The 288,358-nt window shown below is 43.1% G+C and overlaps 8 protein-coding genes and 1 long non-coding RNA gene across 17 annotated transcripts in view; 8 read left to right on the plus strand and 1 right to left on the minus strand.

The window, feature by feature from the left end:
* Positions 1-33,121: 33,121 nt before the first annotated feature.
* Positions 33,122-34,541, minus strand: LOC124039216 (histone H1.0-B-like). Its single transcript, XM_046355122.1, has one exon. It carries the CDS (start codon positions 34,297-34,299, stop codon positions 33,703-33,705), a length of 597 nt encoding a protein of 198 aa, XP_046211078.1. The 5' UTR covers positions 34,300-34,541; the 3' UTR covers positions 33,122-33,702.
* A 14,348-nt stretch (positions 34,542-48,889) lies between these two features.
* LOC124039890 (rhomboid-related protein 1-like) lies at positions 48,890-125,305 on the plus strand. Its single transcript, XM_046356410.1, has 8 exons — positions 48,890-49,343; positions 70,710-70,868; positions 82,829-83,053; positions 84,684-84,832; positions 85,187-85,299; positions 115,412-115,512; positions 120,502-120,562; positions 121,121-125,305. The coding sequence occupies exons 1-8, from the start codon at positions 49,305-49,307 to the stop codon at positions 121,390-121,392; spliced, it is 1,119 nt and encodes a 372-aa protein (XP_046212366.1). The 5' UTR covers positions 48,890-49,304; the 3' UTR covers positions 121,393-125,305.
* A 5,455-nt stretch (positions 125,306-130,760) lies between these two features.
* On the plus strand, positions 130,761-139,589 carry LOC124039891 (GATOR complex protein WDR24-like). Of its 3 annotated transcripts, none has more exons than XM_046356413.1 (12): positions 130,761-130,779; positions 133,335-133,457; positions 133,986-134,061; positions 134,402-134,885; positions 135,128-135,305; positions 135,499-136,171; positions 136,718-136,827; positions 136,933-137,054; positions 137,714-137,818; positions 138,003-138,343; positions 138,617-138,801; positions 138,956-139,589. In XM_046356413.1, exons 4-12 carry the CDS (start codon positions 134,405-134,407, stop codon positions 139,122-139,124), a joined length of 2,364 nt encoding a protein of 787 aa, XP_046212369.1. In that variant the 5' UTR covers positions 130,761-130,779; positions 133,335-133,457; positions 133,986-134,061; positions 134,402-134,404; the 3' UTR covers positions 139,125-139,589. The 3 variants fall into 3 exon arrangements, with proteins under 3 accessions (XP_046212369.1, XP_046212367.1, XP_046212368.1); XM_046356411.1 differs by lacking the exon at positions 130,761-130,779 and adding an exon at positions 132,423-132,625; XM_046356412.1 differs by lacking the exon at positions 130,761-130,779 and adding an exon at positions 132,760-132,890.
* Positions 139,590-155,660: 16,071 nt separating this feature from the next.
* LOC124039892 (histone H3.3A) lies at positions 155,661-161,482 on the plus strand. Of its 2 annotated transcripts, none has more exons than XM_046356415.1 (4): positions 155,661-155,834; positions 156,644-156,788; positions 156,878-157,031; positions 157,906-158,149. In XM_046356415.1, the coding sequence occupies exons 2-4, from the start codon at positions 156,661-156,663 to the stop codon at positions 157,951-157,953; spliced, it is 330 nt and encodes a 109-aa protein (XP_046212371.1). In that variant the 5' UTR covers positions 155,661-155,834; positions 156,644-156,660; the 3' UTR covers positions 157,954-158,149. The 2 variants fall into 2 exon arrangements, with proteins under 2 accessions (XP_046212371.1, XP_046212370.1); XM_046356414.1 differs by lacking the exon at positions 157,906-158,149 and adding an exon at positions 160,382-161,482 and having other exon boundaries at positions 155,672-155,834.
* Positions 161,483-175,388: 13,906 nt separating this feature from the next.
* On the plus strand, positions 175,389-185,249 carry LOC124039893 (3-phosphoinositide-dependent protein kinase 1-like). Its single transcript, XM_046356416.1, has 14 exons — positions 175,389-175,681; positions 177,923-178,201; positions 179,917-179,959; positions 180,108-180,245; positions 180,378-180,522; positions 180,715-180,812; positions 180,966-181,041; positions 181,172-181,240; positions 181,412-181,508; positions 181,672-181,845; positions 182,028-182,251; positions 182,422-182,479; positions 182,724-182,876; positions 183,036-185,249. Exons 1-14 carry the CDS (start codon positions 175,658-175,660, stop codon positions 183,147-183,149), a joined length of 1,692 nt encoding a protein of 563 aa, XP_046212372.1. The 5' UTR covers positions 175,389-175,657; the 3' UTR covers positions 183,150-185,249.
* Positions 185,250-186,589: 1,340 nt separating this feature from the next.
* LOC124039894 (BTB/POZ domain-containing protein KCTD5-like) lies at positions 186,590-236,593 on the plus strand. Its single transcript, XM_046356418.1, has 6 exons — positions 186,590-186,870; positions 220,967-221,075; positions 221,227-221,318; positions 226,433-226,528; positions 229,257-229,382; positions 234,307-236,593. Exons 1-6 carry the CDS (start codon positions 186,649-186,651, stop codon positions 234,334-234,336), a joined length of 675 nt encoding a protein of 224 aa, XP_046212374.1. The 5' UTR covers positions 186,590-186,648; the 3' UTR covers positions 234,337-236,593.
* Positions 236,594-237,319: 726 nt separating this feature from the next.
* LOC124039895 (SUMO-conjugating enzyme UBC9-B-like) lies at positions 237,320-262,784 on the plus strand. 5 transcript variants are annotated; one of them, XM_046356419.1, is made up of 8 exons: positions 237,320-237,452; positions 243,095-243,274; positions 255,986-256,064; positions 260,790-260,873; positions 261,178-261,250; positions 261,400-261,509; positions 261,602-261,681; positions 261,973-262,784. In XM_046356419.1, exons 3-8 carry the CDS (start codon positions 255,999-256,001, stop codon positions 262,034-262,036), a joined length of 477 nt encoding a protein of 158 aa, XP_046212375.1. In that variant the 5' UTR covers positions 237,320-237,452; positions 243,095-243,274; positions 255,986-255,998; the 3' UTR covers positions 262,037-262,784. The 5 variants fall into 5 exon arrangements, with proteins under 5 accessions (XP_046212375.1, XP_046212378.1, XP_046212376.1 ...); XM_046356420.1 differs by having other exon boundaries at positions 237,327-237,452; positions 243,036-243,274; XM_046356421.1 differs by having other exon boundaries at positions 237,331-237,452; positions 243,041-243,274.
* A 5,381-nt stretch (positions 262,785-268,165) lies between these two features.
* Positions 268,166-270,845, plus strand: LOC124039217. The gene is made up of 5 exons (XR_006839525.1): positions 268,166-268,409; positions 268,633-268,729; positions 268,820-268,891; positions 268,982-269,078; positions 269,194-270,845. It is a non-coding gene; the product is annotated as an uncharacterized LOC124039217 (long non-coding RNA).
* A 13,122-nt stretch (positions 270,846-283,967) lies between these two features.
* LOC124039896 (E3 ubiquitin-protein ligase BRE1B-like) overlaps positions 283,968-288,358 on the plus strand; it is a 23,437-nt gene continuing 19,046 nt past the window's right edge. Inside the window, exons 1-8 of one of the 2 annotated variants that reach the window (XM_046356425.1) lie at positions 283,968-284,076; positions 284,708-284,863; positions 284,970-285,137; positions 286,658-286,871; positions 287,101-287,298; positions 287,457-287,578; positions 287,775-287,921; positions 288,245-288,319. In XM_046356425.1, the coding sequence (XP_046212381.1) occupies positions 284,723-284,863; positions 284,970-285,137; positions 286,658-286,871; positions 287,101-287,298; positions 287,457-287,578; positions 287,775-287,921; positions 288,245-288,319 (1,065 nt within the window). In that variant the 5' untranslated portion in view covers positions 283,968-284,076; positions 284,708-284,722. Of the gene's footprint in view, positions 284,077-284,694; positions 284,864-284,969; positions 285,138-286,657; positions 286,872-287,100; positions 287,299-287,456; positions 287,579-287,774; positions 287,922-288,244; positions 288,320-288,358 lie in introns of both variants that reach the window. The other variant, XM_046356424.1, reaches the window with a different exon arrangement.

A 288,358-nucleotide genomic window follows, 5' to 3' on the forward strand; every position in this document is an offset into this window, starting at 1 on the left:
TTTTTTTTTTTAGAGTAGTACCCTAGTTTCCCTTTTTATCGTTTTTCGTTACGGTCCTGAGGAGAGGAGTTGGGTTCTTTCTCGGGACGTGCTGGACCGTTTGATCTATGATTTCCTCCGTTGCCGCCAGTGTTCCTCCTCGAGAGCGCCAGGAGGCGCTCGGTGAGTGGGGGGGTACTGTCATGTTTGTCATTTATTATCTTGTCTTGTCCCTGTGCTTCCCATGCTATTCGTTTCCCTCTGCTGGTCTTATTTGGTTCTTTCCCTCCTTCTAGCCCTCTCTCTCCCCCTCCCTCTCTCACTCTCTCGCTCTCTCTTCTCTCTATCGTTCCGTTCCTGCTCCCAGCTGTTCCTATTCCCCTAATCATCATTTAGTCTTCCCACACCTGTTCCCGATCCTTTCCCCTGATTAGAGTCCCTATTTATTCCTTTGTGTTCCGTTCCTGTCCCGTCGGTTCCTTGTATTGTATTCACCATGCTGTGATTGCGTTTCGCCCTGTCCTGTCGTGTTTTTGCCGTGATTGTGTATCACCCTGTCCTGTCGTGTTTTGTGCCTTCATCAGATGCTGCGTGTGAGCAGGTGTCTCAGTCGACTACGGCCTGCGCCTACCCGAAGCGACCTGCAGTCTGTGGCCGCTTCTCCAGTTGTTTCCCCTCTACAAGTCTAGAGGATTTCTGTTATTCCGTTTTGGACTTTAATAAACTCTGTTTCTGTTAAGTCGCTTTTGGGTCCTCTTTCACCTGCATGACAGTTTTAGGGCTATATAGAACCCTTTTTATGGTTCTTTATAGAACCTTTATTAATCTCAAAGGTTTTTTGAAGATCCTTTTGAGGAACCATACAGGGTTTTTTATTCTGGTTAGCCATATTATACAGTGGAAGAAAAAGTATGTGAACCCTTTAGAATTACCTGGATTTCTGCATAAATTGGTCCCACAAAAAAATGCAGATCTTTTTGACCTTTTATTTAACTAGGTTAACTAGGTTAAGAACAAATTCTTATTTACAATGACAGTCTACCCCGGCCAAACCCGGACGACACTGGGCCAATGGGACTCCCAATCACAGCCGGATGTGATTCAGCATGGATTCAAACCAGGGACTGTAGTGACACCTCTTGCACTGAGATGCAGTGCCTTAGACTGCTGCGCCACTCGGGAGCCCAAGTGGTCACAACAATAGACAAATATAGTCTGCTTTAAACTAATAACACAAAAACAATTAGAATTGTTCATGTCTTTATTGAACACACCATGTAAACATTCACAGTGCAGGTTGGAAAAAGTATGTGAACCCTTGGATTTAATAACAGGTTGACCCTCCTTTAGCAGCAATAACCTCAACCAAACATTTTCTGTAGCTGCGGATCAGACCTGCACAACGGTCAGGAGGAATTTTGAACTACTCCTCTTTACAAACGGTTTCAGTTCAGCAATATTCTTGGGATGTCTAGTGTAAACCGCTCTCTTGAGGTCATGACACAGCATCTCAATCGAGTTGAGGTCAGGACTGACTGGGTCACTCTAGAAGGCATATTTTCTTCTGTTCAAGCCATTCTTTTGTTGATTTACTTCTGTCTTTTGGGTTGTTGTCCTGTTGCATCACCTAATTTATGTTGAGCTTCAATAGGCAGACAGATAGCCTTACATTCTCCTGTAAAATATCTTGATAAATGTGGGAATTAATTCTTCCATCGATGATAGCAAGCTGTCCAGGCCCTGAGGCAGCAAAGCAGCCCCAAACCATGATGCTCCCTCCACCATAGTTTACAGTTGGGATGAGGCTTTGATATTGGTGTGATCTGCCTTTTTTAATCAAATCTATTTAAAATAAGACGCTATGCCTTTAATTAACTAGGCATCTTAGTCTTCAGCATGATAGTTGATTTTTTTCAGATGCATCCTGGTTTTCTAAATCATTTAGTTACTGCCATGGTTAAAACGTGTTTCATGACAATTAGTTGTATTGTAACCTTGTAGCTACTTTGCTTGCCCCTCTCTTTGAATAGGCCTAAGGCTTTCCCACAGACCTATTCATGAACTCAGTGGTGGAAGAATTGTCATACTTGAATAAAAGTAAAGATACCTGAACAGAAAATTATTTGTGTAAAAGTCACCGAGTAAAATATTACTTGTTTTAAATGTACTTAAGTACATTGGTGGAAAATGGTACTCCGCTGTGATACTTGAGTTTAAGTAAAAATTACAAGTAATTGCTCTGCATTAAATGTGTTACATTAAGCAAACCAGAGTGCACAATGTTTTTTATTTTTGTTTTCTGACTGACTGGCACAATCCAATACTCTGACATTTACAAATGCAGTATGTGTTTAGTGAGTCCGCCAGATCAGATGCAGTAGGGATGACAACTAAAAGTGTATAAAATTACCCAATTTATTTTTGATAGGTGCATAAATTGGACTGTAATTTTTGGTGTCATGGAAAATGTATTAGAGTAAAAGGTACATATTTTCTTTAGGAATGTCGTCGTGGGGTAAAAGTTGTCAACTATAAATAGCCAAGTACAGATACCCCCAAAACAACTTAAGTACTACTTTGAAGTATTTTTAAAGTATTTTTAATTAAGTACTTTACACCACTGTGAACAAAATTGTATTATGTCCAGGATGTGGAAGCTCAACATAAGGTCAGAGAGGACCCTTATCAGGCCAGACTCTGTGGTTAATCAAATATTTCAAATTATAATAAGCTCATTTGCATTGACAATAAAACTCAAGTCACACTTCATCATGAAACCTAGACTAAATTTGGACTTTGGCCTTAGTTACAGTTCAGCTACAGTATTAGCCCCCCATGTAATCCAGCTCTATTTATTTATTAACTGGAGAATCTGTTTACCTGAGGGTATGATCTCAAACTCGAGGTGTAGTATGTTTTTGCAGTCCAGAAATACTATTCTCCTAGACCCCATTTTCCTCCTTTTTCAATAATTTATCCTCTTTTCACCACGCTGTCAACAGCCAAGGTGGGGAAAACGTTACTCATGTCATTGGTTGGGGAGGAGTTTCCTGAGCACCTAGGTGTAGCTATGGCTGTACATTCCCACTGGTTTATTTCTCAGTTTGTCTGCAGTGATTATAAGTCTATCGAATTATACCCCCTTACTGCAAACACTACAGTCGTGGCAAAAAGTTTTGAGAATGACACATATTAATTTACACAAAGTTTGCTGCTTCAGTGTCTAGATGTTTTTGTCAGATGTTACTATGGAATACTGAAGCATAATTACAAGCATTTCATAAGTGTCAAAGGCTTTTATTGACAATTACATGAAGTTGATGCAAAGAGTCAATATTTGCAGTGTGGACCCTTCTTTTTCAAGACCTCTGCAATCTGCCAAGGCATGCTGTCAACTAACGTCTGGGCCACATCCTGACTGATGGCAGCCCATTCTTGAATAATCAATGCTTGGAGTTTGTCAGAATTTGTGGGTTTTTGTTTGTCCACCCGCTTCTTGAAGATTGACCACAAGTTCTCAATGGGATTCATGTCTGGGGAGTTTCCTGGCCATGGACCCAAAATATCGATGTCTTGTTCCCCGTGCCACTTAGTTATCACTTTTGCCTTATCGCAAGGTGCGCCATCATGCTGGAAAAAGCATTGTTCATCACCAAACTGTTCCTGGATGGTTGAGAGAAGTTGCTCTCGAAGGATGTGTTGGTACCATTCTTTATTCATGGCTGTGTTCTTAGGCAAAATTGTGAGTGAGCCCACTCCCTTGGATGTAAAGCAACCCCCACACATGGTTTCAGGATGCTTTACTGTTGGCATGACACAGGACTGATGGTAGCGCTCACCTTGTCTTCTCCGGACAAGCTTTTTTCCGGATGCCCCAAACAATCGGAAAGGAGACTCATCAGATAAAATGACTTTACCCCAGTCCTCAGCAGTCCAATCCCTGTACCTTTTGCAGAAAATCAGTCTGTTCCTGATGTTTTTCTGGAGAGAAGTGGTTTCTTTCCTGCCCTTCTTGACACCAGGCCATCCTCCAAAAGTCTTTGTCTCACTGTGCGTGCAGATGCATTCCTGAGCAAGCTCTGTACTGGTGGTGCCCCAATCCCTCAGCTGAATCCAGTTTAGGAGACGGTCCTGGCGCTTGCTGGACTTTCTTGGGTGCCCTGAAGCCTTCACAACAATTGAACCGCTCTCCTTGAAGTTCTTCATGATCCGATAAATGGTTGATTTAGGTGCAATCTTACTGGCAGCAATATCCTTGCCTGTGAAGCCCTTTTTGTGCAAAGCAATGATGACGGCACGTGTTTCCTTGCAGGTAACCATGGCTGACAAAGGAAGAACAATGATTCCAAGCACCACCCTCCTTTTGAAGATCCCAGTCTGTTATTCGAACTCAATGAGCATGACAGAGTGATCTCCAGCCTTGTCCTCGTCAACACTCACACCTGTGTTAACCTTTCTGGCGCAGGTGTTCGGCTAGTGACCTTAACAACATCCGGTGAAATTGCAGAGCACCAAATACAAAATTCAGATATAGTCATAATAAACATTCATAAAAAAATACATGTGTTATACATCGGCTTTGTCAGATTTCAAAAAGGCTTTACGGCGAAAGCATGCCATGCGATTATCTGAGGACAGCGCCCCGCATACAAAAGCATACAAACATTTTACAACCAAGTAAAGGAATTACAAAAGTCAGAAATAGCGATAAAATGAATCACTTACCTTTGTAGATCTTCATATGATTGCAGTCACAAGAGTCCCAGCTACACAATAAATGTTTGTTTTGTTCGATGAAGTCCCTCTTTATATCCCAAAATTTCTGTTTTGTTGGCTCGTTATGTTCAGTAATCCACTGACTCAAAGGCGGTCAAAACATGCAGACGAATACATCCTAATAGTACTGGTAAAAATTGGCGAAACATGTCAAACGGTGTTTATAATTAATCTTCAGAAAAACAACGAAGGGTGCGCACTTGGTCACACGCGCAAACCTGCACTGCGTGATTCTACAGTCCACTGACAAAGGTCTCATTCTTCTTCATTTTTCAGACCACAAGCCTGAAACAATGTCTAACGACTGTTGACATTTAGTGGCAGCCATAGAAACTAGAATCTGGGTCCTAACCCATTAGATACTCAATAGGCATTCAATTGAAAACTACCCACATCAAGAAAATCCCACTTCCTGGATGGATTTTCCTCAGGTTTTTGCCTGCCATATCAGTTCTGTTATACTCGCAGACATTATTTTAACAGTTTTGGAAACGTTTGAGTTTTCTATCCAAATGTATCAATTATATGCATATCCTAGCTTCTGTACCTGAGTAACAGGCAGTTTATTTTGGGTCCGCTTCTCATCCAGACATCGAAATACTGCCCCCAAGCCATAAGAAGTTAACAAGAGAATCACTGACATGTCAGCTGGTCCTTTTGTGGCAGGGCTGAAATGCAGTGGAAATGTTTTTGGGGGGATTCAGTTCATTTGCATGGCAAGGAGGGACTTTGCAATTAATTGCAATTCATCTGATCACTCTTCATAACATTCTGGAGTATATACGAATTGCCATCATACAAACTGAGGCAGCAGACTTTGTGAAAATTAATATTTGTGTTCTCAACTTTTGGCCACAACTGTAATTTGTAAGTCGCTCTGGATAAGAGCGTCTGCTAAATGACTTAAATGTAAATGTAAATGTACATTGATTACAAAACAGTCAGTTTATTTGTTAATCATATGTATCCACTGGCTACAACATCGTACAAAAGCAGTATTCTCATTGACTTGGTACATTCAATGGTTACATACATTTTCTCTGTTCTCCAAACCACAGCATACTCAAAGGGTGGCTCTGTTGGCGCAAACTAATGAACTGTGAAAGTGTGATTGTTTAAGAAAATGAACCTCCACTGGTACAATATTCCCAACCTGCTTACTTTGCATTTCTAAGAACTCTCATCATATTGTACTCATAATATATCACGTCCCTTACCTCATCCCCAAAAAATGGAGGACATTTCCAAGTAAGTTTTAGCTGGTGCAGTGCCTTTACTCTCTTCGCACTCTGACTATGAAGCTAATTTCAGCCTGTCAGTTCCAGGCTAATTAAAGGTTAATGGAATCCCTCTGTCAGAACGTTGAATCTGTGTCATCCCCCTCAGGTGCCCCTCCGAGCAGAGGAGATCACCATCCCTGCCGATGTCACCCCAGAGAAGGTGTACACACATAGTGGACTACTTAGGATCCCCATTAGCCGCTGCAAAAGCATCAGCTACTCATCCTGGGGTCCACATTAAACATGACATAATACATAGTACAGAACACTATTAGTCAATGACTGAAATACATAAATGTGAAATGTCTCACACAGCCTGCATGTCAGTATATACACACAATATCTAGGTCTTATACATGAAACAGTGCAAATTACAATACAAGATATATCAAATGGCAGTGTCTCTTCACAGTCCCCTTTGTGCAGCAAGGTGTTTTTTTAAACTGGTTTTATTGCTAGCTTGAGTTACCTGGGGTGGCAGAGTTCCATGTAGTCATGGCTCTATTCTGGACCTGGGGACTGTGAAGAGACCTCTGGTTGAATGTCTTGTGTTGTACCGATGAGTGTCCAAACTGTGTGCCAACTACATGAACAGACAGTTCATTACCTCACACAAAGACCAATCATAGTGCAGTAAATTGCTCCACAACTTTGAGCCAGGAGGGCCTCGAGTGGCACAGTGGTCTAAGGCATTGCATCGCAGTGCTAGCTGTGCCACTAGAGAACCTCGTTTGAGTCCAGGCTCTGTCGCAGCCGGCCGCAACAGGGAAACCCATGGGGCAGCGCACAATTTTGCCCAGCATCGTCCGGGTTAGTGGAGGGTTTAGCTGGCAGGGATGTCCTTGTCCCATCGCACTCTAGCGACTCCTGTGGCAGGCGGGATGCAGTGCACGCTGACACGGTCGCCAGGTGTACGGTGTTTCCTCCGACACATTGGTGTGGCTGGCTTCCAGGTTAAGCGGACATTGTGTCAAGAAGCAGTGCGGCTTGGTTGGATTGTGTTTCAGGGGACGCACGGCTCTCGACCTTCGCCTCTCCCGAGTCCGTAGGGGAGTTGCAGCGATGAGACGACTGTAACTACCAATTGGATACCACGAAATTGTGGAGAAATAGGGGTAAAAAAATTATCTAACTTTGAGCCAGGAGAGTGATATTTTCCTTCCATGTACATTTAAGTGCGATACGTTCTGCTTTGTTCTGGACCAACTGCAATTTACCCATGTCCTTTTTTCTGCATATGACCACAAAGCCAGGCAGTAGTCCAGGTGTAACAAAACTAGGGCATGTAGGACCTGCCTGGTCGACTGAGATGTCAAAAAAGACAGTGCAACGCACTGTCATAGACGGACCTCTTCCTATTTTAGCAACCATTGAGTCTATTTTTCTTTACCATGACAGCTGTCCATCTAGGCATACACCTAGCAGTTTAGTCATCTCAACTTGCTCAATAGCCACATTATTCAATAATAGATCTAAACGAGGTTGAGCGAGTGATTTCTCCCAAAAATGATGCTTTTTTGTTTTTGAGATACTGTATTTAGCACCAGCCTATTGCTACAGTGGTTCCTCATTTAAAAGTTGCATCATACTGCAGCACAGCACACCAGTCTCAACGTCAACAGTGAAGAGGCGACTCCTGGATGCTAGCCTTCTAGGCAGAGTTGCAAAGAAAAAGCCATATCTCAGACTGGCCAATAAAAGAAAAGATTAAGATGGGCAAAAGAACATACACTGGACAGAGGAACTCTGCCTAGAAGGGCAGCATCACGGAGTCACCTCTTCACTGTTGACATTTATGCTGGTGTTTTGCGGGTACTATTTAATGAAGCTGCCAGTTGAGGACTTGTGAGGTGTCTGTTTCACAAACTAGACACTAATATACTTGTCCTCTTGCTCAGTTGTGCACCGGGGCCTCCCACTCCTCTTTCTATTCTGGTTAGAGCCAGTTTGCACTGTTCTGTGAAGGGAGTAGTACACAGCGTTGTACGATGTCTTTAGTTTCTTGGCAATTTCTATGGAATAGCCTTCATTTCTCAGAATGAGAATAGACTGACGAGTTTCAGGAGAAAGCGCTTTGTTTCTGGCCATTTTGAACCCACAAATGCTGATGCTCCAGATACTAAAGAAGGACAGTTCTATTGCTTCTTTAATCAGAACAACAGTTTTCACTGTGCTAACATAATTGCAAAAGGGTTTTCTAATGATCAATTAGCCTTTTAAAATGATTAGCTAACACAACGTACCATTGGAACACCCGCTTTAGCTACAGAAAGTCAATGTATAAGAATACCCCTAGAGTCTGCGAGAGCGGGGGCGGAAGATGACTCATCGGCTGATAACATGGTAACAACTGGACCGGAAATGACTACGAGTAATGAGAGCACAGCACAAGAGAACACCACAGCAACTGTCACAAGTTCCGCTGCAAAAGCGGGCCACAAACAGATGCAGGTATGTGTCTGTGGTTGGAGGAAAGTTACATCACACCATGGGTTGAGGATCCACCAGGGGAAGAAGGGGTGTTTGGGTAAAGAGAGACTGAGGCCTTGCATTGATTGCTTTCTGCGAAAGCGATCAAATCAGTCGAATGAAGCACAGCAACTGGACGCAAACCATAGTTTGCAGTGCATCAGTACCACTATCATGGAGGACGTAAACTCAAGCACCGAAGTAACAACTGAGGTGGAACCAACAACAGGAGTGGAACTCCCCCAGCCTCCCAGACCTGCAGTCGAGAGGAGACTACCAGGGCACAGACCGTATGTGAAGTGGCCTGGCGCCAGTGACAAGAAGTTGTGGGAAACAGTGAATACTGACCTTACCTTGACCCTCGAAACTTCGAGGCACAGTGGAGAAGAAGTTGGAGAGGATGGGGGACATCATCTATGAGTACGGGACAGAAAGATTTGGAGTGGAAGAGGCAAAAGGCGGGAGAAAGGTTCCAACCCCACCAGTTTCCAGGAGGCAACAAGAAATCAAGTGTATCGTTCAAGAAAGGCGACAGCTTAAACAGTGGAAGAAGGCCTCGGAAGTGGAAAAGGAGTGCATAGAGGCACTTCAGGCTGACATCAAAACCCGGTTGGCATCCCTCCATACAGCAGAGAACCTACGGAAACGCAGAAGGAAGAAAGAACAAACTAGAACTCGATTCTATAAAGATTCCTTCAAGTTCCTTAAGTCTCTTCATGAAGGAAAAGTGGAGCTCTAAAAACAACAAAGAAAGACCTAGAGGAGCACCTGAGAACAACAAACTTTGACTCAAAGCGACATGAACATCTGGCCATCCCATCAGATATCCCACCCATTGAACCCCCGGAACATCTTATTGAGACCAGCCCTCCGACATGGAAAGAGGTGGAAAACACAGTTCGACGGGCAAGAACAGCATCAGCCCCGGGGCCAAATGGAGTCCCGTACAAAGTGTATAAGAACGCACCAGACGTCCTGAGGTTCCTCTGGAGGCTTATGAGAACAGCTTGGCAAAAGAAGATAATACCCAAAGTGTGGCATAGGGCAGGCGAGGTCTTGATCCCTAAGGAGAAGGATGCAGTGAACATTAGCTAATTTCGCCCAATCTCCTTACTGAATGTTGAGGGTAAAATCTTCTTTAGGGTCATTGCCCAGAGGATGGCCGAGTACCTGCAAAGGAATGTGTACGTCGATACATCTGTACAGAAGGCAGGAATATCAGGGTTCTCTGGCTGCTTGGAACATTCCAGCATGATCTGGCACCACATCCAAATGGCCAAGGTGGAGAAAAGGGACCTCCATGTAGTCTTCCTCGACCTCGCCAATGCATTTGGCTCTGTGCCCCATGAACTCCTGTTGTCTGCCTTCAGATTTTTCCACATACCAGACACCATCACAACCCTGGTGAAGTCGTACTTCCAGGATCTGCAGTTCTGCTTCACCACCTCATGGCAGTGCCTAAATGTAGGTATAATGGCGGGATATACCATTTCTCCGTTGGCATTCATAATGGAAATGGTTATCAGATCCTCAAAATGGGTTGCTGGTGGACAGCGAGTCGACTCTGGTTTCCGCCTCCCTCCACTCAGAGCCTACATGGACGACATTACAACATTGACCACCACTGTCCCATGCACCAGGAGACTGCTCAGAAAACTCGAGGAGAACATCAGTTGGGACCGTATGAAGATTAAACCATCCAAGTCATGCAGCATCTCGATTGTGAAGGGAGTACTCTCTGACCTGATATTCTTCATCGGAGATGACCAAATCCCAACAGTGTCTGAGCAGCCGGTAAAAAGCCTTGGAAGGTGCAAGCCTGAAGGACAACGACCAGGTGCAACAGCTGCGCAAAGACATCAGTAGTAGCCTACAGTCCATCGACAACACCCAGCTGCCTGGAAAGTTAAAGGCCTGGTGTCTGCAGTTTGGTCTCCTACCCCGGATGTTGTGGCCCCTAGCAGTGTGAGGTTCCAATCTCAACAGTGGAGAAGGTGGAAAGAGGAGTCACAGGCTACTTAAAGAAGTGGCTCGGAGTTCCACGATGCCTTACCACCATAGGCCTCTATGGAGATGGTGTCCTCAAGCTGCCCTTCACCAGTCTAACAGAGGAGTTCAAGGGTGCAAAAACCAGGCTCCAGATGACACTGAATGAATCTCGAGACCCAGTGGTGAGCAATAACGCGCCGACCTTGACAACTGGGTGCAAATGGAGGCCAGGAAAAGCAGTCCAGGAGGCAACAGCAGCCCTCAGACATGCTGACATTGTGGGTCATGTTCAGCAAGGGAGAGGAGGCCTTGGGCTAACTAGCCGTGCTGCTTGGAGTAAGGCCACTGAACCAGAGCGGCGGAAGATGGTAGTGCAGGAAGTACGCCATCAGGAGGAGGCTGCAAGGTGGGCCAAGGCAGTCTCTCTTTCCAAACAGGTGGTATGGTGAAGATCTGGACTGTGCCCTCTGTTCCATGCCAGCCAACCTCAGGCACATTCTCACAGGGTGTAAAACAAGCCTCACCCAAGGACGCTACACTTGGCGTCACAACCAAGTCCTTAAAAACCTTGCGTCCGCCCTGGAGGACAAGCGAGCTGCCACCAACACCCTACCACCCCCAGCAGCATCACACCCCTTACGGACAAACTTTGTCCGTGAAGGGGCTAAACCACCGAAGAGCGGCTCTACACCATTAGAGCGAGACCAGCTGCGCTTGGCCCGCGACTGGAAAATGCTAGCTGACATTGGCCGGCAACGTGTGTTTCCTCCGGAGATCGCAACCACCACCCTAAGACCTGACATGGTGCTCTGGTCCCGTTCGCTCAAGAAGGTCTTCATCATTGAGCTCACAGTACCCTGGGAGGACTCATCTGCGCTATGCCGATCTAGCTGCCGAAGCACGGCATCATGGCTGGAACACAGAAGTCCGACCAGTGGAGGTGGGCTGCAGAGGTTTTGTGGCAACATCTACAACCAGACTGCTCAGAGACCTGGGAATTAAGGGCCAGAGCCAGCGTTCGGCAATCAAAGCTGTATCAGAGGCGGCAGAAGGCAGCAGTCAGTGGCTCTGGATGAAGAGGAAAGACCCCAGCTGGGCCCCGAAGTGAGTGCGCCAGGAGGTATGCGGTCAACAATGCTTGACTCAGGGAGCAGGACGCCCCTGCCATGCATAGTCCCATGGGATGTTTGCTATCAACAACAAGTCAACTCCTATTACTAATTGGGAATGGAACGCAAGCGTAGGATTGATCACCCTGTCGCTGGCCGCCTTTGGGGGAGGGTGTATAGTGTGAAAGGCCGAAACACTCTAGGAACCAAAGGTACACTACTGACGATGCGCTCCCCAAATTTCACCAGGCTCACTGTTCATTAACTCAAATCAAATCCAATCAAATCTAATTTTATTTGTCACATACACATGGTTAGCAGATGTTAATGCGAGTGTAGCGAAATGCTTGTGCTTCTAGTTCTGACAATGCAGTGATAACCAACAAGTAATCTAACTAACAATTCCAAAACTACTGTCTTATACACAGTGTAAGGGGATAAGGAATATGTACATAAGGATATATGAATGAGTGATGGTACAGAGCAGCATACAGTAGATGGTATCGAGTACAGTATATACATATGAGATGAGTGTGTAGACAAAGTAAATAAAGTGGCATAGTTAACCTCTTAGTCCGCCCCATCCCGGATCCGGGATCGTGACTACAGCCTCAAGCTCATTACCATAACGCAAAATTAGCGATTTCTGAAAATTGCAAATTAAATGAAATAAATATGCCTGTCCTCAAGCTTATCCTTTTCTTAACAATCCTGTCGTCTCAGATTTTCAAAATATACTTTAGAACCAGAGAAAATCAATAATTTGTGTAAGAGTGGTGATAGCTAGCTTAGCATTTAGCGTTAGCATTTAGCACGCAACATTCACAAAAACCAGCAAAGGGATCAAATAAAATAATTTACCTTTGAAGAACTTCAGATGTTTCAATGAGGAGACTCTCAGTTACATAGCAGATGTCCAGTTTATCCTGAAAGATGCTTGTGTAGGACACAACGTTCCGTTTTGTTACTATGCATTTGGCTACCGAAACTAACCGAAAATTCAGTCACCTAAACGTCAAACTTTTTTCCGAATTAACTCCATAATATCGACTGAAACATGGAAAACGTTGTTTGAATCAATCCTCAAGGTGTTTTGTCATATATCTCTTCATTGAAATGCCTTCCCTGGAAGCGTGCATTCTTCTCTGATTCGGATGGAAAAATACTGGTACCTGACTTTTGCGCACCAATTTCCACGCAGACACCGTGCGGGACACTTGGTAATTGTAGGCTCTTATGGTCAATCTTCCAATGATATGCCTACAAATACGTCACAATGCTGCAGACACCTGGGGGAAACGATAGGAAGTGTCTGTTCATTCCTGTCGCATTCACAGCCATATAAGGAGATCATGGAAAACGTGCCTCCAGAAATCCTGTTGATTTCCTGGTCACTCAAACATCTTGGTTTTGCCTGTAGATTTTGTTCTATGGCACTCACAGTGAAAATCAGAGTGTCTTCTTTCCAAAACTATCAATTCCAAGCATAGTCGAGCATCTTTTGTGACAAAATATTGCGCTTAAAACGGGCACGTGTTTTTATCCAAAAATGAAATACTGCCCCTATAGGACTAACAGGTTAAAGTGGCTAGTGAACAGGCATTGGTTCGGGTGGTTGATGTCCTTGATGATCTTTATGGCCTTCCTGTAACATCGGGTGGTGTAGGTGTCCTGGAAGGCAGATAGTTTGCCCCCGGTGATGCGTTGTGCAGTCCTCACTACCCTCTGGAGAGCCTTACGGTTGAGGGCGGAGCAGTTGCCGTACCAGGCGGTGATACAGCCCGCCAGGATGCTCTCGATTGTGCATCTGTAGAAGTTTGTGAGTGCTTTTGGTGACAAGCCGAATTTCTTCAGCCTCCTGAGGTTGAAGAGGCGCTGCTGCGCCTTCTTCACGACGCTGTCAGTGTGAGTGGACCAATTCAGTTTGTCTGTGATGTGTATGCCGAGGAACTTAAAACTAGCTACCCTCTCCACTACTGTTCCATCGATGTGGATAGGGGGGTGTTCCCTCTGCTGTTTCCTGAAGTCCACAATCATCTCCTTAGTTTTGTTGACGTTGAGTGTGAGGTTATTTTCCTGACACCACACTCCGAGGGCCCTCACCTCCTCCCTGTAGGCCGTCTCGTCGTTGTTGGTAATCAAGCCTACCACTGTTGTGTCGTCCGCAAACTTCATGATTGAGTTGGAGGCGTGCGTGGCCACGCAGTCGTGGGTGAACAGGGAGTACAGGAGAGGGCTCAGAATGCACCCTTGTGGGGCCTCCGTGTTGAGGATCAGCGGGGAGGAGATGTTGTTGCCTACCCTCACCACCTGGGGGCGGCCCGTCAGGAAGTCCAGTACCCAGTTGCACAGGGCGGGGTCGAGACCCAGGGTCTCGAGCTTGATGACGAGCTTGGAGGGTACTATGGTGTTGAATGCCGAGCTGTAGTCGATGAACAGCATTCTCACATAGGTATTCCTCTTGTCCAGGTGGGTTAGGGCAGTGTGCAGTGTGGTTGAGATTGCATCGTCTGTGGACCTATTTGGGCGGTAAGCAAATTGGAGTGGGTCTAGGGTGTCAGGTAGGGTGGAGGTGATATGGTCCTTGACTAGTCTCTCAAAGCACTTCATGATGACGGAAGTGAGTGCCACGGGGCGGTAGTCGTTCAGCTCAGTTACCTTAGCTTTCTTGGGAACAGGAACAATGGTGGCCCTCTTGAAGCATGTGGGAACAGCAGACTGGTATAGGGATTGATTGAATATGTCCGTAAACACACCGGCCAGCTGGTCTGCGCATGCTCTGAGGGCGCGGCTGGGGATGCCGTCTGGGCCTGCAGCCTTGCGAGGGTTAACACGTTTAAATGTCTTACTCACCTCGGCTGCAGTGAAGGAGAGACCGCATGTTTTCATTGAGGGCCGTGTCAGTGGCACTGTATTGTCCTCAAAGCGGGCAAAAAAGTTATTTAGTCTGCCTGGGAGCAAGACATCCTGGTCCGTGACTGGGCTGGGTTTCTTCTTGTAGTCCGTGATTGACTGTAGACCCTGCCACATGCCCCTTGTGTCTGAGCCATTGAATTGAGATTCCACTTTGTCTCTGTACTGACGCTTAGCTTGTTTAATAGCCTTGCGGAGGGAATAGCCGCATTGTTTATATTCGGACATGTTACCAGACACCTTGCCCTGATTAAAAGCAGTGGTTCGCGCTTTCAGTTTCACGCGAATGCTGCCATCAATCCACGGTTTCTGGTTTGGGAATGTTTTTATCGTTGCTATGGGAACGACATCTTCGACGCACGTTCTAATGAACTCGCACACCGAATCAGCGTATTCGTCAATATTTCCATCTGACGCAATACGAAACATGTCCCAGTCCACGTGATGGAAGCAGTCTTGGAGTGTAGAGTCAGCTTGGTCTGACCAGCGTTGGACAGACCTCAGCGTGGGAGCCTCTTGTTTTAGCTTCTGCCTGTAGGCAGGGATCAGCAAAATGGAGTCGTGGTCAGCTTTCCCGAAAGGGGGGCGGGGCAGGGCCTTATATGCGTCGCGGAAGTTAGAGTAACAATGATCCAAGGTTTTACCACCCCTGGTTGCGCAATCGATATGCTGATAAAATTTAGGGAGTCTTGTTTTCAGATTAGCTTTGTTAAAATCCCCAGCTACAATGAATGCAGCCTCCGGATAAATGGTTTCCAGTTTGCAAAGAGTTAAATAAAGTTCGTTCAGAGCCATCGATGTGTCTGCTTGGGGGGGGGATATATACGGCTGTGATTATAATCGAGGAGAATTCTCTTGGTAGATAATGCGGTCTACATTTGATTGTGAGGAATTCTAAATCAGGTGAACAGAAGGATTTGAGTTCCTGTATGTTTCCTTCATCACACCATGTCCCGTTAGTCATGAGGCATACGCCCCCGCCACTCTTCTTACCAGAGAGATGTATGTTTCTGTCGGCGCGATGCGTGTAGAAACCCGTTGGCTGCACCGCCCTGGATAGCGTCTTCCCAGTAAGCCATGTTTCCGTGAAGCAGAGAATGTTGCAGTCTCTGATGTCCCTCTGGAATGCCACCCTTGCTCGGATTTCGTCAACCTTGTTGTCGAGAGACTGGACATTGGCAAGAAGAATGCTGGGAAGTGGTGCGCGATGTGCCCTTTTTCGGAGTCTGACCAGAACACCGCCTCGTTTCCCTCTTTTTCTGAGTCGTTTTTTTGGGTCGCTGTATGCGATCCATTCCGTTGTCCTGTTTGTAAGGCAGAACACAGGATCCGCGTCGCGGAAAACATATTCTTGGTCGTACTGATGGTGAGTTGACGCTGATCTTATATTCAGTAGTTCTTCTCGACTGTATGTAATGAAACCTAAGATGACCTGGGGTGACCATAGACTTTTCTAGATAACCCCACTATACCACAATCCCAATACCTACAAAAAAAACAAGACAAAACACACCACATAATTAACCCATGTCACACCCTGGCCTGACCAAAATAATAAAGAAAACACAAAATAATAAGACCAGGGCGTGACAGCTTGTTGGTGAAACCTAGCCAATTTAGCAGGTAATCTTTCAGGAATATAATTACATTTCAGTAAAAATTGGAGACATTATTTGGAATGAAATACCATATTGAATCAGTATCGAGCAAACATTTTTTTCAACCAGTTTATCATGAAAGTATTATTTATGTCAACAAAGTCCAACACTTCTAGACCGCCTTCAACTCTTTTGTTAGAAATGACATATTTTTTTAGTTTGTGAGACTTGTTTTTCCAGATGAAGTCAAGAAAGGTCTTATTGATCTCTTTACAAGTAGCTGGATTTACACATAACGATAATGAGGGGTACACAAAACGAGACAGTTCCTCTGCCTTGGACAGAAGTACTCTCCCAAGTATAGAAAGATCTCTTTGTAGCCAATTATTAAATATATTTTTATTTCTCTTAATTTTAGGAGAGAAATTCAAATGTTGTCTGACTAAGTGTTTTTTTGACAAATGTATTCCTAAATATTTAACACAGTCCTGGATTCAGCCGGTATTGCTCTAAACGCGCATCACTTGTTCGCTCACAGCCAGTAATGATCCAAATGCCTCCCTCCCAAACTTTTCTTATCAGATCCACACGAATCACGTAGGTCACATATTCTGGATTCAAAATGGCGAATTTTGCGGAAAGGTGACTGGTTTGCATCCCTGTATGATAAATTAGAACTTTTATTAGTGTTTTGTTGTCATTTTTTATGCACTCACCTTCCAGATCGGAACAAAATGGATCCCCTTGGTAAACGGCAAAGCGGAGAAGGGGAACAAGTATGAAAATACTGTTGTTTCAATTACCTGTGCTTGTGCTTAGAAGTTGATGTGTTTTTATTTCATTTGATGAATTAAGATCCCCATTAACTGACGCCAATGGCGTCAACTCGTTTTACGGGGGATGACATATTACGAAAAGACATCACAGACAAGAGTTTACAATTTAATTTACATACAGTCAAAAGTTTGGACACAACCTACTCATTCAAGGGTTTTTCTTTATTTTTACTATTTTCTACATTGTAGAATAATAGTGAAAACATTAAACTATTGGATAACACATGGAATCATGTAGTAACCAAAAAAGTTAAAATATTTTGATTTGTTTATGTAGCCATCCTTTGCTTTGATGACAGCTTTGTACACTCTTGGCATTCTCTCAACCAGCTTCATGAGGTAGTAACCTGGAATGCATTAACCTTTTGCTCCTACCTGACACGCAGGCGTCCCATCTAGACATCTGGAAATGCAAATGCGCTACGCTAAATGCTAATAGCACTCGTTAAAACTCAAACATTCATTAAAATACACATGCAGGGTACTGAATTAAAGCTACACTCGTTGTGAATCCAGGCAACAAGTCTGATTTTTAAAATGCTTTTCGGCGAAAGCATGAGAAGCTATTATCTGATAGCATGTAACACATTTACATTACATTTACATTTAAGTAATTTAGCAGACGCTCTTATCCAGAGCGACTTACAAATTGGTGCATTCACCTTATGACATTGAGTGGAACAGTCACTTTACAATAGTGCATCTAAATCTTAAAGGGGGGGGGGTGAGAGGGATTACTTATCCTATCCTAGGTATTCCTTAAAGAGGTGGGGAGAACACCCCAAAAGAACACCCCAAAAGATCCGCAGGGGACGTAAACAAAATAATTAGCATAGTCGGCACTACACAAAACACACAAATAAAATATAAAACATTCATTACCTTTGACCATCTTCTTTGTTGGCACTCCTAGATGTCCCATGAACATCACTATTGGGTCTTTTTTTCCGATTAAATCGGTCCATATATAGCCTAGATATCGATCTATGAAGACTGTGTGATCAAGGAAAAAAATAGCGTTTTATAACGTAACGTCATTTTTTTTTATTAAAAAAGTCGACGATAAACTTTCACAAAACACTTCGAAATACTTTTGTAATGCAACTTTAGGTATTAGTAAACGTTAATAAGCGATCAAATTGATCACGAGGTGATGTATATTCTATAGCTGTACGTCTGGAAATAATGTCTGGGTAAATCTCAATCAAAATATCCGGTCAGAGACCGGAAGAAAGGCGCTACCTTGTGTCCGTTTGACCAAGAAACACATCGTAGGCAAATGACAAGACTGTTGACATCGTGTGGAAGCTGTAGGTATTGCAACCTCGGCCCCATTTAATGTGGATCACATTCAACAATGGGTTCTAGTGGCGCATGGATATATTTTCCCAGTTTCAGTGATCAGATTTTCCTGTGCTTTTCGATGAAATGCACGTTCTGTTATAGTCACAGCCATGATTTAACCAGTTTTATAAACGTCTGAGTGTTTTCTATCCACACATACTAATCATATGCATATACTATATTCCTGGCATGAGTAGCAGGGCGCTGAAATGTTGCGCGATTTTTAACAGAATGTTCGAAAAAGTAGGGGGTAGGAGTAACAGGTTAAGAACAAATTCTTATTTAACCTCTTGATTCTAGCCATCCCATATCCGGGATCGTGAATACACCCTCAGGCTCATTACCATAATTCAACGTTAACGATTTCTAAAAATCGCAAATGAAATGAAATAAATATGCCTGCTCTCAAGCTTAGCCTTTTCTTAACAACACTGTCATCTCAGATTTTCAAAATATGCCTTTCAACCATAGAAAATCAAGCATTTGTGTAAGAGTTTTGATAGCTATTGTAGCATTTAGCGTAGCATTTAGCACACAACATTTTCACAAAAACCAGTAAAGCAATCAAATAAAATAATTTACCTTTGAAGAACTTCAAATGTTTTCAATGAGGAGACTACATAGCAAATGTCCAGGTTTTCCTGAAAGATTCTTTGTGTAGGAGAAATCGCTCCGTTTTGTACATCACATTTGGCTACCGAAACTAACCGAAAATTCAGTCACCAAAACATCAAACTTTTTTCCAAATTAACTCCATAATATCGACCGAAACATGGCAAACGTTGTTTAGAATCAATCCTCAAGGTGTTTTTTCACATATCTCTTCATTGATATGCCGTTCGTGGAAGCCTGCTTTCGTCTCAGAATCCCATGGAAAAATACCAGCAGCTGAGTTTTGCGCACCAGTTTGCAGTTCTGGAAACGTCAGAGTGTTTTCTTTCCAAAGCTATCAATTATATGCATAGTCGAGCATCTTTTTGTGACAAAATATTGAGCTTAAAACGGGCACGTCTTTTTATCCAAAAATGAAATAGCGCCCCATAGACTTAACTGGTTCATTAAAGATGTATCGAACTAACCACGCTGCATTTTGGTCCGACTCTCTTTCGACGGAAGAAAACCATAACAGAATCACCCACCACACCAGGACCAAGCGGCGTGGTGACAGGCAGCGGCAGCAGGACCTACGAAGTTTGGAGTATACGACTTGGGAGGAAATAGACAGGTGGGCGGTCGACCCAGAGAGAGTGCCGCCTGGGATTCGCTGGAGCAGTGCGAAGCAGGTTATCAGAGAATGGAGTTGGCGAAGCAAGCATGGCGGCGCGGACGGAGAGTCAACCCTAAAAATGTCTTGGGCTCAGGGAGAGTGTGGCAGTGTCAGGGTTCAGACCTGAACCAACTCCCCCTGTTTATCGTGAGGAGCAGCGATCACAGGACTTCTGGATGTGGGAGGAGATATTGGACGGAAAAGGACCCTGGGCACAGCCTGGAGAATATCGTAGCCCCAAAGAAGAACTGGAGGCAAGGAAAGCGGAGAGGCGCTGGTATGAAGAGGCAGCACGGCGATGGATGGAAGCCCGAGAGTCAGCCCCATAAATTTATTGGGGGGGTGGCTCAGGGAGAGTGTGGCAGAGTCAGGGTTCAGACCTGAGCCAACTCCCCCTGTTTATCGTGAGGAGCCAAGGAGGAGACCAGAACCAGAGCCGGTGTTGGTGAGTGAAGCAGAGACTGTGAAGGAGTTAATGGGGAAAGTGGAGGAGAGAGTTATGAGGGAGTTGCTAGTTTGGTGCTTTATATACGATATTCGCCCGACGGAGCGTGTCGGGGATTTAATGGCACCTGGGTCAGCGCTCCATACTCGTCCTGACGTGCGTGTTAGTCGGCTGGTGAAAATTGTGCCAGCCTCACGCACTAGGCCTCCTGTGTACCTACCTAGCCTTGCATGTCCTGTGCCAGTCCTGCTCTCAGGCTCTCCAGTACGCCTTCACGGTCCGGTCCATCCTGTGCCACCTTCACACACCAGTCCTCCGGTGGCAGCTCCCCACACCAGGCTTCCTGTGCGTGTCCTCGGCCCAGTACCACCAGTGCCAGCACCACGCACCAGGCATTCAGTGCGCCTCGCCTGTTCAGCGCTGCCAGAGCCTTTCTCCTCTCCAGTGCTTTCGGAGTCTCCCGCCTGTTTAGCGCTGACGGAGTCTCCCACCTGTTCAGCGCAGCCAGAGCCTTCCTCCACTACAGCGCTGCTGGAGTCTCCTGCCTGTTTAGCGCAGCCAAAGCCTTGCTCCTCTCCTGTGCTGCCGGAGTCTCCCGCCTGTTCAGCGCTGCCAGAGCCTTCCTCCTCTACAGCGCTGCTGGAGTCTCCTGCCTGTTCAGCGCAGCCAGAGCTGCCAGCCTGCATGGAGCAGCCTGAGCTGTCAGTCTGCATGGAGCAGCCTGAGCTGTCAGTCTGCATGGAGCTGCCAGTCTGCATGGAGCAGCCAGAGCTGCCAGTCTACATGGAGCAGCCAGAGCTGCCAGTCTGCATGAAGCAGCTAGATCCGCCAGTCAGCCAGGATCCACCAGTCAGCCAGGATCTTCCAGATCTGCCAGTCAGCCAGGATCTGCCAGTCAGCCAGACTCTTCCAGATCTGCCAGTCAACCAGACTCTTCCAGATCCGCCAGTCAACCAGACACTTCCAGATCCGCCAGCCAGCCAGGATCTGCCGGAGTCAACTACCTGCCTGAGCTTCCTCTCAGTGCTGAGCTTCCTCTCAGTGCTGGGCTTCCTCTCAGTGCTGGGCTTCATCTCAGTGCTGAGCTTCTCCTCAGTGCCGAGCTTCCCCTCAGTGCCGAGCTACCCCTCAGGCCCGAGCTACCCATCAGTCCCGAGCTGCCTCAGTCCCGAGCTGCCCCTCAGTCCAGTAGGGTTCTGGGTGAGGACTACTAGGCCATGGTCGGCGGCGAGGGTGGACTATCCTAGGATGCGAGGGGGAGGAACTAAGACATTGATGGAGTGGGGTCCACGTCCCGAGCCTGAGCCGCCACCATGGACAGACGCCCACCCGGACCCTCCCTATTGTTTTGATGTGCGTCCGGGAGTCCGCACCTTAGGGGGGGTGGGGGGGTTCTGTCACACCCTGGTCGAAGTATGTATGTTTGTCTTCATTTATTTGGTCAGGCCAACGTGTGACATGGGTTATTGTGGTGCGTTTTTGTCATGGGGTTTTTGTGGGGTGTCTAGCATAGTCTATGGCTGCCTGAGGCGGTTCTCAATCAGAGTCAGGTGATTTTCGTTGTCTCTGATTGGGAATCATATTTAGGCAGCCATATTCTTTGAGTATTTTGTGGGTGATTGTTCCTGTCTCTGTGTTAGTTGTCACCAGATAGGCTGTATAGTTTTTCTCATTCCGTTTGTTGTTTTTGTATTGTTTGTGTTTTTTTTTCTTCATTAAAGATGTATCGAACTAACCACGCTACATTTTGGTCCGACTCTCTTTCGACGGAAGAAAACCGTAACACTGCTTACCTATTGCAGATTCAGTCTTCACAGCCTGGTGCAGGTCTACAATTTTGTTTCTGGTGTCCTTTGACAGATCTTTGGTCTTGGCCATAGTGGAGTTTGGAGTGTGACTGTTTGAGGTTGTTGACAGGTGTCTTTTATACTGATAACAAGTTCAAACAGGTGCCATTAATACAGGTAACGAGTGGAGGACAGAGGAGCTTCTTAAAGAAGAAGTTACAGGTCTGTGAGAGCCAGAAATCTTGCTTGTTTGTAGGTGACCAAATACTTATTTTCCACCATAATTTGCAAATTAATTAATTAAAAATCCTACAATGTGATTTTCTGGATTTTTTTTTTCTCACATTGTCTGTCATAGTTGAAGTGTACCTATGATGAAAATTACAGGCCTCATCTTTTTAAGTGGAAGAACTTGCACAATTGGTGGCTGACTAAATACTTTTTTGCCCCACTGTATATGTCTATTCCTCATGAAGCCAGATTGGGTCTCTTCTAAGATTGAGTCCAATACTGCCTTCATTCTTTTTGCAAATATATAGGCTAATATTTTGTAGTCGTTATTGAGCAGACAGATTGGTTGCCAATTATTGAGGAGAAGCAAGTCTTTCTTGGACTTAGGTATTAATGTAATCAGACCTTGAGTCAAACTGGGAGGGAGATCATTATTTGCAATGCTTTCAGAAAAGACCAACAGAAATGGGGCTAACTGTTGAGACAACGTTTTGTAAAACTCAGCAGATATACCATCAGTCCCAGGATACATATTATTGTTAAGTTGTTAAATAGAATAAATTATATGTTCAACTATAATAGGGTCATCACACTGTTCCCTCAGCCTCCCCAATTGATTTCACATCCCCCAGAGAATCAAAAAAAGAGTTGAGGAAACCTCACAATAGTTAGAACTATATAAATTCCTGTAGAAGTTGCAACTAAAGTTAGAGATTAATTTGGGGTCATCTGTGATGAGACCATTAATATTTTAATTATTGAATTGTATTATTTTTAGAGTGGTATTTTTCTAACCTGAAAAAATAAGATACATTTTCTTCACCCTCTGACAAAGGCTCCCTCTGCTTTCAGTTTATACATATCCTCCAACTTGTGTTGTAGCTCAAACAGAACAGATTTGTCCTCCTGAGAGACTTTCAACAGGCTTTTGAACAAGAGGTGATCTTTGTAATTACTTTCTTCAGCTCTCCTCATCTTGGCAAGAATAGTCCCATTTTTTCATAAATATTTTCCAAACTCATATTTGAACGGCTCACAGTTATTACTGTATGAATTGTCATTTATAGCTTTGTTCCAGAAGTCTTGAAATAAAATGTTTATACCCATCTTGACCAACTCATGTTTTAATATAGAGTTATTCAGCTTCCAGTAGAATGCTCTGCCAAGGCCATTATCAGAGATAAAAGTTTAATGTCAATATAAATAGCTCTATGATCAGTAAGGGGAGTGTCAAGGATGTTAACAGAAATACCTTGTTAATCAAAACATTTAGACACCAGCCAAAAATCTATACTTGATTGTCTGGAGCGCGCCTTGTTACTCCAAGTGAAAGACTTGACATAGGAAACTTTACTCTCCAAATATCTATAAGAGAAAACCTTTCCGGACCTTGTATTGATGAGCCTGGAAAGAGTGGCGATAACACCATTATTGGCAGCAGCATCTGGGCCCAGTTCAAACATGCCTTTCTTGGAAGTTTGAGGTTTGCTTGGGGTTATAGGCAAAGAAAGGAAAATCCTCGTCTAACACGGTGTCATAGTCTGTCAAGCCATTTTTGGCAGTTGTCAATCAAAGCATTTGCCTCCTGTGTAATGACATTGGATGATGGCTGAGCATTGCTAGCTGAGGAGGTAGCCATAAGATTTCTCTTTCTGTCAGCGTGCTGTGACATTTTGAGAAATATCATCTTAAATCATATATTGCCTGGGGTTTTTTAGCAAGCAAAGTATTATTTTGGTAGTGAAAAGTGTATTATTTTGAACGATCTTCAAAAATTGGTATGCAGTGCTCGGTAGGAAGCGTGTGCTCAAGCTGCCATCTTGGAGCCTCTTCCAAGTTTCTGGTTGATTTTAGACAGATTTTATACACATGTTCTGTATAAATAGCTTCTAAAATGTATGTCAACAGACCATAAATGTAAACTTTTTTATTTTCTTTCTCTTAAACTGGCTGGCTGGCTAGTTAACAAACATACAGTGCCAATTCTTCAAAATCATTATTTTACACTATCTTAGCACAGCACTGGCAAACCGTGGTTGACCAACTCCCTGACCAAAATGGCTGACCTTTATCTCATAAAAAGGTTCATGTCCATTTTAGTACTATAGTTCCTAATTCTGTGGTTCCTATTCTGTTCTCTACCTTAACTAATGCGACTTCCCTTTGTATACAGGCTTTCAGCATACCTTGACATCCATCGCTGCCTGGAGTACTTGTTATACCTGGGCTACACCATCCTTACTCAGCAGAACACCCAAACCGCTGCAGTCACAGGTGTGGGTCTGTGTCTGCACACATGTCAACACATCTTTTTTTAAATCCTGTAGCCTCTCTAGGAAGGTGGACTGTATGTATGTAAACTAGAACCAATAATCCTAGTGCCAAAGTAAACCTCACTCAATGTAGTTAGAGGATTAGAACTATAATCTGGTTCAGTATAGACCCTACAGACCTAATTATATACAGTCTGTATGCCTCCTGTGGATGTACAATGACTGAAAGTTCAACTTTGAATATGCAGTTTGACTGGTGTGGAGATTGAATGTGTGGTTTAGTTAGCATATGGGCTGCTAACACAAAATGTACACATTTGAGGTTATCAATAATAATTCCGTAGTCGCATCCTTCAATTGGTCAATTGACCTCAACCGGCCTCCCAGTGTGTATTTCTGTTTTTGTGCGTGTGTAAAATTGAGTGTGTGCCTGCATGGATTAGGGTAGGGCTTCCCAGGATTAGGGTAGGGTGGCGTAATGTAAGAGTCTCACCGCCGCTAATGACCTCACACGTACTCAGTCTGTGCCACGGAGGTGAGCAGGTTTAACTGACCCTGCTATAAATGTGGGAGTGGTCCAAAAGCTCAAATAATTCCAAAACACCCAAGGTTACTCTTACCCCCACCATCTTAGATCAGATTTTGCATTCCCCCACATTAACTAGGGGGAAATATGATTGTTTTAAAAGCTTTGATAATACTCCATTGTATTAGTCAATGGTTCCCTGTCCCTACTATGTGTTTGTTTGTGTGTGTGTGTGTGTGTGTGTGTGTGTGTGTGTGTGTGTGTGTGTGTGTGTGTGTGTGTGTGTGTGTGTGTGTGTGTGTGTGTGTGTGTGTGTGTGTGTGTGTGTGTGTGTGTGTGTGTGTGTGTGTGTGTGTGTGTGTGTGTGTGTGTTGGTGCTGTCCATGTGTTGGTGCTGTCCATGTGTGTGTGGCTCTGCAGTGACGCGGGAGAAGGCCGTGGACCTGGAGAAGGGCCAGATTCAGCGGTCAGTGTTCCTATGTAAGGTGATTGGACCGCGGGGGACTGGGAAGTCTGCGTTCCTTCAGGTCTTCCTTGGCCGAAACACAGCGGTACGGTCATCCTACTATTGTTTGCCTAAATATTATTTCAACTAAATAGCGACACAGAATTCCTGGAGGAACTATTTAGTACTTTGTTACTAATAGTACGCCTTGAACTCTTCATTGTAAGGCCATTCTGCATTATTAATATGATGTGTTCGAGCAGAGAAATGATGTTGAAAACCTACCCTAACTACTAGCATTACTACAAGAAATGATGAGGGTCTGTGTGTTTATTTCAGTGAGAGGAGCATTCCACTGGTGCCTTTTCCTTCTACACCATAAACACTGTCCAAGTTAGCAACCAGGAGAAGTTCCTCGTTGTGAGTACATTATCTTTTACTGTAACCTCAACTCTGACCTCTGAACTTTTGGTAGAGTACAGTAGCTTCACCTCCAATCTGTCGTCTCCTCCTGGCAGCTCTACATTTACATTTACATTTAAGTCATTTAGCAGACGCTCTTATCCAGAGCGACTTACAAATTGGTGCATTCACCTTATACGAGGTGGACGTGGAAACGGAGTTCCTAAAGGCGTCGGACGCTGCGTGCGACGTAGCATGTCTCATGTATGACACAAACGACCCCCACTCCTTCGACTACTGTGCCAGTATATACAAGGTGAGCAGTATCTCATGTCTGTTTCAGAGCTTCTCTGGTTCTCACAAAGGACCAGAATGTGTATCAATGAAATGATCAGGAGTCTGTTCTTCAATGTTTTTTACTCTTTTATTTTCCTCTCCCTCCCTTTTATCTTACCCACATCCTCTTTCTCTTTACCACACCCCATTTCTCTTCATCCACAGATATCTATGTCTTATCTGTAGCAACACTACATGAACAGCAGTATTCCCTGTGTGGTGGTGGCCTCCAAGGCAGACCTCCCGAGGTGAGACAACTCCACGGGATGACCCCAGCAGAGTTCTGCTACAAACACCGGCTGCCAATGCCACTCCCCTTTTCCGGCCTGTCCCTGGACTCCACCAGCAAGAACATTTACACCAAGCTGGCCTGGGCCGCCATGTTCCCGTACGTATTAGTACACTGACTGTCACATGTGACTAACAATTATCTCTGTTTATCACCATTTCATCTATAGTTTGGCGTTTCAGTGTTGAAAAACTAGAATTTCATGTCACATTTGACTTTATACCATGTAGTGGTCTGAACCTTTACTGTTTAATTTGTCAGTTCATTGGTTACTTTGTCGTCGTCCCCCCCACAGACACCTGAACGACTCCGACATGAGCAACACCTCCTTCTGGCTGAGAGTGACGCCAGGCGCAGCAGTAGTCACAGTCCTAGGCTTCACCATCTACAGAGCTTTCGCCCGACAGAAATAACTGGGTTCCTGACTGGAGCCCCCCCCCCCCCCCCCTTTTTCCCTCAACCCCAATCTCCAGATCAGCCTTCAAAAACCAACACTCCAGACCAACCGACTAAACAAACTAGCCGTCAAGACAAACTAGCCATCTAGACCTGAAAGACAAAACTCATCCAATTTACTCGTACACCAACCTCTCCTCATCTTTATTCTGCTATTCCCGACTACTCCAGATAGTCAGGTCCTCTTCACTGGCTAGTTACACTAGTCAAAATAGAGGTTTGTGACCATTTCTTTCGCCCTCTTCTGACCTCCTACCTTGCTTGCTCTGCCTTATGGTGTCAAATCCCGGGCTAAGGCGGTACACTCCCTGTGCTCAATGCAATGATTCCCCCAAGAGCTGCTACAAATATATGGGTGCTTTATCAAATCAGGATATGCAAAATACAAGGAAGTTACAACATTTCAAACCCGAGACATTTCCACATGCATCCACAAGGTGTTCAGGAGGAAAATGCATAGATATATTTTATTTTTAATATGCAGTATTTCCTAAGGAAAAGAAAATAACTCCAAAATGAGATGGGAATTTTGAAAAACATATCAAACTTCAGAAAGACTGGTGTTGTTTACAAAACCAAAGAGCAACATGGCAAATTCATACAGTTCATATCACGAACCTGGGGGGAGTGACGACAGAGGGTCCGAATGCATCTGTCAAGCAACCCCAAACCTTAAAGCACCAGCTATGGAGGAACATGCTGCAAGGACATAACCGAGCAACAGACACTTTAGCTCAATACTGGGAAGTTGCTGGAAGTCCCAAAAGGAGCCCAGCGAAACTTGTCTTCCCACTGAACAAGCCACTGAGATAGACTTTCAGACCTGATTTGCCTAATTCAAAAGCCTCCATGTTACAGACAGTGGCGGTAAAATACATGCTATCACTCCTTTAGGTTCTGCTATACTAGGGTTGTGGGTGAAACAAACAAAATCAATTTATTAATTTACAGGTTGTTGTTTTTTTGTGAGGTTTGTTCTCTGATAGCACCAGTGGTGGTAGCACCAAGCAATGTCTTGTTGTGCATGAAGAGAAGTGATTATATTGTATCAGATTGATGAAAAAGACATCCTAAATCAGTAGTGTTAAAACATCCAAATTATTTTGCTGTCATTCTTATTTCATGATATTAAATCTAAATCCTGCCCCTTGCAAATGAACACTCCAAATGATCATTCAAAGCAAAATGTCTGCCTCGTCTTATCTTTTACGTGCATTCAACACAAATTGGAATTTAGGCCCCAAATTGTATTTCTGCTAAATCAGCCATGAATTGAGTGTGTGTGTGTGTGTGTGTGTGTGTGTGTGTGTGTGTGTGTGTGTGTGTGTGTGTGTGTGTGTGTGTGTGTGTGTGTGTGTGTGTGTGTGTGTGTGTGTGTGTGTGTGTGTGTGTGTGTGTGTGTGTGTGTGTGTGTGTGTGTGTGTGTGTGTGTGTGTTGGTGCTGTCCATGTGTTGGTGCTGTCCATGTGTGTGTGGCTCTGCAGTGACGCGGGAGAAGGCCGTGGACCTGGAGAAGGGCCAGATTCAGCGGTCAGTGTTCCTATGTAAGGTGATTGGACCGCGGGGGACTGGGAAGTCTGCGTTCCTTCAGGTCTTCCTTGGCCGAAACACAGCGGTACGGTCATCCTACTATTGTTTGCCTAAATATTATTTCAACTAAATAGCGACACAGAATTCCTGGAGGAACTATTTAGTACTTTGTTACTAATAGTACGCCTTGAACTCTTCATTGTAAGGCCATTCTGCATTATTAATATGATGTGTTCGAGCAGAGAAATGATGTTGAAAACCTACCCTAACTACTAGCATTACTACAAGAAATGATGAGGGTCTGTGTGTTTATTTCAGTGAGAGGAGCATTCCACTGGTGCCTTTTCCTTCTACACCATAAACACTGTCCAAGTTAGCAACCAGGAGAAGTTCCTCGTTGTGAGTACATTATCTTTTACTGTAACCTCAACTCTGACCTCTGAACTTTTGGTAGAGTACAGTAGCTTCACCTCCAATCTGTCGTCTCCTCCTGGCAGCTCTACATTTACATTTACATTTAAGTCATTTAGCAGACGCTCTTATCCAGAGCGACTTACAAATTGGTGCATTCACCTTATACGAGGTGGACGTGGAAACGGAGTTCCTAAAGGCGTCGGACGCTGCGTGCGACGTAGCATGTCTCATGTATGACACAAACGACCCCCACTCCTTCGACTACTGTGCCAGTATATACAAGGTGAGCAGTATCTCATGTCTGTTTCAGAGCTTCTCTGGTTCTCACAAAGGACCAGAATGTGTATCAATGAAATGATCAGGAGTCTGTTCTTCAATGTTTTTTACTCTTTTATTTTCCTCTCCCTCCCTTTTATCTTACCCACATCCTCTTTCTCTTTACCACACCCCATTTCTCTTCATCCACAGATATCTATGTCTTATCTGTAGCAACACTACATGAACAGCAGTATTCCCTGTGTGGTGGTGGCCTCCAAGGCAGACCTCCCCGAGGTGAGACAACTCCACGGGATGACCCCAGCAGAGTTCTGCTACAAACACCGGCTGCCAATGCCACTCCCCTTTTCCGGCCTGTCCCTGGACTCCACCAGCAAGAACATTTACACCAAGCTGGCCTGGGCCGCCATGTTCCCGTACGTATTAGTACACTGACTGTCACATGTGACTAACAATTATCTCTGTTTATCACCATTTCATCTATAGTTTGGCGTTTCAGTGTTGAAAAACTAGAATTTCATGTCACATTTGACTTTATACCATGTAGTGGTCTGAACCTTTACTGTTTAATTTGTCAGTTCATTGGTTACTTTGTCGTCGTCCCCCCACAGACACCTGAACGACTCCGACATGAGCAACACCTCCTTCTGGCTGAGAGTGACGCCAGGCGCAGCAGTAGTCACAGTCCTAGGCTTCACCATCTACAGAGCTTTCGCCCGACAGAAATAACTGGGTTCCTGACTGGAGCCCCCCTTTTTCCCTCAACCCCAATCTCCAGATCAGCCTTCAAAACCAACACTCCAGACCAACCGACTAAACAAACTAGCCGTCAAGACAAACTAGCCATCTAGACCTGAAAGACAAAACTCATCCAATTTACTCGTACACCAACCTCTCCTCATCTTTATTCTGCTATTCCCGACTACTCCAGATAGTCAGGTCCTCTTCACTGGCTAGTTACACTAGTCAAAATAGAGGTTTGTGACCATTTCTTTCGCCCTCTTCTGACCTCCTACCTTGCTTGCTCTGCCTTATGGTGTCAAATCCCGGGCTAAGGCGGTACACTCCCTGTGCTCAATGCAATGATTCCCCCAAGAGCTGCTACAAATATATGGGTGCTTTATCAAATCAGGATATGCAAAATACAAGGAAGTTACAACATTTCAAACCCGAGACATTTCCACATGCATCCACAAGGTGTTCAGGAGGAAAATGCATAGATATATTTTATTTTTAATATGCAGTATTTCCTAAGGAAAAGAAAATAACTCCAAAATGAGATGGGAATTTTGAAAAACATATCAAACTTCAGAAAGACTGGTGTTGTTTACAAAACCAAAGAGCAACATGGCAAATTCATACAGTTCATATCACGAACCTGGGGGGAGTGACGACAGAGGGTCCGAATGCATCTGTCAAGCAACCCCAAACCTTAAAGCACCAGCTATGGAGGAACATGCTGCAAGGACATAACCGAGCAACAGACACTTTAGCTCAATACTGGGAAGTTGCTGGAAGTCCCAAAAGGAGCCCAGCGAAACTTGTCTTCCCACTGAACAAGCCACTGAGATAGACTTTCAGACCTGATTTGCCTAATTCAAAAGCCTCCATGTTACAGACAGTGGCGGTAAAATACATGCTATCACTCCTTTAGGTTCTGCTATACTAGGGTTGTGGGTGAAACAAACAAAATCAATTTATTAATTTACAGGTTGTTGTTTTTTTGTGAGGTTTGTTCTCTGATAGCACCAGTGGTGGTAGCACCAAGCAATGTCTTGTTGTGCATGAAGAGAAGTGATTATATTGTATCAGATTGATGAAAAAGACATCCTAAATCAGTAGTGTTAAAACATCCAAATTATTTTGCTGTCATTCTTATTTCATGATATTAAATCTAAATCCTGCCCCTTGCAAATGAACACTCCAAATGATCATTCAAAGCAAAATGTCTGCCTCGTCTTATCTTTTACGTGCATTCAACACAAATTGGAATTTAGGCCCCAAATTGTATTTCTGCTAAATCAGCCATGAATTGAGTGTGTGTGTGTGTGTGTGTGTGTGTGTGTGTGTGTGTGTGTGTGTGTGTGTGTGTGTGTGTGTGTGTGTGTGTGTGTGTGTGTGTGTGTGTGTGTGTGTGTGTGTGTGTGTGTGTGTGTGTGTGTGTGTGTGTGTGTGTGTGTGTGTGCACGTGTTCATTTGCATGCGTGCATAAATTAATGTGTGTCAAGATTTTGATTGTATGACTTAATTTGCCATTTTTTTTCCAACAAAAAAAGAAAGAAAAATTGGGATTGTTGATCCTTTTGCCAAACATGTATCCATGACTGTCATATTGGGGATATTTGTGTGTGTTGGTGTGTGTGCACACACTGGTGCTTTGTGTTCAATGTGTGCTAAATTATCAAATAGATTGTGTGCAAAACGCTACACAATTGTACAAGTTTGACATAAAGATGTTAGATGATCTGGCCTAACATAATGGTTATGCTTTCTTGTAAGGATACGGAATGTATCACAGAACTCATTTTTGATAAGTTCTGAAAGGCCCTCTACTTATTATTACATTTTTTGTGCTCTTTTGTACTTGAGCATTCAGCGTCACCTGGATTTAATTAGGGCACTTTGCAGGTATACTATACCGGCATTTCACTATATTGTGACCAAAAAATATTTAACAAAGTGACGAACACAAAACTTTTAAAACATATTTTATGGTTCAAATGGACTTCTGTCTTGACTCCAGTGCATGTTTGACAGTTTGGACCGCTGAATGCAAAATAGCTGTTGCTATAGGTGACAAATGGAACTCATAGGCTCGGTCAACTCTTACCTGTCACCAACCAAGAGTGCTTCCCTTTTTTACAAGCAGTAAGTGGAATAACTGAAATATTGATGTTCAAAGTTAAGAAGTAATAGAAAATAAATGTTTCTGTGAATTTTCACCGGCTTACCCGTGTTTTACCAAAGTGGTTCAGACTTTCTATTTACACCTACACAGCCCAGCTCCAGTGTCTAACTAGGCCCATGACCTCAGTGGACCTGATCTGACTTGGGGCCAAGGCCAGGTCACTGGTAGTTTTCAGATGTTATTTACAAAAAAAATGGCCATATGTTAACATGGGTTAACATCTTCTCACAAAGCAACTGTCTTGATGATGCAGCGGATGTTGATTCTGCTTGCCCCAGGGCTTTAGTGTCACATTCCTGATGGAAACGCCATTTCCTGAAAAATGACACTAAAGCTGACATTAACATAATCTCTGTCGACTCGACTAACTAGTGTGGGGTGAGACTCAGTTGGAAATGCCCATTGGACTACTTTGAAGAAAAGGACATTTGTATATTCCTGTCCTTTTAAGGTTTCTAACTGCTGCCCTGTAAACCGCTTCAACAACATGGTGGGAAAGAAAATACAGAGTGCAACCAGGAGATGGAGGTATCGAGTTTGAGTTAACTTCAGGAAGGAACATTTGTTTTCTTCAGGGGTGGCTTCCTCTCCTTTTCCAATTCTCATCTGCACTGTATAGTAGGACAGAAAACAAGCTGAAAACAAATGCTCAACAAAGAATGTTGCTTCACCTATTGCTCAGAGCTATGTCCAGTCATCAGTATAGAGAAAAATGACTGAGCTCCTCAGTTCCTGGCCTTTAGATAGGGTCCTTGGGCTTGTTTCAGGATTTAGAAAATGTACATTATTCAAAGATTGAGAACATAAAGAATTATAAAGTCTAAGTTATTAACAACACTACATAATACTTAATTCTTAATACTGTCATATTTGTTGGTAATTGATCGGTATGTCTAAAACCTTAATAGCCTAATCAGTTTGTGTAAGTAGAGTGTTGGTTGATGTCTTAAATGTGATGCCCTATATGTTGTCAATTCAATAAGAAAAAAAGCCTTGAAGTGGGCATATTCTAGGACCATCTAATTTAATCATATGGGCTATGGTATTTTTAGGGCTAATCTAGACAATAGTTTCAGTCAGGTCACATAAACGGCATATAATCCATTCTTGATATTTACCAGTCGTTCTTTCTTTCCTCGATAGCCTTCAATTACTTTATCTGTACATTTCATTCAAATTAGGGTTGAGAACTGCATTTGCAGATGTGTATGCATGCGTAAAATGTGACTAATAAATTGACATATTTAGAAGATGAGAAAAGTTTATTGTATTACAGTATAAACAGTTTCAAAAGTGATGCAATACATCGTCTGCAGTTCATTACAAATAGACTGAATTAATGGAACATGGCATGGTTGGTTTACAAAAAGTAGCATAGAGTCCACATTTGGAGCCATACCATCACTTGAAAATCTTGCTGATGTCCATGCCTACACAGTTCTATATGTTGTGTAGCTCAACAATGCTCGCTATTGAAGTGTATTTTCAGAATGACCTCGTGCACAGAGAACAAGAACTATTCACTTGTTCCAATAGCCTAATCAATAATAATTCCTGATTAGTGTCACATACATTTTCTAACAGGTCCATATGCCTCAGGTTTCCAAGGTTCAGAGAGGAATAATAAATAGTAGCCTAACAATTAATGCTGTTACAAAAAAAATGTTTTAATTCCAGATCCACTTTTTACAGCATCATATAGTGCAATGGAGTGGAAAACGATCTGTAAAAACGGTTCAATTCGCATGAGACCATACAAAAATAATATGACATATACAGAAACATTTCCTCAAAGTATTTACAAGTCTCTCTGTAATGTCCATTTTACTTTTTCTTTGTGGCTTTCTTTGCTGCTGCCTTGGGTTTGGGTTTTGCAGCTTTGGCCTTCTTGGGCTTGGCTGCCCTGGCTGGCTTTGCCACCTTGGCTTTCTTTACGACTTTCTTGGGCTTTGGTGCCGCTTTCTTCGGGGACTTTTTCACTTTCTTTACTGACACTTTCGCTTTCTTGGCTTTTGCTGGTGATTTGGCCACCTTCTTGGGCTTTGCTACCTTCTTGGGCTTGGCGACTTTCACAGGCGACTTCTTTGGTTTCACAACGGCTTTAGCTTTAGGCGCCTTTTTGGTGTCCTCTGCTTTAGCCAGTTTGAAGGAGCCTGATGCGCCGATGCCTTTGGTGTGGCGCAGGACCCCGCCACTCACCATCCTCTTCAGAGACAGCTTAATCTGGGAATCGGCATTGTCTCCCACCTTGTAGTGGCTCTTGATGTACTTCTGGACAGATTGTCTGGACGCACCTCCACGGCTTTTGTCTGCCTGGACGGCCGCCATAATCATATCCGAGTATTTCGGGTGTGAAGCAGCTTTCTTGGGTGCCTTCGCCTTTTTAGCTTTTGGGGCTGGAGCTGCCACCGTCTCTGCCATTGTTGACTCTTAAAATTGGTTGAATATGCAGGTTCAGTTCGAGTATTCCCGGCAAACGTCTGTCACAGAGCGTCACACGTTTCTAAATTAATATTTCCAAACGTATAATATTCCAGAAAAGGTCCTGGTTTGTGAGAACGCAAAGCTTACAATAAAAAAAGTTGTGAGTACTATATATTTGACACACACGATGGAGCGTCACAGCTGATTGTCTCTTAATGTATATTATTCTACAAGCGCTCCTCTGACTTTATGAAGCCTAAGCGCGGACGTGATTGAGAACACCAACGGCCAGCAGCTGATCCAGCAGGCTCCATGGAACTCGCGCAGTCCCGTTTGTGTTTCTTCATCCTCGAACTCTTGCAAAATTTAAAAAGTCTGGCATTGCATACGTGTACAAAACCGCATGGTTTGAAAGTAGACAATTGGGGCTTCACTGTCATATAAATGTTTTTACATAATTCGCTGACCGACAAACTTTTATTTCCCGAAAACCTACCCGAAGCACAGCGCGTTGTGATCAATTTTGCAGAATTCCTATTAAATTGACCCAAACAGACGGAACCGAATAGAAAAATGACAAATGCATAATGAAGACGAATCAATACTTTAACGAATGCACATGGGTTGACCGATGCAAAAGCTAGTTTTTGCTTTTAATACACCGAAATAATTTTCGAACTAACACAGCCCGGCCATTGACTTTGAGTGACGTGGTTGAGATTATTTAGTGTTAAACCTCCTATAAATTAAATGACAGACTATCTGATGTATGGATGAAGCATCTGTTGTTAATATAGATTTATCTGGGATTTAGCGGAATGGTTACGTTTAATTTATTTGATGTTTTAAGGTGGAATGAGAAATAAACAAACGGGCACTATTGCTCCACGCGACTGTGCTCCTTTTGTCAGGAAAGTTGCCAACACCTCCAAAGATCTGGTTCTCTGATAATAATTCACGAAATCTGTCAATTTTCATAAAAGAATCATGATTGTCTGATATTTGATGGGGTATTCGCTCAAGTGTGAGTGCGACAACTATCTATATTAAACCACCCATCATTTAACATAGGGCGCATTGATGACATTCTTTTGTTCATTGGCTGGTAGGCAATAGGAGAGCCGATTGAACGACATAACTCATTTACGTGTGGATCATCACATATTTCCCATGGCTATACACGTATAATGCGCAGTGATATAGGCTACATTTGTTACAACAGGAAACATTCCAATTGGTTGTTTTTATTTTAGATTTTCATCTGATATAGTTCCCCTGTAGCCTAAACGCCATCTTGGATCCCTTAGTCAATCTCCTACTACTTTGTTTGTTCATTTTCTGCTATAAGTGCTTTATGACTGTTTACAATCAATTAATTTTTACCTGTTATTTTCATTATTCTGAATTTCACATTTACATTTACATTTAAGTCATTTAGCAGACGCTCTTATCCAGAGCGAACATCATAGACACTTTGCAGTTAATCCATAACGTCGCATAACATTGTCAAAAAGGTTTAGGCTAGCAGGTGATGTTTCCAGTATGAACAATTACTCAAGTCGTAGAATATCTAGTTGTGCCAAAATGCTGCTAATGTAGGCTATGTTCTATGTCATTTGAAAATGTTTTGAAAATGTTTTTGGAATACCCTGCACAGAGGGGCCAAGGCTATGCAGTGTTGCTGCATATGCGCTCCCTCCTTCTCCCCCTTCTGACCCACTCGTTCTTTCCTTCTCCCTCTCCCTGATGAGTAGCCTATGTATGTGAGAGTATGAGTAAGTGAGTGCTCATGAGGGGACGCGCTAAATGAACGAATGAATGCGCGCGCACTGTCGTTCGGTAATTTGTTGAACATTCCTGTTCACTGTCTTGTTGACGAGTGCCAGCAATTTGAGAGCAGAAGTGGTCGACCTCTTTCATTGCCTTCTTAATCGATATGTGTTTATTTCTTTTCATTATGGTCACAGAACTCTTAAACGTGTCGGGAGAAAGGTAGTTCTTCAGTCAGTGGTTATGCCTATGTGGTTTAGTCCTGAAAACAGCACCCACACGCACTTCTCGCACCAACAGACCACTCCCTCCCTTCACCGACAGAGGGACGTCTTTAACAATGGGCGGCCCGTTGTTGGGTCAACAGAATCCATCGCATTTTTTCTGTTGATTATCTTAACACTGTAATGGCGGTACTGAATCAGCAGTCAATGCGCCAACCGTAGGATTTTAGAATCAATTAATTGCCCCATGGCAACTGTAACTATGTCTTTACATGAATCTGTGTAGCTTAACAACAGGAAGTCCATTTGTAACACCTCGCAATCATTGCATAATAGTGCCATACTTCGGTCTTTGCTCCCGTTTCTGTGTCAGTTGTGATTGTAAAATAGTTCATTTACAAATATTAATTAATATAGGTGATGATTGTTAGAATTATCGAATTATTAATAATAAGTACATTATTAGCTATTATTAATTATTATTATCAATGCTTATTATTGCAGGTGTATGCTTTACTTCCAGACATCAACCACTTTTGCAGACAGTGCAGCCTACTGACAAAACACAATTGACTCGTTATTCAGCATTTCATATATGATAACTTCCTGACATGCCCATATACTGTATATACATTGAACAGAAATATAAATGCAACATGCAACAATTTCAAATATTTTACTGAGTTACAGTTCATATAAAGAAATCAGTCAATTTAAATACATTTATTAGGCTCTAATCTATTGATTTAACATGACTGGGAAAACAGATATGCATCAGTTGGTCACATATACCTCAAAAAAGGTAGGTGTGGATCAGAAAACCAGTCAGTATCTGGTGTGACCACCATTTACCTCATGCAGCATGACACAGCTTCTTCGCATAGATTTGTGGCCTGTGGAATATTGTCCCACTCCTCTTCAATGGATGTGCAAAGTTGCTGGATATTGGCTGTCATACACTGCAGTCTAGAGCATCCCACACATGCTCAATGTGTGACATGTCTGGTGAGTATGCAGGCCATGAAAAAACTGGGAATTTTTCAGCTTCCAGGAATTGTGTAGAGATCCTTGTGACATGGGGCTGTTCATTATCATGCTGAAACATGAGGCAAATTCTCTAAAACAACATTGAAGCCAGCTTATGTTAGAGAAATTAACATTCAAGTATCTGGCCACAGCTCTGGTGGACATTCCTGCAGTCAGCATGCCAATTGCACGCGCCCTCAAAACTTGAGACATCTATGGCATTGTGTTGTGTGACAGGAATAGCATTTCAAGAAACTGATTAAACAGCATGATCTTTACACAGGTGCATCTTGTGCTGGGGACAATAAAAGGCCACTCTTAAATGTGCAGTTTTGTCAGGTGGATGGATTATCTTGGCAAAGGAGAAATGCTCACTATGTAACACATTTGTGCAAACAATTTTAGGCAAATAAGCTTTTTGTACATTTCTGGGATATTTTCTTCAGCTCATGAAACAGGGGACCAACATGTTACATGTTGTGTTTTTGTTCAGTGTAATAGCGACATAATGCAGTGCCTGCATGTTCTTAAAATAAAGTTCACACTACTTTAAGAAGTAGGTAAGTGAGGTCTAAATTTGCACATAAAGGCCTACTTCAATATATTTGTAGTGGAGAACCACACATGTCCGAAATACTTTGTCTTAGTTAAGTCTAAATTCATCCCTTTGCCAACTAGTAATTTTAGCTTTTTAAAACCTCTCTGGTCCTGGCATGCAGCATTATGGGAAAAGTTGTTCTCTATGTTGCTCAAAGCTTGTGCGTTTATTCTGGATTGTTGCTATGGGACCATTGTCTTGGAGTCCAAAGCAAATACAGCAAAGGATCTATGTAGAGTACTTCTTTCTCTCTATGAAAAGCTTGCCATCTGAAACCCTCTTAACTGCAGATATTGTGTAGGAGTCCTGCAGATTAAATGAGTACAGATGAAAGTGTAGATTCAATTAACCATTTACTGAATGTTGCTGAAGGTGCAAGGGATGTATGAGGGTCTGGTTTGGGTTCAGGGGCTGTATGATGGTTGAGAGTTGATGTTATGGTGTATTTCAAACCGTATGTATTAGAAGAGGTGACCATCTTGTTGATCCAGGCAGAGACAGCAACCAATGCTGTTGTGACCCGCCCCCATGCACTGTGAAACTATTTGGTGGTAATGTTTTGTCCTTAAACAGTTGTAGTGTGTTCACTCACACACATGCCGTTAGTGTGTGTTCCCTTTGACAGTTGAGACAACACATGGTTGTGTGTCTGTATGAGCAGGTGACGGAGAACAAGTGCTCTGCTGACTGCAGCACAACACTCAAACACACACGCAATGCCACACAATGAGGAGAGTGTCCGACTGAGCCAACAGAAGCACAGTGGTTTGTGGCCCACGCCCACCCTCCTTCTCCATAACTTCGCCGTCTCCCCCTGAGCTCAGTGTTTAGATCAGCTTATTATTGCCACTGTGACAGCTGTGACCCCCTCCTCTCCTGACAGCCCCCTCATTGGACATAATCTGAGATGCACCTGTGTGCTTTCAGTCAAGCCAACAGACTTTGTCTGATCAAGGCTATTATAGACTATGCCTTTGATACATATTAAGGGTATAACCATTAACTTACTCTTTATTGCATTTGAGTTGATATCTGTCATGTTTTGTCTTATATTGTCTTGTCATTTTGCTTTCCCTTCTGTTCGTTTTCCCCCTGCTGGTCTTTTTAGGTTCGTTCCCTTTTTTCTCTCTCCCTCCCTCTCTCTCTTCTCTCTATCGTTCCGTTCCTGCTCCCAGCTGTTCCTTTTCCCCTAATCAATCATTTAGTCTTTCCACACCTGTTCCCTATCTTTTCCCCTGATTAGAGTCCCTATTTCTCCCCTTGTTTTCCGTTTCTGTCCTGTCGGATCCTTGTATATTGTTCACCGTGCTGTGTCTTTGTCTCGCCCTGTCGTGTCGTGTTTCCCTCAGATGCTGCGTGGTGAGCAGGTGTCTGAGTCTGCTACGGTCAGTGCCTTCCCGAGGCAACCTACAGTTTATGGTCGAGTCTCCAGTCTGTCCTCGTCATTACGAGTGGAATTGTTTTTTATGCTTTGTTTACCGCTCCGATTTGTCTAGGAGTATTGCATATTTCCTTTACTGGAATAAAGACTCTGTTTTCGCCAAGTCGCTTTTGGGTCCTCATTCACCTGCATAACAATATCAGTCACCAGAAGTATGTTTGTTTAATTTCAGTTTAATGCTTAAATTGACTGTATTAGGACTGCTTTCAATTTGATCGCATGCTGTAGCCATTCTATCATGGTCCTCTGATTGTATCACGATTTGACGAAAGGCCTTTAATCCTTTCATCGCTCGGCAGGCTTCTTTTTTCTGTCTATGGCAGCTTACATCTTAGCATACATCTTAGCGATAAATCATGGGCATTAAAAAAATTAGGCTACATGTTCTCCAGCTCTCAGTAAATGAATGCAGTATAGTTGTGTGGCAGAATGGTCTATTGTTTTTTTAGACCAGCAGCAGCTGTCCAATACTTTTTTAAAGATGATCATGTAGATCAGCTAGCCCCCGAATAGCAGCACTGTAGAAACTATTACACTCAACGGAACGACTTGATTAGTGTAGTGTCAACAACGCAGCCACTGCCAGCTAGCCTACAAAGTCAACAATGCAGCCACTGCCAGCTAGCCTACTTCAGCAGTACTGTATCATTTGAATCATTTTAGTCAATAAGATTCTTGCTACGTAAGCTTAACTTTCTGAACATTCGAGACGTGTAGTCCACTTGTCATTCCAATCTCCTTGCATTAGCGTAGCCTCTTCTGTAGCCTGTCAACTATGTGTCTGTCTATCCCTGTTCTCTCCTCTCTGCACAGACCATACAAACGCTCCACACCGCGTGGCCGCTGCCACCCTAATCTGGTGGTCCCAGCGCGCACGACCCACGTGGAGTTCCAGGTCTCCGGTAGCCTCTGGAACTGCCGATCTGCAGCCAACAAGGCAGAGTTCATCTCAGCCTATGCCTCCCTCCAGTCCCTCGACTTCTTGGCACTGATAGAAACATGGATCACCACAGATAACACTGCTACTCCTACTGCTCTCTCTTCGTCCGCCCACGTGTTCTCGCACACCCCGAGAGCTTCTGGTCAGCGGGGTGGTGGCATCGGGATCCTTATCTCTCCCAAGTGGTCATTCTCTCTTTCTCCCCTTACCCATCTGTCTATCGCCTCCTTTGAATTTCATGCTGTCACAGTTACCAGCCCTTTCAAGCTTAACATCCTTATCATTTATCGCCCTCCAGGTCCCCTCGGAGAGTTCATCAATGAGCTTGATGCCTTGATAAGCTCCTTTCCTGAGGACGGCTCAACTCTCGCAGTTCTGGGCGACTTTAACCTCCCCACGTCTACCTTTGACTCATTCCTCTCTGCCTCCTTCTTTCCACTCCTCTCCTCTTTTGACCTCACCCTCTCACCTTCCCCCCCTACTCACAAGGCAGGCAATACGCTCGACCTCATCTTTACTAGATGCTGTTTTTACACTAACCTCATTGCAACTCCCCTCCAAGTCTCCGACCACTACCTTGTATCCTTTTCCCTCTCGCTCTCATCCAACACTTCCCACACTGCCCCTACTCGGATGGTATCGCGTCGTCCCAACCTTCGCTCTCTCTCCCCCGCTACTCTCTCGTCTTCCATCCTATCATCTCTTCCCTCTGCTCAAACCTTCTCCAACCTATCTCCTGATTCTGCCTCCTCAACCCTCCTCTCCTTCCTTTCTGCATCCTTTGACTCTCTATGTCCCCTATCTTCCAGGCCGGCTCGGTCCTCCCCTCCCGCTCCGTGGCTTGACGACTCATTGCGAGCTCACAGAACAGGGCTCCGGGCAGCCGAGCGGAAATGGAGGAAAACTCGCCTCCCTGCGGACCTGGCATCCTTTCACTCCCTCCTCTCTACATTTTCCTCCTCTGTCTCTGCTGCTAAAGCCACTTTCTACCACTCTAAATTCCAAGCATCTGCCTCTAACCCTAGGAAGCTCTTTGCCACCTTCTCCTCCCTCCTGAATCCTCCTCCCCCTCCCCCCTCCTCCCTCTCTGCAGATGACTTCGTCAACCATTTTGAAAAGAAGGTCGACGACATCCGATCCTCGTTTGCTAAGTCAAACGACACCGCTGGTTCTGCTCACACTGCCCTACCCTGTGCTCTGACCTCTTTCTCCCCTCTCTCTCCAGATGAAATCTCGCGTCTTGTGACAGCCGGCCGCCCAACAACCTGCCCGCTCGACCCTATCCCCTCCTCTCTTCCGGAGACCTTCTCTTACCTCACCTCGCTCATCAACTTATCCCTGACCGCTGGCTACGTCCCTTCCGTCTTCAAGAGAGCGAGAGTTTCACCCCTTCTGAAAAAACCTACACTCGATCCCTCCGATGTCAACAACTACAGACCAGTATCCCTTCTTTCTTTTCTCTCCAAAACTCTTGAACGTGCCGTCCTTGGTCAGCTCTCCCGCTATCTCTCTCAGAATGACCTTCTTGATCCAAATCAGTCAGGTTTCAAGACTAGTCATTCAACTGAGACTGCTCTTCTCTGTATCACGGAGGCGCTCCGCACCGCTAAAGCTAACTCTCTCTCCTCTGCTCTCATCCTTCTAGACCTATCGGCTGCCTTCGATACTGTGAACCATCAGATCCTCCTCTCCACCCTCTCCGAGTTGGGCATCTCCGGCGCGGCCCACGCTTGGATTGCGTCCTACCTGACAGGTCGCTCCTACCAGGTGGCGTGGCGAGAATCTGTCTCCTCACCACGTGCTCTCACCACTGGTGTCCCCCAGGGCTCTGTTCTAGGCCCTCTCCTATTCTCGCTATACACCAAGTCACTTGGCTCTGTCATAACCTCACATGGTCTCTCCTATCATTGCTATGCAGACGACACACAATTAATCTTCTCCTTTCCCCTTCTGATGACCAGGTGGCGAATCGCATCTCTGCATGTCTGGCAGACATATCAGTGTGGATGACGGATCACCACCTCAAGCTGAACTTCGGCAAGACGGAGCTGCTCTTCCTCCCGGGGAAGGACTGCCCGTTCCATGATCTCACCATCACGGTTGACAACTCCATTGTGTCCTCCTCCCAGAGCGCTAAGAACCTTGGCGTGATCCTGGACAACACCCTGTCGTTCTCAACTAACATCAAGGCGGTGGCCCGTTCCTGTAGGTTCATGCTCTACAACATCCGCAGAGTACGACCCTGCCTCACACAGGAAGCGGCGCAGGTCCTAATCCAGGCACTTGTCATCTCCCGTCTGGATTACTGCAACTCGCTGTTGGCTGGGCTCCCTGCCTGTGCCATTAAACCCCTACAACTCATCCAGAACGCCGCAGCCCGTCTAGTGTTCAACCTTCCCAAGTTCTCTCACGTCACCCCGCTCCTCCGCTCTCTCCACTGGCTTCCAGTTGAAGCTCGCATCCGCTACAAGACCATGGTACTTGCCTACGGAGCTGTGAGGGGAATGGCACCTCAGTACCTCCAGGCTCTGATCAGGCCCTACACCCAAATAAGGGCACTGCGTTCATCCACCTCTGGCCTGCTCGCCTCCCTACCACTGAGGAAGTACAGTTCCCGCTCAGCCCAGTCAAAACTGTTCGCTGCTCTGGCTCCCCAATGGTGGAACAAACTCCCTCACGACGCCAGGACAGCGGAGTCAATCACCACCTTCCGGAGACACCTGAAACCCCACCTCTTTAAGGAATACCTAGGATAGGATAAAGTAATCCTTCTCACCCCCCCCTTAAAAGATTTAGATGCACTATTGTAAAGTGGCTGTTCCACTGGATGTCATAAGGTGAATGCACCAATTTGTAAGTCGCTCTGGATAAGAGCGTCTGCTAAATGACTTAAATGTAAATGTAAATGTAGATGAAGCCTACCTCTTTTCTGCTCTGATTCGGTATCAAGGTTAGATATTTTGGTCATATTTCACTAGAGCTTGAGGGATTATAAAAACATTATAATTATTTTATAAACCTGTAGTTATTTACAGTGCCTAACAATGTCATGATGTGTGAGCATTGGTTAAGGTTCATACATGAAGCTTGTTTGGTGACTGACAGGCTCACGACAGGTTTGAAATTGTCATTGATTTGTTTTCTTTCAAATACTTGAGGTGCACTTGATTCATATACTGTAGCTTCCTGATGTAACGGAACCAATGGGAAAAGCCCAACTCCACCCATGCACCTCAGGTATTTGAAGGAAAACAAATACTGTTTGGTTTTCGGACTTTTCTCTACAGTTGGTCCTTGACTTGAACCCTTTTCATGAACAGATGGCAGCAGCCCCCTAATAAGGGCACAAGAACAGTAATTTACCCTTAGCCTACATATTGCTTACAGTACAGCCTAGGGTTCCCTTGCCACCTATATTATTTTCATCTGGGCAGTCCAGTTTTCAATCTTGTGCCAGAAGGAAGATGTGAGATAAACCAGTGTCTGGTTTTAGATAGGTGGCTCTATTTTCAGCTGGCGGTAAAACTAGCCCAATTTTTTAAAACGCAATTTCAACCTTTTAAAGCCAGCACTCTGCTGTTTTCCAACACATGCACCAGGATTTGTAATGTAGGCTACCTGTTTTATATGAGCTGGCTTGCGCCGAGGTGGGAGGGGTGGCAATATCTGAGGTGTGACCTTAAAAACGTGCGCCAATGTGCCAATTTCAGACAGCACTGGTGGGGATATTTAAGACCAACCAAAAGCTGATCTTAGCAGTAACGGTTGGAATGAGGTTGGTTATGTTATGACATGGATTTTGACAGCAGAAGCTCAGCCTATCCAACTGCGATGCACAGTGCCCATATGCACACTGAACAAGAAATTTGCTTTTGGTGCCAGTAAACATAATATTTAGAAACATAAAATACTTGTTTTTTTCCCATTTCGTTTCATTTGATATTAAACCATCAATAGTCTCCCCTCCTCTCAGTGAGAGGAATGCATTGCCAAGTACTTAAGATACAGGGTTTGAAATAGATCTTAACCACCAAATCTTTATTAAAATATCAAGTTTGGGAGCAGCAAAACAGTGAGCTGACATCCTCTTTTTATCTATGCATTGTAGAGTCTACATTGTTTTATCCAGCTCCCATTTGTTTTGCATAAAACCCCTCCAAAAGCTGTGTCTATATGCCCATCATGAAACGTAATTCAAAGTTATTTTCCTGTAACAATTGCTTGTCTAACATTTCATATGATTAAAAACCAAGCCCTCTGTAGGCTACTCTTGAAGACGATTTATGCTTGATCTGGAGGCGATATCAAGCTTCATGCTGCAACGCCTTGCGCCCCCACCATTTTTTTAACAATGCGGAGGGCTCAGTATAGCTCCTTATTCCTTCTGCATTGATATGATTGGTGGACAGTAACTTTTTTTTACATTAATTTTTACTTACACTTGTATGTTGACTCCATATTGATGGAGGTTTTTAGTTTTGACAGACTTTTCTTAGCGGATGAACAATCATCGTTTCAGGCAACGTTGCAAACTCCCCTTGCTTGGCTAATTTGGACCGAAGACAAATATGGCCGTGGGGATTCCTCCAAATGCATAAGGCCGAGGGCTGTCTAATTTGAGTTTGAAATGCGCCCTCCTTGCCCATCCAAATAAATTATTGATCATTGATTTGACCTAGATAAGCTGCAACAGTAAAAGGCGCTGCATGGTAATTCTGAAGTCTACATTGCCGTGCAGCATTTATATTGATACGGCCTCTGCAGAAGCCAGGGCATTCAGTGAGTTTGTTTAATACAGAACCTCCCACCCTCACCTACAGTCAACCAATCATGTCGATGCAGAGCTACATGGAGCCCTCTGTATTGTTAAAACATTTTAGAGGGACACAACGATGTGGTACCGAGCTCAATTTGGCCTTTGCTTGCCTCTGAAGACCCCGCAATTGCGTCACACCATCCATACAATGCGCCGACCACATTTTTGGTTTGGATCAAGCATAAGAGCGAATTTTTTACGAACATGTGGTCGGAGGCCCCATATGGATCACCGTAAATGCTGCACGGCCATTGCAGAATGCAAATTGACCTTGCAGCGCCTTTAAATTGGCGGAAAGACGCACCAATCTCAGTTAAAGCATCCGAGCGAGCGAAACAGCGCCCCCTATGTCTCAGTATGTGTAGACCATGAATCTGATGCTGTGTGGACCAAAATAAATGGCAAGTCATATTATTTCTGGCCAGATGGCATCAAATATATAGGCTACATATAGAGGGGCGCAGTTTTGATCGCTCAGATAGTTTCTCTGGTGATATACAGTACCAGTCAAAAGTTTGGACACACCTACTCATTCAAGGGTTTTTCTTTATTTTTTAAATTTTCTACATTGTACAATAATAGTGAAGACATCACAACTATGAAATAACACATATGGAATCATGTAGTAACCAACAAAGTGTGAAACAAATCTAAATATATTTTATATTCGTTTCTTCAAAGTAGCCCCCCTTTGCCTGGATGACAGCTTTGCACATTCTTGGCAATCTCTCAACCAGCTTCATGAGGTAGTGACCTGGAATGCATTTAAATTAACAGAATGATGCGCTCTTTCTTGGCCTTATCAATACTGAATTAAATCACACTTAGACAACGTTTGGCATGTCCATGGCTCAGGCATAATGCAATTTACAGTAGTCCTAGCCCCTATATCAGTGTGAATGCTGTCCTGTAGCTCAGTTGGTAGAGCATGGCGCTTGTAACGCCAGGGTAGTGGGTTCGATCCCCGGGACCACCCATACGTAGAATGTATGTACACATGACTGTAAGTCGCTTTGGATTAAAGCGTCTGCTAAATGGCATATATTATTATATTATTATTATTATTTAACAGTATACTTCCATATTAAAGCTTTCAACTAGTGGACTGAAACATGTTCAACATATTTAGCAAAGATGGGATAGGCCTACATTTTGAAGCAACCACATATTTCGCAATGTTCCGATTGGCCAGTGATAAGTCAATCCTCAACACGCCTACAAATGATTTATTCATCAAAAAACAGCCTTTTTGTGACAACGCCAGCTACCGCACCCATAATTCTCGCTGTGAAAATATCTAAAATAACGTTGGCGAAAATATCTGTGAAAATATCTAAAATATTTCTGACACAACCTGGACTATAGCGCTACCACCAACGCTAAGAGGGTTTGTTAAAGTATAACCCAGAAACTAAAATGCATGTGTTATAAAAATACAATTTCAAAAAGAGAATAGGTTTCTGCCAGTTGAAAAGGCAGCATCAGTTCTGCAGTCGGTACAAATCAGACACACAGACTGATTCAGTGGTTTTGGTCAAGGTCAACCTGTATAACACCCATTGAGGATAATATTCAACATTCCAAAGCAGTTCTGTGGTTGGACTCCATGACTGGTTGCCAAGATCATTTGGGTTGGTTGTTGGACTGGAAGTCGCAATTGCACGTCCAGACTCTAGAGGGCTCTCCACTCCTCTCTCTGAGTTAATTATTCCACTTCCTCAGCTATTCCAGTGCCACCCCTATCATTGGAAACTGCTTAAAAGGAGTGAGGCTTGATTCAACTCAATAAACAAACCTCTTTGGCCTAAAGCCAAAATGTTGAAACGTGACATGATATTCTTAACAGTTCAGCACGTCATTTGGGACTTGAACATTACAGAGATGTTACAGAGCAACACATATTCCATGTTTAAATCTGGGTGGTGGCAAAACCTCCCAACCATAGGCAATTCTTCATCCTGTAAAGAATAACTTCAATGCATTTTGTGCTGCAAGAATGTGAGCTCAATCTCTCATCTGTTTGTGCTCTTCCTCCCTCTCTCTCACTTTCTTTCCCTTGCTTTCTAATCTTCCTCCCCATTCTCATCTCGCTCTCTCCCTTGGTCCTTCTCTCTTTCCCTTGGTTTCACTCTCTACTGCATCCTATCTCTCTCCTAATATCTCTCTCTCCCTCCATATTCATCCCTGGACATTGCATAAAATAGAGCACTTTGGACTAAAACTATGTCACATAGTGACCCGATTCATTTGGCTGTCATTTTCATCATATGGGTGATTCTCCACACTGCCCACTTACCATTGCCGGACATCTGAAGGCGAGAGGGTCAAGCATTATCTACTGTACAGTACCAGTCAAAAGTTCGGACACACCTATTCGTTCAAGGTTTTTTTAAATTAATATTTTCTACATTGTAGAATAATAGTGAAGACATCAACACTATGAAATAACACATATGGAATCATGTTGTAACCAAAAAAGTGTTAAACAAATCAAAATATATTTTCTATTTGAGATTCTTCAAAGTAGCCACCCTTTTGCCTTCATGACAACTTTACAAACTCTTGGCATTCTCTCAACCAGATTCACCTGGAATGCTTTTCTAACAGTCTTGAAGGAGTTCCCACATATGCTGAGCACTTATTTGCTGCTTTTCCTTCACTTTGCGGTCCAACCCATCCCAAACCATCTCAACTGGGTTGAGGGTCGGGTGATTGTGGAGACCAGGTCATCTGGACCTGGAAGTTGGCACTGGATCTGAGAGGGGACAGCGGACTGTAGACGGAGAGGGGATCCTGACCTGTTGTCACACACTGATGGCCTCATACACTGTCAGGTCATAGCTGAGCTACAGCAACCTTACTACAGCTTTCAATTGGAGCGAATACACCAGCTCACTATGAAGCAGGATTTACTGTATCCCCAGCTATCCACATTGTCCTTAAGATAAGTGGTTATGATGTGTACATGCATATGGAATGATAATGTGTTCTCTTCTAAGGAAATAGGTCTGGTAATGGCACTGCTCCTACCAGGGCTGCCCACACAAGGGGTTAGGAGTCGCCATTCATCAATCTGATGTTCTGACCTTTTATGTTCAGGTCCCCATACACCAGTCTCTTCGCAAATTTACATTAATTATGCATGGGATTAACATAAAGGCTTTGTACTGGTTTTACTTATAATGATAATTTGTACACCAGGGATTTTTGCCCAAATGTTATTGCAGTTGTATTAATTTATGCGATACCATGGAGGTAGAATTGGTATTTCGTCATGGTTCTGTAAGTGTGCTTTAGTGTAATATTTGTGTGGTTCCATGTGTGCGATGTGTGATGTATATTCACGTTTCTGTTACAATGTGTGATAGACCTGCATGTACTGTACATGTGTGCATATATTCAGTCTGTTCACAAGGAGCTTAGGTGTTTTTTCTCTCTCTCTCTCTCTCTCTCTCTCTCTCTCTCTCTCTCTCTCTCTCTCTCTCTCTCTCTCTCTCTCTCCCTCTCTCTCTCTCTCTCTCTCTGTCTCTCTCTCTGTCCATGTGTATGTGTTTCAGATGTGCCTACGTGCATCCCTATCTGAGCCTGTAGTAGGCACACAGCCGCAGTGGAGCTCATCCTCTCTTCCTCTTCAAGACGCTCTCCTTGCAATGTGGAAATGAGCTGCAGCCAGTGGCCCCTCCTGTTCCGGTTCCCATTGGCCGAGAGGAGCCACCTCCCTCCCCTGCATCATTGGTATGCAGGCAGTGCAGTGTCAGTGAGGAGAGAGGGAGCAGTCAGTGCTGCAGGGCAGAGGTTAGCGAGGAGGAGAGTGCGTGAATGAGAGCTGCTGAATCTGCTGTTTGCTTGTTTTGCTGGGCTGCCTCCTTTCCACACAGCACTGGCACCATAGAATACCCTGCCACCACTACAGACGCTGCTGATTACCACGCTAGTTAGACACGGCGCTAACGGGAGAGCAAGGGGCCACCAGGAATCAGGTTATCCGGGTTTCTCCATCCTTTGAGCAGGGGACGTAGCCGTGTCGTGTAGTGGAGGGGGCTGACGCTACGATTTAGTCACCCGCTCCTACCTCCAACCAACCCCACTCCCCGTCCCCTTCTCCCCAACCACCACCAGCAGCCCGCTTGCTCCTCCCCATCTATGCCCTTGTCCTCGGCGGCTCCTCTCAACTCCCTGGCCAGTATATGGATAGAAGCTCCCTGTTTCAGCTCATACAAGAGCAGGTAAGCGAGCAAAGCAGCGGCGGGAGGTTTCTATGGTTACCGTCTCCTGCCAGCAGCCAGCCGCACTCTTTCTATCTAGGGATGAAAGACAAGAGGCAGGTGTAGAACTGCTGCTAGGGGAAGGGGGAAGGGGCATGTGGTATTGTGTTACTTAAAAAAAAAAGGTTTACTTTATTTTATTTCATAATTATTCACTTTATTTATTGAACTGCGTTGTTGTAATTAAGGGCTTGTAAGCATTTCACGGTAAGGTCTACCTACACCTGTTGTATTCGGCGCATGTGACAAATAAAATGTGATGTCGGCATCAAATACAATTTTGTCACATGCGCCGTATACAAACCTTACCGTGAAATGCTTACTTACAAGCCCTTAACCAACAAGGCAGTTTTAATAAAATAGTCTTAATAAAATATTTACTAAATAAAAAAATATATTTACGTAACACAAAATAGCAATATATATAGGGGGTACCGAGTCGATGTGCATCGGTACAGGTTAGTCGAGGTCATTTTGTACATGTAGGTAGGGGTAACAGCAGTATAAAAACAAAGGGGGGGGGGGGCGTCAATGCAAGTAGTTCCTGTGGCCATTTGGCTTGGGAGGTAGAAGCTGTTAAGGAGCCTTTTGGTCCTAGACTTGACACTCTGGTACCGCTTGCTGTGCGGTAGCAGAGAGAACAGTTTATGACTTGGGTGACTGAAGTATTGACAATATTTTGGGCCCTTCCTCCGACACCGCCTAGTATATAGGTCTTGGATGTCAGGAAGCTTTTAAAAAAATACTTTTACCCATTTTTCTCCCCAATTTCGTGGTATCTAATTGGTAGTTACAGGCTTGTCTCATAGCTGCAACTCCCGTACGGACTTGAGAGAGGCGAAGGTCGAGTGCCTTGCGTCCTCCGAAGCACGACCCAACCAAGCAGCACTGCTTCTTGACACAATGCCCATTTAACCCGGAAGCCATCCACACCAATGTGTCAGAGGAAACACTGTACACCTGGCAACTGTGCCAGCCTGCATGCGCCCAGCCTGCCACAGGAGTCGCTAGAGAGCAATGGGACAAGGACATCCCTGCCGGCCAAACCCTTCCCTAACCCGGACGACGCTGGGCCAATTGTGCGCCACCCCATGGGTCACGGCCGGCTGCGATAAAGCCTGGACTCTAACCAGTATCTCTAGTGGCACAGCTAGCAACTGCGATCCAGTGCCTTAGACCACTGTGCCACTCGGGAGGCCCTGTCATCAGCAAACTTAATGATGGTGTTGGTGTCTTGCTTGGCCACACAGTTGTGGGTGAACAGGGAGTACAGGGGAGGACTAAGCACGCACCCCGGAGGGGCCCCGGTGTTCAACATCAGCGTGTCAGATGTGTTGTTGCCTACCCCTACCCTGGGGGCGGCCCGTCTGGAAGTCCAGGATCCAGTTGCATAGGGAGGTGTTTAGTCCCAGGGTCCTTAGCTTAATGATGAGCTTTGTGGGCACTATGGTATTGAATGCTGAGCTGTAGTTAATGAACAGCATTCTCACGCAGAGTACCAGTCAAAAGTTTGGACATACTTACTCATTCAAGGGTTTTTCTTTATTTTGACTATTTTCTACATTGTAGAATAATAGTGAAGACATCAAACTATGAAATAACACATATGGAATAATACTCAAGGAATAGGAAAAAGACCAGACACCTAGACAGACCTATGGCACACAGCAACACAGGTACAAGCTAGTGCCCAGATGATTGCCCTACTGACTACAGTAAAATCATCAGGTCAGGACCAACCATCTCCAGATAAATTACCCCGTGACCACTGCTTCCAGGTTGAGAGAATGCCGAGAATGTGCAAAGCTGTCATCGAGGCAAAGGGTGGCTACTGTTATGCAGGTGAATGAGGACCCAAAAGCGACTTAACAGAAACAGAGTTTATTCAAGTCCAAACAGAAAATAACAAATCCTGAATCCTTAACAGGAACTGTCCAAACGGGAAATAACAGGATAAGCGGCCACAGACTGCAGGTCCCTTCGGGTAGGCGCGGGCCGTAGCTGACAGAGACACCTGCTCACACGCAGCATCTGACGAAGGCAAAACACGACAGGACGGAACAAGAACACAGCAACAGAAAACATCAAACCAGGCTCCGACAAGGACAGAAGCAGAAACAGAGAGAGAAATAGGGACTTAATCAGAGGGCAAAATAGGGGACAGGTGTGAAAGAGTAAACGAGGTAGTTAGGAGAATGAGGAACAGCTGGGAGCAGGAACGAAATGATAGAGAGAGAGGGATAGAGAGAGAGGGATAGAGAGAGAGGGAAAGAAACCTAATAAGACCAGCAGGGGGAAACGAATAGAAGAGAAAGCACAGGGACAAGACATGACAATATATGACAAAACATGACAGTACCCCCCCACTCACCGAGCGCCTCCTGGCGCACTCGAGGAGGTACCCTGGCGGCAACGGAGGAAATCATTGATCAACGAACGGTCCAGCACGTCCCGAGAAAGAACCCAACTCCTCTCCTCAGGACCGTAACGGGAAACGATGAAGAGGGAATCTAGTGCAATTACTATTATAAAAATGAGACACGGGTAGAGAACTGTAAGAGTTAGAGCAATCAGGACCAAACAGGCCAGGAGAGTAACAACTAGGGACAGACTGAGACACAGCAAGGCTAAGACCAGGAACAGGAGAGAGGCGGTGGCTGTGGACAGACTGAGACACAGCAAGTGCAGGAACAGGACCAGGAGAGATGCGGTGGCTGGGGACAGACTGAGACACAGCAAGGACAGGAGCAGAAGCAGGAAGAGAGTTACCGGACTTAGTCTGCGCGCAGTCTGAACAAGCAGCCACGAAACGGCGCGTGTCACGCTCCTGATTAGGCCACCAAAAACGCTGGCGAATAGAAGCAAGCGTAACCCGAACGCCGGGGTGGCCAGCTAACTGGGCAGAGTGAGCCCACTGAAGAACGGCCAGACGAGTAGAAACGGGAACGAAAAAGAAGGTTACTAGGACAAGCGCGCGGCGACGGAGTGTGAGTGAGTGCTTGCTTTACCTGTCTCTCAATCCCCCAGACAGTCAACCCGACAACACGCCCTTCAGGGAGAATCCCCTCGGGGTCGGTAGAGGCTACAGAAGAACTGAAGAGACGGGATAAATAAATAAAGCTTCAGGCTTGGTGTTCTTAGTGCCCGGACGATAAGAAATCACGAACTCGAAATGAGCGAAATACAGCGCCCAACGAGCCTGACGCGCATTAAGTCGTTTGGCAGAACGGATGTACTCAAGGTTCTTATGGTCAGTCCAAACGACAAAAGGAACGGTCGCCCCCTCCAACCACTGTCGCCATTCGCCTAGGGCTAAACGGATGGCGAGCAGTTCGCGGTTAGCCACATCATAGTTACGTTCCGACGGCGACAGGCGATGAGAAAAATACGCGCAAGGGTGGACCTTATCGTCAGTATGGGAGCGCTGGGACAGAATGGCTCCCACGCCCACCTCTGACGCGTCTACCTCGACAATGAACTGTTTAGTGACGTCAGGTGTAACAAGGATAGGAGCGGATGTTAAACGCTTCTTGAGGAGATCAGTACAACAATCATACGACCGGTGAGGAGGAAGGGAGGTGGCTCTGGACCGACTGAAGACCGTGCGCAGATCATGATATTCCTCCGGCACTCCTGTCAAATCACCAGGTTCCTCCTGTGAAGAGGGGACAGAAGAAACAGGAGGGATAGCAGACATTAAACATTTCACATGACAAGAAACGTTCCAGGATAGGATAGAATTACTAGACCAATTAATAGAAGGATTATGACACACTAGCCAGGGATGACCCAAAACAACAGGTGTAAAAGGTGAACGAAAAATCAAAAAAGAAATGGTCTCACTATGGTTACCAGATACTGTGAGGGTTAAAGGTAGTGTTTCACATAATATACTGGGGAGAGGACTACCATCCAAGGCGAACATGGCCGTGGGCTCCCCTAACTGTCTGAGAGGAATGTCATGTTCCCGAGCCCATGCTTCGTCCATAAAACAGCCCTCCGCCCCAGAGTCTATTAATGCACTGCAGGAAGCTGCCGAACCGGTCCAGCGTAGATGGACCGACAAGGTAGTACAGGAACTTGACGGAGAGGACTGAGTAGTAGCGCTTACCAGTAGCCCTCCGCTTACTGATGAGCTCTGGCCTTTAACTGGACATGAAATGACAGAATGACCAGCGGAACCGCAATAGAGACAGAGGCGGTTGGTGATTCTCCGTTCCCTCTCCTTAGTCGAGATGCGAATACCCCCCAGCTGCATGGGCTCAACACCTGAGCCAGTGGGGAAAGATGGTAGTGTCGGGGAGAGGGGGGACACAGTTAACGCGAGCTCTCTTCCATGAGCTCGGTGACGAAGATCTACCCGTCGTTCTATGCGAATAGCGAGTTCAATCAAAGAATCCACGCTGGATGGAACCTCCCGGGAGAGAATCTCATCCTTAACCTTAGCGTGGAGTCCCTCCAGAAAACGAGCGAGCAACGCCGGCTCGTTCCAGTTACTGGAGGCAGCAAGAGTGCGAAACTCTATAGAGTAATCCGTTATGGATCGATTACCTTGACATAGGGAAGACAGGGACCAGGAAGCTTCTTTCCCAAAAACAGAACGATCAAAAACCCGTATCATCTCCTCCTTAAAGTTCTGATACTGGTTAGTACACTCAGCCCTTGCCTCCCAGATAGCCGTGCCCCACTCCCGAGCCCGTCCAGTAAGGAGAGATATGACGTAGGCGATACGAGCAATACCCCTGGAGTACGTGTGGGGCTGGAGAGAGAACACTATATCACATTGGTTAAGGAACGTGCAACATTCAGTGGGCTCCCCAGAGTAACACGGTGGGTTATTAATTCTAGGCTCCGGAGACCCGGAAGCCCAGGAGGTAACCGGTGGATCGAGGCGGAGATTGTGAATCTCCTCCGAGAGGCCAGAGACTTGGGCGGCCAGGGTCTCAACGGCATGTCGAGCAGCAGACAATTCCTGTTCGTGTCTGCCTAGCATCGCTCCCTGGAACTCGACAGCAGAGTAGAGAGAATCCATAGTCGCTGGGTCCATTCTTGGTCGGATCCTTCTGTTATGCAGGTGAATGAGGACCCAAAAGCGACTTAACAGAAACAGAGTTTATTCAAGTCCAAACAGAAAATAACAAATCCTGAATCCTTAACAGGAACTGTCCAAACGGGAAATAACAGGATAAGCGGCCACAGACTGCAGGTCCCTTCGGGTAGGCGCGGGCCGTAGCTGACAGAGACACCTGCTCACACGCAGCATCTGACGAAGGCAAAACATGACAGGACGGAACAAGAACACAGCAACAGAAAACATCAAACAAGGCTCCGACAAGGACAGAAGCAGAAACAGAGAGAGAAATAGGGACTTATTAATCAGAGGGCAAAATAGGGGACAGGTGTGAAAGAGTAAACGAGGTAGTTAGGAGAATGAGGAACAGCTGGGAGCAGGAACGAAACGATAGAGAGAGAGGGATAGAGAGAGAGGGAAAGAAACCTAATAAGACCAGCAGGGGGAAACGAATAGAAGAGAAAGCAAAGGGACAAGACATGACAATATATGACAAAACATGACAGCTACTTTGAAGAATCTCAAATATAAAACATATTTTGATTTGTTGAACACTTTTTTGGTTATTACATTATTCCATATGTGTTATTTCATAGTTTGATGATAACCAAAAAAAGTGTTTTTGGGTTATCTGTAATTTATTTTACTATTTATATTTGTGACTACTTTTACATAATTACATTCCTAAAGAAAATTATGTACTTTTTACTCCATACATTTCCCTGACACCCAAAAGTTACATTTTGAATGCTTAGCAGGACAAGAAAATGGTCCAATTCACACTTATCAAGAGGAACATCCTTGGTCATCCCCACTGTCTCTGATCTGGCGGACTCACTAAACACACATGTTTCGTTTGTAAAGATGTCTGACTGTTGGAGTGTTCCGCTGGCTATCCACAAATGTAAAAAAAAAACAAGAAAATGGTGCTGTCTGGTTTGCTTTATATAAGAAATTGTATTATTCATCATTCAGTACAGCGTTTAATTGTGCAAATACCGCGTGTTTTGAGCCTTTGGTAGGCAAAAGACTGAGTGTCGCAAGAAAATTCAAGGTTACGAGAGCGCGCTTTTTGGAGACACGTTCCTTTGTTCCAGATCGCCTGCGAAGAAGCACGTTCGTCCGAGAGATTAGATAATAGTTTTGTACGTTTAGAACATCCTAAAGCTTGATTCTGCACTTAGTTTGACCAGTTTAGTCGACATATAATATGTAATTTTGAAGTTTTGATGCGCAACTGTTCGTGACCAGAAGTAATTTTTGGTAGTATTTCAGCTGGAACTTGCAGCATATGCTAATACAAAGACACACGAATTGAAACCAAATTATGTTTTGGGTAAGTATGACTTCTTCCACTACATTATGATTGAAGACCATCAAAGGTAAGGGAATATTTATGTTGTAATTTTGTGTTTCGGTTGACTCCAACATAGCGGAGAAATATTGCTTATGTCTGAGCGCCGTCTCAGATTATTGAAAAATGAACGATTTCTGTAACGTTAAAAAGAAATGTGACAAAGCGATTGCATTAAGAAGCAGTGTATCTTTCTAACTATATGTAGAACATGTATATTTAGTCAAAGTTTATGATGTGTATTGCAGTTATCTGGCGTTATCTGATGGAGTTATTTATCATTTCTCCGGACATTTTTTAGCATTTTCTGAACATGGCGTCAATGTAAACAGGGATTTATGGATATAAATTGCATATTATTGAAAAAAACATAAATGTACTGTGTAACATGTCCTATTACTGTCATCTGATGAAGATTTTCAAAAGGTTAGTGAATTATTTTTCTTTTAATCCTGCATCTTTTGTTCGACAAAATGGCTATATATTGGCTGTGTCTTTGGTGGTGGTTTGACATAAATATGTGCTATGTTTTCGCCGTAAAACATTTTAGAAATCTGACTCGCTGGGTAGATGAACAAGGTGTTTATCTTTCATTTGAGCTATTGGACTTGTTAATGTCATGTTTTGTCTTATATTGTCTTGTCATTTTGCTTTTCCCTCTGTTCGTTTTCCCCCTGCTGGTCTTTTTAGGTTCGTTCCCCTTTTTCTCTCTCCCTTCCTCTCTCTCTTCTCTCTATCGTTCCGTTCCTGCTCCCAGCTGTTCCTATTCCCCTAATCAATCATTTAGTCTTCCCACACCTGTTCCCTATCTTTTTCCCTGATTAGAGTCCCTATTTCTCCCCTTGTTGTCCGTTTCTGCCCTGTCGGATCCTTGTCTATTGTTCACCGTGCTGTGTCTGTGTATCGCCCTGTCGTGTCGTGTTTCCCTCAGATGCTGCGTGGTGAGCAGGTGTCTGAGTCTGCTACGTTCAAGTGCCTTCCCGAGGCAACCTGCAGTTCATGATCGAGTCTCCAGTCTGTTCTCGTCATTACGAGTGGAATTATGCTTTATGATTGTAGATTTACTTTACTGGATTAAAGACTCTGTTTTCGCCAAGTCGCTTTTGGGTCCTCATTCACCTGCATAACAGAAGGATCCGACCAAAGAATGGACCCAGCGACTACAGACGCTCGTAACACTGCCGTCGAGATCCAAGGAGCCATGCTCGGCAGACACGAGCAGGAATTGTCTGCTGCTCGCCATGCCGTGGAGAACCTAACCGCTCAGGTTTCCGACCACTCTGGACAGTTCCAGAGTCTTCGTCTCGTGCCACCTGTTATTTCCTGGCCTGCCTAGCCTCCGGAACCTAGGGTTAATAACCCACCTTGCTACTCCGGGCAGCCCACGGAGTGCCGCTCCTTTCTCACCCAGTGTGATATTGTGTTCTCTCTCCAACCCAACACATACTCTAGAGAGAGAGCTCGGGTTGCTTACGTCATTTCACTCCTTACTGGCCGGGCTCGAGAGTGGGGCACAGCTATCTGGGAGGCAAGGGCTGATTGTTCAAACAATTACCAGAACTTTAAAGAGGAGATGATTCGGGTTTTTGACCGTTCAGTTTTTGGTAGGGAGGCTTCTAGGGCCCTGGCTTCCCTATGCCAAGGTGATCGATCCATAACGGATTACTCTATAGAGTTTCGCACTCTTGCTGCCTCTAGTGACTGGAACGAGCCGGCGCTGCTCGCTCGTTTTCTGGAGGGACTCCACGCAGTGGTCAAAGATGAGATTCTCTCTCGGGAGGTTCCTTCCAGTGTGGACTCTTTGATTGCCCTCGCCATCCGCATAGAACGACGGGTAGATCTTCGTCACCAAGCTCGTGGAAGAGAGCTCGCGTCAACGGTGTTTCCCTGCTCCGCATCGCAACCATCTCCCTCCTCTGGCTCAGAGACTGAGCCCATGCAGCTGGGAGGTATTCGCATCTCGACTAAGGAGAGGGAACGGAGGATCACCAACCGCCTGTGCCTCTATTGCGGATTTGATGGACATTTTGTCAATTCATGTCCAGTAAAAGGCCAGAGCTCATCAGTAAGCGGAGGGCTACTGGTGAGCGCTACTACTCAGGTCTCTCCATCTAGATCCTGTACTACTATGTCGGTCCATCTACGCTGGACCGGTTCGGGTGCTACATGCAGTGCCTTGATAGACTCTGGGGCTGAGGGTTGTTTCATGGACGAAGCATGGGCTCGAAACATGACATTCCTTTCAAACAGTTAGACAAGCCTACGCCCATGTTCGCCTTAGATGGTAGTCATCTTCCCAGTATCAGATTTGAGACACTACCTTTAACCCTCACAGTATCTGGTAACCACAGTGAGACTATTTCTTTTTTGATTTTTCGTTCACCTTTTACACCTGTTGTTTTGGGTCATCCCTGGCTAGTATGTCATAATCCTTCTATTAATTGGTCTAGTAATTCTATCCTATCCTGGAACGTTTCTTGTCATGTGAAGTGTTTAATGTCTGCCATCCCTCCCATTTCTTCTGTCCCCACTTCTCAGGAGGAACCTGGCGATTTGACAGGAGTGCCGGAGGAATATCATGATCTGCGCACGGTCTTCAGTCGGTCCCGAGCCAACTCCCTTCCTCCTCACCGGTCGTATGATTGTAGTATTGATCTCCTTCCGGGGACCACTCCTCCTCGGGGTAGACTATACTCTCTGTCGGCTCCCGAACGTAAGGCTCTCGAGGATTATTTATCTGTGTCTCTTGACGCCGGTACCATAGTGCCTTCTTCCTCTCCGGCCGGGGCGGGGTTCTTTTTGTTAAGAAAAGGACGGTACTCTGCGCCCCTGCGTGGATTATCGAGGGCTGAATGACATAACGGTTAAGAATCGTTATCCGCTTCCCCTTATGTCATCAGCCTTCGAGATTCTGCAGGGAGCCAGGTGCTTTACTAAGTTGGACCTTCGTAACGCTTACCATCTCGTGCGCATCAGAGAGGGGGACGAGTGGAAAACGGCGTTTAACACTCCGTTAGGGCATTTTGAGTACCGGGTTCTGCCGTTTGGTCTCGCCAATGCGCCAGCTGTTTTTCAGGCATTAGTTAATGATGTTCTGAGAGACATGCTGAACATCTTTGTTTTTGTCTATCTTGACGATATCCTGATTTTTTCACCGTCACTCGAGATTCATGTTCAGCACGTTCGACGTGTTCTACAGCGCCTTTTAGAGAATTGTCTCTACGTGAAGGCTGAGAAGTGCTCTTTTCATGTCTCCTCCGTTACTTTTCTCGGTTCCGTTATTTCCGCTGAAGGCATTCAGATGGATTCCGCTAAGGTCCAAGCTGTCAGTGATTGGCCCGTTCCAAGGTCACGTGTCGAGTTGCAGCGCTTTCTAGGTTTCGCTAATTTCTATCGGCGTTTCATTCGTAATTTCGGTCAAGTTGCTGCCCCTCTCACAGCTCTTACTTCTGTCAAGACGTGTTTTAAGTGGTCCGGTTCCGCCCAGGGAGCTTTTGATCTTCTAAAAGAACGTTTTACGTCCGCTCCTATCCTCGTTACTCCTGACGTCACTAGACAATTCATTGTCGAGGTTGACGCTTCAGAGGTAGGCGTGGGAGCCATTCTATCCCAGTGCTTCCAGTCTGACGATAAGGTTCATCCTTGCGCTTATTTTTCTCATCGCCTGTCGCCATCTGAACGCAACTATGATGTGGGTAACCTCGAACTGCTCGCCATCCGCTTAGCCCTAGGCGAATGGCGACAGTGGTTGGAGGGGGCGACCGTTCCTTTTGTCGTTTGGACAGACCATAAGAACCTTGAGTACATCCGTTCTGCCAAACGACTTAATGCCCGTCAAGCTCGTTGGGCGTTGTTTTTCGCTCGTTTCGAGTTTGTGATTTCTTACCGTCCGGGTAGCAAAAACACCAAGCCTGATGCCTTATCCCGTCTGTTTAGTTCTTCTGTGGCTTCTACTGATCCCGAGGGGATTCTTCCTTATGGGCGTGTTGTCGGGTTGACAGTCTGGGGAATTGAAAGACAGGTTAAGCAAGCACTCACGCACACTGCGTCGCCGCGCGCTTGTCCTAGTAACCTCCTTTTCGTTCCTGTTTCCACTCGTCTGGCTGTTCTTCAGTGGGCTCACTCTGCCAAGTTAGCTGGTCATCCCGGTGTTCGAGGCACTCTTGCGTCTATTCGCCAGCGCTTTTGGTGGCCGACTCAGGAGCGTGACACGCGCCGTTTCGTGGCTGCTTGTTCGGACTGCGCGCAGACTAAGTCAGGTAACTCTCCTCCTGCCGGTCGTCTCAGACCGCTCCCCATTCCTTCTCGACCATGGTCTCACATCGCCCTAGACTTCATTACCGGTCTGCCTTTGTCTGCGGGGAAGACTGTGATTCTTACGGTTGTCGATAGGTTCTCTAAGGCGGCACATTTCATTCCCCTCGCTAAACTTCCTTCCGCTAAGGAGACGGCACAAATCATCATCGAGAATGTGTTCAGAATTCATGGCCTCCCGTTAGACGCCGTTTCAGACAGAGGCCCGCAATTCACGTCACAGTTTTGGAGGGAGTTCTGTCGTTTGATTGGTGCGTCCGTCAGTCTCTCTTCCGGGTTTCATCCCCAGTCTAACGGTCAAGCAGAGAGGGCCAATCAGACGATTGGTCGCATACTACGCAGCCTTTCTTTCAGAAACCCTGCGTCTTGGGCAGAACAGCTCCCCTGGGCAGAATACGCTCACAACTCGCTTCCTTCGTCTGCTACCGGGTTATCTCCGTTTCAGAGTAGTCTGGGTTACCAGCCTCCTCTGTTCTCATCCCAGCTTGCCGAGTCCAGCGTTCCCTCCGCTCAAGCGTTTGTCCAACGTTGTGAGCGCACCTGGAGGAGGGTGAGGTCTGCACTTTGCCGTTACAGGGCACAGACTGTGAGAGCCGCCAATAAACATAGGATTAAGAGTCCAAGGTATTGTTGCGGCCAGAGAGTGTGGCTTTCCCCTCGCAACCTTCCTCTTACGACAGCTTCTCGTAAGTTGACTCCGCGGTTCATTGGTCCGTTCCGTGTCTCCCAGGTCGTCAATCCTGTCGCTGTGCGACTGCTTCTTCCGCGACATCTTCGTCGCGTCCATCCTGTCTTCCATGTCTCCTGTGTCAAGCCCTTTCTTCGCACCCCCGTTCGTCTTTCTCCCCCCTCCCGTCCTTGTCGAGAGCGCACCTATTTACAAGGTACGTAGGATCATGGACATGCGTTCTCGGGGACGGGGTCACCAATACTTAGTGGATTGGGAGGGTTACGGTCCTGAGGAGAGGAGTTGGGTTCCGTCTCGGGACGTGCTGGACCGTTCACTTATTGATGATTTCCTCCGTTGCCGCCAGGATTCCTCCTCGAGTGCGCCAGGAGGCGCTCGGTGAGTGGGGGGGTACTGTCATGTTTTGTCTTATATTGTCTTGTCATTTTGCTTTTCCCTCTGTTCGTTTTCCCCCTGCTGGTCTTTTTAGGTCCGTTCCCCTTTTTCTCTCTCCCTTCCTCTCTCTCTTCTCTCTATCGTTCCGTTCCTGCTCCCAGCTGTTCCTATTCCCCTAATCAATCATTTAGTCTTCCCACACCTGTTCCCTATCTTTTTCCCTGATTAGAGTCCCTATTTCTCCCCTTGTTGTCCGTTTCTGCCCTGTCGGATCCTTGTCTATTGTTCACCGTGCTGTGTCTGTGTATCGCCCTGTCGTGTCGTGTTTCCCTCAGATGCTGCGTGGTGAGCAGGTGTCTGAGTCTGCTACGTTCAAGTGCCTTCCCGAGGCAACCTGCAGTTCATGATCGAGTCTCCAGTCTGTTCTCGTCATTACGAGTGGAATTATGCTTTATGATTGTAGATTTACTTTACTGGATTAAAGACTCTGTTTTCGCCAAGTCGCTTTTGGGTCCTCATTCACCTGCATAACAGTTAATGTGTGGAGGTTAAATATTTCTAAGAATATTTTTGCATTCTGTGCTCCATCTTTTGAGTTGAGCGTGGGGGGGTGTCCTTGGGGAGCGTGGTAGTGTGAACAAGTTAAGGATATTTAAAACCAAATACTTTTACTTTTAGACCTTACACACGTATTATTTGACTTTGACTTTTACTTGAGTCATTTTCTATGAAGGTATCTTCACTTTTACTGAAGTATGACAATTGGGTACTTTTCTCCACCATTGTCCAGCACTGAGACAGCTACAGCCTCAAGCACTCTTTTCAGCTCTCTCAGGATGCATTTATTCAACTTTTAACATTTTTAAAAAAATTCAGCTTTAGTATTTAAAGCGTTTTGCTATCAAAATCAAAGACTACTTTAATGGTTATTTTTTAATCAATGTCTAATGTGCATCGTGTCAGCCCCCCCCTCATCCCTCCACCAGCTGGGGATTTGACTGATTGACAGATTGGGCACCGAGAGGGAGGCATCGATTATCTGCTGCAGGGTCTAAGGGTCACGAGTGGCCCATCAGTAACACATTTATCAACAGACTTAGAGGTGTGTGCGTTTGTGGGTACCTGAAGTTCTCACAAGGATAGTAAAACAAGGAGAATTTGGAAGTTGGTACATTTTGCCGATAACCACAAGGAAAATGTATTATTTAGGTTTAGGGGTTGGGTTTAGGGTTTGGGATACAATTAGGGTTAGAATTAAGGTTAGGCCGGGCCTCCCGATAGGCACAGCGGTCTAAGGCACTGGATCGTAGTGCTAGATACGTTACTACACACCCGGGTTCATTCCCGGGCTGCGCCACAACGGGCTGTGTCCGGGAGTCCCATAGAACAGTTTACAATTGGCCCAGCATCGTCCGGGTTAGGGGAAAGTTTGGTCAGGTGGGCTTTACTTGGCTCATCGCTCTCTTGCGACTCCTTGTGGTGGGCCGGGCGACCTGCAGGCTGACCCCGTCGTCAGTTGAACGGAATTAAGGTTAGGAGTTAGGGTTAGGTATAGTTTTAAAGTTAGGGGTTAGGTTTAGGGAAAATATGATTTTGGATGGGAATCAATTATTTGGTCGCCACAAGGATAGCAATACAAGCTGTGGTGTGTGTGCGTGTTTTACCCCACCTTTTTTCAATATTTGTGTGTGTTTATGTATGAGCAGAAGGTGAAAAGCCACCAAGGAATATTGTGTGAATGTGGTAAAAGGATGTGCTGTGGTCATGGTGGTGGTTTTCAAAGTTTTCGAGCAGCAGCATGCACAGGTGGAGGGAATTCTTTAGCTTTAAAGTGTCTGGTTTCAATGGAGAAAAACTCTCTTTATGTTAGCCCAGGAAAGCAACGGAGGGTGTGCATGTCAACATCTATTTATCCATAATGTGTGGCAGACCTCAACTTGAAAGTAGAGTAGACCAATATTTTCTCCCCTAAGAGATACTTCTTGTTCTTGTCTCCTCAAAATGTATCTGTAGGCTATATTTTCATAGGCTCAGATGTGTAGACATTCATGTAGGCCTAGATCAGCAGGCCTTCATATTGGTCTAGTCTCCTTTCACTCATATAGGGTTATGAGTGGAGTTGTGCTACATGTAGCTAGTTGCATGTACCTCTCACATTGGGCTGCTACATCAGACTGCAGCACGAGAGAGAGAGTAGCTACAGGAGTGAGTTTTATTAGTCTTTGTCTGCAGGAGGTAGCAGTGCTGAGCTCAGGCTATTTCTGTCCCATGCAGGCACATACACTCACTGACTCACACTCAGACTCATACTTGACAAACACAGACGCACTCACACTTCTGTTTGTCTAATGGTTATTCATATAGCCATGTCACTTAATAAGGACATTGGCAGCCTGAGTTCGAGCTCCACCATCACTGAGCCTTGCAATCATTAGTTGATTAATATCTCCTTTGCAATTCCCCTCTTTTATCAGAGCTATTTTCACCTGCTACATAAATGATCTGAGGACAGTGTTATACAGTTTTGGCGTGTATATATGCCAACCATAGCAAGGATGAGGTTCTTATTTTCTCTTTCATTGAGGTCTGATGCCATCAGCGTGGTGCTTTTCATGCATAGCATTTGAGGAATGTCTCCTGCTGCTGTTTGTGTGACTGAATGTCAAAGGGAGAAAATGTGGTCATGGATTCGACACGAATCAAGGAGTTCTGCTCTGTCTGTGTGGAGCGAGAGTAGAGACGAGAGAGAGAGAGAGAGAGAGAGAGAGAGAGAGAGAGAGAGAGAGAGAGAGAGAGAGAGAGAGAGAGAGAGAGAGAGAGAGAGAGAGAGAGAGAGAGAGAGAGCTGTTGTCATGGCCTGACTGCCACCATCTTGCAGTCAGTGCCACAGTAGCCTACAATGCTGCTGATGTATAATAATTAGAGGGCCCGGTTGTCAAAGAACAAGCAGTGGGTCCTTGGGGCACTGGAGCTGATTCACTGCTTAGCTCAGACGCTATCGCTGTGTTAATACACTGCCGCGCAAATATTACTGCAACACTGATACAACTCTCATACTACAGCAATACTCAGATGCTACAGGTATATTACTACCCTGCTATACTTGTACTCTGGTATGGAAATTAAGGATTTTGGGCACTGGCATAGCAGGCTAGTAGACCACAATTTTTACTAGCCCAGTCTGAAAAGTACTAGCCTTGGGCTATCTTATTTTCCAACCCTGCTTATACTACAACACTACCACACCACTCTGATACTACTACAGTACTTAAAATATTACAACACTTCTTCTACGTTGCTACATTACTACACTCATGCTACTACAGTACTACACTCTTACTAGGTAGGCACACACAGACCCATCCATTTTAGTCTGGATGTGAGGATGTAGATCTTGCAATGTGGACAAACAAAGCTTCCTTGTTTTTATTTAGGGCCAAGGTCTGTTCCCAGGTCAGGGTTTCCTCCCCCTCCCACTGTAGTGCTGGACTCGGTTAAGTGACACCTGCTCTGGGGTTAGCCTCAGTGGCTGGTTGTCTGCTGACGGTAATAGAGGTCTTGAGGGTTAACGACGTGATCTTTCCCCTGCTGTCAGCACAGCCGCCTCCTCCTCCTCCACACTATTTCATCCCCTTATCTTCATCCATCCCCTTCTACTTGCTCCCACCATATTTTCTTCACCCTATCTTGTTTTTCTCTGTTTTTGTTAACCCTTTCACCCTCTTCATCCGCAGGTCCTGCTGTCACCACCCCCCCCTCCTTGACCCCTTAGCCCTCACCTCTTTCATCATCCCTTTTTCACCAGCCCATCCTTCTATCCATTCCTCTAATTATCTCTCCATCCATCTATATCCTTCTTTCCCTACTCCAGTGCTCTCTACCCCCTCCTCTCTCAATTCCCCCACAATATGGGAAATGCGAAAGCTGTGACACACAGGAAACCCGTAACCATGGCGACGATGTGGCTTGTCAACCCATCATCCTCCCGGTGTTGTATTATTTCAATAACAGCTCTCTGTCTCTGTCTCTGTCTCTCTCTCTCTCTCTCTCTCTCTCTCTCTCTCTCTCTCTCTCTCTCTCTCTCTCTCTCTCTCTCTCTCTCTCTCTCTCTCTCTCAAACAGTCATGGACCCCACTACCCTTACTAAGAAAAAAAGGTGACGCTTATAACCTAACGTTCATTCGTCTCTGTTTTCCTCACTGAATGTATTGATTGTTAATCGTCATAACTACCAACAAGGACCAATCTTTCACCACCTCTTCACCTTCATTCTCAGCTCCCGGTACTTGTGTAACACCCTTCCAGTAGAAGGTTAGGCAAATACTGTCTCTATTTACAGTATAGGCTACAGTTCAATTTGCAGTGTAAAACCCCGCATGGTAACCGTGGCGATGTGACAATGACATATGGGGCCAGACAGTGATCAGACTTCGTGGCTCCTCTGTGTGCCCGGGTGATGCAGAGCACCGGAGTGTGTCACAGCCTTCTGATAGATTTGGACTGTTGGAGTGTGTTAGAGACGTCTGACTAACTGAATGCTACACAGTGGTTGAGCAGTCTCTGGCGTTCTCTCTTTTCCCTCTCTCCTGCTCTCTATATACAGTGGCAAGAATAAGTATCTGAACCCTTTGGAATGACCTGGATTTCTGCATAAATTAGTCATCAAATTTCATCTAATCTTCACAACAACAGACAAACATAGTGTGCTTAAACTAATAACACACACAAATTATTGTATTTTTCTTGTCTATATTGAATACATAATTAACATATTCACAGTGTAGGTTGGAAAAAGTATGTGAACCCCTATGCTAATGACTTCTCCAAAAGCTAATTGGAGTCAGGAGTCAACCTGGAGTCGAATCAATGATAAGAGATTGTAGATTTTGGTTAGTGCTGCCCTGCCCCATAAAAAACAGTCACAAAATTTGAGTTTGCTATTCACAAGAAGCATTGCCTGATGTGAACCATGCCTCAAACAAAAGAGATCTCAAAAGACCTAAGATTAAGAATTGTTGACTTGCATAAAGCTGGAAAGGGATACAAAAGTATCACTAAAAGCATTGATGTTCATTAGTCCACGGTAAGACATGGTCTATAAAGGGAAAAAGTTCAGCACTGTTGCTACTCTCCCTAGGAGTGGCCGTCCTGCAAATATGACTGCAAGAGCACTGCTCAGAATGTTCAATGAGGTTAAGGGGAATCATAGAGTGTCAGCTAAAGACTTACAGAAATCTCTGGAACATGCTAACATCTCCGTTGACGAGTCTACGATATGTAAAACACTAAACAAGAATGGTGTTCATGGGAGGATACCACGGGAGAAGCCACTGCTGTCCAAAAAAAAACATTGCTGCACATCTGAAGTGCACCTTGATGTTCCACAGCGCTACTGGCAAAATATTCTGTTGACAGATGAAACTACAGTTGAGTTTTTTGGAAGGAACACACAATACTATGTGTGGAGAAAAAAAGGCTCAGCACACCAACAAGCACACCAAGTATGGTGGAGGGGGCATCATAGTTTGGAGCGGCTTTGCTTCCTCAGGCCCTAGACAGCTTGCTATCATCGACGGAAAAAGGAATTCCCAAGTTTATCAAGCCATTTTGCAGAAGAGTGTTAGACTATCTGTCTGCCAATTGAAGCTCAACAGAAGTTGGGTGACGCAACAGGACAACAACCCAAATCACAGAAGTAAATCAACAACAGAATGGCTTCAACAGAAAAAAAATATGCCTTTTGGAGTGGCCCAGTCTTAGTCCTAACCTCAACCCGATTGAGATGCTGTGGCATGACCTCGAGAGCAGTTCACACCAAACATTCCAAGAATATTGCTGAACTGAAACAGTTTTGTAAAGAGGAATGGTCCAAAATTCCTCCTGACCGTGCAGGTCTGATCCACAACTACAGGAAATGTTTGGTTGAGGTTTTTGCTGCCAAAGGAGGGTCAACCAGATATTACATCCGAGGGTTCACATACTTTTGGCACCATGCACTGAGAATGTTTACATGGTGTGTTCAATAAAGACATGAAAACGTTTTAATTGTTTGTGTGTTATTAGTTTAAGCAGACTGTGTTTGTCTATTGTTGTGACCTAGATGAAGATCAGATCAAATTTTATGACCATTTTATGCAGAAATCCACATATTTCCAAAGGGTTCACACATTTTCTTGCAAATGTACCCATCTCCCTCCCTCCCTCCCTCCCCATCCTAACATCCCAGTGCCCTACACTCAGCCTATGCAAAATGTTGGCCTTATCTGCAACCCTTCTTTCTCTCCCCAGGGGCAGAATAGACTGTGTTTAAACAAACCTCTGTGAAACACACTGTAAGGGCATTAAGTAAAAATAGATCTGGGATATTTTTTTCTTTCTTGGTTCATTCTCATACATGCATTTGCTTTAGCCGCATTTCAGGAAGCCACTTCCCAAGCTCAAGACTGTCAGGCCCAGCCAGCGAGGGGCCCCGGCATTCAGCCAAAATTACTCTGTGTGTGATATGTTTGTGCGATGACTGAGCAGGGAGATGGCTCAGATTACTGATGTGTGTGTGTGTGTCCATGTGTGTATTTGTGTTCGCGTCGGTCTGTGTGTGTACTTTTGTATGGGCGCCTGCCTGTTGGGATGAAAAATGGCTACACAACAAAGTCTGTGATTGTGAAAACACAAGAATTTACACTATTTGCTCTTAGCTCCCTACTATTTCACAAGGCTGATAACATTTGGTTGCTTGCATCAACAGAGCAAACATGCAGGGCCGGTTCCAGGCATCAGCAACATAAGCGGTCAATTAGGGCCCCGGCCGCTAGGAGGCTCCCGTCCTGAGAGTAAGAATAGTAGAATACACAAGGTGCAATTTCAAAATTTGTTTGTGCATCAGCAGTTTTTCTCTTATGTCAGTCACTGACAGTCACTCAATTAGCCATGTCCGCTAACCATTTTTAGATTGGTAGTTAGTCTAGCAAGCTATCTAAACTTGTAGTGATCATGGCCGAATACTGACTGGGCACGCAGGGCACGTGCCCAGGGTCGCTGACCTCCAGGAAGCCCCATTTGATTTTGTTAGTCATTCTCACTCGGATATCATATTAGCATGGCATAAGTCATTACAAAATGTGTAGAATTGCAGGAAAATAGCTTTTAAAACTGCCAACATTTCTCTCCGCCCAGAGCAAAATGTGTAGAATTGCAGAACATTTTCATGCAACATTTGCATTAAAATTAACTTTCAATCAAAAATATGTCTCCCCATCGTCAAGAGTGGGGGCCACTAGAATGTTTTGCCGCGAGGTGGATGGCCTCCCAGCCAAATCTCGCTTAGGGCCTCCAAAAGGCTAAAGCCGGCCCTGCAAAAAATGCTACCATCTGACTCGAAGCATGATCAAAGCTAACACACTAGTATTTGACTGCTAATACCCCACCCCTGACTAATAAATAAGTAACAAGAGACCTTGGGAGGGTGAGCAGTAGAAATGGAATTAAAGAGCTTCTTGTATTCAATTAAACAGCAGTAAACGTTCCTGAAATCAGTCCCGGGGAGGAGGAAAAGAACTCCACAAAGAGAGAGGGATCGACACATACACAAACACACTGTATCAGACACTCCCAGGGATTTTCTGATGAATCTTCCTTGTCCCTGAGTGGAGCTGGCGAGCTGTAAACCTTGAGACAGCTACAGTAGAGACTGGCACTAGCAGGCTCAGTGTTTTATAGAACCACTCTACCCTCCTGAGGCAGCCAAGGAATGGCCTCTGCCTACTGAGTCATGGAGCCATCTATATTCAGAACGAGAGGATCTCCTCCTCCTATATTTACACAAACCAACATGGTACACACTGTGGGTGACTCCAGAGTGATGCAACAGCTGAAAGAGCACTTTTCGACCCTAGAGCAACAAGGAGCTGTTGATTTCATCTCTATTATCATGATATGAAACACAGTAAAAACACAGAAATGTAGTAAAAACACAGACACAGCTCGACAGCCTAAAGAGAAACTAGAACAGGATATTAAATGCGCCATTGAAACAAATGAAATCTAATATTAAATAAATAAAGAGGCAGTCGACGATGGATAGATACAGTACAAACACAAAAACACACTAGAATGCGGGCTCACAGACACAGTACACCACACACACATACACACCCTGTACTTTATGGGCCATTTTTAAACAGGCACTATTTCAGACTGCTCAACTCTGGCATTTTTATGACACTCCCTGCTTAGATCAATTACGGGGTGGCCGAGGCATGCAAGCATCAGCGGTAATAACCCATGGGGGCCTCACAGTGAGAGTGGTGATTCATGAAAACCACAATGATTTGTCCACAAATGTAAATGCGGTAGAACCCAACTCACTAACTCCAAAATGAAAGAAAAAGAGAATACAATGTCTGTATAATGACATATGGTGTCAGCAGTGGGATTTCAGTCATACAGTGTGTTCAGATCACGGTGTACCATTAGAATGACCTGTTGGCCCATCAGTCCTGCCAATGCCTGTTGTTACCAGTCTGTTATTTTCTTTAGGCCTCTGCCCATTTAATTAGTAGAAAAAATACAGCTGGCTTGTATTCTGTTTTTAAGGCTGGTCTGATTCTTCCAATGATGTTCCCACTGACAATATGGTTTAATTAATGCTGCTCTCATTGACATTTTCATCTCTCTTGGCTCTAGTGCTCGCCATTGTCCTGGCATGTCTGTTGTGTCTCTGCTGTCGACTGCTGTCTATGAAATAGTTCAGCCCTACTCAATAGGTGACCTCCTGGACGAAATTTAATATATTTTTAAGATCCTGTCTTGCTTTTAAATTACTGTTGAGAATTGTAATAGGTGTGTGTGTGTGTGTGTGTGTGTGTGTGTGTGTGTGTGTGTGTGTGTGTGTGTGTGTGTGTGTGTGTGTGTGTGTGTGTGTGTGTGTGTGTGTGTGTGTGTGTGTGTGTGTGTGTGTGTGTGTGTGTGTGTGTGTGTGTGTGTGTGTGTGTGTGTGTAAAAATAGATGGAGCAGGTTGCTGAGGGGCTGATTATTACTGGGGAGGTCGCATGGGTGTCAAGTTGTGGGTTTGTTACTACGCCGATAAATGGCTATATATCCATCCGGACATGGTACTGGTACCCTGTGTATAAGTTATTGTTATTGTGTAGTTATTCCACATGATCTTTCTATTGTTTAAACATTTTCTCTCACTGTTGGGAGAGACTGTTTACAAAGCATATGACAAAATAATATTTGACCTGATTCGACCTTTGCCACCTAGGAAATGTGTGTGACCAGGTGATTACTGATGCACTCAGGAAGATTCATTCATTATGATTATGTATAACGGGAGGTAAAGAAAGAGGATCACTCTAATACTCAGGGATGAGGTCAATTTAAAAAAAATCTTCCATGAAAATAAATTCTGTGAATTTGAATGGAATTGAGCCCATTCTTGCTAATAGGCACTACTACTATCATCATCAACAGCAGCACTGTTCTGGTCAGCCTGTACTGAGTGTTTGTTGTGTTGTGTTTGCCAGCTGGACCCAGACAACACCGGTTTCATCGCAGTGGAGAACTTCACCAGTCTGGTGGAGCACCATGAGCTGCAGCTGGACCCCTCCAAACTGGACATGCTGTTCGCCCTGGTGCAGAGCAACGAGGAGGGACAGGTGTGCTACCAGGAGCTCATTGAGCTGGTAAGTGGCTGAAAGGGTACTCACACAGAAGCACGCGCACACACACAGAGGCACATTCATGCAGAAGAAGGCATAGTACACACACACACTCTGCAGAATTATTTGAGAAAGGTTAGAATTGCACACTCAAAATATTGAATGATAATACACACAAACACACAAGTGTGCCTCACACACACACACACACACACACACACACACACACACACACACACACACACACACACACACACACACACACACACACACACACACACACACACACACACACACACACACACACACGCACACGCACACGCACACGCACACGCACACAGACATTCAAACTCATAATTCATAGCATGAGAATATCATGCACTTGTAGTGTCATGTTACCGGAAGGTTGCAAGTTCAAACCCCCAAGCTGACAAGGTACAAATCTGTCGTTCTGCCCCCGAACAGGCAGTTAACCCACTGTTCCCAGGCCGTCATTGTAAATAAGAATGTGTTCTTAACTGACTTGCCTGGTTAAATAAAGGTTAAAACAAATAATTGTTTTTAAAAAATGTACTGTATTATCTGGTGGTGGAGCAGAGGAGAAAACCTTGCCTCGATGTCTTCTGCTGAGTAGTGTTCTGAGTCTTGTGATGCTGCTAGGTCCGAGACATCATTCTCATTCATTCCTCTCTACTGTAACCTGTCTGTGTTTAGACCTGGTGTTCCTGTTATGAATGAATGCAAATCCTTTTGAAGGGGCTGAGGTGATTCTCAGCCCTGTGTGGCCACAGTCCAGAGCATGTCTCCGCTCCTCCTCACAGCATGTGGTGTAAGCAGCGGGGTTAATTTGACGCAATGCAATTCCTTTTTCACTTTGCTAAGCCGATTCCTTCTTTCCCTCTGTGTTGCTCATGGTTTGTAATGAAAGCTTTCGTTTCAAATTCTCAGGTCTCGCTGCTAGTGTGCGATCAGCGATGCAGATGCTCTCGCTGACATTTGAACCCAGTATTTCCGTGTTAATATTTCAGTCGAACATGTAGATTCTTCAGCCATTCAAATTTGTAAAAAAATAAATGTAGCTCTACAAATTATCACAAAACAAAACTGGTCTCAAATTAATAGATAAAATGACAAAATATGTTACATTTTCTCAAATTTGCCCCAGTCTCCCCTACTAGTGGAGCAAGACAATTCTGACAAGTGCGACAAGGTTTAAGTATATTTTTCAACAAAAGTAAAGAACAGTAACGTTATGAGTAAAGTAGGAAGCACACTTTATAAATGTAGCATGAAAGAAGTGTGTCTTTGGCCTGGCGAAGCGGTTTTATGTGTTGACTGAACTGGGGTTGATAATTATGAGTTTTACTGCTCCGCTGGCCTCGTGAAGAAATGATGGTCTTGGAATTATCGTTGCCCGAGACGGAGTCAAAATATATCCGAGTCCGATACAAGACCAAGACACTCAATATGTGGTCTCGAGACCGGACTCAAGACCAGTCTGTCTCGAGTATTACAACACTGTGACAGTGGTATAAAAAATTATGAAAATGTATGCACTCACTACTGTAAGTCGTACTGGTTAAGAGCGTCTGCTAAATGACTCAAATGTAAATGTTAAATGGTATTTTTTGTTGGAAAGTGCACCACTGCCATTATTTTGTGGGTGATTGTCCTTACTGTCCTTAGTGTCCTTGTAACTGTCTAGTGTTAGTTTGCACCAGTTTAGGCTGTTTCGGTTTTTGTTACGTTTATTGTTTTGTAGTGTTTGTGTTTAGTGTGTTTTGGTCCGACTCTCCTTCACTACACCTAGAAAACCGTTACAGAATCACCCACCGTAAACGGACCAAGCAGAGTGTCAACAGGCAGGAGCAGCCCAAAGAGGAGATGCGCAATAAGGATTTCTGGACATGGGAGGAAATCCTCGACGGGAGAGGGCCCTGGGCTAAACCAGGGGAGTGTAGCCGCCCAAAGGTGGAACAGGTGGAGGCAGCGAGGAGAGCAGAGTCAGCCGGAGAGAGGAGCCGGCGATATGAGGGAACACGGTTGGCAAGGAAGCCTGAGAGTCAGCCCCAAAAATTTCTTGGGGGGGGGCTCAGGGAGAGTGTGGCAGAGTCAGGAGTTAGACCTGAGCCAACTCTCCCTGTTTATCGTGAGGAGCCAAGGAGGAGACCAGAACCAGAGCCGGTGTTGGAGGTGAGCGAAGCAGAGACTGTGAAGGAGTTAATGGGGAAATTGGAGGAGAGAGAAATGAGGCAGTTGCTGTGTTGGTGCTTTTTGCATGGAATTCGCACGACAGTACGTGTCAGGGATTTGATGGCACCTGGGTCAGCGCTCCATACTCGTCCTGAGGTGCGTGTTAGTCGGCTGGTGAATTTGGTGCCAGCCTCACGCACCAGGCCTCCTGTGCACATCCCTAGCCTTGCACGTCCTGTGCCAACACTGCTCTCAAGATCTCCAGTACGCCTTCACGGTCTAGCCCATCATGTGCTACCTCCACACACCAGCCCTCTGGTAGCAGCTCCCCGCACCAGGCTTCCTGTGCGTGTCCTCGGTCCACTACCACCAGTACCAGCACCACGCATCAGGCCTACAGTGCGCCTCGCCTCTCCAGCGCTGTCGGAGCCTTTCTCCTCTCCTGCGCTGCCGGAGTCTCCCGTCTGTTCAGCGCAGCCAGAGCCTTTCTCCTCTCCTGCGCTACCGGAGTCTCCCGCCTGTTCAGTGCAGCTAGAGCCTTCTTCCGCTACAGCGCTGCTGGAGTCTCCTGTCTGTTCAGCGCAGCCAGAGCTGTCAGCCTGCATGGAGCAGCCAGAGCTGTCAGCCTGCATGGAGCAGCCAGAGCTGTCAGCCTGCATGGAGCAGCCAGAGCTGCCAGTCTGCAAGGAGCTGCCAGTCTGCAAGGTGCTGCCAGCCTGCATGGAGCAGCCAGAGCTGTCAGCCTGCATGGAGCAGCCAGAGCTGCCAGTCTGCAAGGAGCTGCCAGTCTGCAAGGAGCTGTCAGTCTGCAAGGTGCTGCCCGCCTGCATGGAGCAGTCAGAGCTGGCAGTCTGCATGGAGCAGCCAGAGATGTCAGTCTGCATGAAGCAGCCAGAGCTGTCAGTCTGCAAGGAGCTGCCAGTCTGCAAGGAGCTGCCAGTCTGCAAGGAGCTGCCAGTCTGCAAGGAGCTGTCAGTCTGCAAGGAGCTGTCAGCCTGCATGGAGCAACCAGAGCTGCCAGCCTGTATGGAGCAGCCAGAGCTGTCAGTCTGCATGGAGCAGCCAGAGCTGCCAGGTTGCATGAAGCAGCCAAAGCAGCTAGACCTGCCAGTCAACCTGACTCTTCCAGATCTGCCAGTCAGCCAGACTCTTCCAGATCTGCCAGTCAACCAGTCTCTTCCAGATCTGCCAGTCAACCAGTCTCTTCCAGATCTGCCAGTCAACCAGACTCTTCCAGATCTGCCAGTCAACCAGTATCTTCCAGATCTGCCAGTCAACCAGTCTCTTCCAGATCTGCCAGTCAACCAGACTCTTCCAGATCCGCCAGCCAGCCAGGATCTGCCGGGGCCAACTACCTGCCTGAGCTTCCTCTCAGTGCTGAGCTTCCTCTCAGTGCTGAGCTTCCTCTCAGTGCTGGGCTTCCCCTCAGTGCTGGGCTTTCCCTCAGTGCTGGGCTTCCCCTCAGTGCTGGGCTTCCCCTCAGTCCCGAGCTTCCCCTCAGTCCCGAGCTTCCCCTCAGTCCCGAGCTTCCCCTCAGTCCCGAGTTTCCCCTCAGTCCCGAGCTGCCTCAGTCCCGAGCCGCACCTCAGTCCCGAGCTGCCCCTCAGTCACGAGCTGCCCCTCAGTCTGGTGGGGTTCTGGGTGAGGACTATTAGGCCATGGTCGGCGGCGAGGGTGGATTATCCCAGGACGCGAGGGGGAGGAACTATGACATTTATGGAGTGGGGTCCACGTCCTGAGCCGGAGCCACCACCATGGACAGACGCCCACCCGGACCCTCCCTATGGTTTTGAGGTGCGTCCGGGAGTCCGCACCTTAGGGGGGGGGGGGGTTCTGTCACGCCTTTGTCATAATATTTTGTGTTTTCTTTATATATTTGGACAGGCCAGGGTGTGACATGGGTTATTGTGGTGTGTTTTTTGTCTTGGGGTTTTGTGGGGCGTCGACGTAGTCTATGGCTGCCTGAGGCGGTTCTCAATCAGTCAGGTGATTCTCGTTGTCTCTGATTGGGAACCATATTTAGGCAGCCATATTCTTTGGTTGTTTTGTGGGTGATTGTCCTTACTGTCCTTAGTGTCCTTGTCTAGTGTTAGTTTGCACCAGTTTAGGCTGTTTCGGTTTTCGTTACGTTTGTTTTGTAGTGTTTGTGTTTAGTGTGTTTTTTTCATTAAACATTAATCGTAATCTACACGCTGCGTTTTGGTCCGACTCTCCTTCACCACACCTAGAAAACCGTTACAGCTGTAATGTAACAAGATTGGGGAAAAGTTGAGGGGTCTGAATAGTTTCTGAATGCACTGAGGCTCTTTTCGCCTGAGGGGCTGTGACTTTCATTCTGTTAGTCTGCTGAACAGGGATGTTAAACTTTCCTTTGCTATATTGGTCTTCAGGCTCAATAAATGTATGTAAATGTCTTGGAAGCGAACTGTTAGCCCACAGGTTCAGTAGTGTATGGCTGTGTGTATAAACATGTTTCAGGGGTTAGCATAGCTGATAAGTGGAAGGGGAATTGAGGCCACATGCGGCTGGTCTGCATGTGTAGGCTAATTGAGCATATTGCGTTATGGAATAGATTAGGTACTGTAGTTTGAACAGCACACTACAGCTCACTACCACTTCCACACTCCATTCCCCAAGGGAGCACCAGCAACTTTGTCCAGGTGCTGAGCCTGGTTGATAAGCACATCAGGTGTTGCCAATTAGGGTGATTGTCAGTCAGTGTTCCAGCTTCAAATCAAATCAAACTTTATTTGTCACATGCTCCAAATACAACAAGTGTAGACCTTACAGTGAAATACTTTCTTTACAAGCCCTTAACCAACAGTGCAGTTCAAGAAGAGTTAAGAAAATATTTACCAAATAAACTAAAGTTAAAAATAAATAAAAAGTAACACAATAACAACAATAACGGGGCTCTATGCAGGGGGTACCAGTACCCAGTACAGTGCGAAGGGGGTACAGGTTAGTTGAGGTAATTTGTACATGTAGGTAGGGGTGAAGTGACTATGCATAGATAATAAACAGCGAGGGGGGGTCAATGTAAATAGTCCAGTGGCCATTTGATTAATTGTTCAACAGCCTTATGGCTTGGGGGTAGGAGCCTTTTGTTCCTAGCCTTGGCGCTCCAGTACTGTTTGCCGTGCGGTAGCAGAGAAAACAGTCTATGACTTGGGTGACTGGAGTGCACCTCCAACTTGCACCTCCAAGCTTGGAGGTGACTGGTTTTGTTTGGTGGCCATGAGGTCTGTAGTAACTAGGCCTAGGACCCCTAGACAAAGGGAGTACAACAATATCCGTAGGCTAGCTATGGGTTTCATAACAACTGATTTCACCTCGTTAACAGAGTGTGCCGGTAGTTGCTATCATGTATTGTGTTAAATTAAATAAATCTGTCATTCCTCTCCTTCAGGTGGCAGTTTAAATGATGTTCTGAGAACATTCAACAGCTCCCATCCTGTAGGAAGGATCATTATCAGGTGACTGTGATCATGAAAAACTCCTTGCCTTAGTCATTTTTCCTCCTTAATGGGAGAGATACAGCAATACGGATCCCACCTCTGCCACAATCTGACAATATGCTTTGTGTTGTAGTCATGACACCGAAATATATACAACGTTAGGAAAACTTTACTGAGCATGTTTCAGTTACCTACAGTAAGAATATTTCCGTTTCCTCTGTAACAGAAATATTGCTCCTGGGATTATCTGGGTTTCTGCTCCACTTGATGATGGATGAAGTTGACACCATAAGCCAAGAGAACCGTTTGCCACCTGTGATCTGACTGAAGCTCTCTTGGGGAATATTTGAGTGTCCCCAGCAAGGCCATTTTGGGATATTTAGTGACTCCAGTGTGGTCATTATATTGTTTAGAGGTGTCAATGGGGTCATCTGACCGTGTTTAGTGCCCACAGTCCATCTGTCTTCTGAGTGGAAGAGCAGGGTCTGACTGAAGGGAAAGACAAAAAAAGATGATAGATGAACCCCATCAGCCCTGACACACACACATACTGGCTGTTCGTCGTACATGTTCCACACATACAAACACACCCTCGCAACACACCACAAACTCAGGCAGGCACCATTTATTTTTTGCATGGATTGCTGGCTCCAGAGTGGTGCACTTTGCTTAAGTGTCCATAACCGAAGGTTTTTCCAGTTTAGGTCCTGAAGATAAAACCACGAAGGAGGGTTATGGCTATGGGCTTATGGGGAGATAAAGGAGGGCTCTCATTTTAAAAGGATTTTGCGAGAATAAGGGTGGGTGCAAACAGTGCCGAGATCCACAGTGATTTCATTTTTTCTTATCACTGTGTTTGCATTGATTTAATAGCTTAATAATGGATTATAAATTACCAGTAAATGTGTAGTAAATGGCGTGCTGATCCTGTTTAACAGTACTAAGTGATGGTGAGTCATTTACTATATGGTAATTCAGGGGCTTTCAGATTCCAACCTGGTTCTTCACAGTATGTGGTAGGGCTTGAAAACTATTACAGACTAGAAAGGGAAACCCACCCGCGAGCTGCCCAGTGATGCGAGCCTACCAGACGAGCTAAATGCTTTTTATGCTCGCTTTGATGCAAGCAACACTGAAGCATGCATGAGAGCACCAGCTGAGCAAGACCTTTAAACATTCACACATTCACAAAACAGCGGGGCCAGATGGATTACCAGGATGTGTACTCAAAGCATGCGCGGACCAACTGGCAAGTGTCTTCACTGACATTTTCAACCTCTCCCTGATCAAGTCTGTATTACCTATATGTTTCAAACAGACCACCATAGTCCCTTTGCCCAAGAAAGTGAAGGTAACCTTCCTAAATGAATTCCGCCCCGTAGCACTCACATCTGTAGCCATGAAGTGCTTTGAAAGGCTGGTCATGGCTCACATCAACACCATCATGCCAGAAACCCTAGATCCCCTCCAATTCGCATACTGCACCAACAGATCCACAGATGACGCAATTTCAATCGCACTCGCACTTCACACTGCCCTTTCCCACCTGGTCAAAAGGAACACCTATGTGAGAATGCTTTTAATTGACTACAGCTCAGCATTCAACACCACAGTGCTCATAAAGCTCATCACTATGCTAAGGACCCTGGGACTAAATACCTCCCTCTGCAACTGGATCCTGGACATCCAGACGCGCTGGCCCCAGGTGGTAAGGGTAGGCAACAACACATCTGCCACGCTGATCCTCAACACTGGGGCCCCTCAGGGTTCCCGCTTAGTCCCCTCCTGACAATTTTTTTGACCCCCTCGCATTTGTCTTTACACTGCTACTATTTGCTGTTTATTATCTATGTGCATAGTCACTTTACATATTACCTCGACTAACCTGTACCCCCGCACATTGACTCTGTACCAGTACCCTCTGTATATAGCCTTGTTATTGTTATGTGATTTTCTTGTATTACTTATTGATTTTTTTTTTTTTACTTGAGTTTATTTAGTAAATATTTTCTTAACTCTATTTCTTGAACTGCATTGTTGGTTAAGGGATTGTAATTGATCATTTCACGGTAAGATTTACACCTGTTGTATTTGGCGCATGTGACAAATAAAATGTGATTTGATTTGGTAAATCATTTAGTAACATTAATTGAATGATTTATTAATTGAGCTAGCTATCGTTTCGCAGCAGGACTCTCTGACTCTACGCCTGGAGGGCTCTGTGTGTAAGAGAGCGAGGGCTGATGCGCTCACAAACAGCTATTAATTAAATAAATTAGATTAGCTAAATTTATCAAACATTGTTTGGAAACCATCATGACCAATTTTGGAAATGTAGTGGAATGGCACGTCTGAATCATTTAGAATGACTTGATTACCAAACTCGATACAAAACTCAATACCTCCTAATATACATCTATATAAGGAAAACTATGGAACTGTCACACCCTGACCATAGAGAGCCTTTTATTCTCTATGTTGGTTAGGTCAGGGTGTGACTAGGGTGGGTTATCTAGGTTGTTTTATGTCTATGTTGGCCTGGTATGGTTCCCAATCAGAGGCAGCTGTTTATCATTGTCTCTGATTGGGGATCATATTTAGGCACCCATTTCCCCACTGGGTTTTTGTGGGATCTTGTTTTTAAATTAGTGCATGTAGCACCTCTTATGTTATAGTTTGTTGTTTGTTTCCTTTTGTTTTTTGTACGTTTCACAAAAATAAAGATGTGGAACTCCGAGCACGCTATGCCTTGGTCTGTCTCTACACAATACCGTGACAGGAACAAATATCATTTTTGTTATTATAATGTCAAACGATATTCGATAAGTACAGTCATGGCCAAAGGTTTTGAGAATGACACAAATATTAATTTCCACAAAGTTTGCTGCTTCATTGTCTTTAGATATTTTTGTCAGATATTACTATGGAATACTGAAGTATAATTACAAGCATTTTATAAGTGTCAAAGGCTTTTATTGGCAATTACATGAAGTTGATGCAAAGAGTCAATATTTGCAGTGTTGAGCATTCATTTTCAAGACCTCTGCAATCCGCCCTGGCATGCTGTCAATTAACTTCTGGGCCACATCCTGACTGATGGCAGCCCTTTCTTGCATAATCAATGCTTGGAGTGTCAGAATTTGTGGGGTTTTGTTTGTCCACGCGCCTCTTGAGGATTGACCACAAGTTCTCAATGGGATTAATGTCTGGGGAGTTTCCTGGCCATGGACCCAAAATATTGAATGTTTGGTTCCCCAAGCCACTTAGTTATCACTTTTACCTTATGGCAAGGTGCTCCATCATGCTGGAAAAGGCATTGTTTGTCACCAAACTGTTCCTGGATGGTTGGAAGAAGTTGCTCTCGGAGGATGTGTTGGTACCATTCTTTATTCATGGCTGTGTTCTTAGGCAAAATTGTGAGTGAGCCCACTCCCTTGGCTGAGAAGCAACCCCACACATGAATGGTCTCAGGAAGCTTTTCTATTGGCATTACACAGGACTGATGGTAGCGCTCACCTTGTCTGCTCCGGACAAGCTTTTTTCCGGATACCCCAAACAATCAGAAAGGGGATTCATCAGAGAAAATGACTTTACCCCAGTCCTCAGCAGTCCAATCCCTGTACCTTTTGCGGAATATCAGTCTGTCCCTGATGTTTTTCCTGGAGAGAAGTGGCTTCTTTGCTGCCCTTCTTGACACCAGGCCATCCTCCAAAAGTCTTTGCCTCACTGTGCGTGCAGATGCACTCACACCTGCCTGCTGCTATTTCTGAGCCAGCTTTGTACTGGTGGTGCCCCGATCCCTCAGCTGAATCAAATTTAGGAGACGGTCCTGGCGCTTGCTGGACTTTCTTGGGCGCCCTGAAGCCTTCTTCACAACAATTGAACCGCTCTCCTTGAAGTTCTTGATGATCCGATAAATGGTTGATTTAGGTGAAATCTTACTGGCAGCAATATCCTTGCCTGTGAAGCCCTTTTTGTGCAAAGCAATGATGACGGCACGTGTTTCCTTGCAGGTAACCATGGTTGACAGGGGAAGAACAATGGTTCCAAGCACCACCCTCCTTTTGAAGCTTCCAGACTGTTATTCGAAGTCAATCATAATGACAGAGTGATCTCCATTCTTGTCCTTGTCAATACACTCACCTGTGTTAATGAGAGAATCACTGACATGATGTCAGCTGGTCCTTTTGTGGCAGGGCTGAAATGCAGTGGAAATGTTTTTGGGGAATTCAGTTCATTTGCATGGCAAAGAGGGACTTGGCAATTAATTGCAATTCATCTGATCACTCTTCATAATGTTCTGGAGTATATGTAAATTGCCGTCATTCAAACTGAGGCAGCAGACGTTGTGAAAATTAATATTTGTGTCATTCTCAACTTTTGTCCACGACTGTACACTATTGAGAAAACACCAGAACTAATTAAGTCATCATGAAGAACAGAGGCTGGAGCTGAGCTGAGACTAGTATGTACTGTAAGAACCACACTGTTCACAAGGTGGGGATTGTGAATCCTGCTGTTCGGAAGCACACACACCGGATGTCAATTGGGTCCATTCCGGTCTCCCTTAAAGGGTATTCTATCTTCTGCTCCATCCTTATCCTTTAATATCAATTATTGTCCCTGGCAGACATCATCTTGCTTCTTGTCAGGGGAATTTTAGCTGCGGACATTGTTGATGCCAGAGTCTGAGGTTCTCCTGAGTACAGAGTAGTGATGCAATGGGATGTGATACTAGCACACCCTGCTAGAATGCTCCTGCTGTGTTTGTCAGGGCTCACAAGTCAAGTCGTCAGCTCTCGTACTAACACGCCTTATTGTCTGCCTCCCTGTCTCAAACTTCAAAGGCCACTTAATGCTCACTTTAGAAGCGGCAGTCCCACATGTCAGAGGAGAAGGCAAGGCAGAATGACAAGTGTGTCTAATTGGAAACGTCTCCCGGGAACGTTCAGGAAAAGCAGTAGGTGTTTTCGGATTTAAAAAAAATGTTGGTTTAAACACTGGAAACACAGGCATCGTTTAGAGAAGAAAGCCCACAGAGAAGAAATTGGTTTTATTTGTGTATACATCCCTCAAACTCCTTTTCTCCTATTCAGTCTCTTGAAGACATTGGTAAAGACAGGTGGAAACCATTCACTTCCGCTGTTGTGCTTCCCCGGAGCTAGTAGATCCACGAGGGCATATCATTTTCCTTTCCTTCCTTCCTAATGCGCTTTCCTCTCCCTCCTAAAGCATGTACAGTATAATTGCATTTCCTGGGCCTGATCTCCATGCTAAAATATGCGGTAGTGCAGCCACGGGAGGGCCGGCGGCCCCTCTCGTCTTCACGCTGCTTATCGGTGTGCCACAGGCCCACACTCGCTCATTGTTCAACCCTGGCATCCTAATTACCTAATATGTGTCTCACGGCATCCCACTTGACTATACTTCACCACAATCCACTACCGCTCTACAGACACTATATATTTCTGTTATTCCTAAAAAATAAAATAAAAAGGTTAATAGCCTCAGAGGACTAGGACTCATTTGTATGTGATTTCTTTGTTTCTATATTTATTTGTCTCCGTGTTTTGTTTCTTTCATTAGCACCATGTAGATATTACACCCGATTACTTTCATTATTATGTTCCCCACAGTGTCCGGATGTAATGAGCCTGCACACAACAGCACCTAATGAAATATGGTTGGTTTGCTTTAGCGGCCTCCTTGGTGGGGTCTGTGGGCACTCTGACGACTGTTGCAGTATAGATAGATACAGTATGAATGTGGCTTGACATATTGTCTATGTATCATCTTGGATTTAAGCATCATTCTCTCTATGGCATAGGCATACACAGATCCATATACGCTGAGATGTGACGTTCTTATCTCCTTCCCTTGTAGGACCTTTCAGATGTATTGTCATCATATGAGGAAGTTCATTTTCTTCCAGATTCATTGTACAATCTGTCCCTCATCCTTGTCAGTTGTGGTTGCACCAGGGTGTTTCATCAAGACGTCCTACTAAAGCAGCAGACATCAGGGATTCCATGTATCAAGTCATGCTAGCCCCGCCTGTGCCGTTCCTGCTCACTAAGCAAACCTGGAGTCTCAATGATAACAGAAGGCTGTCACCGGTCTCCCCACCGCATGCCCCCCCGCCCTTTGTTTTAAGTTGAGTGCAGTTGAAAAGTCAACTTCTAAAAGCAGTGGCAGGCATTTAGCATGCCAGTTCATCAGTAAAGTGATATATTTCTTCACTCTGTCAGTCAAAGGAATACTAACTTTGTTCTCGTTCTCTCTCTTTCTCCTTTCTTTTTCTATATGTCATCCATCTCCCGCCCTTCTCTTCAGATGAGCAGCAAGCGTTCCAGCAGTTTCCGACGGGCCATCGCCAATGGCCGCCGTACACTGCAGCGAGAGATCCTATTGGATGAGACGGGCCTTGGTGTGTACAAGCGCTTTGTGCGCTACGTGGCCTATGAGATCCTGCCCTGCGAGACAGACCGGCGCTGGTACTTCCACCAGAACCGCCTTTGTCCCCCGCCCATATTCATGGCCATCATTACCATTGTCCAGGTGAGAGGGAAGAGAGAAAGAAGACCCTTCAAATAAGCAGAACGATGTTTATGGCATAAAAAGTCTTTAGCTTTGTCATATGTGGGCACTGACCAACTATTTGGTAAACAATGTTTAAGGAGGTACAATCGATGCCTGTCCTCGAAGGCAACACTGTATTGGCTTTCATGATTGAATTTCATGATTGAATGTAGAACTGGGAAACCAAGCCAGTGGTCTAGTCTCTGGCCAAATCATTGACATTATTGGAACAATTTAGTAAGAGGAAAGACAATAACCACCAGACAGCTTTAGCCCCAGAGGCCTTGGCTTGAACAGGCAATGCTATAAAACCTGCTGCTCCTCAGCGAAGCAACAGCACTTTCTGTTCTAACTCACTGCCATTCTGAAGAAAGCGAATGAAGTGCTCTTACACTGAACTAAAATATAAATGCAACATGCAACAATTTAAAATATTTTACTGAGTTACAGTTCATATTAGGAAATGTAAAGTCTTGGGCTCATGTTTCATGAACTCAAATAAAAGATTTTCCAAATGCAGAAAAAGCTTATTTCTCTCATTTTGTGCGCAAATTTGTTTACATCCCTGTTAGTGAGCATTTCTCCTTTACCAAGATAATCCATCCACTTGACAGGTGTGGCATATCAAGAAACTGATTAAACAACATTATCATTACACAGGTGCACCTTGTGCTGGGGGCAATAAAAGGCCACTCTAAAATGTGCAGTTTTGTCACAACACTATACCCCAGATGTCTCAAGTTTTGAGGGAGCGTGCAATTTGCATGCTGACTGCAGGAATATCCACCAGAGCTGTTGCCAGAGAATTTTATGATAATTTCTCTACCATAGGCCGCCTCCAACGTCATTAGACGTACTAACAAATTCTCTAAGACGACGGTGGAGGCGGTTTATGCCACACCTGTCAGGTGGATGATTAGGGCTCCCTAGTGGGGCAGGCTGTATCACATCCGGCGGTGATTGGGAGTCCCATAGGGTGGTGTACAACTGGCCCAGCATCGTCCAGGTTGGGCCAGGGTAGGCCGTCATTGTAAATAAGAATTTGTTCCTAACTAACTTGCCTAGTTAAATAAAGGTTACATTCAACAACAACAAAAATCTAAAATCTTGACAAGGGAGAAATTCTCACTGACAGGGATCTAAACAAATTTGTGCACAAAATTTGAGAGAAATAAGCTTTTTTGCGTATGGAACATTTCTGGAATCATTACTTCAGCTCATGAAACATGGGACCAACACTGCATTTATATCTAAATGCTTCACAATGGCGGTGAATGGTCTGAAATGACAATGAGGCTATGATAATTACTATTTCCTTTCATTAAAATTCATGGAGATAATGATTTATGAAAGGAGCAAATGGAATCGGTCCAGCTCTGTGTCTCTCTGTATTTGCATCACTTGTTGGTGCCAATGGAAGTCACCAACCGACGCAAGGCATACGGCGTTCGAAAAAAGACAACATTCATGGCATTTATTAGCAAAATCACTATGTTTTGGCATTGCAATTTCTTGGCTCTCATAACAGAAATCTGTATTATATGATATCAACGAGTGTCTGAATGAAGAGACGTGGGTGTGAACCAGCGTGTGTCGTCTCTCCCGTCAGATCATCGTGTTCATGTGCTATGGCATCATGCTGAATAAGTGGGTGCTTCAGACGTACCAGCCAGACTTCATGAAGAGCCCCCTGGTGTACCACCCCAGACACCGCCACCAGGTCTGGCGCTTCTTCAGCTACATGTTCATGCACGTTGGGTAAGAGACCACCCCATCTGATTCACATACACACGCGCACCTATACATGCGAGCACACACACACACACACACACACACACACACACACACACACACACACACACACACACACACACACACACACACACACACACACACACACACACACACACACACACACACTCAGTGTGAAGCAACATTAATTGATACTGGAAGGCATTGACCGATAATGCATTAGATAGGATTGATGGTGATAGATGACTACTGTAGTTAACATTGATGAAGTGTCTAGACTAAAGGAGCTGATTAAAATGATATGCCTAATTAATCTGTTATTGAGACCAGAATCATCCTCCTGTTCACTGCGTCTCTCAGGCTGGAGCAGCTGGGGTTCAACGCTCTGCTCCAGCTGATGATCGGAGTTCCCTTGGAGATGGTCCATGGTATCCTACGCATCAGTCTGCTGTACATGGCCGGTGTTTTGGCAGGTGAGTGTCGGTGTGTTAGCAACGTTGGTTGATGTGATAGTATCGGTGTTAATTGTGTTAGTAACCCTGTATTTTAGTGCTGATAGTACTGTATCTTGGTACTTTGGTGTTTTAGTATATGAATCTGTTGGTGTAGTAATATTTTAGTTCCTTGGTGTGTTAGTCTGTTCCACATGGCTGCTACGTTGGCCATAAAATGTACACTACCGTTCAAAAGTTTGGGGTCTCTTCGAAATGTCCTTGTTTTTGAAAGAAAAGCACATTTTTTGTCCATTTAAAATAACATCAAATTGATCAGAAATACAGTGTAGACATGGTTAATGTTGAAAAAGACTATTCTAGCTGGAAATGGCTGATTTCTTATGGAATACCTACGTAGGTGTACAGAGGCCCATTGTCAGCAACCATCCATCCTGTGTCCAATGGCACATTGTGTTAGCTAATCCAAGTTTATCATTTTAAAAGGCTAAATGATCATGAATTTTTTTTTTGCAATTGTTAGCACAGCTGAAAACTGTTGTTCTGATTAAACAAGCAATAAAACTGGCCTTCTTTAGACTAGTTGAGTATCTGGAGCATCAGCACTTGTGGGTTCGATTACAGGCTCAAAATGTCCAGAATCAAATAACTTTGTTCTGAAACTCGTCAGTCTATTCTTGTTCTGAGAAATTAAGGCTATTCCATGCGAGAAATTGCCAAGAAACTGAAGATCTCATTCAATGCTGTGTACCACTCCCTTCACAGAACAGAGCAAACTGGCTCTAACCAGAATAGAAAGCGGAGTGGGAGGCACCGATGCACAACTGAGTAAGAGGACAAGTACATTAGCGTGTCTAGTTTGAGAAACAGACGCCTCACAAGTCCTCAACTGGCTTCATTAAATAGTACCCGCAAAATACCAGTCTCAACGTCAACCGTGAAGAGGCGACTCCAAGATGCCGGCCTTCTGTCGCGTAAAACCCTTGTTTCCTAGTACTGTATCTCTTTTATGTCCACTCTGCATGATTTTGTTTTCTGACGTTGTAAATCACTTTCTCTCTGACTTGTACTTGTATCAGAAGCTGAAGCCTAATTCCAATTGAGCGATGTTCATTCATTTTGTACTGTTTTTCTATTGTCTACTAAAAACATTGATTCTTTCACGACCCTTATTTCCTTCCTAGCATAAGATGGTGTAAATGTCGTTCAACTCCTCGTGCTCCCTGAAATTTACACACACCTGCACGTGCACGCATGCCCACACAAACACACACACACAGTACATGCTCATGCTTTTATTTATTTTTGTGATGATGACAGACCTGGGCCAGGTCGCAGTTATAAATGAGAACTTGTTCTTAACTAGCCTACCTGGTACAATAAAGGTGAAATAAAGTAAAGTGAGCCAGTGAAGCAGAGGATTTTAGGCCTCCTCTCTTCGGGTATTAGCCTAAGTGCAGACAAAACTGAAGTAGGAAGAAAAGCAGTGGAAGGTCTGTTTTCAAGCAGGTAGATCGGCGCCAGGGGAGCTTGGGGTCTACAGGCACAGCCGGGGGTCAAACTCACAGGTTCAGGCAGGGTTTTAGGGCAGCTAATGATGAGGCACACGTAATAAAGGGAGTTATGAGAGACCGAGGATTCACGTCCAGGTGCGAGGTCAGTGGTGCCAAACGCCCTGGCTCTAGGCACAGTGGGAGAGTAATAAAGACCCGGATCCCCGAGCCCTCCTGCCTTCAGCTAACAGTTTTACATGAAAAGAACAGGCAGACATCAAACAGAGGAAAAGAGGGGGGACAAGTAAGTGAGCAAGTGGTGCTGACTCTTCCACTGGAGTTTTAGTGTGGCTCATTTAATGCCAAACGCCATATAGCAAGGTTTATAGCTTTATGCTGTTGGAATTAATTGTCTGTTTGAGTTAAGGCCGAGTAGCAACCTCCATTAACATATTGTGAGCAATCGTAACAATAAATTCTCTACTGTGCTTTATTCCAAGTGTGTGTGTGTGTGTGTGTGTGTGTGTGTGTGTGTGTGTGTGTGTGTGTGTGTGTGTGTGTGTGTGTGTGTGTGTGTGTGTGTGTGTGTGTGTGTGTGTGTGTGTGTGTGTGTGTGTGTGTGTGTGTGTGTGTGAGAGAGAGAGTGAGTGAATGTCCGAATGTATGTATATATGTCTGTCTTTGTAAAGTTACTGCATAGCTCGGTGAGAACAACCGTGTCTGTTTCCCAGAAATCTCCTGTCTGATTGTTTGTGGACGACGTAAACCTTGTATTACCAGACTGATTACCGCTGCGCTAGACTTACCGTTGTTCTAGCAAAACAGAATGTTTATTTATTTACCTAGGCAAGTCAGTTAAGAACAAATTCTTATTTACAATGACAGCCTAGGAACAGTGGGTTAACTGCCTGTTCAGGGGCAGAACAACAGATTTTTACCTTTTCAGCTCAGGGGTTTGAACTTGCAACATTCCAGTTACTAGTCCAACGCTCTAACCACTAGGCTACCCTGCCACCCCAAAGGAATCTCGCAAGACTTCTGGATGCTTGTACCAGGTTAATAAAAATTGCCCAGAGATACAGATGACTTGGGATAACTTTTTTATTTCTCTTTCCATTTTGTAGCCTTTGTCTATCTCATGTTAATATTCATGTTCTGTTCAATCATGTCAGGATTTGTTTGTTCTTGTAAAACAGTAGAGCTCACCGGGTTTAGTTGTGCTTCGAGATTACTTCCTCAGGGAGACCTTCAGCAGGTAGCGTGTGTGTGCGTGTGTGTTACAGGGCAGTACAAGAGTTAAAGGGATTAGATTATACACAGTAGACATCTCCGACCTATGCATAGTGGTTATTTTCTGGTTTTTGAGTAACTATACCATCAGTTCTTCGTGACATAATGTGGAGGATGAGGAATCCTAGCTAGGTCATGAGCTGCTCTGCGTGGTGCTGATTTTCAGTGTTCATGAATTCATTAATGCAATAGTCGGTTACTGGACATGGCCTAGTATTTGCAAGTGTAGATATGCTTATACTTGCATCAGTGTGTGGGTGTTGACTGAAAAGCAGTTGATCCTGTAGGCTTATAGGGACCCTATAGCCAGTTTCAGTCATTTTGTACTGCTGCTGTATCCAAGTGAAAGATCCATACTGTTGCTCCCATATCAAGACATTAATTCAAACAAGGATAAGAAATATGGATGGCTTTGCGCTGATGCTGATTCTCAATTGTAATAATGTGGTGTCAGTCCATCATTGAGATCTCTCTTAATGGGATCGATTCAGGAGCATTCAGTTGGTCATCAAGTTGTCAATGTGATAAAAAATAAAGCCTGTAAGAATGATTCAGACCTGAGACTGGGCTAAATCGATTTTTTGTTATCTCTGTTCCTCGGTTTTGGTGAAATGGCTATAATCTTTTTTTAAATTGCCTTGTATTTTTTTGTGATAAAAAATTATCACTTGTTTTGTAAGCCCAGGAGGTGTGAGTGTTTCACTGCAGTACAAGAAAAGGGAATGCTGTAGGTAGGCAAGTCTTTTTACATTTGTCTCAGTTTCATCAGGACTTCCCAGGAAGTTGATTTGAATGAGTGTCATCGTGAATACCTGGTATGGCTGTGATGGAGTAGAGGGGTCCGATCAGACAACAAGTTGACAGTTATTTTCCCTTCATGCTGTGCCGTGTAGAACAACTCTGAGCCAGCCTATAGGGAAAGGGAGAATGAGAGCAGAGGAAAGTAGAAGGGGGGGGGGTGTTAGAGGAGGACAGAAGAGGGTGCAGAGAACCCAAGGCTAGATAAATCACCTCAGGTGCCAGGGAGAGGTGACTCTAACACCCTGACCCTAACTCAAGCTCTGACTCCTGGTGGAAGGATATTTATTATTCACTGTGGCCCTGAGGGAGGAAGAGAGAAAGATAAATAGAGAGTGAGAGATGGAGGAAACGTGAACCACTCTTCTAGCTTATGTACTTGTCAATTTGGCTTTGCTTCAGCCAGTTGAGTCACTTGCTTCATTATACTTCTTGTTCTTTTGGTTCTTTGAATGCATTAATGGTGTTGTGTGGGCTCAGTTGTCACTAACACTACACAGTACATTTGCAGTATAGCCTGTATGAACTGAGTTCTGTTTGAGTGCATGTAACCCTTTAATATTAGCCATGGAGCCCTGTATTGTGTATAGATCCTGGTGTTGCATAAAGCCCCTGCCTTGTGTGCGGTTCTGTGGCTGTAAGCCCCTCTGATGTAGTCTCTTGGCGGTGGGGTAGTGTGATTGTGCATTGAGAAGGCAGGCAGGGTGACCTTGGCGCAGTGCAGCTGGCTCATTGGCTGCCGGTGTGATTATGGTAATCCCCCAGCCCTCCTCCATGGGGCCCTCATCACCGTCAACCTCACCACACAATGTGGCACCATCCAGGCTCACTTCCTCTCCTAGCCTTTTTTCCCCTCATCAATCTACACACAATACCCCGTACTGACAAAGCAAAAAGAGGTTTTTCGACATTTTTGCAAATTAATAAAAACATATCACCTATTCAGACCCTTTACTTAGTACTTTGTTGAAGCACCTTTCGTAGCGATTACAGCCTCGAGTCTTCTTGGGTATGACGGTACAAGCTTGGTACACCTGCAGATCCTCTCAAGCTCTGTCAGGTTGGATGGGGAGCTCTGGCTGGGCCACTCAAGGACATTCAGAGACCTGAAGCCACTCCTGCGTGGTCTTGGCTGTGTGCTTAGGGTCGTTGTTCTGTTGGAAGGCCATCCTTCACTCCAGTCTGAGGTCCTGAGCACTCGCTCTGAAGCAGGTTTTCATCAAGGAACTCTGTGTACTTTGCTCCTTTCATCTTTCCCTCGATCCTGACTAATCTCCCAGTCACTGCTGCTGAAAAACATCCCGACAGCATGATGTTGCCACCAGCATGCTTCACAGTAGGGATGGTGCCAGGTTTCCTCAAGACGTAACGCTTGGCATTCAGGCCAAAGAGTTCAATCTTGGTTTCATCAGACCAGAGAATTTTGTTTCTTATGGTCTGAGAGTTCTTTAGGTCTTTACCTTTTGGCAAACTCCAAGTGGGCTGTCATGTGCCTTTTTACATTTACATTTACATTTAAGTCATTTAGCAGACGCTCTTATCCAGAGCGACTTACAAATTGGTGCATTCACCTTATGACATCCAGTGGAACAACCACTTTACAATAGTGCATCTAAATATTTTAAGGGGGGGGTGAGAAGGATTACTTTATCCTATCCTAGGTATTCCTTAAAGAGGTGGGGTTTCAGGTGTCTCCGGAAGGTGGTGATTGACTCCGCTGTCCTGGCGTCGTGAGGGAGTTTGTTCCACCATTGGGGAGCCAGAGCAGCGAACAGTTTTGACTGAGCTGAGCGGGAACTGTACTTCCTCAGTGGTAGGGAGGCGAGCAGGCCAGAGGTGGATGAACGCAGTGCCCTTATTTGGGTGTAGGGCCTGATCAGAGCCTGGAGGTACTGAGGTGCCGTTCCCCTCACAGCTCCGTAGGCAAGCACCATGGTCTTGTAGCGGATGCGAGCTTCAACTGGAAGCCAGTGGAGAGAGCGGAGGAGCGGGGTGACGTGAGAGAACTTGGGAAGGTTGAACACTAGACGGGCTGCGGCGTTCTGGATGAGTTGTAGGGGTTTAATGGCACAGGCAGGGAGCCCAGCCAACAGCGAGTTGCAGTAATCCAGACGGGAGATGACAAGTGCCTGGATTAGGACCTGCGCCGCTTCCTGTGTGAGGCAGGGTCGTACTCTGCGGATGTTGTAGAGCATGAACCTACAGGAACGGGCCACCGCCTTGATGTTAGTTGAGAACGACAGTTTGTTGTCCAGGATCACGCCAAGGTTCTTAGCGCTCTGGGAGGAGGACACAATGGAGTTGTCAACCGTGATGGCGAGATCATGGAACGGGCAGTCCTTCCCCGGGAGGAAGAGCAGCTCCGTCTTGCCGAAGTTCAGCTTGAGGTGGTGATCCGTCATCCACACTGATATGTCTGCCAGACATGCAGAGATGCGATTCGCCACCTGGTCATCAGAAGGGGGAAAGGAGAAGATTAATTGTGTGTCGTCTGCATAGCAATGATAGGAGAGACCATGTGAGGTTATGACAGAGCCAAGTGACTTGGTGTATAGCGAGAATAGGAGAGGGCCTAGAACAGAGCCCTGGGGGACACCAGTGGTGAGAGCGCGTGGTGAGGAGACAGATTCTCGCCACGCCACCTGGTAGGAGCGACCTGTCAGGTAGGACGCAATCCAAGCGTGGGCCGCGCCGGAGATGCCCAACTCGGAGAGGGTGGAGAGGAGGATCTGATGGTTCACAGTATCGAAGGCAGCCGATAGGTCTAGAAGGATGAGAGCAGAGGAGAGAGAGTTAGCTTTAGCGGTGCGGAGCGCCTCCGTGATACAGAGAAGAGCAGTCTCAGTTGAATGACTAGTCTTGAAACCTGACTGATTTGGATCAAGAAGGTCATTCTGAGAGAGATAGCGGGAGAGCTGACCAAGGACGGCACGTTCAAGAGTTTTTACTGAGGAGTGGCTTCTATCTGGCCACTCTAACATAAAGGCCTGATTGATGGAGTTCTACAGAGATGGTTGTCCTTCTGGAAGGTTCTCACATCTCCACAGAGCTCTGTCAGAGTGACCATCAGGTTCTGGTCGACTCCCTGACCAAGGCCCTTCTCACCCAATTGTTCAGTGTGACCGGGCAGCCAGCTCTAGGAATAGTCTTGGAGGTTCCAAATGTCTTCCATTTAAGAATGATGGAGGCCACTGTGTTCTTGGGGACCTTCAATGCTGCAGAAATGTTTTGGTATCATTCCCCAGATCTGTGTCTTGACCCCATGACTTGGTTTTTGCTCTGACATGCAATGTCAACTGTGAGACCTTATATAAACAGGTATGTGCCTTTCCAAATCATGACCAATCAATTGAATGTACCACAGGTGGACTCCAATCAAGTTGTAGAAACATCTCATGGATGATCAATGGTAACAGGATGCACCTGAGCTCAATTTTGAGTCTCATAGCAAAGTGTCTGAATACTTATGTAAATAAGGTATTTGTTTTAATTTTTATAAATTAGCAAACATTTCTAGAAACCTGTTTTCGCTTTGTAATGATGGTGTATTGTGTGTAGATTAATTGAGGGAAACAAATAATTTAATACATTTTAGAATAAGGCTGTAATGTAACAAAATGTGGAAAAAGGGAAGGGGTCTGAATACTTTCTGAATGCACTGTATATTCTATTTCTGTGGGTTATCCTGTCCAGTCTAGTCCAGGTGCGTTCTGTTTGCTTTCTAGAGCACAGGAATGTATTACATTAGTTATTTTTGTTTAAACAGTGAATCATTTTCTCCCAAGTGTCTTTTGTATCTGTTTGCTGAAAAGCTGTTGTGACTGAGGACGAGATCGGTCGTGACCAGAGTCTATTCGGACACATATCAGCAACCACTGGTGTGCATTCGCACACAGAGACACAAAAAGTACACACACACTTTAATATACACCACACTTACTCTCATTTACGCTAAACACACACACGTGCACACCCAGGCGTCAGATGTGATTATATCTGGCCTCCGATGCCTGGTGCTGTGTTGAATGGTCTCTCCTCTCAGCAGCTCTGAGGATGTGACTGCGGGAGACTATAGATTTTTCTTGGTGGCCCCTGTGCTCCTGGGAAAACATACATGTTATCAGGTTTTACCCCTGGCAAATTTGGGCGGAGCAGAACACTGCCTGTAACGGCTTTCTAGGTGTGGTGAAGGAGAGTCGGACCAAACTGCAGCGTGTAGATTGCGATCCATGTTTAATGAAAAAACAAACATAAATACAAATAAACACAAAACGTAATGAAAACCAAAACAGCCTATACTTGTCAACTAAATACAGCGACAGGAACAAAGACACTAAGGACAATCACCCACGACAAACTCAAAGAATATGGCTGCCTAAATATGGTTCCCAATCAGAGACAACGATAAGCACCTGCCTCTGATTGAGAACCACTCCAGACAGCCATAGACTTTGCTAGATAACCCCACTAGCTACAATCCCAAATACATACACACCAAAACCCCAAAACAAAACACACCACAATACAAAAACTCCATGCCACACCCTGGCCTGACCCAATACATGAAGAAAAACACAAAATACTTAGACCAGGGCGTGACACTGCCTGCGATAGAATAAACTGACTCAATCACCGAGGAGACCGAGGGCAAAGTATCTTTGGACCGGGTGTTTTAGCACAGTGCAAAATGTACGAGTTTTATATGCCTGTGTGATTAAGCGCTGCTCTCAAGGCCCTGATGTTGATATTACTGCTTTTGTTTTGACACAGTGTTTTGGAAACCCATTGATTCTATGGAACTCAGCTGTGTGTTTAGAATGGGCTTTTGTGTTGTGTATTGGCCCTAAATGTTGTCTGTCTGGCGTATAGGGACTCTGGTGGTTTGTTTTGACTGGATATACAGGTGGGAGTGTTGTTTATCTTTGATTTCTATGGGAATTAGCGTTTGTATCCCGTTGGTGGCCTTGTGAACTGGGGATGATGATTAAAAGGCCTCAGTCTCCTCTTTCCATTAAGGTCATTCTAAGGTTGAATATTTTCCTCTGCACTCGTACTCTACACCAAGCCAGAGAAATGGATAGTGGTGGCATATTGGATGTGGACTGATTGTAGATTGTGCGGCTCCCCTTTGAAGAAAAGCCACAGATAGTTGAATGAGGATATATCCCTTATGTCTCCGTGCCGTCAGGGAGAGGAAGCGTTCATCTCTATCCCTGTTGTACCATCATATTTTAAACAAACTTCCTCAGACTGACAGGATCATTATAGTTCAAATGGGACCAGAAAATGGGCGCCCATTCGAGTAATGACCTTTAGAGTTATGAGCATGTCAAATAGAGGATAGGGTAGACAAAAGCCCACGTGACAGATGGCTAGCCTCCAGTCATGTCACCCCCGCCACCCTCTTCCACCCTCCCCTCCCTTCTACCTCTCAACATCAGCAGAGTTCCTAGATGCCCTTGTCTTGATGTGTATGACTCTTGTTGTGTAATTACTGCAGACACCACTCAAACACAAATCTTTTTGATAAAGGAACAAAAGCACACGTCTTTCCAGATCTTGGCTATGTAAGCTTGAATGGAAAATACCACTCCAAAACGATATTTTAGCATTGGTTTCACTAGTTCTATATCTTGGAAACTTGAATGCTGACATCCAAAACATTTTGGGACTTTATCAACAGTTGAATAATGAAACAGATACCAAATGATTGTTTTGGAGTGGTATTTTCCTTTAAAGTTAGGTTTGGGATACAGGCGCTCCATATGTGCTCATCCCAGTGTAACAGAACAATGTGTTGTTGACCTCCTGACCCAAGCTCAGTCCTCTCATGTGCACCGCTTGTGATCCTTCCCCATTGCAGACAACTTGTGTTAATTTGACATTGTCAAGGTTGCTGATTAAGATCTCCTGCTCATGTGTAATGTGGCTGCCTCCTCGGCTGCACTGTGAAAAGCACACTAATTAATCTGTGTCTCGTTAGAGGCTGTCAGTTTCACTTTACCTGAGGAACATTAGATACTCCTCCTACTGTGGGTAAACCCCCACCGATTTGAGAAAACACGCATAGAAAGGCCTCTCCGGCCTTTTAAGTTTCTTGCCCTCTCTGCATTAACACTATTTGTTCCCGTGGGCCTACTCTCTCACGCCTTCTTTCTCGCTTGCTCTTTCTCTCACTCTCTCCCTCCCTCCATTTCTGATTGGTAAATAAATCTGATCAGGCATTTCCCCAGTTTATTAGCAAGCCGAGGCAGCCATTGGACAGGGACAGTGCTGACTACAGCACATCTTGCTTAGATGACCAGGAGATTGAATACATACAGGATAGATCTCCCAGCTAGCACATAATGGTCTGAGCACTATTCCCACAACTTTCTGGGAATGGTGTAGGGTAGTTGCTTGGCATCGGAACATTATCACAAGGAACTTGACCAAAAAAAAGTCATTTTCTTTCATAGATCGTTTCCTAAAAGTGCAAACATGATTTCATTTCAATTTTGCTAATGTTCTAAATCTGGTTTGACGTTGGGAATATTCTCAATTAGCTCAGAGAACATTAAGAAACAATATTATTCTGTGGGAATTTCAAAAATTCATCATAATGTTTCTTACGGGTTTCCTCATGGTTCTATTTATCAAATAGTTCAGAGAATGTTAAGAAAACCTTAAACCTTTCCACACGTGCCAGAACACGGGTGTGATCATTATACAGTGATCCTTGTAGCATACGATCAGAACGCTTATTTAGAACGTCCAGTTTCGGTATGATGCAACACTCAGCATTTGAGCTGGCCACACTGTTTTTTTCAGAAACATTTTGCACAAACACAGTCCTTACAAAGTTATGTCCAGAATGTGAGCAGGTTATTTTTGGATGCAATGTTCAGACATTCACAGAAGTATCTACAGCATAACACAATCATCCAAACCGGAAAAATGTAGGCTACATTTGTCCTAGCACTAACAGGAAAGATTGATATAACACAAGCGGTCGATTTTGTATAACTCTCGGCTGACAGAAACTACAATATGAATTAGCGAATAGCAATTACTATTTATAATTAATCACATCACGTGTGAGCTCACCATTGATCAAAATAATTGAGTAAAACACTTTCTAGAAATCAAAAGTAGACCGCCGATGGGTAGTTTCTGCACGCCGTCATGTTTGTTTTTTTTTCTCACAGAAACCAAAGACAAGAGGAGACGAGATGAGTTTGGTCTGTTTATAGTATGCATGTTGAAGGGGGTGTGTCGTCTACCATCGTTCACATCCCACCATTCACTTCTGGAAGTTCTCAAAAAAAAATGAGTGAACCTATACTCGCCTAATTTTGTTATACCATCTTTGGTCCCACAGACGATTACGTGAAACCCAGAATGCGCTGTATGTCAACAAACATGGCTCCACACACGGCTGGAATTAGCTTAGCTCATCATAATCAGTACAAACTTCAAAAAAGTATTTTAGACACGTGTCATTATAATCTATGCAAGAAGTTGAATGCATGTTTTGTCACCAGTACTTGAAAACGTGAATAAAACAGTAAATATATAAGTAATTACCACACAAAACATTTTCTGATAGTGATTTATTGATACAAGTGTCGCGTGCAGGCAGACAATCACATAACCTCCCACTCTGAGCCATTCAGTGTTGTATTTATGTATGCAATTAGTGAGCTAAGCTGTAGCATTAGCAATGTCTTTAAAAAGGAGACGACTCATAAATGCGGAAATTCTGGAGATTTTTTAAAATTCTGACAATGAGTATGAAAGTCAGGATGATAGTGAGGAGCTGCCCCCAAACCCTGTAGCCAACTTGTTGTGGATAAGGGGCAGTATTTTCACTTTGGATGAATTGCGTTCCCATAGTGAACTGCATCCTACTCTGTCCTAAATTGCTAATATATGCATATTATTATTACTATTGGATAGAAAACACTCTGAAGTTTCTAAAACAGTTTGAATTATGTCTGTGAGTATAACAGAACTCATAGGGCAGGCAATCTTCCAAACAAGAAGTGAAATTCTGAATGTGGGGCAACTTTGACGTCATCGCCTCCTCCTTTCCCAAAAATATATGGATCTGGTACCACTTCCTACGCCTTCCACCTTCCTCATTCAGTAGAAAGTGGAATGGGGCATTTGCTGTGAACTTTGACCAAATGGGAGGGGAAATAGTAAGTGTCCCGACATTTCTCTGTGGGTGTTACGGCTGTTCCATTTGGCTCCAGCTGAAAACGTATGATCCGGTTGGAACATTATTGGATATATATGATAATAACAGCCTGAAGATTGATTCTCTACCAGTTTATTCGACCTGGAATATATCTTTTGGAAGTTTTCGTGCGAGTTATGCTGGACCAGCAGTCAGTTTCTGGGCACGTGAGCTGAAAGTGATAGCAAATGCAGCTACTTGGACACTAGTATTGAACATTATGGAACAAAACAACGATTTATTGTGGAACTAGGACTCCTTGCACTACATTCTGATGAAAGATCATCAAAGGTAAGGGAATATTTATGTTGTAATTTCATATTTCGGTTGACTCCAACATGGTGGAGAAATACTTTTATGTCTGAGCGCCGTCTCAAATTATTGCAATGTTAGGCTTTTTCCGTAACTTAAAAAAACATCTGACACAGTGGTTGCATTAAGAACCAGTGTATCTTTAATTATATGTAGAACATGTATCTTCAGTCAATGTTTATGATGAGTATTTCTGTTATCTGGCGTAGCTTTCTATAATTCCTCCAGATATTTTGGAGGCAGTTCTGAACATGGCGTCAATGTAAACCGAGATTTGTGGATATAAATATGCATATTATCGAACAAAACATAAATGTATTGTGTAACATGTTATATGAGTGTCATCTGATGAAGATTTTCTAAAGGTTAGTGATTCATTGTAACGGCGTTCGTCTGTTGAAAGAAGAGAGTCGGACCGAAATGCAGCGTGTTGGTTACTCATGACTTTAATGAATGAAAAAACGCGGTACATGAAAATAACTGAAACTAAATACAAAAACAACAGAACGGAACGTGAAACTAATTACAGCCTATCTGGTGACTAAAACACAGAGACAAGTACAATCACCCACGAAATACAAAGCAAAACTCAGGCTGCCTAAATACGGTTCCCAATCAGAGACAACGATAAGCACCTGACTCTAATTGAGAATCGCCTCAGGCAGCCAAGCCTAACAACACCCCTAATCAGCCGCGATCCCAAATAATTACAAACCCCAATACGAAACACAACATAAAACCCATGTCATACCCTGGCCTACCCAAACATATAACAAAAACACAAAATACAATGACCAAGGCGTGACATTCATTTTATCTCTAATCCTGCTTTTGTGACTATCTTTGGCTGGAAAAAATGGCTGCGTTTTCCCTTTGATTTGGTGGTGGTCTAACATAAATATATGTTGTGTTTTCGCTGTAAAACATTTTAAAAATCGGACATAATGGGTAGATGAACAAGATGTTTATCTTTCATTTGAGGTATTGGACTTGTTAATGTGTGAAAGTTAAATATTTCTAAAGAATATTTTTGAATTCCCTGCGCCACCTTTTCAGCTGAACGGGGGGCGGAGTTCCCTGAGGGGAACTACTTGCCCCAACAGGATTAAGAACCCTGAATCTGAGGACCCCTTGTCCACTGACGAAGTCCCAGTTCCCTTTGAAGATGCTGGTGGTGATGGAGGCAGACCGACAATGGATGAAGTACAGGAGTTCTGTGGTAGCTGGAAGGTTGCCAGCCATTTCACCCCTCCTGGCCCTGCTGTTTGCTTTGATGAGTCCCAGTCTGGAGTGCAAAGCCTCTTGCCATTTCCATCTCAGGCAGAGTGCTTCGAGTTGTTTCTGACAGAGGAGCTGGTGGAATACATAGTAGAGGAGACCAATCGCTATGCCTTGGAGCTACAGGAGAGAGAGAGCCAGGAGTGAGAGGGAAACTCGCTAAATGGGTGACAACGAGGGTTGCACATTTGTGCAACCAGGGTTGCACATTTTGAGGTGGAAACCTTCCGTGGGAATTAACGGAAATATATGGGAATTAACGGGAATATATGGGAATTAACGGGAATATATGCAAATTAATTAAAATTATTTTTAAAAATCTATTTAGTTATTTAACTTTAATTAAATAAGTTGACTCTTCACATGGGATTATTTCACTGAACAACAAAAGGGAATATTGAATGATCCCCAATGATCACTATCACATCTCCCAAAAACTGTTTCAACATACATCTGTGAAATGAAAGTCAAGAAACTAAAGCTTTGGTTGTAATTCCTCTCAGGCTTCCATGTCTTCTCCCTGGACTTCCTTAATGTCCACCTCTTGAACATCAGACTCTGAGGCCTCATCTTCACTGTCACTTTCCAACCTTGTTGAGGATGTCTCGTTATCAGGCTCAAAAAGCCATCAATTTCTCAACCCTTGTATTGGTCAGCCTCTTGCGTGCTTTGGTGTGTGTGCTCACAATACAAGGAGCGCACCAGTTGCGCTCTGAGGTGGCTGATGTTAGTGAGATTTGGAGGATGATAGAGGCAACAGGGGAAAGAGCCACAAAGTCCCTTTCACCAGGTGGCTGATGAGATATGTTGGCACGACTGCCAACGCTTAGATGTGCACTTCGCCAGACTGCCAAGAACCTTGCCCTCATCCAGGCCAAGGTGGCGAGACACGGTAGTGATGACACCATAGGCCTTGTTGATCTCTGCACCAGACAGGATGCTCTTGCCAGCATACTTGGGGTCCAACATGTACACTGTGGCATGTATTAGCTTCAGGCAGAAGTCTTCACGCTTTTGATGCATTTCAGAACTGCAGTTTCCTCTGCATGGAGCAACAGGGAATTGGGCAGGGCAGCACGGATTTCTTCTCTTACATCTGCAAGCAGTCTGAACATCAGACAGGATGGCATTGTCTCCCTCAATCCGTGCAATGGCTACTGCTATAGGTTTCAGGAGTTTCAGGCTGCTTACCACTCTCTCCCAAAATACTTCATCCAGGAGGATCCTCTTGATGGGGCTGTCCATATCGGTAGACTGTGATATAGCTATTTCTTGGAGAGACTCCTTCCCCTCCAGGAGACTGTCAAATTGATGACAACACCACCCTAATGGCTGTTGCTGGGCAGCTTCAACGTGGTGCTCTTATTCTTCTCACTTTGCTTGGTGAGGTAGATTACTGCTATCGCCTGATGACCCTTCACATACCTAACCATTTCCTTGGCTCTCTTGTAGTGTATGCATTATTTTCAGTGCCATGTTCTTGATGAGCAGATTCAATGCATGAGCAGCACAGAGAATGGGTGTGATGTGAAGGTAAGGACTCATCCACTTTAAACCAAGCGGCCTTCATGTTCGCATGCATTGTCTGTCACCAGTACAAATACCTTCTGCAGTCCAAGGTCATTGATGACTGCCTTCAGCTCAACTGTAGAGACCGGTGTGTCTGTTGTCCCTTGTGTCTGTGCTATTGTCGAATACTGGTTGAGGGGTGGAGATGTAGTTAATTATTCCTTGCCCACGAACAATCGACCACCCATCAGAGATGATTGCAATACAGTCTGCTTTCTCTGTAATGTGCTTGACCTTCACTTGAGCTCTGTGGAACTCTGCATCCAGCAAATTAGTAGATAAAACATGTCTGGTTGGAGGAGTGTATGCTGGGCAAAGAACATTCAGAAATCTCTAACAATACACATTGCCTGTGAGCATCAGAGGTGAACCAGTTGCATACACAGAGTCAAAAAAACTTCTGATTCTAGGAAGACTATGAGCTGTTGCTATCGATAAGGTGTCGTCTTCATAATTTTCACCTCAAATAGAAGTAGAGACACTTTTGTCAGAGGTTGCTTGTTGTGAGCGCTGAGGGAACTTTATGCACTCTGCCAGATGATTTTGCATCTTTGTTGCATTCTTCACATGATTTGGTACAGTATTTGCAAATGTACCACCAATACTGCAATAAAATAGACAACTGTTACATATTGGCCTATGTGTTTTCTTGCTTTGTTTTCATCCAGTAAAACTGTTAAGAGGTGATCGCTAGCACACAAAAACTGGCCTCAATCTTCAGCTCCAAAGATGTCCAGCTCCAGTTATGATATTGTCAAATGCTGTTTGTGTGTTTTGGTTTCTGAAAGTACATAATAAAGAGGAATTATTAGTGATTAGAATATAGTATCAGGATATAGCAATAAAACAATATTATAAAGAAGTAACATAATAAACACTGCTATAAAAAATTATATATTGTATTGGCAAAATCGCAAATTTGTGTTATGTGTAAGAAACAGTAACTGTTGAGCTCCACATGGGGGCAGAGCAGGGCAGAACAGGCCAATCAAAAACAAACCATGGTCATAAATGTTGTATTTATTTAACTAGGAAAGTCATTTAAGAACAAATTATTATTTACAATGACGACCTACACCAGCCAAACCTGGGCGATGCTAGGCCAATTGTGTGCCGGTCCAAATCACAGCCGGTTGTGATACAGCTTGAATTCGAACCAGGGGGTCTGTAGTGACGCCTCCAGCACTGAGATGCAGTGCCTTAGACCGCTACGCCACTTGGGAGTCATGAGGCCAGGGTAGCTTCAAAATACAACACAAGCGAATACTTCACTGACGCAATTAGCATTGTTTTACAGAACTAATAGAAGAATGTAGCTAGCTACATAAGCACGATTGAATACAACACCATAAAGGTTATGAAATGAGTAACGTTACCTCGCGTGTCCGCGGTTATAAGGAATATACACAAATATATTATGCTCCGTACATACATGCATACATACAGTGAGCTACAGTAGAAACAACATAACACGACTTACATAATCTATTATAACGTAATAAGGCACTTACTTGATTCAAATGCACACATTTCCAAAGTTATTATTAGTAATGAAAACAACAATGACTGCGATGCGGGCACCAGACCCTCATAGATATCATTCTAACCAACTTGCCCTCCAACTTGCCCTCTAAATACACCTCTGCTGTCTTCAACCAAGATCTCAGCGATCACTGCCTCATTGCCTGCATCCGTAATGGATCAGTGGTCAAACGACCTCCACTCATCACTGTCAAACACTCCCTGAAACACTTCAGCGAGCAGGCCTTTCTAATCGACCTGGCCGGGGTATCCTGGAAGGATATTGATCTCATCCCGTCAGTAGAGGATGCCTGTTTTTTTTTATGCCTTCCTAACCATCTTAAATAATCATGTCCCATTCAAGAAATTTAGAACCAGGAACAGATATTGGTCTCCCCAGACCTGACTCCCCTTAACCAACACAAAAACATCCGATGGCGTTCTGCATTAGCATCGAACAGCCCCCATGATATGCAGCTGTTCAGGGAAGCTAGAAACCATTATACACAGGCAGTTAGAAAAGCCAAGGCTAGCTTTTTCAAGCAGAAATTTGCTTCCTGCAACACAAACTCAAAAAAGTTCCGGGACACTGTAAAGTCCATGGAGAATAAGAACACCTCCTCCCAGCTGCCCACTGCACTGAAGATAGGAAATACTGTCACCACTGATAAATCAACTATAATTTCAATAAGCAGTTTTCTACGGCTGGCCATGCTTTCCACCTGGCTACTCCTACCCCGGTCAACAGCACTGCACCCCCCACAGCAAACCGCCCAAGCCTTCCCCATTTCTCCTTCTCCCAAATCCAGTCAGCTGATGTTCTGAAAGAGCTGCAAAATCTGGACCCCTACAAATCAGCCGGGCTAGACAATCTGGACCCTTCTTTCTAAAATTATCTGCCGAAATGGTTGCCACCCCTATTACTAGCCTGTTCAACCTCTCTTTCGTGTCGTCTGAGATTCCCAAAGATTGGAAAGCAGCTGCGGTCATCCCCCTCTTCAAAGGGGGGGACACTCTTGACCCAAACTGCTACAGACCTATATCTATCCTACGCTGGTCTTCAAAAGCCAAGTCAACAAACAGATTACCGACCATTTCGAATCTCACCATACCTTCTATGCTATACAATCTGGTTTCAGAGCGGGTCATGGGTGCACCTCAGCCACGCTCAAGGACCTAAATGATATCTTAACCGCCATCGATAAGAAACATTACTGTGCAGCCGTATTCATTGATCTGGCCAAGGCTTTCGACTCTGTCAATCACCACATCCTCATCGGCAGACTCGGTTTCTCAAATAATTGCCTCGCCTGGTTCACCAACTACTTCTCTGGTAGAGTTCAGTGTGTCAAATCGGAGGGTCTGCTGTCCGGACCTCTGGCAGTCTCTATGTGGGTGCCACAGGGTTCAATTCTTGGACCGACTCTCTTCTCTGTATACATCAATGATGTCGCTCTTGCTGCTGGTGAGTCTCTGATCCACCTCTACGCAGAAGACACCATTCTGTATACTTCTGGCCCTTCTTTGGACACTGTGTTAACAACCCTCCAGGCAAGCTTCAATGCCATACAACTCTCCTTCCGTGGCCTCCAATTGCTCTTAAATACAAGTAAAACTAAATGCATGCTCTTCAAACGATCGCTGCCTGCACCTGCCCGCCTGTCCAACATCACTACTCTGGACGGCTCTGACTGAGAATACGTGGACAACTACAAATACCTAGGTGTCTGGTTAGACTGTAAACTCTCCTTCCAGACCCACATCAAACATCTCCAATCCAAAGTTAAATCTAGAATTCGCTTCCTATTTCGCAACAAAGCATCCTTCACTCATGCTGCCAAACATACCCTTGTAAAACTGACCATCCTACCAATCCTCAACTTCGGCGATGTCATTTACAAAATAGCCTCCAATACCCTACTCAACAAATTGAATGCAGTCTATCACAGTGCAATTCGTTTTGTCACCAAAGCCCCATATACTACCCACGATTGCGACCTGTACGCTCTCGTTGGCTGGCCCTCTCTTCATACTCGTCGCCAAACCCACTGGCACCATGTCATCTACAAGACACTGCTAGGTAAAGTCCCCACTTATCTCAGCTCGCTGGTCACCATAGCATCACTCACCTGTAGCACACGCTCAAAACAGGTATATCTCTCTGGTCACCCCCAAAACCAATTCTTTCTTTGGCCGCCTCTCCTTCCAGTTCTCTGCTGCCAATGACTGGAACGAACTACAAAAATCTCTACAACTGGAAACACTTATCTCCCTCACTAGCTTTAAGCACCAACTGTCAGAGCAGCTCACAGATTACTGCACCTGTACATAGCCCACCTATAATTTAGCCCAAACAACTACCTCTTTCCCTACTGTATTTATTTTATTTATTTATTTATTTTGCTCCTTTGCACTCCATTATTTTTATTTCTACTTTGCACATTCTTCCACTGCAAATCTACCATTCCAGTGTTTTACTTGCTATATTGTATTTACTTTGCCACCATGGCCTTTTTTGCATTTACCTCCCTCATCTCACCTCATTTGCTCACATCGTATATAGACTTGTTTATACTGTATTATTGACTGTATGTTTGTTTTACTCCATGTGTAACTCTGTGTCGTTGTACGTGTCGCACTGCTTTGCTTTATCTTGGCCAGGTCGCAATTGTAAATGAGAACGTGTTCTCAACTTGCCTACCTGGTTAAATAAATGTGAAATGAAATAGAAATAAATAAATAAGACGGAAAATGTGAACACGTGTGTGCAGATCTTGTTCTGACGGGAGATGCGCAAATGTCTGCAGACTTGAACTGCACAAACAATTTGGATGTGCTTGGGGAATTTTGTCCGGATCAGAAATCCTCCCCCCCAAAAAAATAAAAAATTGTCCGCAAATGTAAAAAGTCCTACTTTTATGTGAATTAATGATGAGGCTGAACACACCGCAATCCAAAATGTTCTTTAGAAATTAAAAACTTGTTAGAAAATCATTTATTCATCCAGCGTGGATGAATAAAACTACAACTTTAATAACGTTCAGAGAACATTCTAAGAATATTAATTTAAACATACATTCCATTTTCAGAACATTAAAACTTTCCAGAAAAAAACACGTGTAACTTTTAAAGAACGTTTTAAGAATGTTATTAAAAACAGTGTTAACAAAACTCTCTCTATCCTATCTTGTCAAGTGTGTTCAGGTGTGTTAGCCCACTAATTGTGCACACCTGATCTTAATGAGTGCTTGTTTCCTTTCTAAATGAGGTCTATTTGAATAGACTGATATGAACAGCTTTGTATGAGTAAAAAAACTAACATGGCATGCTAGCTCCGTATAAAAACGTTTGTAGAGGTTTACCAGTTGGGAAACTTATGGTTTCTTTCCCAGAACCAATGGGAAACCAAAAGCGTAAGTTCACACAACTTACAATGATCCAAATGTGTTAGATGGGCATGTACAAATAGGGCAACAAGAACTCAAACTAAGCAATTCTCTGATAGGATTGAAATAGCCTCTATTGAAAAGAGCTCTGACAGGGAGACTTTCAGAGCTCTGAGTTTGGTTTAAAGCACCTGAATTTGGTTTAAAACTGAGGCAAAATACAGTGTAGTACATTTGAACAGTTGGTATTGATTTAACGTATGCAACTCGTGTAATTTCACAGAAGTAGAAACAATGTAGGATTATCAAAACATATTCAAAAAATATGCAGTCTGGTTAATGGCAAATTATGTGGGATCAGATATCAGACACGGTCATCTCTTTTCTGTGACTTGAGAGCGCTGGCAAAATAAAAAGCCTATCCTTCCTTTCACAGTGGGCTATCAACCTAGAAGGAATGGAAGCACTGAGCACTGTCTCATGAAGTGTGTGAATCACATTAATAAATCACCACTGATTGTCCTTGCAGAGTCCCTTCCTGATTCACTTGTTGACTCACCAATCAGGAAATGCTGCTCAGTGCATGTCAGTGCTCTTGGTCAATCAGTCCATTGGTGTCCTTGGCTGTCCTGACCGTTTGGGTCATATAATATAAAATAGGTTGAAAATCCTACATCTGTTAGCCAAATGATATGTCCAAAATCACCTCAAATGTGTAACGAGACAACAGTACTTAAGCCTGTTGTGCTATAGAACTACTCTGCTATCCTTTTGAAAACACTAAACATGTTTGCTCTGAAAGCACTGAGGTGGATGCAGAGGCAGCTAGATGTGCCATGTTTTTCTCCCCTCTTAAGAGTAGAATGATTTTTTATTGTATCATCTTTTGTTCTCTTCTGTAGCTGCCAGTTGGGAGTGACTCAAGAGAAATGTGGCCTTAGGCAGTCGGCACTGGTCTTGGATCAGTGTCCCCTTCCCACATCAGAACCTTATCCATGATAACTCAAATGTGCATGGCTAGCCATTTAGTTTGACAGGCAGAACCAGAGACGGTTCATATATATATATATATATATATATATATATATATATATATATATATGGTAAAAATGCACTTTCTAAACATAACAAGATGATTCGTACTGTAAACACATACTGCACACACATACAAAGAGTGGGGGGGTAAACTTGATGATGCTTAGAAAATCGGCCCAACAAATAAATCTGTGCTTGAACGGTAAACTGCCATCTCCACACAGAAAAAAAAATCATCTGAGACCTCACCTCTGGGCTCCTGCTGAGTGAGATATCCCTACGTCTCCAATTCCCTGTAAGCAGGAGAGCCCAGATGACAGGCCCTGGTTCATATATCCGAAGCCTTTTAACCAGAGCTGTGCTAGCAGAAAGAGGGAGCCGTGCGAAACACTTCTGTCATCCCCACGGACTCCTTTCCTTCCCCTTTCTCCCTGCTCCCCCCACTTAACTACAGATGGAGTGGCCCATCAGCGACTCGTGTCAGGTGGCAGCTTACTGGGATGTAGCCATGGCGTGGTAACTGCTCTGGCCGCTATAAACACTTATGTTATGACAGCATGCCAGTTTAGCTGCAGTACGACGTCAGGACTGCTCTCTGTGCTGTGTTTCATGGAAACTCATGCATTTGTTCTGTGAATTCACTTTCAGTTCAAATAAACACCAAAACTTCACATCCAGCTCGTCTCAACTTGAAAAAGTGTGGGAGGGGGGCGTCTATGGAGAAATCTCCACATTCGATAAATGATGTATTGGAGTTACAATTGAACTGCATTGACTTCATGTTTTTGGGGCTTTGAGGAAGACCTCAGTTGACAGTGCATGTCAGACCAAAAACCAAGCCATGAGGTTGAAGGAATTGTCCATAGAGCTCCGATTACAGGATTGTGTCGAGGCACATATCTGGGGAAAGGTACCAAAAGAATGATGTAGCATTGAAGGTCCCCAAGAACACAGTGGCCTTGGTTAGGGAGGTGACCAATAAGCCGATGGTCACTCTGACAGAGTTCCTCTTTGGAGATGGGAGAACCTTCCAAAAGGACTATCTGCAGCACTCCACCAATCAGGTCTATATGGTAGAGTGGCCAGACGGAAGCCACTCCTCAGTAAAAGGCACATGACAGCCTGCTTGGACTCTCAGACCATGAGAAACAAGATTATCTGGTCTGATGAAACCAAGCTAGAACTCTTTGGCCTGAAAGCAAAGCGTCACGTCTGGAAGAAAACTGGCACCATCTCTACGGCGAAGCATGGTGGTGGCAGCATCATGCTGTGGGGATGTTTTTCAGCGTCGAGGACTGGGAGACTAGTCAGGATCAAGGGAAAGATGAAAGGAGAAAAGTACAGCAATCCTTGATGAAATCCTGCTCCAGAGAGCTCAGAACCTCAGACTGGGGCGAAGGTTCTATTGACTTCCAACAGGGCAACGACCCTAAGCACGCAGCAAAGACAGAAGGAGTGGCTTCGGGACAAGTCTCTGAATGTCCTTGAGTGGCCCAGCCAGAGCCCTGACTTGAACCCGATGGAACATCTCTGGAGCGACCTGAAAATAGCTGTGCAGCAACGCTCCCCATCCAACCTGACAGAGCTTGAGAGGATCTGCAGAGAAGAATGGGAGAAACTCCCCAAATACAGGTGTGCCAAGGTTGTAGCATCATACCCAAGAAAACTTGAGGCTCTAATCGATGGCGAAGGTGCTTCAATAAAGTATTGCGTAAAGGCTCTGAATACTTATGTAAATGTGATATTTCAGTTATTAAAAAAACCAAAACCATTCTCAATAAGGTTTGAAGCTGCAAACCTTTTATGAGGACATTTGATCATTAATACATTGTAACCAGAACATGAACCACTGCCAGAAACTGTTTCAGCATAGGTGTTATGCAAGTGAGTGAGGACCCAAAAGCGACTTAACAGAAACTGAGTTTATTTAAGTCCAAACAGAAATCCTCTAGTAGTAGAGGGGAATTGCAGGATAAGCGGCAACCGACTGCAGGTCCCTTCGGGTAGGCGCGGGCCGTAGCTGACAGAGACACCTGCTCACACGCAGCATCTGATGATAGGCAAAACACGACAGGACGGAACAAGAACACAGTAAACAGCAAACAAGGATCCGACAAGGACAGAAGCAGAAACAGAGAGAGAAATAGAGACTTAATCAGAGGGCAAAATAGGGGACAGGTGTGAAAGAGTAAACGAGGTCGTTAGGAGAATGAGGAACAGCTGGGAGCAGGAACGGAACGATAGAGAGAGAGAGGGATAGAGAGAGGGAAAGAAACCTAATAAGACCAGCAGGGGGGAAATGAATTGAAGAGAAAGCACAGGGACAAGACATGACAATATATGACAATACATGACAGTACCCCCCCACTCACCGAGCGCCTCCTGGCGCACTCGAGGAGGAACCCTGGCGGCAACGGAGGAAATCATCGATCAACGAACGGTCCAGCACGTCCCGAGATGGAACCCAACTCCTCTCCTCAGGACCGTACCCCTCCCAATCCACTAAGTACTGGTGACCACGTCCCAGAGAACGCATGTCCATAATCTTCCGGACCCTGTAGATAGGTGCGCCCTCGACAAGGACGGGGGGGGGGGGGGGGAGACGAACGGGGGCGCGAAGAAAAGGCTTGACACAGGAGACATGGAAGACTGGGTGGACGCGACGAAGATGTCGCGGAAGAAGAAGTCGCACTGCGACAGGATTAACGACCTGAGCAATACGGAACGGACCAATGAACCGCGGGGTCAACTTGCGAGAAGCTGTCGTAAGGGGAAGGTTACGAGTGGAGAGCCATACTCTCTGACCGCGACAATACCTAGGACTCTTAGTCCTACGCTTATTGGCGGCTCTCACAGTCTGCGCCCTATAACGGCAAAGTGCAGACCTGACCCTCTTCCAGGTGCGCTCACAACGTTGGACAAAAGCCTGAGCGGAGGGAACGCTGGACTCGGCGAGCTGGGACGAGAACAGAGGGGGCTGGTACCCAAGGCTACTCTGAAAAGGAGATGGCCCGGTCGCAGACGAAGGAAGCGAGTTGTGAGCGTATTCTGCCCAGGGGAGCTGTTCTGCCCAAGACGCAGGGTTTCGAAAAGAAAGACTGCGTAAGATGCGACCAATAGTCTGATTGGCCCGTTCTGCTTGACCGTTAGACTGGGGATGAAAACCGGAAGAGAGACTGACGGAAGCCCCAATCAAACGACAAAACTCCCTCCAAAACTGAGACGTGAATTGCGGACCTCTGTCCAAAACGGCATCTAACGGAAGGCCATGAATTCTGAACACATTCTCAATGATGATTTATGCCGTCTCTTTAGCGGAAGGAAGCTTAGCGAGGGGAATAAAATGAGCCACCTTAGAGAACCTATCGACAACCGTTAGAATAACAGTCTTCCCCGCTGACGAAGGCAGACCGGTAATAAAGTCTAAGGCGATGTGAGACCATGGTCGAGAGGGAATGGAAAGCGGTCTGAGACGACCGGCAGGAGGAGAGTTACCTGACTTAGTCTGCGCGCAGTCCGAACAAGCAGCCACGAAACGGCGCGTGTCACGCTCCTGAGTAGGCCACCAAAACCGCTGGCGAATAGAAGCAAGCGTACCCCGAACGCCGGGGTGGCCAGCTAACTTGGCAGAGTGAGCCCACTGAAGAACGGCCAGACGAGTAGAAACGGGAACGAAAAGAAGGTTACTAGGACAAGCGCGTGGCGACGGAGTGTGAGTGAGTGCTTGCTTTACCTGTCTCTCAATTCCCCAGACAGTCAACCCGACAACACGCCCCTCAGGGAGAATCCCCTCGGAGTCAGTAGAGGCTACAGAAGAACTGAAGAGACGGGATAAAGCATCAGGCTTGGTGTTCTTAGTGCCCGGACGATAAGAAATCACGAACTCGAAACGAGCGAAAAACAACGCCCAACGAGCCTGACGCGCATTGAGTCGTTTGGCAGAACGGATGTACTCAAGGTTCTTATGGTCAGTCCAAACGACAAAAGGAACGGTCGCCCCCTCCAACCACTGTCGCCATTCGCCTAGGGCTAAGCGGATGGCGAGCAGTTCGCGGTTTCCCACATCATAGTTGCGTTCCGATAGCGACAGGCGATGAGAAAAATACGCGCAAGGATGGACCTTATCGTCAGAATGGAAGCGCTGGGACAGAATGGCTCCCACGCCCACCTCTGACGCGTCAACCTCGACAATGAATTGTTTAGTGACGTCAGGAGTAACAAGGATAGGAGCGGATGTAAAACGCTTCATGAGGAGATCAAAAGCTCCCTGGGCGGAAACGGACCACTTAAAGCACGTCTTGACAGAAGTAAGGGCTGTGAGAGGAGCTGCCACTTGACCGAAATTATGAATGAAACGCCGATAGAAATTCGCGAAACCGAGAAAGCGCTGCAACTCGACACGTGACTTAGGGACGGGCCAATCGCTGACAGCATGGACCTTATTGGGATCCATCTGAATGCCTTCAGCGGAAATAACAGAACCGAGAAATGTGACGGAGGAGACATGAAAAGCGCACTTCTCAGCCTTCACATAAAGACAATTCTCTAAAAGGCGCTGGAGAACACGTCGAACGTGCTGAACATGAATCTGGAGTGACGGTGAAAAAATCAGGATATCGTCAAGGTAAACGAAAACAAAGATGTTCAGCATGTCTCTCAGTACATCATTCACTAATGCCTGAAAGACAGCTGGAGCATTAGCGAGACCGAACGGCAGAACCCGGTATTCAAAATGCCCTAACGGAGTGTTAAACGCCGTTTTCCACTCGTCCCCCTCCCTGATGCGCACGAGATGGTAAGCGTTACGAAGGTCCAACTTAGTAAAGAACCTGGCTCCCTGCAGAATCTCGAAGGCTGACGACATAAGGGGAAGCGGATAACGATTCTTAACCGTTATGTCATTCAGCCCTCGATAATCCACGCAGGGGCGCAGGGTACCGTCCTTTTTCTTAACAAAAAAAAACCCCGCTCCGGCGGGAGAGGAAGAAGGCACTATGGTACTGGCGTCGAGAGCAACAGACAGATAATCTTCGAGAGCCTTACGTTCGGGAGCCGACAGAGAGTATAGTCTACCCCGGGGGGGAGTGGTCCCCGGAAGGAGATCAATACTACAATCATACGCCCGGTGAGGAGGAAGGGAGGTGGCTCTGGACCGACTGAAGACCGTGCGCAGATCATGATATTCCTCCGGCACCCCTGTCAAATCACCAGGTTCCTCCTGTGAAGAGGGGACAGAAGAAACAGGAGGGATAGCAGACATTAAACATTTCACATGACAAGAAACGTTCCAGGATAGGATAGAATTACTAGACCAATTAATAGAAGGATTATGACACACTAGCCAGGGATGACCCAAAACAACAGGTGTAAAAGGTGAACGAAAAATCAAAAAAGAAATGGTCTCACTATGGTTACCAGATACTGTGAGGGTTAAAGGTAGTGTTTCACATAATATACTGGGGAGAGGACTACCATCCAAGGCGAACATGGCCGTGGGCTCCCCTAACTGTCTGAGAGGAATGTCATGTTCCTGAGCCCAGGCTTCGTCCATAAAACAGCCCTCAGCCCCAGAGTCTATCAAGGCACTGCAGGAAGCTGCCGAACCGGTCCAGCGTAGATGGACCGACAAGGTAGTACAGGATCTTGATGGAGAGACCTGAGTAGTAGCGCTCACCAGTAGCCCTCCGCTTACTGATGAGCTCTGGCTTTTACTGGACATGAAATGACAAAATGTCCAGCAGAACCTCAATAGAGACAGAGGCGGTTGGTGATTCTCCGTTCCCTCTCCTTAGTCGAGATGCGAATACCTCCCAGCTGCATGGGCTCAACACCTGAGCCAGTGGGGGGAGATGGTAGTGATGCGGAGAGGGGGGACACTGTTAACGCGAGCTCTCTTCCACGAGCTCGGTGACGAAGATCTACCCGTCGTTCTATGCAGATGGCGAGTTCAATCAAAGAATCCACACTGGAAGGAACCTCCCGGGAGAGAATCTCATCCTTAACCCCAGCGTGGAGTCCCTCCAGAAAACGAGCGAGCAACGCCGGCTCGTTCCAGTCACTGGAGGCAGCAAGAGTGCGAAACTCTATAGAGTAATCCGTTATGGACCGATCACCTTGACATACGGAAGCCAGGGCCCTGGAAGCCTCCTTCCCAAAAACTGAACGATCAAAAACCCGTATCATCTCCTCTTTAAAGTTCTGATACTCGTTAGTACACTCAGCCCTTGCCTCCCAGATTGCCATGCCCCACTCACGAGCCCGTCCAGTAAGGAGAGATATGACGTAGGCGATACGAGCTCTACCCCTTGAGTATGTGTTGGGCTGGAGAGAGAACACAATATCACACTGGGTGAGAAACGAGCGGCATTCAGTGGGCTGCCCAGAGTAACACGGTGGGTTATTAATTCTGGGTTCCGGAGACTCGGAAGCCCAGGAAGTAGCTGGTGGATCGAGACGGAGATTGTGAAACTGTCTTGAGAGGTCGGAGACCTGAGTGGCCAGGGTCTCAACGGCATGCCGAGCAGCAGACAATTCCTGCTCGTGTCTGCCGAGCATCGCTCCCTGGATCTCGACGGCTGAGTTGCGAGGATCCGTAGTCGCTGGGTCCATTCTTGGTCGGATCCTTCTGTTATGCAAGTGAGTGAGGCCCCAAAAGCGACTTAACAGAAACTGAGTTTATTTAAGTCCAAACAGAAATCCTCTAGTAGTAGAGGGGAATTGCAGGATAAGCGGCAACCGACTGCAGGTCCCTTCAGGTAGGCGCGGGCCGTAGCTGACAGAGACACCTGCTCACACGCAGCATCTGATGATAGGCAAAACACGACAGGACGGAACAAGAACACAGTAAACAGCAAACAAGGATCCGACAAGGACAGAAGCAGAAACAGAGAGAGAAATAGAGACTTAATCAGAGGGCAAAATAGGGGACAGGTGTGAAAGAGTAAACGAGGTCGTTAGGAGAATGAGGAACAGCTGGGAGCAGGAACGGAACGATAGAGAGAGAGAGGGAAAGAAACCTAATAAGACCAGCAGGGGGAAACGAATAGAAGAGAAAGCACAGGGACAAGACATGACAATATATGACAATACATGACAATAGGTTACAAACTTGGGCGATTCAGAAATGATTAAATGTAGGCTAAGAAAAATGTGGAGGGGGAATCAATATATGTATAATAATTAATAACACTGTTTGAAAGGACAAAAGCAAAATGTATAGTTTGTAGTTCCACACCATAGAATTAGAATTTTCACGCAGCCCAATGTTTTTCCCCAGATGTTCATTTAAAACATCTGATCAACTTAGTCTGTGTGAAAGTTTTCTTGACTTTAAAGAGATCAGAGAGCACATATGCCACTCCGTGAGTAATTGCAATTTCTTGGAACCACTAAAAATGAGGCCCCACGGATCTATACAAGTCTTGAGCTGCTGCACCCACTTCAACAAGCCTTGTATATTCCATAAATCTATGTAAAATGGACGTGTGAGTGTCGAGGGGATAAATGACTCAGGAAACGCACTCCGATTACCATTTGTCATCAGATGATGATCACCACCACAGGCTTGACATGGCACTCTTTAAGGAGCTGTTCTAACTCTCTGTGGTCTCTCTGCATGCACACATAGAATACCAATGGAACATGTGTTATAGATCTGAGATCAGAATGCCGGCACACCCCTGCTTTAATTAAAAAAGTTATATTTGATTAATCAGCCCTTTTTCATTTCTGTTATCTGCTCATTTGCATACTTAACAATGGCTGATGGTGTCCTTGTGAGCAACTGCCACTGTCATTTACTTCTTAAGATTATTTTCTACTTCATAGCGAGTATCACTAAAACTATATATTACATGGATGATTGTCGGTAGATTGTCAGTAGAACAACAGTGTGACACGTTGTAGAATGATTGCTATATCTTTATGACTTGCACAGTTTCAGACTTGAAAACACATTTTTCGACAAAGCACTTAAGTTTCACTGCGTGATTTGAGACAATAATTAGAGTGAAGGGAGGTTTTCATAAAAAATCCTGCTGTAAGTGCTGTGACAATTTGTTTCCTGCACAACTAGACAGTACCTGCTACCCATATAATTACATATAAATATAGTTCAACTGCAGAGATACTTCATTGTACTACATCTTTCCACCCCAGTCTTTGTCTGGTCACATTAGCTGTTTGCCCCATCATTTAGTTTGCCAGTGCCTGAACCATCTTAAATTAACCAATCGTTTTAAGTTCAGTCTTGCAAAGGAATTGGCCCATAGCCATGCTATGCATATTTCTGATTAGACTTTTCTCATGAATACCACCAGTCTTATACAGAATTGATGAAATCATCCAGCTGACTGGTCTGAGTAGCATGTCTATTTTGGGAACCCAATTACATTTATCTTCCAGAGTAGTCACACTAGGCTTTTGTTATCATATTAGATGTTGTATAAGATCATTCATTGGTGTTGGGCATTCATTGAGAGTTTTCTTTAGCATCCTAAAGAAATCACAAATCTAATTCAATTCTACTCTACTTCTTTCAATAACACTTTCAGTCATTTGTGACAGAGAATGTATCAAAAGCCAATGCTCAAAGTTTCAGTATAATCTGCACGGGATCAAGAGGACTTCATGGTATCATGGCATTATAGCACGACAACATCATAAAGAAACCCTCTTATGGGCTCCGTGTAATGTGTAGATTATGGTCTTTGTTGCTGCCCATGAGGTTAATATGTTTCCAAGTATATAAATGTCATTTTATGACTATGTTCTGTTCTGTTTAACATGACTGTTCTATTTTATGGGCCTGGTGGTGGTGCTGGGACCTGCACTACAGTGTAAGCATGTGCACAGTATGTGGGCGTAAAGAGGGCAAGTCGACTCATGCCAGACAGACAGACAGACGGGATGTGTTATTTTGGTTTCTGGGTGATGTTGGAAGAAAGGTGACTGAAACGGCTGTTTGATGAGTAACCTAACCCTCTCTTCTTCTTTTTCCCTGCCTCCCCCAACATGCTCCTCTTTCACTCACGCTTTCTCTCTTTCTGAACGTCTTCTCGCTCTCCCGCCATCTTTCTCTGCCTCCTTCTCTCCCTCCCCTCTTTCTCTCTCTCTCTCTCTCTCCCTCTCTCTCTCTCTCTCTCTCTCTCTCTCTCTCTCTCTCTCTCTCTCTCTCTCTCTCTCTCTCTCTCTCTCTCTCTCTCTCTCTCTCTCTCTCTCTCTCTCTTCAGGGTCCTTGACGGTGTCCATCACAGACATGCGTGCTCCAGTGGTGGGGGGCTCCGGCGGGGTCTATGCTCTGTGCTCGGCACATCTGGCCAACGTTGTCATGGTAACTGCCGTCATTATTGCCCCCGTCGTGACGCTTGATAACAGTATCAATGGAGACAAAATGTCAGAGCCATCCCCTTGGAGAGAGCTCCTCCACACAACATCCTCCTGTTTTTGCGTGTTTAGATAGACCGCTGTGCTTGCCGTCATCCTGAAGCTCTGCGGGGGTGGGTGGGATCTTCAATGGAACCGATGAGTTTTACTAAGTGTTCCATGCCCACGAGTGCAGATAGAGAGGGGGTACCTAATCACAGGAGGTTGATGGCACCTTAACTGGGGAGCACGGGCTCGCAGTAATAGCTGGAGTGGAATGGTATAAAACACATGGTTTCCATTCCGTTTGCGCCGTTTCAGCCATAATAATGCGCTGTGCTCCCCATCCTGTGGTCCCTATCAATATGATGAGTTAAGGACTTTTTATAACTGACTAAGAAGTGCTTTTTGGATAAGCGCCATTAAATAATCCAGAATTGTCAGAAAGGCCCTCTGCAGTGGGTGCATAGACTATTGACTTGACTTGAATACACCTTATCTACTCTCCACTCCTTTTCCAGCAAAGGATGTTTTTATTCCACCCTTAGTCTGTTATTCATTGTTTTCCTTTGAAATGTATTCTTATTTCCTCTCTATTTAAAGCCAAATCCGATGCATATGGGAATATTAAAGTCAATCTGTTCCTCACTACTCTCTGGATGACTGCTCTGCCAAATGTCCCTGCAACAGAAAACATCAAATGTGTGATCACAGTGTTTGTGTGTGTGTGTGAACGTCAGGATCAGTGGGACAGGATGTGTGATGTCTCATCACATTCTGTCAGTGGACTCAAGGCTGTGTAAGAGCTGATGAATCACTCTTAAGTAGAGTAGGCCTTTACTACAGGCAAAAGACACACGCCAACAAAAGTCTAAGTCAAAATGCATCAGCAGCCCCAGAGCAAAGAGTTTAAATTTTGGTCCCTGCCCCTGGCAACTAACCCACTGGTCACACAATAGTTGACTCATTATTACGTCTTGTACTCATGATTTTTTAAATTTTTCTGATGTTTTCAAAATGAAAATGAGTTTTGACTCGTTTATGTCTCAGGTCTTTTTACCCCAGATCACCTCATCTGTCTGAAGGCTTGTATCATTGGTTATGTGGATGAGACGATTAAACTGAGGTTTTGACTCACTGCTGTCAAGGCCATCAAAATGATCTAGGTCATTTCCTGTTAAATCGTCCGAATGCCTCTTCATTAAAGTTCAGACTGAACAAGAAGTCTGCACCTCCCCAGCATTTACTTTTTATGTATATTTTATAGAAACATTTTTTCATCTACTCATCCAAAGTTAAGTGAGAAAAACGTTCAATTTTATTCACCCCATTGTGGGTGTGTGCGCCCCCATATGGAAAATAAATACTATAGTAAACTGGTCTAAATACTGCAGCATTGCTTTGTTTATATACTAGTGTTTACTGTAGTGTTTTTGCGGGCATGACTGTAGTATACTATAGAATTCACTGTGGAGTTTTTGCAGACATGACTGTAGTATACTATAGAATTCACTGTGAGGTTTTGGCAGACAGGCAGTGTTTGACTTGGGCCGGAACTCTCCAGAGCGCCTTACAGGCATACCGGCTCCACTATAAAGTACCCTATCACCGGCCCAGATTCACACATGGAGGCAAAAAAGGTTGCTCAAAGGTGGGATCTGCATTGACTAGCAATGGAGAGTGGGCATTCATTTTCTGATTCCGCTTTGCCACTAGTCTGTGAATCTGCGTGATAGTAGGCTGTTCGATTGAAAATGCACCAAAATGAATGTGCACACACATTTACCTGTTCCAAGTTGTGAAACGAGGGTTCGTAATTCATGAAGGCACACTTTTAAAGATTAACAATCACTTACAAATCACCATATCAGCCATTATCAGAATGACCTGTGTGCGTGTGCGCGTGCGTGTGCGTGTGGGGTGCCATTGCCTGAGGAGAGAGAATGCGACATTGCAGCAGCAGGTATTAAATACTGACAGACAACAGACTAACTAAATGGCTAAGTGGAAACAGGTTCTCTGGAGTGATGAATCACGCTTCACATCTGCCAGTCGGATATGGGTTTGGCAGATGCCAGGAGAATGCTACCTGCCCCAATGCATAGTGCCAACTGTAAAGTTTGGTGGATGAGAAATAATGGTCTGGGGCTGTTTTTCCTGGTTCGGGCTAGGCCCCTTAGTTCCAGTGACGGGAAATCTTAACGTGACAGCGTACAATGACATTCTAGATGATTCTGTGCTACCAACTTTGTGGCAACAGTTGTCCATACAGAGGTCCATACAGAAATGGTTTGTCGAGATCAGTGTGGTAGAACTCGACTGGACTGCACAGAGCCCTGACCTCAACCCCATCGAACACCTTTGGGATGAATTGGAAGGCCTAATCGCCCAACATCAGTGCCCGATCTCACTAGTGCTCTTGTGGCTGAATGGAAGCAAGTCCTCGCAGCAATTTTAATTTTATTTATTTATTTAAACTTTATTTAACTAGGCAAGTCAGTTAAGAACAAATTCTTATTTACAATGACGGCCTACACTGGCTAAACCCTAACCAGGACGACGCTGGGCAAACTGTGCACTGCCCTATGGGAACCCACGGGATCGATCCATAGTCTGTAGTGACACCTCAGTGCTATAGACCGCTGCTCCACTCGGGAGCCTAAATGCAATGTTCCAACATCTATTGGAAAGCCTTTCCAGAAGGGTGGAGGCTGTTATAGCAGCAAAGGGGGGACCAACTGCATATTAATGCCTATGACTTTGTAGTGAGATGTCAGACAAGACGGTGTCCACATACTTTTGGTAATGTAGTGTACCTCACTTTGAAGTAGCCAACCTTATTCATTTGATCCCTGATTCATTGAATGAGGGAATAATTCTACAAAGAAAACCAAATACTCTTATGTCGCAATATTTTATATCAACGGTGGCAACCATCCTCCATTCCATAAAAAATCTGCCGTTTCCAGCTACAATAGTCATTTACAACATTAACCATGTCTACACTGTATTTCTGATCAATTTAATGTTATTTTAATGGCCAAAAAAAATGTGCTTTTCTTTCAAAAACAAGGACATTTCTAAGAGACCCCACACTTTTGAACGGTGGTGTATTTTTGGTTATGTGTCGGAACCCAGTAAGACTAGCTGTCGCCATTGGCGTGGGCCAATGGGGATCCTAATAAATCAAATAATACATCAAAAACACCTGCTGACGAGGGTTAGCTAACATTTCCCAGCTACCAGACTACGTTAGTTACTGTTAAATGAGGGGAACACCTCGACCGGAACATAAGACACACATGTTCGTAGCAGGCCACCCATTGAGTTGGGTCAGCAGTTCTGAGCAATGCAACGGACCAGACAACACCTAAGCAAAAGTATAACATGTTTATTACAATTGTAACACCTAAACTTTAGACACGGATTCTAGGCCCATTAAAGGGAAACAGCACAGAGGCAGATATAAAGAACAAGTTTATTAACGTTTGGAGGATTAGGTTTGCTTGTTTGACAGATAACACACATTAACAAGAGTACACCAAAATGACTTCTTAGATTTGTTACTTCCACTAGTATCCCCACAATTGAGGGATACTACAGTGTGTAGTATATGCTTTTCCAGTATACTACAAAAATCTATAGCAAGCACTACACGATCAAGGGATACTACAGTGTGGAGTATAGGATTCTACAGTTTACTACAGAATTCTATAGTAGGTACTATACAATTATATAGTAAACTGTAGTATTTGTTGTGGGGGTGTGTGCGTGCATTATCATTCAATTATGTTTGTCTGCAATTCTCTAACTTAAATCATTCTGCGTTTGTGTATATGTCGCTCATGTTTTTATGTTTGTGGTGCTCATCAGATTCCTCCCCCTGAACGACAGGACTCACACAAGTACAGTTACTGTGCGTTCCCGAGATGTCTCCGACTCTAAAAGATAGTGATGGAAGTTTGCTCGTGTATGAATGTGGAATACAAGCCTTTCAAGGAGAGCGTATAGAAATAATGTCGAACTGTCTTTACCTATAGTGTAAAAAAATTAAAATACATCTTGAGCGACAAGCTAAAGACAATAATAGGATGAAATTATTAGCGAGATTAGCGTTGCTCATAAGAATGAAGACATCTAAAAACAGACACTTCTTTTCGGAGCGGACAGCGTCTTTTGACGCTGCAATGCAAAGAAAAGTATTCAGCTCTCAGAATATTGTACTGCAAGCACCCTATTATCCTCTTGTCTCTGTGGAGGTACAGCTTCAATCAAATCCCTAAGCTTGGTGTTGAGACAGTCAAAATGGAGGACACACTTCTCTCCGCCGAGAGCACAGTCATGTAAAACAAACCCTACTTCAGTAAGGAAAACACTCATCCTTTATTTGTGATATTATTGCACTTTTATGAGGCCCTACCGTCCCACAGGCATATCAATCAAATGAGCAGAGTCGTGTTTATAGGACTCCACTTTATTGACTTTCTTTAGTATCTTCAATCTTGCCTGCCTGGCTTCCTCTGCATGGAGAAAAACACTGCTGCTCCCTCCGGTTCTCCCAGGACCCAGAGGACGTGAAGAGGGATGTGATTGGTGCAATTCTTCATCCTGTGCAATAAATACGTTATTGTGAGGCAAAAGGATTTTGTTTTATCCCAGGAGGAACACATGCTTTTTATTGGGCCGTTCTCATCCTCCGTTAAGGTATCTTAACCCTGATTAATAGATTGTTAGCGAGGTGAAACCACCAAATGGAGACCAGCCAGGTGGATAATTATTTCTCTGTCTAGTAGGCCTATTCTCATCCTGCCTGTATTGAAATGGATTTCTGATCGCTCTGTGGTCTACATACATTCCTTACAGAATGCAGAGATGGTGGAGATACTGTGTAAGCTGTAAATATGCAGGTCTTCGGAACTGACTGTGTTTGACTTGCCTCTTTCGCTCTGTGTTGCAGAACTGGGCCGGCATGCGTTGTCCATACAAGCTCCTCCGCATGATTCTGGCGCTGGTGTGCAGTAAGTTTCATACTCTATCCATATCTCCATTCCATAGCCACACTATATTCATTCTCGAGAGCCATTGGTGTTATAGTCATAGCTGCATCCAGACATAATTGGTGTGCGTATAACACCCCTTAACTTTAAGCCTTCCTCATGTGCACACAACTGCTGACAGTATAATTTAATTGCGAGGTAATGATAACTTGAGTGGGATTTATTGGCCTCCTGAAATGGAGATATTGTTCTAGTGCAGTCGGGTTGGGAGGAATGAGTGGTCCTCGGGTTACATGTTGGTTATGTTGCATTTTGTTCCGATGATATTACTTGTGCTGTATGGCAGTGACTTTTCCCCACATGGGGGCCAATTCACTACGACTTTCGTTACTGTTCTATATGTCCCCTCCATCTGTCCCTTGTCTGATTCTAAACCTCAACCTAGCCTAGACTGGAAAGTTAGTACACAAGCCACAAATGTACATTTTCACATATCAAATCTGAATCTGAATCTCTTATGTCCCACTGTTCAGTAGCCTAATGGGGGAGGAGATAAACATCCTCTCCTTTCCATTGCAGTGAGTTCGGAGGTGGGCCGTGCAGTGTGGCTGCGCTTCTCCCCGCCCTTGCCCTCCTCAGGGCCCCAGCCCAGCTTCATGGCCCACCTGTCGGGGGCGGTGGTAGGCATCAGCATGGGCCTGCTCATCCTGCGCAGCTATGAAGAGAGCCTGCAGAAGCAGTGCTCCTGGTGGGTCATCGTCTTCTCCTTCATCACGTTCCTTCTCTTTGCGATTTTCTGGAACATCTTCGCCTACGAGCTGCTAGGGGTGCAGCTCCCGCCTGCTCCCTGACACCAAGAAGCTCCCTCCCACTCCATTACATTGCCCGTCTCATTGTCATATGTCAAGACCGGTCCACTTTACCATATCCTTTTCCTGTCCCCTCAGCCAACCTCCGAACAACACCATTCAAAACACCATACATTTCACTTAAAACTGTACAGGGCAGGAATTATTCTTTCCATGTACCCATATCATCAAAAAATGATATCTGTTTTGTGGTGGGTGGGAATTTGGTAGCAACATATGCAGGTGAAACCTGTGTAGCTCTCTTCATATCCTCATTGTGGAGCAGCTATGTAAAAAGGTCATCCCTTTTTGTCTTTTGTGTTGAAGCTTTACCCACCTCAAGGTTGAACCTGTCAGCGAGCCATTTTGATTAATACCCATGCAGCTTCAGTTCTCCTGTGTTCAGAGTGGGTTCATGACCCTCTAGGTGCTTCTTACTGGACAGGTGTGCGTTCTGTCAGTATCCCTCACTGCCCCTTTTAAAGCCATGAGGCAGCAGGGCACCAGTGTTCTATTGCCCAACATGCACCTAAACACAAGATCTACACTGTGGAATAATGATAGGAATTCACAGGAATAGGCATTACATGTAACAAGGCATGCAGCTAGGAAGTATAGAGGTGGAAAAGACAAGAGGGGAGAGGGGGAAAAAAAATGCTGAAACTGTGACATCCTTTCTCCTCGCCGTCACCACCATGGTGCTCATGTCCGTAGCCATTGTCACTCTCCTTTTCCGCCCAACCTAAATGCTTCGGCAGGTTAGCATAATCTCTACCACTACCATATGCTAACCTGCTAAGCACCAGCATCTCATCTAGCTAATGCTATAAGGTCGTAACTAAAACGCTTGCTCTGAGCACCTTGGACACACCAGCCCTCACCCTTCTGTGTTGCCATCTCCAAGAACAACAACTGCCTGATGCTGTCGGTGTGGGAACGCAAAGAGAGAGATGCACACACTGTCAATTCTCACTCTAACACACTGAACTGGGGAGGGCAACGGACATGTTATCATCGCCTGACCTCTGACCTCTGTGCCCCAGCGGGCATTGGGGTCGGTCTGTCGAGGCCCAGTCTATACCTCAGTGTCTCATTCTTAGGGACTGTACACTTTTGTAAAGGAATGTAAGCATAAAAAAAAGTGTTAATAATTTATTTCTGTTTTTCCTTTGATAGTGGATGTGGATATTATATGTTCATAATTAAGAGTATATTTACTTGTATTTTTTTCCTTGTTTGGGAAAACAAAAGAAGAAAACGTTTCAAACGGTGCAGACTTAATGCTATGATTGTTCTTACGATTACTCTTACAATACAGCTTTGTTCCTCTGAAAATAATCAGCGAGCAGAAATCCCTGGTTACTATGACGAATGAACACCAATGACGCAGGTTACACTCGTCTTTATAAATCTTAGTGCTTTTAAAGAATAAGCCATAGAAGAACCAATTCAACATAGACATGGAAAACAAAGGATGAGTAAAAACAGTCCGTGCCTGATTTCTGGTATATGCTTTGGTGAATGTTTCTGCATTGTAGTCGTCATTATTAAGGTCAAAGCTGATCAAATATTTAATATGTTATGTGGTAAATGAAAGACAGGATGACAAAGCCAAACTCTTTGTGCAAGAACATGCTTGAGAAATGCTGGACTGTTAAACATGAAATATTTGTTGTTCAACACATCTTAACAACTTGGTTGACCGATAGAATATTCAGACACAGCATTACTGTATGATTGACAGATTCCAAATCACCCCAGTGTGGGGATGCCTGACTAGTCTTTTTTGGTTAATGACACATTTTGGATAGAGGAACATGCCCCAAATTAGCTCATTGTCTGAACCAAGCATTTGCTAAACTTGAAATTAAATTTACTTACATGTATTATTTTTTTCAGTTTGTCAGCTAATTCATGTGAAAGGTTTCTTCTGACTGCTTTAGAGAAGTTTTAGTTTCCAATGTTGACAGTTGGTCTCAGACATAATCCTCAGCATACATGATTGTCACTGACAGATGATACTCGTAAACCATAGAATCCATAGGACATTAACACAGAAAAGGCAATGTGGCCTACATAGGGCTAGAAACTAAATATTGGTAAAACTGTTAATAGGAGTAGGAACCTTCCCGAAAATGAAAACTAAAGGGGATGATAAAAGCTGAAGTACAAGGTACAAGCATCTATTTCCCCACCCTTAAAAACACACCCAGGTCTCAGTTAAGTTATTTGTCAACCCGTTGTTCAGTCTCAAATAAGTCTCCAATTCTGTATTCATAGACATGTTCATTTTTTCTCTCTTTTCACCATCGCGTATGAGACAGCCGTCGGAGGAATTAAGAAGTGCGTATATCTTAATTAAGCAGGCAGAGAAGAGGCGACGGGAGTAGTTTATTACCCGTCTGCAAGCCAAATGACTTCACCTTGGGCTGCATCCAAACACAGCAGTATTAACAACACATCTTCTACAAAAGTCCATCCAATTCCACTCTCCTTTTGGCTGAGACGCCCCTGCTTTGTCCAGACATCCGAGGATCTGGAGGGAGAGGCATAAATGCTGTGACGAAGGAGCAAGTGTCAATCTACAGGCTGACATATGTGACCGTTTTAGATGGTGCCAATGTGTGTCCATGAGCGATGGCGGGAGAGGGGGAACAGAGGAGGAGGATTGGAGATGGCACCACTCATAAAACACCATTGGGGTCAAAGCAACTGTGTGTGCCTTCATATCTTGTCTTCTACCCATCACAATACCTCGGGCGTCCGAAATTATGTATGGCTGTTACGTGGGGCTCTGTTCTACCAGGACCCGGGGCTCCACCACTGTAAACATCATCTATTTTTTTAAGTAGATGTGAAAGGCTGCATGATGCTGATTTAATTGCTGTCTTTTATGTGACATGTTTGTTTTCATCTGGTGAAGAGTAGGATAGGGGCCAGCCAACCATACCATGTGATCCATTATATAAATGATGCTCTATTGATTAGATCCCCACCACCACCACCTCTTTAGTGAGTGGTCTACTGGTCCCCGCCCCCTTCACATTCAAATGTGCAAATAAAGCTATGCGGACACTCTTTCAAATTAGTGGATTCAGCTATTTCAGCCACATCCGTTGATGACAGGTGTATAAAATTGAGCATGCAGCTATACAATCTCAAACGACAAACATTGTCTGTAGAATGGCCTTACTGAAGAGCTCAGTGACTTTCAACGTGGCACCGTCATAGGATGCCACCTTTCCAACAAGTCAGTTCCTCAAATTTCTGCCTTGCTTGAGCTGCCCTGGTCAACTGTCAGTGCTGTTATTGTGAAATGGAAACATCTAGGAGAAACAACGGCTCAGCCGTAAAGTGGTAGGCAACACAAGCACACAGAATGGGGCCGCCAAATGCTGAAGCGCGTAGTGCTTAAAAATCGCCTGTCCTTGTTTGCAACACTCACTACAGAGTTCCAAACTGCCTCTGGAAGCATCAGCACAATAACTGTTGGTCGGGAGCTTCATGAAATGGAGCTCCCGACCAAGCCTAAGATCACCATACGCAATGCAAAGTGTCGACTGGAGTGGTGTAAAGCTAGCCGCAATTGGACTCTGGAGCAGTGGAAACGCATTCTCTGGAGTGATGAATCAGGCTTCACCATCTGGCAGTCTGACAGACTAATCTTTGTTTGGCAGATGCCAGGAGAAAGCTTCCTGCCCCAATACAGGAATAATGGTCTGGGGCTGTTATTTATGGTTCGGGCTAGGCTCCTTAGTTCCAGTGAAGGGAAATCTTCCATACAGACATGGTTGGTGTAGATCGGTGTGGAAGAACTTGACTGGCCTACACAGAGCCCTGACCTCAACCCCATCAAATACCTTTGGGATGAATTGGAACACTGACTGTGAGCCAGGCCTAAATCGCCCAACATCAGTGCCCGACCTCACTAATGCTCTTGTGGCTGAATGGAAGCAAGTCCTCGCAGTAATGTTCCAACATCTCGTGGAAAGCCTTCCCAGAAGAGTGGAGGCTGTTATAGCAGCAAAGAGAAGACCAACTCCATATTAATGCCCATGATTTAGAATGAGATGTTCAACAAGCAGGTGTCCACTTACTTTTGGTTAGGTAGTGTATTTGTCAGTGTCCATGAATAGCCTAACATTTTGAAGGAAGGAAGGATCGGTATTGAACCACATCAGCATTAAAGGACGTCACTGTTAAAACCAATGATATATATAAAGCCTTGATTGCTGATGCTAATGTATGTATTGGCCAATGACTGGCTTTGAAGCCACTGGTCGGCCATGTTGGCACTCCTCAGAAAAGCATTTCTCAATAAGAATTAATGGAATTCTAAATCTTCTCTAGTGTGTATATATAAATGATTGGTTAAAACAAAAAGTGGGACCAACATACCACCTTGCCATGTGCCCTCCATTTTCCTTGGATGCATCAACCCCATAGTTGACATCATCTATGGGGCCGTTCTCAAACCCCTTTCCCTGTTCATCCTTTCTGTGTTCATGTCTAAATGCAACATAACTTTTGTAGCAAGCATATTTGAGATTTATACTGTTATTAGATACTCCAGCCTCTTGTGTTTTGACATCATTGAGCTTTTTTGCACTTGTTGTAATGTGGTAAACTGACATGTCCTCGTGCCAATATGTTATAGTGCCATTTTGTTCTTTATGCTTTCATTGGTATTACCTCTTTACCCCAATTTTTTGTGCTCTTACGGATAATGCCTTGTTACAACTAGTGCGTCAACATCCTAAACTTAGAAATGGGAGAGGGGGCTTGGCTTTTGCGTGTGTGTGTGATTAAAGGCATCAGGTTATGAGGGTCACTGCACTGCGTCACTGTCCTGATCTTTATATAGTATGGATATGTAGATCAACCAACCTTAATTATATTGATACCTGCTCTAAGCTGATGCTTGTGAACAAGCAGGTTGCCTTCTCCCAGTACGTGTCAGTGGTGTACTACTTGAACATGGGGTACTTTAATGCTGTACTGTATGAGGCAGGCTACTGTAGCTCATTCGACAGATAAACTGTTATTTTAAATAAAAATCAAAGCAAGCAAACCAGCGCATTACTTTTTCAGTATCAACTTCTAATATTAATTCATTTGAGCGCAGTGGAATCCACACATGGTTTGACCAACATACAACAATCACCAGTGCTGAATAGTTATCCAAGTTGTTTTCATCTATGTCTAGACCATTAGAATACCAGTATATATAGGTTTTGAATGCAGCATATGGTACAGTAGTTATGGATAACTGAGGCAGTTTGGTTTATGGTCATATGTGTGCTGCTGTGGTAGTTTACACTGACTGTTCTCTTGCATTGATAAAAATGTTGCCAAGCTTAGGTGGTTAAGCCTCCAAATCCAGACCAGAAGTTGTGCCAAAACAGCGTTTACAAAATAATGAATAAAAAATTAATAGAGAGGCTATTTTTCTCTGGGTCACAAAATGTATGTAAATATGGATAGTTTATATTAAATTCCTCATTAATTATTTAATGATGTATTGTACTTTTTAAATGTTCTGAATTGAACCCTTTTATATTGTATATATTTATGTTTTATTTTGTACTGTTCATTGTACTTGCTTTAATTTCGGAACAATACGAATAAAGAACAATACTGTGGAAATGTCTCATCTTCCCACTGCTATATTACTAGCCTCCTTGTCCTTGTACATATCATCAAGTGGGCACTGGGCACTACACATTGTGGGTACATGGGGTGAGTTAACCACACACAGTGCCAGATGCAAAATCAATCCTGTTTAATATCAAAGATGTATTTGCAAGTTACACTATACAAATCTACTGTAGACGTAAAGACAAAATACTATATTGTCATGATGTTGAGGTAGCCTTCTTTCATCAGTCATATTCTCCAAAGTTAAAGGCTTAGCAAGGTTGTTTGTTGAAGTTAAACAGGGTTTACTTTGTCCTCTGTCTCTTAGCTGGCCTGTCATTGGTCTCTGGGTCTGTCTTATTGTCTCTATATTGACGTCCTTCATCAGGGGAAGCTGCAGCTGATTGGCTACACCCATGCCCACAAACACAGCTCCACCCTATGGGGCGTCCATTCCTGTTCGCTGTTCACTGAGCGAGATGGAGGAGGCGGGTCAACAAACAACAGCATAGACTACAGCACAGGTTTTTCACATCCCCCTCCTGTCTCTCACACAAACAAACCAGGAGCAATGGACATGGAGCAATACTACAATGTTGCAGATAGATCATATTTTGACCAACTGAATATTTAAAAAAAAAAGTGCATTCCAGAGCACAGGTTAACACTCTAACCAAGTTGCTATCCCACCTTTGTTAAGTGTTTAACTTAAGTGTTTTACTTTTAGCTCGGACAAAACAGAGATGCTTGTTCTAGGTCCCAAGAAACAAAGAGATCTTCTGTTGAATCTGACAATTAATATTGATGGTTGTACAGTCGTCTCAAATAAAACTGTGAAGGACCTCGGCGTTACTCTGGACCCTGATCTCTCTTTTGACGAACATGTCAAGACTGTTTCAAGGACAGCTTATTTCCATCTATATAACGTTGCAAAAAGCAGAAACATTCTGTCCAAAAATTAATCACTTCTAGGTTAGACTACTGCAATGCTCTACTTTCCGGCTACACGGATAAAGCACTAAATAAACTTCAGTTAGTGCTAAACACAGCTGATAGAATCCTGACTAGAACCAAAAAATGTGATCCTCTTACTCCAGTGCTAGCCTCTCTACACTGGCTTCCTGTTAAGGCAAGGGGCTGATTTCAAGGTTTTACTGCTAACCTACAAAAGCATTACATGGGCTTGCTCCTACCTATCTTTCCGATTTGGTTCTGCCGTACATACCTACACGTACGCTACGGTGTCACTTTCTGACCTTAGTTCTTTTATTATGTCTTTGTTTTAGTATGGTCAGGGCGTGAGTTGGGTGGGTTGTCTATGTTTCTTTTTCTATGTTTTGGGATTTCTGTGTTTGGCCTGGTTTGGTTCTCAATCAGAGGCAGCTGTTTATCGTTGTCCCTGATTGAGAACCATATTTAGGTAGCCTGGTTTCACTTTTGAGTTGTGGGTGATTCTTTTCCGTGTTAGTTACCACACGAGACCGTTTTGTTTGTCACGTTGTTATTTTGTATTTTTGTAGTGTTCAGTTTGTCTTATTAAAATGGACACTTACCAAGCTGCAAATTGGTCCGACTTCTCTTACTCCTCATCAGAGGAAGACGACGAATGTTACATACAGTCACAAGACGCAGGCCTCCTTACTGTCCCTAGAAATTCTAAGCAAACAGCTGGAGGCAGGGCTTTCTCCTATAGAGCTCCATTTTTATGGAATGGTCTGCCTACCCATGTGAGAGACTCAGACTCTCCCTCTCAACCTTTAGGTCTTTATTGAAGTCCCATCTCTTCAGTCGGTCCTATGATTGAGTGTAGTCTTTCCCAGGAGTGTGAAGGTGAACGGAAAGGCACTGGAACAACGAACCACCCTTGCTGTCTGCCTGGCCGGTTCCCCTCTCTCCACTGGGATTCTCTGCCTCTAACCCTTTTACAGGGGCTGAGTCACTGGCTTACTGGTGCTCTTCCATGCCATCGCTAGGGGTGTGTCACTACGTGCTACCGGTTCCAGACCTGCTGTTTTCAACTCTCTAGAGACAGAAGGAGCGGTAGAGATACTCTGAATGATTGGCTATGAAAAACTAACTGCCATTTACTCCTGAGGTGCTGACCTGTTGCACCCTTGACAACCACTGTGATAATTATTATTTTACCCTGCTGGTCATCTATGAACATTTGAACATCTTGGTCATGTTCTGTTATAATCTCCACCCAGCACAGCCAGAAGAGGATTGGCCACCCCTCATAGCCTGGTCCCTCGCTAGGTTTCTTTCTAGGTTCTGGCCTACACCTGCATTGCTTGTTGTTTGGTGTTTTAGGCTGGGTTTCTGTACAGCACTTTGAGATATCAGCTGATGTATGAAGGGCTTTATAAATACATCTGATTGATTGATTGATTTTGTGTGTGTGAAGCCATCTTGTTCAGATAGAGTGCATAGTGTCTGGCTGTGTACTGGAAGGGCCTCAGTCCAGGGACACTTTCAGCGGTGTCTGGGCCCAGGGCTTTGATAGAGCCGAGTTCTGTGATAGCTGCCTGTATGTCAGGGAGGAAACTGAAGGCCTTTCTGTAGCAGTTCTCCATATCTCCTCACTGTTAGTGGCCACCAGCTGCTGCAGCCACGGGCGGAGCTTCCCCCTCTGCAGGGGATAAAGTGCCAAGACATTTCACAACCAGGGAGCAGGGAGTTTAAAGAGATTCCTCTGCTCATGGAAAGTAAATAAAGAACAGCTTTATTTATCTTAGTAGGAGATGTTTTCATTTCACATTATTACCTTGAATTTCAGAAACATCGAAAAAATGGCATGCACCACTTACTATTGAGTCAATAAGGCTCTGCATCTGTCTGCACTTCAGTGAGAATCCACTCCATCAGTTTCACCAGCTCTAGTTTGGCGATATTTGTAAGGGCACACAGCGATGACTGCATGCAGCTCCTCTTGATACTTGGCTGGAGACAAGTCTCAGACTCAATATCCCATGTTAACTTACATCAATCAAAAAGCATGGAAAATATTGCTCCATTCATTGCTGTACAGGGTTAATGGTGGGCTGAAACTACCTCAGACCTGAGGAGACAGCACACACAAGGGAATGTTGTTATTACCCAAAACTCCTGGGGGGGTGCTTTTTCCCCTGACACACACTGCGAGGACTGCCGCTATCTAAACCTTCATGCACTGGAGAACAGAAACCATAGTTGACAAGCCTCATTCTCAGTTCAGTACTCTCTGTATTGATATTCATTTAGGCCAAAAATAGCATATTCAATGGATGCTTATGAACTGAAACTGTATTGAAGAACACGAAAAATGTATTCAGCTGCAACTTCAAAGACAGTCATGATGCTGGAATAGTAAACGTTAAACAAACACTTACCATGTGTGGCTGCAACCTGGTCTCAGAGCATTTTGTATCATTCTGTATGTAAATCCGAGACACTCCATTTAGTATGATATGTTGCATTTGCATCATTCGCCCACCCACCCTACTTTCTTTAAGTAACCATCTGTCTTATGTATGGAGGAGAGATTTGGAAATCGTGGCGAGTAGTGCTGGCGAATTGGAGGAAATTGAGAAAAAGTTGGTGAAGCAACAGCTGTGCTGGAATGCGACCAATATTGGTGTCAGTTCACATAGTATGTAGTGGGAGGATGAGGGTCAAGGACCGTAATGGTCAGTAGTGGAAAGACATATGAAGAAGAGAGATCGTGATACAGTAAGCAGTGGAGCATCTAGTAAGGAAAGCATAAAGACGGCCAAGGTAGGAAGCAAAAGTAATGATGTGTTAGGGTGGAAAGTGGTGATAGTGTTTGATGAGACCACGGAGCCTCATTTACACCCTATCTGACTAACTATTGCCATAGAGAAAGAGGTAGGTGAAGTCAAATTAGTTTGGTTCATTGGAAATGGTCAATTGTTCATATGTTGTGGTAGCAAGGCTCAGCAAGAGAAGATTCTGAAAATGGAAAACGCTTAACGGGAAGAAATGAAAGGTTGATCAGTAGGAAAGAAGGTCAAAGAAGTGAAAGCCTATCAGTGCTGCTGCGGTTTGAGAAGGTTATACCTGGAAATGTACAGAGATGATTCCTTAGTTTCAATGTCAGACAATTTGGCCCATCTGTAGTGCGGTGTTTTAAATGCCAAAGAATGGGACATGTAGCTGTTCAATGTAAAGGAAAGAAAAGATGTGCCGCGTGTGGAGGGGAACATGATTACGGTGAATGTGGGAGAAAAGTGAAGGTTAAGTGTTGTAATTGTGTGGGGGAACATTATGCATCATTTGGTGGATGCAAGGTGCAGAGAGAGGCTCCGAGATATATAATTAGCCATGCTGTATCATATGTAGAGCCTGTAACACAGATTGGTGGAACTACAGTGTGGAATGATGGAGCTTCCAAGGCTACTCCTGTAATAAGTGGACCTAATGTCGGCGGTGGGTCATTCCTAGTAAGCGATGCCTTTTCTGTCCCCAGGAAATATCAGCTCTTATTTAGTGTAAAATGTGGATTCCAAAAGTCTTTAAATATAATGTCAGGTGTTTAAAAACACCAAATATGGATCCTGAAAGGGAATTTTATGCATTTAAACACTTTTTTTCAGTGGATGTAGGTGTTTTTGCCATGTCCCCAGGTGTTATTTATTTATTTTATTTTTATTTCACCTTTATTTAACCAGGTAGGCCAGTTGAGAACAAGTTCTCATTTACAACTGCGACCTGGCCAAGATAGAGCAAAGCAGTGCGACACAGACAACACAGAGTTACACATGGAATCAACAAACGTACATTCAATAACACAATAGAAAAGTCTATATACAGTGTGTGCAAATGTAGTAAGATTAGGGAGCAGCATGTAGACTTCGGTATAAGCCTTAAAATAATAATAATATAATAATAATAATAATAATAATAATAATAACATGTTTAAAATGTTTCTTCATTATTTTATAGTGCTAGTTAAAGTATCTTTCACCCCAAAAAATGTTTTCATGATTATTATTATTTTTTTATTTTTATTTTCTGTTTGTCTCTGACACCACTTTCCACCCTGTTAGTTTGTTGTAATACTCCATTGAAGAAAACAACCACTTCCTACAATGATACCATACTCAGGAAGTGTCATCTTTTCTTTGGTGGGAAAACAATGGTGCAAAGCTAAATAAATATAAACACTCAGTTGTATCTATTTCTCATGTTTAATGTTGTTTGTCTGTATGTCCCACTCATTCATTTCCACACTGCTATTCTAAATTATAGAGAAAAACATAATAAAATAAAAACATGTAAATATGTTTGATAGGGAAGTTAAAATCCGGTTCAAGTGTTCACCACTATGCTAGCTCAATCTTGCTCACTCACAGAGCTATGGCTAATATATTGATTGATCTTACATTCCAGCACAGTACGTGGCGGCATGCACTTAAACGATTGTTTGCGGACCGCCATGATATCGAAGAAGAATAAAAATGAAAACATGATGATGAGTGAATTCCTTTTAGAGCATGTACTTCCGTTTTGAAATGCTTGTTTTTGTTAAATTCATGTGAATGACACTTACAACTTCCGGTTCTCCAGTGCGGTGAATTATTTGTTGTTGTTTAGAAGCAAGGTAAGTCCTACAAAATTAGGGCCAATTATTGTGTACTGAAAACATTTATGTAGAGAAATAAAGGTAAATATCTCGTCACGCTAATGTTCTGAACCTGTTAGTGAAAGATTTAGCAACATTGGTCATCTGACTGTGACGTTGCAACTAGCTACTTTAACAAGCCAGCTACCTAGCTTTGTATCTGGCTCCCAGGTGATTTCTACCTCCAAATTAGAAGACAAATGTTCGATATTGATGTGCACTCATTGGCTGTGTTTGGTCTAAGGTAATTCTGAGAACATAAACATCAAATTGTGCATGACAGCCACCCTAGCCAGATGCTAGCTAGCTTAGCTCAGCTCTATTTATGTTAATACTTCAAATGACAACCAACGTCCCTAAACATTGCATAGTTTATTGGCTACATTGTTTTAAGCCGTTTATGTAGATCTCAGGTTTATGCATCTTGATTTAGGTAGAGCTGGAATTATCACAAGGTTACAGGCCATATTTATGTTTGTTTATGTTGTTAAACTCATGCTCACCCCTATACCAGACCTGACCATAGGTCGTGGACTGTGGTCATGCTAATGTCATCATCAACAATTACTCTAGGCTTAGGGACTCAAATGACAAAGTATAGTGTGTGTTTCCACAGACTGCAGCATAATTTGCTTTAGTATGGAGTAAAGCTGCGTAAACTATAACAAGGCTCTCCCTTCTCTTTCAGCACCTTAGTGTGTCATTCTTCGCTGTGGTCCAACCTCAACCAGGGCCCCTCTGTTATAATCACACAGGCCTCTGGAGAGCTGGGAGCATTAAGCAGTCTGCCATGCACCTCTGGAAAATGGAGGTGAATATTCTCTTAAGCCATTTTATAGAAGACTATTGGGTTGTAGGTAAGCTGTTTTGGTATGCCTTAATGTGAATGTTCAATCTGGTTGCAATATTTGTCTCCGCATCCGTGTAGCTATTCTTGAGAGAACTTTGATCTTAAAGAGTTGCTATGACAGTCAGGCTTTTCACTCCAGCTTAGACATCGCCACCTGAACAGGAAGGAACATTGTCTTCTAAATGACTTAAATGTAAATGTAAATGTCTTAGTAGAGATGGTTTAGGCCTTGGTTCTATCAAGTCATGCCTGGCTGGTTGGAGCAAAAACCTACAGACACTATTAAGTGGGTTACCTTTCTCAGCTCTCCAACATGAACATAAGTGTGGATTTATTAATTACATTTTTGTACTTTTTACATTTGTGTATATTGTTAGATATTACTACACTGTTGGAGCTAGGAACACAAGCATTTCGCTACACCCGCAATAACATCTGCTAAATGTGTATGTGACCAATACAAAGTGATGATAATGTGCCTTTTCTCAGGTAACCTCTGACAGGACTGTATGAGGAGGCCTCCGTGTTTCTTTAGAAGCAGAGAAGACCACCGCTGCTATTTGAAGTAAGTCCATAGGATTTATTTGTGAGAGATTAGAGGGTCATATAAATATGTGACAGACCACTGCCAGCAGCACAACTCAAGTACCAAACTGACTTCACCTCAATGTATAGTGCCATCCTCTGGTGGAACTAGGGGCATTCTTTTAGAATTTCCCAGTAAGCTAGAATGGCTTTGTCCATGTATTAGAAATGTGGTGGTTGTTGAATGCTGTTCTGACTATGCCAATGAAACAGTTATTTGCAATGTGCAAAATCCATTTTTGTTTTCTTGTTGTGTACCTCTGCTGCTTTGAGTCTCGCACCTTCCCTGAACCTAACCACCCTTCTATGTCCCCAACCAGGCCATGGAGAAGATGTCTCGGGTCACTACGGCCCTAGGCAGCAGCACCATCAGCGGGCGCACCATGTTCTGCCACCTGGACGCGCCCGCCAACGCCATCAGTGTGTGCCGCGATGCCACGCAGGTGGTGGTGGCCGGCCGCAATATCTTCAAGATCTACGGCCTGGAGGAGGAGCAGTTTGTGGAGAAGCTCAACCTGCGCGTGGGCCGCAAGCCCTCGCTCAACTTCAGCTGCGCTGACGTCATGTGGCACCAGATGGAGGAGAACCTGCTGGCCACGGCTGCCACCAACGGGGCAGTAGTCACCTGGAACCTGGGCAAACCGTCGCGCAACAAGCAGGACCAGCTGTTCACCGAGCACAAGCGCACAGTCAATAAGGTGTGCTTCCACCCCACAGAAGTCTACATGCTGCTTAGTGGCTCCCAGGACGGCTACATGAAGTGCTTCGACCTGCGCAAGAAAGAGTCTGTCAGCACCTTCTCAGGTATGTGTGTGTGGGGACACTTTGCACTCTTTTGAGGTTGAACACAGGAGTAACACCTTCAAAATACCTACCTGCTTATGTCCAGGAATGCCTCTGGGCTACAAAACAAACAGCATCTTATTTGTTACCACTGTCTTAAATGACATTTTTCAGACCAGATCTTAAACTGCACTTTTTGACATATGACATGGGAATGAACCTGGCCTGAGGACATAATTGTTTTTCTATTTTATTTCTCTCAGGTCAGTCAGAGAGTGTAAGAGATGTTCAGTTCAGCATGAAGGATTACTTTACTTTCGCTGCTTCCTTTGAGAATGGTAATGTCCAGCTGTGGGACATACGGAGGCCAGACCGGTATGAGAGGATGTTCACAGCCCACACCGGACCTGTGTTTTGCTGTGACTGGCACCCCGATGACAGGTAGGGAGAGGCTTTAGAAAAACTTTAGTGAAAGACATGTCGATACATGTTGAAAAAACATTGTTTGCATTGGTTGACCATTAATCTAAAGTGAACTTGCTTTAGATACAGTAATCATTCTTGCTTACAGTGTGCCTAATTAATTCACTTAAATTATTGTGCATTGCTAATGTGTATTGGTCTCTGTCTGTAGGGGCTGGCTGGCCACTGGTGGCCGGGACAAGATGGTGAAGGTGTGGGACATGACCACCAACCGGGCCAAGGAGATCTATTGCGTCCAGACTATTGCCTCGGTGGCCCGGGTCAAGTGGCGTCCTGAGAGGAAGTGGCACCTGGCCACCTGCTCCATGATGGTGGATCACAACATCTATGTGTGGGACATCCGGAGGCCCTTCATCCCCTTTGCCACCTTCGAGGAGCACAAGGACGTGACCACAGGTATTGTGTGGCGCCACCAGCACGACCCCTACTTCCTATTATCAGGTTCCAAGGACAGCACGCTCTACCAGCACATGTTCAAGGATGCCAGCCGGCCCGTGGACCGGGCCAACCCTGAGGGACTGTGCTTCGGCCTGTTTGGCGACCTTGCCTTCGCTGCCAAGGAGAGCCTCATCAGTGGCGACGCCAACAGGAAGCCGTACCCGGGTGGTGACCGCCGCTACCCCATCTTCTTCTTCAAAAAGCCCGACCTGACGGAGCAGTTTGCCCACGTGTCCAGCGCCCTCAGCGTGTTTGAGTCGTCTTTGGAAAGAAAGTGCATGGACTGGTTTGTCAAGACTGCACGCCTCTACCTCCTCAGCGGCAAACCCTTTGCCGAGCTATGTGATCACAATGCCAAGGTGGCCAAGGAGCTCAACAGACCTCAGGTCAGTCAGTCTGCCCTTAAGAGATGAGCTGCAGTCATTTACATACACTACCATTCAAATATTTTGGGTCACTTAGAAATGTCCTTGTTTTTGAAAGAAAAGCAAAAAAAATGGTCCATTAAAATAACATCAAATTTATCAGAAATACAGTGTAAACATTGTTAATGTTGTAAATGACTATTGTAGCTGGAAACGGCAGATTTTTTTATGGAATATCTACGTAGACGTACAGAGGCCCATTATGAGCAACCATCACTCCTGTGTTCCAATGGCACGTTGTTAGCTAATCCAAGTTTATCATTTTAAAAGGCTAACACAACATGCTACAATAGTTATTTACAACATTAACAATGTCTACATTGTGTTTGATCAATTTGATGTTATTTTAAAGGACAAAAAATGTGCTTATCTTTCAAAAACAAGGAGATTTTCTAAGTGACCCCAAACTTTTGAACGGTAGTGTATATCTAACTCAACATTTGTAAGGAACTAAGTTGAGTTTCGATGCTCAAAAGCAAACCTCTTTCATATTTCCCCCACTTGAAGGTTTCCACTACATGGACGATGCTTCGGATCATGTTCTCAGACCCAGCGAACCTCTCAACGCCGGGTCCAAATCACATTGGCAAACTGGGCACCCTTCCTTTAATGAACAGGTACTTCCCACATGCTTCACATGCATGCATAGGCTGTAAAATTGTGTGGACAAACTAAATACTTTTAAAAGTAAAATCTTTAATCCTTTATTTTGTCTGCCCTAGTTTCAGTATGAAGGAGATGGGTATGGGGACGGAGAGCAGGCTGGACCGCAGTAAAGGAGAGAGCAGACAGGACAATATTCACCTAGAGCTTGGGAACTCGCTAATCAACAGCAACAATGATGGTGAGAGTGGACGCTAAAAACACTCAAGCTGCTCCCACTTCACTGAAGAAATTAAGAAACATAAACGCTGAGTGTACAAAACATGAGGAACACTTGCCTAATATTGAGTTGCACCCCCTTTTTGCCCTCGGAACAGCCTCTATTTGTCAGTGCATGGACTCTTCAAGGTGTTGAAAGTGTTCCACAAGAATGCTGGCCCTTGTTGACTCCAATGCTTCTCACAGTTGTCAAGTGGGCTGGATGTCCTTTGGGTGGTGGACCATTTCTTTTTTTATTCACACGGGAAACTGTTGAGTGTGAAACCCAGCAGTGTTGCAGTTCTTGACACACACAAACCGGTGCACCTGGCACCTCCTACCATACCCCGTTCAAAGGCACTTAAATATGTTGTCTTGCCCATTCGCCCTCTGAATGGCACACATACACAATCCATGTCTCAAGGCTTAAAAAAACCTGTCTCCTACCCTTCATCGACACTGATTTGAAGTGGATTTAACAAGTGATGTCAATAGCATTCACCTGGTCAGTCTATCATGGAAAGAGCAGGTGTACCTAATGTTTTGTACACTCAGTGTAGGTGGTTCTTGTGAACTACATTTAGTAGTATGTGACTTACTATGCTAGATGAGTAAAAAATATAGATATTTGTCCCACTGCAGAGAATGAAGAGACCGAGGGAAGTGAGGGCCAGGCGGAGTACATGTTTGGTGATGCTGAGCTGGACGACGATGACCTCTACTCAATGGAGCACGACAACCAGGCCGGTGAGTCTCTGACCCCTATATAGGTCGTATACATTCAAAACTGACAACTTGGATATAACCACTAGCCACCACTAACCTTACATGTCTATTGCCATAAACATTTAAGTTACAGCCATGATTGAGGGCTGGTCTATGATCTACCCCAAGTACTTTCTGAGCATTTTCTTCTCTCTGGTGTTTTCAGCGGAGGAGCAGGAGTACACGCTCCCCCAGGAGGCCTTCCCACTGCGCCACGAGATCATGGACAACCCGTTGGCACCGGAGCACCTGCAGCAGGACAAGGCCGACTCGCCGCAAGCCAGCGGCAACGAGGCAGAGGTCATGTGCTTGACGCCCATCGAGTCCTTCTCCCTGATCTCAATCTCCCAGCCACTGTTCAGCCCCCATCTTCCTGCCCCCTTCTTCTGCCCTGTGGTCAGGGAGATGCTGAGCCATTATGCCGAGCAGGGCGACGTGCAGATGGCTGTCTCGGTGCTCATTGTCCTGGGAGACCGCATCCGCAAGGAGATCGACGACCTCACTCAGGTCAGAGCTAGGGATGTAACAGTTTTCATAGTGTTCTATAATAATGTTAAAATCTATGGTCGGTTCCTGAAGTAGAATCCATTATATGATTGTGTTGCATAAAATTTATTGGGATGCTCTTGAGAATTCTATTTAAATTATTTAACATGGCTGATTGCTTGACAGAAAAAGTTACGATGGGGATTAGAGTCTTGGTAATCTGATTATTCTCCAAGCTGGCGAATATGTTGTTCATTTCGGCATATTCTAATAATAGAGGTGACCCTATTTCAGGAGCACTGGTACATGTCCTACATTGACTTGCTGCAGCGTTTCGAGCTGTGGAACGTGTCCAACGAGGTCATCAAGTTGAGCACTTGCAGCGCCATCACCTGTCTGAACCAGACATCCACCACTCTGCATGTCAACTGCAGCAACTGCAAACGGCCCATGAGCAACAGGGGCTGGATCTGTGACAGGTATAACTTAAAACCATAACGTATAACTTTGGCCCACCTGACACAGGGAAATGTTAATAACCCATTAGAAACCATATAGAGCTCAAAGTCAAGAGAACATTTGAAAGTTAGACCAAATATGTCTTACCACTCGACCTCTTTGCCCGTTCCCCAGATGCCACCAGTGTGCCAGCGTTTGTGCCGTGTGCCACCACGTGGTGAAGGGGCTATTCGTGTGGTGCCAGGGCTGCAGTCACGGCGGGCACTTGGAGCACGTGAAGAACTGGCTAAAGAGCAGTTCCCACTGCCCGGCCGGCTGCGGTCACCTGTGTGAGTACACCTGACCCTCCGCTCCACCACTGCCCAGCTTGCTCTCTGTGTGAGGGGGAGCACCACACCTCAGTGCCTGGCTCACCATGGCCTGGGTCTCATACTCCAAGCTGGCGTCTCCTGAGACTGGGGTCCACAAGGGTCTGGCCATGGTAGCAAGATGGCTACTATTGGAAGACAGGTGGGTAAGACTGGAGACCAATCCACAGAACCAGTCTGAGAGGAGGACATGTATGAACCGTATAGAGCACTGTTAAAAGTTTGATGGGCCCCTGCCCTACTCAGTGCTCACCTTGGCAATGACCGAAACTTGAAGTTAAGTGAAAACAATCATTTGTGAATATATATATATATGCTGAGATGGCCTTTATTTTTAATTTCTTCAATGGCTTGCTCAGGTGGCCTTGTCTCTCACACAGTTGGGCAGACCTCTATGTTCAGCACAGTGTTTTCTATGGCAATAAAACATTTAGACAGAAGCACAGCTGTCTCTGTACCATAAACCATGTGAACTCGTATTACCGCTGTCAGTGACCTTTTGAATGGGACACATTGCCATAACAATTATTATGGAACTATAATTTTTTTAAAGGAATAAGTTAGACGATATTAGACAGGTTAACTTGTGTTTACATCTTATTCATTACAATGTAAAATTAGTCATTAATAATCAGACTTGTGTAACTTTCAAACTAAAATGTTGAGAAATTACTTTGTTTAGGGATGAAAAATAGCCTGGAAAGTTAAAATGTCCATTAGATTTGATCATTGAATAGGTTCACTGACACGATGCAAAACATGTATTTATTCACTACATTCACTGTGGTCATGCTTAAAGAAAGATGTAAACATCAATCAAAATAAAATGGGAAGTTTGTGTAGTTCAGAGAGAAATATTACAGAAGAGACGAGTAACATGGGCGTAGTGAAAGATTAACACTGGAGGTTACGGACATTGTTCTCGTCTATAGGGATTTTCTGTTCCAGACATTACATTCAGAAGGATTACACTTCCTAACATGAAACGGAATACATTTTAAGATATCTTAATGAATTTAAAAAACACAACTAATTTTAGGGGATATCCAACACATTTTCAAAAATGAATTTACATTCCTCTTCCTGTCAAAGATCAGATTAGTTAGAAACATACGTGATCTTTAATTTGTTTGGCTGCGTCACTGATCACAGCATGTGTATTCAGACAGACCCCTTCCCTTTTTCCACATTTTGTTATGTTATAGCTTAAGTATAAAATTGATCAAATATGTTTTTCCTCCCTCAATCTACACACAATACCCCATATGACAAAGCGAAAACAGGTTTTTAGACATTTTTGAAAATGTATTACAAAAAAAAAAAAACTTTTGTATAAATAAGTATTCATATACAACACCACCACCCATTACACTAACGTTCAACCTAAACTTGAGGTTCATTTGCGTTTCAAATTAAAACAGTATTTGATTCAGAGAAGTACATCTGACCTGCATTAGGAAGTATGCAGGGTTTTTATTCCCACAGCTCGCTGCCAGCGTAAGGGGTGTCAGGCCTTTGCCAGTGGCCATTGATATTCACTTCAGCCTCCAGCAAGAGATTAGCAATGTTGACATGCCCAATCTATGAAGCATACATCAGTGGAGTCCAGCCACCAATGTTTTTTCTATCCATGTTCGCCTCCCCTCTAAAAGGCCATAGTATCACATTACTATCAATGAATGTTGTGAGAAGCATCTCTCACACCAAATTCAACATTGATGAGGTACTCACTTTTTAATACACTAATGCTACATCATACAGGCCAATGTAGCAGGCGGTGGAGTGATACATCCAATTCCTCAGGTCGTACTAAAGTGTTAATGTCCCCTAGCCACAGGGAGAGGCTTGACACCAAACTGCTCCGATTCACTCGCATCATCGCTCAACTCCGACATTCTTACCCCAGCACAGAGCTGCAATCTGCACACAGGTGCCCAACTGAGAAAGAAAGCAGTGGTGAAATTGTGCTGTAACCAACTCTTCTCTAGCTAGCTTACAAAACAGGCCAAGCTATTTGTTGCACCCTTTTTGGGGGATGGGACTAAAAGCTACCAACTAGCTGGCTCTTTGCCCTAAGATACTGACCCCACCGTTCACGCTTATTTAAAGTGAGCTGCACTGGGGTCTGAACACAATCATGGTTACATTAAGACACCGTGGAGCCAGCATGAGATATTGCTCGGAAAACATACCTCAATGCAGGGATGGGATATGCCAATGTTCCTCCAAATTGTACCTTTATCCACACTGCTCCATTGAGTAGATTAAAATACTGATAGTTTTCCCAGAAAACGGCCCTTTTCTTCTAGCTAGCTAGTAGTAGTCACTGCAGCCATTTTTGGAATGGCACGTCTCATTGGAACTGAGGAACTGATCCAGGGCGAGGGGGATCCTAAGAGGCTCCCTGTGAGTAGGCAGAGGCAATAGAGTGATAAAAATAAACATGTATTTCAGTAAGGTTGGCTTCTTAGTGTTCATAGCCATGGTTATCAACTGTAACACAGAAATGGAAAGGAAATCACCAAAAATAGATATAGTGGTGGTCACCACAGAGAAGTATTTAGGTGTACGAGATTTTACTGCAGAGGAGTTACAAGGTGTGTTGAACAATAGTGTCCCGTCCTCCCAGGCAGCCAGCCTGGTGTAGGATGAAATAGGGCTAAGTAGTGGAATAGTGGTGAGGTTTCAATGGGTGTCCTGTTAGTTGGTAGGGCAATTTGTCTTCCCTGTCCTTTTTCCCCTTCCCTTTTGTGTCACAAAGTGTAATGATTTCACATTTCTAGAACAGTAGGTGGAAACAAGTGGTGTAGCGGGGATGTTTTTTTTAAGAGCCCTGACGCTTAATCGGAACATTAAAACGTGTTGCTTGCAGTGCGGTTTAGGAAGCATAAGGATCTTACCATTCAGATCAGCTAAAAAATATATATGGTTAAATTGATTGTAATGACGTTGGCCTGGGGGTAGGTTTAAATACCTCTTTCCCCCTTTTTCCTCTCTCTACCCTACTAATGTTACATTTGCAAAACCCTTGGTTAACATGGAGATTCTGGGAACATCAGAAGTTGGGGGGAAATTAACTATATTCTGGTAATCCGACCAATTGAACATATGCGGTGGTACTTAATGAATAGGATGTCAGTTCGGTTGTCATCTGAGACATTCTCACCAATGATAAGATGACAAACTCTACAGTGGAAAGTATACACATCAGAGTTATCGGATTCACATGGAATTGTTGTTCAATTTAAATGTTTGAATATGAAATTATTCGTGATGGGATGAAATGTGATTTTAGCTTCTAAAATGTGAGATTTGGGTATTCAATCAGTGGCCCGCTCCTGTGAAGGGACGTGGGCTATAAAACTTTTCAAACACACCCTCCTCTCCCTTCCTATATAAGCCCTTGACGACAATATAACCTCCTGTTCCGAGGTCGACGGTCCGATGTCAGAATGGTTCAGATAATAACTACAGAACGAAGACAACATCAGCGTGAGCTTTGGTTGCGAAAGGTATGAACTTTGAACTCTTATTCATTACAGAAGTGATACCTCCTAGCCGTTGAGTTAGCAACAGCCAGCCGCTGCAAACGAGGGTTAGGAAGGAACAGAGTATCCCGTCTACCACACAACGACGTTACTACAACGTATTGAATTTACCAGCAGAGACATTCTTCAAAGGACTTAGTTGGGCAACACAGCCTTCCATCTACCACCAACCTACCGAAACGCAGTTCAGAGTAAATATTTATTGCATTTTCCTTTTCCAAATGGGCGGTAATTTAGAATGCATAAGATACTGTATTTACGATAGCACAGCTTCGCCCTTTGTTCATCAGTCTTCCCGCTCTTTCACTCAAACCCAGCCCCTTTTCTTTTGTGTAACCAGCTGTCATATCTGTTCCGCCCACCAGGGACGTTTCCCTTTATGACGTAATCTGTAATCAAGTTATGATTTAAATATGTGTATCTGTAATTCTGTGTGATTAGTTAGGTATTTAGTAAATAAATAATTAAACCCAATTTTGTATTGCTGATTCAACTTGTTAGCCAGGGTTTGTGCAGATAACCAATAATTTACAACTTTCAGATGAGACTGAATTAAGATGACGATTAATATTGACTGTTATTGATGTAAAATATTACTAGGTCTTTAAGAGTTTATTCGGAAGATAACAGCTCTATAAATATTATTTCGTGGTGCCCGACTCTAGTTAATTACATTTACATCATTAGCTCAATCAGGTAATATTAATTACGGTGAAATTATTTTATAGAATAGCATGTCATATCACTTAATCCGGCATAGCCAAATACACGACATGATGCACACCTTGATAGGATTAGTGTTCCAACAGGGCCATATCTCCATGTTACAGCGCTTGTTTATTGAAGACATGCCACCTGTAATATTGAACCATTTAGCATGCTCCAAACACCTGTGTGTAAGTGTAATTTGGAAATTGTAATTGAAATGTAGCTTCGTCGGATGGTGGTACCCATAGCAGTATGGATCTATACAGAACAGCTACAGTAAGTATATTTTTTCGCTGGTTGTCGTGGGCAAAGATAGTGGCTGAAAACTGTAATTATCGGAGGTGGCAGTTGTGTTAATCCTTGGAGCACGAGGCTTGTACCGATGGTCAGGATAAAGATGAGTCTGTGACAGTAGGAGTGGCATTTTTGAAGAAGGTGGACCACTGCCTTTTGGCTGATCCATTTGTGGTTTCAGCGTGGGTGAAAACAGAGTTGGGTGCTGTGGAATCGGTGAAGGTAACCCGACGTGGTCTTGTGATGATTGTTTGTGCTTCTGCTGGTCAGCGGGAGTAGGTGCTTCGCGCCAAACGAATTGGAACAAGAGATGTGACTTGTTTTGCTCTCAAAAAAAGGGCACCATTGAAAGGAGTTAATTGAAAGGAGTGATTACTGGGCTAGCGGTAAATGTGAAAGTGCTGATTCCTAGATTCCTGGTGTTTGTGATGCTCATTGTTTGGTGCAACGCAGACAGGGTGGCGTGAATGGTGAAACAGAAAGGTCATTGTCTGTTCTTTTGATTTGACCTTTTGACCTTTTGAGCCTTTATTAGATCTAGGAAAAAATGGATTGAGGAGTAAGAACAGAATTCATCCTATTTCTTTAGACTTGAGAAATTTCACTCTGAAAATAACACTATCCATAAGTTAAACATTGATGGTGTTTATTATAGATTACCAAAAACGAATCGCTAAATACTGTAGCATTTTGTATAGAAAATTGTATAGCTCTACTTACTGTCAGGAATCCACAGATATGTTTTTTAACTCACTGAATAATGTTCACTCTATCAGTGATGTAGAATCTAAACAGTGTGATTAACCCATCAAAATTGAAGAGATTATAGTATATCAAACATCTAAAGAACAATAAATCACCAGGTGTTGATGGAATTACATCAGAATTTTACAAATGTAAAATGTCTTTTTAGAGACTTAAAAACAATGTTCTCCCTCCTACAATGAGTCTGGGGTTAATAACACTGATACCTAAGCCTAAAAAAGAAGTGCTGCTAATTGATAACTGGCGTCCAATTTGTCTTCTTAATAATGACTATAAGATATTAGCCTTACTACTTGCAAAAATAATTAAAGAAGTCCTGGATGCAATCATTGATGAAACACAGTCTGGCTTCATGAGGAACAGACATATTTCTAACAATGTCAGACTAGTATTAGACATACTTGACTACTCAGACCTAATAACTGAGGATAGCTTCATATTGTTTTTAGATTTTTATAAAGCATTTGACACAGTAGAGCATCAGTTTCTCTTCCACTCCCTTGAGAGACTTGGCTTTGGGAATTTTTTCTGTAAGGCTATTTATTAAGACTCTCTATGCAAATGTTAACAGCTCTATCAAATTGAAATATGGCACCTCACCTATATTTGAGTTAAAGAGGGGAATTAGGCAAGGTGGTCCTATCTCTCTGTACCTGTCTTTATTAATCACCCAACTTCTTGCAAATTCTTTAAATACAAGGTATTTCCATAGCTGGTAAAGAAATTACTATAAGCCAGCTGGCTGATGAAACTACACTTTTTCTGAAAGATGCTAACCAAATTCCCATATCGATCAATGTGATACAATCCTTTCCAAAGCGTCTAGTTGTCAAAGATTGTGTGACACCTTCATATTATGTTATTCCTGTAAAAGAAGAACTTACATATTTAGGCATAAACATTACAAAGGATCAAAAGTCTAGAGGCTTACTAAATTTTAACCCTCTTATTAAAAATACCCAGAAGAAGCTAAATCAATGGCTACAGAGGGACTTATCTTTAAAAGGTAGAGTCCTAATAACCAAGGCTGAAGGTTTCTCTAGAATAACATATGGTGCTCTATCTTTATATCTTGACAGTAAAATAAGCAAGGAGATAGACCAGATGCTTTTCAACTTTCTTTGGAGAAACCGTACGCATTACATTATGAAAACTGTTGTAATGAACACTTATGAGAATGGTGGACTGAATTTTCTGGACTTTACTACTTTAAATAATACTTTTAAGATCAATTGGATAAAACAATTCCTAAGAAGACTCACTTCTATCTGGAATTTTATTCCTCATGTCTTCTCTACTTTTTACTTAACTTCACGTTGTTTTGCAATTATAATATTGACAAAAAATTCCAGTGACACTTTCTGCTTTTCATCAGCAGGTTTTCTGTCATGGTCCTTAAATTGTGTTTATAAATTTTCTCCACACAGATATTATATATGGAATAATCGGGATATATTGTATAAAAAATACTTCTTTGTTTTTAGAATATTGGTTCCGAAATAATATCCTATTGGTGAGCCAACTGGTAAATGCAGAGGGTCTTTTACTCAGTTATAAGGAATTCTGTGCACTTTCCAAGGTCCCTGTAACAACTAAAGATTTTGCAATTGTTTTAGATGCCATTCCCTCAGGTGTTGCTCTGTTATTCAGGAACGGGTCAAGACCTGACCCTCAGAGCCTACCTTCTATTGACCCTGTTGACTCATCAGTAGGAAAGATTTGTTTCTCTTTTGGTCCATTCAACAACGGAGCAATTACGAACCTTGTTTCAGCAGGATGTTTTGTCATGTCTTATTGGAATGGATTTATTGATAATATCTGTTGGAAAAAAGTGTGGATGTTGCCACACACATACCTACATGTTAACAAAATTAAGGAAATTTACTTTAAAATTATTCATAAATATTATCCTGCCAACCACTATCAACTCAAATTGCTCCTTTTGTAATGACCACCCAGAAACATTGTTGCATCTTTTTTGGCATTGTATTCACGTAAGAAAACAGTGGCAAGACATCAGTAGATTTATAATTGAACACATTTATGAAGATTTTACACTATTGTGGAGAGATGTACTGCTTGGATTCTTTACATACGATAGAAATAAGCTGAAACATTTTTATGTAATTAATTTCATTATTTTAGCCAAATTTCATATACACAAATGTAAATTTACATACAATTTTTTTTTCTTACCCTACAAAAAGAAATCGAACGGTATTTTAAGACCGTTAAATACTCTACGAACAAAAATGCTGTTAGAATTGTATGTATGTCCCTTAACATCAGGTGCATAAAGTGTCACTAGATACAGTGAATGCATTACAGGACTTTCATGAATGATCAAAGCACTGTTTTTGCACCTTTATGGAAGTGTAGGACAGTCCCTTCAGAAAGTATTCACACGGCTTGACTTTTTCCACATTTGTATGTCTTACAGTGGCATTAACATGGATTGAATTGTCATTTTTGCGTGAATGATCTACATAACACTAATTTCAAAGCGGTAGATAAATTCTAACATTTGTAAAAAATATATATATATGACAAATAAAACCATATCTTGATTTAGATAAGTAAATGTGCCTTGCGAAAGTATTCGGCCCCCTTGAACTTTGCGACCTTTTGCCACATTTCAGGCTTCAAACATAAAGATATAAAACTGTATTTTTTTGTGAAGAATCAACAACAAGTGGGACACAATCATGAAGTGGAACGACATTTATTGGATATTTCAAACTTTTTTACAAATCAAAAACTGAAAAATTGGGCGTGCAAAATTATTCAGCCCCCTTAAGTTAATACTTTGTAGCACCACCTTTTGCTGCGATTACAGCTGTAAGTCTCTTGGGGTATGTCTATCAGTTTTGCACATCGAGAGACTGACATTTTTTTCCCATTCCTCCTTGCAAAACAGCTCGAGCTCAGTGAGGTTGGATGGAGAGCATTTGTGAACAGCAGTTTTCAGTTCTTTCCACAGATTCTCGATTGGCTTCAGGTCTGGACTTTGACTTAGCCATTCTAACACCTGGATATGTTTATTTTTGAACCATTCCATTGTAGATTTTGCTTTATGGTTTGGATCATTGTCTTGTTGGAAGACAAATCTCCATCCCAGTCTCAGGTCCTTTGCAGACTCCATCAGGTTCTGCAAAGGACTTCCGGCGCCGACTGAGATGGCCGCCTCGCTTCGCGTTCCTAGGAAACTATGCAGTTTTTTGTTTTTTTACGTGTTATTTCTTACATTAGTACCCCAGGTCATCTTAGGTTTCATTACATACAGTCGAGAAGAACTACTGAATATAAGATCAGCGTCAACTCACCATCAGTACGACCAAGAATATGTTTTCCGCGACGCGGATCCTGTGTTCTGCCTTACAAACAGGACAACGGAATGGATCGCATGCAGCGACCCAAGGAAACGACTCCGAAAAAGAGGGAAACGCGGCGGTGTTCTGGTCAGACTCCGGAAAAGGGCACATCGCGCACCACTTCCCAGTATTCTTCTTGCCAATGTCCAGTCTCTCGACAACAAGGTTGATGAAATCCGAGCAAGGGTGGCATTCCAGAGGGACATCAGAGACTGCAACGTTCTCTGCTTTACGGAGACATGGCTTACTGGGAAAACGCTATCCAGGGCGGTGCAGCCAACGGGTTTCTCCACGCATCGCGCCGACAGAAACAAACATCTCTCTGGTAAGAAGAGTGGAGGGGGCGTATGCCTCATGACTAACGGGACATGGTGTGATGAAGAAAACATACAGGAACTCAAATCCTTCTGTTCACCTGATTTAGAATTCCTCACAATCAAATGTAGACCGCATTATCTTCCAAGAGAATTCTCTTCGATTATAATCACAGCCGTATATATCCCCCCCAAGCAGACACATCGATGGCTCTGAACGAACTTTATTTAACTCTTTGCAAACTGGAAAACATTTATCCGGAGGCTGCATTCATTGTAGCTGGGGATTTTAACAAAGCCAATCTGAAAACAAGACTCCCTAAATTTTATCAGCATATCGATTGCGCAACCAGGGGTGGTAAAACCTTGGATCATTGTTACTCTAACTTCCGCGACGCATATAAGGCCCTGCCCCGCCCCCTTTCGGAAAAGCTGACCACGACTCCATTTTGCTGATCCCTGCCTACAGACAGAAATTAAAACAAGAGGCTCCCACGCTGAGGTCTGTCCAACGCTGGTCAGAACAAGCTGACTCTACACTCCAAGACTGCTTCCATCACGTGGACTGGGACATGTTTCGTATTGCGTCAGATGGGAATATTGACGAATACGCTGATTCGGTGTGCGAGTTCATTAGAACGTGCGTCGAAGATGTCGTTCCCATAGCAACGATAAAAACATTCCCTAACCAGAAACCGTGGATTGATGGCAGCATTCGCGTGAAACTGAAAGCGCGAACCACTGCTTTTAATCAGGGCAAGGTGTCTGGCAACATGACTGAATACAAACAGTGCAGCTATTCCCTCCGTAAGGCTATCAAACAAGCTAAGCGTCAGTACAGAGACAAAGTGGAATCTCAATTCAATGGCTCAGACACAAGAGGCATGTGGCAGGGTCTACAGTCAATCACGGACTACAAGATGAAATCCAGCCCAGTCACGGACCAGGATGTCTTGCTCCCAGGCAGACTAAATAACTTTTTTGCCCGCTTTGAGGACAATACAGTGCCACTGACACGGCCTGCAACGGAAACATGCAGTCTCTCCTTCACTGCAGCCGAGGTGAGTAAGACATTTAAACGTGTTAACCCTCGCAAGGCTGCAGGCCCAGACGGCATCCCCAGCCGCGCCCTCCGAGCATGCGCAGACCAGCTGGCCGGTGTGTTTACGGACATATTCAATCAATCCCTATACCAGTCTGCTGTTCCCACATGCTTCAAGAGGGCCACCATTGTTCCTGTTCCCAAGAAAGCTAAGGTAACTGAGCTAAACGACTACCGCCCCGTAGCACTCACTTCCGTCATCATGAAGTGCTTTGAGAGACTAGTCAAGGACCATATCACCTCCACCCTACCTGACACCCTAGACCCACTCCAATTTGCTTACCGCCCAAATAGGTCCACAGACGATGCAATCTCAACCACACTGCACACTGCCCTAACCCACCTGGACAAGAGGAATACCTATGTGAGAATGCTGTTCATCGACTACAGCTCGGCATTCAACACCATAGTACCCTCCAAGCTCGTCATCAAGCTCGAGACCCTGGGTCTCGACCCCGCCCTGTGCAACTGGGTACTGGACTTCCTGACGGGCCGCCCCCAGGTGGTGAGGGTAGGCAACAACATCTCCTCCCCGCTGATCCTCAACACGGGGCCCCACAAGGGTGCGTTCTGAGCCCTCTCCTGTACTCCCTGTTCACCCACGACTGCGTGGCCACGCACGCCTCCAACTCAATCATCAAGTTTGCGGACGACACAACAGTGGTAGGCTTGATTACCAACAACGACGAGACGGCCTACAGGGAGGAGGTGAGGGCCCTTGGAGTGTGGTGTCAGGAAAATAACCTCACACTCAACGTCAACAAAACTAAGGAGATGATTGTGGACTTCAGGAAACAGCAGAGGGAACACCCCCCTATCCACATCGATGGAACAGTAGTGGAGAGGGTAGCTAGTTTTAAGTTCCTCGGCATACACATCACAGACATTTACATTACATTTAAGTCATTTAGCAGACGCTCTTATCCAGAGCGACTTACAAATTGGTGCATTCACCTTATGACATCCAGTGGAACAACCACTTTACAATAGTGCATCTAAGTATTTTAAGGGGGGGGGGTGAGAAGGATTACTTTATCCTATCCTAGGTATTCCTTAAAGAGGTGGGGTTTCAGGTGTCTCCGGAAGGTGGTGATTGACTCCGCTGTCCTGGCGTCGTGAGGGAGTTTGTTCCACCATTGGGGAGCCAGAGCAGCGAACAGTTTTGACTGAGCTGAGCGGGAACTGTACTTCCTCAGTGGTAGGGAGGCGAGCAGGCCAGAGGTGGATGAACGCAGTGCCCTTATTTGGGTGTAGGGCCTGATCAGAGCCTGGAGGTACTGAGGTGCCGTTCCCCTCACAGCTCCGTAGGCAAGCACCATGGTCTTGTAGCGGATGCGAGCTTCAACTGGAAGCCAGTGGAGAGAGCGGAGGAGCGGGGTGACGTGAGAGAACTTGGGAAGGTTGAACACTAGATGGGCTGCGGCGTTCTGGATGAGTTGTAGGGGTTTAATGGCACAGGCAGGGAGCCCAGCCAACAGCGAGTTGCAGTAATCCAGACGGGAGATGACAAGTGCCTGGATTAGGACCTGCGCCGCTTCCTGTGTGAGGCAGGGTCGTACTCTGCGGATGTTGTAGAGCATGAACCTACAGGAACGGGCCACCGCCTTGATGTTAGTTGAGAACGACAGTTTGTTGTCCAGGATCACGCCAAGGTTCTTAGCGCTCTGGGAGGAGGCAAACAGACAAACTGAATTGGTCCACTCACACTGACAGCGTCGTGAAGAAGGTGCAGCAGCGCCTATTCAACCTCAGGAGGCTGAAAAAATTCGGCTTGTCACCAAAAGCACTCACAAACTTCTACAGATGCACAATCGAGAGCATCCTGGCGGGCTGTATCACCGCCTGGTACGGCAACTGCTCTGCCCTCAACCGTAAGGCTCTCCAGAGGGTAGTGAGGACTGCACAACGCATCACCGGGGGCAAACTACCTGCCCTCCAGGACACCTACACCACCCGTTGTTACAGGAAGGCCATAAAGATCATCAAGGACATCAACCACCCGAACCACTGCCTGTTCACCCCGCTATCATCCAGAAGGCGAGGTCAGTACAGGTGCATCAAAGCTGGGACCGAGAGACTGAAAAACAGCTTCTATCTCAAGGCCATCAGACTGTTAAATAGCCACCACTAACATTGAGTGGCTGCTGCCAACACACTGTCATTGACACTGACCCAACTCCAGCCATTTTAATAATGGGAATTGATGGAAATGATGTAAATATATATATATATATATATCACTAGCCACTTTAAACAATGCTACCTTATATAATGTTACTTACCCTACATTATTCATCTCATATGCATATGTATATACTGTACTCTACAACATCGACTGCATCCTTATGTAACACATGTATCACTAGCCACTTTAACTATGCCACTTTGTTTACTTTGTCTACACACTCATCTCATATGTATATACTGTACTCGATACCATCTACTGTATGCTGCTCTGTACCATCACTCATTCATATATCCTTATGTACATGTTCCTTATCCCCTTACACTGTGTATAATACAGTAGTTTTTTTTGGAATTGTTAGTTAGATTACTTGTTGGTTATCACTGCATTGTCGGAACTAGAAGCACAAGCATTTCGCTACACTCGCATTAACATCTGCTAACCATGTGTATGTGACAAATAAAATTTGATTTGATTTCCAGAATGGTCCTGTATTTGGCTCCATCCATCTTCCCTGTACCTTCTGAAGAAAATCAGGCCCAAACCATGATGCTGCCACCACCATGTTTGACAGTGGGGATGAGCGGTGTTGCTTTTACGCCAAACATAATGTTTTGCATTGTTGCCAAAAAGTTCAATTTTGGTTTCATCTGACCAGAGCACCTTCTTCCACATGTTTGGTGTGTCTCCCAGGTGGCTTGTGGCAAACTTTAAACAACACTTCTTATGGATATCTTTAAGAAATGGCTTTCTTCTTGCCACTCTTCCATAAAGGCCAGAGTTGTGCAATATACGACTGATTGTTGTCCTATGGACAGAGTCTCCCACCTCAGCTGTAGATCTCTGCAGTTCATCCAGAGTGATCATGGGCCTCTTGGCTGCATCTCTGATCAGTCTTCTCCTTGTATGAGTTAAGTTTAGAGGGACGGCCAGGTCTTGGTAGATTTGCAGTGGTCTGATACTCCTTCCATTTCAATAGTATCGCTTGCACAGTGCTCCTTGGGATGTTTAAAGCTTGGGAAATCTTTTTGTATCCAAATCCGGCTTTAAACTTCTTCACAACAGTATCTCGGACCTGCCTGGTGTGTTCCTTGTTCTTCATGATGCTCTCTGCGCTTTTAACGGACTTCTGAGACTATAACAGTGCAGGTGCATTTATACGGAGACTTGATTACACACAGGTGGATTGTATTTATCATCATTAGTCATTTAGGTCAACATTGGATCATTCAGAGATCCTCACTGAACTTCTGGAGAGAGTTTGCTGCACTGAAAGGGGCTGAATAATTTTGCACGCCCAATTTTTCCGTTTTTGATTTGTTAAAGTTTGAAATATCCAGTAAATGTCGTTCCACTTCATGATTGTGTCCCACTTGTTGTTGATTCTTCACAAAAAAATACAGTTTTATATCTTTATGTTTGAAGCCTGAAACGTGGCAAAAGGTCGCAAAGTCAAGGGGGCCAGGCACTGTATTCAACTTCCTGACTCAATACATGTTAGAATCCCCTTTGGCAGAAATTACAGCAGTGAGACTTTCTGGGTAAGTCTGTAATAGCTTTCCACACCTGAAATGTGCAACATTTGCCCTTTAGTCATTAAAAAATTATTCTCGCTCTGTTAAATTGGTTGTTGATCATTGCTTGACAACCATTTTCAGGTCTTGCCATAGATTTTCAAGCAGATTTAAGTCAAAACTCTAACACGGCCACTCAGAAACATTCACTGTCTTCTGGATAAGCAACTCCAGTGTAGATTTGGGCTTGTGTTTTAGGTTATTATCCTGCTTAAAGGTGAAATAATCTCCAAGTATCTGGTGGAAAGCAGACTGAACAAGGTTTTCCTCTAGGATTTTCCCTGTCCTTAGTTCCATTCAATTATTTTTACCTAAAAAACTCCACAGTCCTTAAGGATTAAAAGCATACCCATAACATATTGCAGCCACCACTATGCTTGAACATATGGAGAACGACAGTAATGTATTGGATTTGCCCCAAACATAACGCTTTGTATTCAGGACAAAAAGTTAGTTGCTTTGACACATTTTTTTCAATATTACTAGTGCCTAGTTGCAAACAGGATGCATGTTTTGGATTTTTTACAATTCTGTACAGGCTTCCTTCTTTGCACTGTCAATTAGGATAGTATTGCGGTGTAACTACAATATTGTTTATCCATCCTCAGGTTCTCCTATCACAGCCATTACTCTTAACTGTTTTAAAGTTTCCATTGCCCTCATGGTTCGAAATCTCTGAGTGGTTTCCTTCTTCTCTGGCAACTGAGTTAGGAAGAATGCCTGTTTCTGTGTAGTGACTGGGTGTATTGATATACCAGCCAACGTGTAGTTAATAACTCCACAATGCTCAAAGGGATATTCAATGTCTGATTTTTATTTTATTTTACTCAATGTCTGCATTGAAAAACCTCCCTGGTCTTTGTGGTTGAATCTGTGTTTGTAATTCACTGTTCGACTGAAGGACCTTACAATTAAATCAAATTCAATGTTATTGTCATGGTTCGCAGATGTTAATGCAGATGTAGCACAATGCAATTATCTGTATGTGTGGGGTACTGAGATGAGATTCATTCAAAAATCACGTTAAACTGTCAAGGTGTGTATAAAGGGGAAGTCAGGTGCAGGAGAGCAGAGTATGATAAATAAAGCGCACTTTATTATAGTTCCAAACCGGGAGCACAAAACAAACACGCTCAGAAAAACAGAACAATAAAGTAAAGCGCGAAAGAACATCGCTTGACATAAACAATTACACAAAAAACATGGGAAACAGAGGGTTAAATACAATTAGATTGATTGGGGAAATGAAAACCAGGTGTGTATGAAAACAAGACGAGACAAATGGATATAAAAATGGAGCGGCGATGCCTAGAAAGCCGGTGACGTCGATCGACGAACGCCGCCCGAACAAGGAGAGGAGCCGACTTTGGTGGAAGTTGTGACATAAACACTATTATTGCACACATTCTGAGTCCATGCAATTAAGTGACTTGTTAAGCAAATGTTTACTCCTGAATTTATTTAGGTTTGCCATAACAAAGGGGTTGAATACGTATTGATATTTCAGCTATTCATTTTTTTAAATTAATTTCAAACATTTCGAAAAACATAAAAGTTTCGAAAAACTGTGGAAAAAGTCCAGACGTGTGAATACTTTCTGAAGGCTTTGAAAAATGCACAATGCTATTTCAAGCAGCCAAATTACTAACGTAAACTCACCCCATTCAGTACAAATGTGCGCAAACGCAATATTCATACGAGGCTACAAAGAAAACTAATGCGACTTTGTTGACGTCAAAATCTGGGGTGTGAACTTAGTTTCTATTCAAGCGTTGATCGACATGATAATGGCTCTATAGTATTGGAGAAAAGTTGAAAAAACTGAATCTCCGTTACATCTTTCCGTGTCATGTCGTAACGTACAGCACGCATAAAGCAACTTTCTGTCTTACAATCTCTCTCCACCATATGTAGCACTTATATCATCCTTTAAAAACAAGAAATGGACAGTGACGGGGTAAGGAGGGGATACCTAGTCATTTTTTGCGTCATCATTGCATGCGATCATCATTCTGAAAGCAGCTGTTTACTTCGAAGATCACTTTTGTACCGCCCTAAAACCCCGATTGAAATTCAACAAAAACCTTAAAATTATAAACTCTTTATAGAGTTTTATTTACATTTTAGAGGCGATAAGGTGATAAATTGGACAGATTGAGTGAAAAAAAGCAATTTTCCCACACAACATCTCTCCTTCTCACTAATCACTCAAATAGCTTCGCTTCCCCACCCGCCATTTTTTTAAAGACCCGACTCAAAGGGGAGAAATTGTGCTTTACAATGGTATTGATCTAACAGTTGATCTGTAATACGTTTTTGGGGCGCTAAAAATAAGGGCAATTGTACGGACCAAGGCGATGTACGAGTTTACGTGTCCTATTTATGCGTCAGTCTTTCTTCGATAGGAATGCATCGATTTTTTTTTTACACGTTTTCGTTATTTCGACCAGTAAAAGTTTCCAAATAATTTTGTTTCCACTATTCTGTTGTTAGATGCCAGTTTCTACATAGGAAATGAACCACAAAGTATTACATTTATTAAACTACTTTATCATATAAATCTCATATTTAGCTTAGCCTTTTAGAAATGTGATTGAATTTGTAAACAAGCCTCGGCGTCGTAGTGCGTCATTTTGGTTTGACCAATACATATGCGTTTTGCTGGTGCTTGTGGGCAGGTCTACAAATTAGACGCCAAGAAAAGTATAAATACAAATACCATTTCTTGTTCAAAATTCTACGAAACTGTAAAAGGAACGGTGTTTCTGGCATCTAAGAACATTGGAGTAGTTTTGTTCTCAGTTAAGCAAGCTAAATGCACTAGGTAAGTGTTTTGTGGTTGTTCATATTGAAATATAGTTAGCCCAAACTATTATTTGTATCCGTTGTTGGTAGCTAATTAAAGTCGCGCGTTAGCTAAAAACAGGTGGTTTGCGTGGGCACTAACGTTAGCTTGTCAACCAGGCTTATTTAGCTATCCGAGTTAACTAGGTACTGTATGTAAACTTAAATAAACCAGGCCTTGCAGGCAACTTTGAAATACTGCATGGCTAGCTAGGGTGGCTGAAGATAACGTTATTCAAGCCACCATAACGAAGTTGCAACTTCTAACGGCGTTAGTGTAGACATTTGAACTATTGTTAACGTTTGACATTTCTCAATTTTAGTGTTCAACTTGATACTTATTTGGATGTTAATACTAACAGTACCTAGCTGGTTTTAAAACCAAGATGGGGGTAACAATCGGACGTAGCTAGCTACCTAACGTTAAATTGTCTGCTAGTGCGTGATAAGAGTAATGCTACTTTCAGTTGAACCGCCATACCGGTTTAGAAAGATGTCGTTCTGCGTCCAATGTGTTTAAACATCCTGTGTTGCTAGTTAGCCGACTGTGTGGGTGGGGTCTCGGCTAACTTCTTGGCGCCTTTAGCCTTATGAAGCTAGTAGTAGCCTGTTGGCTTTTTTTAATGGTGTAACGTTAGTTGCATGCCTGCTGATATAGGGATCACCATTTAGTTGGCTGTCTAATGCAACCACTACGATTGGTTTCAAAACTCGAGATATTAAATGTGCTGGCCATCAGTAACCTTGTTTATTGAGTAGTGACGCCACGTGGTTTCTTGTGCATTTTAGAAGTCTACAAGTGAGCTATGGCACGTACCAAGCAGACCGCCCGTAAATCCACTGGTGGAAAAGCACCCAGGAAACAACTGGCCACCAAGGCTGCAAGGAAAAGTGCGCCATCTACTGGCGGTGTGAAGAAACCTCACCGATACAGGTAACGCTTCTCACCTGGACTGTTCTCAATTTGCTGCAACAGGACACTTCTTTGGCATGTTTACTGACTGTGTGTGTGTGTGTGTGTAGGCCGGGTACAGTGGCTCTGAGAGAAATTCGTCGGTACCAGAAATCCACTGAGCTGCTGATCAGAAAACTGCCTTTTCAGCGGCTGGTCCGTGAGATTGCCCAGGACTTCAAGACAGACCTCCGCTTCCAGAGTGCTGCCATTGGTGCTCTGCAGGCAAGTTAACCATAGGATTTGGGTTGATTTTGGATAGGTGTAGTCGAGGGTTTCTGTTTTTGCCCAAAATGCCCGTTGCAGCTGAAAACAGAAAAAAACAAATAGCTAAATAGTGCTTTTATGCATTACTGGCAATTCCAGTCGATTTAAATACAACATTAGACATATGCTTATTGGTCTATTGTTACTATAGGTTAATTTGCATAATTCTTTGGGATTAAATTATTAAATTGGCCTGTATTTTCATTAGTTATTGACCTAAAGAACAGTATACAGAGCCTATTTTTGCACTGATTTCTTGCATGTCCTAAATTGGTTGCTTCTGTAGCTCAGTTGGTAGAGCATGGCGCTTGTAACGCCAGGGTAGTGGGTTCGATTCCCGGGACCACCCATACGTAGAATGTATGCACACATGACTGTAAGTCGCTTTGGATAAAAGCGTCTGCTAAATGGCATATTATTTATTTATTATTTATTTAAATATGATTTAGAAACAAGTCATTGCACAACAATTATAAGTGCTATTGTGCGTTGAACAGTTTTGGTGCGCAACTAAAGAATATATTTCTCAACTGGCAACTGAAGCGTGCCTCCCATTCAAGTAAATGCTATCAGCCCATCACCCACCACCATTTCTCAAGACACTTATCTTGCTTCAAAGTAGCCTATAGGCGTAAGATGACCATGGCAAAGTGGATGCAATCATTTTTATCAGTTTCAAGGTTGGGGAAAGCTAGCAATTTATCTGAACATTCCTACTTTAAGTGCAGTTAGGATTTTCATATGTGTAGTTTCATTTTCTTTCTCAATCAGTCATGTTAATCATAAACCTGACTTCAAATGACAAATGACAGTCAGTTTGCTTAACTTTCAGATATCACCAACCTCTGCCATATGGACACCGATACTAGAGGTTGACTGATTATTGGACCAAAAAAGCAGATGCAGACATTCATTTGTAATAATGATCATTACAAAAGTACCGAATTAACACTATTTTAACTTAATATAATACATCAATTAAATTTAGTCTCAAATAAATAATTAAACGTGTTCAATTTGGTTTAAATAATGCAAAAAGTGTTGGAGAAAGTAAGTGCAATATGTGCCATGTAAAACAAAAAAAAGCTAACGTTTAAATTCCTTGCTCAGAACATGAAAGCTGATGGTTCCTTTTAACATGAGTCTTCAATATTCCCAGGTAAGAAGTTTTAAGTTGTAGTTATTATAGGACTATTTCTCTCTTACCATTTGTATTTCATAGACCTTTTGACTATTGCCTGTTCTTATAGGCACTTGTATTGCCAGCCTAATCTCAGGAGTTGATAAGCTTGAAGTCATGAACAGCGCTGTGCTTCAAGCATTGCTTAGAGCTGTTGGTAAACGCAGGAAAGTGCTGTTTGAATGCTTACGATTCCGGCTGCTGCCTACCACCGCTCAGTCAGACTGCTCTATCAAATCATAGCCTTAGTTATAATATGATAAACACACAAATACGAGCCTTAGGTTATTTAATATGGTCAAATCCGGAAACTATCATTTCAAAAACAAAACGTTTATTCTTTCAGTGAAATACGGAACCGTTCTGTATTTTATCGAACAGGTGGCATCCTTAAGTCTAAATATTGCTGTTACATTGCACAACCTTCAATTTTACGTCATAATTCTGTAAAATTGTGGCAAATTAATTACTGCGTTAGGAAGAAATGGTTTTCACACAGTTCGCAACGAGCCAGGCGGCCCAAACTGCTGCATATACCCTGACTTTGCTTGCACAGAACGCAAGAGAAGTGACAATTTCCCTAGTTAATATTGCCTGCTAACATGCATTTCTTAACTAAATATGCAGGTTTAAAACAGTATGTACTTGTGTATTGATTATAAGACGGGCATTGATGTTTATGGTTAGGTACATTTGTGTAACTGCAATGCTTTGTTCATGACTGCGCTTGTTAAATCATCACCCTTTTGGCGAAGTACGCTGTGATTCGATGATAAATTAACAGGCATTGCATTGATTATTTGCAACACAGGACAATCTTGTTCAACTAGTAATCTCATCAAATCATTGATCCATTGGCAGCTAAATAAATGAGTGCACGGAACTCGTAGCCTCTAACTTCTATTGCGCTTTCATGCTGAGGACTGATTATTGATGGCGGTTGTTGGAAATATTTTCCTGTGAGGAACAAGTTTTAATAAAATGTCATTCTCAGTGGATGTTCCTCTTTCCTACATTTCCACAGAGCAGGCTAGGCACTTCTATGCATGCTCAGGCACACACACTCCCTCAACATAATCAGGACTGAGAAACCAGACATGCTCACATGCAGCACTCCAAACAAAAGACAATGAGAAATTGACAAATCTCATAAATGGTTATGAAATAAACCAAAACTCACAAGTGTAGAAGGTTTTAAACTATGCAAACCGTCTCTACTCAACGAGAACAGTAAAATGACTAATGCATACATTAACAGAAATTGTAACCAAATGACAGCTTAACGGTACATTTACTAAAATCAAAGGGCAAGCAATTTACACTGAATTGGTGGGAGGCAGCTGAGCAATTCTGTAGAGACTTGACCATCTTCACCACACACCCCTCCCCTTGTCCTAACATTTTAAAATTCTACTCCAGACAGCGTCACACATTCAACACAGCCGTAACTCAATCAGCTAGGTCTTATTGCCCTGCGTTTACCAAATTGCAGATGTTCCAAATAGGCATCGGCCTATGTGCTTGTGATTTTGAAACGATCCACAGCAATAAGAAAACATTTAAGATGCCAATGTTCCTCTGTGGCCAAGTCATGCTTCCTGGTGACGTGTCGAATGGTCTTAGTCCTCTAAGTACTTTTGACATTTATTACCATTCCGTATTGGGCCCACCCCTATGCCATTAATCCCATTCTATTGGTTTTCATATTTACTTCCATTGTCCAGAAGCAAAAGGTACAATACTAGTCATATTAGCAACCATCCAAGTTGAATCTTTAGATTCCCCTGCTTTATAACTTGACAATGCCATTTTATTGGTTGCTGTGATAAATTAGTTGGTTTTCTGTTAAGATGCATTGCTATATTCTGAGCACTCGGTTAACCCTAATGGGTTATGAATACATGTCCGGTAAATTTCTCTTTCCCGAACACGTTGTCAGGAAACTTAGTTCAGTCCCATTGGCTGTTGATCTAACATGGGTAGACAACCCAGGCAGTGGTGTGCCAGAGTAGCCTTAGTCCTAATTATGCAACAGGTAAATGATGACATGGTTAGCTGCTGCTGCACTTAAGTAAATATGTACTGATGCCAATAGATTCTGATTATGGGCTTTTCTCTCCCCATACAGGAAGCCAGTGAGGCATACCTTGTTGGCCTGTTTGAGGACACCAACCTATGTGCCATCCATGCCAAGAGGGTCACCATCATGCCCAAAGACATCCAGCTGGCCAGGCGAATCCGAGGCGAGCGTGCATAATATGAACACTTTGAACTCTTGAAGGGAAGGTGGGTGGGCTTGGCTGGGGTGTTCAACCATAAATTACTATGCTGGACAAAAATGTATAAATGCAACAATTTCATTGCTTTTACTGAGTTCATAAGGCAATCAGTCAATGTAAATGCATGAATTAGGCCCTAATCTATAGATTTCACATGACTGGGTACAGGTATGTATCTGTTGGTCACAGATACCTTAGAATGGGACTCAGGATCTCATCAGTTGAGCATTCAAATTGCCATCAATAAAATGCAATTGTTTCTATTGTCTGTAGCTTATGGCTGCCCATACATAACCCCACCATGGCGCACTCTGTTCACAACATGGACATCAGAAATGGTTTAGGCCGGTTGGATGTGCTGCCAAATTCTCTTAAATAATGTTGGATGAGGTTTATCGTAGAGAAATCAACATTCAATTATCTGGCAATGGCTCTGGTCGACATTCCTGCAGTCAGAATGCCATTTGCATGCTCGCCTAACTTGCAACATCTGGCATTGACAACTGCGTATTTTAGATTGGCCTTTGTCCCCAGCACAAGGTGCCCCTGTGTAATGATCATGCTGTTTAATCAGCTTCTTGAGATGCCACACCTGTCAGGTGCATGGATTACCTTGGAAGATGAGAAATGCTCACTAATGGGGATGTAAAACAATTTTTGCAAAAAGTTAAAGATTTTTGTGTAAAATATCTGTTATTTTATTTCAGCTCAAACTTGGGACCAAATTGTTATTTTTGTTCAGTGTATGTAGTTTTTGCATAGTTTCATTAGTAGAATAAAAGCTTTATAGTACATGAGTAGCAAGTTTCATGCAAAAAAAAAACATTTACAATCTTTTCTCTCAGGTTTTGGAACTTTTTTTTTATTGTTTATACTTTTAGGTCATAATGTAGTATGCATATCACATTATGGCCATTTGTTGTAAATAAACTTTCACTACTTAACTTGGACTACCTTGTTTTTGGTTTCTAACCCTCATTTATGCAAATTCTGGGCTGAGCTATACTTTCTTAGCCATGGCTGAGGCAAAATTGACTATGCCCAGGATTGGCATTGATTACTGAGACAATATGTTAAGTACAAGGCTCTGCATTAACATTTTTAAAGCCAAGAGTCTACAAGGCATTGCTTCAAATACACATCCAAAGACTACATCTTATGTGAAATTACATCTATAATTCATATTGTACACAAGTTTCCATCCTCTAGGTACATTGACTTTAATACAAAACCTAGTAGGCTCATGGTTCTCACCCCTTCCCAGACTTGCACAGTAATTATGATGGGTTGGAGGACATCCTCCAACCTAACAGAGCAGATTGTCTACCCAATCAAAGGATAAAATAATTAATCTAGTACTGAAAGCTTAAGCTACAGCAAGCGAGTAGTTGACTCTTGAGGGACAATAGTTGAACAGTTTTGAACAAATGTATTTCTTCAAAAATGAAGGATGAGACAGACCGTTGGCTAGCTAAATTTCTTGGTACAGTGCCTTCGGAAAGTATTCAGACGTCTTGACTTCCACATTTTGTTACGTTACAGCCTTATTTGAATATGGATTACCGCAATGTATTTTTTTTTTACAAATGTATTGTAAATGAGGTTAAGTATTAAGACATCTTGCAACTCGAAATTGAGCTCGGGTGTATCCTGATTTCATTGATCATCATCCTACAACTTGGAATCCACCTGTGGTAAATTCAATTGATTGAACATGATTTGGAAAGGCGCAAACCTGTCTAAGGTCCTACAGTTGACAGTGCATGTCAGAGCAAAAACGAAGCCATGAAGACGAAGGAATTGTCTGTAGAGCTCTGAGACAGGACTGTGTCGAGGCACAGATCTGGGGAAGGGTAGCAAAAATTGTCTGCAACATTGAAGGTCCCGAAGAACACCGTGGCCTCCATCATTCTTAAATGGAAGAAGTTTGGAACAACCAAGACTCTTCCTAAAGCTGTCCATCTGGCCAAACTAAGCAATCGGGGGAGAAGGGCCTTGGTCAGGGAGGTGACCAAGAACCCGATGGTCACTCTGACAGAGCTCGAGTTCCTCTGTGGAGATGGCTGTCCTTCTGGAAGTTTCTCCCATCTCTGCAGCACTCCACCATTCAGGCCGTTATGGTAGAGCGGCCAGACGGTAGCCGCCACTCAGAAAAAGGCACATGACAGCCCGCTTGGAGTTTGCCAAAAGGCACCTAAAGACTCTCAGACCATGAGAAACAAGAATCTGGTTTGATGAAACCAAGATTGAACTCTTTGGCCTGAATGCCAAGCGTCACATCCGGAAGAAAACTGTCACCATCCGTATATTGAAGCTCGGTGGTGGCAGCATCATGCTGTGGGGATGTTTTTCAGTGGCAGGGACTGGGAAACTAGTCTGGATCGAGGCAAAGATGAACGGTGCATACCTGCTCCAGAGTGCTCAGGACCCCCGACTGGAGTGAACGTTTATCTTCCCACAGGACAAGGACCCTAAGCAAGCAGTCAATGCAGGCGTGGCTTCGGGACAAGTCTCAATGTCCTTGAGTCGCCCGGACTTGAACCCGATCGAACTCTGGAGAGACCTGAAAATATCTGTGCAGCAACGCTCCCCATCCAACCTGACGGAGCTTGAGAGGATCTGCAAAGAAGAATGGGAGGAACTCTGTGCCAAGCTGTAATCGCTGCCAAAGTGCTTCAACAAAGTACTGCGTAAAGGGTCTGAATACTTATGTAAATGTGTTATCAGTTTTCTATTTAATACATTCGCAAAAATATCTAAACCTGTTTTTGCTTTGCCATTATGGGGTATTGTCTTGATGAGATAAATAAAAACATATTAGAATAAGGCTGTAATTTGAAAAGAAGTCAAGGCGTCTGAATACTTTACGAATGAACTGTATATAAATATTTGCGCATAATTGTTTCCACTGACACTTCAATAATTCATTTTACTGACACAAGATCCCACCTTGTCTAGCATATTGTGTTTTCAACATTTTGAAAGTTGAACTAAAAATGTTTCCATCAGACCTGTCATGACATTTTTATCTGACATGTACTTTAGGGACATATCAACATTTACTGGGTGGAAGGGGCTGGTCCAACTCAAGGTGGCATAAAAATGCACTGCCCTTCCAAAGTAAAACATTTTGACATGACACTCCCCTTATCCTGTAAAAGAATTTGAACAAATTGCAATTTTTTTCATAAGCATCGTTGTAGGCCAATTTTGAACGAAGAGCCATTTGGGAGCCAAATATCCACAGTCTATTCCAGTGTTTCTCAATTCTGCTCCTGGGGATCCAAAGTGCACATTTTTGTTTTTTGCCCAAGCAATCACACATTCCACTCAACTAATCAACTCCTATTTCATATACTTTGGGAAAGGTGTGGAGAATCTGGACCAGTGGAGTCTGCTGAGAGGAGGACTGCTCATAAATGGCTGGAACGGAGCGAATGGAATCAAACACATGGAAACCATGTATTTGATACCATTCCATTTATTCTGCTCCAGCCATTACGACAAGCCTGTCTTCATCAACTTAGGTGCCACCAACCACCTGTGATCTGGACATATCCTACGATTGCAACACTGTAGTTAAGTAGCCCTGCTTATGGCATTACAAAATATACACCTACATTTTACAATATCACTGATTTCCAGTGGAAGAACTCAAGAGAGGGGACTCTCTCCTAACTCAATATACAAATAATACATAATCTGAAGAAAAGACTAAGAGACAAAAATGGTTCCCGGACAAGCTGCAGTTTTTATACCCCCACACAAAACACAGCATCAAGGTACAGTAATTGGCTACAATTTACACAAATATATTAGCGAAAAATGCCAACATCGGTATCGGCTTGATGTCTAGTTTAACGGCGATGTGCAAAACCAATGTGCATACTTGTATAAGGTAATGATGATTGTAATGACGCCAAGTAAAATTTCGCCGTACACGTGTAACACAACACAGCATTCCTAACCTAGCCCACAATGTCTGCTGTGTGGATTGAGCCGTCAACAAGTCAAGCAGTCATTTGAAAGAGTAAGATTTTCAGCGAGACAACTAAAAGGCGTAATCCATTAACGCCAAAATAATGGAATTCACTGCCCTTGACAATCAAGACCAACCGCTGCTGTGGAAATAAAATAAGGATTTGATGATTTGAGAAACTTATCCTTATTTTAGATTTGTGTTTTCTCTTTAAAAACGAAACATAGTATGGCATATGTTCTCTGTCGTGGGTGATGTTGGCTTTCGCCGACTGACCGAGCACCAGTACCCACTACAAAGTGCGCTAGTTTTCAAACGTTGCCCTACCGGATTTCCACAATAATACAGTCACTGCTATTAGCTTCACCACTGACATTTGGACCAGTGATATCAGCCCCATGAGCAGCTGAGTCTGACAGCACAGTGGGTCGTCGAGGATTTTGTACTGAGCAAAGTCGTATTGCATGCTCATGAATATGATGGTTGTCATACCGCTGCTGCCATTTCAATGGCATTTGAGAACATGTTTGAAGCTTGAACATACTAGCAAGGTCCATTCGAACAACTGACTCAAGAAATAGTCTCACAAATTGGTGCATTCACCTTATGACATCCAGTGGAACAGCCACTTTACAATAGTGCATCTAAATATTTTAAGGGGGGGGGGGATGAGAAGGATTACTTTATCCTATCCTAGGTATTCCTTAAAGAGGTGGGGTTTCAGGTGTCTCCGGAAGGTGGTGATTGACTCCGCTGTCCTGGCGTCGTGAGGGAGTTTGTTCCACCATTGGGGAGCCAGAGCAGAGAACAGTTTTGACTGGGCTGAGCGGGAACTGTACTTCCTCAGTTTAAGTGGGGGACAATGCTGGAGTACTATGCAACTTGTCAGTCAGAGGAGCTGCTGGCTGTGGAGAAAGCATACCTCAATATCCCTTCTGAAGAAGTGGAGTTGGGCCAAATCCTAGGAAATCTCTTGCCCTCATCTGCACCTGTTGACTCCCGTCTTAGGTTGAGAGGTGATCGGTTAGCCATACAAGGGTTTAAGAAAACCGGGATACGCATTTAGAGCAAAGAGCAATATAGATATGGAAAGCTTTAACATATTTGACTTTAAGTGGAAATATTTAATGTTTGTGTATTTCTTCAGACTGTTTTGAACCAAAAAGTAATAATCCATTGTCTTTGCAGAGCCATTCGATGCTGACTGCATGAATCACAACAGACCCCTTCGTTAATAAGACATGTTGATTTGTATTGCATTGAAAATCATAATATGTTTAATTGTCTCACATTTGTTGTGAGAACTACAATACCGGCCAAAAGATTTAGAATACCTACTCATTGAAGGGTTTTTCTTTATATTACTATTTTATACATTGTAGAATAATAGTGAAAACATCAAAACTATGAAATAACAAATATGGAAATATTTAGTAACCAAAAAAGTGTTAAATCAAAATAGATGTTATATTTGAGGTTCTTCAAATAGCCACCCTTTTCCTTTATGACAGCTTTGCACACTCTTGGCATTCTCTCAACCAGCTTCACCTGGAATGCTTTTCCAACAGTCTTGAAGGAGTTCCCACATATGCTGAGCACTTGTTGACAGCTTTTTTTCACTCTGCTGTCAAACTCATCGCAAACCATCTCAAATTGGTTGAGGTCAGGGGATTGGGAAAGCCAGGTCATCTGATGCAGCACTCCATCACTCTCCTTCTTGGTAAAATAGCCCTTACACAGCCTGGAGGTGTGTTGGGTCATTGTCCTGTTAAAAAACAAATTATAGTCCCACTAAGCCCAAACCAGATGAGATGGTGTATCGTTGCAGAATGCTGTGGGAGCCATGCTGGTTAAGCGTGCATTGAATTCCAAATAAATCACATAGAGTGTCACCAGCAAAGCACCCCCACACAATAACACCTCCTCCTCCATGCTTTATGTTGGGAACCACACATGCGGAGATCATCCGTTCATCCACACCGTGTCTCACAAAGACACGGTGGTTGGAACCAAAAATTTGGACTCCAAACCAAAGGACAAATTTCCACCAATCCATTGCTCGTGTTTCTTGGCCCAAGCAAGTCTCTTCTTATTGGTGTCCTTTAGTAGTGGTTTCTTTGCAGCAATTCGACCATAAAGGCCTGATTTACACAGTCTCCTCTTAACAGTTGATGTTAAGATAGGTATGTTACTTGAACTCTGTGAAGCATTTATTTGGGCTGTAATTTCTGTGGCTCATAAGTTTAACCTTTCTGGTGCAGGCCTTCTGCTAGCGACCCACCTCGACATCATCCGATGAAACTGCAGAGCGCGAAATTCAAATGACAGAAATATAAATTTTTAACATTCATGAAAATGCAAGTGTCACATCAAAATAAAGCTTAACTACTTGTTAATCCAGCTGCTGTGTCAGATTTCAAAAAGGATTTATGGCGAAAGCACACCATGCGATTAGCTGAGGACAGCATCCCGCATACAAAAGCACTAAAAACATTTTTCATCCAGGCAGGTGCGCCACGAAAGTCAGAAATAAAGATATAATAAAAGCCTTACCTTTGAAGATCTTCTTCTGTTGGCACTCCAAAAGGTCCCAGCTACATCACAAATGGTCCTTTTGTTTGATAAAGTCCTTCTTTATAACCCCAAAAACTCAGTTTAGCTGGCAAGCTTCATTCAATAATCCACTGGTTTCCCTCCTTCAAAATGAATAAAAAATGAATCCCAAACGTTACCAATAAACTTCTCCAAACAAGTCAAACAACGTTCATAATCAAACCTCAGGTACCCTAATATGTAAATGGTAAAATTTAAGACAGAGAATCGTTTTTGTCTTTACCGGAGATAAACAATAAAGAACGCGCTCTCATCCATTATATTCATGAAATCACAAGTGCAATATAGGAAAACACAGCTTAGCCTTTTGTTAATCCACCTGTCTTGTCAGATTTTGAAATTATGCTTTACAGCGAAAGCAATCCAAGCGTTTCTATAAATTTAGCGATCGCACGATAAAACATTAAGTACACTTAGCATCAGGTAGCTCGGTCATGAAAATCAGAAAAGCAATCATATTAATAGTTTACCTTTGATCTTCAGATGTTTTCACTCACAAGACTCCCAGTTACACAACAAATGTTCCGTTTGTTCCATAAAGATGATTTTTATATCCAAAATACCTGTTTGTTTGTCGTGTTATGTTCAGCAATCCACAGGAAAGAGGGGTCACGACAACGCAGACGAAAATTCCAAATAGTTTCCATTATGTCCACAGTAACATGTCAAGCGTTTTTATAATCAATCCTCCGGTTGTTTTTAAAATATATAATTTATAATATATCAACAGCAAATGTCTTTCACAGTAGGAGAAGGGAAAACAATCGCTATCCAAATTCTGTTGCGCAAGCAAAACTCATGTAACCACTTGACGCGATGTTATCGTTCTGGCTCATTTTTCAAAATAAAAGCCTGAAACTATGTCTGAAGATTGTTGACACCTTGATGAAGCGATAGGAAAAGGAATCTGGTTCATATCTCTTTAAATGGAGCAAAGGGAGGCTATGGAACATGGAGTTTTCAAAATAGAAGCCACTTCCCTGTTTTGATTTTTCTCAGGGTTTCGCCTGCAATATCAGTTCTGTTATACTCACGGACAATATTTTGACAGTTTTGGAAACTTTAGAGTGTTTTCTGTCCAATACTAATAATAATATGCATATATTAGCAACTGAGACTGAGGAGCTGGCCGTTTACAACGGGCAACTTTTCCATCCAAGCTACTCAATACTGCCCCTGCAGCCATATGAAGTTAATGAACTTATCCTCTGCAGCAGAGGTAACTCTGGGTCTTCCATTCCTGTGGTGGTCCTCATGAGAGCCAGTTTCATCATAGCTTTTTTGATGGCTTTTGCAATTGCACTTGAAGAAACTTTAAAAGTTATTGAAATGTTCCGTATTGACTGACTTTAATGTCTTAAAGTAATGATGGACTGTCATTTCTCTTTGCCTATTTTTTTTTACCTTTATTTAATATAGACTTGGTCTTTTACCAAACAGGGCTATCTTCTGTATACTCCCCTACCTTGTCACAACACAACTGATTGGCTCAAATGCATTAAGAAGGAAAGAAATTCCACAAATGAACTTTTAAGAAGGCACACCTGTTAATTGAAATGCATTCCAGGAAACTACCACATGAAGCTGGTTGAGGGAATGCCAACAAAACCAATGTGTGCACAACTGCGGCAAAACAGACATGGTTTGCTTAGATTGTTGACAACATGTAAACTACAGTATATTTAGTGTCCAATGTTTATTGAAAACATTTTCACAATGAGCACTTGTCTCTCAAATACATTGTTACAGTTGTTGGTTAGCTAGGTAGTGAATTTTAGCAATATTAGCATAGACTTGACATCAGTCAAAGCACCTAACAAGATAAAACTAGCTGAAACGAGCCACCTACAGTACGATTCCCCACATGGCAGCTTCTTGTCATTGTTAATAGCTGGCCATGAAGAATCACAAACAAAACAGACTTCTTCCCCATTGAAGCATGCACATTGTTTTGTGATGTCAGCTAACCCGTCTATAGGCTATTAGTAAATATGGTGGCACAGCGGTCTAAGACACTGCATCACAGTGCAAGAGGCGTCACTACAGTCCCTGGTTTGAATACAGGCTGTATCACATCCAGCCGTGATTAGGAGTCCCATAGGGCGGCACACAATTGAGCGTCTTCCGGGTTTGGCTGGGGTAGGTCGTAATTTGAAATAAGAATTTGTTCTTAATTGACTTGTCTAGTTAAAAAGGATAAATAAAAAACACACTCACTTAAAAGGGCTGACAGACCTCTGACCTCTGTTCTGACTTCCTGGTGAGGCCTGATCACCCTTACTAATTAAGAAGTGTATACTTGTGTGATTCGGACCATGAGAAGGACAGAAAGAGAGAGCTGTCTCTAGTCTATTTTTCCATTACCTGACAGGATACAATTATTTCCTTATGGGGTTATCAATAGATAATTCGATTTGATTTATTCTAATTTGTTTATTTTTGATTTAACAGGCAGTGTTTTTTTTTAGGATGTATGAATCACGATGTGAGTCATGTGTCCAAAGGGGAATTATTGTTCCCCTGAGGCCCTTTGGTAAATATGCAAACTCCCTGACCTGTAACGCCACAGTGGGATCGCCAAGATGACAGGGGAGTATAAGCTAATTGGGGTGGGGAAATGGTTTCAAATGTGTGTTGTTATTCTAAACTAAACTGTTGTTCTGGTCAGTGCTCTCTTGAGGTTATGGCGAAGGTGGTATCTAGATGCATGGAAGATAATTTGGCCGATGAACAGTGTGAACCTCAACACCCCCTTTAACCGTTTGAATGACATTCAGTATTGTCCTTTACCACTTCTACCGTGAGACCTGAGTCCAAGCCAGTAATCTGTACACTGCATCCAGAAGCTATCAACTTCCTTTTCTCTCATGCTTTTTCTCTCAGGAGTGCGACATGGGTGCATGTGGAGTGAGCACAGTCCAAACTTCTCTCATGCTGCTGGTGCACTGGTAGGAAAATGGACAAAGACATAATGGACTGAGACATTATCAAGGGCCATACACTTTGAACATGTGCCATTAAAAGGACGAACTGAAACACCATCTGAAGAACACGAAGAAACGCCAGGAAAGGAAGAATGAGTGCCGCGAACGGGGGGTGGTCAACCATTTCAGTAATTGATTTAGGCTTGTCCAAAATGGTTTATTTTGGGGGTATCAAGCTGATTGTGGAGGTCTGCACTGCAAAGTGTATAGGAATTTAGATTGAGAATGCATTGAGATAACAATCTGTCATTACCACAAGTGATGAGAAAAGGGAGGGTCTTAAATTGATAGAACCAATGTGAAGCACTAAGGGATGTCATTCTAAATTTGGGATGGATAATATACAGTTGAAGTCGGAAGTTTACATACACTTAGGTTGGAGTCATGAAAACTTGTTTTTCAACCACTCCACAAATTTCTTGTAAACAAACTATAGTTTTGGCAAGTCGGTTAGGAGATAAACTTTGTGCATGACACAAGTAATTTTTCAAATTTTACAACAATTATTTTACTTATAATTCACTGTATCGCAATTCCAGTGGGTCAGAAGTTTACATACACTAAGTTGACTTTAAACTTGACTTTAAACAGCTTGGTATAAAAAGTGTAAATCAATCCCAGAACAACAGCAAAGGACATTGTGAATATGCTGGAGGAATGTGGTACAAAAGTATCTCTATCCACAGGAAAACGAGTCCTATATCAACATAACCTGAAAGGCCGCTCAGCAAGGAAGAAGCCACTGCTCCAAAACCGCCATAAAAAAGCCTGACTACGGTTTGCAACTGCACATTGGGACAAAGATAGTTTTTTTGGAGAAATGTCCTCTGGTCTGATGAAACAAAAATAGAACTGTTTGGCCATAATGACCATTGTTATGTTTGGAGGAAAAGGGGGAGGCTTGCAAACCGAAGAACACCATCCCAACCGTGAAGCGCTGGGGTGGCATCATCATTTTGTGGAGGTGCTTTGCGGCAGGAGGGACTGGTGCAGTTCACAAAATAGATGGCATCATGAATTAGGAAAATTCTGTGGATATATTGAAGCAACATCTGAAGACATCAGTTAGGAACTTAAAGCTTGGTTGCAAATGGGTCTTCCAAATGGACAATAACCCCAAGCATACTTCCAAAGTTGAGGCAAAATGGCTTAAGGACAACAAAGTCAAGGTATTGGAGTGGCCATCACAAAGCCATGACCTCAATCCCATAGTAAATTTGTGGGCAGAACTGAAAAAGCGTGTGAGAGCAAGGAGGCCTACAAACCTAACTCAGTTACACCAGCTCTGTCAGGAGGAATGGGCCAAAATTCACCCAAACTGTGGGAAGCTTGTGGAAGGCTACCCAAAACCTTTGACCCAAATTAAACAATTTAAAGGCAATGCTACCAAACACTAATTGAGTGTATGTAAACTTCTGACCCACTGGGAATGTGATGAAAGAAATAAAAGCTGAAATAAATCACTCTACTATTATTCTGACATTTCACATTCTTAAAATAAAGTGGTGATCCTAACTGACCTAAGACTGGGAATTTTTACTCAAATGAAATGTCAGTAATTGTGAGAAACTGAGTTTAAATGTATTTGGCTAACAAGGAACCCAAACTGGCTGTGCGCGTGCGCCATCGTGCATACATTTATTTTGTCCCCCCACACCAAACGCGATCACGACACGCAGGTTAAAATATCAAAACAAACTCTGAACCAATTACATTAATTTGGGGATAGGTCGAAAAGCATTAAATGTTTATGGCAATTTAGCAAGCTAGCTTGCACTTGCTAGCTAATTTGTCCTATTTAGCTAGCTTGCTGTTGCTAGCTAATTTGTCCTGAGATATAAACATTGAGTTGTTATTTTATCTGAAATGCACAAGGTCCTCTACTCCGACAATTAATCCACATATAAAATGGTCAACCGAATCGTTTCAAGTCAACTCTCCTCCTACTAGGCTTTTTCTTCTCTTAACTTTACATTGCGATTGGCAACTTTCATAAATTAGGTGCATTACCACCACCGACCTCGTTCATTTTTCAGTCACCCACGTGTGTATAACCAATGAGGAGATGGCACGTGGGTACCTGCTTCTATAAACCAATGAAGAGATGGGAGAGGCAGGACTTGCAGCGCGATCTGCATCAGAAATAGAACTGACTTCTATTTTAGCCCGTGGCAACGCAGATGCTCATTGGTGCGAGCGAGCAGCGTGGGTGCAATAATTGAATGATATAGATTTCCAAATTTATTTTGCAACGCTAGCGTTGTCATCATCCTGTAAGTTGTATTTATCAATAATTATAATTTGGAGGCCTTTTGCCTTTTGGTAAGCTGTTATTGTAAATAAGAATTTGTTCTTAACTGACTTGCCTCATTAAATAAAAAATGAATGACAGGCATCAAAGAGCAAAAAGAAGAGATTTAGTATGAAAATATAGAAATAGTAGAAAATATATTTGAACATGCGATGTACTTTGACCTACTTATTAAAGGGATAGTTTTAGATTGCACGCCAGCTACTCCTGTAGACTTCCAGTCATAACGCTAGTTAGCAATGGCTCCCGAAGCTCCCTTCAAACTGCACACAGAAATGGTATCCATGAGTTCATCTGACTCTGAGTAAGTTGCAAAAAAATACTTCATTGCTAAAATGTCATCCCTTTTAAGGTAAACATTTGAAAGAGAAGATCATGACATGGAGTATGTACAGTGTGAATAGTATACAGTATTGGCCTATTATTCTTGAAACAAAGTGTTTTTGTATCCTGCTGATACTCAATGATAATGAATGTACACTGAGTGTAGAAAACACTAAGGACACCTGCTCTTTCCATGACAGACTGACCACATGAATCCAGGTGAAAGCTATGATCCCTTATTGATGTTACGTGTTAAATCCACTTAAACCAGTTCAGATGAAAGGAAGGAGACCGCCTTGAGACCATTGCGTCATGGATTGTGTATGTGTGTGTGGCATTCTGAGGGCGATGGGCAAGAAAAAATATTGAAGTGCCTTTGAACAGGGTATGACAGTAGGTGTCAGAAGCACCGGTTTGTCAAGAACTGCAACACTGCTGGGTTTTTCAACACTCAACAGTTTCCTGTGTGTATCAAGAATGGTCCACCACCCAAAGGACATCCAGCCAACTTAACACAACTGTGGAAAACATTGGAGTCAACATGGGCTAGAATCCCTGTGGAACACTTTCGACACCTTGTAGACTCCAAGACACGATGACTTGAGGCTGTTCTGAGGTCAAAAGTTTGGGTGCAATTCAATATTAGAAAGGTGGTCCTAACGTTTGGTATACTGTTGCCTGCCGACATGGAACTGCAATTAAGACGCAATCATGGCACAGGACAAAATAAAAGTGATGCAATGCAAAGGCACTTTGAAACAGGGTTTGTACGACATTGATGACCTTTCCTAAAACAACCGTCACGGTTTACATTTTTATAAAGTTCTGTTGAGATGCAAAGAAGGGTGGATACATGAAGTAGACCCTCTCCTTCTTCGGTGGTTTAACAGCAGTTGGCATCCAATTTGCTGCATTACCACCAACTACTAGACTGGAGTACAACTCCCTCACACTTTGCTTGAAAAATAAAAATGTACTAAATAAATACCCTACCATCTAATTAAATGTATTTATTCCTACCTCATGCCATCATCCTGAAAGGATGGGACTTCACCACTTGACACACCTTGTAACTCTTCTGATGTCTAGTCTCGCACACCCAAATACCTCCCTGCAGCTACCACCACAATCTCAATTTTCTGTGACTTCCATTCCATCCCTGCAGTGCAGCTGATAACTGTTGCTATAAATGCAAAAAATCCAATCTTACTGAAACTTACATAACTTTTTGGCCTATCCCTCTATACTGGTATAGCGCAAATACTCTCACCACTCATCCCCCTTAACCCATCTTCCTCTACTTTCTTCACTGCCTCAGCATATGACAACTTCTGCACTACTCTAACCCTGGAAACCTCAACCTGCCTCTCTCGCACAGGACATTTCTGATCCCCAGCCCCATGGGCACCCCTACAATTAACACATTCCGCTACTTTCCCCAATACTACACATTTCTTTGACTCATGCCCTTCTGCACACTTCTCACACCTTGGACCCTCCCTCCTACACCCTGCTGCCACATGCCCATAAGCTTGACACCTGTAACATCATAATGTATTCGGCACATATGCTCTTACAGGATAACTTATATAACCTAACTTCACTTTGTCGGGCAAAGACTCAACTTCATAACTCAAAAGAACAGACAATGACTCTTCTGTTTCTCCACTCTCGCCACCCTGTCTGCATGATGCGACGAGCATCACATACACCGGGAATCTTTCCCCTCAGCTGGTCGTCAACTTTTATATGTACTGCTACCCCAGTTCACTCCTTTCATTGGTGCCTTTTTCTTGAGAGTGAAACAATACACTTTTCTTACCCCATTTGTTTTACTCCAAGCGCATTCTCCCTCTGACCAACAGAAACACAAACAATCATCACTAGACCCCTTCTGGTTACCTTCACCGAATCCCCATTACCCAACTCTATTTTCACCCACCTTGAAACCACAAATGGATCAGACAAAAAGGCAAGGGTCCACTTTTTCTATTAACTTAACTTATACTGTCATAGACTCATCTTTATCCTGACCCTCTGTGCATACCTCGATCTCCGATACTTTCCCCTCAGTCACTTCCATTTCTCCTCCTGTCTTCATCTCCCTCTGCTTACACTTTCTACCATTCTTCTTTAACAAACCATCTCTTTCCCCCCACGATTTTTATCAGACTCATATACATGTTCTTATGATAATACTGTACTACTCCTGACAACCATCTTGTTCGGCTTTCTCAAGGGACTCCATTTCCGCTGAGGTGTCTCGCTCTCCGTCCAACCCAATTTCTACCTCTGTCCCTCTGTTAGCGGTTTTGAGGACAACCGACCTCTCCGATCCTCTCCCTTCTTTGCGCGATTAGTTATAAACATCTTGAGGAACGTCACATACTTTTCAAACTCAGGCGAAACATCGCGATATTTACAGTAATGCGTCGGGAAGCAGACTCAACAGACCAGACTCGGGTTTTTGCAATACAAAGGGAGAAGTGAAAAGTTGTTCTCAAATTCTAAAGGCAAAACCTAGATTAGAGCAAATCTCTTAAACCTTTCATTACTACAACCTCGTGAAAGTAACAAACTGACACGTTTTAATTATTCACGAAAAATACACTTTATATCCAAGGAGCACCTTTCGGACCGCCTGCAGATGCGCAGTTAGGCGCGACACGACCGTTACCCCCGATGACGTTTTATTGCGCATGAGCTATGCTAGCTAAGGTCGCAATGACATCGCCTACACGTTTGATGAGGGATTTCTATTGGAGAAGCAGTTTCTGCATATCTTCATACTGGACTGTCTTTGGTAACATTGTTGTGGAACGACGTCACAGTTGGAAAATGAAGGCGCAGAGGCAGCCATTATTGGAGGTTCAGTAATTATTGTATTCCAAATAAATAATCGAGGGAAACTTCCATGGCAAGGGCCACAAGTCAAATTGTGAGTATTGCAACGTTCATCCAAATGTCAATGTGAAGCTGTTGCCCAATATGTATTGTATGGCGGCAGTTAGACAACATTTGAGATGTGTTACTGTTGGGCCCTCATTTCCAAACAGCGGTAAGAGGACCTCTGACTAACGCATTAGCTACCTAGCTTAACGTTAACAACGCGCAAAGTCTGTCGATTAAGTTATCTAGCAGCCAGGTAACATGCTAGCTCGCTAACGTGAGTTGAAATTCCTGGTAATTAATTAACCTTAACTAGCTAATGTAACGTCAACTGGCTAGCCAGCAAGCCAACTTGGCGGTTACTCCTGACGTAGTTAAAGTTTCTAGCTAGCGTCGACGTTACGTTAACTAGCTAATAATATTCGTCGCTACCCTGTGATAATGGATTGCGAACAAATTAATGTATTCATTAGTTATTTACATTATACACTATCTAGGTATTTGGCTAGTAACTTCATATCTAGGTAGGTACTGTTAGTACTTGTCTATTGTACTAAATTACTATTATTAGGACTTGTAAGTTAGCTGTGTCAACTTACAATCATCATTAGCTACTTTTAGAAAGCTAACTTGTCAGTACCTGACGCTTCAGCTATATAATTAGCCGAGGATGCTAACAAGACAACGTTAGTTGCTAGCAGACTGCTGATACTTTCCCGTGAAGTTGCATCCCCAGCTAGCTGCATGTCCTAATCAACATGATGTAACGTAAGCAAACTAACATTAGCTAGTTTGCCGATAACAATTACTCGTGGGTGACTACCTTTGGCTAACTCGAGATTTCACCTGACCTTGTTTGACAAACAATCCCGTTTCCCAAACTGGCTAGCTAAAGACCTACGCTAGGTTGCTACCTAGCTTCTAATTTCCCAGGCCTATGACGGTAGCCAGCTAACGTCAGTTAACTAACTCAGTTTAATATTTTGGCAGTGGATTCAGAATTGAAAGCGTTTCCTTTGGCCGATGGTTGGTGTTTTAAATCGTACTTGTATGTTTTAATGTAATTTTTAAGAGGGACTGGCTTGCTAACAATTGGTGACGCTTGCTGCTCACTAAAAGAAACCACCTATTTTTGCGTTGGCGTCCTTACTCACATTCACAAGCTTTTAACATTAGTTAGTTAACGATGTCGTTACTTGCTAGCGAAAATGCACCACATAATATTTTTGTTTACCAGTCAATCAACTTTGTTAATATTGTCTTTAATTTATTTTAAAAAATGCATCGTCAAACTTGAGTATTTGGTGTCTGATTGGAGGACTTAAATTGGATTTTTCATCCAGGGAAAGGTTTGAGTTCTGCATTTAAAAAAAAAATCTACTTCACGTTTTTTTTTGTCCACAAGAATCATCTCCACACTGAGTTGTTAAATTGCTCAATAGTGAACATAGGGTATGAGTTCACTTACTGGTCATGATTGAACTTAAATAGCTAGTTTCTAGGCTGAATGTCCACATCGTTAAATTAATACTTTGACGTTTTGCCTCATCCTCAACTAAGCATATATTGTCTGGAGTGGAACATGCCATAGGTTGTACATATAATATAATATTCAGTCAGCTTAAAGATATGCCCAAGCCCCCCACAACTATTATTTTACCTCAACTTCCCATCTGAATTCTCCAAACATGTGCTGCTCTTACTTGGGCTGGGAGCCCTGCCAGTTATTGGCAAGAGAGAGGCAGTGATTTGTTTTCAAACACCTCCCAGACATAAAATTGGAAACAACATGAAGGATGACTCAAAGGTGCTATGGGAATTGTATCCCCTGGCAGTGGGGATTAAAGTAGTTTAGACTCTATGTGAGAGAACATGTCTTTATTATATTCCCTCATGCACATGTTGACGGTTTGGTAGGGGGGAAAGGGGATACCTAGTCAGTTACACAACTGAATGCATTCAAACAAAATGTGTTCTGCATTTCCTGCACATGTGTAGCTTGAGTTAGCCTGCCTCCTCATGGGGCCCTCAGTCCCTCCAGAGAGCAGAGCTTGAACTTTTTGTTCACACCTACATTCTTAAAGGACTGTCTGTGACTGAACATGGCATAAGCCTAGATGTTTCCTCAATGTTTTTTCAAAGTACCCAGAGTTTAGGGACAGGGTAATGCCAGAATGACAACCTAATGTTAAATGAAGACAAGTCTAGACAATTATGCCCAGTATGTTCCTCATGTTCACCCACATCCTTTAGTAATGTCACCTAATGCCCCCCCACCTCTCCCATACAGTATGATGTTGTGCCCATTCAATCCAGCGTGGTCATCTGTTCCTGTCCACATCCATCAATGGTAAGAAATCAGCCTGACTCCTGCTCGCCACGTGCCATCCCAGGCACAAGTAGCAGCCACTGTACCAGCATGGAGGGCCCCACCTCAGAGTCCCGGGCCCCGGGAAAACCTGCAAGCCTGGGCGCCGAGCTCCGGGCACAGCAGGCACCTCAGCCGCGCAAGAAGAGGCCAGAGGACTTCAAATTCGGGAAGATACTGGGAGAGGGCTCCTTCTCAACTGTAAGCAGACCATTATTCCATTTCAGTTATGAATTAGCCCTAGATAGGTGTTGTTACATGTAAGCATTCTTGTGGTCATATACTCCAGTGACTCATCTTCAATTCTTGCTAGTTGATAAGGATTGACTGAGTAGTTTCAATGGAATTTAAGTTAACCTGGCACATCATTTACTCAGGGGAAGAAGTGGTCTACTGAGTGAGTTGTAGAAATATATTTTCTAATAACAATGTACAGTGCATTCGAAAGTATTCAGACCCCTTGACTTTTTCCACATTTTGTTACAACCTAATTCTATAATTGACTTAAAATATCATCAATCTACACACAATAGAAATTTTGGAATTTTTGCAAATGTATAATTTAATAAAAATGCTTTATTTACATACCTATTCGAGCCCTTTGCTATGAGACATGAAATTGAGCTCAGGTGCATCCTGTTTCAATTGATCGTCCTTGAGATATTTCTTCAACTTGATTAGAGTCCACCTGCGGTAAATTCAATTGATTGTATATGATTTGGAAAGGCACACACCTGTCTATATAAGGTCCCACAGTTGAACGTGCATGTCAGAGCAAAAACCAAGCCATGAGCTCAAAGGAATTGTCCGGAGAGCGCAGTTACAGGATTGTGACGAGACACAGATCTGGGGAAGGGTACAAAAACATTTATGCAACATTGAAGGTCCCCAAGAACACAGTGGCCTCCATAATTCTTAAGTTGAAGACGTTTGGAACCACCAAGACTCTTCCTAGAGCTGGCTGCCTGGCCAAACTGAGCAATCGGAGGAGAAGGGCCTAGAACCCAATGGTCAATCTGATAAAGCTCCAGAGTTCCTCTGTGGAGATGGGAGTACCTTCCAGAAGGACAACAATCTGTGCAGCACTCCACCTTTCAGGCCTTTATGTTAGTGGCCAGACGGAAGCCACTCCTCAGTAAAAGGCGCATGACAGCCTGCTTGGAGTTTGCCAAAAGGACTCTGACCATGAGAAAGATTCTCTGGCCCAATGAAACCAAGCATCACATCTGGAGGAAACCTGCCACAATCCCCACAGTGAAGCACGGTGGCGGCAGCATCATGCTGTGGGGATGTTTTTCAGTGGAAGGACTGGGAGACTAGCCAGGATCAAGGGAAAGATAAACGGTGCAAAGTACAGAGATCCTTGTTGAAAACCTGCTCCGGACCTCAGACTGGGGTGAAGGTTCATCTTCCAACAGGACAATGACCCTAAGCCAACAGCCAAGACAATGCAGCAGTGGCTTTGGGACAAGTCTCAATGTCCTTGACTGGCCAGCCAGAGCCCGGACTTGAACCCGATCAAACATCTCTGGAGAGACCTGAAAATAGCTGTGCAGCAACGCTGCCCATCCAACCTGACAGCGCTTGAGAAGAATGGAAGAAACTCCCCAAATACAGTTGTGCCGAGCTTGTAGCGTCATACCTAAGACTCTGCTGTAATCGCTGCCTAAGGTGCTTCAACAAAGTACTGAGTAAACGGTCTGAATAAATGTCATATTTCTGTTTTTTTTTTGGTATACATTTGCAAAGACTTCTAAACTTGTTGTTGCTTTGTCTTTATGGGTTATTGTGTATAGATTAGGTGGGGGGACATTTGAATCGATTTTACAGTACAGCTGTAACATAACAAAATGTGGGAAGATTCAAGGTCTGGATACTTTCTGAATGAAGTCTATTAAAAAACAAATGTTTTATAGGTTGTCCTTGCAAGAGAACGTGCAACGGCAAAAGAATATGCAAGTAAGTTGTAATTTCGCTATTAAAAGAACTTGGCTTCCATGTGTCATACTTGTTTTAACGGATTGTCATAAGTGTGAAGTTGCTGTTGATCCCTTTGTGTTTTGTGCGGTATTTACCCTCAACTTTACTTGTAATTTTTCTCTTCCAGTAAAAATTTTGGAGAAGCGGTATATTATGAAGGAGAACAAGGCGCAGTACGTGAAAAGAGAACGGGATGTGATGTCCAACCTAGATCATCCGTTCATCGTCAAACTGTACTTTACATTTCAAGATGATGAAAAGTTGTGTATCCTTTAAAAACAGACCATGATGACTTGGAGCCTGACTGCATCACCAACTTGTTTAGTTTTATGGTGAACATGTTTTCTTGTTTTATTAATTCCTTTGAGATGAGTAGTTTTCCTTAACTTGCTATTAGATTTTGGCCTTAGCTATGCTAAGAATGGAGAGCTTTTGAAATATATTCGCAAAATCGGTTCTTTTGATGAGACCTGCACTAGATTCTACTCGGCTGAAATTGTTTCTGCACTAGAATATTTGCACGAGAAGGGAATAATTCACAGGTAATTAATGTTAGAACCGGTATATCTGTAATGATATGTTACAAGTTATCATAGTTGAATTTCTATCCCGATTATCAATTTTTATAAATGTACATTTGTATAAATAAAGTGACTTAAACTTGCTGCCCCTTTTTACACAAATTATCCCTTTTTAAAAATGTAGGTTGACTCCGTTCCTTTTTTGTCTTTCAGAGACCTTAAACCTGAGAATATTTTACTGAGCGAAGACATGCACATCCAAATAACAGACTTTGGAACAGCAAAGCAGTTATCTTCAGATGGCAAACAAGGTACTTGACTTTTATCAACATGAAGCATTCATTGCGATTTATTTCTACCTGAACATTCCACAATTCTACTATGTTCTTACTTTTAATACACACATTTGATCAGTCTCAAGTTGAGTGTGTTGTCATGTTAATACCCTTCTTTTTGTTTTGCAGCAAGAGCAAACTCCTTTGTAGGAACTGCGCAGTACGTGTCTCCAGAGCTGCTGACAGAGAAATCGGCCTGCAAGAGGTAACTGGGACTCTATACAATTGAGAACCTTTGAGTGTTGTGCCAATGCATTATTTGCCCATGCACTTAGTGAATGTCTGTCGTTCTCTGATAGGATATTATATTGATATCAACTGGTTGTGTGTTTCAGCTCTGACCTCTGGGCATTGGGATGCATCATTTATCAGCTAGTGGCTGGGCTACCACCCTTCAGAGCTGGGTAAGTAGAGCACGATGGCTGCTCTTGGCCTCTCACCTTTTTGTTTTAGCTTCTGTGATAGGCTTATCTGGATATTATGTTTTATGGGGTAGCTCTTACCTCCACTTCACTCACTGTCCTTTCTCTGGATTCCTTCCTCCCCTCATGACTTCTGTGCTTACTTTGGACCAGAAACGAGTACCTAATATTCCAGAAGATAATCAAGCTGGAGTATGAATTCCCTGAGAAGTTCTTTCCCAAAGCTAAGGATCTCGTTGAACAGCTTTTGGTAGGTCATGTTTTCATCAATAAACTCAGTGTAATTCTGTAATATCAGCACTGCAGACGAGGATCCATATTATGGTGTATCTCTAAATCATCCACACACTGGTTTAGTTAGTTATAGTAAGAGTTGAGGGCTTTGGGTCAGTGAACGTGATTCTGTTTCTCAGTCGCTGGACCCCTCCAAGAGAATTGGTTGCGAGGATATGGGAGGGTACGAACCCCTGAGGGGACACCCGTTCTTCGAGACCATCTCTTGGGGAGACCTCCATGTGCAGACGCCCCCTAAGCTCACTCCATACCTGCCAGCCATGTCCGAGGATGACGAGGACTGCTATGGAAACGTGAGACACTTCCACACATACATTGAACATGGCAAAATGGAACGGGCCTCCATGTCATTGTGGTTTGTGATGATTTTTAAAGAATGCTGTTCATCAAGGGATCCATATATTTGTGCCATGCAAAAGCCCATGCTTTAAACCAACTTTGCTACCTTCTGCCCACATCTCCTGTCTTTCCCCAGTACGATGACCTCTTGAGCCAGTTTAGCAGCATGCAGGTGGCCCAGTCCAGCTCGTCCCACTCGCTCTCCACGCCCGATACCATTCCCCCAGCACCGCAGAGGTCCAGCAGCAACATCGAGCAGTACATCCATGACCTGGACAACAACTCATTTGAGCTGGACCTGCTGTTCTCTGAGGAGGAGAAGCAGCTGCTGCTGGAAAAACAGACCAGTAGGAACCCTTGGTAAGCCCCACTCTGAAACACTCTCCTATTCACGTTTGTTTAATTTGCATTGACAATGAGAATTTGATGTATTTGAGTATTTTGAGCATTTTGTAAATACTTTGTTTACATCACTTTGCTTTTATTTGCTTGGGAGTACTTGCTCGTAACCCTTACACTGACTTACACAGGCACCAGTTTGTTGAGAATAATTTGATCCTGAAAATGGGCCCAGTGGATAAAAGGAAGGTGAGTGGAAGCCAAACCAGTGGTATTGAATATTTTACACCACATTTTAGTTTTTAACTCAAAGTAAATAAGTTCATAAAAGTAGTCTTTTTCAGAGCAATGTTTGTATATAGTTTCACTTGTTCGAGTTGAAGAAAGCTGATCCTAGGTCAGCAGCTAATTCCACCTCTGGTGTGGAACATTACGCCTGGCACTAGCTCCCTCTGGTGCTCATCTCATGCCACGTCTCATGACTCCATTGCAGGGTCTGTTTGCTCGGCGGAGGCAGCTGCTCCTTACAGAAGGGCCACACCTGTACTACGTGGACCCTGTCAACAAGGTCCTGAAGGGGGAGATCCCCTGGTCCCCCGAGCTGCGCCCAGAGGCCAAGAACTTCAAGACCTTCTTTGTCCACACGGTAATTGTGAACTGCAATTCATGCTTTTTGATGACACTAATGGCTGAATCATATTTCAAACTAACATTATTACATAACCTCAGGTTTCTTGTCAAACAATATTGACTTTGTCTCAGCTTTGGATGTTTTTATTTAATCTTTGTTGTGATTTGTTTACAGCCCAATCGAACATACTATCTGATGGATCCCAGTGGAAACGCTGACAAGTGGTGTAAGAAAATCCAGGAAGTGTGGAGAAAGATCTACCACAAGCACCAGAATCCTGGCCTATAGGAGAGCAGTTACTCCTGCGGCCACTCCTTCCTCCAAGCTCTGAGGCCAATCGCAGAGTAACATCCTCTTTAGGGCCCTTCATCACCGCAATGTAAACAAACTCTTTTAGAGACGCTGGCATCTAGACCTTGTTTATTTTCCTTTTCTGAAATGAGCAGAACCAATAGGAAAAAAAGACCATGGGATTCAGGGTTGCTTTGCTTGTTCTTTGTGCTCTGTGTGGCTTTTAATGATTTTTTTTTCATGTGGATGATTACTGCTTCCATGCACATCAGCATTTTATACATTCTGCTGGGGTAAGAGAGAGGATAGGCTTTGTAGAATTTCACTGGTGTAGGTACCATTTAAGACCATCTCAGTGCAAGGGCTGGTTTCCTTCTTCAACCATAACAAAACACAATCCAGCATTGCTCGTACACTAGAGTTTATCCCAATACAGTATGATACTCAATCCAGATCCTAATCCAACATTGTATCCCTCTGTAATTTTACCTGAACTCGACACACGTACTATAGACTAGTGCCTGGTTCAGTATCACACTGCAACTAGGGGCTTACCCAATAAAGTATATTTTTGTCAGACCCCCATTGTCCACATAGTGTATATATGAATTGGTTCTCAATGCTCTTGGTACTTACTGTTTGCAGTCCGGTTTGGGTCTGTATGTTAATGTTTCAGGGCAGAGCGCTGGTCCCCAAAGTGAGGCATAGATATGAATAGCACTCAATTGCTTCAGTGTGGTTCTCCATACACTGAGACTGTGAGAACAGTCCCTAATAGTAAACCATTACATTGCAAATAGGGGGGGGGGGGGGGGGTGAACATGCCACTAGCGTGTACTCTTATCATAAGACTCGCTTAGCTTTCCTGCACGGACATTTTTTAGCATAGCATTGTCTGCTTCTCTCCCAGGGCACTGGAGATATAGTTTTATTAAAGCTAAGGTGGGTATTTTGATTGCATTGGCAACCATAGATAATAATATTGAATTATTTGGCTGTTCTTTACCATTCACTGGCTATTTCTTTGTGGTTTGAATAATTTGTTTTATTTGGTTGGATTGATGGTTAATCTTCAGTGTGTCCTGTTTAAAACAACAGAATGCTGACTACCCCATTATGAACATCTTTGGCGATAATGAAAGCTTCAAGAGTTACATCCACAATACTATCATTTCTTGGAAGCAATCATAGTGCATCTGTAGTCCCAGGGAAAGTTGTCAGCTTTGCCTCGTAGGGTTATCAAGGTTCATTAGGAATGTCCCTGTCATTTTTTTACATGACACCTGGCCCAATATGTATCGATCGATTTGACTTTTGCTCTTTTATTTTTTAGAGAGATGTATAATAGTAATACTTCAAATTCTGACATTACCTTAAGGTCCTCTCGAGAGATATTCCTCCAGCTCTTAGTCTGTGTGTGCGACTGGAGCAGGTGAATAATAGCCTCTGGCTTGGCTGAACTTGCTTGAACATCAACTAAAGGGTATCTGATCCAAATAAGATGAAATTGCTGTATCTGTCTCTAAAGTAAGGAAACACTATAGAAAGTGTTTGCTTCTCTTGTTAGAATTTTTTTTAAATCAAGTTGGGCGGCAAGTCGGTTACATTGTGTATGTAATACTCTACCTGGTTTGTAACCGACTAGAACTGTGATGTACAGACGATGTATTATTGAAATCTGAAGCAAGTAATGCAATGATATTAGGATACAGTTTTTGTATTTTTATTCTTGTATAAGGTTATTTGATGGCTATTGTTTAGCCTCTAGTTCATTCTGTGTTATTTAAATTCTAATATATGAATCATATTTGGATTGAAGTCATGTTCAGGGGCCATGTTGTGTATGTATTGAGATGTAAAGCCTTTGAATGTGAATAATTATTGTAAACTATAATATTTTACAGCTTTTTTCTTACTATATCATATACATTTTCTATTTGCTCAGTGATTTAATCATATTTCTGATAATTTAATGATTCTGTTCATTCTCTCTGATTGTTTGTGCGCTAGGTCAGTAGTTGTTGAATGATGAATTTTCCACGTAATGCTTGGTAGTCCAGTAATTAAAGCATGTAGGGATTTAGGCATACAATAATACCATGCCTCATGTCTTCTGTTACAACCTGACATAATACATGACTGCTGAAACATTACAAATGTATATTTCCATCAGTTTTCTGCATAGTGTTACATTTATACAATACAAAATGACCAGGTGGCGAATCGCATCTCTGCATGTGTGGATGACGGATCACCACCTCAAGCTGAACCTCGGCAAGACGGAGCTGCTCTTCCTCCCGGGGAAGGACTGCCCGTTCCATGATCTCGCCATCACGGTTGACAACTCCATTGTGTCCTCCCAGAGCGCTAAGAACCTTGGCGTGATCCTGGACAACACCCTGTCGTTCTCAACTAACATCAAGGCGGTGGCCCGTTCCTGTAGGTTCATGCTCTACAACATCCGCAGAGTACGACCCTGCCTCACACAGGAAGCGGCACAGGTCCTAATCCAGGCACTTGTCATCTCCCGTCTGGATTACTGCAACTCACTGTTGGCTGGGCTCCCTGCCTGTGCCATTAAACCCCTACAACTCATCCAGAACGCCGCAGCCCGTCTGGTGTTCAACCTTCCCAAGTTCTCTCACGTCACCCCGCTCCTCCGCTCTCTCCACTGGCTCCCAGTTGAAGCTCGCATCCGCTACAAGACCATGGTGCTTGCCTACGGAGCTGTGAGGGGAACGGCACCTCAGTACCTCCAGGCTCTGATCAGGCCCTACACCCAAACAAGGGCACTGCGTTCATCCACCTCTGGCCTGCTCGCCTCCCCACCACTGAGGAAGTACAGTTCCCGCTCAGCCCAGTCAAAACTGTTCGCTGCTCTGGCCCCCCCAATGGTGGAACAAACTCCCTCACGACGCCAGGATAGCGGAGTCAATCACCACCTTCCGGAGACACCTGAAACCCCACCTCTTTAAGGAATACCTAGGATAGGATAAGTAATCCTTCTCACCCCCCCCCCCCCCCTTTAAGATTTAGATGCACTATTGTAAAGTGACTGTTCCACTGGATGTCATAAGGTGAATGCTGAATGCACCAATTTGTAAGTCGCTCTGGATAAGAGCGTCTGCTAAATGACTTAAATGTAAATGCAATATAAAAGGCTTGTAAGAAAGCGTACATTACCATTCCAACAGGGCTAGCTGGTCAATCATAACAAGTTATACTGTATCCACCTGATTTTAATGTCTAAACATTTTTTAACAATATAAATATGATAGGGATTTTATGCGTTGTCATATTTTATATTTCTGAACTAATTCTGCTTTTGGCCCAATGCATATTCTGTTATTGTTGATGAAGTGGAGTGGTAGACAGCTAGTAGGTGGAGGGAAAGGAGTGGTATCGCCTGTGGATGGAGTGGAGACAGCCTACTTAACTGGAGAGGAGAGGCTTCCTGTCAACAGCCTCAGTCATACCGGAGGGCAGAGAAGAGGGGATGGCAGAAAACAGCGCCGATACTTGTGGTTCCGTTTATCGGAGCTGTTTGACTCATTCTCCCTGGGAAAAACCCCAGTCACCCAGTAACGGGGCTTCCAAATGGGTTCGCTTGAACGTGGGGGGAACCTATTTCTTAACAACACGACAGACGCTGTGCCGAGATCCGAAATCATTTCTGTACCGACTGAGCCAGGCTGACCCCGAACTCGACTCTGATAAGGTAGCTAAGTTAATGTTAGCCGTGCTAGCCTTCTCCTGGTCTCGTGTGTGAATATGTCAGTGTGGGTTCGCATAGGGTGTCTTCAAAGCTAATGTAAGTAGCTACATTATGCGATAAAAAGTTATTTTAAGACCAACTATAAAACTGCTAGTTAGTTTACTAATCCCCGATGCCGACACGACAGATGTCAAACGACGTACTGCTAGCTAGTTACTGTAGTAGCCTGTTAGGTAACCAGCAACAGATCTGGGCCCGTTTACACAAAAACATTTTAAAGCTAAGATCTTACCCGTAATATGTTTCTGGGTAACCAGGCCCAGATACCCCGATCCACTAGTAAGTACGATTGGCTACGTTAGCTAGCTAGTGCAGATAGACAACGTAGCTCACAGGGAAACGTAAATATCACATTTTCAACTCCAAATATGTAAATAACGTAAACTTCTTAAACTATGTATTTTCAGTGGCAAAATTAAACGTGTCCCTTTTTTCTCTGTGACCATGATCAGTTTTGTATTGGGGATACTGGGGGATTCAGACCAAGTCTGGTAATAGGTGGTGGGCCATAGCAAGCTATCCCTGCTTTAGTTTGAGATCGACCTTTCGAGGAACTGTTTTTTTTTTACATATTGTGTATATTTATGTCTGCTGAACACATTCTCCGTTTGCTGGCAATGTCAATTCTTGCTAATGTTTTCTAAATAATTTTATGTTAGCTAGTATACCGGCAAACGCTGCCAAGTAATACACTTTTACATTGGTGAGTATGTAAATTCGCTCTGGCTAACTGCTCCGATTTCAGAACACTCTCGTCTGAGTGTCAGAGCACAGAATAACTGATTAATTTATGAAGGCTCAACACTCGTTGAATATGGCGGGTGTCAGTAAACGTCGGCAAAAATAGCGTAATATAATTGTTGCCAGCAGCACAGTTAGTCACCAACGCTCTGGATAATATGAAAACAGCCTAATCAGCTCTGCTAGGGGTGTTCTCATTTTGTCTGGAAGTAGCTAGCCAATGTTAGCCAGTTGGCTTGAGTGCTTGACTGCAGTTGTGAGGTCAGAACGCTCGGATAAACCCTACTTCTCGGCTAGAGCGTCCAGTGTGCGTTCTGAGTACCACGGCTTTGTTGAATACTTGTTTCTGATTTGATTGAAGTGCATTATTTCCCTTTATAAACGGGGTGGTTTAAGCCCCGACTGCGGATTGGCTGAATGGTGTGGTATATCAGACCGTATACTGCAGGTATGATAAGTTATTGTTACTGGTCTAATTACATTGGTAATCAGTTTATAATAACAATAAGGCACCTCCGGGTTTGTGGTATATTGCCAATTGACCACTGCTAAAGGCTGTATCCAGGCACTCTTTGATGTGTCATATAAGAACAGCCCTTAGCTGTGGTATATTGGCCCTATACGGTGCTCCCAAGTGGCACAGCGGGCTAAGGCACTGCATCTTGACGACTACAGACTCCCTGGTTCAATTCCAGGCTGTGTCACAACCAGCCGTGATTGAGAGTTGCATAGGGCGGCGCACAATTGGCTCCGTGTCGTCCGGGTTTGGCCGGTGTAGGCAGACATTGTAAATAAGAATTTGTTCTTAACTGACTTGCCCATTTATATTTTAAAAATATATTGCTAATTAACACACGGTATCATGTGTCTAAAATAGATTTTCTATTGAGCTGCTTTTGAATTGAAAATATTATTGGCATTGTTGATTTCGATTTTCATAATGGCAAGCAAGCTTGGACTGATGATTAGCTAAATTAGCAAGTCTGTTTGTTTGGTTACAAAGGCAACTACTTTTATTTATTTTATTTAACTAGGCAAGCCAGTTAAGAACAACTTAACCGCCTACCAAAAGGCTTCCTGCGGGGACGAGGGGCCTGGGACTAAAAATAAATACAAATAAATATAGGACAAAACACATCACAACGAGAGGCAACACTACATAAAGAGAGACCGACGACAACCTAGCAACGCATGACAACAAAGCATAACAACACGGTAGCAGCACAAAACATTGTACAAACAACTGCACTGAGGGCAAGAAGGTAGACGCAACAATACGTCATACAAAGCAGCCACAACTGTCAGTGATTGATTCTTTGAATGAAGAGATTGAGATAAAATGGTCCGGTTTGAGTTTGTTGCAGTTCATTCCAGTCGCCAGCTGCAGCGACCTGAAAAGAGGAGAGACCCCGCGATGTGTGTGCTTTGGGTACTTTTAACAGAATGTGACTGGCAGGACGGGTGGAGGATGAGGGCAGCAGTAGATATCTCAGATAGGGGGGAGTGAGCCATAAGAGGGTTTTATAAATAAGCATCAACCCGTGGGTCTTGCGACGGGTTTACAGAGATGACCAGTTTACAGAGTAGTATAGAGTGCAGTGATGTATCCTATAAGGAGCATTGGTGGCAAATCTGATGGCCGACTGGTAAAGGACATCTAGCTGCTCGAGAGTAATCTAGCATGGGTAGGATGGTCATCTGAATCAGGGTTAGTTTGGCAGCTGGGGTGAAAGAGGAGTGATTACGATGTAACTTTAGCATGCTGCTTTGATATGTGCTGAGAGAAGGACAGTGTAGCGTCTAGCCATACTCCCAAGTACTTGTATGAGGTGACTACCTCAAGCTCTAAACCCGCCGAGTTAGTAATCACACCTGTGGGGAGAGGGGCATTCTTCTTACCAAACCACATGACCTTTGTTTTGGAGGTGTTCAGAACAAGGTTAAGGGTAGCGAAAGCTTGTTGAACACTAAGAAAGCTTTGTTGTAGGGCATTTAGCACAAAATCCAGGAGGGGCCAGCTGAGTATAAGACTGTATATAAATGGTTGAGAGAGCTTCCTACTGCCTGAGCTATGTTGTTGATGTAAATCGAGAAGAGCGTGGGGGCTAGGATTAAGCCTTGGGGCACTCCTTTGGTGACAGGCAGTGGCTGAGACAACAGATTTCCTGACTTTATACACTGCACTCTTTGAGAGGGGTAGTTAGCAAACCAGGCCAAAGACCCCTCAGACACCAATACTCCTTTTCCGGCCCACAAGAATGGAATGGTCTACTGCATCGAAAGCTTTGGCCAAGTCAAAAATAGCAGCACAATATTGCTTAGAATCACGGGCAATGGTGACATCATTAAGAACCTTTAAGGTTGCACTGACACATCCATAACCTGAGCGGAAACCAGATTGCATACCAGAGAGAATACTATAGACATCAAGAAAGCCAGTCAGTTTATTATTGACAAGTTTTCCAACACTTTTGATAAACGGGGCAAAATTAAAATAGCCCTATAAAAGTTAGGATTAGCTTGATCTCCCCCTTTAAGTAAAGGATGATCGGCGGCTGCCTTCTAAGCAATGGGAACCTCTCCAGAAAGGAGAGACCGGCTTGGCGATGATAGGGCAGCAACGTTAAAGAAGAAAGGGTCTAAACCATCTGACCCAGATGTTTCTTTTGGGGTCAAGTGTAAGGAGCTCCTTTAGCATGAATTCAGTGACTGCCTGCAGGGAGAAACTTTGTAGGGGAAAAAGAGGGAGAAACATTGGGGATAGTCTCATTCGAAGGGGTAGTAGATTAGGAAATGTTGGACGGCCAAGGAGGAATGGCTGAGTCAAATAGGAATCCTGACTTAATGAAGTGGTGATTGAACTGCTCAGCCATGTGCTTCTTGACAGTAACAACCACATCAACATTAAGGGACATGGGCAGCTGTGAGGAGGAGGGTTTATTCTCCAGGTCTTTAACTGTTTTCCAGAACTTTTTGGGGTTAGCTGATCAAGCTGATTCTATACCAATTTACAGCGGCCGGGGTCATGAAGGAAGGCTTGCTCATTCAATTTTTTTAGCAAGCGTCTATGACAAATCAGGACGGGTCGTTTCACTGATCAGCCATTTCGAACACGGGCTGTAAAACCGTGATCTCTAAGGTCATTACAGAAAGGTACTAGTCTGGTGTTATCAGCATTATTTGTGAGGCTACTCTCCTTGATATGCTTTTATGGGTGTTTCGTAGTCATACCTTGTGGGATTGGTGATAATCTGAGAAATATTTATGATGTCCCATTGCTTTAGGACTTGGTCAGATAGTTTAAGCATGGCCCAATTTAGGTCACCAAACAGGACAAATTGACCATGTGTAAGGGGCTAGGAGAGCGCTTAGGGCAGGTAGGGTACAGCCTGGTGCTGATGGAGGACGGTAAAGCACCCTGCAACAGTCAATGAAGAGCTATTTGATAGTTTAATGCTTAAAACCAGCAAATCAAATTGTTTGGGGACAGACTTGGTGGAGACAACCGAGCACTGAAGGTGATCCTTGGTAAAGATTGCCACTCCCCCACCTTTGGAAGATCTGTCTTGCTGAAAAAAGGTTATAGCCAGAAAGGTTAACGTCGGTATTCAAAACACTCTTCCTTAACCACATCTCAGTAATGACCAACACGTTTGGATTGGCGCTGTGATCCCACACTTTCAATTGATCCATTTTAAGTTGTAAGCTTCTAGTGTTAATGTGCAGAAAACCCAGCCTTTTACAAGAGCAGAAATCCGAGCACAAGTGGGTCTAGAATTGAGTCTAGCAACAGTAGATGGGCCAGGGTGTACATGCACATTTCCAGATATCATTAACAGTAATACAATCAAGGCACAGCATAGGACAGGGAGAGTTATGCAGTGCTGATTTGACATCTGAATGTGCATCAGATGGCAACAAGATCATATTGTACAGCAATTTCATCAGGTAACATGGATGTCAGCATGTTAAATGTGCAACCAGAGGGAAAAGAACTCCGGACCAACTATACTCCACACAGAGATGCATACAAGCTCTCCCTTGCCCTCCCTTTGGCAAGTCTTGACCATAATTCCATCCTCCTGCTTACAAGCGCAAATTAAAGCAGGAAGCACCAGTGACTAGATCAATAAAGTGCTCAGATGAAGCAGATGCTAAGCTACAGGACTGTTTTGCTAGCACCGACTAGAATGTGTTCGGGATTCCTCCAATGGCAATGGATTCCTCCAATGGCAATGAGGAGTAAACCACATCTGTCATTGGCTTCATCAATAAGTGCATTGACGATGTCGTCCCCACAGTGACTGTACGTACATACCCCAACTAGAAGCCATGGATTACAGGCAACATTCGCACTTAGCTAAAGGGTAGAGCTGCTGCTTTCAAGCAGCAGGACTCTAACCCGGAAGCTTATAAGAAATCCCGCTATGCCCTCCAACAAACCATCAAACAGGTAGTGTCAATACAGGACTAAGATTGAGTCATACTACACCGGCTCTGATGTGGGAGGGCCTGGAAACCATTACAGACTACAAAGGGAAGCACAGGCAAGAGCTGCCCAGAGACACGAGCCTACCAGACGAGCTAAACTACTTCTATGCTTGCTTCGAGGCAAATAACACTGAAACATGCATGAGGGTACCAGCTCTACCGAATGATTGCGTGATCACACTCTCCGCAGCCGATGTAAGACCTTTAGACAGGTCGACATTCACAAGGCCGCAGGGCCAGCCGGATTACCAGGATGTGTACTGCGAGCATGCGCTGACCAACTGCAAGTGTCTTCAGTAACATTTTCAACCTCTCCCTGTCAGTCTGTAATACCAACATGTTTTAAGCAGACCACCATAGTGCCTGTGCCCAAGAACACTAAGGTAACCTGCCTAAATGACTACCGACTTGTAGCACTCACGTCTGTAGCCATGAAGTGCTTTGAAAGGCTGGTCATGGCTCACATCAACACCATCATCCCAGAAACTCTAAACCCGCTCCAATTTGAATTCCGCCCCAACAGATCCACAGATGATGCAGTCTCTCTTGCACTCCACACTGCCCTTTCCCACCTGGACAAAAGGAACACCTATGTGACAATGCTATTTATTGACTTCAGCTCAGCATTCAACACCATAATGCCCTCAAAGCTCATCAATAAGCTAAGGACCCTGGGACTAAACACCTCCCTCTGCAACTGGATCCTGGACTTCCTGACGGGCCGGCCCCCAGGTGGTAAGGGTAGGTAACAACACATCTGCCACGCTGATCCTCAACACAGGGGCCCCTCAGGGGTGCGTGCTCAGCCCCATCCTGTACTCCCTGTTCACTCATGACTGCACGACCAGGCACGACTCCAACACCATCATTAAATTTGCTGATGACACCAACAATGATGAGACTGCCTATAGGGAGGTCAGAGACCTGGCCGTGTGGTGCCAAGATAACAAACTCTCGCTCAATGTGATCAAGACAAAGGAGATGACTGTGGACTACAGGAAAGAGAGGACCGAGCACCCCCCCCCCCCTCATCGACAGGGCTACTGTGGAGGAGGTTGAGCGCTTCAAGCCAGTACATCACTGGGGCCAAAATTCCTGCCATCCAGGACCTCTATACCAGGCGGTGTCAGAGGAAGGCCCTAAAAAGACCCCAGCCACCCTAGTCATAGACTGTTCGCTCTGCTACCACACGGCAAGCGGTACCAAGTCTATATCCAAGAGACTTCTAAACCGCTTCTAACCCCAAGCCATAAGACTCCTGAACATCTAGTGAAATGGCTACCCAGACTATTTGCATTGCCTCCCTCACCACTGCCACACTCTGTCATCTATGCATAGTAGAGGTCGACCGATTTATGATTTTAACGCCGATGCCGATTTTTGGAGGACCCAAAAAGCCGATACCGATTAATCGGCTGATTTTTATTTATTTGTAATGATGACAATTACAACAATACTGAATGAACACTTATTTTAACTTAATACCTCAATAAAATCAATTTAGTCTAAGTAAATAATGAAACGTGTTCAATTTGGTTTAAATAATGCAAAAACAAAGTTTTGGAAGAAAGTAAAAGTGCAATATGTGCTATGTAAGAAAGCTAACGTTTCAGGTTCCTTGCTCAGAACATGAGAACATATGAAAGCTGGTGGTTCCTTTTAACACTAGTCTTCAATATTCCCAGGTAAGAAGTTTTAGGTTGTAGTTATTATATGACTATTTCTCTCTATACCATTTGTATTTCATTAACCTTTGACTATTGGATGTTCTTATAGGCACTTTAGTATTGCCAGTGTCACAGTATAGATTCCGTCCCTGTCCTCGCTCCTCCCTGGGTTCGAACCAGGAACACAACGACAACAGCCACCCTCGAAGCAGCGTTACCCATGCAGAGCACAATGAAGAGTTGCAGGCAAAATGCAAAGAAAGTGTTGTTTGAATGAATGTTTACGGCCTGCTTCTGCCTACCACCGCTCAGTCAGATGCTTAGATGCTTGTATGGTCAGTCAGATTATATGCAACGCTAGATAATATCTAGTAATATCATCAACCATGTGTAGTCGCTCTGGATAAGAGCGTCTGCTAAATCACTTAAATGTAATGTAAATGTTAAATGTAGTTAACTAGTGATTTATGATTGATTGTTTTTTTATAAGATAAGTTTAATGCTAGCTAGCAACTTACCTTGGCTTACTGCATAATGCGTAACAGGCAGTCTCCTTGTGGAGTGCAACAAGAGAGAGGCAGGTCCTTATTGCGTTGGACTAGTAACCGGAAGGTTGCAAGTTCAAATCCCCGAGCTGACAAGGTGAAAATCTGTCGTTCTGCCCCTGAACAAGGCAGTTAGTTAACCCACCGTTCCTAGGCCGTCATTGAAAATAAGAATGTGTTCTTAACTGACTTGCCTAGTTAAATAAAGGTATATCCTTTAAAAAAATTTTTGTTTAAATCGGTGCCCAAAAATACAGACAAACTTGAAATCGGCCCTAATTAATCGGTCGGCCTCTAATGCATAGTCACTTTAATTAACCCTACCTACATGTACATACTACCTCAACTAACCGGTGCTCCCGCACATTGACCCTGTACCAGCACCCCCTGTACATATCTTTTTTTACTGCTGCTCTTTAATTACTTGTTACTTTTCCCTATAATTCTTATCTGTATTTTTTTGAAACTGCATTGTTGGTTAGGGGCTCACTGTAAGAATTTCACTGTAAGGTCGACACCTGTTGTATTTGCCGCATGTGACTAATAACATTTGATTTGAATACATAGCCTGTGAGTTTTTTAGGACGGGAGGCCATAAGTCTGTAACCAATAGAGTCCCGACTGAACAGTCTGTCCCATGGTTGGATAAAGAAAGTTCATAGTCAACTAAGTAGGAGTCATGAGGCAAAATGCACAAGAAAAATATATTCCGACTTGGGGCTAGCCATTGTAAGTTCAGAGTCACTCGCCCCAACACTGCCTGAGTTCTGGAGGTGAGCGAAAGCCTGGGAGAGAGGGGCGAGTGTGGTGGGGTTACCTGTACGATACAGGCCAGGGCAGATGGTGAACAGATCGCCAGGTGTAATCCAAGCAGCACTGCAGCAGGCAACGGGACAAGGCGTCACACCCACTTGGGAGAAACTTTTATTTCTGGAGACAGATTTCTTGTAGAAAATGCCAGTGGATGGTCTTTGAACAGCAGGAGGGGGCTTCAGAGGATGCTTCAGCCTCCTGCCACTTGTTGGGCCCAAAGGCCTCAACACTGTTTACTTCACACCTTTGCTAATTTAACTTGTATTTTGTCTGTCCTTGCAAGCCTGGGAGCCTTAACTCCGCATTCAGTCCCCATTTAAAATATATAATTGTAATGTACTTTATTTTTCTTCTAGGCTTTCAAAATGGCATGAGACCAAACACTACTCACTCAGTTGCATGGTGTCCTCAAGTCTGTTTTTGCTAGAGCACCCTCCATATAGCTTGGAAAAAGAACCATGGCCACAATCTCGCTGGTCAATTTTTGTCACAATTAGATTGTAGGTTTAGAGTTTTGATCTGGAGCGTTCATACTACTACTACTGTAGTGATCTAGTAAACGTGCTCGCTACTTCAGTGGACGTTGAACACATTTCCATTGGCAAATGTGTTCAATTATAGTCATGGCATGAAAGGGATAATCAACTCGGGGCTCTGCGTTCTCTGAAAAATAATGCAACTCAGTGGAAGGTTAGTTCCACTCCGCTAGCGGCTCGTGGAGTGCACCTTCCATGTCGTTCATCAGCAACCACAGCTAATGAAGTCACTGAAACCCTTAAAGAGTTGCAGTCTGTTTTGGAATGGGTGGCCAGTAATAAACTGGTCTTGAACATCTCTAAAACTAACATTTACATTTACATTTAAGTCATTTAGCAGACGCTCTTATCCAGAGCGACTTACAAATTGGTGCATTCACCTTATGACATCCAGTGGAACAGCCACTTTACAATAGTGCATCTACATATTTTAAGGGGGGGGGGTGAGAAGGATTACTTTATCCTATCCTAGGTATTCCTTAAAGAGGTGGGGTTTCAGGTGTCTCCGGAAGGTGGTGATTGATTCCGCTGTCCTGGCGTCGTGAGGGAGTTTGTTCCACCATTGGGGAGCCAGAGCAGCGAACAGTTTTGACTGGGCTGAGCGGGAACTGTACTTCCTCAGTGGTAGGGAGGCGAGCAGGCCAGAGGTGGATGAACGCAGTGCCCTTATTTGGGTGTAGGGCCTGATCAGAGCCTGGAGGTACTGAGGTGCCGTTCCCCTCACAGCTCCGTAGGCAAGCACCATGGTCTTGTAGCGGATGCGAGCTTCAACTGGAAGCCAGTGGAGAGAGTGGAGGAGCGGGGTGACGTGAGAGAACTTGGGAAGGTTGAACACCAGACGGGCTGCGGTGTTCTGGATGAGTTGTAGGGGTTTAATGGCACAGGCAGGGAGCCCAGCCAACAGCGAGTTGCAGTAATCCAGACGGGAGATGACAAGTGCCTGGATTAGGACCTGTGCCGCTTCCTGTGTGAGGCAGGGTCGTACTCTGCGGATGTTGTAGAGCATGAACCTACAGGAACGGGCCACCGCCTTGATGTTAGTTGAGAACGACAGGGTGTTGTCCAGGATCACGCCAAGGTTCTTAGCGCTCTGGGAGGAGGACACAATGGAGTTGTCAACCGTGATGGCGAGATCATGGAACGGGCAGTCCTTCCCGGGAGGAAGAGCAGCTCCGTCTTGCCGAAGTTCAGCTTGAGGTGGTGATCCGTCATCCACACTGATGTCTGCCAGACATGCAGAGATGCGATTCGCCACCTGGTCATCAGAAGGGGGAAAGGAGAAGATTAATTGTGTGTCGTCTGCATAGCAATCATAGGAGAGACCATGTGAGGTTATGACAGAGCCAAGTGACTTGGTGTATAGCGAGAATAGGAGAGGGCCTAGAACAGAGCCCTGGGGGACACCAGTGGTGAGAGCGCATGGTGAGGAGACAGATTCTCGCCACGCCACCTGGTAGGAGCGACCTGTCAGGTAGGACGCAATCCAAGCGTGGGCCACGCCGGAGATGCCCAACTCGGAGAGGGTGGAGAGGAGGATCTGATGGTTCACAGTATCGAAGGCAGCCGATAGGTCTAGAAGGATGAGAGCAGAGGAGAGAGAGTTAGCTTTAGCGGTGCGGAGCGCCTCCGTGATACAGAGAAGAGCAGTCTCAGTTGAATGACTAGTCTTGAAACCTGACTGATTTGGATCAAGAAGGTCATTCTGAGAGAGATAGCGGGAGAGCTGACCAAGGACGGCACGTTCAAGAGTTTTGGAGAGAAAAGAAAGAAGGGATACTGGTCTGTAGTTGTTGACATCGGAGGGATCGAGTGTAGGTTTTTTCAGAAGGGGTGCAACTCTCGCTCTCTTGAAGATTGAAGGGACGTAGCCAGCGGTCAGGGATAAGTTGATGAGCGAGGTGAGGTAAGGGAGAAGGTCTCCGGAAATGGTCTGGAGAAGAGAGGAGGGGATAGGGTCAAGCGGGCAGGTTGTTGGGCGGCCGGCTGTCACAAGACGCGAGATTTCATCTGGAGAGAGAGGGGAGAAAGAGGTCAGAGCACAGGGTAGGGCACTGTGAGCAGAACCAGCGGTGTCGTTTGACTTAGCAAACGAGGATCGGATGTCGTCGACCTTCTTTTCAAAATGGTTGACGAAGTCATCTGCAGAGAGGGAGGAGGGGGGGGGGGGGGAGGGGGAGTAGGATTCAGGAGGGAGGAGAAGGTGGCAAAGAGCTTCCTAGGGTTAGAGGCAGATACTTGGAATTTAGAGTGGTAGAAAGTGGCTTTAGCAGCAGAGACAGAGGAGGAAAATGTAGAGAGGAGGGAGTGAAAGGATGCCAGGTCCGCAGGGAGGCGAGTTTTCCTCCATTTCCGCTCGGCTGCCCGGAGCCCTGTTCTGTGAGCTCGCAATGAGTCGTCAAGCCACGGAGCGGGAGGGGAGGACCGAGCCGGCCTGGAAGATAGGGGACATAGAGAGTCAAAGGATGCAGAAAGGAAGGAGAGGAGGGTTGAGGAGGCAGAATCAGGAGATAGGTTGGAGAAGGTTTGAGCAGAGGGAAGAGATGATAGGATGGAAGACGAGAGAGTAGCGGGGGGAGAGAGAGCGAAGGTTGGGACGGCGCGATACCATCCGAGTAGGGGCAGTGTGGGAAGTGTTGGATGAGAGCGAGAGGGAAAAGGATACAAGGTAGTGGTCGGAGACTTGGAGGGGAGTTGCAATGAGGTTAGTGGAAAAACAGCATCTAGTAAAGATGAGGTCGAGCGTATTGCCTGCCTTGTGAGTAGGGGGAAGGTGAGAGGGTGAGGTCAAAAGAGGAGAGGAGTGGAAAGAAGGAGGCAGAGAGGAATGAGTCAAAGGTAGACGTGGGGAGGTTAAAGTCGCCCAGAACTGTGAGAGGTGAGCCATCCTCAGGAAAGGAGCTTATCAAGGCATCAAGCTCATTGATGAACTCTCCGAGGGGACCTGGAGGGCGATAAATGATAAGGATGTTAAGCTTGAAAGGGCTGGTAACTGTGACAGCATGAAATTCAAAGGAGGCGATAGACAGATGGGTAAGGGGAGAAAGAGAGAATGACCACTTGGGAGAGATAAGGATCCCGATGCCACCACCCCGCTGACCAGAAGCTCTCGGGGTGTGCGAGAACACGTGGGCGGACGAAGAGAGAGCAGTAGGAGTAGCAGTGTTATCTGTGGTGATCCATGTTTCTGTCAGTGCCAAGAAGTCGAGGGACTGGAGGGAGGCATAGGCTGAGATGAACTCTGCCTTGTTGGCTGCAGATCGGCAGTTCCAGAGGCTACCGGAGACCTGGAACTCCACGTGGGTCGTGCGCGCTGGGATCACCAGATTAGGGTGGCAGCGGCCACGCGGTGTGGAGCGTTTGTATGGTCTGTGCAGAGAGGAGAGAACAGGGATAGACAGACACATAGTTGACAGGCTACAGAAGAGGCTACGCTAATGCAAGGAGATTGGAATGACAAGTGGACTACACGTCTCAAATGTTCAGAAAGTTAAGCTTACGTAGCAAGAATCTTATTGACTAAAATGATTAAAATGATACAGTACTGCTGAAGTAGGCTAGCTGGCAGTGGCTGCGTTGTTGACTTTGTAGGCTAGCTGGCAGTGGCTGCGTTGTTGACACTACACTAATCAAGTTGTTCCGTTGAGTGTAATAGTTTCTACAGTGCTGCTATTCGGGGGCTAGCTGGCTAGCTAGCAGTGTTGATTACGTTACGTTGCGTTAAAAGAACGACAACAATTATCTTTGATACACAGACGGCTATGTAGCTAGCTATGTAGCTAGCTACGATCAAACAAATCAAACCGTTGTGCTGTAATGAAATGAAATGAAAAATGTGATACTACCTGTGGAGCGAAGCGGAATGCGACCGGGTTGTTGAGTGCGGAAGTTCTATTCAGTAGACGTTGGCTAGCTGTTGGCTAGCTAGCAGTGTCTCCTACGTTAAGGACGACAAATAGCTGGCTAGCTAACCTCAGTAAATTAAGATAATCACTCTAAGACTACACGCTCTAAACTACACAATTATCTTGGATACGAAGACAGCAAAGACAACTATGTAGCTAGCTAACACTACACTAATCAAGTCGTTCAGTTGAGTGTAATAGTTTCTACAGTGCTGCTATTCGGTAGACGGTGGACGTATGCTAGCTGGCTAGCTGCTGGGCAGATAGCAGTGTAGACTACGTTAGGACGACGAAATACAAGTTGCAATAGAAGAATACAACTAAGAGCATTGTATTTTGGTACAAATAATTCCTTAAGTGCTAGACCTCAGCTGACTCTAATGAATGGGGTGGCGGTTGAACAAGTTGAGGAGACTAAATTACTTGGCTTTACCTTAGATTGTAAACTGTCACGGTCAAAACATATAGTTTCAATGGTTACAAAGATGGGAAGAGGTCTAGCCATAATAGATACTCTGCTTTTTTGACTCCACACTCAAAAGCAAGTTCTGCAGGCTCTAGTCCAGTGCTGCAAGGAAAGACCTAGTTAAGCTGCAGAATAGGCCCAGAATAGTGCGGCACGTTCTGCTCTTAATTGTAATCAGAGGACTGATAATTACTATGCATGCCAGTCTCTTGGCTAAGAGTTGAGGAGCGACTGACTGCATCACAACTTAAAAAAAAAAAAAAGAAACATTGTATTAAATCCTAAATAGTTTGCATAGTCAGCTTATACACAGCTCTGACACACACACTTATCCCACCAGACATGCCACTAGAGGTCTTTTCACATCCCCAAATCCAGAACAAATTCAAGAAAACGTGCAGTATTATTTAGAGCCCTTATTGCATTGAACTTCCTTCAATCTCATTTTGCTCAAATAAACAGCAAACCTGGAGTCAAAAAACGGATAAAGCAACAACCTCGTGGCACAACACCTCTCTCCTATTTGACCTAGAAAGTTTGTGTATGCATTGATATGTAGGCTACTTGTGCTACTTCTCATAACAGATATGAACATTTAGCTTAACATTTTCATATTAGCGCACAAGGCAGTAGGCTATGGGCATATGTTCGTTTCTGAATGCAATTAGTGGGGAAATACCATTGAGATATTTCATTGTGACCGTCATGAAATGTAAAAAGCAGGGTTATCTAAATATTCTACAACGAGCATGGGCTGCTAATATGTGACTCGCCACCTGGATTCGGTCTTATGTAGGAAAACGACTAGAAATTGTGGGGGGGTTTTATACATTGGATAAAAGTAGAGACTCAGAGCTACAAAATTGTATATAATACACTGCATTTGAGCAACAATGGGAAAGTAATTCTGCTTTGAAAGATGATCAACTTATAAACTCACTTTTGAGAAAATTCCCTTTGTGTTTTGGTATCAAGTGAAGAGCTCTTTGTCTACACCCATTCAGCGTCATTCACAACCTCTTAAGCTTTAGCCCCACCCATCTCGTTTCGCTCTCGGAACGCACACTTGATGCTGACTGATGATTTGTTTACCTCTGGATAACATGGAAACAGTTTCATTACGCTTTTTTACAGATGTTTACTGACACCGGCCATATTCAACGGGTGTTACTCACTCAATGTTAGCTAACCAGCCTGTCACCATTAGCCAGTTAAACAACAATGAACAAAGTGGCAACAATAGCAAAGTGCTGGGAGCTAACCAACCAGGTTCTAATGTTAGCTAGCAAACATTACTCTAACTAGAAAAGCAAATGGCTCTGGGAAACTAATGCCAGAGAGCTAACACTAGCTAGATAACAGTACACTTTAGCTTGAAATTAAACCACTCTCTGTTAAAATTAGAAAAGTGTGATATGATAGTCTAGCGATAGCTAGCTAACATTACATTATCTTACCTGCATACATCGCTATGGACGCGTCTCCGTCAGGAATGCCATACCACTGTTGTCCTTAGTTTGAAGATGTAATCCAGAGATTAGAGGTCGACCGATTTAAAAAAATATATTTTTTTTAAATTATTATTATTATTTATTTATTTTATTTAAAAAAAAATTGTAATGATTTTTCAATGCTGATCCTGATTTTACATATTTTATATTTATTGGAGGACTATATAAAACCAATAGCGATTAAAAAATATGTTTTTTTGTGTATGGGAAATAATAATTACAACAATACTGAATGAACACTTATTTTATCAATTTAGTCTCAAATAAATAATGAAACCTGTTCAATTTGGTTTAAATAATGCAAAAAGTGTTGAAGAAAGTAAGTGCAATTATGTGCCATGTAAAAAATAATAGTAAAAGCAAATTTTTAAAAATTTCTTTCTCAGAACATGAGAACATATGAAAACTGGTGGTTCCTTTTTAACATGAGTCTTCAATATTCCCAGTTAAGAAGTTTTAGCTTGTAGTTATTATAGGAATTATGACTTGTCAACTATTTCTCTACCATTTGACAGAAAAGTGCTGTTTGTTTGAATGCTTACGAGCCTGCTGCTGCCTATCACCGCTCAGTCAGACTGCTCTATAAAATATCAAATCATAGACTTAATATAATAAACCCACAGAAATACGAGCCGTAGGTCATTAATATGGTCAAATCCGGAAACGATAATTTTGAAAACAAAACGTTTTATTCTTTTAGTGAAATATGGAACCGTTCCGTATTTTATTTAAAGGGTGGTAACCCGAAGTCTAAATACTGCTGTTACATTGCACAACCTTCAATGTTATGTCATAATTATGTATAATTCTGGAAAATTAATTACACTTTTTGTTAGGAAGGAATGGTCTTGACACAGTTCGCAACGAGACAGGTGGCCCAAATTGCTGCATATACCCTGACTCTGCTTGCACTGAGCGCAAGAGAAGTGACACAATTTCCCTAGTTAATATTGCCTGCTAACATTAATATCTTAACTAAATATGCAGGTTTAAAAATATATACTTCTGTGTATTGATTTTAAGACGTACATTGATGTTTATGGTTAGGTACATTTGTGCAACGATTATGCTTTTTTCGCAAATGTGCTTTTAAGTCATCACTTGTTTGGCAAAGTTGAAGTGGGCTGTGACTCGATGATAAATGAACAGGCACCTCATTAATTATGTGCAACGCAGGACAAGCTAGGTAACTACACATGTGAGGATTGATTTTAAAAATATGTGTATATATATAAGATAAGTTGCTAGCTAGCATTAAAACTTAAGGTGCACTCGTGTATAGGTGGTCAGCCTGCCACGCAGTCTCCTTGTGGATTGCAATGTAATTGGCATCCAAAAAGGCTGATTACTTATTGTAAAATCGGTCAACCTCTACCGGAGACGGGTGTTTTGTCCATCTCTTTAGCTATCATTCTGTAATTCCACTGATACCTAAATTTGATACTCCAGAATATGGAGAGCAACACTTATGCAACTCCACAATACATCAAAAATAAATAACAGCGGAGTTCGACAGGATTACCAACACAGACTAAGGAGCTCAAATAGGCATACTCCTTCAATATGGCAGACCAATCCAAACTCCTCTCTCGGCATGTCCAGCCCACTCATTACCTCAGCAACCATCTCACTAGCCATGATTGGCTATCTTTTTCTGTGGCTTAACCAACAAGTCTCGTAATTTAACAATTTGTATTTGTATTTACAGATAGCATACAAGTTTAAGGCACATGAAAGTTCACATGTTCAAGAAAGAATTTCTGCCACAAACACATTTTGATAACTTTTTTATGTTCAAAAGGCTCTCCTGTGAAGTTGTGACTTGACATACGCCTAGGTTCCTGAATCGGGTCACACATGACTTGGATTTTGCCTTTGGCTACTGACCAATTTAAATAAGACTTATTTGAAAACCAAGAGAATATCAGAGAAAGGGCTACTTGTTTCAATGGCATACGGAAGTCTTTTTATACAATTGCTTGCACTTTTGGTTAGGCTACTTCAAAGCAAGGTAAGACATGCCTCATAATGTAGTAAAACTTTCAGGTTTCAGACAGTTACGTTTTCAAATTGCCTTCAGTTCATTGAAAAGTGGCGTTACGTGCTGAAGCCTGCCTAGTTCCATATGCAACTTGAATGGTGACCAGGAAGCGCTCTTCAATTATCAGTTGAGAGAGAATTGTAGCTCTTTATTTTTTAAATTATTTTTTTACATGCAAGCTAGCATTTAGAACTGTTGCACAATGATTTGGCGTATTGTCAATGCTATGTCATAGAAGCCACATTTATGCCTGCTTTAAAGACTCTCATGCACATGAAAACAACATGAATTGACCCATAGAAGATGGGTGGATCTTTAAGATTAATTACCTTAACATAAATGTGATTTCTGGCGTTCAGAGCACCATGGGTGGATCTATTCAGGTTTGTCCAAACAATTGATATGGATCCGGTAAATTTAAAATGCTCCCAGTCAAATTTCCGGTGCAAGATTTTCCCACTGGAAACCCTGATGTGCACGCTTCCATGGGGCAGAACGTTGTTGTGATTCTGGATGGCCAGATTGCTAGCAAGAATTACTAAACTGCGTGTGGGGAAATCGTAAGTGGCTCGTTTCCTATCGTTCTTGATACCACGTCTTGTCTCTGTCATAGTTAGTAGAATAATGAACGGATTGGCAAGATTTTGGCAATGTTAACTTTTATATAAGGTTAGTAGGAAAGTTAATCATGTAAACCACCTTAAAATACTCATTCCTTGAACATTTTTTGAATTGAAACTCAAACACACATTTTTCAGTTGCAACCCTCAAAAGCTTATACCCCCAATATTTTGCATGCATTTCATTGAACTCAAAAGCTCCCATTTATTTCTTTGGTTTGTCAAATTTAGAGAGACTTACTTGGTGACCTACCTCTGAACAGGTTCCTAGAGTGGACCACACAAGAACTAAATTACTATAGGTAAGAACTCAGTTTATCGTATTAACAAGCGACCGCTTGTGCTTTGTGCCGTCCGTCCAGGAAGCCTATTCACAGCTGTAGATTTTCACCGTCTTTGGTCTCTTTTCGCCACTCCTGGCAAGCTCGCCATTTATGTCATGGAAATTTTTGGTCAATCATATTTCACAAATACCGGAGCATGTTACTTCAAATATACTTTTTATTACTTCATAATAAAAGTAGAGCTGGATCATGAATACAACTGCCTTCCAGTCTTGGCACAGACTTCTTATACATTTGTCCTCACGTCATACTCCTAGTAACTCCTCTTAATGGCTCATTACCTCTGGCATTTAGCCACATTATCATATTGCCTTCATATTAGGACATGGAACCTGTAGAGTCACAGAAATAGTTCCATGCATGTAGGACCATAGCAACAGACCATGGCACTCTACAGGAATAACCAATACATGTCCTCCTGCTAACTCCACTGAAAGGGACAGCCCTGTTCAGGAAAAGACCCAAGAGGTGTAACCATATCAACAGTAAATAGTTGGCATGAACATTTACAAGAATAACCAGCCATGCATGTCTAATGGTGTCAAACAAAGCACATAAATAGTTTTGCTGGCTCATTCTGAAATAAATAATTGCCACATACAGTTGACGTCGGAAGTTGACATACACTTCGGTTGGAGTCATTAAAACTTGTTTTTCATCCACTACACATTTCTTGTTAAGAAACTATAATTTTGATAGTCGGTTAGGACATCTACTTTCTGCATGACACAAGTAATTTTTCCAACAATCGTTTACAGACATAAAACAGCTTGGAAAATTATTCAAGCTTCTGAGGCTAATTGACATCATTTGAATCAATTTGAGGTGTACCTGTGGCTGTCTTTCAAGGCCTACCTTCAAACTCAGTGCCTCTTTGCTTGACATCATGGGAAAATCAAAAGAAATCAGCCAAGACCTCAGAAAAAAATTGAACACCTCCAGAAATCTGGTTCATCCTTGAGAGTGATTTCCAAACGCCTGAAGATACCACGTTCATCTGTACAAACAATAGTACCCAAGTATAAACACCATGGGACCACCCAGCTGTCATACCGCTCAGGAAGGAGACGCTTACTGTCTCCTAGAGATGAACATACCCTGGTGCAAATCCCAGAACAGCAAAGGACCTTGTGAATATTCTAGAGGAAACGGGTACAAAAGTATCTGTCCTACATCGATGTAACCTGAAAGGCCGCTCAGCAAGGAAGAAACCACTGCTCCAAAACTGCTATTAAAAAGCCAGACTACGGTTTGCAACTGCACATGGGGACAAAGATTGTACCTTTTGGAGAAATGTCCTCTGGTCTGCTGAAACAAAAATAGAACTGTTCAGCCATAATGTCTCGTTATGTTTGGAGGAAAAAGGGGGAGGCTTGCAAGAAGAACACCATCCCAACCGTGAAGCACGGGGGTGGCAGCATCATTTTGTGGGGATGCTTTGCTGCATGAGGGACTGGTGCACTTCACAAAATAGATGGCTTCATGAGGAAGGAAATTTATGTGGATATATGGAAGCAACATCTCAAGACCCCAGTCAGGAAGTTAAAGCTTGGTCACAAATCGGTCTTCCAAATGTACAATGACCCTAAGCATACTTCCGAAGTTGTGGCAAAATGGCTTAAGGACAACATAGTCAATCCCATAGAAAATGTGTAGGCAGAACTGAAAAAGCATGTGCGAGCAAGGAGGCCTACAAACATGACTCGGTTACACCAGCTCTGTCAGGAGGAATGTGCCAAACTTCACCCAACTTATTGTGGGAAGCTTGTGGAAGGCTACCTGAAACGTTTGACCCAAGTTAAACAATTTAAAGGCAATGCTACCAAACACTAATTTGAGACCATTTAAACTTCTGACCCACTGGGAATGTGATGAGAGAAATAAAAGCTGAAATAAATAATTCTCTTAAAATAAAGTGGTGATCCTAACTGACCCAAGACGGAATTTTTACTTGGATTAAATGTCAGGAATTGTGAGAAACTGATTTTAAATGTATTTGGCTAAGGTGTATGTAAACTTCCATCTTCAACTGTATTTACTGAAAAATCCACAATATAGGATATATCAACGTCCATTATTCTTTTGTTTCTGCTTAAACCCGCCACCTGTATGTTGAGGAATGAACCATTAGTGCCGGATGATGCGCTGCCTGACTGTTTTATAAGACTGTTGGTTGTTTAGCCCTGTAGCAACTATGGGGCAAAACGGATGGTTGTCTTTGATTCTTAACAACATGATTGGAAACCATATTTTGTCTCAATGTTTTATTGAAAACAAATACATTTGTACAATGAGCACTTGTCTCAAGTCCATTGTTAGCTAGCGAATTTGACGTGTAAGTGTAGAGATGACGAGTCAAAACAAGACGTGTACTCAATAACAAAACACAACGAGATGAAACTAGCCACCTACACTTCCCCACATGGCAGCTTCTTGTCATTGTTAGCTATAGATGCGATTTAAAGAGGGCAATGGAATGCAAACTGTGGGGGATAGGACACCGGATTGGTGCACATTCTACTAATCTGATCTAACAAAGTGGATATTTGTTAAATCCATCAAGATTAATGTATTTTACAGGGATGAAACCTAGTCAACTTTCGGGGGAAATTCATCATTTTGTATCCAAAATAGGTGACCAATGTGATTTGTGTAGATCCAATGAGGAAAGTTTGGGAGGGGGCTTTGGATCACTACTGGCTGTAGAAAGTGAACAAGTGATGCTCGTTTGAAGCAATACGGGCTATATCCAAGGTTCAACCAATCGTTCATAACAGAATGCAGCACAGCACGCGACTGAAGAGAGAAGAGGCAACGAACTTGCTAATTACAACATCAGCGTGCATTCTGGAAAGACAGCAGGGAGTAGAAAGGCAGCTTGCCAGTTACAACAGCGAGTCCCCTGAACGATAATGAGGCAATCATTTTAGGTTAGAAGCATGACCGCTGAGACTGGGGTGAGAAGGTGATGAAGCCTACTTCATGAACTGTAACCGAAAAACAACTAGCATTTGTAAAGTTTGAGGTGGGAGAAAGTGTGGTGGACCAAGTGTTGTTAGCATTGTTAAGTATTTATTTATTTATTTCACCTTTATTTAACCAGGTAGGCTAGATGAGAACAAGTTCTCATTTGCAACTGCGACCTGGCCAAGATAAAGCATAACAGTGTGAACAGACAACAACACAGAGTTACACATGGAGTAAACCATTAACAAGTCAATAACACAGTAGAAAAAAAAGTCTATATACATGGTGTGCAAAAGGCATGAGGAGGTAGGTGAATAATTACAATTTTGCAGATTAACACTGGAGTGATAAATGATCAGACTGTCATGTACAGGTAGAGGTATTGGTGTGCAAAAGAGCAGAAATGTAAATAAATATAAACAGTATGGGGATGGGGTAGGTAAAATTGGGTGGGCTATTTACCGATAGACTATGTACAGCTGCAGCGATCGGTTAGCTGCTCAGATAGATGTTTGAAGTTGGTGAGAGACATAAAAGTCTCCAACTTCAGCGATGTTTGCAATTCCTTCCAGCATAGCTAGCCTTACAGAAATCTGTGGTAGTAGTCAGTCGTTTTAACTGCTGTTGATTGGTGATGATGGCATGAACATGTATTGGGGTTGACATCCATAAAAGCATTACACTCCCATTTTTGTCTCAACATAAAAACAACAGCCTAAATATAGGCTAATTTTGCTGGGCCACAGCATCTTGTTTCAGTTGTTGGTTGAGTTCCATTTACCTTTTTATTGCCTCTCTGACCGTTCAGAATCATAACGCTATAAGGCCATCTGCCTCATCGAGTGTGCATCATTTTTGTGACCTTGTCAGCCAACCTGTTGATAGACTTTAGTTTGAGAGCTTACATGAATGAAAATTCTGGGCAAGTGTGGTGAATTTCCTATTAATCCGTTGGGCATTTTGTGTACATGGGCAGCATCAGTTAGTGTGATGCTACTTATGATGACGATTAACTGTTTTTCGAGGTTAACTTGAGTTAAATGTCCAATGCTGCTATTTTTATCTCAATCAAATAATTTCCTGTTAACAATTAGTACCCTGCTGTGATAGTTTTCATTTAACGTGGTCAAAAAGAAACTGCTTCTGTTGGTCTGTCTGAGCGGGGAGGGGAAAACTAGCTGTTCTCTAAATTATTTTTCTTATTTGTCTATTAACGTCACCAGTCAGCAGGCCAAAACTCCATTCCACCAAAACAGGCTGAAATTTCAGTCTTTTCAAACAGCAGGTACACTAAAAGGGCATTAATTTTCACAGTAGTGGGGGAGGGAAATCACAGGAAAATAGTGTTTTTGCCTGCACTGGGCCACCATATCTATGTGACTGTCTTTTATCCTTTCTACCACATTAACTCTCGTACGCGCACAGACGTATACAATTACCACCATCCTCAGTCCCTTTTACCTTCTGGCCTTGTGTCTGGTCTGTAAGGAGCAGCCTGTAAAAACTGGCTTAGTCCTGCTGGCTTAGTGTTCCAGCCTTTTACCATGTGTGTTTCACTTCTCCCGGCGCTGCTTTGTCTGTTTTTAAAAGCATCCTTGTGTGTTTCTCTTACTGCTCCATCACAGTCCACTGCTCTCATCTAGCCTACGAGCACTGTTCATCTCTATCATTACCCTACATTCCCTGGATTTGCTGTTGTCTCAGTTCCTTTCATATTTATATGTATTCATCCAAATCTCCTAATCTCTCAATAGCCTAAATCGGTGTGGTTTACCCAAACGTGAACAGCTGATCATAAAAGGGAGCTGCCAAGCCCAATCCCCTGCCTAAATGCAGATTGGGCTCTTACGCTAATGCTCTAGATATCTGTCTGGGGGCAGGTTTGACTAATAGTCGCCTTTGATATAAAAATATATATTCTGGACAACCATAGTCAGCCTATAGCCAACACCTTTTTAAAAATGTTAATATGTGAATTAGTGTGAGGCATGTGTTTCTGTCACGTTATACAACCCAACCCTGGATAGGAAGTGCCAAAGATTGATGGCTAATTCAAGTGCTCTGGTTTTTGGCCGACGCAGTAGTTTCCCACCTCAGGAAATGAGTTGCTTGGTCTTCAGTCACGCAGGCTCACTTGCTTCAGGATGAGATCTGCATTATTCATGTTATTGGCTAGACTGTTTTGCACATTGGGGTAAACCAGGGACAGATTGCTTGGAGGGGGGAGTTGTACACTCATGCAGTCAAGGGTTTTTCTTTATTTTTACTATTTTCTACATTGTATAATAATAGTGACGATGTCACAACTATGAAATGACACACAATGGAATCACGTAGAAAACAAACAGTTTAAAAAAAATCTAAATATATTTTACCTTCTGCCTTGATGACAACTTTGCACACTCTTGGCAGACCAAGTCAAATTCCCAGATGGCCTGGTCAAAGTCCAGAAATAATCTCAATTGAGATGTTGTGACTTGAAATGAGCAGTTCATGCTTAAAACCCCACAAATGTCGCTGCGTTAAAATAGTTCTGCATACATTAGTGAGCCAAAATTCCTCCACCGTGACGTGAGAGACTACAGGAAGCATTTGGTTGCAGTATTTATTTATTTAACCTTTTATTTAACTAGGTAAGTTAGTTAACAAATTCTTATTTACAATGACGGTCTACCAAAAGGCCTCCTGCGGGGGCCGGGGATTTAAAAAATAAATGCAATATAAATATAGGACAAAACACACATCACAATGAGAGACCCAACACTACATAAAGAGAGACCTAAGACTACAACAGCAAAACATGACAACACAGCATGGTAGCAACACGTCAACATAGTAGCAACACAACATGGTAACAGTACAAAAACATGGTGCAAAGGTCAAGAAGGTAGAGACAACAATACATCATACAAAGCAGCCACAGCTGACAGTAAGAGTGTCCATGAGTCTTTGAATGAAGAGATGGAGATAAAATGGTCCAGTTTGAGTGTTTGTTGCAGCTCGTTCCAGTCGCTACCTGCAGCGAACTGAAAAGAGGCGCAACCCAGGGATGTGTGTGCTTTGGGGACCTTTAACAGAATGTGACTGGCAGAACTGGTGTTGTATGAGGAGGATGAGGGCTGCAGTAGGATGAGGGCTGCAGTAGATATCTCAGATAGTGGGTGGGGAGTGAGGCCTAAGAGGGTTTTTATAAATAAGCATCAACCAGTGGGTCTTGCGACGGGTGTACAGAGATGGCCAGTTTACAGAGTAGTATTTAGTGCAGTGATGTATCCTATAAGGAGCATTGGTGGTAAATCTGATGGCCGACTGGTCAAGAACATCTAGTTGCTCGAGATTAATCTAGCATGGGTAGGATGGTCATCTGAATCAGGGTTAGTTTGGCAGCTGGGGTGAAAGAGGAGCGACTACGATAAATCTAGCATTGGTTTCCTCTAACTTTAGCCTGCTGCTTTGATATGTGCTGAGAGAAGGACAGTGTACCGTCTAGCCATACCCCCAAGTACTTGTATGAGGTGACTACCTCAAGCTCTAAACCCGCCGAGGTAGTAATCACACCTGTGGGGAGAGGGTCATTCTTCTTACCAAACCACATGACCCTTTGTTTTGGAGGTGTTCCGAACAAGGTTAAGGGTAGCGAAAGCTTGTTGGACACTAAGAAAGCTTTGTTGTAGAGCATTTAACACAAAATCGAGTGAGGTGCCAGCTGAGTATAAGACTGTATCAGCTGCATATAAATGGATGAGAGAGCTTCCTACTGCCTGAGCTATGTTGTTGATGTAAATCAAGTAGAGTGTGGGAGCTAGGATTAAGCCTTGGGGCACCCCCTTGGTGACAGGCAGTGGCTGAGACAACAGATTTCCTGACTTTATGCACTGCACTCTTTGAGAGGGGTAGTTAGCAAACCAGGCCAAAGACCCCTCAGACACCAATACTCGTTAGCCGGCCCACAAGAATACCTTCCACCTCATTGCAGCTAAAGGTGGCACAACCAATTATTCAGTTTAAGGGGGCAATTACTTTTTCACACAGGGGAATTGGGTGTTGCATAACTTTGTTAATTAAATAAGCATTCTTTTTTATTTTTGAAAACTCCTTTATCTAATATTTAGGTTTTGGTTGAAGAGCTGATAACATTCAGTATATAAAAAGTATGCAGAAAGGGGCCAAATATTTGCGTGTAATGTATGCTATTTTTTTATTTGTGTGACATTTATTCCTTTTTATTTCTCTGAAATTAATGTTATTACACCTACATACATCTCTTGAGATGTGTGCACCTGAGTTGTGGATGGTCTGCTATCTAATGACTTTGGAACCATAACAAGCTTACAGGACCTTATCACTTCTGCCTTTGTTAATGTAAGAACAGGCTACTCCTCTCAACCATATGCAGGACCACTCAAATTAAATTCCAGTTCTCTGGTTTTGATCGCAACATCAATATTTAAAGAATTACATGGCATTAAATTATTGTTCTTTTCACATCTAATTATTGTCATATTCCTCTCCATTTGCTGGCTGAGAAGGCCCTCGCCACAGTGTGTGAGGAGCATGGTGTGCATTTAGTGCTGGGTTCATGCTTTTTCCACACCTGAGCACACTGCGTGAGGGAAGCAGGGTGAATATTTAACATTATCATCTCCCTGTTCCTCCACTTCTGCCTTCAAACTGCCACCGCTCAACACAATGCCACAGTGCTGCTGTCACTGACAGAACGAGTTAAAAGTCAGCACCACTTCTGTGGTGATGTCACACTGGCAACTTACAAAAAAAGGATAATTATGGATGACTGAACATGCCATGTTGGCCCGGTGATGTAACGCTCCGAAAGTTATCCAGCTCAGCTGGTCACGTGATAGAGAAGCAGTGTCAGCTGTTACCGTCTCCCTGTCGACTGATGGTAAATATTTTACATTGTGCTGCTTTCTCTTCCCCGATACAGTACTCTTCCCCACCTAGAGTGCTCTGGACAGCAGTGATTTCCCCTTTGCCAGCCCAGCAGTGATGAAACTCTAACGGCCTCTTATGATGGGAAAGCTTTCAGGGGCTTCTAAAAGGAGCTGTTAATTTGAAACATTTATCTGTCATAAATTGTTCAGCTAAATGCACCGGCTGTGAACCTGGTGAATGATCTGTACCTTGAAAATGGTCAAGGAAAGCAGAGGGGGGAAAAAAACGACTCTGTTTAATGTTTTTGAAAATTGAGATCCACATAGTTTTAATGTCACTTGCACAAGTACAGTGAAGTCTTTCTTGCAAGCTCTAAACCCAATGATGCTTTGATCAATATCAATGTAGTAAAACAAAAATAAGATGGGTGTGGATTATTTAGCAGTTATATTTGACAGTGAGTTCTTAGTTGTACACCTAAGGGGCATCTGCTCCAACCCTACAATGATCAGACTTCCACTAAGTGCTAGTTTCAGTCTTGTGACTTCTGGAAGGTCTATTCCTCTGTTCAATTCTGTTATCTGCAGCTGCTTACTCAGATTCAAGTTCCCTCTACTTTAAGCTTTCAAGTGCTAGGCATTTTCAAGCTCCAGCAAACGTTTGACTTTCATGTCGTTGAAGGGTGGGCCACCGTGGTATTTCCTGCAGGAGGATTTCTATTGTGTATGGGAGAACGATTAGGGAACGCTTTAAGGCTTTCCCCTCAGATGTGTATCCCCCCTTCTAATTACACCTTGTTTACCCTCAAGTCTTTGGGTTTTTGTTAAGCACTTTGGTCTACTACACAGAACAAAAATATAAATGCAACAGTTTTAAAACATTTTTTACTGCGTTACAGTTAATATAAGGAAATACATTAATTAGGCACTAATCTATGGATTTCACATGACTGGGAATATAGATATGCACCTGTTGGTCACAGAACCTTTTTTTTAAGTAGAGGCATGGATCAGAAAACCAGTGTGACCACTAATTTGCCTCATGCAGTGCTATACATCTTCGCATAGAGTTGATCATGCTGTTGATTGTGGAATGTTGTCCCACTCCTTTAATGGCTGTGCGAAGTTTCTAGATATTGGAGGGAATTGGAACACTATTTCTCGTACACGTTGATCCAGAGCATCCCTAACATGTTCAATGGATGACAGGTATGTTGAGTATGCAGGCCATGGAAGAACTGGGACATTTTTAGCTTCCAGGAATTGTCTACAGAACCTTATGACATTATCACGATGAAACAGGAGGTGATGGCAGTGGATGAATAGTGCGATAATGTGCCTCCAGGATCTCGTCCCGGTATCTCTGTGCATTCAAATTGCCATTGATGAAATGCGATTGTGCGATTGTGTTAGTTATGTTGACATCAGCAAACCGCTCACCCTCACGACTCCATACACTGTCAGTCACCTGCCCGGTTAAGTTTTAAAACCGGGATTTATCCGTGACAAGCACACTTCTCCAGTGTGCCAGTGGCCATTGAAGGTGGGCATTTTCCCACTGAAGTCAGGCCAAGACCCTGGTGAGGACGACAAGCACCCAGATGAGCTTCCCCTGAAGACGTGGTCTTCAGTTGAGGCCGGTTGAGCTTACTGACAAATTCTCTAGAACAATGTTGGATGTGGCTTACGGTAGAACTGAACATTCAATCCTCTGGAAACAGCTCTGGTGGGCATTCATGCAGTCGACATGCCAAATGCATGCTCCCTCAACTTAAGACATCTGTGGCATTGTGTTGTGACAAAACTGCACCTTGTAGCAGTCTTTTTGTGTGTGTCCCCAGCACAAGGTCCCCCTGTGTAATGATCCTGCTGTTTAATCAGCTTCTTGATATTATACACATGTCAGGTGGATGGATTATATGGAAAAGGAGAAATGCTCACTATCAGGGGTGTAAACAAGTCTGTGCACAACATTTTAGAGAAATAAGCTTCATGTGCTTATGGAACATTTATGGGATTCTTTTTTTTAGCTCATGAAACATTGGACCAACACTTTTACGTGTTGCGTTTTTTATATTTTTGTTCAATATAGTTCATCCACTCTATGATGCAATGGAAGTTGGTCCAACAGTTGTTGAAGAGACTTTCAGTGCTTGGCCGTATAGTTCTATGGGTAGGTCTGTTGCGGTGACTATATTACCGCCACACCGGCAGTCGTGAGTCATGACCGCAGTAAAATTCTACTTGACTGAGCCACTAATCTGCTTTTTAGCACTCTGAACTAGAGGTTGACCGATTTATGTTTTTTCAACACCGATACCCATTATTGGAGGACCAAAAAAAAGCAATCCCGATTAATCAGACTATTTTTATTTATATATGTGTGTGTATATTAATGACAATTACAACTATACTGAATGAACAATGAACACTTATTTTAATTTAATATAATACATCAATAAAATCTATTTAGTCTCAAATAAATAAACATGTTCAATTTGTTTTAAATAATGTAAAAAGTGTTGAAAGTAAACATTTTGCCATGTAAAAAAGCTAATGTTTAAGTTCCTTGCTCAGAAAATGAGAACATATGAAAGTTGGTGGTTCCTTTTTAACATGAGTCTTCAGTATTCCCTGGTAAGAAGTTTTAGGTTGTAGTTATTATAGGACTAGTTCTCTCTATACCATTTGTATTTCATATACCTTTTGACTATTGGCTGTGCCTATAGGCACTATAGTATTGCCAGCCTAATCTCGGAGTTGATAGGCTTGAAGTCATAAACAGCGCAATGCTTGAAGCATTACGAAGAGCTGCTGGCAAACGCAGGAAAGTGCTGTTTGAATGCTTACGAGCCTGCTGCTGCCTACCACCGCTCAGTCAGACTGCTCTATCAAATCATAGACTTAATTATAATATAACACACAGAAATACGAGCCTTAGGTCATTAATAGTTTCCGGATTTGACCATATCATTTCGTGAAAAAAAAACATTTATTCTTTCAGTGAAATACGGAACCGTTCTGTATTTTATCTAACGGGTGGCATCCATATGTCTAAATATTGTTGTTACATTGCACAACCTTCAATGTTATGTCATAATTATGTAAAATTCTGGCAAATTAGTTCTCAACTAGCCAGGCAGACCAAAATGTTGCATATACCCTGACTCTGCGTGCAATGAACGCAAGAGAAGTGACACAATTTCTCTAGTTTAATATTGCCTGCTAACATGAATTTCTTAACTAAATATGCAGGTTAAAAAAATACCTCAATGTATTGATTTTAAGAAAGACATTGATGTTTATGGTTACGTACATTCGTGCAACGATTGTGCTTCTTTCGCAAATGGGCTTTTGTTAAATCATCCCTCGTTTGGTGAGTTGGCTGTAATTGTTATGAAGAAATGGTCTTCATACAGTTCGCAACGAGCCAGGCGGCCCAAACTGCTGCATAGACCCTGACTCTGTTGCCCAGAATGCAAGAGAAGTGACACAATTTCCCTAGTTAAAAGAAATTCATGTTAGCAGACAATATTAACTAAATATGCAGGTTTAAAAATCACCCGTTTGGCGAAGTAGGCTGTGATTCAATGATAAATTAACAGGCACTGCATCGATTTATACGCAACGCAGGACAAGCTAGATAAACTAGTAATATCATTAACCATGTTTAGTGATTATGATTGCTAGTTTTTTTTTAAATAAGATACGTTTAATGCTAGCTAGCACCTTACCTTGGCTCCTTGCTGCACTCGCATAACAGGTAGCCATTATGATTACTGATTGTTATAACTTGAAATCAGCCCTAATTAATCAGTCATTCCGATTTAATTGGTCGACCTCTACTCTGGACGTGCGTTGGTAGTACCCAACTACCATAAGGTCCTAATGGACTGGTACTCGGGGCTCTTGTCCCCTCTAAGACCAATAGGTCTTATGTGTGTAGACCTATTAGCCCAAACCTGTGTGGGGGGGGGGGGGGGATAAAAACTAATTATTACCCATGGCAGGAAAAACCTAAAACAAAACTGATTTCAAGATGTATTTTGGTACATAATTGAACAAGCCTTTACTCCAACATTAATTTAAATTTGAGCAATCGCCTTTGAGCGTGGACTTTATTATTATGCATACTGGATGGACTGGTTACCTTATGCTACGCTCCAAAATGTATATCCATGAGTCTGGGAGAGAACGTATAGCCTGGGCAATGCTGTTGGTTGTTTTGCAGGGAGGCTTACAATTAGCCTACATTTAGTGATTTTTATTTTATTTTGAATAGCATAATAAGAGGATTTATATTTTCATAAATAATTGGGTGATATATTACCTTCAGTTCTACAAAATATTTCCACACCTTGCGTTTCCATCTCTCTTTTAGGACTTTCTCGAGCACGCAGAAAGGCTGTCAACAGTTTAGTGAAATATGTTTAGTTGCGAATACATGTTACTATCGATGTTCCCGAACAGATTTCACTTGGTTCCCAAATTTAAGCACGGGGTAGCTGCAGGAACAAGGTGTGAGAGCCCATGGAGTTCAGAGTTTGGGCGGAATATCACGTGTCTGGCAGCAAGGGCATGCATCTCAAACAGTGGTTGATATGTGGAGAGAAATAAGTGTCATATTTATTTCTCAGCTGATCATTAAGCACATGCTCTGCTATAAACCCGAAGTAGCCTACAAAATGGACCGGCTGGGAACGCGTGGCCTCCAGATGTCATGTACACCCCCCCCCGCCTCTGTTCCTGCCCATTTGATAAGTCCATTCTAAATCTTAACAAATAGTACATATTCAGGAAAGAGAATGGTATGATGGGTGAAAATATGATCACTGATGAGAGTGCAGCCTGAGGCAAGGAACAGAGCCCAAGCTTTTTTCTCTCTACTTTCTCTTATCAATAGCCTGTAGTCGCACCATGCTGCTCATGTTTGGATATTTGTTAAGATGAGATTTGTATCGTCACATCTAAATTTGCCAAATAACTCTTAAAACTAGCATATAGGACCAGTTTTTAATCAACTTGATTGTTGTTTTAATGTTCACATATATAAGCTCAAAATAGCCACTTAATATGCTCACTTGCACAGTAGGCCTAATGGGGACAAATATCATTTTATTCAAGCTGACAAGTTCAATTCTACCTACTACTAAATGTCAAGGGACAAATGGCATATCTTGTCAGCTAAATTAACAAGCCTATAACATAGGCCAGCTCATTCTGTTCTTCTGAAATGTTCTTCATTTCAATGTTTCTTTAGACATGACTAATGGATTTACTGTGATAGTGTACAATATATTAAATCAAATGTATTCATAAAAAAATATATAAAATGTAGATGTTTCAAAGGCACGCATCAGAGGCTTGTATGTGTGGAGGCCTGAAGATTCTAAATGTGTGTGTTAATTAACGGTCACTTACTGTGAGACTGGCAGTCCTTTTTATGACAATAACCGGCTGACAAATTTCATGACTGCCACAGCCCCAGCTAAAGTATCTGGCAACAGACCGTATATCTTGCTGCCAATATCTTGCTCATGAACTAAGAGCAATTTTTCCATCTTCGGTGTAGGGTTTGGCATTTTCCATCCACTGTCGATTTATATTCACCACTGTCATGTGTGCTCCCTCTCCGGCCTCTAGGTCACCAGGCTGCTCGTTATGGTGCACACCTGTCACCAGACTTCCCAGCCATTATTGTTTCAGTTTCCTGTCTGTGTTTCTTGCTTTGGATTGTTTATTTTATTAAAACACTTGCTTCCCGACTCTCAGCGCATATCGTTACAACCACAGTATGTTCACTTAGCTGATCTAGCTGCTCTAGGCTTTACCTAGCTATCCCTGTGGTTCTAGCTTTATATCTGGCCTTAGATGACAGTGCAGCCATTGGGGACCTCAAATGGACTGGACATAAATTAATAATGTTTTCTGTCCTTCAAGAAGGTTTGATGGGAGTTTTAAGTTTCTCCCACAATGGCATGTTGCATTATTCATTAGACTTGTCAGTCTTTCTTTGAATATCCTTGTGTGTCTTCCACCTGAGCTCATTCAAATATCATAAGTGACTTTTATGGTATCACTCCCGAACATTCTTGGATGCGCCCCATCAGCATCTTAGTCTTACAACAACCTCCACTTGTGATCACTTAATTTAGCTGATTCATTTTTTTCCCCTTTCTTACTCTCCTATCCCATTCTACATCACTACTTGTCTACTCTGTTACTCCTTTTCTCGATTTCCCTATGGTTTTCTCCCTTGTCCTTTCGTCCACTTCCCTGTGTTTTTGTTGACCGGTGCTCCCCCAGAGGGAGGCTCTTGTTTTTCATGAAACCACTGTGCCCTTTGTGTGTTGGTCCACATCAATCATGAGCCACTGCTCCTCTCATCACCACTCTCCCAAAAACAGGGTTACTTCAAGTGGGGACTCAACCACAAGGCCATGAGCACCCAGAGATCCCAGCCCAAATGAACCAACTCAAGGGGGTCCCGGCAAAGGATTAGACAGAAAGAGGAGTGTGGAGCTCACCTCATTTGCAGATGTGCAGCTTAGAGCTGACACACCGACAAGAGACAATGTACAGATATGGCATCACTGAGGCATGCTTCTACATCTAGGTGGCATGTCTACTGAAACTTTGTATGGCCCCTCATTGTTGAACATTGACGAAGTACAAACATGGCAATAGATGTATTCACTATGGACCTGGCTCAGCACTTTAGTCAGTAATTGTTGTGGAGGTGCCGCTACACCAGCAGATGGAAGTCTTAGCTGACCTATTTCTGTTCTCCTGTACTCTCCACATATACACTACCATTAATAGGTTTGGTCATTTACAAAAGTCCCTTTTTTAACTTAAAGAAAACAACGCTACATTTCTCGTCCATTTAAAATAACATCAAATTGATCAGAAATGCAGTGTAGACATTGTTAATGTTGTAAATGACTATTGTAGCTGGAAATGGCTGATTTATGGAATATCTACAGAGGCCCATTATCAGCAACCATCACTCCTGTGTTCCAATGGCACGTTGTGTTAGCTAATCCAAGTTTATCATTTTAAAAAGGCTAATTGATCATTAGAAAACCCTTTTGCAATTATGTTAGCACATCTGAACACTTGTGCTGATTTTAAAGAAGCAATAAAACTGGCCTTTAGACTAGTTGAGTGTCTGGAGCATCAGCAGGTTTGATTACAGGCTCAAAATGACCAGAAACTAAGCACTTTCTTCTGAAACTCGGCGGTCTTCTTCTGAGAAGTGAAGGCTAGTCTTAAGAAGGCCAGTTTTATTGCTTTCAAAAATTAGGACATTTCTAAGTGACACCTAACTTTTGAACGGTAGTGTACCTGTGGTTAAACTTTAGTGTCTGCAGAAGAGTAAGAAACTGACTCTGAGCATTTAGGCTAGATCATAACCCATGGGCTCCACTGGGGTATTTTTGCCATGGAAAGGAGGCCAGTCAGCAAAAAAGGTTCCGGTTCAGCACTATAGAGAATGCTTTGAGCCAGTTTCTCATTATAGGAAAGACTAATTGGGTTTCACAACATTTGGTGACCGTCTATCTGGTGAAAGTAGCTGTGAATAGATGTATGTGTGTCCGTTGGAGTTTGCCTAGGTTTGTTAGGCTGTGACCAAAGCCTGGAAAGTATGAAAATGAAGCGTGTGTTCTAGTGCCTCAGACAATTTGTCTAGATCACTCCTGAAGTCAAATACTTAACTTCATGCAAACTCACACATCCTGTTGTATTAAGTGGATTTGCACAACATTTGTTTTGTTTCACCCCCCCCCCCATCCACAAGTTTTTTTTGTTGTTGTTGTTTGTAAATGACATCCACACACCATTTCCATTTTAAACCTTACTTGAATGATATTTTTATTCTCTTCTCAGGCGACAGGTGTTACTTGTAGGATGCTGACAAACTGTCTCAATGACTTCTGTGTTTTTAATGGATGAAGAGGGTGGTTGTGTAATTTGTTACGTCTTGTAGGCCTACAGTATGTAAGATTGTGTTGCATTCTGCAGTCTTAATTGTTTTGCATTGAAGAGGGTGCAGTAGTATTTTCCTCTTGGTCCCCTCTGGATTCGGCCTCCTGTTCCAAATCTCATTCTGTTCTGCTCTAATTGTTTTAACCTCCTATACCCCAAGGAGATAATGCTGTTCTAATCACAGTACTTACAGGAATATGGGATTGCTCGCTGTTTGAGCGCATGAGGCTCAAACCGCAAGTCCTTGTGGGAATATAGGCTAGAATCGACTGTGGAAGGCCACAGCGTTTGTGACAAGTTCAACCCATGCAGGGATTCTGATCCCAGGCGCTTTCTTCATTTATACGGGCTGATGTTAGGGCTTCTGTTTCCTGATATACTTGGTGTGGTTTTATGTATTCTATTAACAGCTGGCCAGTGGATTTCCTTTCTTTACTCAACTTGGTCTTCATCGTCCAACAACGGTGAATTGTGAGTCTCGACTACATTTATTTTCTTTCTGTTCCATTTTCAGGATGACACTGGTGCATATCTTATAGACCGAGACCCCACATACTTTGGGCCGGTGCTGAACTACCTGAGGCATGGCAAGCTGGTGCTCAACAGGGACCTGGCTGAGGAAGGTAAGACTGGGCATGTGAGATGCATATTACTGCCAAGGTGCACAGTGAAGCAGTTGGTTTCCAATGTCAGCTTTCAAGTATTCTCTGTAGCAGTCCATTCAGTATGTTGATCATTCTTGCCAGGATAGATTCTAAATGTGTGTTTTTGAAGGTGTCTTGGAGGAAGCTGAATTCTACAATATCACGTCATTAATAAAGCTCCTCAAGGACAAGATCAGGGAACGTGACTGCAAAACATTACAGGTTGGTGAACTTCTCAATTGACACATTGTGCTCTATTGATTTTATTTAAATTTATTTTAAACCCGTATCAATTTTATTTGTCACATACACATGTTTAGCAAATGTTTTGCGGGTGTAGTGAAATGCTTGTGCACAAAAAAACAAAATCATGCAAAGTTGCTTAGGGCAGTTCTGCTTCTAGCTCCTATCTTTCGGCGCCATCTTGTGATTTTTATCACTTTGGGGGTTCCTGGCCTTGGCTGAGTCCACTGTTAGAGTAAATGCACCTGCTCTATCCCATGCTTCAGTATCTCTCTGTCTGTGTGCCTCTGTCTGTGTGCCTCTGTCTGTGTGCCTCTGTCTGTGTGCCTCTGTCTGTGTGCCTCTGTCTGTGTGCCTCTGTCTGTGTGCCTCTGTCTGTGTGCCTCTGTCTCTGTGCACATGTCTCTGTGCACATGTCTGTCTGTTGACTTTCCTTTGACTTTCAATTGCTAGCAACAACAAAAAAGCCGACAAATAAAACTGTTGGCCAAAAGTGCCGGGAGAAAATAAATCCCATTGCTAAATAATGCTTTTTATTAATTGATGGCAATACCAGTCGATGTAAATACATTTGACCATCATGCTTATTGTTTTATAGGTTAATTTGCATCATTAGTTGAATTAATTTGGCCTGTGTATTTTCGTGTGTACCTTATTTATCCAACACAACTGTCACACCCGCACAGCATACTGAGCCTATTTTGAGCGGGATTTCTCCTGCAGTGCCTCAGCTGGTTGCTTCTGGAGTAAAACGCGTGCTTTTATAAGCACATTCATTGCGCAACAATTTTTAAATGAAATTGTGTGTTAAATGTTTTGGTGCGTGATTAAGAAGAGCTACTGTTTTTAATTCTCAACTGGTAATTGAAGCGCGCCTCCCATTCAATTGCAGGAAGCAGCCTACCTTCGTGTCACCCACCACTTTACAACAATGTGAGTTGGAGGCAGTGTGCGTTTTGAAAAATACTTAGACCTGAATGTTTTATTTCATATTATGAGTAGCCTATAGGCAAAAACTTCATAGGCGGCTCATGAGTTTCAAGTTTGGGGAAGCTTACAATTTATCCTACCATTATGTGTGTCAGTTATGATTTTCATGTGCGCATTTTCGTGGAACAGTTTCATTTCAATAACGTTTTCGTTTCCCAAATTCATTGTCATGTCAGCCTGGTGGTTCATTGTCATCATAGAAATCAGAATTTAAATTACAATAAATCAGAATTAAAATTACAAAAAGCTCAGTTAACATTGATACACTGATCCATTGGTGGCTAAAGAAATGAGCGCATGGAACTCAGACTGTAGGCCAATGCAGTAGTAGGCCTATAACTATCATTGCTCTTTCACACTGAGGACTGGTAATTATCAAGGGGGAGATTGTTGGACAGATTTTTCAAACTAAAATAAAGACCTATACAGTTGAAGTCGGAAGTTTACATACACCTTAGCCAAATACATTTAAACGTATTTTTCACAATTCCTGACATTTAATCCTAGTGAAAATTCCTTGTCTTAGGTCAGTTAGGATCACTGCTTCATTTTAAGAATGTGAAATGTCAGAATAATAATTGAGATTTGATTTATTTCAGCTTTTTATTTCTTTCACCACATTCCCAGTGGGTCAGAAGTTTACATACGCTCAATTAGTATTTGGTAGCATTGCCTTTAAATTGTTTAATTTGGGTCAAAGGTTTCGGGTAGCCTTCTACAAGCTTCCCACAATAAGTTGGGTGAATTTTGGCCCATTCCTCCTGACAGAGCTGGTGTAACCGAGTCAGGTTTGTAGGCCTCCTTGCTCGCACACGCTGTTTCAGTTCTGCCCACAAATTTTCTATGTGATTGAGGTCGGGGCTTTGTGATGGCCACTCCAATACCTTGACTTTGTTGTCCTTAAGCCATTTTGCCACAACTTTAGAAGTATGCTTGTGGTCATTGTCCATTTGGAAGACCCATTTGCGACCAAGCTTTCACTTCCTGACTGATGTCTTGATGTTGCTTCAATATATTCACATCATTTTCCTACCGCATGATGCCATCTATTTTGTGAAGTGCACCAGTCCCTCCTGCAGCAAAGCACCCCCACAACATGATGCTGCCACCCGTGTGGTTCACGGTTGGGATGGTGTTCTTCGGCTTGCAAGCCTCCGCCCTTTTCCTCCAAACATAACGATGGTCATTATGGCCAAACAGTTCTATTTTTGGGATTGATTTGCACTTTTCGCACAAGTACGTTCATCTCTAGGAGACAGAACACATCTCCTTCCTGAGGGGTATGATGGCTGCGTGGTCCCATGGTGTTTATACTTGCGTACTATTGTTTGTACAGATGAACGTGGTGCCTTCAGGCATTTGGAAATTACTCCCAAGGATGAAACCAGACTTGTGGTCTACAATTTCTTTTCTGCAGTTTTGGCTGATTTTCTTTTTTGAGATACATTTTTTTACTTGTGTCATGCACAAAGTAGATGTCCTAACCAACTTGCCAAAATGATAGTTTGAAATTTGTAGTAGTTGAAAAACAAGTTTTAATGACTCCAACCTAAGTGTATGTAAACTGCCGACTTCAAGTGTGTGTGTGCCAGTCAAAAGTTTGGACAGGCCTACTCATTCAAGAGTTTTTCTTTATTTTTACTATTTTCTACATTGAAGAATAGTAGTGAAGACATCAAAACTATGAAATAACACATGGAATCATGCAGTCACCAATAAGGTGTTAAACAAATCAAAATATATTTTAGAATCTTCAAAGTAGACACCCTTTGCCTTGATGACAGCATTGCACACTTGCCATTCTCTCAACCAGCTTCATGATTTAGTCACCTAAAATGCATTTCCATTAACCTAACTTCAATTAGGTGTGCCTTGTTAAGTCAATTTGTGGACACTAATAAGAAGAGGAGACTTGCTTGGGCCGAGAAACATGAGCAATGGACAATAGACCGGTGGAAATCTGTCCTTTTGGTCTGATGAGTCCAAATTAGAAATTTTTGGTTCCAACCGCCGTGTCTATGTAACGCAGAGTAGGTGAACGGATTATCTCCAAGTGTGGTTCCCACCGTGAAGCATGGAGGAGGAGGAGGTGTGGCGGTGCTTTGCTAGTGACCCTGCCAGGGATTTGTTTAGAATTCAAGGTACACTTAACCAGCATCGCTACCACAGCATTCTGCAGCGATACGCCATCCCATTTGGTTTGCGCTTAGTGGGACAATCAATTATTTCTAAAGGGACATTGAGCCAACACACCTCCAGGCTGTTTACGGGCTATTTGACCAAGAAGAGTGATGGAGTGCTGCATCAGATGACCTGGCCGCCACAGTCACCTAATCTCAAACCAATTGAGATGGTTTGGGATGAGTTGGACTGCAGAGTGAAGGAAATGTAGCCAACAAGTGCTCAGCATATGTTGGAACTCCTTCAAGACCGTTGGAAAAGCATTCCAGGTGAAGCTGGTTGAGAGTGCCAAGAGTGTGCAACGGGTGGTTACTTTGAAGAGCACTTGTTTTGCTTAGTACAATTCCATATGTGTTGTTTCATAGTGTTGATGTCTTCACTATTATTCTACATTGTAGAAAATAGTGGAAATAAATTGAAGCCTTTTAATGAGTAGGTGTCCAGACTTTTGACTGTGTGTATTGTATTTTACCACCCTTTTTCTCGATCTTGTCTGATCGCTGCAACTCCCCAACGGGCTCAGGAGAGGCGAAGGTGGAGTCATGCGTCCGCCTAACCACACTCCTTAACAGCCACCAGCTTAACCCGGAAGCAAGCCGCACCAATGTGTTCGGAGGAAACACCGTTCAGCATGCAGGCACCCGGCCCATCACAAGGAGTTGCTAGGGAGCGATGAGCCAAGTAAAGCACCCCCGGCCAAACCCTCCCTTAACCCGGACGACACTGGGCCAATTGTGTGCCGTCCTATGGGACTCCCAGCCACGGCCCATTGTGGCACTGCCTGGGAATGAACCCGGGGCTGTAGTAACGAATCTAGCACTGCGATGCAGTGCCTTAGACCGCTGTGCCACTATATATTATATATATTTTTAAAATATCGTTCGCAATGGATGTTAAAAAAATACTTTCCTACATTTCCACGTAGTAGGCCAGGTACTTCTATGCGTGCTCAGGCACGCATGCTCCCTCAACATTATCAGGACATAGAAAGCAGACATTCTCATTGCTCACAAACAAAAGACAAATCTGGTAAATGGTTATGAACTAAACCAAAACTTGTTTCTCTCACAAGTGTAGCAGGTTGTGAACTCTGCAAATAATGTTTTCACTCCAAAAATGGCAAATCATCCAAGGGTATACGAGTCGCTCAATGAATGTGCAAGAATTGGTGGGAGACAACTGACCCACTCTGGAGAGAGACTCGTCTATATCTTCACCACACACCCCTCCCCTTTTTCTCTCAACACTTTAAATTAGAATCAAGACACATCTTAGATGCTTTTCACTGACAGCTGCAACTGAATAATCAGCTAGGTCTATTGTGATTTGAAACAATCCACAGCATTTTTTTTGTGGCAGTCATGCTTTCTGTTTGAAGTATTTTGAATGATTCTATTTCTGTGTAGACCGATATACCTTTACTTCCCTATTGGACTCACCGCTATGCCATTTATATCCTGTTCTATTGGTTTTCAGATCAACTTTATTTCATTGTCCAGAAGCCAAAGACACAATCCTTGTCATATTAGCAACCCATCCTAGTTGTTGCATATGGAACTGATATCCAGTTTAGAATGGTGTTTTCAAATCAAAATCAAATGTTATTTGTCACATGCACTGAACAAAAAAAAATAAAAAAGAGTAAGCGATAAGAATAACAAATAATTAAAGAGCAGCAGTAAATAACAATAGCAGGGGGTACCCGGTCAGAGTCGATGTGAAGGGGCACCAGTGTCGAGGTGCATGTTCGCAAATTTTCGAATATTACTTTTTATTGGCTGCTTCGTTACTTAAGTTGCATGTTCTGTTTCGATGCGTTATCTAAATGTTTCTTTTGTCATTCTGAGCAACGTGAGTGGACGTCCTAATGGGTTATACACCCAATGCATATGGGTCGGGTAAAGCTCTCACTCTCTCCCCAGGCTCCAGTGAAGCATGTGTACCGGGTGCTGCAGTGCCAAGAGGAGGAGCTCACCCAGATGGTGTCCACAATGTCAGACGGCTGGAAGTTTGAGCAGGTAATGCTGACTCCCACCACAAGGAGACAAATGTTATTTTATTTGTACTTCTATCACCCAAACCAATACAATCCATTAATTTGAAAAGGTCTTTAATAAAAATTACAAATAAATCAGTGTCTTATATGTGATCTGGGCATCCCTCTGCTCTGATTGGTTGTTGCAGCTTGTCAGTATAGGTTATGGGTGGGCCCAGAAGTCAGTTTCTGCTGAATTGTGAAAGGGGAGGAGTCTACTTTCCCAAACCACAGTGGAAAAGTGTGTCCCACAATGTTCTGTCCTTGGGCTGGTGACTGCATGTCTCCTATGTACCCATTCACAACCCTTTTGGCCTCTGTATCCCAGCTTTATGCACACAAGGTGGCCATTTTGAGTTGATTTTGAGATGTGTACTGTTTGTCCAACAAAGACCCAAATGAACACGGCACCCTTTGTGTCTGTTTGACTATGTTGTCAGTTTTCTGGTAATACTTCTTGTTATTTACATGTTTTTCTTGACAATGTATTGTCTTAAGAGGACATTTCTGGGACCATGTTTAATCTTTAACATACAGTGCATTCAAAGTATTCAGACCCCTTGATTTTTGTCCACATTTTGTTACGTTACAGCCGTATTCTAAAATGGATTAAGTAAAAATAAATTCATAATAAATCCTCAATCTACACACAATACCCCATAATGACAAAGCAAAATGTTTTTTTTATTCATAAAAAAATGGACATACCTTATTTACCTGAGTATTCAAAAACCTTGCTATGAGACTTGAAATTGAGCTCAGGCGAATCCTATTTCCATTGATCATCCTTGATGTTTCTACAACTTGATTGGAGTCCACCTGTGGTAAATTCATCAAAACATTTCTGCTGCATTGCAGATCCCAAGAGTATTGAGTCTCCCCTGGCCCCACTGTCTCTGTGGGGATAGGATCACTGGATCTCCCAGACAGCTGGAATGTCACTAATAGTCTTACAAGGGTCAGACGGGAAACACCTTAAAACACATACTTGACCTAAGCTTAAGGCTCAGCAGCAGTGAGCCTAGTCGTCTGGGGATATGTAACCAATTACTCCTCATTCAGAGCCACTCAGTCCTGGGTTGTTCATTAGGGAACGTTTTCCAACAGAAAATGTAGATGTTTTTTTTTTATTGGAGAAGTTCAGAGTACCGCCCAGTTTCACACCCTTTTCTGATATTTTTCTTCAATTTGTGCTACTGAACCCGATCCTGGGCTTTAGGTTTCTAAATACTCTTGCTATGTCCACGGATCATACATGCTAGATTGGTTGAGAAAGGTTCTTGAATCACGTTTTTTCAACATTTTAATGTACTTTTTTATTTGATTTAACTAGGCAAGTCGGTTAAGAACAAAGGATTATTTACAATGACGGCCTACCCCGGGCAAACCCGAACGACGCTGGGCCAATTGTGTGCCGCCCTATGAGACTCCCAATCACGGCCAGTTGCAATTCCGCCTGTAGTCGAACCAGGATCTGTAATGACGCCACTAGTACTGAGATACAGTGCCTTAGGCTGCAGAGTGGTGCAGCGGTCTGTGGTGTATGAATGCTTATTCAGAGTTACCTCAGAAAACAAATGATCTGCAAGTTGACTGCACTTTAAGACACATTTGGTTTCATTGAGGTTTTGACCATATCGTTGGACTTGAATGGGTATCACGATGGGTGAGAACTGACACTGGTTGTACTTGGTACAGTAGCTAGTAGCTATAATATTTAGCATCAATATAGAGTAGCGTAATACTCTTGCCTCCTGTGTGAGACAGCTCTTGGGAACAACACGGCTCCTGCAGAAGTGGCTAATGAGGCTGGGCATGTCGAGACATGCACACCCACAAGAGTACACTGTACTGTACACATACTGACTGGTTGAACACAAGTTAAACGCATTCGACTAAGAGGAGGAACAGGTGTTTGTCTGACATTGTCATATGTATTTTGTAGGCCGAAGTACTCCGCATTGATTTGCATAACATCACCTCACCGTCTGCATGTTTGTTTAACAATCTGTTGTCCCTGTCTGAGTTGTTTTATTTGTCCTTAAAAGGTTAACCCTTTAATGACCCACTCCAGCTATTTGTGAACGTTTCCTGTTGAAAAATGATATTCCAGGTATAAATACAGTACTCTCACTTAATAGTAAATAAATTAGGTGACGAGTTGGTCTGATGGGTGCACTCTGACATTTTAGTTGTGCATTCCATGCTGTAACTAGATCACCTGGCTGCACAGCAGTGAGTGACTCACAAGGCTCTGGTCTCGTCGTGGTGTGCTTGTAAACAAACTCTGTGTGATTGGGGACTACCAGTAAGCTTCATAATGAAAAGTTGTGACTGGTGAAATGAAGAACTCAATCTTTATCTCCTTACGTATCGCACAAGCAGGTATTTACTTGAATGTAGCTATAAGTATGAACTTTTATTATTATAAATAAACGTAATAGTTTTGACGGTATTGGAAAACCATCTAGTGGCTAATTTCAAAGACCCCGGTGTACGGTATATTACCGACGCCTATAGCCATTTCACATTGTGTTCTGAACTGTTTCAAGCTCTCTTGTTTTCTACCTATTATCTAATGCTTTTAGTACTGTTCAAACTCATCACATTTCTGTTATCTAAGTACACTGTAACCCACTTTCTGTCCTCATTTTGTCTCTGAAGCTAATTATTTCTGTGCTCGCTCTCTCTCTCCTCTCACCCCACCCCAGCTGGTCAGCATTGGCTCCTCTTATAACTACGGAAATGAAGACCAATCTGAGTTCCTTTGTGTGGTCTCCAAGGAGCTGCACAACCAATCATACGGCACAAACAGTGAGCCCAGTGAGAAAGCCAAGGTGAGTGTGAACACCGGCAGTCAGGCAAGTGAGAATTCCATGACAAGCTTGTCTGAATAGTGGCTTGTTCTGGATGTCTAAATGGACCACATTTACTAACCTTGCTTTTATGGGACAGTGATAAATGGCCCTGGTTTGCTGACGTAAACGCTCAGAGGAGTCCATTTTAAAGAAGATGGGTTTGGACTGCTGCACAGAGTAATTAATTGATAAAAGCGAATTGAGTGTTTTCTGAAAAGTATAAAACATTGGTCAATTAGTTAGGTTAGCGATTGAATTAGCCTTCATTGAATCAAGCCAAGTCCATTTTCATAGCAGTTAACATTTACTTTCAACAATTTGGTGTCTAAATCAAAAGGACAGTTCTGTTAGTGTAAAGCTATCAGTCAGACTACATTCAGGCCTAAGTGCATTTTTACAGTATTACAAGATTGATGCAATGTTAGATTTGACCTTAGACCGAACCCCCACAAAATCAAATATCCATGTTAGTAGGACCTTGAACATGGGCTTGAGGATTACTGGGACTATTAGTGGGGAAGTTCATTCTCTGAGGGCTTTTGGATCAAATTAGCAGGCCTAGCTGTGGGAATTACTAGTCCCATCTGCAGGTGCCCAGTCCTCCAGGGCATGCTTCACTCACTTATTTTCATCAGGCTCCTTCTAGTCCCAGATTTGGTCATTCTATTGAATTGTTGCAAATAGGCTGCAATTTAAGGGTGTTTTCACACACAGTTTTGAGCTATAGTTTGAATCAGTTGGATTATTTGTTGTGTTGTATTTTTTTCATTTTGGTTCGTTTGGTTTCATATTGCCAAATGTCAAACAAACTAAAATGCCCCACCAAAAACACGTGTTCATGCAAGTCATTTGTTTATTGGAGAAAAATTCTAGAGTTAAATCCATCTGACTATCAAGAAGCATAACTTGTGTGTCCCAAACTTCATATGTCTTTCGCTTTGGTCTTACAACAACATGTGGGAGATAATGGCACAATAGCCTCTCTGAGGTAAATGGGGGGTGGGGAGGTGGGCAGGCAGGCAATGAGAGAAGGCATATCGGCTTGATTGGAGCTATAGCCTTCAAGTAAGATTCACTTGCAGTCTTCCCTAATCTGCATCAGATGCGCCCATAAATGCAGTGCTACTTACAATGTTTCAGAAATATTAAGTTATGATAGGCTTCTTCTTGCATTTACATTTACATTACATTTAAGTCATTTAGCAGACGCTCTTATCCAGAGCGACTTACAAATTGGTGCATTCACCTTATGACATCCAGTGGGACAGTCACTTAACAAATCAAAAGCTTACAGTCCTCTGTTTGGTCCGGACTGCATTCACACCTGCAGCTATCCGTACCATGGTGCAAATGGAATCTGACCAAGACCGCCATTTTTGTATGAACCACGGTGCATTGTTTAGTGCGCTCCGGATAGTGTTCACACCAGTCCAAACGAACCAAACTAAGGGGAAATTGCTCCAAAACAATTTGGTGTGAAAGCCCCCCAAGAAGTCTTAGATTAAATCAGATTTAAATGTCACTTTGGTACAGAGCAAAGCAATCACAGAGACCGCTTAAGAGAGGGCATATCAGCTCGATTGCTTACTAGATGTGAAAGTAGCCTTCCCTCCGACCCGTCAATGTCCAAATGTTGAGATTAAAACATATTTTTAAATGTAAAAAATATATATATTATATTTTTTTAAATATATTTGCTAAGTTTTTATTTCACCTTTATTTAACCATGTAGGCTAGTTGAGAACAAGTTCTTATTTGCAACTGCGACCTGACCAAGATGAAGCATAGCAATTCGACACACACCAACACAGAGTTACACATGGAATAAACAAAACATACAGTCAATAATACAGTATAATTTTTTTTTATAAAGTCTATATACAGTGTGTGCAAATGAGGTAAGATAAGGGAGGTAAGGCAATAAATAGGCCATGGTGGCGAAGTAATTACAATATAGCAATTAAACACTGGAATGGTAGATGTGCAGAAGATGAATGTGCAAGTGGAGATACTGGGGTGCAAAAGAGCAAGATAGATAAATAAATACAGTATGGGGATGCGGTAGATAGATGGGCTGTTTACAGATGGGCTATGCACAGGTGCAGTGATCTGTGAGATGCTCTGACAGCTGGTGCTTAAAGCTGGTGAGGGAGACATGAGTCTCCAGCTTCAGTGATTTTTGCAGTTCGTTCCGGTCATTGGCAGCAGAGAACTGGAAGAAAGGCGACCAAAGGGAGAATTGGCTTTGGGGGTGCCCAGGTGAGATACTCCTTCTGGAGCGTGTGCTACGAGTGCGTGCTGCTATGGTGACCAGTGAGCTGAGATAAGGCGGGGCTTTACCTAGCAGAGACTTGTAGATAACCTGAAGCCAGTGGGTTTAGCGACGAGTATGAAGCGAGGGCCAACCAACGAGAGCGTACAGGTCGCAATGGTGGGTAGTGTATGGGGCTTTGGTGACAAAACGGATGGCACTGCGATAGACTGCATCCAATTTGTTGAGTGTAGAGTGTTTGAGGCTAGAACTTTTGAGAATCAAGTCCAAGAGGTGTAATAGTAGTCAGCTAGGTTTCTATCCAATTGGTGACAGATTTTAGTGCAAGTTTTCTAAAATTTGCATTAAAAAATTTGTGTATGCGCTCTTGACAACAGTTCAACTGATAAAGTGGACAGGATTGGTTATATGATGAGGGATGGATAAGAGCAGTATCATTTGTAATTGGCAGCCAAACAGATCATGTCACCAGCATTCAAATAATACCCTCCAATATTTATTAGAAAATTTGCATCAAGCTCATCATTGTCCATCACTTAACCACCATGAAGTTCATCAAACCTTATTTAATCTGCATATGAACTCTTAATGCTTTTCCATGTGGTATTGGTAGTACAACCTAACATATCATTGCGTGACTCCAAGTTTACTTATACACGATGGTTTAGTTTATATGAATATTTGCGCATAAAGGAGTTTCCATCGAATTGTCACAAAAAATTCACCGACCAAACAATTATCTCACTTTGTCTATAATGTTTTGTCGGCAATGGGACATTTTTACACACATCTGCTGTTTCCATCAGTCCTGTTATGAGTTTTTATGCATCAGGTAATTCATTTGCATGGAATGGTTGGATGGAAACCTGGTTAGTGATGCATCCCCAGTCGGAGAGTCTTCATTGGACTGATGTTAGTTAGTTGGAAGGTGAATGTTTTTTGTAACATTTACACAACCCCATATGTTGTCCCCCCCCACCCCACTTTACCCTTGACATTTTCTCCCCATTCATTTTCATTCTTGTAAAGACTTGTCTTCTTCCTGTGCCATTTGCATGCTGCATGTTGCTCAGAGTGAAGATGAAGAGACGGATTATGAAATGAATGACTCTGATTAAGGTTGAGCACTTATGACTCAACGGTGAGAGCTCAGCTCTGCTGCCCTCCTAACTCCTGCCCCTCCTTTCTTTCGACTCTCGTATTCGTACCTTTTTCTTTCCAGAACTCCACCATGTGTCTTCGCCCTGGTGCTTGTAACCCTGGTCCATGAGAGGATTGTGTCTGGGATTTTGGTCCTGTCAGGCTTTCAGTCACTTCGTCTTTCAAATCAAATGTTATTTGTCACCTGCTCCGAATACAACAACCTTACAGTGAAATGTTTACTTACAAGCCCTTAACCAACAACGCAGTTAAGAAAATACCAACAAAAAAAGTAAGAAGAATTGCAAATAATTAAAGAGCAGTAGTAAATAACAATAGCGGGGCTATATACAGGGGGTACAGAGTCGATGTGTGGGGGCACTGGTGTCGAGGTAATATGTACATGTAGGTAGAGCTATTAAAGTGACTATGCATAGATAATAACAGAGTAGAAGGGGGGGGGCAATGCAAATAGTCTGGGTAGCCATTTCATTAGTTGTTCAGGAGTCTTATGGCTTGGGGGTAGAAGCTGTTTAGAAGCCTCTTGGACCTCGACTTGGCACTCCGGTACCGCTTGCCGCGCGGTAGCAGAGGGAACAGTCTATGACTAGGGTGGCTGTAGTCTGACAATTTTTAGGGCCTTCCTCTGACATCATCTGGTTCAACACACTCTTTAGGACCAAGGTTGACTACACCTGTCAAGCTTTTCATTTAGCATGTGCAAATACACTGATCATACCGAACGTTAGGACCACATTCCTAATATTGAGTTGCAGCCCTTTTTGCCCTCAGAACAGCCTCAATTCGTTGGGGCATTGACTGTACAAGGTGTCTAAAGTGTTCCACAGGGATGCTGGACCGTGTTGACTCCAATGCTTCCCACAGTTGTGTCAAGTTGGCTGGATGTCCTTTGGGTGGTGGACTATTCTTGAGACACACGGGAAACTGTTGAGTGTGAAATCCAGCAGCGTTGCCGTTCTTGACACAAACCAGTGCACCTGGCACATACTACCATACCCAGTTCAAAGGCACTTAAATCTTTTGTCACCCTCTGCATGGCACAATCCATGTCTCCAGTCTTAAAAATCCTTCTTTACCTTGTCTTTTACTCCCCTTCAACTACTTTGATTTGAAGTGGATTTAACAAGTGACATAAATAAGGGATCATAGCTTTCACCTGGTCAGTCATGGAAAGAGCAGGTATCCTTAATGTTTTGTACACTCAGTGTATTTGCTTTATATTGCTGGCCTGGATGGTGTGGTTATCTTAGAAAACCCCTAAACATATCCTTTCCCTCTACTCCTGTGTGTGTGTGACCCATTCGCAGATACCAGACTTAATGATCACACTCATTACTTCTAACATACTGTATGCCCGACATATTTAGATATGAGCCTGCTGTAGTATAGTTTCTAATTTACAGTTAGGTAATTGCAGGAATAACATTTTATTTTAACATTAACTGATTTGAATGCCTTTTGCCTCTGCAGATTCTTCAGGAGAGGGGATCCCGAATGTGACGGATCAGTATTATGAGCTCCAGGTATAACGATGCAAACATATCATTGACGAGGAAGAACCTTTCACTCAACAGAGAAGACATTAGTCGAGAGGGACTTACATTTGTTTGTTTTTACGCCATTTTATATTTTATTATGTAAATAAGTCTGTTTACAGACTTTTTGTGCCTGTACAGTTAAACTGGATTTTTTTTAAAATTAGTGACAAGTTTTCCAAAAAATTATGAATTATAATCATTTAAATATTTTATGCTATAAAACATGGTCATACACGGCCAATGATTCACTCAGGGGCTACTTTTGAGTTTCTTACACCTTCAAACTCAAGGGAATCTTGTAAGGGATCATGATGGTCTATCTATATTATCAAGCTTAAACCTGTACTGTCAGTAGATTAAAATATTTTTTAGAGAAATTCATTTAGGTTTCAAACACGTTTAATACTTCCTTAACTGGTTTATCCTTTGTATTTTTAGAGGGTACATTTTGTTTAATAAAGTCTATTTGGGGGTAAGATATTTTAGGGAAAGGCTAACGGTGAAGGAATATCTTTTAATATCCTTAGGTTTTTTGATGTACATAATCTAAAAATTCCAATATTCATATTTAACTCGAACTGCACGTTTTGTACACTGTATAGTTAAACACAACTACAAATGTACGTTGTTGTACTGGATCTTACAGGCTAGAAAGTCTTGACAATTAAATTATGTTGACTCTAGTTTTGCGACGTTTGTACAGAGGTCTCTGCATATTAAGATTTGTAAATCAGGATTTCAATTGTTGATGCTCAATATCTGCTTTAGTTAGAACACACCTGGAACGTCTTTTGATATCCAATACGAGGAGATATACCTTGGCTCAGACGTTGACTGTTAAGTTGTACAAAGATGTATTTGTCTTGGAAATCTACACCTTCTTTGAGGCATTTTGTATTGTGGAGACTTCATACACAGCATTTCAAGCTCTACAATAGGAGGAACACTGTGCACAATGCTTTCCTTATCCTGCAACACTTAAGGGGAAATACTGCAGGACTTTTTATTTTTTTAAATATATATATATATATACACACACACACACACACACACACACACACTGAGTTGTTTCTGGCCTGAGATGTGGCATTGCGCTGTTCGATATTTCATTAACTTCTAACTTTTGATAGTGTTGCCTTTTCCCATGCAGTGATGACCAGATACAATGTCTTCTGTGCAGTTTACACATTAACTTTTAGTGTCGAGATAATAAAACAACATTTCTGGCTGCAGGCACACTGCAGCAGGGCACAGACACAACACCTTTCTCACACACACCCACACTCTCTTTTCACGTAATAATTCTATATAATTAAAGATTATTGGATGGATGCATGTTTTTTTTATACACACAAGGGCTTATAAAGTGAACTTCTTTGCAGATTTCATAATTTCCAATCAAACAAGAGCGGGTGTTTTTGCCGGCGCTTGGCTATGTTTACATTTGTTATAGTGTTCTGAAGCCTTCCAGAGATCTTGCACACCCTCACATACCTTAACAGATCCTGACTTGTTTTGACTGGCACAAAGAAAACAAGCACTCCCCACTCCAGATTAATTTTAAACACATGTTGATAGTTACTGTTAATTTATGTTTACATATCATATACATTTCAAAGTGCAAGTAATCTCTTGAGGACAGACTATGTAAACTTAAATGGTACTGCCCAAATTATGTGAGATTTTAATTTGAGACTTTTTTTTGTGATCGTGATTATAAGTGGAATGGTGACACGTTCAGGCAGCTCGATGAGACTGGTTTTGGTCTAATGAGTTTTGTTGCAGTGAGATTCTTTTTTTGGTTTAGTTTACTTGGTTCCATCTTAACCGTAGCAGTCTGTGTACTTTGGTCTGGCCTGTATAAGCTGGCTGCACTACTTCCTCAGCAGCATCCTTCTCCTCACTGCTAGACTACATGCCATGGAGAAATAACAATTATATTTTGTGCACCAAAGTATCCAGTCAAGTTCCCAGTATATTATGAGTCAGCTGGTTACTTCATCACAGAATACTGCAATGCATGATTGAAGATGGTCATATTTAGGTCTATTATTCCTTAATCAGAATGATGATGCTGTTGATATCAAAGATTATCATGTCATCACTACATCATTCACTGACTAATACCATGTTTTATGCAATGTTTAAAATAACTAATGTTACTGGGATAGATTTATGGTCTTGCATAGGGTAAGTCCAATAAAATGGTTTGTCTTTCACATTTGGTATGTGTGTGTGTGTGTGTGTGTGTGTATTTTAATGCAGTTTGTAGCAGTGCACTCAGGAGTTGTTTTTTTTCGATTTTCTGAATTACACATCAGCAGACATCAATTCTTCAATAAAATGATCAATTGTAACTTAGATACACAGTTGAATATTAGATGAGGTATAAAAAAGACAAGTCCAAAAACTTGAGGAAAGTATGGCACTCACTCGTGACAAAAGACTGTCTTAAATGGAGAAGGAAACAAGGTAACCTAAAAACTTCATAGCACCCTGTGTGGTAGACTAGGCATAAGCAATGGATTCGAAAGAACATTTTGTTTTATCAAGCGTCAATTTATGGAAATGATAAACGTAAACAAATAGCGCCCTCTAGTGTTATTTATTAAAAAATGCTCGTACGGCACCTTTAAATCTTTAGTGGTCTACGAAATTGCCGGTTTAAGCTTATTTGTTATTGAATTTTTGGGACTAAGTCTAAAATTATCTAATTGATATGCACATATTGCATAACATAGTAATAAGGCCATCTTCATTAGCTGTCACTTACAAATGCAAATTGTGCCCAAATCAATGCAGAACACATTATGAACGTTGTACCACTTAATTGTTAGTTATTTCAATTAACACAAACTAGTAACGTGATTATGGTACATCGATCCCTGCAGAACCCCCACTTCATTTAGAATTATTTTCAGGCGGTTGGGAGATTGCCTATGTTACTGGTCCTGTTATTTGGCTTGGGCAGGAACGGGTGTTTTTTCAGGAGGGAAACTTCACCGGGCTTTATCCCGATTTAAACACGACTAATTCATCCAGTTAAAATAATACGAGTCATTATAGCCATATTGAAAGGTAAGAGAATGTCGCCCGTGTCCTTACAATTATGTATTTATGTAATACGAGGTTATATAATCTGCCTGAGTTTGCGCCATTTTCGTTAGTTGGTTGATGCGTAAATGTGCGCCAGTTTGGGAAGCCCTCGGTCCTTTGTCCTGCTCAGTCATGGGTGATATTATTGCACATTTGTGAGTTTCTGTTGTAAACTAAAGAAAGCGGGAAAACATAGCATCACCTATTTATGGGCTTCAGATGATATGAACGGGTCTCGTTGCCACAACAATATGCGAAAAAACAACGACAAGTGCTCAAGCAGACTCCGTTCGCCAACCGCGCTCCACATATGGCCAGGGTAGTCGAACATATTGTTGGCCAGTTTCTGATCTGGAATTTGCAACATGAGTAATTTCTTTCGTACGTAATTTGTATTGTCGCTGGCATTGCTACCACCAGCTAACGAGCAGACAGAATTTTGCGCTAAAAATGTTGAGAGTTTCTGGCGCAGATTAACAGTCCGATCTTATGATGCGAGCTAGCTATGATTGTTGCGGTGTGCTCAGTCTATGACAATATCATAGTGGCAAACCCAAAAGTGGCAAATTATCAGGAAAATCGCGTCAATTTGGCTGGATTCTGTGCAATAATTAAGTCTGCTGGCAACCTGACTGGCTCATTTTTCTGTTGAACTCATCTTCTCGAATAAAGCAAAATAGAGGTTAGAGGGATATCGAGTTTGCGATATTTTAATATACGATTTTCATATTAATTCAAAATCCCTGTTCTTTTTGTAAGCTTTCTCAAAAAATCTCTGAAATGTCAACGGAGAAATGAGTCTATACCAAGCTTTTTATTTTCAAAGCCTTTACATTTGAATTCAGCTCGTGCCAATTCAGCTTTTTGCCATCCGCGAAAACCACTTTTGAAGACAATGACCACAAAATGTAAAATTATGAGAAACCTGCACCGATACGTCAACAGAGTTAGGTGCTTATTATGGATGTATTAGGTTACGAAATAACACTTTTTGGATATAATCTTGATATGTTGGAGACCACTGAACGTTTCAGAACATGAAAAATCATATTTGTCTTGGTAAAATGTATTTTTTAATAACATAAGGAAGTTATATTTCATCACCATAGCGCGTTTTTACCCACTCTAGGCAGAGTTGGTGGACACCCTAAATTTTGGATACATAACCTACAGTACACACCAGGACCTTTCTAGGGAAGTCAACATCATTAATATAAGTTGCTATCTATGAATGTAAAACTCTAGTCTTTGAGGCCACTGTTTATACATGTTTTTGTTTTTTGACTAATATAGGCTAGACTTTGTAAACCAGGTATTTACCCCGGTGTACAGGATCAAATAAAATTATATTTGTCACATGTGTGTAATACAACAAGTGTAGACGTTACTGTGAAATGCTTACTTACAGCCCTTAACCAACAATGCAGTTAAAGAAAAATAGTTACGAAAATATTTACCGCTATGTACAGTGGGTACTGAGTCAATTCAGGTTAGGTTAGTACAGGTTAGTCAAGATAATTTGTACAGGAATGTAGTAAAGTGACTATGCATAGATAATAAACAGCGAGTAGCAGTGGTGTAAAAACAAAGGGGGGGGGGGGGGGGGGGGGGGGGTGAATGCAAATAGTCCGGTGACCATTTGATTAATTGTTCAGCAGTCTTATGGCTTGGGGGGGTAGAATCTGTTAAGGAGCCTTTTGGACCTGGACTTGGCGCTCTGGTACTACTTGCCATGCTGTAGCAGGAAAAACAGTCTGACTTGGGTGACTTGAGTCTTTGACAACTTTTTGGGATCTTCCCCTGACACTGCCTAGTATATAGGTCCTGAATGGCAGGAAGCATGGCCCTAATGATGCACTGTGATGCCGAGCAGTTGCCATACCAGGCGGTGACGCAACTGATCAGGATGCTCTCGATGGTGCAGCTGTAGAACTTTGAGGATCTGGGCACCCATGCCAAATATTTTTCAGTCTCCTAAGGGTGTTGTCGAGCCTTCTTCACGACTGTCTTGGTGTGTTTGGCCCATGATAGTTTGTTGGTGATGGGAACACCAAGGAACTTGAAACTCTCAACCCGCCCCACTACAGCCTTGTGAATGGGGCCGTATTCGGCCCTTCTTTTCCTGTAGTCCACTATCAGCTCTGTTGTCTTGCTCACGTTAGAGGAGAGTTTGTTGTCCTGGCACCACACTGCCAGGTCTCTGACCTCCCTATAGGCTGTCTTGTCAGTGATCAGGCATCCACTATTGTGTCGTCAGCAAACTTAATGTAGTTGGAGTTGTGCTTGTCCACGCAGTCGTGGCTGAACAGGGAGTACAGGAGGGGACTAAGCACGCACCCCTGAGGGCCCCCAGTGTTCAGGATCAACATGGAAGATGCATTGTTGCCTACCCTTAGCACCTAGAGGAAGCCTGTCAGGAAGTCCAGGATCCAGTTGCAGAGGGAGGTGTTTAGTCCCAGGGTCCTTAGCTTAGTGATGAGCTTTGTGGGCACTAATGGTGTTGAACACTGCTGTAGGCAATGAACAGCATTCTCACATAGGTGACAAATTCTCAACCGCGTCATCGGTAGATCTGTTGGGATACCATGCAAATTGGAGTGGGTCTAGGGTTTCCGGGATGATGGTGTTGATGTGAGCCATGACCAGCCTTTCAAAGCACTTAATGGCTACTGATGTGAGTGCTACGGAGCAGTAGTCATTTAGGCAGGTTACCTTTTTGCTTTCTCGGGCACAGGTACTACGGTGGTCTGCTTGAAACATGTAGGTATTACAGACTCGGTCAGGGAGAGGTTGAAATGTCAGGGAATACACTTGCCAGTTGGTCCGCGCATGCTCTGAGTACATGTCCTGGTAATCCGTCTGGCCCAGCGATCTTGTAAATGTTTAAAGGTCTTACTCACATTGGCTATGGAGAGCGTGATCACACAGTCGTCCCGAACAGCTGGTGCTCTCATGCATGCGTCAGTGTTGCTTGCCTCGAAGCGAGCATGAAGGGAATTTAGCTCGCCTGGTAGGTACACATCAGTGTCAGAGCTGGTGTAGTAGGATTCAATCTTAGTCCTGTATTGATGCTTTGCTTGTTTGATATTTCATCTGAGGGCATAGCTGGATTTCTTATAAGCGTCCGGATTAGTGTCCCACTCCTTGAAAGCTGCAGATGTAGCCTTTAGCTCAGTGTGGATGTTGCTTATAATCCATGGCTTCTGGTTGGGATATGTACGTACGGTCACTGTGGGGACGACGACGTCTATGTACTTAAATCAAATCAAATCAAATGTTATTTGTCACATACATATGGTTAGCAGATGTTAATGCGAGTGTAGCGAAATGCTTGTGCTTCTAGTTCCGACAATGCAGTAATAACCAACAAGTAATCTTAACTAACAATTCCAAAACTACTGTCTTATACACAAGTGTAAGGGGATAAAGAATATGTACATAAAGATATATGAATGAGTGATGGTACAGAGCAGCATAGGCAAGATACAGTACATGGTATCGAGTACAGTATATACATATGAGATGAGTATGTAAACAAAGTGGCATAGTCAGTGGCTAGTGATACATGTATTACATAAAGATGCAGTAGATGATATAGAGTACAGTATATACGTATACATATGAGATGAATAATGTAGGGTATGTAAACATTATATTAGATAGTAATATAATAATAATAATAATAATATATGCCATTTAGCAGACGCTTTTATCCAAAGCGACTTACAGTCATGTGTGCATACATTCCACGTATGGGTGGTCCCGGGGATCGAACCCACTACCCTGGCGTTACGAGCGCCATGCTCTACCAACTGAGCTACAGAAGGACCGTATTGTTTAAAGTGGCTTGTCATATATTTTACATCATTTCCCATCAATTCCCATTATTAAAGTGGCTGGAGTTGAGTCAGTGTGTTGGCAGCAGCCACTCAATGTTAGTGGTTGCTGTTTAACAGTCTGATGGCCTTGCGATAGAAGCTGTTTTTCAGTCTCTCGGTCCCAGCTTTGATGCACCTGTACTGACCTCGCCTTCTGGATGATAGCTGTGTGAACAGGCAGTGACTCGGGTGGTTGTTGTCCTTGATGATCTTTATTGCCTTCCTGTAACATCGGGTGGTGTAGGTGTCCTGGAGGGCAGGTAGTTTGCCCCCGGTGATGCGTTGTGCAGACCTCACTACCCTCTGGAGAGCTTTACGGTTGTGGGCGGAGCAGTTGCCGTACCAGGCGGTGATACAGCCCGCCAGGATGCTCTCGATTGTGCATCTGTAGAAGTTTGTGAGTGCTTTTGGTGACAAGCCAAATGTCTTCAGCCTCCTGAGGTTGAAGAGGCGCTGCTGCGCCTTCTTCACGATGCTGTCTGTGTGAGTGGACCAATTCAGTTTGTCTGTGATGTGTATGCCGAGGAACTTAACTTACTACCCTCTCCACTACTGTTCCATCGATGTGGATAGTGGGGTGTTCCCTCTGCTGTTTCCTGAAGTCCACAATCATCTCCTTAGTTTTGTGGGGTGGAGATGTTGTTGCCTACCCTCACCACCTGGGGGCGGCCCGTCAGGAAGTCCAGTTGCACAGGGCGGGGTCGAGACCCAGGGTCTCGAGCTTGATGACGAGCTTGGAGGTTACTATGGTGTTAAATGCCCTGATTAAAAGCAGTGGTTCGCGCTTTCAGTTTCACGCGAATGCTGCCATCAATCCACGGTTTCTGGTTTGGGAATGTTTTAATCGTTGCTATGGGAACGACATCTTCAACGCACGTTCTAATGAACTCGCACACCGAATCAGCGTATTCGTCAATGTTGTTGTCTGACGCAATATGAAACATATCCCAGTCCACGTGATGAAGCAGTCTTGGAGTGTGGAATCAGCTTGGTCGGACCAGCGTTGGACAGACCTCAGCGTGGGAGCACTTATTGATGAAGCCAATGACTTAGGTGGTATACCCCTCAATGCCATTGCATGAATCCCAGTACATATTCCAGTCTGTGCTAGCAAAACAGGCCTGTAGCATCCGCGTCATCTAACCACTTCCCTATTGAGCGAGTCACTGGTACTTCTTGCTTTAGTTTTTGCTTGTTAGCAGGAATCAGGAGGATATAATTATTTGTATGTGTCTCTGTGTGTGGAGTAAAGGTGGTCTAGAGTTTTTTTTTCTCTGATTGCACATGTGACATTGGTAGAAATTAGGTCAAATGGATTTGCCTGCATTAAAGTCCCCAGGCCACTAGCAGTTCTGCTTCTAGATGAGCATTTTCTTGCCTGCTTATGGCCTTATGCTGCTCGTTGAGTGCGGTCTTAGTGCCAGCATCAGTTTTTGGTGGTAAATAGACGGTACGAAAAATAGACAGTGTGGTCTATAGTTTATCATCAGGTACTCTACCTCAGGTAGACATTGCTTACCAGCTGTTATTGACAAATGGACACACCCCCCACCCCTCGTCTTACCAGACATGGTTGTTCTGTCCTGCCGTTGCAAGGAAAACCCAGCCAAATGTATATTGTCTGTGTCGTCGTTCATCCACGACTCGGTGAAACAAGATATTACAGTTTTTAATGTTCCTTTGGTAGGATAGTCTTGAACGGACATCCTAATTTTTTCCCCCCCGTGATTGCACGTTGGCCAATAGAACGGATGGTAACGGCGGGTTACCCACTCGACGAAGAATTCTAACAAGTCACCCCGATCTCCGCCCCCTGTATTTCCATCTTTTCTTCACGCGAACAACGGAGATTTTGGCCTGGTCTCGGAGAAGTAGTATATCCTTCGCGTCGGACTCATTAAAGAAAAAATCTTCGTCCAGTTCAAGGTGAGTAATGGCTGATCTGATATATATAAAACAGGTTTTTAGACATTTATTTAAAAAAAAAGATGCCTTGTTTACATAAGTATTCAGACACTTTGATATGAGACTCAAAATTGAGCTTGGGTGCATCCTGTTTCCATGAATCACCATTGAGATGTTTCTACAAATTCATTGGAGTCCAGATGTGGTAAATTCAATTGATTGGACATGATTTGGAAAGGCACACAACTGTCCATATAAGGTCCCACGGTTGACCGTACATGTCAGAGCAAAAACCAAGCTGTGAGGTCGAAGGAATTGTCCTTGGAGCTCCGAGACAGGATTGTGTCAGAGGCACCAATCTGGGGAAAGGTACCAAAATGTTTCTGCAGCATTGAAGGTCCCCAAGAATGCAGTGGCCTCAATCATTCTTAAATGGAAGAAGTTTAGAAACCAAGACTCTTCCTAGAGCTGGCCGCCTGGCCAAACTGAGCAATCGGGGGAGAAGGGCCTTGGTCAGGGAGGTGACCAAGAACCCAATGGTCACACTGACTGAGCTCCAGTATTCAACTGTGGAGATGGGAGAACCTTCCAGAAAGATTTTTAAGCCTCGAGACAATGATTGTGTGTGTGCCATTCAGAGGGTGAATGGGCAAGACAAAAATGTATGTGTCTTTGAATGGGGTATGGTAGTAGGTGCCAACCACCTCTGCAGCACTCCATCAATCTGGCTGGCCTTTATGGTAGAGTGGCCAGACAGAAACCACTCCTCAGTACAAGGCACATGACGGCACACTTGGAGTTTGTCATTACACTTACAGACTCTCAGACCATGAGAAACAAGATTGTCTGGTCTGATGAAACCAAGATTGAACTCTTTGGCCTGAATGGCAAGGGTCGTGTCTGGAGGAAACCTGGCATCATCCCTACAGTGAAGCATGGTGGTAGCATCATGCTGTGGGGATGTTTTCAGCGGCAGGGACTGGGAGACTCGTCAGAATTGAGGCAAAGATGGAAGGAGTGAAGTACACAGAGTTCTATGATGAAAACCTGCTCCAGGGCGCTCAGGACCTAAGACTAGGGTTAAGGATCACCTTCCAACAGGACAACGACCTCAAGCAAACAGCCAAGACAACGCAGGAGTGGCTTCGGGTCAAGTCTCTGAATGTCCTTGAGTGGCCCAGCCAGAGCCCGGACTTGAACCCGACCAAACATCTCTGGAGAGACCTGAAAATAGCTGTGAAGCAACGCTCCCCATCCAACCAGAGAGAGCTTGAGAGGATCTGCAGAGAAGAATGGCAGAAACTCCCCAAATGCAGGTGTGCCAAGCTTGTAGCGTCATACCCAAGAAGACTCAAGGCTGTAATCGCTGCTTAAGGTGCTTCATCAAAGTACTGAGTAAATGGTCTGAATACTTGTGTAAATGTGATGTATATACAAAATTAAAAAATCAAGTTCTGAACCACATTTGATCAATGTGGAAAAAGTTAAGGGGTCTGAATACTTTCCGATGGCGTGTGTGTGTGTGTGTATATATACACTATCGCTCAAAAGTTTGGGGTCACTTAGAAGTGTCCTTGTTTCTTAAAGAAAAGCAAACATTTTTGTCCAATAAAATTAATCAGAAATACATTGTAGACATTGTTAATGTTGTAAATCACTATTGTAGCTGGAAATGGCTGATTTATGGAATATCTACATAGGCGTACAGAGGCCCATTATCTGATCAATTTGATATTTTAATGGACAATTTTTTTTGCTGCTTTTCTAAAGAAAACAAGTACATTTCTAAGTGAACCCAAACTTTGCTTGTGTGCTTGCATGCATGCATACGTTTTCTTGCCACTGTATGGTGAACCCTTTTGAATGACCTGGATTTCTGTATAAAATTGGTCATCAAATTTGATCAGATCGTCATCTAAGTCACAACAATAGACAAACATAGTGTGCTTAAACTAATATCACACAAATTATTGTATTTTTCCTGTCTGTATTGAATACATAATTTAAACATTCACAGTGTAGGTTGGAAAAAGTATGTCAACCCCTAGGCTAATGGCTTTTCTGAAAGCTAATTGCAGTCAGGAGTCAGCCAACCTGGAGTCCAATCAATGAGACGAGATTGGAGATGTTAGTTAGAGCTGCCCTGTCCCATAAAAACACTCACAAAATATGAGTTTGCTATTCACAAGAAACATTGCCTGATGTGAACCATGCCTCAAACAAAAGAGATGTCAGAAGACCTAAGATTAAGAATTGTTGACTTGCATAAAGCTGGAAAAGGTTACAAAAGTATCTCTAAAAGCCATCATCAGTAAGACAAATTGTCTATAAATGGAGAACCTTGCTACTCTCCCTATGAGTGGCTGTCCTGCAACGATGACTGCAAGAGCACAGCGCCGAATGCTCAATGAGGTTAAGAAGAATCCTAGTGTCAGCTAAAGACTTACAGAAAGCTCTGGAACATGCTAACATCTCTGTTCACAAGTCTACAATAGGTAAAACACTAAACAAGAATTGTGTTCATGGAGGACACCACGGAAGAAGCCATTGCTGTCCAAAAAAACATTGCTGCACATCTGAAGTTTGCAAAAGTGCATCTGGATGTTCCACAGCGCTACTGGCAAAATATTCTGTGGACAGATGAAACTACAGTTGAGTTGTTTGGAAGGAACACACAACACCGTGTGGAGGGGAAAAAGGCGCAGCACACCAACATCAAAACCTCATCCCAACTGTATGGTAGTATGGCTAAGGGAGCATCATGGTTTGGGGCTCCTTTGCTGACTCAGGCCCTGGACAAATTGCTATCATCATTGGAAAAATGAATTCTCAAATTTATCAAGACATTTTGCAGGAGAATGTAAGGCTATCTGTCTGCCAAATGAAGCTCAACAGTTGGGTGATGCAGCAGGACAATGACCCAAAAGACAGAAGTAAATCAACAACTGAATAGCTTCAATAGACAAAAATATGCCTTCTGGAGTGGCCCAGTCAGAGTCCTGACCTCAGCTCAATTTGAGATGCTGTTGCATGACCTCAAGAGCAGGTCACACCAGACATCCCAAGAATATTGCTGAACTGAAATAGTTTTGTGAAGAGGAATGGTCCAAAATTTCTCCTGACTGTTGTGCAGGTCTGATCCGCAACTAAAGAAAATGTTTGGTTGAGGTTATTGCTGCCAGGGGAGGGTTAACCAGTTATTAAATCCAAGGGATCACATAAATTCAGCAAAAAAAGAAATGTCCCTTTTTCAGGATCCTGTCTTTCAAAGATCATTTGTAAAAATCCAATTAACTTCACATATCTTCATTGTAAAGGGTTTAAACACTGTTTCCCAACAATTAATGAACATGCACCTGTGGAACTGTTGTTAAGACTAACAGCTTACAGACGGTAGGCAATTATGGGCACAGTTAAGAAAACTTAGGACACTAAAGAGGCCTTTCTACTGACTCTAAAAAACACCAAAAGAAAGATGCCCGGGGTCCCTGCTCATCTGCGTGAACGTGTCTTTGGCATGCTGCAAGGAGGCATGAGGACTGCAGATGTGATCAGGGCAATACATTGCAATGTCCGTACTGTGAGACGCCTAAGACAGCGCTACAAGGAGATAGGACGGACAGCTGATCATCCTCGCAGTGGCAGACCACATGTGACAACATCTGCACAGGATCGGTACATCCGAACATCACACCTGTGGGACAGTTGCAGGATGACAACAACAACTGCCCGAGTTACACCAGGAATGCACAATCCCTCCATCAGTGCTCAGATTGTCCGCAATAGGCTGAGAGGCTGAACTGAGGGCTTGTAGGCCTGTTGTAAAACAGGTCCTCACCAGACATCACCAGCAACAATGTCGCCTATGGGCACAAACCCACCGTCACTGGACCAGACAGGACTGGAAAAAAGTGTTCTTCACTGACGAGTCGCGGTTTTGTCTCACCGGGGGTGATGGTCGGATTCGCGTTTATCGTCGAAGGAATGAGCGTTACACCGAGGCCTGTACTCTGGAGCGGGATCGATTTGGAGGTGGAGGGTCCGTCATGGACTGGGGCGGTGTGTCACAGCATCATCGGACTGAGCTTGTTGTCAATGCAGGCAATCTCAACGCTGTGCGTTACAGGGAAGACATCCTCCTCTCTCATGTGGAACCCTTCCTGCGGGCTCATCCTGACATGACGCTCCAGCATACTGCTCGTTCTGTGCGTGATTTCCTGCAAGACAGAAACGTCAGTGTTCTGTCATGGCCAGCGAAGAGCCCGGATCTCAGTCCCATTGAGCACGTCTGGGACCTGTTGGATCAGAGAGTGAGGACTCAGGCCATTCCCCCCAGAAATATCCGGGAACTTGCAGTTGCCTTGGTGGAAGAGTGGGGTAACATCTCACAGCAAGAACTGGCAAATCTTGTGCAGTCCATGAGGAGGAGATGCACTGTAGTACTTAACCTCTTGCTCCTACCTGACACGCAGGCGTCCCATCTAGACATCTGGAAATACAAATGCGCTACGCTAAATGCTAATAGTACTAGTTAAAACTCAAACGTTCATTAAAATACACATGCAGGGTATTGAATTAAAGCTACACTCGTTGTTAATCCAGGCAACAAGTCAGATTTTTAAAATTATTTTTGGTGAAAGCATGAGAAGCTATTATCTGATAGCATGTAACACCCCAAAAGACCCGCAGGGGACGTAAACAAAATAATTAGCATAGTCGTCGCTACACAAACCGCACAAATAAAATATAAAACATTCATTACCTTTGACCATCTTCTTTGTTGGCACTCCTAGATGTCCCATAATCACTATTGGGTCTTTTTTTCGATTAAATCGGTCCATATATAGCCTAGATATCGATCTCTGAAAGCTGTGTGATAAACGGAAAAAAAATAGCGTCTTATAACGTAATGTCATTTTTTTAAATGAAAAAAGTCGACGATAAACTTTCACAAAACACTTTGAAATACTTTTGTAATGCAACTTTAGGTATTAGTACACGTTAATACGCGATCAAATTGATCACGAGGCGATGTATATTCTTTAGCTGTCCGTCTGGAAATAATGTCCGGGTAAATCTCAACCAAAATATCCGGTCGGAGACCTGAACAAATGGCTTGTCTCTTCGTTTGACCAAGAAACAAAGCTTAGGCACATGACAAGACTGTTGACATCGTGTGGAAGCTGTAGGTATTGCAACCTCAGCCCCATTTAATGTGGTTCGCCTTTATCAATGGGTTGAAGTGGCGGATGGATATATATTTCCATTTTCAGTGATCAGATTTTCCTGCACTTTTCGATGAAACGCACGTTCTGTTAGTCACAGCCGTGATTTAACCAGTTTTATAAACGTCTGAGTTTTCTATCCACACATACTAATCATATGCATATACTATATTCCTGGCATGAGCAGCAGGGCTCTGAAATGTTGCTCGATTTTTAACAGAATGTTCGAAAAAGTAGGGGGTAGGAGAAACAGGTTAATGCAGCTGGTGGCCACACCAGATACTGACTACTACTTTTGAGGGACACATTATTCAATTTCTGTTAGTCACATGTCTGCAGAAGTTGTTCAGCTTGTCTCAGTTGTTGAATCTTGTTAGGTTCATACAAATATTTACACGTTAAGTTTGTTGAAAATAAATACAGTTGACAGTGAGGATGTTTCTTTTTTTGCTGAGTTTATATTTCCCACCCTGGGCTGTGAATGTTTACACGGTGTGTTCAATAAAGATATGAAAACGTTTATTTGTATGTTATTGGTTTAAGCAGACTGTCTGTTGTGACCTAGATGAAGATCAGATCAAATTTTATGACCAATTTATCAGAAACCCATATATTTCCAAAGGGTTCACATACTTTTTCTTGCCCCTGTGTAACACACACACACACAGTAGGTATTCAACTCTCTTGGGATATTTTTATTTTGTTGCATTAAAATATATTTAACTGAGTTGTATTTTTATTTATCGTTGATCTAGACAAAACTACTCCATTATGTCAAAGTGAATAGAGTTCTATAAATGTTGACAAATTCATTAAAAAATAAACTATAATATAGTTTCATATGAATTCACGCCCATTGTTAAGGCAAGCCTAAATTAGTTTAGGAGTATTTAGTGGAAGTCACTTACGATAGATGGACTCACTCTATGAAATTATATGGGTTGACTAACCCTTCATCTGTCCCTGTGGGATTACAATAAATGTAATTGTAATTTCTTGGTCAACAATCTACACAAAATACTTTGGCAAAGTAGAAGTAAAATTTGAGTTTATTTTTTAAATAGTTGTATTGACTCAGGGAGCGGAATACTAATGCATGTTAGAAACAGCTTTTGCGTCGATTACAGTCAAGTCTTATGGGTAAGTCTAAGAGCTTTGCACGCCTGGATTGTGCAATGTTTGCCTTTTTTTTCTTAATTATTCAGGCTCTGTTGGGCTCCATTGCTAGATGCCAATTTTCAAGTCTTGCCATAGATTTTCAAGCAGATTTAAGTCAACTTTAACTTGGCTACTCAGGAACATTCACTGTCTTCTTGGTACGCAACTCAATTTTGGCCTTGTGTTGTAGGTTATATTGTTCTGCTGAAATGTGCATTTCCTCTCCCAGTCTCTGGTGTAAAGCAGGCTTTCGTCTAGGATTTTGCCTATGCGTAGCTCATCCCATTTAATTTTTATCCTGAAACTCCCCAGTATTTGCCTTTTGTGAAGCATACCCTGATGCAGTAACCACCATGCTTAAAAAGGAGGCAGTTACTCCTGGTTGGGTCAAATCCAACAACTCTAAGGCTTTGCATTTAGGCCGAAAGGTGTATTACTTTAACATTTTAGTATTTTATGTAGATTGTTGGGAAAATGGACATGAAACCCATTTTAATCTAACTTTTGTAACACATTAAAATGTGAATAAATCCGAGAGGTCTGAATACTTTCGTAGGGTCTCTGTCAAGTGTTGAATATTAAGCACAGATTCGATTACAAAGTCCAGAGCTTTTCAAAAGCTTTAAAGATGTGCAGTGATGGGTTACGATAACAAATCAGACAATGAATATCTCTCTCTCAAGTTAATAATTATGTTGTGGATGATATATTAAACCACCCAGAAACGTAAAACTGAAAAAGAGCACTTTTTGTCCTAAATGCCTTATGTTTGGGCCAAACACATTCAGGGTTACTGATTGGACAATGTGGGGCAGGACATTTGACCGGTAACATTTAATTTACTGGATCCATATGCATTGGGGAATGACTGAGATCGCATTTAGAATATGGTCATTCATATTAACAGAACATGCAAGTTGAGGATGCAACAATGTGCGGTCCTTCTTTGAACTTTTGGAATTACTTTCCATTTACTTTTCCTCAGCCAACAACACGAGTAACAAACAACAAAATCACTAGCCTATGTCAATCTACTTTAGTAGAATAGTTTAGGCTACCTATTCTATTGATCAGCTTGTCGAAAAATAAATAGCCTATTCCAAACATTCTGGGACAGTTGTGGGATGATGAGTCCCAAATTCATACAATCAGTAGGCCTAGGCTACATGAAATTAAACTCTCTGGTACAAGTGGGACGCTAGCGTCAAATCTGGCAGGGTGCCAAATTCAAAACAATAAAAATCTCATAATTAAAATTCCTCAAGCATACAAGTATTTTACACCATTTTAAAGATACCCTTCTTGTAAATCCAACCACCGTGTCTGATTTTAAAAAGGCTTTACAGCGAAAGCACCACAAACGATTATATTAGGTCACCACCAAGTGACAGAAAAACACAGCCATTTTTCCAGCAAAAGAGAGGAGTCACAAAAAGCAGAAATAGATCAAATTAATCACTAACCTTTGATGATCTTCATCAGATGAGACTCATAGGACTTCATGTTGCACAATACATGTATTTTTGTTCGATAAAGTGTATATTTATATCCAAAAATCAAATTTTACATTGCCGTTTTATGTTCAGTAGTTCCAAAACATGCGGTGATTTTGCATCAAGCGTCACGAGCTCGTGGCAATCTGCCAGACACCTGGCTCAATCCCCTCTCATTCGGCCCCCCTTCACAGTAGAAGCATCCAACAAGGTTCTAAAGACTGACATCTAGTGGAAGCCTTAGGAACTGCAACATGACCAGTATCTCACTGTATCTTCGATAGGCTATGAGTTGAAAACCTACAAACCTCAGATTTCCCACTTCCTGGTTGGATTTTTCTCAGGGTTTTGCCTGCCATATGAGTTCTGTTATACTCACAGACATCATTCAAATACTTTTAGAAACTGCAGAGTGTTTTTCTATCCAAATCTATCCAACTAGGTGAATGCACCAATTTGTAAGTCGCTCTGGATAAGAGCGTCTGCTAAATGACTTAAATGTAAATGTAACTAAAGTAGCAGGCAGTTTACTCTGGGCACCTTATTCATCCAAGCTACTCAATATTGCCTCCCCCCAGTCACCAAGAAGTTAAGTGAAACAAGCTGTCTAACCAATTTTAGGAACAATTACTTGTCATGCACAAAGTATATGTCCTAACCGACTTGCCAAAACTATAGTTTGTTCACAATACATTTTGTGGAGTGGATGAAATAACGGGTTTTAATGACTCCAACCTAAGTGTATGTAAACTTCCGACTTCAACTGTATATGGGAATTAATGGAAAGAATGCATATTAATACCATTTAAATGTAGATGTTTCTTGTATTGGATATATTTACCATATCATATGGAGACAGAAACATAAACCAAACATTTTACCATAAGTAGACATAATTGCAAATGATTAAATACTTAAATTTAGCTACGAATTGAGTTGACTCTTCACATGGGATGATTTGACTGAACAACAAAAAGGAATGATCCCCAATGATCCATCGCATCTCCGAAAAACATTTTCAACATACATCTGTGAAATGATAGTCTAGAAACTAAAGCTTTGGTTGTCTTCCTCTCAGGCTTCCATGTCTTTTCCCTGGACCTCCTCAATGTCCACCTCTTGAACATCAGACTGAGGCCTCATCTTCACGGTCACTTTTCAAACTTGTTGAGGATTGATTGCTCATTGTCAGGCTCAAAATGGATGGCCTGGATGGCCACCAATTTTTCAACCCTTGTATTGGTCAGCCTGGTGTGTTCTCAAACAAGGACCAGTTGCACTCTGAGGGGGCTGATGTTGGTGGGATTTGGAGGATGATGGAGGCAACAGCGGAATGAGCCTCAGATCCACAAAGTCCCTTCCACCAGGTGGCTGATGAGCTATGTTGGCACGACTGCCATATTGCATCTCCATTCCAAAGCCCTTGCTTGAAAGTGTACTTTGCCAGACTGCCAAGAACCTTGCCCCTCATCCAGGCCAAAGTGGCGAGACACAAATAAAATACAATTCCATGTACCGATAAATAGTTAAGCAATTAGATTAGATACATGTTTTAAAATGAAACATGTATGGAAACAGGTGAATTTACACACCTCAGTTGGGAGGCTCAAGCAAGCTAAAAACACACATGGTAGAGAAAACTAACTAGCAGAAATTGTTAACAAATTAGAAATGATTTAAACACACTTTGCTGTAGGCTACTATTTACTAGTTAACCAAAAATGATGTATGTCCTATAAAATATATTCACCCCACCCAGTATTGGCTCAGACAGTGTAGTAGTGTGGGCTCAATAGCATCTCATTAGTGTGCAAGATCTTGAGAATCTGCTGCACATGTGATGGAAGAGTGCACTGCACATGTGATGGAAGAATGCACTGCATGCAGGTTGCAATTCCATTGAATTGGGGATAGTTTAAAACCTGTTATGGCTGCATCCCTTTTTTCTCCATTTCCGCCTGAAGACATACCCAGATCTAACTGCCTGTAGCTCAGCCCCAGAGGCAAGGATATGCATATTCTTGGTATCATTTGAATGGAAACATTCTGAAGTTTGTGGAAATGTTAATTGAATGTAGGAGAATATAACACAGTAGATCTGGTGGAAGAAAAGAGAAAGAAAGAGCATACGTTTTTTTTTATTGTTGTAAGCATCATCTTTCACATGTACTAGAATAGGATGCTGGAGATGCTTTTGATGGGTAACACAAGAGGGCTACTGTAGGTGTGCAAAGTTTCAGACTGATAACTTCAGGAATGGGTGAGCTACATGACATTTAGCATGAAGTCACCCAGGTGTCCCACACAAGTTGCCCAAATGTACCCAAGTGGCCGAATTGGTGAAATGACCTATAACTATATACAGCAGTGCAAATAACTATATACAACACATCAAAAAGCAATTCTAACACACACACACACAAAACATTTTTTATTTTTTATGTTAGAAAATAAATATATATTTTTTTTTAAACAGTACACACCCCTTGGAAGTCCTCGTCATAATATTTTGCTTCCTGTGCCATGTCCCATAGCAGTCTCTTTCTGATGTAAAGCAGAGGCAAACTGAACAAGTGGTGCATTTCATGCGACACAGAACACAACGACGCCTCCATGCTGTGCCCTTTTGGCCCTGAGGCACAGTCATGCCTGCAGTAATGAACTGTGGCATATGAACACCACTGGGGGCACAGGTAGAGCGGGCAGCTTGGCACCGGGGCCTCCCAGTCGGAGTTGCTATCACTGTGAAAGAAAACATTTAAAAAATATTTGTATTGTATGAGCCTTTTATCATCACATAAAATAAACAGATATATATTGATTGTATAGAGCAGAGGGCACAGTCACTAAGGTGTTCCATTCAACTCCGGCCATTGTTTTATATATATATATATATATATATATATACACACACCCAAACAAACCAACACACACACACAAAAACAAACTACACATTTCAATGCAAAAATGTATTTTTTATTTTTATATATATAATATATATTTATATTTCATAAAACGACGTTAGCACTTACCCGTCCAGAAGTACGTCCTGTCCTTGCAGAAACAGCTCCTCAGTTCGTTTGAATCATAACACTCCAAGATTCCTCAAACAAAAAATCTGTCTCACTTTCACTTTTACTTTAGAGTTTGACTTCGCTTTACATGAAGTATTCGCCAGGATATCTTCAATGAAATCGTTGAAACTACAACTTTACGAAATACAGCTGCGCGTAAAAAGCCTTTACAGCAACTGCTCTGATCGTCAAGGCGAAAATGGAGTTCCCTGCGCGTGCGATTACAACCAAGGAATTGTGGTCCAACCCCAAACCATTACATACTGGCGCTTACCTCAGCTCATTGGCTATCTACCCAGCTAGATTTAAAGAAGATCAGTGATCATTGGGCAGAAATATAGTCAATCAATGAAGCTTCGTTATAATTATTGGTGCGTCAGGTAGTCATTTATCGTTGTCTTCAAATCAGCTCACTTCGGTCAATTCTCCCTGCAAAAAATATAAGAGCAAAATATCAGAATGTAAGTCATAAGTCATAAGTCACATTTTACCTTCAGATGTGAAAGTCTAAACTGTCATGGCGGAAAATGTTTCTGTTCTTGATTGCTCTTCTCAAACAAAAGCATGGGATTTGTTCTCTGTAATAGCTATTTTAAATTGGAAAACGTAGTTTGATTACCCAAGATTCTAATATTTTGAAGGGTGTAAGACGCTTGCATTTTCAAGAATGTTTAATGTTACGAAATTGTATTTTTAGTTGTTCAAGCACTTTTCAGGAACATTCACTGTGTTCTTGGTAATGTTAGCTTTTATTCCCAACCATTCCCACACAGAGAGAGATGTGATCGCATACAAATGTAAGCAAGGTTTGAAATGATTATGTTTTAGTCAAAAATATCTGCTTGGTGTTTTGCAATAAATTTGCAGTCTACAAATTGTTTGTAATTATAAACTGGGTGGTTTGAGCCCTGAATGATGATTGGCTGACAGCCATGGTATATCAGACCGTATATACCACAGGTATGACAACATTAATTGACTGCACTAATTACGATTATAATAACAATAAGGTACTTCGGAGGTTTGTGATATATGGCCAATAGAGTTGCAAAAGGTCGGAAACTTTCCTGATTTTTTTTCAAAAATTTTCCATTGGATGTTAAGGCTGGGAATTGAGGAATTTTCCTTAAATTAATTAAAAAATAAGTTAGCTTATAACAGTGAACCTTTTTTGTGGGATACACAAGGCAATTCTACATTGTGGCATATTTTGGTTAAGGTGTTTGCATGCTTCCCAGCCGAAACAGTTCGGGAGAGTTTGTGCATATATTATGACTACATTTTTGTTCCAACATATTAGTTAGATGTCAAATTAGGCGACTAAGAACTCGGCAAAAATGTCAATTAATGACAGATTTCTTGATTTATCTTAGTATTTTTTTATTTAAAAATGTTGTTAGCATATACTGGCTATGGCGTCTCAAAGTGGACAAACCGTACAGTTGTCGCTTTTTTCCCCCGAAGGTCTTAAGGGAGTATAAAAGCACATTTGTTCGGTTCTCGGTTAGGCTCCGCTGCCGCCTTTAGACTTACCCATGAACTGACAGCTGTAATCGCTGCCAAAGGTGTTTCTAATATTGATTTCTAGTATTGATTCAAGGTGAATACTTATCTTATCAAGGTGTTTTATTTTTTATCTTTAAAACATTTAACGTTTTCTTCCACTTTGGCATTGGAGTATTTTGTGTAAGGTTGACAAAATTATACATTTAACCTAATTTCTTAGATTTTGTATTTACATGTCTTTGAAAGCACACTTGTTTGTTACTTCTGCTGTTTCAGGAGCCCACTAGTCATGTCTGGCATTGCATTGAGCCGGCTTGCTCAGGAGCGCAAAGCGTGGCGAAAAGACCACCCTTTCGTGAGTATTTATGCCAGTCAAGCGTCACATTTTCAGTGTGTAGTTCTGGACCAGGGGTGTCGAACATACAGCCCACATCCAGCACCAAGGGGGTCCAATCCGGTCCATGGGTGGTTTGAGTAAAAAAAAATATATACAGTGAGTGTATAAAACATTAAGACCACCTTCCTAATATTGAGTTTCACCCCCTTTGCCCTCAAATAGCTTCAATTTGTCGGGACTGGAATCTGCAAGGTTTCAACCATTCCACAGGGATGCTGCCCATGTTGACTCCAATGCTTTCCACAGTTGTCAAGTTAGCTGGATGTCCTTTGGGTGGTGAACCATTTTTGATGCACACGGGAAACTGTTGAGCATGGAAAAATCCAGCCCATTGCAGTTCTTGACACAAACCGGTGCGCCTGGCACCTACTACCATACCTCGTTCAAAGGCACTGAAATATGTTGTCTTGCCCATTCACCCTCTGAATGGCACACATACACAACCCATGTCTCAAGGCTTAAAAACCCTTTAACCTGTCTCTGCCCCTTCATCTACACTGTTTAAAATGGATTTAGCAAGTGACATCAAATAGGGATCATAGTTTTCACCTGGTAAGTATGTCATGGAAAAAGCAGGTGTTCCTAATGTTTTTTTACACTCTGTGTGCGTGCATACATCCATACATACAGTGGGGAGAACAAGTATTTGATAACCTGCAAAATCGGCAGTGTTTCTTTCTTACAAAGCATGTAGAGGTCTGTAATTTTTTAACATAGGTACACTTCAACTGTGAGAGACAGAATCTAAAACAAAAATCCAGAAAATCACAGTGATTTTTTAACTAATTAATTTGCATTTTATTTTATGACAAAGTGGGAAAAAAAACATTCTTTCAAATTTGAGCAAACGTATTAAAAATTAAAAACTGAAAATCCTTATTTACATAAGTATTCAGACCCTTTGCTATGAAACTCTAAATTGAGCTCAGGTCCATCCTGTTTCCATTGATCATCCTCAATGTTTCTACAACTTTATTGTCCACCTGTGGGAAATGAAGTTGATTGGACATGATTTGGAAAGGCACACATCTTTCTAGATAAGGTCCCACAGTTGAAAGTGCATGTCATCAAAAACCAAGCCATGAGGTTGAATTAATTATCCATAGAGCTCCGAGACAGGATTGTGTTGAGGCACAGACCTGGGGAAGAGGACCATATCACCTCCACCCTATCTGACACCCTAGACCCACTCCAATTTGCTTACCGCCCAAATAGGTCCACACACAATGCAATCTCAACCACACTGCACACTGCCCTAACCCATCTGGACAAGAGGAATACCTATGTGAGAATGCTGTTCATCGACTACAGCTCGGCATTCAACACCATAGTACCCTCCTAGCTCGAGACCCTGGGTCTCGACCCCGCCCTGTGAAACTGGGTACTGGACTTCCTGGCGGGCCACCCCCAGGTGGTGAGGGTATGCAAAACAACATCTCCACCCCGCTGATCCTCAACACTGGGGCCCCACAAGGGTGCGTTCTGAGCCCTCTCCTGTACTCCCTGTTCACCCACGACTGCGTGGCCACGCACGCCTCCAACTCAATCATCAATTTTGCGGACGACACAACAGTGGTAGGCTTGATTACCAACAACGACGAGGTGGCCTACAGGGAGGAGATGAGGGCCCTCGGAGTGTGGTGTCAGGAAAATAACCTCACACTCAACGTCAACAAAACTAAGGAGATGATTGTGGACTTCAGGAAACAGCAGAGGGAACACCCCTCTATCCATATCGATGTAACAGTAGTGGAGAGGGTAGTAAGTTTTAAGTTCCTCGGCATACACATCACAGACAAACTGAATTGGTCCACTCACACAGACAGCATCGTGAAGAAGGCACAGCAGCGCCTCTTCAACCTCAGGAGGCTGAAGAAATTTGGCTTGTCACCAAAAGCACTCACAAACTTCTACAGATGCACAATCGAGAGCATCCTGGCGGGCTGTATCACCGCCTGGTACGGCAACTGCTCCGCCCACAACCGTAAAGCTCTCCAGAGGGTAGTGAGGTCTGCACAACGCATCACCGGCGGCAAACAACCTGCCCTCCAGGACACCTACACCACCCGATGTTACAGGAAGGCAATAAAGATCATCAAGGACAGCAACCACCCGAGCCACTGCCTGTTCACCCCGCTATCATCCAGAAGGCGAGGTCAGTACAGGTGCATCAAAGCTGGGACCGAGAGACTGAAAAACAGCTTCTATCTCAAGGCCATCAGACTGTTAAACAGCAACCACGAACACTGAGTGGCCGCTGCCAACACACTGACTCAACTCCAGCCACTTTAATAATGGGAATTGATGGGAAATTATGTAAAATATATCACTAGCCACTTTAAACAATGCTACCTAATATAATGTTTACATACCCTACATTATTCATCTCATATGAATATGTATATACTGTACTCTATATCATCTACTGCATCCTTATGTCATGTATCACTAGCCACTTTAACTATGCCACTTTGTTTACATACTCATCTCATATGTATATACTGTACTCGATACCATCTACTGTATCTTGCCTATGCTGCTCTGTACCATCACTCATTCATATATCTTTATGTACATATTCTTATCCCCTTACACTGTGCATAAGACAGTAGTTTTGGAATTGTTTGTTAGATTACTTGTTGGTTATTACTGCATTGTCGGAACTAGAAGCACAAGCATTTCGCTACACTCGCATTAACATCTGCTAACCATGTGTATGTGACAAATACATTTGATTTGATTTGAGTACCAAAACATTTCTACAGCATTGAAGGTCCCCAAGAACACAGTGGCCTCCGTCATTCTTAAATTAAATAAGTTTGGAACCACCTTCCTAGAGCTGGCCGCCCCGGCCAAAATGAGCAATCGGGGGAGAAGGGCCTTGGTCAAGGATGTGACCAAGAACCCAATGGTCACTCTGATATAGCTCTAGAGTTCCTCTCTGGAAATGGGAGAACCTTCCAGAAAGACAACCACCTCTCAGCACTCTACCAATAAGGCCTTTATGGTAGAGTGGCCAGACGGAAGCCACTCCTCACATGACAGCACGCTTGGAGTTTGCCAAAAGACTCTCAGACCAGTCGAAACAAGATTTTCTGGTCTGATGAAACCAAGCTAGAACTCTTTGGCCTGAAGACCAAGCACTACATCTGGAGGAAACCTGGCACCATCCCTACGGTGAAGCGTGGTGGTGGGAGCATTATGCTGTGGGGATGTTTTTCTGCAGCAGGGACTGGGACACTAGTCAGGATCGAGGGAAAGATGAACAGAGCAAAGTACAGAGATCCGTGATGAAAAACTGCTCCAGAGTGCTCAGGACCAGACTTGGGCGAAGGTTCACCTTCCAACAGGGCAACGATCCTACACATACAGCCGAGACAAAGCAGGAGTGGCCTCGGAACAAGTCTCTGAATGTCCTTGAGTGGCCCAACCACTGAACTTGAACTTATTTTGTGTGTAGATTTGAGGGGGGGGGGGTGGTAGTATTTAATACATTTTAGAAGAAGGATGTAACTAGGGATTCACAATATATCGGTGATCATATCGTAATTGGCTGATATTAGCTAAAAAATGCCAACATCAGCATCGGCCCAATGTCTAGTTTAACTCCGATGTCAAATTGACGTGCATACCAATATAATGTTTGCAGGTGATGCCATGAAAAATACAGCACTACACAGAACAAAAGCAGAAGAACACTAAGCGCACTTCCAACTAAACAAGTTCAAGTCGAGCAGTCATTTGAAAGAGTAAGACATTTTCAGTAAGACAACTCAAAGGCGAAATCCATTAATGCCAAGGTATTGGAATTCATTGCCCTTCACAATCAATCGTTCTCTGTCGTGGATGATGTTGGCTTTCGCTGAGTGGTCAAGCACTAGTACACACTACCAAGTAGGTGCTATTTTTAACTCCTACCGGAGTTACACAGTATTGTTGAAATGCACATCCTTGAGCTACTGCTATTGGCTTCACGACTGACATTTGGACCAGCGACGTCAGTCCCATGAGCATGCTGAGTCTGACAGTACAGTGGGTCGATGAGGATTTCGTACTGAGGAATGCAGTGCCTTAGACTGCTGTGCCACTCGGGAGGCCCTATTTTTAGATTATATTTTATTTTTTTATAATAAAATCCATTTTAAGGCTGCATGATGCTACTAATGATTTGAAAAAAGTTGCATGAAATGCATGAGCTCTGCTTTCTTTCTTGTGCAGGCTGCACACACTTCATCAGTCTCTCATTCACATTTTGACAAGCAGTTGATAATATTCTCACCAGGCCTCTAATTTCCCGGCGACATCCCCCTTGTGTGGCCGTAATGCCCCCTAAAAAAAAAATCCATGCCTTTTGTGGCCAAAGGGTTACCATGACTAAATGTTCACGTGGAATTTGACTGTGGTCATGACTCCTGACCGCCGGTGTGGCGGGTAAAACAGCCCAATGTCCAACCGGCGTCGTGTGGGTCAGCAGTTTGCTGACGTCAATGTTGTAAACAGAGTGCCCCGTGGTGGAGTTATGGTATGGGCAGGCATAAGCTACGGACAACGAACACAATTGCATCTTATTGATGAACTTTTGAATGCACAGAGATACTGTGATGTGATCCTTGTTGTGGCATTTATCCACTGCCGTCGCCTCCATGTTTCAGCATTTTACTGATTGATGCACCTCTTTCTCAGGGCTTTGTGGCTGTGCCGACAAAAAACCCAGATGGAACGATGAACTTGATGAACTGGGAATGTGCTATTCCTGGGAAGAAGGGGGTAGGTACAGCCAATTCTCTACACATGCAGTTAAAAATAGTCATTGTTTATAGCACTCCATATGTGCATAGTTGGTAGTAGATCATTGAGAGTAAATGTTTTGCACCTGCATATGTAGTAGTTTCATACACCACCACTGAAAAGTGGATATCTTGTATGAAACCAAAGATTGTTAGGATGGGTCATCCTTGACCCTCACATAGTTCGCAAGTGTTTGTGATCCATTATTAAATAAGAATTTATTCTTAACTGACTTGCCTAGTTAAATAAATAAACATTTTAAACGCTTATGACTCATCCCCAGACCCCATGGGAAGGAGGCTTGTTCAAACTGCGGATGCTGTTCAAGGATGACTATCCTTCCTCGCCCCCAAAGTGTACGTTCGTTTTTTTTCTCTCCCCCTCGGAATTTCAGGTGAAATTGGTGATCACAAAGGTAGGAAAGATGTGTTGGAACAGGACTTAGAACTTATCTCATCACCTATTTTCCCCATAATGATTCCCTCTTGTTTTTCTATTTTTTTAGGTAAATTTGAGCCTCCACTCTTCCATCCTAACGTATATCCGTCAGGCACAGTATGCCTATCCATTCTAGAGGAAGACAAGGACTGGCGACCAGCCATCACCATCAAGCAGGTTAGGATATCCTGGTGATTGACTTACAAACTATGGGCACCAAATGGCTATGTCCAACTAACGTGATCCTTATGTATTGTCATATCTTACAGATCCTATTAGGAATACAGGAACTCTTAAATGAGCCCAATATCCAGGATCCAGCCCAAGCAGAGGCATACACAATTTACTGGTGAGTCCTGCTAGTATCAAATCTAATTGTATTTGTCACATGTGCCGAATACAACAGGTAGACCTTACAGTGAAATGCTTACTTACAAACCCTAACCAACAATGTAGTTTCTTTTTTTTTTATACCCCAACAAATAATAAGAAATAAAAGTAACAATTAATTAAAGCACAGCAGTAAAATCGAGGGAGTTTCTTCCAGTTTGCAGTCTTGTTTTTGGATAGGGATATGGTGGATGTAACACTATATTTCGATCATTCAGTTGTTTTACTAAACCCCTCTTTTTTCCCCCAGCCAAAACAGAGTAGAATATGAAAAAAGAGTTCGAGCACAGGCCAAAAAATTCTCCCCTTCATAAGGGTGAAGATAGTTCGGCTTCGGCAGAAGGAATGGATCAAACGTGGATCACCGCCCCTATTTCTCTATGAATGTGCCCCTCTCACATCGGGACTCGCTTATAAGGACTTCTATTTAAAACTCTTGACAGGCATTCTGTGCCATCTTCTACTCTGACCAACCCCCCCCCCCCTTTTTGTTAAACTGTGGCGGGTGCAAGGAGGAAATGGGTGCCGTAGCACCCTGGCCACTTCCTTTTAGCTGTATTACTTGTCTTATGGTGCGAGGGACACAGCAAAGTACCGGTTTCACCATCGACTCAAAAATAATCCGATCTTCATCCTCTTTAGAGGAAGAGAACGTCTTAGTTGTCTAGGTTTTTTTGGGGGGGGGGGGGGTTTTGCTCTCAAAGATGGTCTATTCCTTAAACCCCTCCCCTCTCATATTTCCATGATTTTAATTATGTAAAATGTGCTAATTACTTAATTGTCAGTATTTCAACTGCTGTATAATGAATGGCACTTTTATACTGTCATCTCACATTTGTCTCTAGTTTGCTCTGTCTGATTCTCTTATGCAGGTTTTCTATTCAGCATGCTGTAATATAAGAAAGTCTGCTGTCTTTTTGTTATTTGGAGTGTTTGCTATGAAAAAAGAAAATGGCCACATTGACTCAAGGCAGGTAGGCTTACGTCTGTATCAGTCTTTATGTTTATATGGTGCTTTGTTCATGTATGTGTTAGAGTAAATAAACTGTTTCTATAAAGCCATTGTTACTGTCTCGAGCAGTAAAACTAGTGGTTAACAAATGTTGGCATAGAAATGTTATAATAGCTATATCTGACACACCCCTGCCCCCATGAAACTCTATTTAAGACACTTTCTATATACCATATTTTGTACAAATAGTATATTAAAACATGTTTGTTTGCACACCATGATACAGAGTAAGACCGCTCGCTTTATCAACTGGCAAGACATTTGAGTTCCATCTTTTGAGAGTGAAGAAGAAAAACAATGGTCATAATAAAGGATATTTGCACATAGCAACATTGGCTAGGAAAAGGTGCCAGTTCAACAGCGCACTGGTGTGTTTCAGAACCGCCGACACGTTGGGTAGTGGTCGCTGTCGGCAATTCTGAAACACATCAGTGCGCTGTTGAATTGGCACCTTTTCCTAGCCAATGTTGCTATGTACCTAATAGCAAAGTTAACCAGCAAATTGGTGTTGAGAACAAGATGACAAACGGCCCTTACCTTAATTGTCTTAAGAAAAGTGAGGAGAAGGGAAACCAACTTTATTAGGTCTATAATCAATAGCCTAACTATTAACTGTGCCTGGCTTTATAAATAATCTCTGTGTGTATGTACAGTTGAAGTCGGAAGTTTACATACACCTTAGCTAAATACATTTGAACTCAGTTTTTCACAATTCCTGACATTTAATCATAGTACAAATTCCCTGTTTTACGTCAGTTAGGATCACCACTTTATTTTAAGAATGAAATGTCAGAATAATAGTTGAGAGAATGATTGATTTTTCAGCTTTTATTTCTTACACCACATTCCCAGTGGGTCAGAAGTTTACCTTTAAATTGTTTAACTTGGGTCAAACATTTCAGGTAGCCTTCCACAAGCTTCCCACAATAAGTTGGGTGAATTGTGGCCCATTCCTCCTGACAGAGCTGGTGTAACTGAGTCAGGTTTGCAGGCCTCCTTGCTCACACACGCTTTTTCAGTTTTGCCTACAAATGTTCTGTGGGATTGAGGTCAGGGCATTGTGATGGCCACTCCAATAGCCTGACTTTATTGGCCGTAAGCCATTTTGCAACTTTGGAAGTATGCTTGGGGTCATTGTCCATTTGGAAGACACATTTGCGACCAAGCCTTTGCTTCCTGACTGATGTCTTGAGCTGTTGCTTCAATATATCCACATAATTTAACCCCCTCATGATGCCATCTATTTTGTGAAGTGCACCAGTCCCTCCTTCAGCAAAGCACACCCACAACATGATGCTGCAACCCCCCGTGCTTCACGGTTGGAATGGTGTTCTTCGGCTTGCAAGCCTCCCCCTTTTTCCTCCAAACATAATGATGGTCATTGTGGCCAAACAGTTCTATTTTTGTTTCATCTGACCAGAGGACATTTCTCCAAAAAGTACTAGCTTTGTCCCCATGTGCAGTTGCAAACCGTAGTCTGGCTTTTTTATGGAGGTTTTGGAGCAATGGCTTCTTCCTTGCTGAATGGCCTTTCAGGTTATGTCGATATAGGACTCGTTTTACTGTGGATAGAGATACTTTTGTACCAGTTTCCTCCAGCATCTTCACAAGGTCCTTTGCTGTTGTTCTGGGATTGAGTTGCACTTTTCGCACCAGAGTACGTTCATCACTAGGGGACAGAACAGTCTCCTTCCTGAGCGGTATGACGGCTGCGTGGATCCATGGTGTTTATACTTGCGTTCTATTGTTTGTACAGATGAACATGGTACCTTCAGGCGTTTGGAAATTTCTCCCAACATGAAATGTGGAGGTCTACAAAAAATGTTTCTAAGTTCTTGCCTAATTTATTTTGATTTTCCCATGATGTCAAGCAAAGAGTCACTGAGTTTGAAGGTAGGCCTTGAAATACATCCACAACTCAAATGACTTGACTCAAATGATGTCAATTAGCCTCTCTGAACCTTTTAAAATGTACTTTTCCACGCTGTTTAAAGGCACAGTCAACTTAGTGTATGTACACTTCTGACCCACTGGAATTATGATACAGTGAATTAAGTGAAATAATCCTACTGTAAACAATTGTTGGAAAAATTACTTCTGTTATGCACAAAGTGGATGTCCTAACCGACTTGCCAAAACTAGTTTGTTAACAAGAAATTTGTGGAGTAGTTGAAAAACTAGTTTTAATGACTCCAACCTAAGTGTATGTAAACTTCCGACATCAACTGTATATACAGTCATTGGTCTAGACTTGGCTTCGGATAGTATACAAGCGCTACGGGAGTTGTCTATTTCCCCAAAGTGAGAGACTGAACAGGTCATTGAAATAGAACTTAAAGCTACCTAATGTAGCCCCGGTTCTATGACCTTACGAGACAGATCTCACCGTGTTACCCTTCAAGGTGTGCGTAAGGAAGATGTACTTAGAAGTGAAGATGGGAGCGGACAACTTCCCCTTATACGGGAAGAGGATAGGTCCACTATTGGCCGTTGCTCCTGTCTGTCTACGACAGACGTTGTGTGATTGGATCTTCCTAGACTCTGCCCCTAACGGGACGTTACCCAAAAGTGAGAGACCTTTCATGTTATCAAAGAACTGTGATTATACTAGGTAACCTTAATTTTCCACAGTCCAAGAATGACATGATCTCTTCTACCTCACACAGTAGATGTTGTCATTAAAGATAAGGTCATCCAAACTAACCTTACAATTGGAATGTAAGCACAGAATTAGCAGCATTGGAACTGGCACAAAATGTTGTGTTCGTTGGAAATTCTGCAACTGAAGGGACAAGGAACATTGGGCTCAAATGTTTCTGGTAAAGTTCCAAATGTCTTGACCAAACCATACCTTGTGGTACGGCTTCAGTCCTCCCATGAACCTCTGATGCCCATTCACTCAACTGGCCTTGAAAGGGATGTTTGTTGAGGATGGACCTCACTTTTACTGTGTCTTGCTCAAAATGTTCATTGTTCACTGAGATGTTGAATGGCGAGCCTCGGCAAACTGGAGGAAAAATATTTGAGGAAATAGATTTATTCACTGGCTTCATTTAAAAAAAATTTTTTAGCAGGATTTGAGTATCTTACCTTGCCTTGGTGGCCACTTATTTAGTACAAGTTGGTACTTCAGGTTGTCAGTCAGAAGATTGTTAGGTAAATATTTGTCGTATTGACTTGACATCCTGGTGACAGTGAGATTGAATGGTTTGACTGGGGAGAGAAAGACACTTTGGTGTCAAAGATCCGGCATGGAACTGATGTCCTCAAAAATAAAAGCTTCCTGTTACACTTTACTTTACAGTGCCCTTGTTACTTTGTAATGATTGCTGTAATTACTGTGTACAAAGTATTGTAATTACTCATTTATTTTTGCTGTAATTACAATAGAGAGAATAAAGTAGATGGCGCGGGTCAAAAGTCTGATTTATGACCTTGTGTCCGGATGACTCCTTCATGCCCAAATATGGGCACCCGGCCAGGATATCCTGTTCCTGTTGTCACGTGTTAGAGGGTGTGTTATTTTATATCTATATTGCATCTATTCCTTTGAAGTTGTCATGATGATTGATGTGTAGGGACCTGGTTGAACTGGGGGGGGGGGGGGTGTTTGAACATTTCCAAGAGGATGACCCCACATCCACCCTATTTATTTTATTTTTATTGCCCTTAGGGTTGTTGTCTATGAAGCAGGAATGTCCAGGGGGGGATTGTGTTGGCGGCAGACGCATTATAAATAATGCCCAGAACAACACATGCGGCCCCAGAACACTAAACAGGATTTTAAAAATAAAACCCAGAACGTTAAACAGAAAAGTATGTCTCCTAGGCCAATTCTCGGGGTGCTATGCGTCTCTTGTCACGAACCCAATGATAAAAGCATCGAGGACGTTTTGGGTGAAGCCCCTGAATGTTTTAAAGGAGTTTTGGATACGAGTGAAGGACATATGTCTGACATATTCCAACCTGAGGATTCTACTGTTAAGATATTTACAGACAGCGGACCCAAACCCCTTTATCATGCAAAACCCGGGAGTTTTTCTCCTGTGCTGCTCTGTCAAATTGAGCAGGCCCTGAGTGGTACAACCCTGCCAGGATATGCAATGGAAGAACTTGTGTGCGGCGCAGTGATTTGAAGGCCCTAAAGAATCGCTTCAATGGCGTATAGCCCCGACTCCAAAGTGACAATTTTAGTATGTGAACAATTTGATAGTACAAATGCTGTAAGTTCATATGTATTTTCCAAAGCCTGCAAGGATGTAAACTTTTTTTATGCTAGTGTTCAGCTTTAAATGGATTAATTACCCTATATGCATAACCCTGATGAATAAGCTGGACAGTCTTTTCCAAAATCATGAACAATTACTGCGCTGGCCGCGTCTATCCTTAAGACATACCCAGGATCGACATGCCAGACGTTTGATCTATACCTGGAGTGAAAACTTATGGAGCCTTGACGGAGCGTGTGTGGGATATCCTGCGAGCAAGAGAGCCTGTCTTGACGCGGGTGAATTGGAGACGGATGGGGGTCAGGGCTAACCAGGCCCTTTATCTGTAAAAAAAAAAATGTAAAAATGTTTAATTAATTATAACATGTTTTAAACTGTATGTACTAAAGATTTAGATTTAAAGGGGATTCATGCTACATCTCAACCCTTAACGAATGGGGAAGCTGTCTTTTCTCTCTCGCCCCGGTCTGTCGCTGAGAAATGCAATGTCTTATTTTATACGAATACAGTCTTTCCTACAAAGTTATGTTATAAACATTAAAGGTTAATAAAAGTGAAGTACTGTCTGGTAATGATGTGTAACTGTTGTACAACCACTGTTTATAAATAAAACATATGTGCATGTTTTTATATTGCGCAGTAAAATTGTTTTAAAAAGGTCTGTACTAAATATTATGAATTAACTAAATGTTATCTCACCGTTTAACGAAAGGAATATCACGCGCCCTCTCTCCCAATCTGTCCCTGAGAAAAAAAGGCTTTCCGGAAAGACGTGTGCCTGCTAGTGTAGGTGTGTGTGTTTCAAAAACAAAGGGTGTGTGTTCAACAATGCCATGGAATTTGCACTCAAGGCTCTATCTTTCCCTTTCTGTCGAGATATCTGGCTACCCCCAATCAAAAAAGTGTGTGGGGCTGTATGGGGGCTGTGTTTGTGTGACTCTTCAAATGGGCACTTTCGATTCATTTACCACACATGCCTTTCAAATATGTATTTATCTCATCCCCAAGGACGTGGGGGGCTAAAAAGTCAAACAACCCCGGCAGAATATATCTGGTCTAGACAACCTCCTACGGTTTAAAACATATGTTATTTGTAATCAGTGTATATACAACCCCCCCCCCCCCCTCCACACACACACCCCCAGGTCTATAAATGTATATCGGACACCCCCCACGCTGCTACCCATGATGTTGTAGGAAATACTGGCAGACATAATATGTCGAGGCAACCACCTGTGGTTTTGGGTTCTCTGAACATTCAGAGGTCCTGCCGCCCGAAAAAAACATCACCCCCGCGCTGTAAAATCATTACAGAACATCTCTCCTTTGAGGCAAGACTGCGGAGCGAGGGCTAGTTAAACATACTATCCCCTCTGTACGAACGGCCAACAGCCCAGAACAGCTCAAAGATCATCAGCGAATCCGTCCAAATGGAGCTTTCTGAAGGTGAGTTAGTGGAAATAATATATTAGATTTGGAGGCGGGGAATGGTATTGATATTATTGTAATATTAAACCGGCGTGATGTGTTTTTTTTAAACGGGGTTCAATGATTGTTTAGGTAATATATCAAATGCACGTATTCTTATAATTTAAAATGTATATATATAAATCGGATAAATATATGTTAATATTATCTAACGTTTGTAGGGTATCCATCCTTTACGCAGTTGCTCAGGGGAATAAATTATCTGGAACAGCCTTCGTTAGAAGGGGGTTCAGAGGAGCAAAACGCGTGCAGCCAGTCCCCATCACATTATTGTAGACGTAAGTCCAAGAATAAAATGCATAAGAATATTTATACAATAAAAACAAAAAGTGTGCACCCTATATTAAAAGCTATTTTTGTGTTTACAGCTGACATACCACCAAGAAGGATAACTGCCTCCTTATGGACCCTGAACGACTTCCGATGATAATTATATATATGTATATATTATTAGTTATACATATTTTATTATTTTTTACATTTTTTGATGATTCAATATGTTAAAACAATGACAAATAATGATTTTTCAGACTCCAACGAGACATGCCCAGCAGAATCTGGAATACCTGGTGAAAGAGCCCCCGGTTTCCGCGATCCGTCAGAACAGCCATCGTCAAAAAAGCTGAGGTAATTTAATTATGTATTGTTAATATATAGTATTATACCTGAAATGTATGACTTTTTTATATCTTAACATATTTTATGTTTAATAACGTATTTTGTATGTATTATTTTCTTTCAGACTCCTCCCCGGCGTATAACGGCACAGAAGACCTCACACACCTCGAGCACGCAGAGGATTTCGGCTCACCAGACGTTCACAATGAAACAACGAAACCAGAGGATTTCATCGTTTTAAAAGACATTTCAGAGGTAGACGACCTGCTATTATGGGAGGCGGCCAACCTTCTTGATTCAGCCAATTCTTTGGTGGAAACACCCGAACCTGAAATAGAACAAGCTAGGTTTTTCACAGCCTTTTCCAGGACTCTAAAATCCCGAAAGGTTTTGCTCCACAAACGAATGGGGGCTTTACTCGAGCAACAATAACATATTATCCCCAATACCCCCGAACTCATAGAAATAATTAACTGTATGAATGAGTCAGAGACGACTGATGAAAAACTGTTATGAGAGCTTCAGGAATCTGGGATATCGTCAATTAAACAGATGAATGAGAGCATAAGATCTTCTACACCGGACCCACACAGACCCCGCCATTAACGCCCATGTCCAAAAGAGTCTGAAACGCAATACAATGTTTTTGAGAAATTGGAAAATTGTCTAATAAATCAGGAGGGAGATGCTATTGATAGAAGTGTCCGGGTTGTGTACCGAAATAAATTCAGCAATACAGAGATTCGACAATTTTTCAATTTTACATGGGTGAATCAGAATCTTGACTATGCAGTGTTTTATGTGATGATACTGCAGTGTTTTATGTGATGATACTGGATACTCTGAACGCACTGTTAGACAGGGCAAGAGATTATGGCAAACCTCGTGATGTCTTACAGTTGGAAATTTGTGGAGATAGCCTGCATAACACGGTATCTCTTATTTTACCCAATGGCGAAGCAGACCGTGAACAATTTATATCCCTGCTGGAACGACTTGTTCAGTCAAATGTATCCGTCATAGCCGATAGGACCCTCGAGCTTGTAGTGCAAATAATACGGCAACCCCTGGGTGGTCAGAGAAGGAAACTAGATAGCCTAATGCAATCAGAAATCATAAGCAATAAAAGGGCGTATCTCATAAACGTTCACAATCCTGGTAAAAAGCTATGCTTTGCAATAGGCCTAGCACATTTACTCAACCCTGGGTGTACAGATCTAGCGCCGTTACACAAGGCTAGAGAGCTCCAAACGGCCGTGGGTCTAGGTATACAGGATGCGGTGGCTTTCTCAGACAGTCAAGTTTGAAAACCTGAACATCAAGATTGTGGTTTTGTACCACAGTAGAGCTAATGCAGCTCTCTTGAAATTCCAAAACAACCCCCAACCTCATCCTCAGATTCTGTACTTTTATGTGCAAAACGTCCACTATTATGCTATTACTAACATCACAGCGTTTTTAGGCGCCATACCGGCTACGCCCGAAAGGGGGGGCACTCGTGCCGTTAAAGCTGTTCAGTATGTCTGGATGAAAATTGTCCGATGCAGCCCTTAAACCTGACCTTGTGAGGATTGTCGCCGCAAATGTCGTAGGGCCTACTGTTACGAAAAACACAAAATTGAAACATGGCACCCCAAGGCCTGTAAATCTGTAAGCAGTTGTGACATTAACTTCTTATGGCTGCAGGGCAGTATTGAGTAGCTTGGATGAAAGGTGCCCAGAGTAAACTGCCTGCTCCTCAGTCCCAGTTGCTAATATATGCTTATTATTATTAGTATTGGATAGAAAACACTCTGAAGTTTCTAAAACTATTTGAATGATGTCTGTGAGTATAACAAATCTCATATGGCAGGCAAAAACCTGAGAAGAAATCCAAACAGGAAGTGGGAAATCTGAGGTTGGTCGATTTTCAACCCAGCCCCTATTGAATACACAGTGGGATATTGGTTATGTTGCACTTCCTAAGGCTTCCACTAGATGTCAACCGTCTTTAGAAACTTGTTTGAGGATTCTACTGTGACGTGGGACCGAATGAGTGAGGAATGAGTTTAGGTCTGCCAGCAGTCACGCGCTGGTCACTCGCATTTCACATTTTAGCTGCTTGGTTGTCTGAAAGCTGTACTCAAATTATTGCATGGTTTGCTTTTTCCGGGAAAGCTTTTTTGAATTCTGACACAGCGGTTGAATTAAGAAGTGTATCTATATTTCCATGTCTAACAATTGTAGTTTCATCAACATTTATAATGAGTATTTCTGTAAAATTATGTCGCTCTCTGCAATATCACCAGATGTTTTTGGAACTAGTGAACATAACGTGCCAATGTATACTGAGATTTAAAAAAATATATAAATATGCACTTTATTGAACAAAACATACATGTATTGTGTAACATGAAGTCCTATGAGTGTCATCTGATGAAATCATCAAAGGTTAGTGATTCATTTTCTCTTTGTGCTTTTTGTGACTCCTTTCTTTGGCTGGAAAAATAGTGTTTTTCATTGGCTTGGCTCTGACCTAACATAATCGTTTGTGGTGCTTTCGATGTAAAGCCTATTTGAAATCAGACACTTTGGTGGGATTAACAACAAGATTACCTTTAAAATGGTATAAAATACATATATGTTTGAGGAATTTTAATTATGAGATTTCTGTTTGAATTTGGCGCTCTGCACTTTCACTGGCTGTTGTCATATCAATCCCGTTAACAAGAAATGTCCAACATGTCATTGCAATTACAACTGTAAAATAGACAGCCCTAAACCTCGTGTGTGGAATCATACATTGCCCACACTGTAAAGGGCCTTTGCGAAACAGAGACGCTGATGTGTTTCAAGAAGTGCCACACAAGTGTTATATTCAGCCCTTGGCTGAAGATGAACATTCAGAGAAATACGTGTTCTATGATTTTGAGACAAATCAGCAATCGGGTTCATTTGCCAATTTTTGTATCTACCATGACTTTCAAGGGTGATAAGTGGTCGGCAGAGGGCCCCAATTGTACACTGCTCTTTCTAAAACACTTTAGAAAACCCCAGTACAGAAACTTCACGTTTATAGCGCACAATTCTAGAGCCTATGACTCCTACCTTCTTCTGAACCCCTTGATACAGCAAGGCGTTGCACCCAGTGTCATAGCTCAAGGTAGTAAAATCTTGTGTTTTGTAGACCCAGCCTTCAACCAGAGATACATTGACAGTTTAAGCTTCTTACCCATGAGATTGGCTCAAATGCCAGAGGCCTTGGGTTTTGAAAACTCTGTGAAAGGTTGGTTTTCCCACTTCTTCACATCTGAGGAGAATCTACATTATATTGTATCTTATCCCAGCCCCGAAATGTACGGGTGTGATCAAATGTCTCCCAAAGAGCGTGAGAGATTCATGACGTGTTACGAGACAGTAAGACATAGCACCCTTGATTTCCATAAAGAGATGGAATCATACTGTGACAATGATGTGGTTATACTTCGTGAAGGATGCCTCAGATTTAGAGAAGAGGTAATCAAAGATGCAGGCATTGACCCCTGGAGTTGTACAACTATTGCATCGGCATGCATGAAAACCTATCGTACACACTTTCTACCTACAGCATCTATAGCTATCCCCTCGCCTGACAACTACCGACGCCAATTCAAGTCATACTCTAGTGGGTCCATTCAATGGTTGGAGTACTTGGCCCAGGATGGAGACATTTTTATTCAACATGCTTTGAATAGGGATGAGAAGGCGTGTGGGTCTTATCATGTAGATGGATACACACAGATTGACGGGGTTGAGACCGTGTTTGAGTACAACTGTTGTTTCTTCCATGGTTGTAAATCTTGCTTTGTGCCCCAGGCCATGTGTCCTAACCCAAAATAATTTTGGGGAAATGTACCGAGAGTCTCAAGACCAATTGGATTCTTTACAGGCTACTTACGGGTTAAAAGTGAATGTGATATGGGAGCATGAGTGGACCACACTCAAAAAGTCTGATCCTCATGTTCAATCCTTCCTTTCCAGCTTTGACACACCAGAACCCTTGGAACCACGACAGACCTTGTATGGAGGCCGTACCAATGCTTTGACATTGAGGTATATAGCGCAACCCGACGAGAAAATAGGATATGTAGATTTGACATTCCTTTATCCTCATGTAATGAGTTCCTCATGCTATCCTATGGGGCATCCTGAAATTATTCACTGCGACTTTCACTTACCCCAAAACTATTTTGGTCTGATCAAATCAACTGTCTACCCTCCTAGGGGTTTGTTTATACCAGTGTTGCCTTACAAGGGACCTCAAGGAACACTTTTCTTTCCCCTTTGTCGCACCTGCAGTGAAAACAACAACCAGGAAAACCCTTGTGATCACTCGGATCAAGAAAGAGCCCTGACAGATGTATGGGTCACAGTTGAATTCTCTAAGGCTCTAGAGATGGGGTATCGTGTGGCCAAAATCTTTGAAGTGTGGAACTTTTCCAGGAAATCAGACACTCTTTTTAAAGAGTACATCAAGACCTTCTTGAGATGCAAGCAAATGGCTTCAGGCTATCCTGCATCGGTCACAGACCAAGAGAGCAAAGACGGGTACATTCAAGACTATCACGACAGAGAAGGCATACTTCTTGACCCTGACAGAATAGAGGTCAACAAAACCAAACAAAATGTGTCAATTGTACTTGAACTCGTTTTGGGGCAAGCTTTCACAGATTATGCAATATGCTAACAACGTCGATCATTAAAGACCCCAAAGAATTTTGGGAATTAGTTTTTTCGGACCAATTCAAAATTTCACATTTTTCATTCTTGAGACAAGACATTGCCCTGGTGCAATGGAGGCGTAACAAGAAGTGGGTTCTACCCCTGGGTAATGTAAATGTTTCTTGCAGCATTCACCACGGCCTGTGGCCGACTGACACCCTCATGGAGCGGCTTCAGAGGCGGGTTCTTTACCACGACACAGACTCTGTGGTCTATATAAGCAAACAGGGTGATTGGAACCCCCCACTTAACAACTATCTGGGTGGTTTAACAAGTGAACTCGAGATGGTGACCATGTCACAGAATGGTCCTCCTGTGGTCTCAAAAGCTATGCTTTTAGGACTAAAGACAATCACGTGGTGTTGAAAGCCAAAGGCGTGACTCAAAACTATGAAAATGCCCCGCATGTAAACTTGGAATCAATCACACGATTGGTCAAGGGGTACATAAACGACCGGACTTGGAGATTGAGCTCCTACAAAAAGATTGTTAGGGATAAAAAGTGCTTCAATCTGAGGAATGCCCCACTTACTAAAAGATTCCGGGTAGTCTATGACAAGAGACTGCTTTTGCCTGACGGGACCACATTGCCCTTTGGCTACGGACTTATGCTACAAGTTCCAGTGTGTCTTAAAGCTTAAGATATAATGGCTGCTGTAGAAGGTTTTGACCCCCGGTTGCAACTACCATTTTCGGCCTTAATCGCAGGCCCATCCAATAGTGGTAAAACTTGTTTTGTAAAAAGTATTTTAGAGAATTCTGAACATGTGATATCTCAAAAGCCTGATAATATTGTGTGGTGTTTTTCTTGTTGTCAACCTTTGTATGATGAATTGTTGAAGAAAATAAAAATCAAGTTTGTTGAAGGAATATCTGAATCCCTGTCTGATGATGAACTTATCCCTCCTCATAAAAACAATCTGCTGGTTTTGGACAATATGCTATTTGCAGGTAGCGAACATCCCGAAATTGCACAAGCTTTTACCCAATATACTCATCATAGAAACCTGTCCGTGCTTTACTTGGTGCAGAATGTGTTTCACCAAGGTAAAAATAGTCGTACCATTAGTTTGAACGCCAATTACATGGTTTTGTTCAAAAAGACAAACTACAAATTAACACTCTAGCTCAGCAGATGTACCCGGGAAGGAAATCCTACTTAATGGAGAGCTATGAGGACGCTACCAAAGCGCTATTTTCTTATTTAATCGTGGATTTTAAAAGCAAATACTCCAGAACACCTGAGGCTACGAACCGGTCTGTTACCATGGGAGTCGCCGGCTGCGTACATTCATAAAAAGTAACAGCTATGTCTCTGCATTTAAAAAGAAACCTGCCCCTCTTGAGAAGCCTAGTTGGGGCTACAGCTAAAGAACAGAAGGCCACCTTGGGTCACTGTTCTTCAGATCTCACATTATCCCTATGTGAGATTGCTTTGAATCTTCTCAAAGGACGCATTCCACTCACCCTGATCCAATTGAAAAAATTAAAGAGACTAAAGACCGCGATCAAACTCTTTGCCAATAAAAGGACCAGTCTTCAAAAGAAAAGACAGAGCATACAACAGTCTGGGGGTTTTCTTCTACCTTTACTAAGTATAGCCGTGTCCTTTATCACCAGTCTTATTGCTGCCAGACGTGGGGGTTGAACACAGAGGGTAATGGCCAACAAAATGTACTTGGTGCCACAACAAGAGATGGATAGACTTAAAAAACAAATGCAGGGTCCTGACAATATCAGACAAACAGCGGGAAATGATTTGGATTCGGCCATGAAGGATATTTTGAACCGAAAAGGATTGAACCCCTATGATAAGGTCCAAAAATACACAAACCTCTTGCAAAGGCATTTGGCCTTGGTTAAACACAGTGAGAGAGAGACCAACCATTTAACGCTTTCCATACCTGACCCTTTAAAAGATGACGAGCCTAGCAAGAGCCAAGGCCCTGTAATGCCTGTCTGTTGAAGATAAAGTCATGCATGACATGTTGACACATGTTCCGGCATGTAACAGGATAAATGTTAGATACATTATGAACAAGATAATAGACTCAAAGGGGACTGCTACTTGGAATGACAAAGGAGAGTTTATCCTTTATCCTTCTGTTGTCGGGGTTCACATATGCTTGATTTGCTTAAAAAGTACCATGGCTGCCCACAAGGTTGCTGATGACACCTCCCGGGTGGCGTCAGTTTCTTAAGGCCCTGGCAATCCTCAACATTCCCCTCTTGGGGGTACCCAACTATAAGCTTCGTCGACAGATTCAAGCTTTAAAACAAAAACCTTCAACGAGCTACAGCACCCCTAAAGATGTCCCAACAACCCCTCCCCCCTATGAAAGGGATGATGATAACTCATTTACCCCCCTGAATGTCTCCGGGCCTTTTCCTGATCCCAATCTCTCAGGGTGGTTAGACTTTTGAATGACTGTGATTACATTTACATTTTACATTTAAGTCATTTAGCAGACGCTCTTATCCAGAGCGACTTACAAATTGGTGCATTCACCTTATGACATCCAGTGGAACAGCCACTTTACAATAGTGCATCTACATATTTTAAGGGGGGGGGGTGAGAAGGATTACTTTATCCTATCCTAGGTATTCCTTAAAGAGGTGGGGTTTCGGGTGTCTCCGGAAGGTGGTGATTGACTCCGCTGTCCTGGCGTCGTGAGGGAGTTTGTTCCACCATTGGGGAGCCAGAGCAGCGAAATTTTTTGAATGGGCTGAGCGGGAACTGTACTTCCTCAGTGGTAGGGAGGCGAGCAGGCCAGAGGTGGATGAACGCAGTGCCCTTATTTGGGTGTAGGGCCTGATCAGAGCCTGATTAAATTCAATATATTTTATTTGAAAAATTAAGCAATTTAACATTTGTGGCATTCTTGAAACATTTGACATGAGCATACGTCTTGATTACACAGTCTTAAAGGACACATATTTGAAATATTTTTTGATATTTTCTAACAAAACAAGTTACAACGTTATCATTACTTCTTAAATTATCATTATAAAGAGACATAACATCTTCAAAAGAAACTCCCCGGGCTCTTTGGCATAGGTAGAATACACAGTGTTGACCGCATGTAGTGGAAAGGTTATCTTGCACTTGTTTGATGTTGTAGTATATATTTGATCTGTTTTTGGTCAAAAAGTATTTAATAGATTTGGGGAAATGTGAAAAACTGGAGGGAAAGCCGTAGGAAAGCCGTCTAATGTCACAGCTAGCCAATGTTCACCCGGCATGTGTTTGGGATGGGTATTGACAATAAACATGGCCAGCCGCTCCGGCCATTTCTCAACACTCGACAAAATTGTTTTCCAATCAATCGGCTCATGAGCACTTCCAACTCTTGGGTATTCATGTTTTTGCTCAACAATCCTTAATAATAATCCACTAAGATCTGTCTTCGTGCATTCACTTCCAAGATTGAATCAGAGCATGCATAAACAATCATGCTAACGGTACAGGCTAAAGGTGTACGGAAACGCATTTCCAGCCTGAGGTTACCTTGGGACACCACAGACAGATTTGCTGAGGTGTCATCATCAGGTGATAAATTGAAAGCATACAATGTGTAACCCTCTGCAAAATCATTTCTGTCAATAGGTAAACAGAGATCTTTTAGATGCCTCCCGGTAGCCAGGAATAGATTGTAAAATTCTCGCACAGATATGTTGTTATTAAATTGCGGTTGGAAAGCCTTAGCAGGGACCTGACGTCCGTCCTGACACAGAGCGACATACTCTGCATTGAAGTGTTGAAAATTAAATGTTTTTTTATTTAAGCTGCCCGTATTAGAGGCATGATCAATCAAAACCTATAACAATGTATTGGGGTAAAGGGCCTAGAAAAAGGTTTTCTTGACTGCAGATTCTACTGCTCACAGGTATGCTAAAGGTTTTCATGGTAATTCTTTGGAGAGGGTAAAGGGCATTTCCTTTCATCAAAGCCTGTGAGTGACCCAGATGAACTGCCGGAGATGGACACTTTTTAAATAAAAAGTGATGCCCCCAACACTTTTAAACTAAAGTCCCCGTCCTGGGCAGACATCAGGCAAAACTCATCCTTGGCCCTGGTTAATTTGAGTCTTAAATCAACCCGAATTTAAGAGTAAACATTCTTGAAAGAAAATGTCAGAGTGTATAGGCCCTTGCAGATGAAACTCTTGAGATTCGGCACAGTAGTGAGCACGTGCCTCCAGTCCTTTGTTTGCACCAGTGGAAGGGTCTGTCGATTCCATAGAGCCTCCTGAAGTATCCTTGCTAAACAGCCCAGCGCTGAATTGTGTCTTGAGTGTCTTCAGAGTAGTTGAGTAAACAGTCCATGATGGCCCTATATGTGGCACTGACTGATTAGGCATTCACCCAAAGTCACATCCACTTGGGAGAAGATGGTGGCCACTTGGTAATTAATGAGACTCACTTTAGCATCGTGTGCAATATTAGCACCATCTCTTTTGGTCACTTTTAGACGTAAATGCACCAAGGTGTTGTTGAGGTCCAGATAGTTGTCACCGTGGCCCGGTATGAAAAATTCTATGGGACTGTTGTCTGTAATGGCAGAGAGTGGGGCTATCTCCACATAACTGGACTTCTCTATTGAATGTTGGGTTAAGGGGGCCGTGACAAGATCGAGCTCTGACTTTATAGCTTCAGAGGACATGCGGTGTAAAAGAGCCATGGTGCTGGTTATTTTAGAAAATACTTCCGAGTGTTCTTTTTGTCGTTTTTGGTCCAGACCTCTTCACTTTACCACATCTTTAACTTACTGAGTTTCTTTTAATGGTTAACCTTCGCTTTTTAGGGGCAGGCCTGCGCCTTACACCCGGAGGTCTCTTTTTTGGTCTTCGAAACAACATCATAAGCCCCGAGGCTTCTTGATGCTCGGCATCTGGTGACGCCCTTCTGGTCATAGCATTGGCTACAACCTCACTTACTATATTTTTAGCCGCTGATTTTAAATGTGGTTTGGCTATGCTGAGGCCTCTCTTCATAAACGTAAAACCATCCTAAAGAGATTACAAAATATACCTCCTATCCCCACCCCGTACATGGTCGGGGATCCATGATAGCCTGGTAACCCATTACCCACTTGACTAACATAGTATGAGACATAGCGGTTAGGATCGAGATGTTGGTGGTCCATAACCCTTTGAAATAATTTGTATTATGTTTTGGTGGGTCTAAAGTGGAGTTTTACAAATCGTTTTACTATAAGTAAATTCAATGTTTTCGTTATGATCCGTTTTAAGCTCAACCAGAATGTTTTCAATATATTTCTTGCTTATAGGTACGAAGTGTGGCTTGTCGTAGTTGTCAGTGTCTATATCGCCATCCTTTCAGTCTATATGAACTGTTCTCAGGAGGGGCACACGACTATCTCCGACCCTTTGATAGGATATGATGTCGGTATACACAAATATGTTGTAAAATCCTGCATGTATATCCGCAGGAATGGAAACAATTTCTCTTTCACATACGTCCATTTATTGGGACCCATCCCCAACATGTAGGCTAAATTACCACTGGTCTTTATACCCACATCAGCATCCCCTGAGATTTGTACACGTTTATGTATAGGGTTGTAGATCGAGTATTTCCATATTGTTCTGGGTTAGGAGTTCATTCAACTCTGAGACGATCCTGTCGACGGTTCTATAGAGCCCTTTTTTAAGCTTAATAAGTTTCGTAGGTTCCGATATCCTTTTGCAATAAAAATCACGGTCCTTATCTTTTGATATTATACCAACTATGGGGGTATGTAATCTCGCTGAGACCTACTTCCCAGGCCTCTGATAACTCTATAGGCTTTGGAAAATTGGTTGTATAATTTGAACTTTGGTCAACAAGTCCCCCACTATGAATTTTTAAATCTTTTTATTTTATTTTTAAATACAGATTTTTAAAGACTTGAAAAGAGTTTTCAGAAGAGACCGTGGAGGGCTTCATCCGTATACTCTTATGGTAGCCGTTGTTGTACCCCTTTACTAAATCTTGAACTATATCGATATCTATGCGTGTTGTGAGCTGTAAAATATCTCCACATCTGCTCTTACAGAGTTCTGTTAATAAAGCGTTCAACAACTGAAGCTTTCAAATCCGAGCCTGTAGCAAATTCTACTATATTGTGCTTCTTCATGAGTTTCTGAAAAGTATTAAAAAATTATTTTCCGCCATCAGTCTGCACTTTCTTGGGGGCTCCTCCTTCCTTCAAGATAGATTCAAAGGACCGGGTCACCTCTGCACCACTCTTATTTTTTAAGACACTTACAAATGCTATTTTAGAGAAAAAAAATCTATAACCGTTAGCATGTAGCGATTTCCATAATTTTTATCTGCAAGGGCCTGCATGTCACATAGATCAGCCTGAAATTGGGACAAGGGATAAATAGAAAAAACTATTTATTGGAAATTGTTTTCGAACAGGTTTTGTAGAGTAATGAGCATCCTGCTCTGATAACCACTCTTTCACTTTTGCAGCGTTTAACCGGCTACCTGTTTCTTCGGCTATAGCTCTCTGTAAACGTTCCTTACCCCCATAAGACCCGGGGTTAGAGGGGGTATAATAAATGTTTTTCAACATCTTCTCCGCCATCCTTCTTGCCTCTCTGAGGTACAATAACGTTAATGAGCCACTTTCAAATAACGACAACATTTCATTTATTTTTGCATTTTTATTTTTTGTAAACATCAAGTATTATGTATCCAGACAATTCAGAATTTGTTGCAGGATACTTGTTCCCGTTTTCTCAACGATCCCAGCATGCAACACCCTGTATATTTGGTTTATATTTACAGGCTTGTGTCGCTGAATTTTTAAAACACACACATCCGCTATATAAGTATATACACAACAAATATGATACATGTTACAATTAAATGGCGTTTCAAACAAATAAAGTCAAATCTTGTTGTTTCTAGTTCTTCAGAATCATCCACAAGACGGGATACCAGTTGTGTCCATTGTAGACTCTCGCCCGTAAGTCGTACATGATTGATGATTTGCTCCATTTTTAGCACACGCTCTACATTAGCCCAGGCATTGTGTGTTGTGTAGAATGATACATTGTTCACTTTATATTCAATCATTAGATGCATAACAAATGTATTTATTCTCTCTAACATCGTATGCATATAGTTGCCAATTGCTTTACATCTAAATAATAACATGTGTATTGTCACTCGGTCTCTTGGGGTTTATTGAGCCAGAAAGTCATCACATCAGCCATCACAGCTTCTCTGTATGTGTTGTCATCCACCAGGGTGTGTCGGATTTCTTTGAGTTTCTCGTGGATGTAGATCGCCTCCTTCGGTTCCACCTCCTTCCCTCAGTAAGAGCATTGAAGATGGGTCGTGGCTGGGTCTTCCAGCATGACAACGACCTGAAACACAGCCAGGGCAACTAAGGAGTGGCTCCGTAAGAAGCATCGCAAGGTCCTGGAGTGGCCTAGCCCGTCTCCAGACCTGAACCCCATAGAAAATCTTTGGAGGGAGCTGAAAGTCCGTATTGCCCAGCGACAGCCCCGAAACCTAAAGGATGTGGAGAAGGTCTGTATGGAGGAGTGGGCCAAAATCCCTGCTGCAGTGTGTGCAAACCTGGTCAAGAACTACAGGAAACGTATGATCTCTGTAATTGCAAACAAAGGTTTCTGTACCAAATATTAAGTTATGCTTTTCTGATGTATCAAATACTTATGTCATGCAATAAAATGCAAATCAAACAATGTGATTTTCTGGATTTTTGTTTTAGATTCCGTCTCTCACAGTTGAAGTGTACCTATGATAAAAAAAATTACAGACCTCTACATGCTTTGTAAGTAGGAAAACCTGCAGAATCGGCAGTGTATCAAATACTTGTTACCCCCTACTGTATGTCCAATTACAGGAGTAATAGCCATCTGTTATCCTCAGCACACACATACTTCACACTGTAATGAATAGAAGTGAGCAGGAAAAAAAATAAGCAGGAATCAATTAAAAGTTCGGAAATATATTGTACACATTGCCTCGATATGTACTGTGTACTAACACAGTGATTCTCAACCTGGGGTATATGGGAAGACTCATAAGAACATACACCTACTGGTAAAATTCACATGAGGGGTTACTTAGGCGGTACTACAGGCAGAGCAAATGTGGTAGGGGATAGATTGGGAGTACAGTAACCAAAAAAGGTTGAACCCCTTTACTAATACATTTTTTGAATGTACACAAATTTCAGCAATATGAAATGGTGGGGGTCTCACCCGTCAAATCCTGTCCAGTAAATGGTGGCCTCAAAGCCCAGTCAATAAGATAATTAGTCTGTATGAGCCACATCTGGCAGGATGCTCAGGGAATAGTTATTGATGAACAGAGGGGTATCCTACGAAAAACATTTGAGGAGTTAGCGAGATAACTTTGGTCAACTCTAAGTTCAATTTGGGACAACCGGTTATACGAAAATTGCTCACCTTTTAACCAGGTACATTTCTATGGCAACGAATGATTCGGAACTAATCTCCTCTGGGGCAGGCTAACTCACTTTTGTATATAGAGTATAATGTATGTGGACACCCCCTTCAAATGAGTGGATTCGGCTATTTCAGCCACACCCGTTGATAACAGTTGTATAAAATCGAGCACACAGCCATGCAATCTCAATAGACAAACATTGGCAGTAGAATGGCCTGACTGAAGAGCTCAGTGACTTTCAACATGGCACCGTAATATGATGCCACCTTTCCAACAAGTCAGTAAGTCAAATTTATGCCCTGCTAGAGCTGCCCCGGTCAACTTTGACCAGGGCAGCTCTAGCAGGGCAGAAATGTGGAAACGTCGAGGAGCAACAACGGCTCAGCCACAAAGGGGTAGGCCACACAAGCTCACAGAACGGTATTGCCGGGGGCTGAAGCGCGTAAAAATCATCTGTCCTCGGTTGTGACACTCATTACAGAGTTCCAAACGGCCTCTGGAACCAACATCAACACAATAACTGCCAGGAGCTTAATGAAATGGGTTTCCATGGCCACCCACAAGCCTAAGTTCACCATGTGCAATGCCAAGCATCGGCTGGAGTGTTGTAAAGCTTACCGCCATTGGACTCTGGAGCGTTGGAAACGCCCCAATGCATAGTCCCACCTGTAAAGTTTGATAGAGGAGGAATAATGGTCAGGAGCTGTTTTTCATGGTTTGGGCTAGGCCCCTTAGTTCCAGTGAAGGGAAATCTTAACGCTACAGGATACAATTCAATTCTAGATGATTCTGTGCTACCAACTTTGTGGTTTGGGCAAGGCCCTTTCCTGACAATGCACCTGTGCACAAAGCCATTGACATAATTTTCTGGAATTTTCCAACTGTTTAAAGGCACAGTCAACTTAGTGTATGTAAACTTCTGACCCACTGGAATTGTGATACAGTGAAATAATCTGTCTGTAAACAATTGTTGGAAAAATTACTTCTGTCATGCACAAAGTAGATGTCCTAGCCGATTTGCCACTAACTATAGTTTGTTGACAAGAAATTGGTGGAGTGGTTGAAAAACGAGTTTTAACGACCCCAACCTAAGTGTATGTAAACTTCCGACTTCAACTGTATGTAATCCTGTACGAGCGTATGTGCCGAATACATTACCATATTACAGATGTCAAGCTTATGGGCATGTGGCAGCAGTGTGTAGGAGGGAGGGTCCAAGGTGTGAGAAGTGTGCAGAAGGGCATGAGTAGTGAGAGTAGTAGAGATATACCAGTACAGTGGGATAAGCCAAAAAAGTGATATAAAGTTCAGTAAGACTGGACGTTTAGCATTTATAGCAGTGGTTATCAACTGTACGGCAGGAATGGAATGGAAGTCGCAGAAAATTGAGATTGTGGTGGTAGCTGCATGGTGGTATTTTGGTGTGCGAGACTAGACATCAGAGAGTTACAGGATGTGTTATTGGTGATGTCCCATCCTTTCAGGATGATGACATGAGGTAGGAATAAATACATTTAATTAGTGGAGTAGGGTGGTGTTAATTTTATTTCATATAATTTTGAAATTAGTGAGTGTAGTGTTAGATGGTAGGGTATTTATTACATTTTATCTAACAAGCAAAGTGTGAGGGAGTTGTACTCCAGTCTAGTAGGCGGCGGTAATGCAATAAATTGGATGCCAACTGCCGTTAAACCTCAAAGAAGAAAAAGATGATGACGAAGAAGAAGTTGTACACTTACCGTGCTATACAGGAAATAGCTACTGTCGTCATCTCCGGTCAGTGGTAATGTTGTACGAGGTCTCTTTCTGAAAGGTTTGTCATATTTCTTAGTGATCGGGAAATAAAAACGTGAATGAATTAATACTACCCTGTATATGATTACTTTTAAAACGGATTCGAGGAAATACGCCGTATTGTACTCACAGTTGCTAATCTGCTAGCATTCTTTACAGCAGCATTAGCTTGTTAGCTAGATAGATTCTTGCAAAAGCTACACTAGGTAGTAAAATATAGCTAAGACTCAACTACCGCTATATAGATAGCTAACGTAGATACGCATGCCAAGTTTTTGATGGCCACTGCAAGTTTAGGTGCACATAATTCTAACATCGGAAACTGGATAGCTTGCAAGTTAGCTAGCGGGACATTCTGGCCTTAATTGAATTGACATTTACAAATCTACATTTATTCGCCAACAATTGTAAGAAATCAACACAAATGATTTGTAGTTAGATACCAGATAGTCGTTAGCTTCAGTAACATTGGCTAAATTTAACCTCAAGAGTTGGTGACAAAACCATAGTGTTGTCATCAACGCTAAATGTCTATATTGCTAAATGTCTCTTTTGCCATCACAGAGTACATCGTCAGCTGATGAATTATGTTAACGAAATGTAAAAATTTTTAAATCAGTTTTGTGTCCTAAAACAGCTGTCACACTTAGGTTGCATAAGCAGCAATGATGTCTGGCACCGGGGGAGGGAAGCGAGCCTCAGGTGGGGACAGCCCCCCTGGTCCACCTGAGAAAAAGAGTAAAAAAGAGGAGAAGACCACCACCACTCTCATTGAGCCAATACGCATTGGGGGAGTGTCCTCTACGGTTAGTCACTATTTTTGGCCTCTGCATCTTGGTCTTGTCTAAAATGAAGTATATTATCCCTCCTACATGGTTATCATCTTCATTATCATGTATTTCACATCTGCAGGAGGAAATGGACATGAAAGTGATCCAGTTTAAGAATAAGAAGCTGAGTGAGCGTCTGGAGCAGAGGCAGACCATGGAGGACGAGTTGCGAGAGAAGATCGAGAAGCTGGAAAAGCGACAAGCCACTGATGATACCACACTGCTCATTGTGAATCGTTACTGGTCCCAGGTACGTACATTCCACAATCGTTTGCTGCCTTGAAGGATCATAGACATATAATAATAGTGAAGACATAAACTATGAAATAACACAGTATAGTAACCAAAAAAAGTGTTAAAACAAATTCCTCAAAGTAACAACCCATTGCCTTGACATCTTTGCACACTCTTGGCAGTCTCTCAACCAGATTCACCTGGAATGCTTTTCCAACCGTTTTGATGGAGTTCCCGCATATGCTGAGCAGTTGTTGGCTGCTTTTCCTTCACTCTGTGGTCCAACTCATCCCAAACCATCTCAATTGGGTTTAGGTCGAGTGATTGGAGGCCATGTTATCTGATGCAGCATTTTGTCACTCTCCTTCTTGGTCAAAAATCCTTTTACACAGCCTGGAGATGTATTGGGTTATTGTCCTGTTGAAAAACAAATGATAGTCCCAATATGCCCAAACCAGATGGGATGGTGTATCGCTGCAGAATGATGTGGTAGCCATGCTGGTTAAGTGTGCCTTGAATTCTAAATAAATCACCAACAGTGTCACCGGCAAAGCACCATCACACCACCTCCTCCATGCTTCACAGTGGGAACCACATCATACGGAGATCATCCATTCACCTACTCTGCGTCTCACAAAGACACGGCGGTTGGAACCAAAAATCTCAAATTTGGACTCATCAGACCAAAGGACAGATTTCCACTGGTCTAATGTCCATTGCTCGTGTTTCTTGGCCCCAGCAAGTCTCTTCTTCTTATTGGTGAACTTTAGTAGTGGTTTCTTTTCAGCAATTCGACCATGGAGGCCTGATTCATGCAGTCTCCTCTGAACACTTGATGTTGAGATGTCTGATACTTGAACTCTGTGAAACATTTATTTTGGCTGCAATTTCTGAGGCCAACTCTAATGAACTTATCCTTTGCAGCAGAAGTAATTCTGGGTCTTCCTTTCCTAGCGCTTGATGGTTTTTGCGATGGCATTTGAAGAAACATTCAGTTCTTGAAATCTTCTGGATTGACTGACCATGTCTTAAAGTAATGATGGACTGTCATTTTGCTTTGCTTATTTGAGCTGTTCTTGCCATAATATGGACTTGGTATTTTACCAAGTAGGGCTATCTTCTGTATTACCACCCCTACCTTGTCATAACACAACTGATTGGCTCAAACACATTAAGAAGGAAGGAAATTCCACAAATGTACTTTTAACAAGGCACACCTGTTAGTTTAAATGTATTCCAGGTGACTAACTCATGAAGCTGGTTGACAGAATGCCAAGAGTGTGCAAAGCTGTCATCAAGGCAAAGGGTGGCTACTTTGAAGAATCTAAAATATATTTTGATTTTTTTAACACTTTTTTTGGTTGCTACATGATTCCATGTGTGTTACTTCAGTTTTGATGTCTTCACTATTATTTAAAAAATACATTTAAAAAACCCTTGAATGAGTAGGTGTGTCCAAACTTTTGACCTGTACTGTATGCTTAACCTAAAATGTAACCCCCACCCATACTGAATTACCCTTTCTTTGACTTCCAGTTGGAAGAAAATGTTCACGTCCTGCGCCTCCGTATTGACCCCACGGTGGTCCCAGCACCACATGCTATGCCGGTCTCTGCCCCTACCCCAATAGAAGAGGATGGTATGATGATTCCACCACCCCCTCCTCCAGCAACAGAACACGAGGAGACACAGCCTCCCCCACCTGATGTTATGGAGAAAGCTCCTGAACCACAGCAGGACTCTACAATGGGTAAAGATGATCCCTGCTCTCTCGCTCGCTCAACCTTTCTCTATGCATATCTAGCTCTGATCTGCAGTAATGATACCTCCAAGTCCATTGCTTTGCCACCTGTAATAACTGATGTGAGGTATGGAAACGTAACAAAGCAGTACACCTTTCTAGCACTTATGCCACATTTATATTTTCAACCACATCCTAAGTCCTCCCGTCCATTTTTACTTATCGCCATGATCTGTAGCACCTCCGCCCACTACTTCCCTCAGTGAGAGTGCCAAAGCCTTCCTCTCCATTCTGGACAACAGCAGTGAGGAGGAGCTCAGCCTGCAGCTGCAGGACAGGATGCAGTTTAGCAAAGAGGCCGCTGCTTGCATGGTCTGCGTCTTCGACAGGTTGCACAGCCGCATCGACAGCCTATGCACCCAGATCCAGTCCGCAGGTAACTATTCAGACTCACTCATGACTAGGGACAATGTTTTTTTTCACTTTGTTGTTGTAGAAGCATTTGGGTTCTAAATGTGGCATAAACATGTTGAGGATTTCCCTACTGTGACATTCACAGTTGAGTAACCCTAGTAACTGTGTTGTCTTTGTCAGTGTGTGAGGACGACAGCCAGGAAGAGCTGCTCCGTCTGAATCGCACTCTGCTGGAGGAGAATAGCAGACTGCAAGACCTGGCTTCCTCCCTGCAGGGCAGACACCACAAGATGTCTATGGAGGTACTTTGCCTCACCTTATAATGTAGTGTTGGTGGATTGGGAATGCCTACATCTCCATGGTGTGACCTCTCACGCTTTTGTATCCTCAAATTGAATGTCTGCCATTTCTCATCGGTGGTAATAAATGGCAATTGTGTAAATTCATCCAGTCAATTTCTTAATCAAATGTTCTCTCATCTGTACTTCGCTTGTTCAGTACAATGAGCTTGTGGATAAGGTGACGAGCTCGGAGACCAAGGTGTCTGAGATGGAGACTGCTGTGGAGGATCTGCAGTGGGACATCGAGAAGCTCCGTAAAAGGGAACAGAAGCTCAACAAGCATCTAGCTGAAGCACTTGAGCAGGTTTGTTTAATTTGTGTGCGTGGGTGGGTGTGTATACTTTGTGTGTGTATAGTCCTGTATCTCATCATTTGCTGATGGCACTCTCCATTATGCATCTATGGCCAGCGATAAAGGCACCAGAGCATGCCAGCCATTGAATCACAGCTGTGTGTGTTTATCTATGTCCTGCTGTATGCACATGGGTAAAATCATATTTTGATATTGTATAGTCTAAATGAAGACTGTAACCACATTGATATTACTATTTTCATATTTCTAGGTTAGTGTCTGAACTAATGTATGGGCCAAGTTCGCTAAACACCTCTTATGATTATTCTCTCCAGTTGAACTCGGGCTACTACACCACTGGCAGCTCAGGGGGGCTACCCGGAGGCCAGATCACTCTCAATATACAGAAGGTGAGTGCAGACTTGTCACTTTTTTTGTCCAGCCATGTT

This window comes from Oncorhynchus gorbuscha, linkage group LG07 (assembly GCF_021184085.1).
Source record: "Oncorhynchus gorbuscha isolate QuinsamMale2020 ecotype Even-year linkage group LG07, OgorEven_v1.0, whole genome shotgun sequence".
In the NCBI taxonomy this organism is placed as follows: Eukaryota; Metazoa; Chordata; class Actinopteri; order Salmoniformes; family Salmonidae; genus Oncorhynchus; species Oncorhynchus gorbuscha.

What these genes read in the sequence shown, in the direction of transcription:
- LOC124039894 (XM_046356418.1), top strand. Translation starts at nt 186,649, where the DNA reads ATGGCAGAAAACAGCGCCGATACTTGTGGTTCCGTTTATCGGAGCTGT. An exon ending in CAGGGACCTGGCTGAGGAAG is followed by an intron (nt 221,076 to 221,226) that starts GTAAGACTGGGC and finishes GTGTTTTTGAAG; the next exon opens with GTGTCTTGGAGGAAGCTGAA. An exon ending in GTGACTGCAAAACATTACAG is followed by an intron (nt 221,319 to 226,432) that starts GTTGGTGAACTT and finishes CTCTCTCCCCAG; the next exon opens with GCTCCAGTGAAGCATGTGTA.
- LOC124039895 (XM_046356419.1), top strand. Translation starts at nt 255,999, where the DNA reads ATGTCTGGCATTGCATTGAGCCGGCTTGCTCAGGAGCGCAAAGCGTGG. An exon ending in TCCTTCCTCGCCCCCAAAGT is followed by an intron (nt 261,251 to 261,399) that starts GTACGTTCGTTT and finishes CTATTTTTTTAG; the next exon opens with GTAAATTTGAGCCTCCACTC. An exon ending in CAGCCATCACCATCAAGCAG is followed by an intron (nt 261,510 to 261,601) that starts GTTAGGATATCC and finishes CATATCTTACAG; the next exon opens with ATCCTATTAGGAATACAGGA.
- LOC124039216 (XM_046355122.1), bottom strand. Translation starts at nt 34,299, where the DNA reads ATGGCAGAGACGGTGGCAGCTCCAGCCCCAAAAGCTAAAAAGGCGAAG.
- LOC124039891 (XM_046356413.1), top strand. Translation starts at nt 134,405, where the DNA reads ATGGAGAAGATGTCTCGGGTCACTACGGCCCTAGGCAGCAGCACCATC. An exon ending in AGGAGCTCAACAGACCTCAG is followed by an intron (nt 136,172 to 136,717) that starts GTCAGTCAGTCT and finishes CCCCACTTGAAG; the next exon opens with GTTTCCACTACATGGACGAT. An exon ending in AGGGGCTGGATCTGTGACAG is followed by an intron (nt 138,802 to 138,955) that starts GTATAACTTAAA and finishes CCCGTTCCCCAG; the next exon opens with ATGCCACCAGTGTGCCAGCG.
- LOC124039890 (XM_046356410.1), top strand. Translation starts at nt 49,305, where the DNA reads ATGGATAGAAGCTCCCTGTTTCAGCTCATACAAGAGCAG. An exon ending in CCATCATTACCATTGTCCAG is followed by an intron (nt 83,054 to 84,683) that starts GTGAGAGGGAAG and finishes CTCTCCCGTCAG; the next exon opens with ATCATCGTGTTCATGTGCTA. An exon ending in GATTCTGGCGCTGGTGTGCA is followed by an intron (nt 120,563 to 121,120) that starts GTAAGTTTCATA and finishes TTTCCATTGCAG; the next exon opens with TGAGTTCGGAGGTGGGCCGT.
- LOC124039892 (XM_046356414.1), top strand. Translation starts at nt 156,661, where the DNA reads ATGGCACGTACCAAGCAGACCGCCCGTAAATCCACTGGTGGAAAAGCA. An exon ending in AAGAAACCTCACCGATACAG is followed by an intron (nt 156,789 to 156,877) that starts GTAACGCTTCTC and finishes GTGTGTGTGTAG; the next exon opens with GCCGGGTACAGTGGCTCTGA. An exon ending in CTGCCATTGGTGCTCTGCAG is followed by an intron (nt 157,032 to 160,381) that starts GCAAGTTAACCA and finishes CTCCCCATACAG; the next exon opens with GAAGCCAGTGAGGCATACCT.
- LOC124039893 (XM_046356416.1), top strand. Translation starts at nt 175,658, where the DNA reads ATGGCAAGGGCCACAAGTCAAATT. An exon ending in GAGAAATCGGCCTGCAAGAG is followed by an intron (nt 181,042 to 181,171) that starts GTAACTGGGACT and finishes TGTGTGTTTCAG; the next exon opens with CTCTGACCTCTGGGCATTGG. An exon ending in GCCCAGTGGATAAAAGGAAG is followed by an intron (nt 182,480 to 182,723) that starts GTGAGTGGAAGC and finishes ACTCCATTGCAG; the next exon opens with GGTCTGTTTGCTCGGCGGAG.